Source organism: Musca domestica, unplaced genomic scaffold (assembly GCF_030504385.1).
Source record: "Musca domestica strain aabys unplaced genomic scaffold, Musca_domestica.polishedcontigs.V.1.1 48, whole genome shotgun sequence".
NCBI lineage: Eukaryota > Metazoa > Arthropoda > Insecta > Diptera > Muscidae > Musca > Musca domestica.
In genome coordinates this window covers 158,594-390,357 of record NW_026712340.1, presented here as the reverse complement: position 1 = coordinate 390,357, position 231,764 = coordinate 158,594, and the positions used below count along the sequence as shown (strand labels likewise).

General features: G+C 36.2%; 5 protein-coding genes across 11 annotated transcripts; 2 read left to right on the top strand and 3 right to left on the bottom strand.

Moving 5' to 3' along the window:
* Positions 1-35,701: 35,701 nt before the first annotated feature.
* On the top strand, positions 35,702-46,719 carry LOC101892270 (pituitary homeobox 3). Its single transcript, XM_005181757.4, has 3 exons — positions 35,702-36,128; positions 45,161-45,309; positions 45,868-46,719. The coding sequence occupies exons 1-3, from the start codon at positions 35,852-35,854 to the stop codon at positions 46,624-46,626; spliced, it is 1,185 nt and encodes a 394-aa protein (XP_005181814.1). The 5' UTR covers positions 35,702-35,851; the 3' UTR covers positions 46,627-46,719.
* Positions 46,720-47,837: 1,118 nt separating this feature from the next.
* LOC131804727 (uncharacterized) lies at positions 47,838-48,549 on the top strand. The gene has a single exon (XM_059127845.1). The coding sequence runs from the start codon at positions 47,994-47,996 to the stop codon at positions 48,369-48,371; it is 378 nt and encodes a 125-aa protein (XP_058983828.1). The 5' UTR covers positions 47,838-47,993; the 3' UTR covers positions 48,372-48,549.
* Positions 48,550-56,130: 7,581 nt separating this feature from the next.
* Positions 56,131-62,749, bottom strand: LOC101890826 (alpha-1,3-mannosyl-glycoprotein 2-beta-N-acetylglucosaminyltransferase). The gene is made up of 7 exons (XM_005181748.4): positions 61,011-62,749; positions 60,721-60,950; positions 60,269-60,418; positions 60,098-60,202; positions 59,106-59,196; positions 58,872-59,042; positions 56,131-56,905 (listed from the first exon to the last, which is right to left on the bottom strand). Exons 1-7 carry the CDS (start codon positions 61,656-61,658, stop codon positions 56,792-56,794), a joined length of 1,509 nt encoding a protein of 502 aa, XP_005181805.1. The 5' UTR covers positions 61,659-62,749; the 3' UTR covers positions 56,131-56,791.
* Positions 62,750-67,964: 5,215 nt separating this feature from the next.
* Positions 67,965-194,064, bottom strand: LOC101892098 (uncharacterized). 7 transcript variants are annotated; one of them, XM_059127832.1, is made up of 7 exons: positions 193,811-194,064; positions 193,303-193,394; positions 76,016-76,293; positions 75,678-75,883; positions 70,963-71,193; positions 68,783-69,081; positions 67,965-68,708 (listed from the first exon to the last, which is right to left on the bottom strand). In XM_059127832.1, exons 1-7 carry the CDS (start codon positions 193,831-193,833, stop codon positions 68,455-68,457), a joined length of 1,383 nt encoding a protein of 460 aa, XP_058983815.1. In that variant the 5' UTR covers positions 193,834-194,064; the 3' UTR covers positions 67,965-68,454. The 7 variants fall into 7 exon arrangements, with proteins under 7 accessions (XP_058983815.1, XP_058983817.1, XP_058983819.1 ...); XM_059127834.1 differs by having other exon boundaries at positions 193,832-194,064; XM_059127836.1 differs by having other exon boundaries at positions 193,847-194,064.
* A 17,331-nt stretch (positions 194,065-211,395) lies between these two features.
* Positions 211,396-211,809, bottom strand: LOC101895632 (uncharacterized). The gene is made up of 2 exons (XM_005191563.4): positions 211,546-211,809; positions 211,396-211,477 (listed from the first exon to the last, which is right to left on the bottom strand). Exons 1-2 carry the CDS (start codon positions 211,775-211,777, stop codon positions 211,407-211,409), a joined length of 303 nt encoding a protein of 100 aa, XP_005191620.2. The 5' UTR covers positions 211,778-211,809; the 3' UTR covers positions 211,396-211,406.
* Positions 211,810-231,764: the final 19,955 nt, after the last annotated feature.

The window sequence follows — 231,764 nt, the reverse complement described above, 5'->3', positions numbered from 1 at the left end:
TCTTAATTTTTAATAATGGAAATGTTTTCTTTAAATAATTTTAATTAATAAATTACAAAAAATAAATAAAAACACTGTCAAAGGTAAAAATTAGGTGTTCCCCATTGTGATTGCCCAAACACTATACTTCCACATTTCATCACACTCCGAAAGAACACCCTATTCATAGTACATATTCATCCAAAAAAGACACAAATCACACCCCTTACAATAGCACACTTTTAATAGTCATCGTTTTATGTTTTTTTTTTTCTATTCCTTCTATGTTTTTTTTATGGTTCCGTCTGTCTACAAAATCTCGAACCGGTGCATTGTCACAGAATACTCGTATTCTTATATATGTAAATCGTTCCCGATGTTGACATTAATCATAATTCTGTTACATCTAATTTATTACACATTTGAGATGATTGTGTTATGAGTTTTGTTTGGCATTAGATTCACATATTTAAATCCACAAATAAAAAAAGTGTAATTAAATATGAAACAGATGTCGGCGTAGACATTTAACACCTTAAAGGGGGATTGGAAGAGGTTGTAAAGCATTTTTTATTTAAAAATTGTTTTTTCAATAAAATTTATTATTATTTGCCCATGGTTATAATTATGTATCAGGAGGAGAAAATCTATCCAAAATTACTTAAATTTAAAAATTCAGTATCTTCACATCCTTTCGAAATTAGAATAGAACCACATGGACCACATCACTCCTACGTTTTACACTATGTTGGCCCATATATATCATTTGATACAGCCAAAACGTGCTCATCAAAATAACGGTTTAAGACCGTAGGTCACAGTAGACCAAATCCGTTTCAGCACATTTGGAGTCGATCTAGCGTTTTCCGTCCGTCTGTCTGTATACTGGCTGGTGCGCACGATAACACTCGAAGAGAGTATCCGATTTGGTTCAAACTTGGTACATCGTAATGTTATTATCAAACTTAGATTGCGTTCGGAGAAGGGCAATATACCCCCCCCCCTTTAACGACTAAATGCCAACATTTTCAAAAAAAAAAAAAAAAAACAGAGAAGAAAGTCCTAGAGTCGGGCGGGTCCGACTTTATGATACCCTGCACCACTTTGCTAATTTAGTAGAGCACCACATAACAATTAAAAGTTTTTATGGGAGAATTCAATCATACACGCTATGAATATAAATATAATTTAAAGTTCAAAGGACTAAATATGCCGAAGCATTTGTATCTTTTAAATTCGGACTTGTATTACCCATATGGTGCAAAATTAATTTAAAATCGGATAAAGATATATGTGGGAGCTATATCCAAATCTGAACCGATCTCGATAAAACTTGGCAAGTATATTTTTGAACTGTATTTGATATATTTCCGAAATATTGTTGTTACGGAGTGCATATTACGGCTGTGGAGGGCAAAAATAACAAATCGGATGAAACAATATATATGGTGAGCTATAGCTATATCTGAACCGATCTTCACCAAATTTGACATACTAGCTTCTACATTCAATTCGGTTGTAAGTGCCAAATTTCATCCCATTTGGGCAAATATTAGACGTTTGGTGCACAATAAAAGGTAAATCGGACGAAGTTATATATGGGAGCTATATCCAAATCTGAACCGATCACGATAAAATTTAGCAAAGGTATTTCTGAGCTGTATTTGATATATTTCCCCGAATATTTTTGTTACAGTGTGCATATTACGGGCTGCGGAGGACAAAATAACAAATCGGATGACAAATATGTATGGGAGCTATAGCTATATCTGAACCAATTTCGATCAAATTTGGCATATTTATTTTCAGGCCTAATTTGGTAGTATGTGAAAAATTTCATTCTATTCGGGCAGATATTACACGTTTGGTGCACAATAAAAGGCAAATCGGACGAAGATATATGTGGGAGCTATATCTAAATTTTGACCGATTATCTCCAATTTCAATAGGGTTCGTCCTTGGGCCAAACAAATGATTTGTGCAAAATTTCATCCAGATCGGGCAATAAATGGGAACTGTACTTTGTTTACAAAAATACATGGGCAGACGGACCACATGACCACCTTGTGGCGTAGGGTATAATTTTTTTTCTGCACAGAAACAGAAAGAATAATTCGATTTTGCTCCAACTTTGCAAATCCGAACATTTGCATCAGGGCTAAATCTGGTGAGAAAATGGACAATACCGGTCCACTCCACAGTACCTCACCCACAAAGAGTCAACATTTTGAATAATTATAACTCCTATAAAATATGATATAAGAGTCCGATTGTCTTCAAATTACACACATAACAATGTTTTTGTTAACCCACGGCCTGGTGTGAAGCTGGAATATATATTCCCTATGAACCCTATTCAAGATTTTTAAAACAAAACGCTTAAATAAAACATAATAAGCATCAAACTATTTTCAAAATTTCACACATACAAACATTTTTACTAACACCAGATCTGCTGTGAAAATTATATGCCCCTTCTGGTACCTCACCCACAAAGGGTCAAATTTTCAATACTCGTATTAAGTGAAGGAAGTAACCAATATAGTCCGAACATAATACAACACAAAATTTATATCATATTTATTTAATTCCGATACGAAATGGGCCATTTTGGTCCATTCCTTCAGAACCTACTCCATTGAGGGTCAACAATTTGAATAATCTTAACAGAAGTCAAAATATATTTAAATAATCGTACATTCGTTGAGGGTATACATCTGTCGGCAAAACCGACTGATATTTTTTGATTCCTTATCTTTAATATGTTTATTATGTAATTTCAGATAGAAATATTGTCGACCACACAAATTTGGGAACACGGACAGAAAATTGAATTATAAACTATCATACGGAGACTAAACCGGAACGAAGACTTAAATTTCCCATTTTCTATGCGATATATCCTAGTAGTACTCTTAAGCCCTTTTTCATGTTTTTGGACTGATACTCATTTAAGGGTTTGCTCTATTGTCCGTCCAAGTTCGTATTTTCTCCCACAGATTCTTCTCTTTCTATACCAAGAACCGGTGATGTTTAGGAGTTATGTTCGCAATAGTTGTATTATACAAAGTATGTGTCTTCCGATCATGCCGATCATGTTATTTCAACAATTATATATTACTATTTTCATTAACATCTAAATTTTCATTTAAAACGTTCTAATCATTTGATATCAACAATTGAAATTTTATTCAAATCAACATTCAAATAATTTATATACTCCGAATCAACACATGTTCCCTTACCACCATTACAAGTGCTCAAACATCTGTAGTGTTACTGTGTGAATGTGTGTGTTTGCATGAAGTACAACAAGTACTGCGCGTCGTCAGCCATTCTTGGAAATTAATTAAAACATATGCTCATCACTTTTGGCCATAAATCTGCCAACACCAATTATCACTTGTAATCTGTCCGTAAAAGTGTTTGATTTCAAATTGCCAATGGCAAAACGAAGAAGAGCGGTAGGCAATTGCGGATAAATGTCACAAAACAAAATCAGAAAAGGGCTGATGGTTCTGTTGACGTCGTTGTCGAATTCATGCACCAATGCCATGAAGTTAATGAAGGGCGAAGTTTTCGCCTCAGACATTTAGAGAATTTCTGTGGTCTCGCAATGTTTTTGTAATATCTTTGTTTTGTAAGGTATTTGATATCTGTTGTGTGAGCTACAGCGGTGAGGGTATGTGCGGTTTTCATAGCAGTTGGTTATTTGGGTAAAAATGAATTAATGTTTCCTCAAAATAACTATTTCAGGCCTTCAATCGAATTTGCTGTCAATTGGCAAAACTGTCCATATAGGTCCAAGTTAAAAATATCGGTCGGTTTTGCTGACAGATGTATACCCTCGGTCAATATTCGATTATTTAAATGTAGTTAGACATCTGTTATGATTATTCAAATTGTTGACTCTCTATGGAGTATGTTCCGAAACATTGGGACGTGCCAGGTTTAGACTATATTGGTTACTTCCTTCACTTTATTCACTTTCCTGGGGGAGGTACCAGAAGAGTCCGATCTCTACCATATTTATAACAGATTTGGTGTAGATGGAAATATTCAAACATCGAATGTTAATTTCGCGTTTTATAAGCTTCGTGGATATTCAAAATGTTGACTCTTCGTGGGGGAGGCAACAGAAGGAGTGGACCGATATATTCAGACCTTGGGTAATAAAAATATTGAGATGTGTATAATTTGAAGACAATCCGACCAATTTGAAGACAATCACATTTTATAAGCGATATAATTATTCAAAAGTGGAGTGGACCGATATTATACATTTTTGCACCTGACCAATCACCAATATAAATAGTAGGATTTGAAAAGTTGGAGAAAAGTCGGATTATTCTTTCTTTCTCTGTGCAGTAAAATATTTTCTTTGAAAATTTTGACATTTTGTGATAATAATTATAATTTAAAGTTCAAAGGACTAAATATGCCGAAGCATTTGTATCTTTTAAATTCGGACTTGTATGGGTCATTTGATGCAAAATTAATTTGAAATCAGATAAAGATATATAAGGGAGCTATATCCAAATCTGAACCGATCTCGATAAAATTTGGCAAAGATATTTCTGAGCTGTATTTGATATATTTCCCTGAATATCGTTGTTACGGAGTGCATATTACGGCTGTGGGTAACAAATACAACAAATCGGATGAACAGTATATATGGGAGCTATAGCTATATCTGAACCGATCTTCACCAAATTTGACATACTAGCTTCTAGACTCAATTCGGTCGTATGCGCCAAATTCCATCCCATTTGGGCAAATAGTAGACGTTCGGCGCACGATAAAAGTTAATCGGACGAAGATATATATGGGAGATATATCCAAATCCGAACCGATCTCTATAAAATTTGGCAAAAATATTTCTGAGCTGTATTTGATATATTTCTCCAAATATTGTTGTTACAGAGTGCATATTACGGATCCGGAGCACAAAAATAACAAATCGGATGAACAATATATATGGGAGATATAGCTATATCTGAACCGATTTCAATCAAATTTGGCATATTTATTTTCAGGCCTAATTTGGTTGTATGTGGAAAATTCCATACTATTCGGGCTGATATCACACGTTTGGTGCACAATTAAAGGCAAATCGGACGAAGATATATATGGGAGCTATATCTAAATTTTTACCGATTATCTCTTATTTCAATAGGATTCGTCCTTGGGCCAAACAAATGATTTGTGCAAAATTTCATCTCAATCGGATAATGAATGCGACCTGCATTTTTGTTCACATGAGCAGACGGACGGACTGACATGCATAAATCAACTCAGAAAGTGATTCTAGGGAGATCCTCAAAAGTAACAATGGGTCTATCTCGCTTCCTTCTCCATGTTACAAAGAAATGCACAAAGACATAATACCCTTATCACTATGTGGTGTAGGGTATAAAAACAAATCTAAACGGCTTAAACAGGAGTGGACTATTCTATTAACTATTAATGTGGACTATTCTCTAACGAAGTACCATATAACAATACATATATAGGGTGAGATGAAAAAACTGCAACCAACTTCAGTCTGCTGTCATTTCTAAGCCACTCGTCCGACAGCTGTTAAAATTATTCCAGTGACAGCTCATTATATTGTTTAAAAGCACACCAAAACATTTTGGTGAGAATTTTCCACAAAAACAGTTATTCGTGATGGAATTCAAGCGTGATAGTGTGGTTTCTTTGTTAGAGCACTCCAGCACTTAAATGTGAAAGTCTCGTACCATCGCTGGTAGCGTGGCCCCACGTCAATGATGTGGACGGAAGAAAACAGCAACATCAGCAGAAACGGTTCAAAAAGTAAAGGAGCGACTTGATCGAAACCCGCGTCGCAGTGGCAGAAAAATGGCTCGTGAGCTGAATATATCGCAATATTCCATTCGGGAAATATTGAAAAATGAGCTGGGGGTAAAGCCATTGAAATTCCAAAAAGTGCAAGAACTTACACCGCAACAGAAAGAAAATAGACTCAAAAGAGCTGAAGAGTTGCTTCGCTTGGCCGAAATTGGTGAACTGCCGAATTTGGTTTTCTTCGATGAGAAAACATTCGTTGTCCTCCAGTTTGTAAAAAAAATGATTGTGTTTACTTACCAAAGAGGTCAGCTGAAAATGTGCACCTCGGTTGGACACCAGAACTCAAGCGCCGGACATGGTGCTGGTGTGGGCCGCTATAACAACCGATGGTAGCTCTCCGCTCGTATTAATTGACCTTGACATCAGAATAAATGCCGAATATCATCGTGAAATTATTCTGGGGGTGTATTATAGCGCTGGGCACGCAAACATTTCGGCCGCAGACCTTGGACACTCCAACAGGACTCAGCACCATCGCACTCAGCACGCGCCACCCAAGAAAGGTTACAAAATTAGGTTTCTCGCTTCAATTCCAGCGCACAATTGCCACCAAAATCTCCGGATACCAATCCGTTGGACTATTGTGTCTGGAATATTTTGGAAAACAAGGTTGGCACTCAAAAATACCAAAGAGTCGATCACCTCAAGCAAGCGCTTCGCCGGGAATGGTCCAAAATACTGCAGAGCAACTTTCGGGCAGCATGTGACGGTTTCATTGACCATTTGAAGGCCATAATTCGTGCCAAAGGTGACCAATTCGAACAAATTTAAACTTATCCCAAAATTTGAAGCTATTTCCGACATTTTTTGCTTTAAAAAAAAATTATGGCGTTTGACTTTGTTGCAGTTTTTTTATCTCACCCTTTATTTACAATTCCTTTGTTCTGGGCATTATTTTTCCTCCATCTTGAAATCTACACTTGTGAGGCATTTCATGTCCTGTAGCATACCCAAAATTCTTCTATGCCACATGGAATTCTATGACGTCCCTCGAAAACTTTTGTAATTGTTTTGGGGTGTTAAAGCTACACCAATTAGCGCACCCAAAAACTATTTAGCAGCGAGAAAAAATGACAACGCCACATACTTGATGTATTCCGCCGCTAAATAGATGTTGGGGCTGGGCTGTATGCCATCCGATGCAGGGTGTGCATGTGTCTGTGTTCTATGGCTGACTGGCTGGATGCATGGATGGGATGATAAACGATTGTCTCCCCTAGTAATTTACCGCTATTTACAAGATTTCACATTCGTGTGGAGATTGGGAATTGTCGTACATCTACTTCCCGGCTGCCTTTCTTGCCAACGCAACGTCATTACGGAAGAGGGAGTGGCGTAAAAAGATCAGACATAAATCTGTGTCTGCAGTGATTCGAAATGTTGGTCTAAATGTCTTGCATCCATCCGTTCGCACTGCATGGCAAGTGTGAATGATGTCTGGGAAGCTTCTCTCTTTTTGCGCTCCTTCTTCCCCCCCTCAATGCCGATCATTGCGCGCTAATGTGGTGTTGAGATGTCACAAAGCAAAGCGCAACAAAAGAACAATTTGAATAATTGTTCGGGAATTAATTACCAAATAGGTCAGAGTTGACATTATTTGCTAATTTTGGATTTAATGATGGTATTTGTTCAATTAAGCGAACACTAATTGCATTGAAATTGAGTTCTTTTGTCTCCGATCGGCAGTGTTTAACGGCGTGTAGGAAATGTGGCGTCAGTGGGGAAATAGTTGGGATATTCAAAACGATCAAATATAGATGGGTCTTCAATAAAATTGGCAAAAATGTCATCAGACCAGAGTTTTATAAATAAAGAGAAAAGTCTTGTGTTAGCAAGGGCGCGGGCGTGAAGAAGACAAGAGATAGGTATCAAAAATAGGGAACATTTTCCCCGGAAATTTTATAGAAATAAGGCATTATGTAGATAGCGTACATTTTACAGATCGAACCCTCCAATGATTTTTTTACAGAAATAAGACTATCGAAATTGCTTCCATAAATACAAGATATTTTCAAAACTCTTACGAATACAGGGAGATAAAAACAAGTAAAAAAACATTAAGTTCGGCCGGGCCAAACTTTTAATACCCTCCACCTTAGGGTAAAAGAAACATTAGAAGAAATGTGGCAAAAACCATTAAAATGCCGAATATCGGGAGATACCGTTATAGGGGGGCTACACCAAAACGTGGACCTATAATTACAATGTTTCGCCACACGAACTAGGACCCATTATGACCCACAAATACCAATTTTTAGACAAATCAGAGAAAAAATGTGGCAAAAACCATGAAAATACCGAATATCGGGAGGTACTGTTATATGGAGGCTATACCAAATCGTGGACCCATACATGCAATGTTTTGCCACCGGAGCTGGAACCCATTATGACCAACAAATACCAATTTTCAGACAAATCCGTTGAAAAAGGTTGCAAAAATCATCAAATTACCGAATATCGGGAGGTACCGTACCGTCATGCACCCATACATGCAATGTTTCGCCACCGGAGCTGGATACCATTATGACCCACAAATACCAATTTTTAGACAAATCCGTGAAAAAATGTGGCAAAAAAAACTAAAATACCGAATATCGGGAGGTACCTTTATATGGGGGCTATATCAGAACGTGGACCTATACATGCAATGTTTTGCCACACGCTCAGGGACCCGTTATGACCTACAAATACCAACTTCCAGACAAATCCGTAAAAAAATTTGGCATAAATCATCAAAATACCGAATATCGGGAGGTACCGTTATATGGGGACTATACCAGAACGTGGACCGATATATCTCATTTTCAATACCAACCATCCTAGGCACAATGCAAATAGGTCTGCTAAATTTTGGCGCTCTACGTCAAATAATGTTTCAACAGACAGACGGACAGACAGACGGACATCGTTATATCGACTTCGAATTTTATGCTGGTTATGAATATATATACTTTATGGGGTCTAAGACGAATATTTAAGGATGTTACAAACGGAATGACAAAGTTAATATACCCTCCTTTCCAAGGTGGAGGGTATAAAAACTGCAAAAAAGTTGCTTGAGGTGATCGACCCTTTGGTATTTTTTAGTGTCAACCTTGCTTTCCAAAATACTCCAGACACAATAGTCCAACGGATTGATATCCGGAGATTTTGGTGGCCATTGTGCGCTGGAAATGAAGCGAAGAACCTCATTTTGTAACCATTCTTGGGTGGCGCGTGCTGAGTGCGATGGTGCTGAGTCCTGTTGGAATGTCCAAGGTCTCGAGAATATTTTCGCAATAATATTCGGCATTTATTGTAATGCCACGGTCGATTAATAAGAGTGGAGAGCGACCACCGGCTGTTACGGTGGCCCACACCATTACCATAGCCAGCGCTTGTGTTCTGGTGGCCAACCGAAGGTGCACATTTTCAGCTGACCTCTTTGGCAAGTAAACACGATCATTTTGATTGTTTACAAACTTCTGGACCACGAATGTTTTCTCATCGGAGAAAACCAAATTCGGCAGTTCACCACTTTCGGCCAAGCGCAGGAACTCTTTAGCTCTTTTGAATCTATTTTCTTTCTGTTGGGGTGTAAGTTCTTGCACTTTTTGGAATTTCAATGAATTAACCCCGAGCTCATTTTTCAATATTTGCCGAATGGAATATTGTGATATGTTCAGCTCACGAGCCATTTTTCGGCCACTGCGACGAAGTTTTCGATCAAGTCGCTTCTTTACTTTTCGAACCAATTCTGCTGGTGTAGCTGTTTTCTTCCGTTCACTTCCTTGACGTCGGGCAACGCTATCAGTATCACGTTAACGAGCTATGGTACGAGACACAAAAGATTTATTCACATATAAATGCTGGAGTACTCTAACGATAGCCATTTGTGGTTTTCCAGTCAAATAAAAAGAAATCACACTATCACGCTTGAATTCCATCGCGAATAACTTTTTTTCTGGAAAATTCTCACTAAAATGCTTTGGTACGCTTGTAATCAATATAATGAGCTGTCACTGGAATAATTTTAACAGCTGTCGGACGACTGGCTTAGAAATGACAGCAGTCTGAAGTTGGTTGCAGTTTTTTCATCTCACTCTGTATTTACTTATGACCCAGGAATTTCTTATTAATTTCAACAAAATGCACTATTTTTTATACGTTTTATTTTTTGGCTGATATACCTAAAAAATATCCCCTTCAGAACTTCATATAAAAACATTATCCTTATTTCGTATTCCTGGAATCAATTTTCACTCAATCACATCCCCCTTTCACATCACCTCCATTCCACACCACAAAAACTTCCGGAACTCAATGATGTACTTCCCGCGAATAAAATATGTAACTGCATACAAAATATGTTCTGTAAAATTCAAAAGAAATCCCTACAGCCTTCCCCTGACCTCCTCGCTCTGCATTGCCATATAAAACGAGCACAGCAAATAAAACGTTTATAAAACACAAATGCCATAATTAAAACTGTATGTTTTTGTTAATATCTAATTTGATAATTGGTTGTAATTTATGGCCTTGTTGCAACAACGTCATTATTCATGCGGCAGCCACAGCCGCAGCCCCATCATGCCTGCTGCAACCACAAATAATTTTTTTTTTTGAGTCCATGCAATGGTGGAGAATCGTTTTTCATAGGCCTCGGATCTGCGGAGGGGGGTGATCTGTCTGCCTCTTTTATTTCTGAGAAATTAAGACATATGAAAAACATGAATGAATGACAATGATCAGAGGCCGGGTAAGGGAGACTGTCTTTCGTTTGGAAAGTGTCATTTTTTTCCATCGCATTGTCGTGAGAGGAAGGTGGTGGCTGGAAATAAAAAATAAAATTATGATTTTCTGTTGAGAAATTATGTTGACGTGTGCGTAACATGACTTGCCTTCTTCGTGTTCTTGTTGTTGTACTTGGTGTCGCGCATGAATTTATGATTTAAGTGTCATATTAAGATTCTTTTAAGAATTACAAAGAGCTAATATAATTAGCATTTTTCTGAAGGAAAATCACAAACGTTCTGGGTAGGAGGGGTGAATCGCCACGTTAAGGAGGTATTGAGAAATAATGAGATAATTTACAATTTTTGATGTAGAGAGTCTAAGTAAATCTACCAACAATGCAGCTATTCAAAAAGAAACCAATTCAACATAGATATGATTTCCAAAATTCTTTGTAGGATAGGTGATCTTAAAAGATGATCTCTGATAAGGTATAAATAAATTTGAGAAAGTAGTCGCAAAGCTCAATTCGGTACAAGATTCGATTTTCCTGGGCAAAACTTAAACTATTAACACCTTTTAAGCCCCACCCCATGTCTGTCCGTCTGTCCATGTATTCTTGTGAACAAAATCCAGATCGCATTTATACTCCGATTGACATACTATTTTCCATAAATCCTTTGTTTGACCCAAAGACAAATCCTATTGATAATCGGATCAGATTTGGACATAGCTCCCATATATAGTGCCATCCTATTTCACAAGTATTGTTAATGAAATTCGTCATATCAGTCCGAATCAAATGAATTTTACCACACACGCCAGTGCAGAACTTTGTCTGCAAATTTTGATAAATATCGGTTCAGATTTAGATACAGCTCCCACATATATTTTCGTCCGATTTCAATTTAACAGTGCGCCAACTGCGTAATATTCCTCGAAATGAGATGGATTTCGGCATATCCAATCGAATTCGGCCCAGAAGCATGATCTTCAAAATCTGTTTTGATATAGCTATAGCTCCTATATGTATTTTTCATTCGATGTGGTTTTTAAGTCCCTCAAATTTGAAATATGGACAACAATGATATTTACTACCAGTTATCAGACACACCCCAGAAATACCTCTGCCAAATTTCATAAAAATCGATTGAGATGTGGATATAGCTTCCATAGATATCTTCATCCGATTTTCACAATTGAATTGGAAATAATTTCCTTATTTTAATCAAAACCAAATAGAACAAGAAAAATACGCAACCGGATTCATTCGGGTCGAACTTTTTATATCCTCAGCCATATGGCTAGTTATACCCTCAGTCAGGGTATACATCATTTGATACGACCAAAAGTGCCTCAACCAAATTATGGTTTTCGACCCAAGGTCTCTTTGGACCAAATCCGTTGCAGGACATTTGGAGTCGATCTAGCGACGTATGTCCATTCGTCTGTCTGTCTAGCTGCTGCGCACGATAACTCTCGAAGGAAGTATCCGATTTGCTCCAATTTTGGTACATCGTAATAATTATTGTCATATTATTAATATAATTGTCAAACTTAGATCTAGTGCGGTACCTTCTGGTACCTATACCACAAAAAGTCGACATTTTCAAAAAAAAAAAACAATTTTCAAAAGAAAAAGGATAATCCAATTTTGCTCCAACTATTCAAATTATAATATTTGCATCAGGTCTAGGTCAAGCAAGTCTCAAGATGAAACAATCCGATTGTCTTCAAAGTACATACATCACAATATTTTTATGAACCCAAGGTCTGGAGTAAATATGTCGGTCCATTCCTTCTAATACCTCCCCACAAAGGGTCAACATTTTTAATAACAAAACCATTATTTCTACAAACACAATATCTGCTGTGAAGATAGGATGTATCGGTCCTTTCCTTCTGGTACCTCCCCCATAAAAAAGTAAAAATTTTGAATAATTATGAAGCCCATAAAACACGAATTTAACATCCGATTCTATTCAGACTTGGTACATCTAAATATTTTAATCAACACAAAATGTGTTAAAAAGATTGTAGTGATCAGACCATTTCTTCTGGTACCTCGCCCACAAAGGGTTCAAGATTTTGAAAAACAAAACGCTCAAAGAAAGCGGAATAAGCATTCAACTCTTTTCAAATTTCTCAGACACAAAAATTTTTGCTAACACAAGATCTGTTATGAAGATAAAATATATCTGCGAACTCTTTCTGGTACCTCTCCCACAATCTTCAATATTTTTTTTATCTGTCATAACTTGTGAAAAAAATTAGCGATTCCTTACAACTTGCTATATTCAAATATTTCTCTCCATCATAAACCTAGGATTAATATGGAAATTATCATTCAACATAAAATTGGATATAAATGTTCGATTTTCTTGTAATTTTTCCATTACCCAAATTTTTATCTGTATTAGATGAAGGTTGAAAATGGAATTCTTCGGTCGATTATATGTACCAGATACCACGCATATTTTAACATTTTCTAAAAATTAGCTCATATCTCATAAAAGTGAAGGAAGCAGTCGATATAGGCCAAACCTGGCACGTCGCAATATTTATATCCTATTTATTTAGGTCCGATTTGAAATGGACAATATTGGCCCATTCCGGTGAAACCTACTCCAAGAATTTGAATAATCATAACAGAAGTCAAAAAATATGTAAATCATCGAACATTGGCTGAGGGTATACATCTGTCGGCAAAACCGACTGATATTTTTATACCCTACACCACAATGTGGTCAGGGTATATATTGAGCGTCTTTGTGCATTTGTTTGTAACAGGCAAAAGGAAACGAGATAGACCCATAGTTCCTTTTGATGATCTGCATAGAATCACATTCTGAGTCGATTTATGCATGTCCGTCCGTCCGTCTGTCCATGTATTCTTGTGAACAAAATGCAGGTCGCATTTATTATCCGATTGAGATGAAATTTTGCAAACAACATTTGTTTGTCCCAAGGACGAACCCTATTGAATTTGGAGATAATCGGACAAAATTTAGATATAGCTTCCACATATATCTTCGTCCGATTTGCCTTTTATTGTGCACTAAACGTGTAATATCAGCCCGAATAGTATGGAATTTTGCACATACAACCAAATTTAGCCTGAAAATAAGTATGCCAAATTTGATCGAAGTCGGTTTAGATATAGCTATAGCTCCCATATATATTGTTCATCCGATTTGTTATTTTTGTCCTCCGCAGCCGTAATATGCACTCTGTAACAACAATATTTGGGGAAATTTATCAAATACAGCTCAGAAATACCTTTGCTAAGTTTTATCGAGATCGGTTCGAATTTGAATATATCTCCCTTCGTACGATTAACCTTTTATTGTGCACCAAACGTCTTATATTTGGGATGAAATTCGTAACTTACGACCGAATTGAGTCTAGAAGCTAGTATGTTAAATTTGGTAAAGATCGGTTCAGATATAGCTATAGCTCCCATATATATTGTTCATCCGATTTGTTACCCACAGCCGTAATATGCACTCCGTAACAACGATATTCAGGGAAATATATCAAATACAGCTCAGAAATATCTTTGCCAAATTTTATCGAGATCGGTTCAGATTTAGATATAGCTCTCATATATATCTATCCAATTTCAAGTTAATTGTACACCAAATCGATAATACAAGCCTAAATTGAAAAAGCACAAATGCCTCGACAAATTTAGTAGAAATCGATGGAGGAGGATATTCCTCCCATATATTAGTTCCTTTGGACTTTTAATTACTAATCATATTTGGTAAGATTTAATTCTCACGAATTCCCTATTAAAACTTTTATTTGTTATATGAAGCTCTACTAAATATGCAAAGTGGTGTAGTGTATCATAGAGTCGGCCCCGCCCGACTTTAAGACTTTCTTTACTGGTTTAACTTGTTTTTTTTTTTAATCAAAAGACGGACGATCGGACATGTAATCTTAGAATTTTACGCTGATCAAGGAAATATATAATTAATACTATATATGATGGAGAATATAAAAATACATTACACACATGCATTTTAAATTCATGAAATTAGTTGTATAGTGATGATATTATCTTTCTCCCCACTACAGGTTGGTCAAGGACTCGTTGGCTTGCAGTGATGCGAAATTTCATGTGTATGTGTGTATTTGAGTTTCAGATATGCACTTAATAATCAAATTCTGTATGTAATATGTTTATAATTCTTTATTCAGCAACAGGAGAAACAATCGGTAAGAGATATATGTTCAATCTCTCTCAATGTGAAACTAAACAAGCCGATTTATCCCAGAATGTATCATGTATCAATTTCCATTTTTTCCTATAAAAAATTCACTTTCATAACCCCCTCTCGGAAAATTCCCCATAACCACAGCAATTTGTCCAAGTCTCGGGAATATTATTAAGAAATCAAGCAATTTTTCAAAAAACCAATTTCACCCCCACACAATTCCTACAAATTGTAATGAAAACAATTTGCATCTCCAATTACACCCTTTAACGCCAACCAGGCAATTAGTCAACGTTTGAAATGCAAATCCCAAATTTATCATTCGACCAAAGAGAAATAAACCAAAATAAATACAAGGATTAAGAGTTCAATGGACAACACTGAAAGTGGATGCAACCACAACACCATACATGCAGTTAGCAACAACAACAACCACAATACTTAAGTGTTGCTTAAATTACCTAATTATGGTTTCACATCTTGGTGCATGGTGTGTTGTTGTTGTTGACATCTGGGATACGAACATCTGAAGTGTTTTTTTTTTTTTTTTTTTTTTTTTTTTTGAAATGGGCGATTCGTTATTGCGTTTGGAGGCGTTACCTTTTAGAAAACAATATTTTAGAGGACATTTCTTTACGTTTAATATTCTTACCTTATTATGAAATTAACCAAATACAGATGTTTGGATATTTGACAAAAAAAGAAACAACATTTAATGTTCATCTTTGTTTTGAATTTGATTTTTTTGTTTTGAGGGGGATTCCAATATTTGGCCTGAAATGTGTTGTATTGAATGTGCACTAAAAAATAATTAATTACTATGACTGCATCTTGTTTCCCAGCACATAAAAACATTTGAATGAATACACAAAGTGTTGCCAGATGGGGGGAAAGGAAATGTGTTGAATATTAACTATAGAGATTCATGGAGAATAGGTATTATGTGGTGTCCGTTTGAATTGCAATTTTCGAAAAAAGTTGTGCTGAATTGTGCTAGGTTTGTGCTCAATTGTGCCGAAATATTTTTTTCGAAATTCGAAAAAATTTCTAAGATATTCAAAAAAAATTTTTTTCTAAAAAATCTGAGAGAATTGCAATTTTTGAATTTCTGAGTCGTACTCGGTTTGTGCCTATTTGTGCCGTTAAAATTTTTTCGATATCTCTTACCAATTTCGAAAAAACGACAATTTCGAAAGTATGCTAGAATTGCAATTTTTGAATTTCGAAAAAATAAGAGTTGTGCTGGGTTGTGTTTGATTTGTGCTAACTTGTACCGTTTATTTTTCCTCAATATATTTTACCGTTTTCAAGATATGGCAATTTCGAAAAAACCAGTAATTTTTGTAAAAATTCAAATATAGAGATGCGGTAAATTGTGCTGAGTTGTGCTCACTTAGCGCAATTTTTCGTCCATGCATAACGAATTTTCATCTTTACTCGTTAATCGCTGAAAATTAAAAAATGTATAACTTTTGTAATATGTGGAATTTTTGAAATCTTTGAAAGTTGTGCTGAATTGTGCTCACCTAGCAAAACTTTTTGTTCATACATTGGAAAATTGTATCTCTACTCGTTAAAATAGTAAAAATCAAAATCGCATATTTAGAAACAAGATATCGAAAAACTAGAAGTTGTACTGATTTGTGCTAACCCAACACATACATTGAAAATTTGTATTTCCACTCGTTACTAGTGCAAATTGGAAAAAATACATATATAACGAACAATTGCTGTAATTTTTGTAAAAATTCAAATATCGAGATAAAAAAAATTGTGCTGAGTTGTGCTCACTTAAAACAAAAAAAGCATATCATATTGAACTTGAAAAACTTGCAGATTTCAAAAATTGCACATATTACAAAAGTTATAATTTTTTAAATTTTTAGCGAGTAACGAGTAAATGTGGAAATTCGTTATGTATGGACGAAAAAATGTGCTAAGTGAGCACAACTCAGAACAATTTACCTCATCTCGATATTTGAATTTTTACAAAAATTACAGCAATTTTTCTGAAAAATACTGTTTTTTCCGAAATTGCCATATCTTGAAAACGGTAAAAGATATTGACAAAAAATAAACGGCACAAGTTAGCACAAATCAAGCACAACCCAGCACAACTCTTATTTTTTCGAAATTCTAAAATTGCAATTCCAACGGACACCACATATAGGTATTCTGTTTATAGATAATCTACGCTTGGGAGATCATTGATAAGTCAACATTTTATAAATGTTTCTTCAAAAATAAGTAGATTTGTATATGCTCGCCTATACGACACCAATCGGAGGTTGTAATGATATGCATTTTTTTAACAATTTTTACAAATTTGTATAAATTTTCATTCAAAATTTTTATACCCTACACCACATAGTGGTAAGGGTATTATGTCTTTGTGCATTTGTTTGTAACATGGAGAAGGAAACGAGATAGACCCATAGTTACTTTTGAGAACCTTCATAGAATCACTTTCTGAGTCGATTTATGCATGTCCGTCCGTCTGTCCGTCCGTCCGTCCGTCCGTCCGTCCGTCCGTCTGTCCATGTATTCTTGTGAACAAAATGCAGGTCGCATTTATTATCCGATTGAGATGAAATTTTCCAAACAATATTTTTTTGGCCCAAGGACGAACCCTATTGAAATTGGTGAGAATCGGATCAAATTTAGATATAGCTCCCATATATATCTTCATCCGATTTCGGGTTAAATGAGCACCAAATGTCCACTATCAGTCCAAATTACCTGAATTTTGGCACACCCAACCGAGTTCGGCCTAGAAGCAAGTATATCAAATTTTGAGAAAATCGGTTCAGATATAGCTATAGCTCCCATATATATCTTTCATCCGATTTGATCTTTAAGTCCCTCACATTCCTACTATGCACTCCACAACCGTGATATTTGGTACCAGGTATTAGATGGAGCACAGAAATAGCTGTTTTAAATTTTATCGAAATCGGTTCAGATTTGGATATAGCTCCCATATATATCTTCATCCGATTTCGGGTTAATTGTGCTCCAAATAGCCGATATAAGCCCAAATGCACTGAATTTTAGTACATCGGACCAAATTCAGCCTAGAAGCAAGTATATCAAATTTAGTGAAAATCGGTTCAGATATAGATATAGCAAGCTTATATATGTTTCATCCGATTTAGTGTTTTAGTCCCTTACATTCGTAATGTTCACTCCACAACCGTGATATTTGGTACCAGATATAAGGTACAGCCCAGAAATAGCTGTTTGTAATTTTATCGAAATCGGTTCAAATTTGGATATAGCTCCCATATAGATCTTCATCCGATTTCGGGTTAATTGTGCACCAAATGGCCGATATAAGTCCAAATGGACTGAATTTTAGTACATCGGACCAAATTCAGCCTAGAAGCAAGTATATCAAATTTAGTGAAAATCGGTTCAGATATAGATATAGCAACCATAAATATATTTCATCCGATTTAGTGTTTTAGTCCCTTACATTCGTAATGTTCACTCCACAACCGTGATATTTGGTACCAGGTATTAGATGGAGCACAGGAATAGCTGTTTTAAATTTTATCGAAATCGGTTCAGATTTGGATATAGCTCCCATATATATCTTCATCCGATTTCGGGTTATTGACCACCAAATGCCCGTAATAGCATCAATTTTGGCAAATCCGACCGAAACCAGCTTAGAAGCAAGTACACCAATTTTAGTAAAAATCGATTCAGATATAGCTATAGCTCCCATATATATGTTTCATCCGATTTGCTCTTTAAGTCCCTTACATTCGTAATATACTCTTCACAGGAATGATATTTGGTACCAGATATCAGATAAAGCCCAAAAATAGTCGATTTTGATTTTATAAAAATCTGTTCAGATTTGGATATAGCACCCATATGTATCTTCATTCGATTTCGAGTTAATTGTGCAACAAATGGCCAATATCAACCGAAATGGCATGAATTTTGGCATATCTGGCCAAATTCAGCCTAGAAGCAAGGACACCAATTTTAGTAAAAGTCGTTTCAGATATAGCTATAGCTCCCAAATATATCTTCATCCGATTTCGGATTAAATGTGCAGCAAATGGCTAATATTGGTACATCAAATTTAGTGAAAATCGGTCGGATACAGCTATAGCTCCTATATATACCTTTCATCCGATTTGTACTTTAAGTCCCTCAAATTCGAAAAATGTACGATACAAGAATAATATTTGGTATCAGATGCAGCCAAGAAATATCTTCTTTTTCAGTTTTACAAATATCGGTTCAGATTTGGATATACCTCCTATATATATCTTCAACCAATTTCGTGTTGATTGCGCACCAAATGTCCAATATCAGCCCAAATGTCCTGGGTTTTGGCAAATCTGACCGAATTCAGCCTAGAATCAAATACATCAAACTTGGTAAAAATCGGTTCAGATATAGCTATAGTTCGTAAAATGCGCGATAGAATTAGATAGATTTTGATTTTGTACCAAATATCTCATAGAGCTCTGAAATGCTCTGTATAAACCTTTTTACGAGAGCTCTACTAAATATGCATAGTGGTGTAGGGTATCATATAGTCGGCCCCGCCCGACTTTTGAGCTTTCCTTACTGGTTAATTTTAAAATTGGTTTGACAGTTCATCGTGCCAGCAGCTATGTCGATGAGACTACCTGCATTCTTGTACCATGGATAACCTTCACAAAACCTGAGAAGGTTCTTTGGTTTATTCGGTATTTGTTAGATTATAACCACCTTTTCTCTTGAGTTTGATAAAAATTTGATATTGATACGGTTACTCCCGATATTTGGTATTTTGATTTTTTTTTGGTTTGTTTTTTTTTTTTTTTTTTTGGATGTGTTTGTTTTATTTTTGTGTCTTGTGTTAAGATAAAGTGGAACTAAATATTCCTAGTATTGCCATTATGTAAATTTTCATACTTTGAATTCTCAAATCTATTATTCCGGAAATTATGCCCTCAAGGTGTGAAACAAGTCACTGCTTAAAATTTTCGACATATTTCCATATTTTGATATGAGTAGATTAGAAAATCCAAAAGAAAAATTCGAGTATTCGATTTAGAAGCCTCTCCTGCATTACAATTTTTTGAACAATCTCGTTATTTTGATATAAAGTCTATACTCCCACAGTGACCTATACCAAAATTCAGAATTTGAGTCCAGTCCAATTAGTATCATTACCCATTAGTACCATTTAGTAACATGAAGAACGCATTTTTAAAAACATATCATTGTCTAAACCCATCACAATCTTAATGGACCATTATACCAAAATTCATAATTCCGTCTCTATTCCTATACCTATCGTACACTAAAGGGTACGAATATCCAAAAACACTACATTATCTGCATCCTTTACACCTACAGTGACCGGTATACAATATACATGATTCCAACTCTATTCCTACTTTCTATTCCAAATTCATATCCTTAACAGTTATCTCATATATTCTGAATCCCAGTTCTATACCTATAACCTAAAGCAAATTTAGTACCATTTAGTGCTTTTCGTATATCATGAAGAACGCATATTTAAAAGCATCCTATTGTCTAGATCCGTCACAATCCGAGTGGACCCTTGTACCAAAATTCATAGTGGCAGCTCTATTCCTACACTGTTTTTGCTAGGTTTGTGCTCAATTGTGCTGAATTTTTTTTTCGAAATTCGAAATTTTTGAAGTATTCGAATTATGCAAATTTGTGACCCTTGTACCAAAATTCATAGTGGCAGCTCTATTCCTACACTCTTTTTCAAATTTAGTACCATTTAGTACTTTTTGAACACGCAATAGTACGCATTTCCAAATAGATCTAATGTACAACTCTAGCTTAATTTCTACAGTATATGCCAAACTTAGTACTATTTAGTACTTTTCGTACACTATTTAAACGAAAATCCAGCTCTTTACCGAAACGCCTCGCACTTACTGTGATCTCTTCAATATTATTTACATTTCTAGCTCCTTTCCTACGGTATATACCAAATTTAGTACTATTTAGTATTTTAAGTACATCATATACTACGCATTTCCAAATCCATCTGCTTATCTAAACGCTTCGTACTTATTGTTATTTTAATAGCAAAAAAATTTAAAATTCTTAATCCCAGATCTATTCGTGAACTTTATGGCAAATGTAGTACCATTAAGTACTTTTCGTATACTTGCAGTAGTCACATCCAAAACCACCTCTTTATTTTAACCTTACCCGCCAGCAGTGACCCCAATACCAACAATTCAAATTTCTAGCTTCATCCATTCACCAAAATCCTTATGCTAAGCTTACATTTTCAAATCCATCACCTTATATCAACTCCTATCCCCAAATTATACTAAAAGTAAAGATAAAGATCTATCCGTTCGCTTAATACCAAATGGTATCAAAAGTTGTTTTATTACTATTTTTTCAGCCTGGAAGAACGGGCTTCAAGTTTGGAGAAAATCGGTTCAGATATAGCTATGGCTCACACATATATATTTTCCATCCGATTTGCTTTTTTTGACCTCGACAGTCGTAATATCCACAACAACGATATTTGCTGAAAGATATAAGATACAGTATATAAATATCTGTATATATAGAAATCGGTTCAGATTTTGATGTAGCTCCCATATATTTTGATCTTGTTTCACGTGTATTGTGTACCAAAAGTGTAATATCAGCTCAAATGGGATAGATTTTGTAAAAATCGGTTCATATATACCTATAGCTCCGATGTATATGTTTCAAATTAAGGGTATTTAAAGTCGAGAGACACAAATGCCTCCGTTAAATTTTCTTCTGGTTCCAAATTATCTTAATGTATGATCTACTTTACAATCTATAACAGACTTTGGTACATCTATCCTCCACCACAAATTTCAGAATTCTCTCTCTATTCTTTTGGCCTGTATTCAATCAATTTTTAGTACCTTTTAGTACTTTTAAGTACACTTAAAGTTCGAATTTAAAAAAACGCAGCTTTTTCTTACCCCTAGACACCCACTTGAAAATTTTTAAGATTATGACCAAAATTTTCAGTTTGCCCGTCAATAAAAAGCTTCTTGAAGCTATACCGCTCATACAAGACCTATGGAGGCTCTTCTGCCTACATAAGACTTGTGGACAATCTTCTGACCATAAAATACCTGTCGAAGTTCTTCTGTCGATAAGGGGCCTGCGAACGTTATTCTGTCCACAGAAGTTATGTGAAATGTGTTCTCTTTTTATACCCTCAGCCATATGGCTACAGAGGGTATATATCATTTGATACGGCCAAAACGTGCCTAGTCGAAATAACGGTTTTAGACCCTAGGACTCTTTGGACCAAATCCGTTTCAGAACATTTGATCTAGCGATGTCCGTCCGTCCGTCTGTCTGTCTGGCTGGTGCGCACGATAACTCTCGAAGGGAGTATCCGATTTGGTCCAAATTGGCTACATCGTAATATTTTTGTCAAACTTAGATCGAGTTCGGAGATGGGCAATATCGGTCCACTCCTTCTGGTACCTCCCCCACAAAAGGTCGAAATTTTCAAAAAATATATTTTTTGCACAGAATGAGAAAGGATAATCTGATTCTGCTCCAACTTTGCATATCCTAAAACTTGCAGTACTAGGTCAGGTGTGGAAATGGACCTCTCCCACAAATGGTCCAAATTTTGAATAATTACAACTCTCATAAAATGTGATGTAAGAGTCCGATTGTCTTCAAATTTCACACATCCTAATATTTGTATTAACCTATGGTCTGGTGTGAAGGGGGAATACATCGGTCCACTCTTTCTGGTACCTCCCCCACAAAAAATTGAAATTTTGAATATGCATGAAGCTCATAAAACGCCAAATTAACATCCGATTCCATTTAGACTTGGCACATCTGTCGAAATATTTATATCATATTTTTGGGTCCGATAGGAAATGGGCAATATTGGCCCATTCCTTCGGGACCTGCTCCATAGAGGGACAAACGTTTGAATAATCTTAACACTAGTCAAAATATATTTAAATAATCGAACATAGGCTGAGGGTATATATCTGGCGGCAATACCGACTGATACTTTTTAACTTGTAAGAAAAGCTTTGGGGGTTTTCTGTTTATAGAGTGCCTGTGGAAGTTATGCTATCCATAGAATACCTCGGGAAGTTATTATGTCCATAGAAAAAATTTCGAAGTTCTTCTGTCCATTGAAATAAGGGCGCTGATGTATGGAAAACTTGTTTAAGGCTTTATATTAAAAAAAAAAGATCTTGATCAGTTGAAATGAAGAAGTTAGGAGTATATTTCGTTAATGGAAGACAGGGTTTCTGCTAATAAACGCAGTGTGTATTGAAGATCTTTCAAACGGTTTTTTGTCTGTAGATAATTGTAGATATGGTCAAATGTCCAGATTTCTTATTTGAAGTTCGTTAGGGATACTTCAACCTATGACCGAAAAATCTATATACAGGACAATGTCTTTGTATACCCCACATATAACGGTACCCCATTTTTTCGGTATTTTGATGATATTAGTTACATTATTGAACGGAATGGCTTAAAATTTCGTATGCAGATCCTCGTCTTCTTATAATCCCCACACAACAAATTTCGTATAAACGGTATTATTAAACTAATTTTTCTTAACATTTTGCAAGTTCCTTCCAAATATTGGAGTGTTTTAAAAGATCGGCCCGGCCGATCTGAAACCATTTTTCTTCCAGCTCTAAAAATATCTTGTGTCAAAATATTCATATTCCATGCAATCTGGCATCCTTGTCTTCCCATGAATCAAACCTAAACAGAAGATCATTAACTCAATAACAAACACCATCTGAAACTGAGAAGAAGAAGAGAGAAAAAAAAAAAAACAACACAAAGACAACAACTAAAAAAGGGACGAACTTCGTGGACATACACACGAGTCACGTGATTTATACGATTCTGGTGACAAACACTTGAAATGGTGATGATTTATAATGAAGATGCATGCACCAGTATTAATTATGCCATATTCAAATGATGTGAGGCAGGCGGGATACCCTTAACGAAACACTCAACCACCACTTCACTCCTTAGCTGGGATGTCTGTCTGTCCATCCGTTCGCTCTCTCATCGATCTGCCTTGGGTTGAGTTTATGACACGGTTTCGCATCATTTCATCTACCCGAAACTCGAGTGGGATGATGATGAAGTGTTTGTTTTTTTTTCTGTTGAGGATATTATTACTTTTTTATGGGAAATTATTGGGCTTATGTTTGGCAGATTATTTCCCTGAAATCTGATTTGGATATTTGTATAAGTCCGACATTTTCAAAAGAGAAGAAGAATCGGAAGGTGGCATTGCAAATTTTTGGTTTGTTACCAAACTGCAAGAATGTGGTTCGGTTCGATTCTCCCTTTATGCAAAAATAGTAGATTCTTACAGGTGCATACCAAAAAAATATATGATCTCCTCCAGAACCTACAAGAATTTAAGAATATTACAATTGTTTTCTTTATGATATCACCAAAAAAGTGCAAAACTAGTAGATAGGTACCTCCTTTTCTAGAACAGAGCATTAGTCCACATCCTAACTGCGGTTATACAGTACATAGGATCACATATTAAAATGATGTATTTTAGAAGCCGCGATAATAAACTTACGCTGCCGATCATACATATTTAAGTCGTCTCGAACATGAATATCTCCTTGACATCAAATAAATATTTTCTTCCAAGAATTACCTCCATTGCATAGCCATCACCTAACATTATCCCCCATTCCTTGCTGCAGTGAAATCACTTACCGAAAACCGCACGGAATGTTTATACTATCCGTTTAATTGGCAATTAGAAAAATTAAGTTGTCATTTTTTTGATTTGTGGAAAACACTGAACTGGGCAAATTTGATCATTAAATTAAACCATTTTGACACGACAGTCAGCATCCAGGAGCTGCCAGACGACAAGTGTCTCGAGAAAATATGACAGCGCCAACGATGTGATTAAAAACCATTTCGCATGAAATGTGAATAAGAATTTGCAGACATTTTTGTATCGACTTTTTGTTGTTGTTTTTGTTGTAATATAATTACGATGCTGTAAAAAAGTACCTCCTACTTTTGCGAATGCTGTCCAATGAAATCATAGGAGGATTTGTGGAATTACCAGCAAACCAGTCAGCACGTAGAGCATTGAGTTCGGTCGTGCTGACCTAATCTGTTTGCCTCAAAATGCCTTAAATTTGAAAATGGTGATTCTACCAGATATCTCAATATCAAATTTGAGAATTCCAGTCCTACCCCTTTACCCAATACCAGATTTAGTAGTTTTTCGTACAAATATGGGACGCATTTTCAAAGCATCACCAAATCTCGTATACGGATAACATGAATAATCTTAGCAACAAATTTCCGAATTTTATCCCTTCCCTATTATCCCTTCGCAATATACTAAATATAGTACCATCCAGTTCATTTTTCACAATTACAGAACTAAAATAAATAAATTATACCAAATATAGTACCATTTAGTAATTTTCGAACAAATACCGTACACAACCACCTCCAACTCTAAACTCAAGATACCGAAAGAGTCGTCAATATTAAATTTGAGTATTCCATCACCCAACATCAAATTTAGTACCATTTAGTACTTTTCGTACGTATATACGACACATTTCCAAATCACCGCCAAATCTCAAATACAGATACCATCAGTAATCTTTATATCAAATATCAGAATTTTATCTCAATCTCTTAAAATTAAAATACACGATTCCACTGCCTTATTTCCAAGATACACATGTACAGCGACCGTACTGTAAAATTTCAGATTTCAAGCACTATCTGTTCACCCAATACCGAATTGTGCCATATATAGTACTTTTAAGTACTTTTCGAACAAATACAATACAAATTAAGTACCAAATCACCACAAAATCGCAAACACAGATACCATCTGTAATATATATATCAAATTTTAGGATTTTATCTCTATCACTTCACCCAATACTGAATATAGTTCTTTTCGTGCAATAATAATACACAATTCCAAAAGCACTGCCATATATCTAGGCTATACATGAACAACGAACCTAATACGAAACTTCAGATATAATGCACTATCTGCTCACCCAATACCAAATTGTACCAAATATAGTACTCGAGATACTAACAGAGGCTTCAATATCAAATTTGAGGATTATAACCATATCCTTTCACCCAATACCAAATTTAGTACTTTTCGTGTGTATATAGGACGTATTTCTAAATCACCGACAAATTTCAATCTATCATCCAACACCAAATTGTAGCAAATATAGTACTATTTAGTATTTTTCATACACTTGTAGTACACTTTTCCAAAATCACCTCTACATCACAAACAGACACCCCTATTAAAAATTTCAAAATTCCAGCTTTATCCGTTAAACCTAAACCAAACTGTTCTAAATTTAGTACATTTTTGCACACTTAGTATATATTTCAAAACCACCTCCGTATATTAAACTTACTTTTCAACCTTGACTCTCATACCAAATTTCACGTTTTTAGCTTTATCCGCTCACATAATACCAAATGGTACCATTTTAGAAGTTTCGTACCATTTTAGAACTTTTCGAAACCTTATAGTTCGAATTCCCAAAACTCTTTGGAACATCTATCCTGCAATTCATAAGTGATTCTTAGTGATCCAAATGGTACCATTTTAGAAGTTTCGTACCATTTTAGAACTTTTCGAAACCTTATAGTTCGAATTTCCAAAAACTCTTTGGAACATCTATCTTGCACTCCATAAGTGACTTTAATTCAAAATTGCAGAATTCTAGTGCATTCCGTTTGTCCAATACAAAGTACTAATTATGCCCTATACCACAAGGTGGTCAGGGTATTATGTCTTTGTGCATTTGTTTGTAACAGGCAAAAGGAAACGAGATAGACCCATAGTTCCTTTTGATGGTCTGCACAGAATCACATTCTGAGTCAATTTATGAATGTCCGTCCGTCCGTCTGTCCATGTATTTTTGTGGACAAAGTACAGTTCGTATTTATTCCCGATCCAGAAGAAATTTTGCACAAATGATTTGTTTGGCCCAAGGACGAACCCTATTGAAATTGGAGACAATCGGTAAAAATTTAGATATAGATCCCATATATATCTTCGTCCGAATTGCCTTTTATTGTGCACCAAACGTGTAATATCAATCCGAATAGTATGGAATTTTGCACATACAACCTGAAAATAACTATGCCAAATTTGATCGAAATCGGTTCAGATATAGCTATAGCTCCCATATATACTGTTCATCTGATTTGTTATATTTGTTACCCACAGCCGTAATATACACTCTGGAACAACAATATTTGGGGAAATGTATCAAATACAGCTCAGAAACATCTTTGCTAAATTTTATCGAGATCGGCTCGGTTCAGATATAGCTATATCTCCCATATATATTGTTCATCCGATTTGTTATATTTGTTACCCACAGCCGTAATATGCACTCCGTAAAAACGATATTCAGGGAAATATATCAAATACAGCTCAGAAATATCTTTGCCAAATTTTATCAAGATCGGTTCAGATTTGGGTATAGCTCCCATATATATATCAAATGGGCAATACAAGTCCGAATTTAAAACATACAAACGCTTCGGCATATTTAGTCTTTTGAACTTTAAATTATAATTATAATCATAGCGTGTATGATTGAATTTTCCCATAAAAACTTTTAATTGTTATGTGGAGCTCTACTAAATTAGTAACTATCATAAAGTCGGCCCCGCCCGACTTTAAGACTTTCTTTACTGGTTTTTAGTATATTTTAGAAATTTTCGTATACTCTTAGTACGAAATTCCGAAAATCCAGTCTAAGATCTTCTTCAAAATAGATTATATGCTATAATGCATTAAAAAGGTATTCCATTGCCAGAAGATCTATAAAATGAATTCTTCTCAACGAGCTTTCTATAGGAAGAGCTTTTCTATAAGGTCTGAAAATAAAAGGGCCTCCTATAAATAAAAGTTTTTCAAAAGGGTCTACTATAGTTAGGAAAGCTTTAAAGGGTCTTCTCAAAGCGTATTTATTCACTAAACAGAAAATGTACGTAGATCTTCTATAAATAGAGCGCCTTTAAAGGGACATTTGTAAAGAGGCTTCTATAAAAAGAATATAGTTCAAAGGTTATTTTATAAAAAGATAACCTTAGAAGGGTCGTGAATAGACATTATATATTCAAAGGGACTTTTATAGAGAGAACCCCTTAGAAAATTCTTCTATCAAAATAAGTCTGAAACGGGCTTCGATGTATAAAAGACCTGCAAAATTATTTGTATAGAAAGAAAGGCGAAAACAAAAATTCTTCTATAGAAATAATAGCTTAAAGGGTCTAAAAAAGTCTATCAAAAAATATTCTATTAAAAGAAGAACTTAATATGGCATGTAAAAAAGTCATCCAAAAGGTATTCGGAGGAAATCGAACCCTTAAAAAATCTTCTACGGAAAAAAAGGTCCTGAAACTACTTTCTATTAACAGAAGTCCTTTAAAAGGTATTTTGTGGAAAGGTGGTTGAATTGCCTATTTTCGAAAGAAGTCCGTTACAAAATCTTTAATATAAAAAGAATTCCTTCTAGAGGTATTTTGACGAAAGAAAGCATTCAAAAGATCTTCAATATAAACCAGTAAGGAAGTCTTAAAGTCGGGCGGGGCCGACCACTTTGCTAATTTAGTAGAGCTTCGCATAACAATTAAAAGTTTTATTGGAGAATTCAATCATACACACTATGAATGTAAATATGATTTAAAGTTCAAAGGACTAAATATGCCGAAGCATTTGTATATTTTAAATTCGGACTTGTATTTCCCATTTGGTGCACAATTAATTTGAAATCGGATAAAGATATATATCGGAACCAATTTCAATAAAATTTGGCAAAGGTATTTCTGAGCTGTATTTGATATATTTCCCTGAATATCGTTGTTACTGAGTACATATTACGGCTGTAGGTAAATGTGGCTGTGGCAAATATACAATATATATGGGAGCTATGGCTATATCTGAACTGATCTTTACCAAATTTGACATACTAGCTTCTAGATTCAATTCGGTCGTAAGTTCCAAATTCCATCCCATTTGGACAAATATTAAACGTTTGGTGCACAATAAAAGGTAAATCGGACGAAGTTATATATGGGAGCTATATCCAAATCCGAACCGATCTCGATAAAATTTAGCATATGTATTTCTGAGCTGTATTTGATATATTTCCCCAAATATTGTCGTTACAGAGCGCATATTACAGCTGCGGAGGATAAAAATAACAAATCGGATGAACAATATATATGGGAGCTATAGCTATTTCTGAACCGATTTCGATCAAATTTGGCATACTTATTTTCAGGCCTAATTTGGTTGTATGTGCAAAATTCTATACTATTCGGACTGATATTACACGTTTGGTGCACAATAAAAGCAAATCGGACGAAGATATATATATGGGAGTTATATCTAAATTTTTACCGATTATCTCCAATTTCAATAGGGTTCGTCCTTGGGCCAAAGAAATGATTTGTGCCAAATTTCATCTGGATCGGGTAATAAATGCGGACTGTACTTTGTTTACAAAAATACATGGACAGACGGACTGACGGACGGACATGCATAAATCGACTCAGAATGTAATTCTATGCAGATCATCAAAAGGAACTATGGGTCTATCTCGTTTCCTTTTGCCTGTTACAAACAAATGCACAAAGATATAATACCCTGACCACCTTGTGGTGTAGGGTATAAAAACAAGGAGTTATCGTTATATGGGTGCTATACCCCATTTCCAATACCAAACATTGTTGGCCAATTTTTTTTTTTTGCCAAATTTTATTCATTTTCATTTTATCCATCTTGTGATGGATTAAGATAGACCCTCAATAGTTCTTCTATTGAAAAAAGAAAGAAAGTAGTATTCTTCAGAAAAAAGCCTTCATTGGTGTATTTTCTCCAGAGAATGTCTCTTGAATGCCTTTGGTTGTAAAACGCCTTTAAAGACCGTTTCAAAGCGTTTTACACATGTTACAGCATTTGAATGTAAGTCTGTACAAATAGCTTCACTGGGTTGACACCGCGACACATTTAGTGTTAATTAGTATCAGTTAATTATTTCCATGCAAAAGTGGCGAATCACTCGTTATTTTTTCTGAGTTTTATTTTTATGAGAATTCATAAATAATTAAGACATCATCTTTTCATATCAAACACCCAGCGAAAGCAACCACAAAAAGTCATAGAAAAATATTTAACAAGCCACGACGAACTCTTGGCAGCGAATCAAAGCATTTGCCATTCATTCGTTTCGTTGGACATTTTTTTCGGCCGTAGGACGGACAGACAAACAGACACATTGCAAATAATTCAATTTCACAAATGAAACCATTTTTATTTCACATTTTCTTCATTTTGGCATTTCACTTCGTTCCGATGAGGTGGCACATCGCAGAGGAGTCGTCATTCGGAAATTATCTTAAATTATGTGTTAATAATTTCACATCCAAATGATGTGGTTTGCTAGGTTATGGCCTGCTTAAATGTTCATTAGTCGAAAAATGCAGGACGACAATTCAGGGAGGAGGCAGAGCGACCATCGGTGACTGGCAGGCACAATGAAGTACTTTTCTGAGAGACTGATGTTATTGGCTGGCTTTTGCGAAGAAACATGGCTAATTAGTCATTTTGCTATAGCTACACATTGCCAATAAACTCAATATTAATTTTTGAAATTTAATTTAAAAGAACCGAAATAGTTTGAGGATATAAGAAAAATATCAGTTGTTAAAGATTTGAACATTTTGGCGTAGCGGTATTATGTCTTTAATATTTTAATGCTAGTTTTTGCTGAAAAGATTTATGATTAGCAGCAATCTAACCATTGTAGCAAAAACCTAAAATATTAAAACATCGCGAGACACGTATATTGACCTTATTGAGAACTTCTTGTGGCACAATCAGGAACCCAGATTGACAAAATATAACGAATTCGGTCGTTAAATGTAGAGACTTAAGCAATACTCAGAATCAGGGGTACCATTTCTTATCCCAAATTAATTTAAAAATATCAGTCGGTTTTGCCGACAGATATTCGATTATTTAAATATATTTTGACTTCTGTTATGGTTTTTCAAATAGTTGAACCTCTATGGAGAATGTTTGGACTGTATTGGTTACTTCCTTCACTTTATATGAGATATGTGATATTTTTTATAAAATATTATAATATACCAGATATAGTCGACCGAAGCATTCCGTTTTCATACTTCATCTAATACAGATAAAACCAGTAAAGAAAATCTTAAAGTCGGGCGAGGCCGACTTTATGATACCCTACACCACTTTGCTAATTTAATAGAGCTCCACATAACAATTAAAAGTTTTTATGGGAGAATTCAATCATACAAGTTATGATTATAATTTAAAGTTCAAAAGACTAAATATGCCGAAGCATTTGTATCTTTATACCCTACAACACTATGTGTTGGGGGTATTATAAGTTTGATTGGGCCAGAATTTACGTAACACCTTGAAATATTGGTTTCCCATATAGGAAAGTATATATGGATCTTCCTAGCTCGCCGAGCTGAGTCGATCTAGCTATGTATGTCCGTCCGTTCGTCTGTCCACGTTCATTTGTAATCACGCTACAGGTCGCAATTATGGCCCGATCCTTACGAAATTTTGCACGAAGTGGGGTTAGGGTCTGAATAGAAGCCTATTTCTTTTGGAGATGATCGCCAAATGTTTAGTGGTTGAAATGGACCAAATACTGAAAAAATGTCGAATTTTGCAGTAGCTATACAGGTCGCAATTATAGACCAATCGACGCGGAATTTCGCACGTAGCTAGAGTTTAGGGCGGGAAAGAAGCCTACTAATTTGGGTGGTCATCGGATAATATTTAGCGGGTAAAATAGACCATATATTTTGTGTTGAAAAAATTCAAAATTTTTCATTAAACCGCGAATATTTTAAATCCCGGCGAAATCACAAAGCCATGACAAGGTTACTTCTGACCTTTACATTGATGTTAACATCTAACAAATATCAAAGAAGATATGCTTGAAAGATCTCTTATATGTCGAGAACGGCTGAACTGATTTCGACAGTTCTCATTAATTCAGAATGGTGTCTTGGCAGGAAAGAAAAAACGTCTAAAAATCGCATAAAAATATCTCTCTAAAGCTGAAAATATTGATTTTGTAACATTTTCTCATATTTTTTTAAATTTTGTCATATTTTTGGCATATTTTCATTTTGAATTAAACATTTGGTAATATTTCTACAGCTAACAAAACTAAGTAGTTGAGATAACAGGATATCATATACAGATCGCATTTATGGCCCGATCCTTACGAAATTTTGCATGGGGATAAGATGAGGGTCAGAATAGAAGCCAACTCTTTTTGGAGATGATCGCCATATATTTAGGACCAAAATACTGCAAAATTGTCAGCAGGTCGTAATTATCGCCCGATCCTTACGCACATTTGAATGGAGGTTACCGGACATTGCAAAAGCCAAGCAGTTTTGGATGGCCATCCAAAAATATTCAATGTGTGAATAGCTTGCCAACTTTTGTAGACTAAATACGAAAATGTCCATTTCAGTGACTTTTTTGAGAATTCACAAATACACTACAATAGTGTTGTAGGGTATTCAACGGTCGGCCCCGCTCGACTGTAGCCTTTGCTTACTTGTTTAAATTTGGACTTGTATTGCCCATTTGGTATATATGGGAGCTATATGCAAATCGGAACCGATCTCCATAAAATTTTGCAAAGATATTTCTGAGCTGTATTTCATATATTTCCCTGAATATCAATGTTACGGAGTGCATATTACGGCTGTGGGTAACAAAAATATAACAAATCGGATGAACAATATATATGGGAGCTATAGCTATATCTGAACCGATCTTTACCAAATTTAGCATATTATCTTCTAGACTCAATTCGGTCGTAAGTGCCGAATTCCATCCCATTTGGGCAAATATTAGACGTTTGGTGCACAATAAAAGGTAAATCGGGCGAAGTTATATATGGGAGATATATCCAAATCCGAACCGATCTCGATAAAATTTAGCAAATGTATTTCTGAGCTGTATTTGATATATTTCCCCAAATATTGTTGTTACAGAGTGCATATTACGGGCTGCGGAGGAAAAAAATAACAAATCGGATGAAAAATATATGTGAGAGCTGTAGCTATATCTGAACCGATTTCGATAAAATTTGGCATACTTATTTTCAGGCCTAATTTGGTTGTATGTGCAAAATTCCATACTATTCGGGCTGATATTACACGTTTGGTGCACAATAAAAGGCAAATCGGACGATGATATATATGGGAGTTATATCTAAATTTTTACCGATTATCTCCAATTTCAATAGGGTTCGTTCTTGGGCCAAACAAATGATTTGTGCAAAACTTCATCTGGATAGGGCAATAAATGCGAACTGTACTTTGTACATGGACAGACGGACGGTCGTGCATAAATCGATTCAGAATGTGATTCTATGCAGATCATCAAAAGGAACTATGGGTCTATCTCATTTCCTTTTTCCTGTTACAAACAAATGCACAAAGACATAATACCCTGACCACCTTGTGGTGTAGGGTATAAAAATTGTCGAACTGATCCAATTGTGCATTTTTATACCCTACACCATAAATAGAATGGAGGGTATGTTAAGTTTATCATACCGTTTGTAACACCTCGAAATATACATTTTAGATACTACAATGTATATATATTCTTCATCACCATAAAATTCTATGTCGATTTAACGATGTCCGTCCGTCTTTGGAAATCACTCTAGCCTCCGAACGAACTGAAGGAAGTTGTCAAAATTTTACTCAAATGTGTGTTTTGTCTGCAGGACTTTTAGTATTGAAAATGAGGTATATAGGTTGACGTTTAGGTATAGCTTCCATATAACTGTACCTCGCTATATTCGGAATTATGATGATTTGAGCAACATTCTTCGCCAAATTTGTTAAAATTTTGTATTTGAAGTTCGTAAAGTATACTACAGTCTATGACAGAAAATTGACAATGCAGGTCCAGGTATTCGTATAGCCTCCATATACGGGTACCTCCCTATATTCGGTATTTTAATAATTTTAACGAAATAATTCACCGAAATTGTTTTAAATTTCGTATTTGAAGTTCCAAATGTATACTACAGCCTGTGTATACTACAGACCTGTCTATGCATAATTCACCGGAATTGTTTTAAATTTCGTATTTGAAGTTCCTAATGGGTACTACAGCCTGTGACCGAAGATTGTCTGTACAGATCCAGGTCTTCGTATAGCCCCCATATAACTGTACCTCCCTATATTCGGTATTTTGATGATTTTTGCCACATTTTTTCAACGATTTGTCTGAAAATTGGTATTTGTTGGTCATAATGGGTTGTAGTTCCGGTGGCGAAACATTGCATGTATAGGTCCACGATTTGGTATAGCCCCCATATTCGATATTCGGCATTTTAATGGTTTTTGCCACATTTCTTTTGGCGAAACACTGTATGTATAGGCCCACGTTTTTGTATAGCCCCATATAGCCGCATTTCCCGATATTCAGTATTTTGATGATTTTTGGCACATTTTCCCATTACTATATCTAAAAATTGGTATATGTGGCTTATAATGGGCTCTAATGTTTCCGTTACCCTAAGATGGAGGGTATTAAAAGTTTGGCCCGACCGAACTTAATGTTTTTTTACTTGTATTTTTTTTTTTTTTTTTTTAATTTCCAAATTCGTTAAAATGGCAGAGGGTATTCAAAGTTCGACTCGGCCGAACTTACTGCTAATTTACTGGTTAGTACTAAAAAAGTCCTAACACGAACTGTTGGAACGAAAAAAAATTTTAAGGTAAACTTTTCGCTGATGAAGTAGTAGGCTCTTTCTAGTGTAGTTCTAAGTTTGACTCCCTCCTAATTTCGTTTATATTAAAACCCTTTTATTCGTGAATACCGAATATTTACAGCAATTCATTAGATTCTATCGTCACACCTTACCCATCACCATTAAATGAAAAATTATGAAAAATCCCATTTTAATCCAAATAATTTCGAAGTCATTATTTAATTGCAGTGCAAAATTCGCAATGAGAAAAAATGCTAATTAATTGTGACAAATTTAAGCGAAATGTGAACAATTAATTTCAAACAATTGTTTACAATCAAAATTTCATGTTAATTTATTTTCCGAGGTAAACCACTCAAAACCTCACACAAGATTTCTACTTCTGCACAGGGGAAGAGAAGGCCTGGGGGGCTGTCCAACACGAAATTTTGCAATTGACAAATCGCTATGAGTAGAAGTGCTAAATTAAGCATTTACCCAAAATTTTGAAGAAAAAACATCTAAAATTTGTGAAAATATTTAGCAAAGCAATAATTTTTATGAAAACAAGGGATCCATTATTTTTCTTTGTTTTTGTGGTTGTTGTTCCTTTCCTTTTGATTGCCCAATTGTTTTTGATCTTTTAAAATGCGGCTCATTAGACGAAAAATGATGTTGTTCATTTGCCTTTAAATGATTCTTAATAGAGGCATCAACTTCCAATTAAAAAAAAAACGGAAAGAACTGAGAGGGGATTTTCAAAATAAAAAAATAAATAAATAAAAAACGAGAGAAGACTGAGCAAAGGCAACGCCTCCTCTTTAAGGCAAACTCAAGTGGTTGTTCAGATGGAGGAGGACTAATGGGTGTTGCCGCATTCACACATGTTTCACAAAACAACATAAAAACATTTCAATAGAGAACGTATTGAACAGAGAAAATATCTCTTTTTTCTCTCTCCCTCTCTCTTTCATTTAGTTATAGAATCTAAATATAAATCTCAATATTATTGGTTTAAAAATTCTTAATTTGTTGGCTGGGCGAAAAACAAATTGAGGATCAAATCCATATGGCGGACGTGGTGTGGCTCTGTGCACAGCATCTTCTTGGCATCGGCCACGGATCATCCACATTCAGTTTGACAACAATTTCGAAAGTGTAAACACACAAATAACGGGATATTCCATCGGAAAAAAACATTTTTGGTATACGAAGTAGAAAATGGAAACTCCCGCCGCCGCCGTTCAAAGATATCGCAATAGTTTTTCGATTGAAAATATTCTCTCAAAACCAGTGACAAATTCAAATCTTCTTGTCGAAGATGTAAAATTGAAATATAATTTAAGTGAAAGAGTTCCCCATGCAAATGGTGATAAAATTCATAATCCTTTAAGTGATAGTCCAAATAGTGAAGTGAGATCTTCTAGTCCTGAATCCAGTTTCAATGAGGATACTTTGGATGATGCCAAGAGTGACATAACATCAGAGGATGATCATGGTGAGTTTGAGATATTGTCTCGCATCAGGTTTTATACTTTCTTTAAACAGCAGGTATTCAGTCTGCTGGCCCGTATTTGTAAGGAATTTAAAGGATGATAAGGAAACATCCATGGGCTTTCAAATCAGTGTTCACTTTTCCACTTTTCGAAAAATTTGTTCAAATACCCCAAACAATAACAACGGTTTCTACTATTTTATAGAACACCGTCAACTTCAAATATATAAAAGCAACTAGCTGGCCCGGTCCGCGTTGCCGGTCCGTACTTTTAGTCTTTAAAGCATAATAAATCACATATCTGACTTATGTAGGCGGTACAATTTTGATTATAAGTAATGACTCCATGACTAAATATAAATTAATATTCATGGGAAAAAATATAATTACCGTCGGTTTTAGATATTTTGAATAGCCTGATCTTACTTTTCAGCTACAGGGCTTTAATTTGAGTGTTAAATACCTATATGATAAAGAACATCTATAATAGCCCCATGTGAAAATTCAGCTCAATTTTTGATATTGTAAAAAGCATTCAAATGAGTCATAATTTGAAATTTGTATTTCCAACATTTAAAATCCCGTACTGCGTGGTATTCAGTTTTGTCCACCTCATACTTGAAGGCATAATGTTGTCAGAATAGCCAAAAAAAATTACTCTTTTGCTCCGATTACCGTAAAATGGGCATTAATTGTTTGTCATTTAAATTGTGCGGTGGTGATCCAATAAAGTTACTTGATAATTTCGTATTTTTTTTCATGTTTCTGCCACAATTTCCGACTGAATGAGTCCCAGATTGACATTTCGAATTTTTTTTCATATAGACGTACATCCCAAATCTACGTTCCCAACCAATATTCTCTTGGGAGTTACAAATTCAATAGAATACCAAATTTTCTTTTCTGGCCACACATTGGTTGGAAAAGTGGACTTGGGGGTATACTAATGTGGGGACTATACTTAAATAAATTCCTATGAGGATAATTATCTGTAAGATGATTTTCTACCCCAGGGTTTTTTACCCCAGGTAGCCTCAAGACTAAGATGAGCACTTTTCAGAAAAATAAAAATTTAAAAGAAGAGGTTTTCTTCCCCCTTAGAAACAAAGAAGTCAAATAAGGGCCAAAAAATAAAAAAAGTGGCCAAGACCCCGAAAATACCTTAAATCATATGATGGTGATACCAAAACGTGATAATTTTTTGCAAAGATGGTTTCTTCTTAAATTATCAACATAAGCTAAAATTAGTACCAAAAATATGGTTAAAATGTAGAATCATCATTTCAATCATTTTATTTTTAATATTATTCATTCAGAATTCAAACCAATAAAATAATGTACACTTCAATATAGAAAAAAAAAGAATCTTCAACTGGTTCACTGATTTTTTTTTGCTGCAAATTTTTAAAGTTCCTTACGAAGTTTGTCGGTAGAATGTACTATTATTTTGAAATTCTATTCCATTGAAAAATTGTCGATTTTTCCCGATTTTAGAATTTTCATATAAATCGACAACGGATAAAATTGTTATTTATAGATTTTATGTATTTATTGGGTATTACGAATAAATACATAAAATATATAAATAACAGTTTTATTCGTTGTGGCTTTATACTACCCAAAAAAACCTACACATCGTATTAGAATTCAAAAAAAAAAAAAAAAAAACACTACAAATGTGCATTCCAAAATAGTAAGTCAAAATGGAAAAAAATATGCAATATAAAACATTACTTTTGTACATTTTAAAAGTCAAAATGAAAATGTTCACATTTCACATTTTTACGCGATTTTTTGGATTTTATTTTTTTCTGCCAAGAGGCAATTCCGAATTTGTCTAAATCGTTAAAATCAGACCGGCGGTCTTTATGTTATAAGAGTAGTAACTAACACAACTTTCTTTTACATATAGAGAGATAGATTTGGATGGAAAGCCAACAGCATCTCGTGTAATAATTCTCAAACCGATATCTTCACTATTTTGGCAAATATAAAGATTTTAGATACCAACAAACAATAATTGATTTTTTTTATATATATAGATTGTATTTTACTTATCGACTGATAACCAACTTTAGAGCCAAAATGACTGATGATACGGTTCGGATTTTTTTCCAGAGGATCAATGTTGATGAGAAAAGTAAGATAGAAACACTTTGTTTTGTACGTAGAAGAAGTGGAAGGTTCAGAAAATGTACTACATGATATAATGAATGCCATCTTTATATTAATGTAGTTCATAACGGTTATTTAATGACAAATATATACTAGGGGCATACTTTTAGGCGAATAATACAAAATATTTTATTAAAGTACTAATATTGATATTAGCAGCTAAAGTTGATACCAAGTTTAATACAAACAAGTAAAAAAGCTGTAAGTTCAGCCGGGCCGAACTTTGAATACCCTCCACCATTTGGTACAAATTTGGCAATTTTCAAAAAAAAAGGGCGGGGCCCTACACCGCTTAGCTTATTTAGTAGAGCTCCACATAACAATTAAAAGTTTTTATGGAAGAATGTAATCATACACGCTATGATTATAATTATAATTTAAAGTTCAAAAGACTAAATATGCCGAAGCATTTGTATCTTTTAAATTCGGACTTGTATTGCCCATTTGGTGCAAAATTAATTTGAAATCAGTTAAAGATATATATGGGAGCTATATCCATATCTGAACAAATCTCGATAAAATTTGAGAAAGATATTGCTGAGCTGTATTTGATATATTTCCCTGAATATCGTTGTTACGGATTGCATATTACGGCTGTGGGTAACAAATGCAACAAATCGGATGAACAATATATATGGGAGCCATAGCTATATCTGAACCGATCTTCACCAAATTTGGCATAATACCTTCTAGACTCAATTAGGTGGTATGTACCGAATTCCATCCAATTTGGGCAAATATTATACGTTTTGGCGCACAGTAAAAGGTAAATCGGACGATGTTATATATGGGAGCTATATCCAAATCTGATCCGATATCGATAAAATTTAGCAAAGGTATTTCTGAGCTGCATTTGATATATTTCCCCAAATATTGTTGTTACAGAGTACATATTACGGCTGCGGAGGACAAAAATAACAAATCGGATGAACAATATATATGGGAGCTATAGCTATATCTGAACCGATTTCGATCAAATTTGGCACACTTATTTCTAGGTCTAATTTGGTTGTATGTGCAAAAATACTATTCAGGCTGATATTACACGTTTGGTGCACAATAAAAGGCAAATCGGACGAAGATATATATGGGAGCTATATCTAAATTTTTACCGATTATCCCCAATTTCAATAGGGTTCGTCGTTTGGCCAAACAAAAGTTGTTTAGAAAATTTCATCTCAATCGGATAATAAATAAATATTATTGTTGTGGAGTGCATTTTATGCATGTGAGCGACTTAAAACTCTAAATCGAATAAAACATATATATGGCAGCTATAGCTATATCTGAAGCGATTTTCACCAAATTTGAAATACTTGCTCCTAGGATAAATTTAGTTGAGATTGCCAAAATTCAGTCAATTTGGGCTAATATTAGCCATTTGGTGCAAAATAAACCAGTTATCTGATAAAGATATATATGGGAGTGTTATCAAATATCATTGTTGTGGAGTGCACATTACGCATGTGAGGAACTTTAACAGCAAATCGGATGAAACATATATAGGAGCTATAGCTGTTTCTGAACCGATTTCCACCAAAATTTGAAGCACTTGCTTTTAGGCTGAATTCCGTCGGAAGTGCCAACATTGAGTCCTTTTAGACTAATATTAGCCATTCGGTGCACAAAATACCTGAAATCGGTTAAAGAATATATGGGAGCTATATCCAAATCTGAACCGATTTTGACAAAATTTTAAACCCTTATTTCTGAGCTGTATCTGATATCAGGTACCAAATATTATTTTTGTGGAGTGCATATTACGCATGTGAGGGACTGAACGCCAAATCGGACAAAACATATATATAAGAGCTATATCTGAACCGATTTTCAATAAATTTGGTGTACTTGCTTCTAGACAAAATTAGGTCGGATGTGACAAAATTTAGGTATTTGAACTGATATTGGCCATTTGCTGCACAATTAACCCGAAATCGGTTAATGATATATGGAGCTATATCCAAATTTGAACCGATTTCAATAGGGTTCGCCCTAGGGTCAAGCAATTATTGCTTGGAAATTTTTTTTTGTCCACAAAAATACGTGGACAGACGGACGGACTGATATGCATAAATCAACTCAGAAAGTGATTCTATGAAGATCCTCAATAGTTACTATGGGTCTATCTCACTTCCTTCGCTATGTTACCAACAAATGTTCAAAGACATAATAACCTTACCACTATGTGTTGTAGAGTATAAAATGTCGATTATCGTAGTAAAAAATTTTACATTTTAACAGTTCATAAGGTAGAAAATTTAAATTATTTCAAATTCAGTTTTAACTAATAATCATATGTGGATATTAATAAAGAAAAAAATATATCTTTTCTGACCAAAATAAACATGTACAAGATTGAAATGTAAAATTTGAGAAGTATGTTTTTTTGTATTTCCTTCCTTTTTAATGGGTTCCACGCAGAAAAATATTTGGCAGCAAAAATATTTGAATTCGCCTCCTGTGTGACCTTATTAAAAGCCTTGTTCACCATGATGTTGACAATATTTGCATTAACTCTTAATGGCAGATTTTCAATGAGACTTACAAGACCCGTTTAATGACATTGGTATAAGTTTAGGCAATTTTAAGACGTTTTTGCTTGAGTGGTACCGAACGTTCCCAATTGACTTTGATCATTCTTTTAAAAAAATGTCCCTGCGAAAGCCAGCAAATCACATTTCAACACAAAATCAATTTAAATTGAAATTAACCACAAAAATGTGTTAAATTAATTTAAAAATAGTTTGTCTCATTAGGCGATAATTAATCACGACTAATTACAGCAATTACCAAATGACCAATGACACGAGTAAACAAATCTCAGCCAAGAATGTCGACAAAAACACGAAAAAGAAGAACAACAATACAACAATTAAATGACAAAACAAATAGAAAATAAGACGAAGCTACCTTAAATCAAATTAATTTAAATCAGATTATTTAAATTTTTGTGCTAAAACAAAAGAGTCACGAAAAGAAGAGGGTTGACTAAAAACATGATTACAAAATTCGTAGCATCAACAATGCAAATGGTCGCCATTTCGTTGTTGAAAAAAACACACACTGAAGTCAAACAATCATTAAAACAGACCCCATTATCACCTTCGTTCGTCACTCACTCACTCGCTCGCTAGCTCGCTCACTGAAGACACAAAAAGAGTAGATCATTCGCATCTTGGCTGTCATTCATTGGCTGTGTTGTCTGATGGCGCAAATTTGTATAATTAACAAAAGCCAATTGGCCATTTAGTAATAAATACACAAACACATACACATACACACACTCAATGACAGCAGCATTCAAACAATGAAATGAGTATGCCAAGATGGTTCGGTATTCGTTGATATGGGTCACTACAGTACAAAAAGACATTAATTTATAAAAATTAAATTTAAAATATATGCCTACACAAAATGTAAGGTAAAAATTATGCTATTTTTAGATTTTGACTATCTATCAAATTTGTAATGGGAAAAATCTGATGAATAATTTGCATATATTCGGAAAAGATTTTTTTTAAAGTGGCACATCGTTTTTTTTTTTTTTTTTTTTTTTTTTTTTTTTTGTAAAAGAACAAAGGCTTTTAAGTTGACTTAGTGCAATTTCATACCAAAGTTTGAACTCGAGCACCCTAATGTCCTTTGTCCTTTTACGAAAAAGCCACCCGATAACTAATGCCGGTTATGTATTTTCACCTCAGTGTTATATCAACTCACCTTGAAAAAAACTGGAACCAACTTCAGACTTCTGTCATTTCCAAGCCACTCGTCCGACAGCTGTTAAAATTATGCCAGTTATATTGTTTACAAGCGTACAAAAGCATTTTGGTGAGAATTTTCCAGAAAAAAAGTTATTCATGATAGAATTCAAGCGTGATAGTGTGATTTCTTTATATTTGGCTGGCATTTAAATGTGAATAAATCTTTTGTGTCTCGTTCCATCACTCGTTACCGTGATGCTGGCAGCGAAGCCCGACGTCAAGGAAGTGGACGGAAAAAACAGCACCATCAGCAGAAATGGTTCGAGAAGTAGAGAAGCGATTTGATCGAAATCCGCGTCGCAGTGGCCGAAAAATGGCTCGTGAGCTGAACATATCGCAATATTTCATTCGGCAAATATTGAAAAATGAGCTCGAAGTAAAGCCATTGAAATTCCAAAAAGTGCAAGAACTTACACCGCAACAGAAAGAAAATAGACTCAAAAGAGCTAAAGAGTTCCTTCGTTTGGCCGAAAGTAGTGAACTGCCGAATTTGGTTTTCTCCGATTAGGAAACATTCGTTATCCAGTTGTTTGTAAACAAGCAAAATGGTCATGTTTACTTGCACAAGAGGTCAGCTGAAAATGTGCACCTTCGGTTGGCCACCAGAACTCAAGCGCCGGCCATGGGCCGCAGACCTTGGGCATTCCAACAGGACTCAGCACCATCGCACTCAGCACGCGCCACCCAAGAATGGTTAAAAAAGGAGGTTCCTCCTAAAATCTTCAGATACCAATCCGTTGGACTATTGTGTCTGGAGTATTTTGGAAGCAAGGTTGGCACTACAAAATACCAAAGTGTCGATCACCTCAAGCAAGCGCATCGCCGGGAACGGGCCAAAATACCGCAGAGCAACATTCGGGCAGCGTGTGACGGTTTCATTGGCCGTTTGAAGGTCATAATTCGTGCCAAAGATGACCATTTCGAACAAATCTAAACTTATTCTAAAATTTGATGCTGTTTCCGACATTTTTTGCCTTCATTCAATAAAATTTAAAAAAAATGTAAACGTTCGAAAGAAAAATGACTTAAATATCGAATGTCGGATAAAAAATTGATAAATGAGGATAAAGTATAAAATATACAAACAGAAAATTTTAAGTTTTAAACAACATTACAAATTTTAAATATTGGAAATATGGAAGTAGATAACTGGAATGTCGCCTACTTAAAAGTGATTTCACTGAAAACCCAAAAAATCTGATTTGGAGAAAGTCGAGTTTATAAATTTAAATTTAAATCAAAACTTCTTCGGTTGGGAAATTTGGCTTAGGCGAAATTCCGCTTGGTCCGTTCATACCTTTTTTGAAATGTAAAAAAATATTGAAAGTTTTTCGAAATTCCTACTTTTAGTCCACGGAAGCTCGAAATGTTTCTGGAACCTCCAAAATACCGGAATCTAACTGTGGGCATATATTATAAATATTACATCCCGAATACATCCCTTTATTTATTAAATATCTACTTTATAAATTCTCGAACCTATGTATCAAAGAGAATAATTTAAATAATTTTCTCTTTAGTTAAATTTAAAAATATATTTAATATGTCAACATTTTCAGAGAAAATGTAGAAAACATAAATAAAAGTGTAGAATAAATATCACAAATATGAAAAAAATAGAGGAATTTTAGGTTGACTTAATTTGATTTTGGTCTTACGTTCCTTTGTACTTTTCCGATGAAGTCACCTTTTACTTCAATTACAAATCGTGTCTTCTGGATATTTTTTTTGCGATCTACCCGGTACCATTTTTTTTTTTCTCAAACTCCAATGACGACCGGTTTGGTTGTCGTAAACCATTAAACTTCTACAAACTGTCATTGAACCCTCAGAATGCTGCGCTTTTGGTCTATCGTCTGGCGAGTTCAATTCCGAGTTGTTTTTAGAGATAATATTATCCAAAGGTAATATTATTCATGACACAACCAGAAAGGTAATAGGAAAAATGCAACTCTGTGGTAGTGTCTAATTGCGTAAAATATGCTTCTACATTATTAAGCCATTCGTTTTAAATATTTTCTTTACAAATTAAATTGGGAAAAACTAAGTACGAATGAAATACTGGAATATTTCCAAAAGAATTAATTCAAGATAGGTGGAAAATATTGTTTTATATCGCTATTAGACACAAAATTGTATACGGACTAACCTACATTATTAGTATATATAACTTAAACCGGATTTATTCAACAAGAGTTGCCATACAAAAAATGGTTGAATCTACATACTAACTGAAAGCATCGCTGGGTATACTCCAAAGTCGCATCGTAAAAGTGCGTATAGATTTATCTATGGTAGAAGAATACAGGTAGTCAACGCAGCTGCTGGGACAATGAACTGTCAAACCAATTTTAAAATTAAAAATTTTGAAAAAATGTTTCATATTTTTGAAATTGTAAAAAGTTTTGAAAAAAATGCATAGTTGGTAAGTCCAATTGGTGTATAAGAAAACTTATAAAATTCTTCTAATTTTTGATAAAACATTTTAAAATTTGTGACATATCAATGTTCCCAAGCGTTGATGCATCTACCTGTATTCTTCTACCATGCGATCTCAAATATTAATTCCATAACGTATCGTCAAAAAATATATTTGGATTTAAATTGTCATATCCATTACTTTTACTTCAAATAAATCCTCTCAAAGAAGGTTAACCCTACAAAAAGTTCTAACGTAAACATGGCATAAGAGTTATATGCATATACAAGGTTAACTCACATTTTAAAAATATTAGCTTTATAACTAATTGTTTATCTGCACATTCAGAAAACGGTACTCATATTTCGTCCAAAATAGAAGAATATAATTTTTTCGTCGGAAATCGAGAGGTATTGTTAGCATTTTCCATATTTTTTAATTTTAGTATCCCATATGTATTGCGTTTTCCGTGTTACCCAATCATCATCACTTTCTTGGCATTTTTCATGACAACGACAATCGATCATTAACATTTTTCTATTCAAAATTAGAATCGCAGCAAGTTCTTCGCTCGCATTTACAAATTGTCAATCTGTTGACAGATGCAATCTTTCAAGTATAGACAGCAAATTGATGAATTCAATGATTTTCACTTTTTTATTCCCTTTTTTTTTTTGAAGGTTCAAATGATGATCGTAAGAAACGGCCACGTACAGCATTTTCGGCATCACAAATCAAGGCATTGGAAACCGAATTCGAGAGGGGAAAATATTTGTCAGTTGCCAAGAGGACGGCCTTGGCAAAGCAGTTGCATTTGACTGAGACACAGGTAATTATGGATTTGACATTGATTTAGTTTTGAAACGAAGAATGTTTGCGGGAGAGTATTGCCCCACAAAATTCACTTTTTTCGGTGCGTTGGGACTAACCATCAGAATACACAAAACGCTTTAGGTGGGAATACATAAAGCGCTTATTTGACTGACTTAAGTCATCGGCTGGCATCTTCATAAAAGAACAACGGAGTGTAGGGTTAACAAATATAAACAATGGGCCGAAATTGAACTAAGCCAACCTAAAGCTCCTTTGTTATTTACGAAGAATCCAGCCGATTAATTAAGGTGCAAGTACATAAAAGCTTGAAGTCATGACTAGGCATATTAACGTCAAATTATAATGGAAAACGACGGCATGATTTTAGTGCGGCTCTGTAATTCCTTTATGAAATGTCACAAAATATGTCTATCCATGACTTCAAGTTTATTATGTACTTACACCTTTAAGTCAGCCAAACAAGCGATTTATGTACTCTCACCTTTAAGAAGATTTAATTATGTATAACCATTCAAATTAACATAATATTTTTCTTTTATTTCCCCATTTCTAGATCAAAATTTGGTTTCAAAATCGCCGTACCAAATGGAAGCGCAAATACACTGCAGATGTTGAGACCTTGGCCTCCCATTATTATGCCCAATTGGGTATTGGCGGTTTGGCTCGACCAATGGTGGTGGGGGATCGTCTTTGGCTTTTTAGTCAAACACCGGCTGGTCCGGCACCACTACAATCGATAATGTTAAATGGAGGACCTGCAGCCAATGTTGCACCGCCCTTGGCAGCAGGGCAACTTCGTGCCTATCCCACCTCAAATCTCATACCACCCGTACCCACACCTAATGTCATTGAAAGTGCCCGCAATGCAATATTGGCCAGGGGGCAACCCTTAAATTATACTCTTAACCCCTATCTGGCACAGCGGTCAGCAAATTCCAATTCACTGAGTCCCACATCACGTTACTTAGATTATACTGCGGCAACTAGTTCGGGTCTTTATCAGAGTTCACCTACCTCCAATGAAGCATACCTGCAAATGAAATATAATGTTTTGAATACGATCAATGAACCAGAGGCAGAGACGTCGACTCCAACCTCCAATGGTTTGGCCGAATTGGAACGGGTATTCAGGGATACCAATGCAAATTTCTTGGAGCACAAAGTGAGTGGTGATAAAAATGGAAAACCTTCATCAGATTTTGGTTACAACGGGCTGGCCCTGACACAACGTGCCAACGGAAAATCTGCATCGGGCAATGACAGCGACTCGGAATGCAGTGAAATTGATTGTGAGCAAATCGATGATGAGTGAGGAAAGTGGGGGATTTTGTTAATCAACTTTTATTTTTAATTAACTTAATTAAATAAGGAAAATAAATTTAAGAAAGTGTAGATTTTGTAAATGAAATTATCAACTTTGTGTTATGTGTTTTATAAGAAAATAAAAAAAACAAATTTTTGATCCATTTGTTCAGTTAATATTTAGAAAAATCAAAACAAAATTCCATTTTGTTCCAACCATTCTTCTAATTAATATACAAATCTGTTGTTCATTACCTCTTTGGAGGTGCGTGAAATAAGCTGCAAATGAACACTACACTAACAACCATGGTAGAAGAATACAGGTGATGCATCAACGCTTAGATTTTCTTATACGACATCCACCGAAGGTTGTTATGATATCCATTTTTCAACAATTTTACAAATTTTAACAATTTTTCATTTAAAATTTCCATTTTCAAAATTGGTTTGACAGTTCATTGTCCCAGCAGCTGTGTCCATTTGACTACCTGCATTCTTCTACCATGCTAACGTCTTATGCTAGGAACACAATTGGAGCGAACGACGAATTTCGCCCTACGCGGCGACAAAATGAGCCGCGAAAATTCGTCGTATGGAACACAATACCGACGAAATTATAAAACAGCTGATGAAGTTGTTTACTTTTTGCTCATTTGTTGACTACAATGAATTATACAAGAACACATAATTCTTTACGTTCTCTATTATAATTTCACTTATGTCCATCTTCTCTATTATATTCACTGATATCCATCTTCACTCAGGCGCAAGTACACAAATAAATAAACAAATTAATTATGTTTTTTTTTATACGAGTAACAGATAGTAGAGTGACCATAACAAATTTTAAAGTAAAAAGTAACTTTATTTACTAAAACACATAAAATTCGTACAAGTATGGCCACCTTGTACTGATTTGTTCGCCGGTCGCCGGCGTATGAAATAGAAATAAAGCTAATTGAGTTCGCGGCGACCGACGAAATTTTCGCCGGTGCCGTGATTGTGTGCACTTCCATATACACATATGTGTTTTATTTTTGACGACGAAGATACGCCGCGAAAAAATTCGTCGTTCGCTCCAATTGTGTTCCTAGCATTAAACTTTTAAATTCACTATTCACAACAATGAGCTTTTGTATATGTCAACTTAACGGATATTTCAAACATTAGCTCACAGCTTCAAAGTCTCTAGCTTTTGAGTGCATTCTATGACTGACATTTCCTTATCAGCTGATCTATTAATATTTGCAAGAAGGACGAATAAACAAATAATATCTATGTCTCAATCTCTGGATTATACAAAGAAATAATATAAATAAGATTTCAATTGTTTCATATTTAATTGGAGTATCCCCACATATTATCTTTTGATACAAAATGGTGCGTAAGCGCAGTAATTTGGGTCGTAAATCACGTAATGCTAGAAATGCTGCAGCCCATAGAGCCGCTCAAAGCGACGAACAGCGCGCAAAGAAAACTTTGGCTGTTCGAAATGCCATGGCACGTCTTAGGGCTCTGCGAAATGCCACTCCACGTCCGTATGTGCGACGTACGTTGGATGTGAACTTTGATTACATTTCCCATGGCAAGGTTTCAAATGAATCAACGACTACTGGTTGCCCTCATTGCAAGGCGTTGAAGTTGGAGGATGGAGTATGTGAATTGTGTTGTTCAAGCTCACAAATTAAATTACCAGAATTGAATCTACCACCAGAGCCCTTGCCGGAAATGATAAAAACTGAAAAAATCGCATAAAGATATGCGAATAAAAATATTTTTCTGATAGATATTTTTTGGTTATTGCTGTTCATTTTGTAATATAAAACCCAAGGGAGCCAATAACCGTTACAGTATTCAACGTTTACAAAATTTTCAATTTTATATGTTACAACATTATATATTAAATAAATAAATTATAACTGTGTATGAAAAATTTTGAATTCAGTGGATTTTTTGTGAACGAAATAAAGAATAATTTTTCACTATATACAATTTTTCACCAAAAAATGAAATAAGTGCGAAATACGATTGTAACTAACATCTACCTTTCAACTCCAGGGGCTACATCGTGCTTCAGCTGGAAGATGCGCAGACATTTAAACAAACAAAAATGACCGAAAAAGACTAATGGGTCTCATTTCAAAGCGTGGACCTACTTCTTTCATGTGACAATAATCCGTCCAATGAGAGCTCAAAATGCAAAAATTTTTGGGACTACAATCAGTAAAGTACCAAATATAAAGGGTGCAAAATAGTAGAGCGAATGGGACTTTTAGTAAGAAAAGGATTTCTATCCTTCCAAAAATTCTTCCCGAACATTTACGATATGATATCGATCATAAATAACCATTGAATGATTTAAGCTATTTTTGGAGTCTTCGTCATTTTCTTCTATTTTTGGCCCTTATTTGGCATCTTTGTTTCTAAGGGAGTAGAAAATTCTCGGAGTAGGGCCCATATTGGTCTTGACCACTAAAAAATTGTATTTATGCTACCCTGGCGTAAGGAACCATCGTACAGATAATTGCCACATAGAAATTTATTCATGTAAAGTCCCCACATTGGAGTAACCCAAGTCCACTTTCACATCTAATGTGTGGTCAGAAAAGAAAATTTTGTATTCTATTGAATTTGTAACCCCCAAGAGAATATTGGTTGGGAACGTAGATATAGATGTAGATCCCAAATCAAATAAATTGTGAAAAACAAGAACAAATTATAAATATAAGAAAGTAGCACGGGACCGAATATTTGTTGAATCGTCATTGAATTATACTATGATGAAAAATATGGACTTTATGGCGTCTCCAATTTACAATTTAAATGACAAATAAAATTAGTTCCCATCTTACGGTAATTGGAGTAAAATAGTAATTATATTTGATTATCCTGAAATCAGTCTGCCCTCAATTATGAGATGGATAAAATTATTTTTACTTATTTAAATCACGTGAATTTTTTTCAGTTTGACATGCTATGTTGTTCTGCTATATTTTCGATTTGGCCTCTATTTGTCATCTTGGATTATAAGGGGTGAAGAAAGTTTTCAATGTAGGTCGATGTTTCGCAGTAGTGCCCATATGAAGGTACTTCCTGATTTTACCTTATTTCAAAGGATTTGGCTAAAAAATTTCAACATATCTACAAATTTTAGAATTTTCTCCATGTAATAGTACCCCCACAAGTCCACCTTTTGGCGGACTTATGAGAACTCTAATGCACAATCTGAGGTGTTAATGGGTTTAAAAAAGTAATTAACTTTGGCTATTCTTAAATCATTCAGCCCTCAATTATTATTCCAAATTACTGCTCATTTGACTAAAAACTAAAAATTAATCGACCAGTACATAAACACTTATAACAGTCATATCTTTGAATAATTATGCTTTGACAAATATGCATAATACACTAAAACTACTGGCCGGCAACGCGGACAGGGTCAGCTAGTATAGAATACTTGGCAGTTGTAGGACTACTCCTAATAAAAACGAATGATTCTAACAGAGGTGGACAGCAACTCTTACAAACTTTCTTGAAATATAACAAGAAGCTTATTTGGAAAAGATGAGTGGTTGCATCAAATGTTTTTAAATTATTTAGTAATGAGTTAAATTGGCGATTTATTTTTCATCTCATTTTTTGTTAAGGGTTAATAAACTGCAGCAAGTGTGGGTTAGAAACTAAACATTAGGTACTCTTGGTGCAAAACATGAGATTAGGTGGTTTTTTTCTCAACAATTCTTTGAAAGCAACAATTTTTTGAAATAGAATATTATATGGCTGATTTAAATAGGCGCTCATCAGTTAAGGTTAATATACACATAACATTACAATCCTATGTAAAGCTATTTTACTGCATTTCTGTCAACCATTTGTATAACATACTTTAAGGCGCTTAAAATAACTTAAATCTCTCTATAGTGTAGTAAACATTAATATATTCATTGTATATGTGCAATATAAATACAGGGTGAGATAAAAAAATGCGACAAAGTCAAAAGCAATAATTTTTACATTTTTTTAAATTTTATTGAATAAAAGCTGCCTGAATGTTGCTCCGCGGTATTTTGGCCCATTCCCGGATTGTTTTCCGGAGATTTTGCGCGTGCTGAGTGCGATTGTGCTGAGTCCTGATGGAATGTGCATGGTCTACGACCAAAATGTTTGCGTGTCCAAGGCTTTAATACATCCTCCAGAATATTTTCGCGATAATATTCGGCAGTTATTCTGATGCCACGGTCGATAAATACGAGCGGAGAGCGACCATCGGCTTTTATGGCGGCCCACACCATCATGGTGTGGCCGGCGCTTGAGTTCTGGTGTCCAACCGAAGGTGCACATTTTCAGCTGACCCCTTTGGCAAAGAAAACAATATCATTTTGCTTGTTTACCAACTGCTGGACAACGAATGTTTTCTCATCGGAGACCACCAAATTCGGCAGTTCACCATTTTCGGCCAAGCGAAGCAACTCTTTAGCTCTTTTGAGTCTATTTTCTTTCGGTTGCGTTGTAAGTTCTTGCATTATTTGGAATTTCAATGGCTTTACCCCGACCTCATTTTTCAATATTTTGTTAGTTTTCTCTACATCTTCGAACAGTTTGGCGTGGTTAACTGTATCAAATGCCTTTGATAGGTCAAGGGCTACGAACACAACTCTATGACAAGGCTTGTTCTGGTTTAATCCTCGACTGATATATGTGGATATGGCGTGCATTTGTAGACGGCATGCGTGTTGATGGTTAGAAACTGGATAGCTTCCTCTGATATTGGGGAGGTGCGGGACCACTCGGCCCATTTTCGTCCTCGGTTTGCTCTACAAATTGTCGGTTGATTGGATGTAACAAATGTCATTAATTCTGTTGTTAACTGGTCTAAAAATTGCAGGTTCTGGAACACAACTATTAATACGTCACAACAAAGCATTTCTTTTTTAAATAGTGTGAGCGCCTAAAAGTATGCTCTAAAAGGGTAAGTATGCTACGGTGTCTAAACGCTCTGAGAAATTAACCGTTACATCTTTGGGACAAAATTCTGTTGCTTTTAGGGAAATGAATCAAATTATTATTCGCCAATTTAATTTGGTAATTTTCTTTTGAGACGATCGGTAATGATCTGTAATTTTTAATGAAAAAGAATAGGTTTGGTTCACAGATACTCAATTACGCTCGAAACGTGGTTGGTAAATCAAATTGCAATCGGAAGCGTTTTGTCAGGCAACCTTGAACCCCTTATGCGATATTCAAAGAAATCCCACGTTTTACTAGGCCTTTAACATAATTCCCGACACTTGATGGAATTTGACCAAAAACACAGATGACTCCTATTAGGGAATGCCTAATGGAGAATGGGCATTTGCAACCTTCTTTGTTAGTACAATTTTCCATAAATACACGAAATTATTCACCTTCAAAATCGGTTGTATATGGAAGACCGAACTAGATGTTTTATAATGCTTCTTTAGAAACACCATAGAACACCTTTTCAATGTTGTTCTGTGTACAGATATTCCTTGGAATATGTATTTGTCAAGGTTTATCAATCCATAGAAGGCCTTTAAAATAAAACAGATCTTCAGAAGATGAAATAAGTACGGGATATTAAAGATCTTGAAGGTTTATTAATAGCAGAAGTCTTTTTAATAGCAAGAGAGCTTCCATGGACTAAAGAAATTATGTAGGACATGCAGGAGAGAAATGCTCATCACACAAATCTACTACTATTTTCACACCTATCCCACGGCGGCCGGTTCTATGTACCGGATTGACTCGGAGGCACATTTCTCCGACCAGGGGCCGCCAACCCAGCAAATACATGTTCGTGTTCGTCCATTTTTCTGATGTGGGAGCAACATTACCCGGAATGTTTGCTCCGTATTCTCTTGGTCCGAGCCGGGATCGAGACCAACCCCGGACCATGGTTCTGCTCCGTTTGTCGTAATCGCATCCACCACAGATCGGTTTCGGTGAGATGCAACGGATGCATGGAGTGGGTGCATTTCCGGAATTGTTCCGGCCTAAACCGGATACAGGAGTATAGCGATAGGGACTACATTGCTTCCTGCTGCATCAATGTAGACCCCAGTGAGTCTTCATCTTCGGCGTCCTCATCGTCGTCGCAATATGAGACTCCCCCGCAATCTCCTCAACAGCAATCTACGCAGCAGCTGACGCCACACATTGCTGTTCAAGTTCCGGACAATGCATCATTTCTCCAATTTAATTGTGATGGTCTCAGAGGTAAGATCAATGAAATTGTAAGCTTTATGAGTCGGAAGAACATCAAGGTCGCAGCGATCCAGGAGACGAAGCTGAGTACCACCTGCAGGCTTCAAAGTTGTGATGGATACAACGTACTAAGGAAGGATCGCTCCAGAGGTGGAGGTGGAGGATTAGCGTTCCTATTGCACCACTCTGTCCAGTACAGACCTATCTCGCCTGAGCTTGACTCTAGTGACCCGTACATGGAATGTATGGGGGTAGCGGTCAAGTGTGGAACCGCCGAGGTAGAGGTGCTCAACGTGTACATTCCGCCGTTAAATAGCTGTGCCCCACGTTATATGCCTAATATCAGTTCACTACTGGTAGGCAATAACCGTCTGGTGCTAGGGGATTTCAATGCCCATCATGAATTATGGCATTCCGTCCTAGGTAATGACCAGAGAGGCATGGCGCTGGCTGAGCAAATCGATAGCTCCACGTTTTGCACAGTGAATGAGGACGCGCCCACTAGAATAAGGGGAGACTGCCACAGTTCTCCGGACATATCCATCGTGTCCCCAGGTCTGACGAATGACGTAACTTGGCAATCAGTCATTTCTCTAGGCTCAGACCACCTCCCCATTATTATCGCCATTAATAGACCACCCGACTTCATCGACTCTGAACGCCGCACTTTCCTTAACCACGGGAAAGCTAATTGGCAAGAATTCAGAGAGTATACCAATCGCCGCTTCAGAGAACTGCCCAACCCATCTGATGTTCAGGTAGCAGATAGGTGTTTCCGGGACATCATCAAAGCTGCAGCCGCTCGCTATATACCTGCTGGTCGAATACCTGAAATAAGACCAAACTTCCCAGCAGAGGCAGCGGGATTAGCAAACGAGCGAGATGAGCTTCGCCGTACTAACCCTAATAACCCCAGAGTCAGGGAACTTACTCTGGAGGTAAACAGGTTAGTAGGTGAGCATAAGCGGAAAAAGTGGCTAGAACATCTGAAGCATTGCAACATCGGTACCGGAACGAGTAAATTGTGGGCAACGGTTAAGTCGCTTTCGAACCCTGGAAAAAAGGACGATCGGACATCTGTCTCATTTAACGGCGCAGAAGTGACAGATCCGAAGAGGTGCGCGTGTTATTTTAACCGGCAATTTGTAGAGCACCCCGAGAGTGACAGGGCGAAGAGAAGGATACTACGCCGTGTACGATCCCTTCCAGCCGAGGAGGTACCACCACAATTTACGTTGGCAGATGTTGCACAGGTCATCAGAAGCGCAAAGTCATCCAAAGCGCTTGGTCCTGACGGAATCTCAATGGTGATGTTGAAGCAACTGGATGAACCAGGAGTTGAGTATCTGACAAAGCTTCTCAATCTGTCGTTAGCCACCCTAGTAGTTCCCGATGCCTGGAAAATGGGCAGGGTGGTCCCGCTACTGAAGCCAGGCAAGGATGCCAGCAAAAGTGATTCATACAGGCCGATATCACTTTTGTCACCAGTAGCAAAGACGCTTGAGGCTTTACTCCTCCCCAGCATAAGAGAGTGTTTCCCAGTAGCCGATCATCAACACGGATTCCGAAAATTGCATAGCACAACAACAGCTTTACACGCCATTTCCACACATGTCAGTAGAGGTCTCAACCAGAACAGGCCGTGCGATAGAACAGTTATGGTGGCACTTGATTTATCAAAAGCCTTTGATACAGTCAATCATGCCACACTGTTCGAGGACATTGAACGCACCACCCTCCGGCCAAGTTTGAAACGTTGGATAGTAAACTACATGTGTGGACGCCAGTCGTACGTGGAATTCAGAAACAAGAAGTCGAGCATCCGTAGAGTTAAACAGGGAGTTCCCCAAGGTGGGGTGATATCTCCGGAACTGTTTAACCTCTACCTTTCTGAAATTCCACGCCCTCCAGACGGCATAGAGATTATTACGTACGCAGATGATTGTACGCTCGTGGCGTCCGGACCCATTATTGATGACATTTGCGATCGGTTGAACGCTTACCTTGTTGATCTTACCGCCTTTTTCACTGCGAGGAATATGAAGATATCCGCCACTAAGTCGACGGCCACACTTTTCACCACATGGACTGCGGAGATGGGGCTATCCTTGAATGTGCAGGTCGATGGTGCTCTTATTCCGACCACCAACTACCCCAAGGTATTAGGGGTCACATTCGATAGCCTCTTTAAGTCGTCCGCGCATACCACAGCTATCTGCGACAAGATTAGAAGTAGGAACAAGGTCCTCAAGTCTCTGGCCGGCAGTACTTGGGGAGCTGATAAGGAGACCTTGTTGACCTCTTACAACGCGATAGGCCGGTCTGTGGTAAACTATGCGGCTCCAGTGTGGTCCGCTAACGTCAGTGCTACGCAGTGGAAAAATGTTCAGTCCTGCCAGAATGCCGCCCTTAGAACCGCAACAGGGTGCCTTCTCATGACACCCGTCGATCACCTACATGAGGAGGCGAAGGTCTTACCGGTGCGACAGCATAACAAAATGCTGTCAATGCAATACCTGCTTGGGTGTTATAGACAAAGCCATCCAAATCACCATCTTGTGGATAGGCAACCTCCGCCCAGGCACGTTAGGAAAGACCTTCATGATCTAGAGAGAGAGGTACAGAGGTATAAGAGAGAGCCTCTAGATCAACAGGCCTATCAAGCGGGACTGAATAGTATTCACTCTAATGCGGTCTCAGAAGCCATTGAAGGATATAGAGTGAATACTGTGCTAGGAGACCATCCCCCTCCCGTCGCAGCTGAAGAACGAGAGCTGCCCCGACAAACCCGAGTAGTCTTGGCTCAATTACGATCCGGATGGTGCAGCCGCCTAAATTCCTACTGGGCCCGGATCAACGGCGAAGTGCAGAACATCTGCCCAGCATGTGGCACAGGCCCACATGACACGCTGCATTTATTTCGCTGCCCAGCCAAGCCTACTCACCTAACTCCAGTCTCGTTATGGACTCAACCCATACAGGTTGCATCCTTTTTGAGACTGGACTTAGAGGCAGAACCGGATTGAATTGAGTTAGAAAATGGAAACCAAACGAACACATATGTATGAGCTGCTACAACAACAACAACTATTTTCACACCATGGGTCAAGTAGAATTCTAAATAAAAATTTGGTTACACCAAAATTCCCACTGAACACAATCGTTAAAATCTAAAAATCCATTGGGCTTGAGGGTCGTTCTACAAGCAACATTATAATCTTTCGACCATTGAGTCCCTACTTTCCTACTTTACCGATTTCATTGTATTTTTTAAGAAATTGCATCTCCATTTTCTTGTTTTTCATTAGAAGTACAATTTTGTTTTATTCTCTTTTTTATTTAGTTTTCTCTCTATATATATATATTTATTCTTTATATTTATATAATTTCTTAACAGTTTTACAGCTACAACATTGAGATTCTTTAATTAAATATTAATATTTTTTATAAACTGTATAAAGTAGTAGTCAGAGGAGTTTACACTTTTTTTTGACAAGAGGTGGTGGTCGGTTATCTTGATATATTATAAATGTTATAATAACAAATGAAAAATTGAGAAAAAATAATAAAAAAAATATTGGAGAAAAGAAGAAAAAAAACTTAAGATTCATAAAAACAATAACTATAAACAATAAAAAATACATAATAAATACATTTTTAAAACTATAATGTGGAAATTTTACAGTGTCGCTATTTTTAAAATATAAACAATAAAACAAATGCCTTAAGTAGGTATATTTGGTTGATTGGTTGTTTTAATATTATTGTTGATTGATTAATTATTTTTTTTTATTTTTAATTGGTGTTATTTTCATATAGATTTATCAGTTGCTGTTGTTGGTTGGTTTTTATTTTTCTCTTTACATTAAACCTAAAAAAGGAATCATCATTGTTTCATTTATTTTTCTTAAGGACTAAGACTATGATAAACTTAAAATAATAAAATTCTGTTAGCTCCAGGATAAATCGTATCCCTTCCAATTGACATTCGGTGCCAGGTAGACACGCCGTTTATTGTGTACAAATGAAACAATACCATGATAGGCCGTTCGTGGTACTCCACTCTGGAAAGAAAAAAAAAAAACATGTAAATTTAATACGAAATGTACATAATCAGCGTCTTCTCTAGACAGAGTGCATGCCGGATACTGAAAATCTTTAAAAAAAAAATATTCTTAAAACTGATACCTTTAAAACGCTTTTCAATTGGAGACACTACATCGTCTAACGGAAAAATATCGTTCAAAAGGTTTGTCCTATAAACACAGAAGGCGCGGAAAAAGCTATTCTAAAAACATTACTTCGCAGAAGGCCTTTGAAGGACAGAAAATAGCTATTGAAACAAAAAATAATGTAAAGCGAGAAGACCTTTCCGCAGTTCTTCTAAAGTAGTAAAAGATTTTCTAAAGACAATATTCCTTGTTACAGGATACGCTAAACGACATTATAAGGCCAGAAAACTGCACCAAACTTCAGACTGCTGTCATTTCTAAGCCACTTGTCCTACAGCTGTTAAAATTATTCCAGTGTAAGCTCATTATATTGTTTACAGGCGTACAAAAGCATTTTGGTGAGAATTTTCCAGAAAAAAAGTTATTCGTGATGGAATTCAAGTGTCATAGTGTGATTTCTTTACATTTGGCTGGAAAACCACAAGTGGCTATCGTTAGAGCGTTGAATAAATCTTTTGTGTCTCGTACCATCGCTCGTTACCGTGATACTGGTAGCGTAGCCCGACGCAGAAGTGGTTCGAAAAGTAAAGAAACGACTTGATCGAAACCCGCGTCGCAGTGGCCGAAAAATGGCTCGTCAGCTGAACATATAGCCATATTCCATTCGGCAAACATTGAAAAGTGAGCTCGAGGTAAAGCCATTAAAATTCCAAAAAGTGCAAAAACTTACACCGCAACTGAAAGAAAATAGACTCAAAAGAGCTAAAGAGTAGCTTCGCTTAGCCGAAAGTGGTGAACTGCCGAATTTGGTTTTCTCCGATGAGAAAACATTCATTGTCTAGCTGTTTGTAAACAAACAAAATGATTGTGATCTTGCCAAAGAGTTCAGCTGAAAATGTGCACTTTAGGTTGGACCCCAGAACTCAAGCGCCGGCCATAACAGCCGATGGTCGCTCTCCGCTCGTATTAATCGACCGTGGCATCAGAATAAATGACGAATATTATCGCGAAAATTATTAATTATTATTATATATTATCGCGGATACCAATCCGTTGGACTATTGTGTTTGGAGTGTTTTGAGAAGCAAGGTTGGTAAAGTGTCGATCACCTCAAGCAAGTACTTCGCCGGGAATGGGCCAAAATACCGCAGAGCAACATTCGGGCAGCGTGTGACGGTTTCATTTGCCATTTGAAGCCCATAATTCGTGCAAAAGGTGACCAATTCGAACAAATCTAAACTTATTCTAAAATTTGATGCTATTTCCGACATTTTTTGCTTTCATTCAATAAAATTTAAAAAGATTGTAAAAATTATGGCATTGGACTTTGTTGCAGTGTTTTCATCTCACCCTGTAGACGATCTTCTGTAGACATACATTTTAAGCTCTTGTTTACATCAAATACGTTTACAAACAAGAGCTTGAAATATATTCTATTATTAATAGAAATTTAATTGGTCTTCTACAAGAGGAGATTAAAAATTAAACTTTTAAAAATCAGAAAATTAAAAGACCTTTAAAGGGTCTTCCATCTAATTGATTCATATATAAAGATCTTTTGAAACAGATGCTATCTAAATTGTCTCCTATTAACAAAAGTCATCCTGAAAGGGCTTCCATGAACAAAAAAAAAAAACTGCCAGAAGGGTTTCTTAAAACAGAAGGTCCTGAAAAGGTCATCTATAAACAGGTCTTAAAGAAGTCTACTGCAAACAAAAGACTTCTAAAAGGTATCGCAGAAATAGAAGACATTTAATGGTTTTTCTACAGACAAAAATATGCAGAAACACTTTCAGCAGACATTTCACAAGATCTTCTATGGATAAAAGACCATTTGGCATTTTTAAAACATACTCACCTTAAAATCATCCATTAAACCTAACATTTTTGTTGTTCGCTTGTATACATCTCTGGAATTATATTGTATACGTACTGGTCCATCTCGGGTTATGAGATTTCGTCTCAATTCATCATAGGTAACTACAGGATACGTGTAGACTTCTTTTAAAAATGTTCTATCATAATTATCCTGTAAAAAATCGCATAATTATTTAAGTTTTAATATCTATTAATTGATGTTACGAGGACTCACCTTTAAGAGATAACTCAAATTCATTTTGGTAAATGGTACAAATTCCTCACTTAATTTGATATAACGTAGATATTTATCAAAGAACAAGCCGCTAAAATGTAATTGATAAAAAAAAACAAAACATATCGAACAATGAGCATCATGTTCTACACATAGATAAAATATATTGTTGAAAGTTGGTTTGGAAACGCATGTAAACGAAATGTTTTTAAATGGTGCGAGATAAGGGCCAATACCTTTAACCATTAACTAAAAATAGAAACCAAAAATGTGATGCGGTGTAAAAAAATTGTAGCAATTTCAAACAAGCTTTAAACTAAATAGCGTTGAGATCGATACGTATAATCTTACCAAAAAGTATATGCAAATAGTCGGAAAGCTGTATCTATATATGAGCTGAATTAAATCAAAACTGATGTCAGGAAATCATTGTTAAATTGTACATCTGAATTGTTTTTCATCAATTTCAATACGTTATTAAGATGCAGATAAATTGAAGGATTTTTTACTGGCTTAAGAAAATGACAGCCGATGACTTACATCGTCTGAACCTTTAGGTCTGAAAACATAGTTTGATGAAAGGAACATCCTCATAAAGGTTATTATATTTCGTCGAGGTAGCTGGCATGATATGGAACTTGGAAACTGGGTGATAGCAGAATAACCTATTTATTTTCCTTACTTATTGAATTAGATATAAGTATCAGATCTCTTTGTCTTCTAAATGGCGACAGAGTAGGAAATTCTTTTCGAAAATACCTCATCTAAAAATTTTCTACTTTCTGTTTTCTATTTCTACTCGCATTATGGATGAACTGTATAAAATAGCTGTCGTTTCTGAGTAGCTAAGCTTCGTTAAGATACATCATACAATTTTGATGTAAAGGTTTCATTGACACAATTTTCGTGGAAAAAATAATTTCTAAAAAGTTTTTGGGACACGCGTTAAATACGTTTCCGAATTCAATAATTGTGTCATGTCCCAAACTTACTTGGATACACCAACTTTGCCAAATGTCTGTGTCCTAGAAATTTCCGGTCGTATGCAAACCCGATTCTTCCGTTGCTCCGGATGTCTTATCCAATCGTCCCAGAAGCTGTTAGCAAAACGAGAATTACTTCAATAAAATTTATTGATTCAATAAAAATAGTGACAAACTTACGATTTAGGCCACTTCACAGACAATTCCTGCCACAGTTCTCTTGTCAACATCCAGCCCAGGCCGGGGAAGAAATCTGTACGATATAACAATTCCGGATGCGAGGTATCAATTAAGTTCGCTTTTCCATTGTCATTCCATGCGGAAACGCACCTAAAATAAAACAATTATTACATTATTAAGTTATTTATAAAATAAAGTCAAACAGTCTTAGAAAGTTAAAGAACAATTATTTTAAATATTTTTCATAGTTTAATATGTTTGTGGTAATTACAGAAATTTAGTTGGAGATGAACACCTATGTTTATTAAGGAGGTGGATATGTTTATTGGATCTACAAAACACATTAGAGTAATTGGGAGTGTGGTCATGGGATGCCTCGGTCATCTTCCAAGAAAAAGTACATTCCCGGAAGAAGAAATTGTTGTAAAATTGTAAACTTTTTTCAAACTCACCACAATGAACTATCCTGCTTCAGCAGCTGATGTGTGCCCAAAAAGTATTCATAGAAATCTGGGGCAACATTCAAATCATCTTCTACAATTATTACAAATTCATAGCCCTTGCTGAAGGTGTGATTCAGAGCCCAGCCATAATGGCGAGCAATTTTGTAATAACCCTTGAATTTCTTTTCTTTGGGTGGTACAAAGATATCCGATTGGTCGGGTTGTTCAATGAGTTTCACCTAAAATAAAAGAAAATTTGTGAATTTAAATTCAAAAAATACATATCTTGCTAGACTCACCTCCTTGTCATAGGACAAAATGACATTTCGCGTTGCTTCATCCCCACAGTCCTGTGAAACGATTATGGGAAACTGTTCCGCACTGGGGCGATATTTTATGAGATTATCCAAACATTTGGAAATGGAAACACGGTTACAGGCAAACACCAAGACCGGTATAACAGGTTGATTGTTGCCCAGACGTGTTATCACAGTTGTAGCTGCCTCTGTCATCCGTTGTTGGGTTGCCTCCGTTTCATTTGGTGTTTCTAAAACTTCCTGTTGCAGCTGCTGCAAATCCTCCTGCTGACGTTGTTCGTCCGGCAACAACTTATCATTTGCTGGTGGCTCTTGTAAACTTAAAATAGTTTGTTGCTGATTATTATTATTATTACTATTACTAGCTATGTGAGATTCTTTTGCTTCTTGTTCTTCTGCTTCTGGAGGTTCATTTAAATATTTCGATTGTAAGATACCCAAGAGATTAATCATTAACTTGTCAGTCTTGTGATATTCTTCACGGGCATTTTGTTCCAATTTCTCAACGGTGTGTTGTCGACGATTCTTGAGCAATGGAAATTCACCATTTGTTTTGGGCATAAAATAGAATATGACAAATGTCCAGGTGACCAGAAATCCAGCAATCATTAAAATCTTACGGGAACGCATTTTGTCCGCTTGTTGTATTTTCTTTTGGCAAGTTGTATACTTTGTTTTGTCGGCAGGGATGGGGGTGTAAAACTATTAATCTATATTCGAGTTTCTATTTCGAGAATTTCAGCATCGCTATAATTATTGTTTTTTGTGTTGGAATTAGTTGTGGCTGTCGTTATTGTGTTTGCGTGTGCCCTTAACCATTAGCCAGCCAACACACACTTCCAAATGGCACATATCACTCCGCCGTTCAACAACTGTTGTCTGTTGTTTTATTACTGATTTGTATTGCTGATACCAGTGACGACGACTATGTACTAATTTACGTTGCTATTGTTGTTGTTTTCTAGTATTAAACTTTTATTTTACCACTTTTGTTATTGGTCGCTTCACTGCTGTTGTTTTTGTTGCTGTTCTGCAATCATTATTTGCTGTTCCGGTTCTGCCGCTTTGACTGTTGTGGCGATGATGATGATGTTCTTTCTGTTCTGGAACAATGTGACCTATTGACGCTGGCAGAGCTTTTAAATAAATTAAAACTCAATCTACATAGGTCGTCACCAAAGGGGTTTCCAATAACCTTCACATTTTTTCAGTTTTTTTTTTGGAAAGAAAATAATTTTAATAATTAACAGCACCAAGATCTCCCCAGAGATTTAGTTGAACAACAACGTACTAAACGACCACCTCCACTACTGGCACACAACACAACTTCTTGGGGGGACAAACCTCTGTGTTGGCCGTTTAAATTATAGTTTGTCGCATCCAGCAACGTTGCTGCTCTCCGCCCCTAATATCGTCGTTCGTTTTGTGTTAATTAGTGAAACTTTTTCATTTCTTTTGTCTTTTTCAAAGCCCCGCCGCTGTTCAGTAACAACGTCAATGGTCCACGTTTGTTTTGTTGATTTCTCTGCTCTCTTGAATCAATTCTCTGCAGTTAATCCCTTTAAAGTATTCTGCGTGCCATCTGTTTTAATTAATTGAATTTATCTTTTCTGTTTGTTTTGGCTTTCATGGTAAAATTAGTAAAAATATTTGCCAAAATTCTAATCTAATGTCTATTTCACACAAATTCACTGAATTGTTGTTTTTGTTTTTATGTCAGTTGTTGTCAACCAGCTGTTAGTGTGGACAATGTCATGAGTACCGAGTACTCAGTGCTGTTAATAGTCTGTTTGCCAAGTATATGACAGTTGCCTTGTATTCGTGTGAGTGTAAACTCTGTATTTACGGGAAGGCATGAGTCTGTCCATGGTAGAAGAATATAGGTAGACGCATCGACTCAGCTGCTGGGACAATGAACTGTCAAACTAATTTTGGAATTGAAAATGTTGAATGAAAAATTGTTTAAACTTGTAAAAATTGTTGAAAAATGCATATCATTACAACCCACGATTTGTGTCATATAAGAAAACATATAAAAATCTACTAATATTTAAAAAGAAATTTAAAAATTTTTGACATATCAATGCTCCCAAGCGTTGATGCATCTACCTGTATTTTTGTACCATGAGTCTGTCACTTGACGTTTTCAATGATTTTAGAACGTTTAAAAAAATAGATGAAAAGATAAAAATTAAAAACAAACAAATTTGCTGCAAGACAGTCTTATTTGACAAATGGTAAAATTATTAGAAGGCAACTGGTAGTATTCATGGTACAATAAAAAGGTTCTAAATGTGCACGACTTCTGCCAATTTGTGTATGTATTTATTGCTTTGAAAAATAAAAGAATATTTTCAAAATCAATTATTGGAAGACGCGTAAATTGCGTGATACATATTAAAGCTATTCACCAGTTTTGCCATGGAACTGTTTAACTGATTTTAAAAATGAGGGAAAATATCGAATAAATGAAAACAACTTGTTACATGCAAATTTGACAGGAAGCGGGCATAGCCTCAGGGCTGTATTTCTGTAGTTCTATGAAGCTGTTCTACCTCTTTATTGTACCATGGTAGTATTTATGTTTTGTTGAAAGCATGCTAGAATTAAAAAGTTAAAGTCATGCAATCATATGTTTACCATTTTTTAATAAAGTAATTTCTGTAATTTACTTTGCCAAATTTCACTCAAAATAAATAATATTAATTGATAAGTTAAAAATATCTGGTGGAAGTACTCCTCTCGCATTTGGTTCTGCTAAAATAAAAATTCTATAAGGAGAAAGTTTCGAGAGAGAAATTTTGAGTTATTTTACTAAAAGGTGAGGGTACATAAGCTGCTTGGCATTATGGCTAGGCATATTATACTTCAATGTTCTTTCAAATATAAGTCGATTTTTATACGTTTTCCTATATGACGTCATTCGGAGATTATTATAATACACATTTAAATAATTTTTCATTCAACATTTTCAATTTCAAAATTGGTTTAACAGTTCATTGTACCAGCAGCTGTGTCGATAGGTAATTTTGGAAATGCGCACTACAAGTGCACTAAAAATTACTAAATAGTACCATATTTGGTACAATTTGGTTTTGAGTGAACAGATTGTGCTTGAAATCTGAAATTTGTTGTTAGGGTCGCTGTTCATGTGTAGCCTGGATTAAATTGTACGAAAATAACTAAATGATACTATATTTGATATTGGGTGAAGGGATGGAAATAAAATTCTGAAATTTGATATTTAGTTTACTTATACTATCTGGGGTTGAGATCTGGTGGTGGTTTTGCAAGTGCATTTTTTTTGTACGAAATGTACTAAATGGCACTAAATTTGGTGTTGGGTAAAGGGATAGGGCTGGAATCTACAAATTTGATATTGAAGTATCTGCAGATAAGATATGAAGGCAGTTTTGGAAATGTGTACTAAAATTGTACTAAATGGTACTAAAATTGGTTAAAGGTGAAATTAAAGAGCTGAAATCCTGAAATTTGATATTGAGGTATCTGTTGGTATTTGAAATTGACAAATGAAGGTGGTTTTCAAAATGCGTACCATATTTGTACGAAAAGTACTAAATGGTAATATATAGTTGATATTGGGTGCAGAAATATAACGAAAATCCTGAAAATTGATATAGATGGGATGGTGGTAAAGATATGGAGGTGGTTTTGAAAATGTGCACTATAATTGTACTAAATGGTACTATATTTGGTAAAGGATGGAAATTTTAGAGTTGAAATCCTGAAATTTTATATTGAGGTCCCTGTTAGTAATTGGAACTGCGATATGTAGATGGTTTTGGAAAAGTATACTAAAATCATACGAAAAGTACTAAATGTTACTAAATTTGGTATTGGATGAAGGCAATGAACTTAAATCCCGAAATTTGATATGGATCTCATTGTTAGTGTCTGTGGTTAAGATATAGAGATGGGTTTGGAAATGCGTACTCTTATTGTACTAAATGGTACCAAAATTTGGTCAAGGGTGAAAATTACAGAGCTGAAATACTGAAATTTAATAAGGAGGTCTCTGTTAGTGTCTGTTCATAAGATATGAAGGTGGTTTTGGTCATGTGTACTATAATTGTTCGAAAAGTACTAAGTGTACTAAATTGGGTATTGGGTGTTGGAATAGAACTAAAATCCTGAAATTTGATATGAATCTCATTGTTGGTGTCTGTGATTAAAATATAGAGATATGTTTGGAAATGCGTACTCTAATTGTACTAAATGATACTAAATTTATTAACGGGGGGAAATTAAAGAGTTGAAATTTGATGTTGTCTCTGTTGGTTTCTGAAATTAAAATAGGAAGGTGGTTGCGTGTGTGTACTAAAACTACACGAACAGTACTAATAAATACTAAAATAGTACCGAAATAGTACTGTTATATTGGGGTCGACGTGGACTTACATAGGCATTGTTTGTCACAAGCCATTATTCAAATTCGAAACTTGAAATAAACGTTGAATAATGTAGCTAAAATCATCAAAATGTCGTATATAGGGAGGTACCGTTATATCGGAGCTGTACGAAAACCTGGACTTGCATAGACAATTTTCTGTCTTAGGATGTAGTATCCATTACGAACTTCAAATACGACATCTCAAACAATATCGATGGGTATTGTACCTAAAATTGTCAAAATACCGAATATAGAGAGGTACTGATATATGGGGCTTATACGAAGACGTGGACCTGCACAGACAATTTTCTGTCTCAGGCTGTAGTATCCATTTCGATCTTCAAATACCAAATTTTAAACAATTCCGGTGAATAATGTCGCTAAAATCATAAAAATACCGAATATCGGGAGGTACCGATATATGGGGCCTATACGAAGACGTGAACCTACATTGCCCATTTTCTGTTTTATGCTGTAGTATCTATTAAGAACTTCAAATACCAAATTTGAAACAATTCAGGTAAACAATGTCGCTAAAATCATTAAAATACCGAATACCCGGAGGTACCGTTATATGGGGGCTACACGAAGACGTGGACCTACATGGCCCATTTTCTGTCTTAAGTCGTAGTATTTATTACAAACTTTAAGTATCAATTTTGAAAAAATTCCGGTAAATAATGTCGCTAAAATCATCAAAATACCGCATATCGGGAGGTACCGTTATAAGGGAGCTATACGAAGACATGGACCTATATGGCTCATTTCCAGTCTTAGGATGTAGTATTTATTGCGAACTTTAAGTATTAATTTTGAAATAATTCCGGTAAAAAATGTCGCTAAAATAATGAAAATACCGAATACCGGGAGGTACCGTTATATGGGGGCTATACGAAGACGTGGACCTACGTGGCCCATTTTCTGTCTTAAGCCGTAGTATTTATTACGAACTTCAAATACTAAATTTGAAATAGTTCTGGTGAATAGTGTCGCTAAAATCGTCAAAATACCGAATACCGGTAGGTTCCGTTATATGGGGGCTATACGAAGACGTGGACCTACATAGCCCATTTTCTGTCTTAAGCCGTAGTATTTATTACGAACTTTAAGTACCAATTTTGAAACAATTCCGGTAAATAATGTATCTACAATCATCAAAATACACAATATTGGGAGGTATCGTTATATGGGGGCTATACGAAGACGTGGACCTACATGGCCCATTTTCTGTCTTAAGCCGTAGTATTTATTACGAACTTTAAGTACCAATTTTGAAACAATTCCGGTAAATAATGTATCTAAAATCATCAAAATACCTAATATCGGGAGGTACCGTTATATGGGGGCTATACGAAGACGTGGACCTACATGGCCTATTTTCTGTCTCAGGTTGTAGTATCCATTACGAACTTCAAATGCGAAATTTGAAACAATTCCGGTTAATAATGTCGCTGATATCATCCAAATACCGAATACCGGGTGGTACTGCTATATGGGGGCTATACGAAGACGTGGACCTACATGGCCCAGTTTCTGTCTTAAGCCGTAGTATTTATTGCGAACTTTAAGTATCAATTTTGAAACAATTCCGGTAAAAAATGTCGCTAAAATCATCAAAATACTACATATTGGGAGGTACCGTTATATGGAGGCTATACGAAGACGTGGACCGACATGGTCCATTTTCAATACCAAAAATCCTGCAGACATAATACATATTTGAGTAAAATTTTATCAACCTACTTCATATCGTTCGGAAGCTAGAGGGATTTCCAGAGACGTACATACGGATAGACGGACAGACGGACAGAGGGACAGACGGACGGCCATTGCTAAGTCGACATAGAATTTTATGCTGATCAAGAATATATATATATATATATATATATATATATATATATATATATATATATATATATATATATATATATATATATATATATATATATATATATATTTTGGTTGAGGGTATAAAAAGACCTAACACGAGCTGTTGGAACGAAGCTAAATTTCCGCTGACGAAGTAGCGGGCCTTTGCTAGTAATTAATATAAAATCATGATAGTTTTTGTAGTTAGTTTTTATTATTTTTATTAATTAAAAATTTTTCAATGCTTTACAATTAATTAATATAATTTTGTTTTGATATTATTATTTATTATTAATATTATTTTTTTTTTTTTGATTATTAATACGACTTACTTAAACTTTAAACTTAGTAGACTAGTAATGCTTAATTGTAAGAGAAGGCAAAAATAGTATGAGGTCTGTTAAGAAAATCGATATAATTTTTTTTTAAATTTTACAAATCAAGAAGTTTTGATTTTCGAAAATCTGCTTATTGTAAAAGGTGTTTTTTTTTTAAATTAGATTTAGGGTGGAGGCATAGGGGGCCGAGATAATGAAGACTTCGTGTATCACATCGCACATGATCATTACAATTATAGAGCTTTGTGGTTTGCTGGGGCATAAATTATACCCCTCGATGATCTGAAGGACTTCATTAGTATTCCTATAACCAAAAGTGATTTTTCCTTTTATTTATAGCAAATAGTATTTAAAAAAATGGCAGTTACATTTTAAGCAGTTATAATTTTCAAAAATGATTAGAGATTCAAATTTAGTTTTTTCTTTCTTTCTCGGGTTTAAAGCAAATGTTTTTAAAAAAAAGTTAATATTATTTTATTTATATATAGTTAAAAAAATATGTGTTTTTTTCGATACTCTATTATAAAAGATTTACAGTATTTATTATTTTTATTTTTATGTGTTTCGTAAATATGTTTGTGTCAATTTAACAAAAATATTAAGTTTTTCTGTGGCTACTCTTTAATAATTTTGTTAAATTAAGACCTTGGGAGTGTTTCGTTTTCTGGGGAGGGGGGAGAATAACTTTACAAAAAGAAATCGGGGAGGGTTTCTTTTGTTTTCACAATCCCATATTGCCTGTTGTTGTTGTTGTTGGTGTTGTCCATGTTTAATATTTGAGGTTCTGTTTCTTCTTCTTTTTAATTATTTACAAAAATTTACACAGCATTGCTACCAATGTGGCGATAAATATCTCACTTGATACTGCTGGGGCAGCGGTTTGACCAGCATTCCGTGCCTCTTCCAGTTCCTTTTCATCGACCACAAAGGCAGGCACCGACAACGGCAGTTGTTCGTAAGTTTTCACCAAGGGCTCGTTGAAATGGCCACGACTGTTGCGAGCCAAACGTTGATTGGCCAATTTTAATTCGCGAAGCTTTTCCTCCAGGCGCAAGACTTCATCTGGAAATGAAAAATGCAAATTTGGAAAAGTTCAATGAATATTCCAAATAATTCTGGAATAGTTGCCTACTCACTTCGATTAACTCCCTCAATATCGTTGATTTTAATGAACATGGCCAAGGAGATTTCATAGACTTTATTGGTATCCTGGAAGGGTGACATCATGGCCTCTGAGGTATCACGTCTTCTGCGGCCATAGCCGATTTGGCCATTCGAACATTGGGTACCCAAACATTTGTCCAGACACACATTGACTGTGGCACGGAACTGCACGTACGAGGAGTCGGGGAATTTGAAAGCCTTAAACTTAGCACTCAAGGTATCACCGTCGATGGTGTTGAAATTTTCAAAAAGATAGGGGTCCACAGTGCAGCTACAAAAAAAAAAAAAAAAAATAATAATAAATAAATAAAAAAATAAAATAAATTGAATATAAACAAGTAAAGAAGCGTCTAAGTTCGGTCGGGCCGATCTGTTTATATCCTCCACAATTCGGAAAGAAGTTGAAATTTTCAAGCAAAAAAAAAAAAATAAAAAATAAATAAATTCCTCGAAAAATGAAAACCTTCAAATGGGGGCTATACGAAGACGTGGTGCTGGATAAGTAATTTTTTTTGTCATAGATTGCAGTAACGATTCCGAACAACAAATACGAAATTTTACGCAATTTCGGTGAATAATGTACCTAAAATCATCAAAATACGCGATATAGAGAGGTACCATTATATGGGGGCCATATCAAAACGTGGACCTGAACAGACCTGTCATAGGCTGTAGTATCCATGACGAACTTCATATACCAAATTTGGAACAATTCCGGTGAATCGTGTCGCTAAAATCATCAAAATACCGAATATCGGGAGTTACCGTTATATGGGGGCTATACGAAGACGTGGACCTGCACAGACAATTTTCTGTCTTAGGATGAAGTACCCATTAGGATCCTCCAGTACGAAATTTGAAACTATTTCGGTGAATAATGTTGCTGAAATCGTCAAAATACCGAATATCGGGAGGTACGGTTATATGGGAGCTATACGAAGACATGGACCTCCACTGACAATTTTCTGTCTTAGGTTGTATTATCTGTTACGAACTTCAGATACCAAATTTGAAACAATTCCGTTGAATAATGTCGCTTAAATCGTCAAAATATCGAATATCGGGAGGTACCGTTATACGGAGGCTATACAGATATGTAGACCTGCACAGACAATTTTTTGTCACAGGCTGTAGTATCCATTACGAACTTCAAATACGAAATTTGACGCAATTCCGGTGAATAATGTAGCGAAAATTCTGGAAATACCGAATATCTCGGGGTAGCGTTATATGGGTGCTATACGAAAACGTGGACCTATATAGACAATTCTCTTCCAGGGGCTAAAGTACTCAAAGGGAACTCCTTCTGTGGATTTTCAGACTAATCCATTGAGAAATGTGGCCAAAGTCATCAAAATGCCGAATATCGGGTGCCACCATTGTATGGGGGCTATACGATATCGTGGACCTATAAAGAAAATTTTCTTCCAGGGTCTAAAGTACTCAGAAGAACTCCGTGTGCGAATTTTCAGACTATTCCATTAAGAAATGTGACTAAAATAATCAAAATACCGAATATCGGGAGGTACAGTTATATGGGGTATATACGATATCGCGGACCTATATGGACGATTCTTTTTTCAGGGGGTAAAATAGTTACGAGGTACTCCTTCTGTAGAATTTCAGACAATTCCATTAAAAATTGTGCCTAAAATCATCAAACTGCCGAATATCGGGAGGTATAGTTATAGGGGGGATATAGGATATCGTGGACCTATATGGACAATTCTTTTTCAGGGGGTAAAATAGTTACGAGGAACTCCTTGTGTAGAATTTCAGACAATTCCATTAAAAAATGTGGTTAAAATCGTCAAAATACCGAACATCGGGGGTACCGTTATATGGCGGCTGTACGATATCGTTGACCGATACAGCCCATCTTCGAACTTGACCTGCCTGCAGACAAAAGACAGATTGGTACAAAATTGTAGCTTCCCATTTTTATTCGTTTTGACTCTAGCGTGATTACAACAGACGGAAGGACGGACGGATAAACGGACAGATTTTACGCTGATCAAGAGTATTTATACTTTTTTGGGTCTAAAATTATTATTTTGATGAGTTACAAATGGAATTACGAACTTAATATACCCTCCACACTATGTATGGTGGAAGGTATAAATACTTATATCTCAATCTCTCCTCAACTTACCCCTTGAAAATAATGGTCTCCGACAGCAGGCGGGTATCGGTTACTTCCAAATAATTGACACCCAAACCATATACGGGTGCCGATTCACGATCCAAACTGATTTCCATGGTTAGCGGGGTACCAGGTGTTACGGTCAAATCACCCGTTACTCTTTTGCCATTCTGGCTGACACCAATGGCCAAACGGGGTTCGGGTGCCCTCTCCGTTAGGGATGTGGTGATTTCCAAGTCTCTAAAAAATCGCAAAAAAAAAATGTTAATATTTAATTACCCACTTGCAGTTGGGTGGGTTTAAAAAAAACAAGCAAATACCCTCAAGTCCTCAGACATTAAGTGGCCCTATGCAAGCCCACAAAAAAAACAACAACGAAATCAATTCCATTCCATCATTGTGGCCCACCATAATTATCATATACCTTATGATGAGGCCAAATAATAGGCGTCGCCTGCTTGTCGTTTTAGATGACTGCGTAAATTATAGCAACCTGTTGACAATAATTATGCATTGCCCGGCAATGCATGGCCTGTCCTCTATTATTATCGCTTCTACTGTTTACTGGGCCATAAAAATGTATGCTGGTGGTGGCCACCGTAATGATGGTCATAAAATTTAATCATACTGCAACACATGCCGGATTGGAAGCCCTTTAAAACTCATAAAGTTGTTTTTCATAATGACTTTAGGTTTTTAGATTGATAATTTTGCGTATGGTTATTTTCATTACTTCCCTTCGTGGAAGGCAGGATATTAAATGTGCAATGAGGAGCGGATATTGGGCTTTTATTGGTTGAGAAATATTTTTCATAATTATTTAAACAAGTTAAAGAGTATCATTCGGTTTAGCCGACAGAGGTATACCCTCAGCCAAAATTCGATTATTTGAATATATTTTGACTTCTGTTATGATTATTCAAATTATTGATCCTCTATGGAGTAGGTTCCGAAGGAATGCGCCAATATTGTCCATTTCAGCCCTAAATGAATATGTTATAAATATTGCGACGTGCCACCTATGAGCTGTATTGGTTACTTCTTTCACTTTATATGAGATATGTGATAATGTTTGGAAAATGTGAAATGTTCTACTCCATCAAATACAGATACAAATATTGGTATGGACAAATTTACAAAAAAAAAAAAGAAAAAAAATCGAACATTTATATCCAATTTTATGCGGAATCATAAATTCGATATTAATCTCATGGTTCTGGTTGAGAGAAATATTTAAATATAGCAAGTTGTAAAGAATCGCTGTCTTGTTTCGAAAGTTATGACAGATAAAAATATTGAACATTGTGACCCTTTGTGGGTGAGGTACCAGTAGGTGTTGGCAGATATATATCATCTTCACAACAGATCTTGTGTTAGGAAAAATGTTTGTATGTGTGAAATTTGAAGAGAGTTGGATGCTTATTTCGCTTTCTTTAAGCGTTTTGTTTTTTCTTCTATTTGGGAGAGGTACCAGAAGAAATGGTTTGATCTTTTCTATCTTTATAACAGATTTTATGTTGATGGAAATATTACTAAGTCTGAATGGAATCGGATGTTCATTTCGCGATTTATTAGCTTTAAGGATATTCACAATTTTGACCCTTTGTGCGGAGGTAACAGAAGGTGTGGATCAATATATTCCATCTTTAGAGCGTATCTTGTGTTAGTAGAAATAATGGGATGTGTGAAAAATGAAGAGAACCGGATGCTTATTTTGGATTTTATGATCGTTTTGGTAATTTAAAATTTTGACCCTTTGTGAGGGGTACCAGAAGGGACGGTCCGAACTCGTATTTATAGTAAATCTTGTGGTGATAGAAATATTAAGATGTTTTAAGTGTGGATGGAAGCGGATTTCACGTTATATAAGTTTCGTGGATGTTGAAAATGTTGACCCTTTGTGGGATAGGTAGCAGAAGGTATGGACCGATCTCTGCCATCTTTATAAAAGATCTTGTACTAATAGAAATATGAAGATGTGCCAAATTTGAATGGAATCGGATGTTAATTTCGCGTTTCATGAATATTCAAAAAGTTAACCCTTTTTTGACGTGGGGGTTGGGGTGGGGGTTTGTTACCACACCTTGGGGTAATAAAAATATTGTGATGTGAGTAATTTGAAGACAGTCGGACTCTTATATCACATTTTATAACAGTTATATTTATTAAAAATGTTGACCCTTTGTGGGGGAGGTACTTGATGGGGTAGATTGATATTGCCCATTTTCACACTTGATCTAGCACTGTTGCAAACATTAGGCCTTGCAAAGTTGGAGCGAAATTGGATTATCTTTTCTTTTTCTGTGCAGTAAATTATTTTTTTTATATTGAGGGGGGGGGGGGGGGGGGGGTGTGTAGTTTGCCCATTTCCGAACTCAATCTTAGTTTGACATTGATATTACGATGCACCAACTTTGGATCAAATCGGATATTCCCTTTGAGAGTTATCGTGTGCACCAGCCAGCCAGACAGACAGACGGACGGTCGGACATTCCTAGATCTACTCCAAATGTCCTGAAACGGATTTGGTCCAAACAGACATGGGTTTCAAACCGTTATTCGACTAAGCACGTTTTGGCAGTATCAAATGATATAGTCATATGGCTGAGGGTATAATAATTTACCCAATAGAACAAAAAAGCATTATCCAATTTTGTTCAAACTTTGCAGAACCCAATACTAGTATCAGTTCTAGGTCGGGTGCGAAAATGTACAATATCGGCCTCCCCACAAAGGTCAAAAAATTGTTTTTTATGAAATGTATAATAAGAGCCCGATTGTCTTCAAGTTACCAACATCCCAATATTTTTACCATCACAAGATCTGACGGGAAGATGAAATATACAGGGTTGCCCATATTCGACGGACCTTTGGGCCCTTTGGACCCATTCCAATCGACGAGGCTTGTCCGCAGGTAACATTCTTTGCGTGAATTGAATTTTGTACGGGAACAAATGCAAATCAATGCGAATAATCCGTTGTAAAGTGGACCGAGCCATGCCCAACTGCGGAGAACGGCGTTTTTGGCATGTTCTTGGGGACCTATCAACACTGGCTCGTACGGCAGCGATATTTTCGGCCGATCGCCTTGGTCGACTTTTATATGGTCTCTTCGGATTAGAAAGAGCCTTACCAGTCGAAAATTTTTCGTATAAACGCTTAATGGTGTTCTTAGAAGGCGCACTTCTCACATTTTTTAATGTTCTAAAAGCACGTTGAGTTTTCACAATTGACTTCTTCTGTTGAATGTAAATTTCAACTATTTCAGAGCGCTCGCGTGGCGTGTATTGGTCCATGGTAAAAATCTGCTTGGACTGGCGCTTCGATATGACATCTCTGTCAAAAGTTTTGAAATAACTCCTTCTGGTACCTCCCTCACCAAAGTTGAATATTTTCCATCCAGAATGTTTTCGCGATAATATTCGGCATTTATTCTGAAGAGTGGCCATCGGCTGTTATGGCGGCCCACACCATCACCATGGCCGGCGCTTGAGTTCTGGTGGCCAACCGAAGGTGTACATTTTCAACCTTTCTTTAGCAACGAATGTTTTCTCTTCGGAGAAAACCAAATTCCGCAGTTCATCACTTTTGGCCAGGCGAAGCAACTCTTTAGCTCTTTTGAGTGTATTTTCTTTCTGTTGCGGCGTAAGTTCTTGCACTTTTTGGAGTTTCAATGACTTTACCCCGAGCTCATTTTTTCAATATTTACCGAATGGTCTATTCCGATCTATTCAACTCACTAGTCATACTTAAGCCACTGCGGCGCGGGTTTCGACCAAGTCGCTTCTTTATTTTTCGAACAATTTCTGCTGATGTTATTGTTTTCTTCCGTCCACTTCCTCGACGAAGATTTATTCACATTTAAATGCTGGAGTGCTCCAAGGATAGCCACTTGTGGTTTTCCAACCAAATATAAAGAAATCATACTATCACGCTTGAATTCCATCACGAATAACTTTTTTTCTGGAAAATTCTCACCAAAATGCCTTTGTACGGTTGTAAGCTATGACTGGAATAATTTTAACAGCTGTCGGACGAGTGGCTTTGAAATGACAGCAGTCTGAAGTTGGTTGCAGTTTTTTCATCTCACGCTGTATATGGTACCTCGCTCATATTTTAACATTTTACAAAAATTATCAAAAATCTCATAAAATGTGAAGGAAGTAGTGGATCTGGCTCGTTGTAAAGGTCAGATACGAAATGGCGGAGCACTCCTCCGGAACCTTCCTCTCAAGGAGTCAACAGTTTGACCAATCACAACGCAAGCCTTTGGGGTATACATCTATGGTCAAAACCGAATGATACTTTTTAACACGTTTTTAACGATTCTTTGACCAGAGATAGTCCATCTTAAAGTTTTGATGTGATACCTTAAAATATTTCCCCCCTTCGCCCTCTTTCTGGCCCATTGCGATTTTAAGCCATATTTCCCGCCAATAAATAAAATTAATTTTAAATTACAATTGATTCACCACACATGGAAATTTTTAACAAAAATAGTGATTTCTTTTGCGTGGCATTCATTGAACTGCCCATCCATACCCCCAACTTCTAACAAAGGAAAAATAAGTCGTGACGTCATTTTCCATTAATGTTAGCTTTTAAAGCAACGAAAAAAATGACCACCATAACAAAATTGAACAACAATAATAACAACAGATAGAAATCTAAAATCTTCAATATCCTGGGGATTTAAAGCAACAACAACAAGAATAACAACTTACTCTGGTTCTTGAAATCCAGCTGGCAGAACGTCACGTCTCACAATGCCATGATGCTGCTGCTCTTGTAAAACAAAACGTGGTTGCTCTTGGGCAGTTTCATTCATCATCAAATTGAAAACCGGACCACTGGTGATGCATTTAACACTGACGATTTCTTTGCCATTCGACGATTGAATTATGATTTTGTGATAATAGACTTTTTTGCCCTGCAAGAACAAAAATAAAAAAAAAATGTATGAAATGATAAAATATGAAAACCAAAACACAAGATTAAAATCATTGGGAGAGGAACCATGTCTTATTATCGTATAAACAACTGGTGGGGGGGTTCTACATACCGTTAATTGATTCACCATACGCGTAACACCACACTCATAGAAATCAGTCAGCGATAAACGGAAGATGGCCAGCGAACCGTTAATTTCGGGATGACAGCGCTCATCCGGATAGCCCTTGAGGCCTTCCAAATAGATTTGGGGGCTTTCATTGTTCAGCGACGACGAGGAGGTGGAGGAGGAGGAGCTGTCTGAACTGCTGCTACTGCTTGCCGCTATGGGTTCTGGTAGGCCAATTTCAACGCGCATTAAATCTTCGCTGCAATGAACTTTGTGTGTGCCTGGAATAAGTAATTAAGGAGAAAGAGGGAGAGAGAGAGAGAGACAAAAGAGAGATAATAAATACATTTGTAGTTCTTGTTTTTTGTTGTTTTCCTGAAACTTTAAAATTCATATTTAATAATAAGCTTATTATGTATGGAAAAGCTATTCGTCATCAAGAAATTTGTCATATGATACGGGCGAGGGAAGAACAAAACAAAAGACTTAGGCAACAAACTTGAAATCAAGAAACAGACACTCACACAACCCTCACTTGCAACCATTCATGGGCAATGACGGCTGGCTGGTTATTCAATGTGTGGGCGCCTTTGAGTGAGTGAAGCCATGCTGTTGTTGTTTTCTCTTGCCCAACAAAAGACTTAGGCAACAAACATGAACTTCAATTCTCCATAGCTGTCTCTAAAATAATGCAAGTCAATGTAATGCCTTTGCTGGTAGTCAGATGATACCAGAACCTCTGTGGGAAGTTGCAACCATAGCGGTTACTGTCACCGTTGGCATGATTAACGCATTGAAAATGAAATTCACGGAAATATAAACGTTGATGTAATCCATTTAAATTAAAATTTCTCAGTTAATTGTGTGAAAAGCAAAAAAAACAGAGACTTGGCAAAAGTTTTGTAATTAAACGTAGAAATATTTATGTATTTCATAAATTATTTTCCAAATGCCAGAGTAATTGGTGTGAAGAGAACAAATATGTGCATGCGGAGGTAGATTTTTGTAATGAGTCCATAAACTGAAAACATACTGCTTTTCCTTGGACTTGTTTCAGTTAATTCACATATTGCTTCTATGAAGGAGGTTTGAGAAGGTTATTTAAAAATTCCCTATTGGAACTTAGAGGAAAGTATCAAAAATCGTAAGAAGAACATCGATTAAAGACATTCTTAATAAAATTCAGGAATTGGTACCTAGCGACGTTGGAAATTTTTATAGAAATACCTCGAATTGGGGTCAATAAATAATAATTGAAAACAATAATTGAATTGGGGTCAATAAATAATAGTTACGAGAGAGAGAGAGAGAGAGAGAAAAAGAAAAGAGAAGCTACATTTTTTTTTGAAAAATCCGTGGATCGTAACAGCAATTCTCTGAGAAGATCTAGAATTTCATATAAATCTCAAAACTAGGGTCATAACAGAAGCTTTAAAATATAGAGTAATGGTTAAATAACTCGATAATACTCTCAGAAAATTAAAAAAAATAATTTAGAAAATTCTGGAAGAGACGAAACAATTCTTTAAAAAATCCACGAATACACACATGAAGGGAAGTTAGAAAAATTCGTTAGAAAACCAAAATATGTTAGGAAAATATTATATAAAAAATCCGCAATTTGGAACATTTAGGAGAACTTAAAAATTTCATAGTATCTCCTAATTGGAATAGTAAGGGAAGTCTAAAAATCCCGAGTTGGGGCTAATAAGTCAGGTAATCTCATAAAAATATTAAAAAAAATATATGGAAAATCAAAATTCTATAGAAAACCAAAGTCGGATAGGAAACCAAAGACACAACATGAAGTTGGAAAACTTCTGTAGGAATTTCACAAACTGGGATGGAAAGGTAAGTTAAATGATTGGGTTTTGGGACATTTGAATCGAAAATCTCCTTTTCCAAATAAAATACACCGAAAATTGCACACAAGTAGTTAATTCGTGGATTTTCAAAAGCCTCAGGGAAGTGCGCTGGGTCTGTGATGGCGTACGTTCCTGTTTGGGATATTAAAGGGAAGTTTAAACAAGTTAAAAAGTAAAGGCAATGTTCGATTGTTTAAATATCTTTTGACTTCTGTTATGACTATTCAAATTGTTGACCCTCTATGGAGTCGATTCAAAATCTTAAACCCGTTTCAGGACATTTGAACAGGACATAAAACGCGAAAATAACATTTGATTCCATTCAGACCTGGCACATCTCAATATTTCTATCAAATCTATGAGATGAAAAAACTGCAACCAAATACAGACTGCTGTCATTCTTAAGCAACCGTGTTGTTTATTATATTCGAAATATTTTCTAAGTCAGCAGTCCATTATTTAACAGAATTTATATTGAAGACAAAAACAAGAAAGACGTAAAACAATGACAACATCAGCCAACACATTTGACAATTACATATGTATTTTGAAAATATATTCTTTAAAAAATCCACGTTTATTGGTCTGTTGGTCCTTGAAAAAATAATCTTTAAAAAATCCACGTTTATTGGTCTGTTGGTCCTTGAAAAAATAACCTTAAAAAATCCACGTTTATTGGTCTGTTGGTCCTTGAAAACATATTCTTTAAAAAATCCACGTTTATTGGTCTGTTGGTCCTTGAAAAAATAATCTTTAAAAAATCCACGTTTATTGGTCTGTTGGTCCTTGAAAAAATAACCTTAAAAAATCCACGTTTATTGGTCTGTTGGTCCTTGAAAACATATTCTTTAAAAAATCCACGTTTATTGGTCTGTTGGTCCTTGAAAAAATATTCTTTAAAAAAATCCACGTTTATTGGTCTGTTGGTCCTTGAAAAAATATTCTTTAAAAATCCACGTTTATTGGTCTGTTGGTCCTTGAAAAAATATTCTTTAAAAAATCCACGTTTATTGGTCTGTTGGTCCTTGAAAAAATATTCTTTAAAAAAATCCACGTTTATTGGTCTGTTGGTCCTTGAAAAAATATTCTTTAAAAAATCCACGTTTATTGGTCTGTTGGTCCTTGAAAAAATATTCTTTAAAAAATCCACGTTTATTGGTCTGTTGGTCCTTGAAAAAATATTCTTTAAAAAAATCCACGTTTATTGGTCTGTTGGTCCTTGAAAACATATTCTTTAAAAAATCCACGTTTATTGGTCTGTTGGTCCTTGAAAAAATATTCTTTAAAAAAATCCACGTTTATTGGTCTGTTGGTCCTTGAAAAAATATTCTTTAAAAAATCCACGTTTATTGGTCTGTTGGTCCTTGAAAAAATATTCTTTAAAAAAATCCACGTTTATTGGTCTGTTGGTCCTTGAAAACATATTCTTTAAAAAATCCACGTTTATTGGTCTGTTGGTCCTTGAAAAAATATTCTTTAAAAAAATCAACGTTTATTGGTCTGTTGGTCCTTGAAAAAATATTCTTTAAAAAAATCCACGTTTATTGGTCTGTTGGTCCTTGAAAAAATATTCTTTAAAAAAATCCACGTTTATTGGTCTGTTGGTCCTTGAAAAAATATTCTTTAAAAAAATCCACGTTTATTGGTCTGTTGGTCCTTGAAAAAATATTCTTTAAAAAATCCACGTTTATTGGTCTGTTGGTCCTTGAAAAAATATTCTTTAAAAAAATCCACGTTTATTGGTCTGTTGGTCCTTGAAAAAATATTCTTTAAAAAATCCACGTTTATTGGTCTGTTGGTCCTTGAAAAAATATTCTTTAAAAAAATCCACGTTTATTGGTCTGTTGGTCCTTGAAAACATATTCTTTAAAAAATCCACGTTTATTGGTCTGTTGGTCCTTGAAAAAATATTCTTTAAAAAAATCCACGTTTATTGGTCTGTTGGTCCTTGAAAAAATATTCTTTAAAAAAATCCACGTTTATTGGTCTGTTGGTCCTTGAAAAAATATTCTTTAAAAAATCCACGTTTATTGGTCTGTTGGTCCTTGAAAAAATATTCTTTAAAAAAATCCACGTATATTGGTCTGTTGGTCCTTGAAAAAATATTCTTTAAAAAAATCCACGTTTATTGGTCTGTTGGTCCTTGAAAAAATATTCTTTAAAAAATCCACGTTTATTGGTCTGTTGGTCCTAGAAAAAATATTCTTTAAAAAATCCACGTTTATTGGTCTGTTGGTCCTTGAAAAAATAACCTTAAAAAATCCACGTTTATTGGTCTGTTGGTCCTTGAAAAAATAATCTTTAAAAAATCCACGTTTATTGGTCTGTTGGTCCTTGAAAAAATAATCTTTAAAAAATCCACGTTTATTGGTCTGTTGGTCCTTGAAAAAATAACCTTAAAAAATCCACGTTTATTGGTCTGTTGGTCCTTGAAAAAATAATCTTTAAAAAATCCACGTTTATTGGTCTGTTGGTCCTTGAAAAAATAACCTTAAAAAATCCACGTTTATTGGTCTGTTGGTCCTTGAAAACATATTCTTTAAAAAATCCACGTTTATTGGTCTGTTGGTCCTTGAAAAAATAATCTTTAAAAAATCCACGTTTATTGGTCTGTTGGTCCTTGAAAAAATAATCTTTAAAAAATCCACGTTTATTGGTCTGTTGGTCCTTGAAAAAATAACCTTAAAAAATCCACGTTTATTGGTCTGTTGGTCCTTGAAAAAATAATCTTTAAAAAATCCACGTTTATTGGTCTGTTGGTCCTTGAAAAAATAACCTTAAAAAATCCACGTTTATTGGTCTGTTGGTCATTGAAAACATATTCTTTAAAAAATCCACGTTTATTGGTCTGTTGGTCCTTGAAAAAATAACCTTAAAAAATCCACGTTTATTGGTCTGTTGGTCCTTGAAAACATATTCTTTAAAAAAATTCACGTTTATTGGTCTGTTGGTCCTTGAAAAAATAATCTTTAAAAAATCCACGTTTATTGGTCTGTTGGTCCTTGAAAAAAATAACCTTAAAAAATCCACGTTTATTGGTCTGTTGGTCCTTGAAAACATATTCTTTAAAAAATCCACGTTTATTGGTCTGTTGGTCCTTGAAAAAATATTCTTTAAAAAAATCCACGTTTATTGGTCTGTTGGTCCTTGAAAAAATATTCTTTAAAAAAATCCACGTTTATTGGTCTGTTGGTCCTTGAAAAAATATTCTTTAAAAAATCCACGTTTATTGGTCTGTTGGTCCTTGAAAAAATATTCTTTAAAAAAATCCACGTTTATTGGTCTGTTGGTCCTTGAAAAAATATTCTTTTAAAATCCACGTTTATTGGTCTGTTGGTCCTTGAAAAAATATTCTTTTAAAATCCACGTTTATTGGCCTGTTGGTCCTTGAAAAAATATTCTTTAAAAAATCCACGTTTATTGGTCTGTTGGTCCTTGAAAAAATATTCTTTAAAAAATCCACGTTTATTGGTCTGTTGGTCCTTGAAAAAAATATTCTTCAAAAAATCCACGTTTATTGGTCTGTTGGTCCTTGAAAAAATATTCTTTAAAAAATCCACGTTTATTGGTCTGTTGGTCCTTGAAAAAATATTCTTTAAAAAATCCACGTTTATTGGTCTGTTGGTCCTCGAAAAAAATATTCTTCAAAAAATCCACGTTTATTGGTCTGTTGGTCCTTGAAAAAATATTCTTTAAAAAATCCACGTTTATTGGTCTGTTGGTCCTTGAAAAAATATTTTTGAACAGAAGCAGAGAGACAGCAAGGACCAAGATCGAAACATGACAGAATGAGCCCCATATCACGCATTACATTAATTGAGGTGGGAACCAAAAAGGAAACAAAAACACAGATATTAGGAAGCGAGGCGTGGGAATTTTCCTTCATTATTGACCAGATTTCGCATAATTGGGACTTTAAATTATGGAAAATAAAATGAGGAATATATGTCTTGAAGATTTTGTTAACATCTACTAGTTGACGACTAGTATCAACGCAAGTCTTCTGAGAGCCTTAAAAGATCCATGTGCAACTTGGATATGTAGCTACCACTTGACACAATTTTCAAACCAAGTTTTTTCAAAGTTTCTCTCTTTTTTACAAGAAAAAAAAAGGAAGCTATTCTATTGCAAAATATTTCCAGTGAGTCTTATGTTTGCTGACCAAAAATCTTTAGCTCTTGCCTTCCTGTCATTGAAATGAATTTTTTTTCAATTACACAAAATAATTTCTTCCTGTTGAACTGCTTAGCATTTTCCGCATTTCAAAAAAGGAAACTTATAATAAATTGTTCTTAATTACCCCCATGTCTCTGTGTGAGATAATTTGTGCATACACACACACACATACATTTCGAACATGATGAGGATTCTTCAAAGCCATTTGCCAGTCAGCCAACCAACATAGCCTCGGGGCCAATAGCTCTTCTTTCATTGGACTCTTCCCATCTCATGGTGCATTCCTTTGGCCATCATCGCCACAGACATATTCAAAGCACATACAGACACACACGCATAACAATTTATTAGAAAATTTTATCAAATCCTTTTAATCTTGTAACGCAACCTCATAAATTTTGGTTTGTTTTTTGTTTTTGTTTTTGTCGTCGTCGTTGTTGTTGTTTCTATTTTTTTCTTTTCCGCTTAAAGTCAAATAATGTGCCTGCTGTGTTATGGAGATGACAAAAACGAAGTTAAGCAAAAGACGCATAAGTTTACCCAGGTGACTGAAAAAAAAACAATAACAACAACAACAAATGCAAATTGTAAAATACCAGAATACATGCGATACGCACTTGCCGCCGTTGTCGTCTTCGTCGCGGTCTTTTATTCGCCTGAAGAGTGTCGCTGTTTCGATTCGTTTTATGGATGTTTGGTTTTTTGGTTCTCAACTCAATTTATGTAGTGCCCAAGATGAGTTTCATCCTGTCATGTTTCGATCTTGGTCTTTACTGTCTCACAGATTTTGTTAAAACATTTACATATGCCATTCGCATATGTGTTGGTAGATGCTGTCATTGTTTTATGTTTTTTTTTTTTAAATTTTTGTCTTCAATATAAAATCTGTGAAATAATGGTTTGGTGAGTTGGAAAATATTCAGAACATTCAATAAATAACTGTGTGGTCTCGGAGAACTGGATTCATTGATGTCATCAGAAAGTGCGTTCTTCGATCGAGAGAGGGAGAAAGACAAAGAGATGTCAAATGTATTTAATTTCAGACAGTTTCAAAATTTATTATGCTGAACGAGGGCATGAGATAGGAAGTTGTGAAATTTATGCAGATTTTCTTTAACAAGAGCGACAATTTTTTATTGATATTTAAAAAGAGTTATACCCTACAACACCATGTGGTGGGGGCATATAAATTTGATTAGGATAAAAAGTTTGCTAACACCATGAAATATTGGTCCCAGATCCACGATGTTATCATCTAGGCGCTAATGTTTACAACTATAGATCAATCGATACGGAATTTCGCATGGGATTAAAGTTTACGTCGGGGCAGAAGCCTAGCATTTTAGAAGGTCATCAAAAAATAATTAGCGGATAAAATAAAGCACAACTTTTTGTGAAATTATCAGCGCAACAGAGAGCGTAAATATAGGGCAAATTTCGGTCAAAAACTTTGATTTCCGTAACAATTTTCAATAAGAATTAATAGTTTTTTTTTTATAATATTCAATTTCCTAATTAAGTTTCCAAAACTCCTAAAGAATTTTGAAAGCCTCCTTAATCGGCATCTATGGTGGGTTTTCTAAATGGGATTTTTATTATCTTTCATAGGCCCTGATCTGTTATTTTCTAAGAACATTCGACGTAACTTTCAGCAAACTAAATCGTAGATATTCTACATAATTTGTGGAGCCTTAAAAGCCTACATTTTCTAAAGAAATGTTCAAACTTAAATTCAATAGACCAAATCTTAGATTTTTGAAAGAAATCAGGATCGTTTATCAAAAGCTCCATTAGGTTTACAATTCGCAGATGGACGGGTGGAATTCAAAAACGAGGAATTTATAAACATATTTTTTGAATTGTGGATTTTTTTGAGAGAATTTCATAATGAATTTTTGAAATTGTGGAATTCCTGAAACATTCTAGATCGAAGATTTTTTTTAACATTTTTAAAATTCTGGATTTTATAGGGAAGAATTTTATGGAAAATATTCCAAATAGATAAATTTTCGAAGATTTTTCAAGCCGTGGACTTTTCGCAAATCAAGGATTTAATACATTTTTTTAAACCAAAATTAGAAAATCCAAATTATTGTTGTTTTTATAAAAACAACGTTTGTTTATTAGTGGAGAAGGATGGTAATGTTTACTAGGGGGTAAGGCAGGGAATACCTAGGTTTCGGAAAGAGCCACCAATCCTCATCAGTTCCCTTGTTTCTTGTCTGGGATATTCTCCCCAGAAGTTATTTTAAAAAATAACTTCTATGACAAAAAACATTTTTTACCCAAGTGACGAGATCGTAAGCTCAATAGAAGAGGAACCAAAGAATTAAATAAAACTAAAATTCTTTTGGAAAGTCTTCTAAATCTTACAACCGCACTTATAAACATTTTCATCTTTCTCCACTTGTTATGCTTTCGTTCAGCCTGAACAACAATAAAGGGATGAAGCCTGACCATTTTGCAATAACAATATATTATATTTATTTAGGTCCAATACGAAATGGACAATATTGGCCCATTCCTTCGGAACCTACTCCATAGTGGGTTAACCATTTGAATAATCATAATAGAAAATATATTTAAACAATCAAACATTGGCTGAGGGTATATATCTGTTGGCAATACCGACTGATACTTTTTAACTTGTTTTTTTTTGTAATATTTCGATAGGCTACGATGCAGTTTGAAGGGAGTTTTAAGCCTTATTTTCAAAAAAATAATCAAAAAGACCCATAAGGTGACTCGCTTGAGGGATAAAATTTTTGACCCTTATAATGCTCATATTGTTATTCGTAATTTTTCTAAAGATTTTACATACCGAATATCAGCGGATCTTAAAAGTCTTGATCCCAAAATTTCAAAAAAACGTGAAAGAGGGGGAACCGATGGCCTCTCTATTTACTTTACTTACCGATGTAAGCTTCCTAAACGGACACGTATCTTTCTTTTTAGCTCAGCTTTCATAATCTGATGGATTTTTCCTGTAATTATTTTTATGTTGCACAGTGTAATCATTGATTTTGTAATGATTGTGTAATTTTTTGAATGTTTATTGGTTCGAATCATTAGTAATGAGGGGAATTTTTTTTATTGATCCAAATCATAGATTTTCTGATATATTTTTTAAGCCCCCCTTAAACCTCAATTATTGAACGGAATATTTGATTTTCTGATGATTTTTTAAGTCCGAATCGTGGATTTTAAAACATTTTCATGCCTTCCTTTTTGATCCGAAATATATAGCATTCTATAGATTTTCTGTTAATTTTGTTAAGCCTTTTTAAAGCCTCCATTATTGGTCCGAATCATAGATTTTCTGAAGGTTGGCGAATCTTTGTAATATATTTTTAAGCCTACATTATTCTGAAACATTTTTAACCCGCCATTCTCGATTCAAAACATTATTTTGTAAACAAATTTTAAGACTTACTTAAGCCTTCATTATATTCATATTTCTCGCAAATTTATTGACTTTACTTCAGGCATTCATTTTTTGTCGGATTCATTGATTTTTTTGATAAATTTTATAAGACGCCTTCAAGCTTCCTTTTTTAGTCGTTTTTGAGCATCAATTATTGGCCAGAATCATCGATTTTCTTAAGAGTTCTAAGCCTACTTCACACCTCTATTATTCGTCCGAGTTGAGGATTTTTGTAGTATATTTTTAAGCCTAAATTATTCTGAAACATTTTTAACCCTCCGTTTTTGATGGGAAGCATTTATTATTGGTCTGAATCGTTGATTTTCTGGCACATTTTCTAAGTTTACTACAAACGTCCATTATTTGTCGAAATCATTGATTTTTTTTTTAATAAATTTTATAATCTGCCTTAAAGCCTTCTCTATTGGTCAGTTTTTATTTATTTATTTATTTTTTTTTTTTTTTTGATAAAATTTTTAAGACTTTTTTAAGACTCAATTATTGGTCCGAAATATAGCTTTTCCGATAATTTTTAAAGACTCAGTCATTAGCTCGAATCATTGATTTTTAAATACATATTTTAAGTCGCGATTCCATTATTGGTTTGAATAATCGATTTCGTAATGAATTTTTTTGGTCCGAATTTCAGATTTTTCGATAAATAAATGAGCCTCTTTAAAGCCTCCATTACACGCCGAATAATAGATTTTTTGATAAAATTGTAAAACTTCAATTATTGATCCGAATCAATGATTTTGTAAAAAAAATCAAGTCACCCAATGCTGGACTTTTTAAGTACCTATCCTAGATTGAAGAATTGTTTAAGTCTTCCTTAAACCATAATTATTTTTCCGAATCGTGGATTTACTGAAGGAATGTGTTAGCCTTCTTCAGGCCTCCATTATTGGTCACAATAGAGGACTTTATATAGAACTTTCCAAAGCTCTTTCAAATTCTACTATTGGTCGGAATCATATTCATGTAAAAAAAGCTTAAGGTCTTCTTCAAAATTTCGATTTTTTTAAAGAAGTTTTCAAGCGATATCAAGCCTCCTTAATTGCTCAGAACACGTAAAAAAGCTTAAAGTCTTCTTCAAAATTTCGATTTTTTTAAAGAAGTTTTCAAGGGATATCAAGCCTCCTTTATTGCACAGATCATGTAATGTTAAATGTAATTAAGCATTTTTTATTGGGGCCAAATTTGTAATTTTTCGTAAAAAATAAAATCCCATATTTTCCTCAATCAGGAATATTCTAAAGAATGCTACAAGCATTGGTTGGCCTCAGTCCTGTACCTGCAAATGTTTTAAGACTTCTGTACTTTCATCTATCTACGTATTTTACATTTCCTTGACTTTGAATCCCATAAATCTCTGATAATTGCAAATTACCCTGTCCTGGAAATGTCCACCTTCATTAAATGGTTTATGTAATTAACTAAATTAGACAAACTTTAAACCACGAAATGGTATTACGTAGAGCAACCTGAGCCAACAATTGTCTGATTTTGAGATGCACGCATGCGGATAAGGGTTAAGTCGAAAATCCGAGGAGCAGAAGACAAACCATAGAGAGAACAGGTAGTAAAACAGTCTAAACTTCCGTTTTAATTCGGGCAAAACATAGACAAATACAATTCTACAATTAATGACCAGACAATGAAAAGTGATTATTCCACCTGTGGCACCATGAAAGTCGATTCTCAGGCAAAGTAATGTCGCATTGTTTTCTTTTGCCATGGCAGCAGCAGTTCATTTGCAAATGACATCATGAGGGTAAAGTAACAGCCCGGTAGATATATGGAGAAGAAGTTGAGGAGTAGAAAACAAAAACCAAAGAAACAGAGTTGATAATTACACCCAGACACGATAATTTGCCTTGAGAAAAATAAGTTGGCATAACAAAAAGAAAACCGAATATCAACAGCAAGACACCACAATTACAAAAGGCACTTATCCCAAGCAATGTTTTTTTTCTTTTTCTCCAACAAACCGAAACAAAGTTCACTTAAAGAGTTCGGTTTTTATTTCTTCTTGTTGGCAATTTTGCATTGAAACTGAAATTTATTCAATTTTCTAAATATTGCAAGTTCTAAATTACCATGTTAATTGTCTGGCGGGGGGAGTTGACCGGGCGGTGTTCTAATGTATTCACTTTCTAAGGGTAGGGCTGCTGCCGCCATTGGACAAGTGTATCAGCTAATGGCATTTAAAAGCATTTTGAAATTGTGATAAGTTGTTAAATATTGTGGAGAAGTACGGTCATTAGCAGCTGTAGGAGGAATGTTGTTGGGCCAGCTCAGAGGAAATGAGGTTTTAATTGAAATAATAAATTGTAATGGAAGGTTTTGTTCAGCAGGGAGAATAGAGATTTCTACTCAAAAAAAAATTGTTGCTTCGGTTCAATTTATGTACATATCCTTATATATCCTGTAAAAGATTTTCTACCCATGGAAAATCTATAAAATGTCTTATAAGTTTTGAAGACTTATAAACATGTTTTCTGCTAACTAAGACCTGAAATAGGTTTCTGGAAAAGGTCTTCCTGCCATAGAAAAACTATACTCCGTTTTCTAGTATTGAGAAACTTGCAAATGGGTTTCCAATCCATTAGAATCCAGTGTGTCTGAAAATTATACAAGACCTGCTACAGGTCTTCAAGATATAGAAGGCTTTTAAGAGATCTTGTAGTTATAGGAAATCTGGAAAAGGTCTTATTGCTATGAAATATACACGGTGAGATAAAAAACTGCAACAAAGTCAAACTCGACAATTTTTACATTTTTCTTAAATTTTATTGAATGAAAGCAAAAACTGTTGGAAATAACGTCAAATTTTAGAAAAGTTTAGATTTGTTCGGGACCAATAAATTGGCACGAATTATGGGCTTCAAACGTCCAATGAAACCGTCACACGCTGCCCGAATGTTGCTCTGCGTTATTTTGTTCCATTCCCGGCGAAGCGTTTGCCAACCTTGTCTTTCAAAATACTCCAGACACATGTCCGAAGATTTTAGTGGCCATTGTGCGCTGGAAATGAGGCGAGGAGCCTCATTTTGTAACCATTCTGGGGTGGCGCGTGCTGAAGCCTGTTGGAATGTTCATGGTCTGCGGCCAAAATGTTTGCGTGCCCAAGGCTTTAATACAGAATATTTTGGCGATAATATTCGGCATTTATTCTGACGCCACGGTCGATTAATACGAGCGGAGAGCGACCATCGGCCCACACCACCACCATAGCCGTCGCTTGAGTTCTGGTGGCCAACTGAAAGTGCACATTTTCAGGTGACCTCTTTGGCAAGTAAATACGAATATGCCGAATGGAATATTGAGATATGTTCAGCTCACGAGCGATTTTTATAAATGACTTATAAATGATAGCAGTCTAAATTTGGTTGCAGTTCTTTCATTTCACCCTGTACATAAAAGGTCTTAAAGCTACAGAAGTCTTGAAAAAAGTCTTCCAGCTGCTGAAGAACTGTGAGTGGTCTTCTAAAAATAGACGGCCTATGTCACTATTTTATCTATGGAATAGCAGTACTCTACCATTTACTTATGAACTATATATACTATGGTCAGAAGAGCTGGAACAAGTCTTCTGACCATAGATGACATGTAAGGAGTCTTTCGTCCGAAGATGAAGTTCTCAGGGTCTTCCGCCCGTAGTAGACATCTACAAGGTTTACTATCTATAAAGATCGTATGTTTGCAGTGGACCTTTACTAGACCCTTTTTCTTCAGAATTCTCCCAAAGATTTCATAAAAGAAGAAGACCTCCAAGAGACTTCTGTGGGAAAGAACGTCCAAAGATCTGCTGTAAACAGAGGAATTTTCAAAGGTGCTCTACAGGCAGACAACTTCCTGCAGAAGTCTTTGGCAGGTCCTCTTTATTAAAAAAAAAATTTTAAAGGTCATTTGTTGACAATAACTTCCTCCAAAGATATTTCAAAGGCTAAAGATCTTTCAGAGAGAGAGAGAAGGAGAATACTTTTCAAATGTCTTCAAAATATCTCTTAAAAGTCTTCCACAGAAGGACGACTATCTAAGGTCTTCTAATGACAAAAGACCGTCCAAAAGTCTACCAAGGATAAAAAATAGAAAAAAGCCCTCTCAAAGCTCTTTTTAAAACAGAAGTCCTTCTAAAGGTCCTTAGAAGACAGATAATTTTCTCAAGGACTTCTGTAGGCAGAAGAACCTCATCTGAACACAGGAGACAACCCAGGTCGTCTGCGTGCAAAACCCCTACCTAAAGTCTTTAAAATAAGGAATAACTTCCAAAGACAGGAGACCCATCTAGGACATCAAAAGACAGAAGATTTTTCCAGATCTTCCATGGATAGAAGACTCTTCCAGATTTTCATTATACAGAAAACCTTTTCAGGTTTTCCAAAAAAGAAATTCCTTCCGAGTCTTCCATACATAAAGGACCCCTCCCTAACTTCTATATGTATAGAAGAATCCTCAAGTCTTCTATACCTAGATGATCATTCCAGGTCTTCTATATGTAGACAGAAGACTCCCTTTAGACAGAAGACCCTATCAGTCCATACCAGGTATTTCATAAAAGGTTTTCTGTGGATAAAAGGGCCTACCAGGTCTTCTATTGGTAGAAGTTACTACAAGGTCTTCTATGGATAGACGACCCTACTAGGAGTCTTTGCCAGATTTTCTATGGATAGAAGGCCCTACCAGGTCTTCTATGGATAGACAACCCTACCAGGAGTCTTTGCCAGATTTTCTATGGACAGAAGGCCCTACCAGGTCTTCCATGGATAGACGACCCTACCAAGTCTTCTGTGGATAGAAGACCCTACAAAGTCTTCTATAGATAGAAGACCCTACCAGGTCTTCTAAAGACAGAAGACACTTCTAAGTCTTCTATAAATGGAGGACTAACAAGTCGCCCATAGATAGAAGAACCTACCAGGTGTTCTATATTTTAGAAACCCGACCAGGTCTTTTATAAATAGAAGACTCTAGCAGGCCTTCTAGAGAAAACTACCAAGTCGTCCACATATAAAAGATCCTTAAAAGTCGTCCACAGATAGAAGGCCCTTCCAAGCCGTCCATAGATAGAAGAACCTATTAGGTCTTCTATAGATTAAATACCCTATCAGATATTTCATAGATAGAAACCCTACCAGGTATTCCATATATACTATACCAGGTCTTCTATATACAGATAACCCTGCTAGGAATTCTAGAGACCGAGAACCCTGCCAGATCTTCTACAGACAGAAAACTCTCCCAGATCTCCTATAGATAGAAGACCTCTTGAGGTCTTCTCTATATAAAAGACCCTTTCAGGTTTTCTACATATAGTAGAGTACATCCTTTATATAGAGTACATCCTTTCAGATCTTTTATACAAGATTTTTCCAGACTTTCTTAAGACAGAAGACCTGTCCAAGTGATATATGGATAGAATATCCCTTAAGATTTTTTATAAACTGAAGAGACTTCCACCGTTCTGTAGACAAAAGGCAATTCCAGATCTTTCATTAAAGATTCTCCCATTTCTGTTGGAAACAACACACCTTTGAGATCTTGAGATAGGCATAATGGTTAAAATCTCTATCGAAGAGCCTTACAAAGGAGTTCCAAAGAAGTTAAAAAAGACCTCCGTGAGTCATTTTTAGACATCTTTCTTTTGACAGAAGTTCTTTGAAATTTTCTTTTCTCTCCTCCAAGACTAAGGACTTTTCCAAGGGTTTCTATAATCCAAATCTCTCAATGGACTTCTACTATTCGACAATCTTCTTCAAAAGGAAAACCTTTAAAAAAATTGGTGGGCGATTTTCTGAATTTCTCCTATCTTGGAAAAAACATTGAATTTGGATTCTCTCTAATAAAACCCTTTCAACGCATTCAGCCTTCAAATTCTTTTATAGATCTTCTCCTCAGAAGACCTTTCACAGTTCTTCTGTCCAAAGTCCTTCTTTCTAACGAATAAGTACCAGGTGTCTCCTGTGGGTGGTCCACCATTAAAAGTTTCATTAAATTACAACACAATTTTCCCTCCTCCTCCCCCCCTTGATTACAACATACCAACCAAAACATGACAGACACCACACCCTAGGTTCTTTGGCTGGCATAACATAATTCTATGGCCCCAGGGTATTTCCCTACGATCATCTTCAAAGCATTATTTTTTCTCTCTCCCATATTTATTTAACTATAATATTCAAGTAACTCCCTTAAGTAACGCCTATTGCAAAAATCAGCCACGTCAAATATATTCATTCGCGTTAAGAGCCATTGGGACGGACGGACGGACGGACGGACGGACGAACGTTTGGCGAATCTCTTCAAAACCTTTTAACGTTTTAATTTTTTTTTTTCGCTTCGGTTTTCCTTTCTCGCTATTGCAAATGCACAAAAATTACGAGCTACATACATTTGCACTTAATACAGCGCATTAGTTAGGCTTGAGTGCAGCGCCAGTGGGCGCTTACATTCTCGGCGGTTTATTTTGTGTTTTGCGTTACACAACAGCAAAGCAACAACAAAATGCTAAATATTATAGAAAATCGGTGCAATACAAGACCCACATAAAGTCAATATTCAGCAACAATAGCAACAACAACGTCAACTAAATAAAAGGTCTCCTTGGCCAGGCCATATTTTATAAAGTCATAATATAGTTGCAAACCTAAGACTTTGATTTTGAATGGTGAATGCATGGCATGGATGATTATGGAAAAATACGCAGTCTAGCTGGTCGGCTGTCTGCCGGTCTGACTGACCGACCGCCGACAACAAGAGTATTATTATTGTTATTGTCCAATATATTCGATTTTCTTTGGCGTAGGCATAACTTTGTCTATTTAAAGAAGCTGAAATTGTTATGGCAGCCGTGGTTTTCCCTTTCCATTGGTAGGCAGAAACACACACAGACATATGGATAAAACGATTTAGATGTGTCTGAAAGACAAAGAGATTTTTGCAAATCAATGTACAGTGTGACCAAAAAGGGGAATGAGAGCTAGATTTTGTGGTTGAATATGAAATAGTTTGGGAGAGAAATTATCGAATGACGAGTAATGGAGCGATTGGGCGCCATTACACCTTTTTCAGTTGCAAATCAAAAATTCCAATTGTAATTTGAGTTATTTCAGTTGAAATTCGAGATATTCAATTTTAATTCGAATTATGATTTTTGTAATTTGAATTTTTCCAATTGTATTCGAGTTATTTTCGTTGAAATTCGATTATTATAATTGTAATTCGAAATTTTCATTGCATTTCGAATTATTCCATTTGTAAATCGAATTAATCCATTTGTAATTTAAATTATTCCAATTGTAAAGTGAATTATTCCAATTGTAATTCGAATGATTCCTTTTGTAATTCGATTTATTCCATTTGAAATTACAAATTTTATCCTTCGAATTACAATTAGACGAATTCGAATTTTAAATGGGATAATTCGAATAAGATATGTAATCATTCAAATTGCAAATAAAATAATTCGAATTACAATTGTAGTTTTCGAATTATAACCGAAATAATTCGAATTACAAATGAAATTCTGGGAATTATTCGAATTAAGACTGAAAAAGGTGTAGTGGCGCCCAATCGCTTGAACCCCTTATCGTTCTATAGTTTCTTTCTTACACTTTTTTACAACTGGAATTATTCAAGTTTCAAATAAAATAATTCGACTTAAAATTGAACTTCTCGAGTTTCGACTGAAATAATTCGAATTGGAATTTTCGCTATTTCACTATTTCATCTATGGAAGAATTGTGAGAGCTCCTCTGACAATAGAATACATGTAAGAGGTCTTTCGTCCGAAGATGAACTTCGCAGGGGTTTCCGCCCGTAAAAGACATTTACAAAGTCGTCTATCTGTAAAAGTCCTTTGGAAGGTCGTCTGTTTGCAGTAGACCTTTACTAGACCCTTTGTCTGCAGAATAATCCTAAAGATTTAATATAGAGAGAAGACCCCCAAGGGACTTCTGTAGGTAAAAGCGTTCAAAGATCTGCTGTAAACAGAGGAATTTTCGAAGGTACTATGCAGGCAGACAACTTTTTGAAGAAGTCTTTGACAGGACCTCTTTATTAAAAAAAACTTTCTAAAGGTCATTTGTTGACAAAAATTCCTGCCAAAGATATTTGAAAGACAAAAGACCTTTCAGAGAGAGAGAGAGAGAGAGAGAGAGAGAGAGAGAGAAAGAGAGAAAGAGAGAGAATACTTGTCAAATATCTTCAAAATATCTTTTAAAAGTCTTCCATAGAAGGACGACTATCTAAGGTCTTCTAAAGACAAAAGGCCGTCCAAAAGTCTACCAAGAATAGAAACATAGAAAAAAAGTTCTCCCAAAGCTCTTTTTAAAGCAGAAGTCCTTCTAAAGCTCCTTAGAAGACAGATAATTTTCTCAAGGACTTCTGTAGGCAGAAGAACCTCGCAAGCATTACAATACGAATGATTCGAATTACAAATAGAACTCTTAAATTACAATTTAAATGTTTCGAATTAAATCTGAAAAAGTTGCAGAGGTTCTATTAAAGCCTCAAACTCAAAGAGGCTTAATATGAAACTTAAGACTTTAGCGGATAATTCAAATATGTACCAGTCTGTCTCACAGTTTGTTGCATTGCCAGGCATTCACTCCGACCGCACGACCAAGGGATGAAGGTAGTGGACAGAGTTATAATGCAAGAATGTGAATGTAATGAGAATAGCAATTATTGATATGGTTGATCCTGAAAGGAAAATGTAACACCGTCTGCTGATTGAGTATAAGTTAGAGAGAGTGAGAGAGAGCAGCGAACTCCTAGACACGTCAGCTTTATACAAGATGGTTAAGGTTAACTAGGGGCAAAAGGTCCCAGGTCTTGTCTAGGAAGGTCTCCTACAGACAGAAGACCCTTCTAGGCCTTCCATAAATAGAAGACCTTTTCAGGACCCCTATTAATCAGGTCTTCTATTGACCCTTTCAGGTCTTCTATAGTAGGCGCTTCAAGTTATTTTTTTTTATAGGTCTTCTATAGAAAAGAGACTCTTCAAGGTCTTCTATTGAATGAAGACCCTTCCAGGTCTCCATAGACAGAAACCAAAAACCAAAAAATCCTCCGAGGTCTTCTCTAGGCAGAAGACGCTTCCAGGTCTTCTATTGATTGAAGCCTTGTAAGTAGTAGACCCTTAAGTTCTTCAATAGATAGAAGACGCTTCCAAGTCTTCATTCAGGTCTACTACAGGGTGATATGAACAAACTGTAACCAATTTTAGACTGCTGTCATTTCTAAGCCACTCGTGCTTCGGTTGGCCACCAGAACTCAAGCGATGGCCATGGTGATGGTGTGGGCCGCCATAACAGCTGATGGTTGCTCTCCGCTCGTATTAATCGACCGTGGCATCAGAATAAATGCCGCATATTATCGCGAACATATTCCGGAGGGTGTATGAAAGCCTTGGGCACGCAAACATTTTGGTCACAGACCTTGGACATTCCAACAGCACTCAGCACGCGTCACTTAAGAATGGTTACAAAATGAGGTTCCTCGCTTCATTTCCAGCGCACAATGGCCACCAAAATCTCCGGATACCAATCCGTTGGACTATTGTGTCTGGAGTATTTTGGAAAAGCAAGGTTGGCACTAAAAAATACCAAAGTGTCGATCACCTCAAGCAAGCGCTTCACCGGGAATGGGCCCAAATACCGCTGAGCAATTTTTGGGCAGCGTGTGACAGTTTCATTGGCCGTTTGAAGGTCATAATTCGTGTCAAAGGTGACCAATTCGAAAAATCTAAACTTATTCTAAAATTTGATGCTATTTCCGACATTTTTGCTTTCATTCAATTAAATTAAAAAAAAAAATGTAAAAATTATAGCGTTTGACTTTGTTGCAGTTTTCCCTTCTAGGCATTCTATAGACAGAAGATCCTTCCAGTTCTTTTATGGAAGACCCTTCTATTTCTGATATAAACAAAACACCATTCAAGATCTTCCCTACACAGCAGGTTTATACATTTTTCTTTTGTAGACATAAGACCTTTCAAAGGCCTCCTATAAAAGGTCTCCCAAAGGACAGTTAAAAGCGAATCCCAAAAGTTTTTCTTTAGAAAAAAGACCTTTTGACTAAAGTTCTTTTAAAATCTGGAATCTGCTCGAGTTCAAGCGAATTTTACTCCCGCTTAAAAATGACCAAAGCATACTCGCTCATATTCGAGTTATATAGAAGAATAGAGTATTCTCGATTTGTTTTCTACTTGCAGAAGTGCTCGAGTTCGAAAGATTTTCTGTCTCTCAACTCGAATTTGAGTGAATGTTTCTACATTTAGAGTTCCTTCTATATAAAAAAAAACACCCACCATGGGTCGTCTAAAGAGCATCAAAAGGTCATTTTGAGAACATGTAAGACCTCGGATACTTTTCTTTTTCAATAAATTAATAAAACCCCCATGGAGGAGTTATTATTATTCTCCTTTTCCCACTGTTGTCTCAGTAGTGCACATTGAGGTATGGTCAGATATTCTAAACGATTTATTTTCCTTTTCTTTTTCTTCTCTTATCGATTCGTATGAAAATAACAATAATTGAATTTTAAACATTGTGGACCATTTAAGGTAATCGCACGCATACACACACACACACACACACACACACGGAGATACTCACACTCTCTGTTATTCACACACATGTATACTCATTTGACATATGGTTTAGACGTCAAGAATATTTGCAAAAAGCCAATAAAACAGAGAATATAGCCAACCACTCAGTATTGTTCTTGTTGTTGTTGTTGGCTGCTTTTGTTGTATATTTTGGTCGATGATATGCAACAGGTTTGTCGCTTAAGTCTTTTGTTTAACAAACTAAACGACGTTTTATAGATATAGCTTCTTCTTCTTCATCTTCATCGACGTCGTCTTCTAGTTTAGCTATTCTTCTTCACCTCTTTCAATGATTGCAGATCTCTTGCCAGGCCATCTTGGGCAAACTAAAAATAACAGCAACAACAACAGCAACAACCATTATTTTGCCGGACAATTGAATTAAGTGTTTATTTTTAAATATAGACTTTGTCGTCTTCAGACCAAACGAACGAACGAACAAAGCAAAACAAAGGTCTTTTGGGACCTTCCAATGACCATATATTCCAAGTACGCCCAATGATGGTCGTCCTCTTCTTGATTATTTGCCATAATATTGCCTCCATATATATAAATATATATTTTATTTTTTTTTTTTGTTTTTCATATAAATAATAATCTTTTCCATTTCATTGTTTTATTATAGGTTGGCTAGCTGCTGCTGCTGCGGTATGCAGCTAGTATTGCAATTTCTGCAAGTCTTGTCGAACAATAAAGTGCTTTTATGTTCTTCGGAATTGGGGGTTGTACCCAGCTATAGCCTCACTTAAGTTAAACATTTCAATTAGTGTCATTATAATGGATGAATCTGCTGGACGGATGGATGAATGGAGATATTTGCGTTGGATAATATTAATTAAGTGCAATATTGTGATTACTTAATTGGTTTTATGGTAGTTGGGGAATTTTAATATATAAAAATATATATGTGATATATACCCATATAAAAATAAAAGAGTTGTGAAATAACTGACTGACATGGAACAAAGGCCAGAAGAAATGGCTGAAGCTAGAATCTTAAAATTTTGAACGAGGCCAGTCTTGGTGAGTGGATATAAGGCTGTTTTTTGGAAATTCATACTAAAAGTGTACTAAAATGTAGCAAGTAAAAAAGCTGTAAGTTCGGCTGGGCCGATCTTTGAATACCCTCACCATTTGGTACAAATTTGGCAAATTTCTAAAAAAAAAAACAAGTTAAAAAGTATCAGTCGGTATTGCCACCAGCCTAGGTTCGATTATTTAAATATATTTTGACTAGTGTTAAGATTATTCAAACGTTTGACCCTCTATGGAGCAGGTCCCGCAGTAATGGGCCAAAATTGCCCATTTCCTATCGGACCCAAAAATATGATATAAATATTGCGACAGATGTGCCAAGTCTAAATGGAACGGATGTTAATTTGACGTTTTATGAGCTTCATGGGTACTCAAAATTTCAATATTTTGCGGGGGAGGTACCAGAAGGAGTGGACCGATGTATTTCCCCTTTACACCACAACATGGGTTAATACAAATATTAGTATGTGTGGAATTTAAAGACAATTTTCACACCTGACCTAGCACTGACGCAAAAATTAGGATTTGCAAAGTTGGAGCAAATTCGGATTATCCTTTCTCTTTCTGTTCAAAAAATATATTTTTTGAAAATTTCGACCTTTTGGGGGGGATGTACCAGAAGGAGTGGACCGATATTGCCCATCTCCGAACTCGATCTAAATTTGACAAAAATATTATGATGTACCCAATTTGGACCAAATCGGATACTCCCTTTGAGAGATATCGTGCGCACCAGCCAGCCAGACAGACGGACGGACGGACATCGCTAGATCGACTCCAAATGTTCTGAAACGGATTTGGTCCAAAGAGACCTAGAGTCTAAAACCGTTATTTCGATGAGGAACGTTTTGGCCGTATCAAATGATATATACCCTGTGTAGCCATATGGCTGAGGGTATAAAAAAACCGTTAAAAATGCTGTTATTTTAGGGTCTATACGACGACATGGACCTGCATAGGTAAATTTTATCATAAGCCATCATAATATCCGAATGGGAAACTCAAAAAAAAAAAAATCGGTGAATAATGTAGCTAAAATCATCAAAATACCGTATGTCGAGAGGTACCGTTATATGGGGGCTATACGAAGACGTGGACCTGCAAAGATAATCTCCTGTCATAGGCTGTAGCATACATATCGAACATCAAATACCAACTTTGAAAGAATTCCGGTGAATAGTATGGCTAAAATCAACATTATCGCTAAAAACAAACAACGAGATGAACCGTCTTAGGTTGTAGTATCCGTTACGAACTTCAAATACCAAATTTGAAACAATTCCGGCGAATAATGTCGCTAACATCATCAAAATACCGAATATCGGGAGGTACCGTTATATGGGGGCTTTACGAAAACGTGAATCTGTACAGACAATCTTCTGTCTTGTAGTATCCATTTCGAACTTCAAATATCAAATTTTAAACAGTTCCGATATTCATCGGATCGGTCGCTCAAATCGTCTAAATGCCGAATGTCGGGAGGTACCGTTATATGGGGCTATACCAAAATGTGGACCTACATGACCCATTTTCAATACCAAAAGTCCTGCAGACATAATATACATTTGAGTAAAATTTTATGGGGTCCCTTGTAATGTCGTCTTTTCAAACCCACAAAAAAAAAATAGCATCCAGGTTTAAATTATATTTGTCAAGGTGGTAACTGATGCTGACTTTTACACTTCACTGTAGGTGTGGGGGACAAATTTACTGGCACAGAATGAGAAGACCGAAAACAAGCGTTACAAGGTATTCATGAAAACAATAGTTCAGCGACAAACCTACATTCCATTCATTGTTGTTTTCTTTTTTTTTCTCTCTAGTTTATTAATTTGTGTTACATATCTTGTTTTTGACTTGAATTTCGACTCCCTTCCTTCCTGACCGTAACTCATGGTTAGCAGATCAGTTTGTTCAATAAAGTCATGATGCACGTAATTAAACAACGACTTCCATAAAACTCGCGTTTCGGTCAAAAATATCAAAATATATTAACAGATGAATTATCAACTTTCGGCAAAGACAAAACATTCGAAAATTAATTGAAGTACAAAAAATAAGTGAAGCCCCAAAAGTGTTATTGAAATGAAACAACACCTAATTATTATAATGTTTTCGAAGTGTATAAATCTTGAAAAGTTTGAAAACCACTGGAAATTTTTTCTTTCATCAGAATTTCGTTGAACGTACCGAGATCATCACTGTCGATATTACTAAACTTGGTTTCTTGTGGAGAATTTATCGAAGGTCAAAAAGTACAGTGTCATTGGTCTTCTTGTTAAAATTCAGGTAAACCAACTTCCTTCTTTCTTGGACCTTGAAGTCGAACACATCAGTTTTGGTAACTTGCACCCATAAAATAGAAAGTTAAAGTGAAAATTAACATTAGTTACTTAAACCAAAAAACACCTCCGTTTATTATTGTGATCCTAAAGGAAATTCCTAACCTTAAAGTCAATTAAGGGATAAAAATAGCCTTACTAATCAAAACGAGCAATATTTCTTTTGAAAGACACCTCCCACACATAGATCCTATCTTCCTTAGTCACGTGGAAGTGGCGTTGGATCTATTAAGCCCAGGTCGTGACTACCCACAGGGCAGTGGCGGCTTGGGAGGAATATCTTTCTATACCACCTTCAAACTCGGCATTTACTACATAATAGAGATAACAGCAAAAAAAAAAAAAAAAAAGACTTGCTTCGATTTCATAACGCATCAGCATGAACAGTAATGATGCCTAAAAACTACCATACACCAGGCTATTTCCGTATGATATTGCCATAACTTCCAGACCAATCGATATTTGGATGCGTCTAAATAGCTGTCCCATGATGATAGGCACAATGCACTGAAATAAGCATTCGGTCTTCGAAAAATCTGCCATCAGTCAATACCTAAAAATCCATTATTTTGCGGAAATCGTTCTGAATTCGGCTGGTTAACTAAATTTTACTAGCTTTAAACCCGTAACTTTCCTACAAGGATGATGAAGTAAAAACTAAGGGATTAAGCATCTAAAAAGAACACACACTTCGTAAGCCGCCACCATTTTGTTAAAAGACCGCACCGAAATTTAACTATGTCACATTTGGCGGCAATAATTTATTGAAAGTCAACAATTTTATTTCCTTAATCTTCCGTTATATAACTACAAAACATGATATTTATTTTTTTTCATCAAGTGTTATTTCCAACTAAATTTTTGTATTTTTTCGATGTTTAAAATTCAAAGTTGATCAATGCAAAAAGGGACAACAAATAATCGTCACATCAATTATAACCCCCTATACAGCAAAACGACAGCAGCAACAACATTACACAACGTGGAGGCCTTCATATTGTTCGTGATATTTGTTGGTGAGTCTGAATAAAAGACAAATTAAATAAGTATGTAAGTAAACCAAAAAAAAAAACTGTTTTTTGTCCAATCATTTGCATTGATAGGCTTTTACATAGATTGTAAGTTTGTTTGTAGTGAGCGAAAAAGAGCAACGAGATGATCATCATTTACAGAGTAAAGAGAAGTATAATTACAAACAATATGATGATGATGATTTTCCCCTTGTTCTTTTTGTCTAGTTAATCTCTTTCATTACCTATGGGTTAAGCAGAGACAAAGAATTTGAATAGACATTGAATTTTTTGTGTTCTTTGTTTTGCTAAAGCAACTCACCATTTCTTTCCTTATTTACTCAGAGTTCATCGAACTCTTCTTTCTCCAAATTGGATTTGTTGGTACAGTACCATCTTTATGTAATTTAAAATTAACTTCTGATAACCCCTTGGATTAAATTAATAATTAAAGAAACAATAGGTATAAGAAGGCTAAAACTTAATATTATTATTTTTTATAAATAAGTTAAATTTGTTTTTAAAGTCAAAAATGAATTTCCCCTCTGTCTACAATAAATTTGTTATATAATCTATAATGCATTGTTAAATTCCTGGCGATGTTTTCATTTAAAGAGATGAGATATTAAAATGGGAGGAGTTTAATTTATTTTGGGGTTCTCCTAAATATATAGTGCTTAAGAGAACATAGGAAGGCGTGGGTTATGAAGCACCTCTCCCAACATCAGCAGGGAGAATTTTATTTAACATATGTAAGAAAATACCTAAATAACTAGCACCTGTTTTCATATATTAATTTTTGTCAATATAAAAAATAGGGAGTCTGCAACAATATTAATTCCAGTAATGTAAAAAAGAGATTTATAGAGGGAAGGACCCGAACTCCCCCACCCGACTAGTGCTAGCGAATGAAGGCTCCCGCAGTCCTAACTCTCGTAAATTTTCTGATGCACTTTTAATGGACATAGCATATCGAAGTAATTCGAGGACATTACAGAATTTGGCGCCCAACGTGGGGCCGATAAGATGACAGTATCTTCATGGCTCTATTTTAAATTTGTTGTACTTATAAAATTCAATTCGAAATAGTTGTTGGAATTATATAAACTGTTGATTTTGTTTCGGTAAATAGTTATTAAAGTTATTCTGGATCTTTGGGAATCTGAAGTGCTCGGATTAGCCAACCGTTTAGTTGAAATAACCCTTTTAACTGTTCCAAACTCAATGGGTAAGATAATTCATCAAGTTGTAGCATTTCTATAGATTTATTTTCTTAACTATAAATAACTGAGGAATCAACATCTGTAGAAAAGACTGGATTCATTGTATTTGCCAGATATAGAGCATTTTTTTTTTGACCGCTTTTCTATGGAGATAGTATTTAAAATGATATTAGTTGGTGTGTTCATTATAGTTAAGATTTTAGATTTACAGCTGCTCAATCAACCAGTATTTTTTATATTTTCTCATATTTTTCTTTAGTATTCATACTCCTACATTATATCTCATCTCTACAATGAAAACATCACATTTATTGATCTGATCTATCTTTACATTGTTTTATCTAAGACATTAGTGTGTCTACAACTTAAACTTTATACTCTGCTTTGGAAATAATCTTCCTAGGTCAATTGAATAGACTTACTGACTATATAACGACTATTAATTATTTAATATGTCTCTGGAACGTACTCCTCCACCATCGATTGCCCCTGTGGCATCTGCACTTTCCGAAGAAGTGGAAAATATTTGTACAATTTGCAGTCTTTTGATGGGTGAAGGACAAGATTGTCTTATTATTAGTGAATGTTCACATAATTTTCACCGATCATGTATCGAAGAGTATTTATCCACAACTTCTAATTGTCCTATTTGTAAGAGACCCTGCCAACTTAGCGAGCTGAGGTCTTCTGATAATTTACAAAGAGTTGTGAATAACGGCAAGCCCGCACCTAGAGGAAAAGGAAGAGGGGCGATGTCTAAACGGTATAACACCCGTCATGCGAATCGTAATTTATTACAGGAGGGCTCATTTAGCCTTAATACTAGCGTTCCAAACCCCGGCACTCCTATTCATAATCCGGATCCTTTACAAACAAATCGTTTGAATTCACCTTTTACATCAACTCAAGAGGTTGCTATTGATTATAATGTGATTAACCGCATGATTGAATTAAATTTGTCTAGACTTCTGCAAAATATTAACTTGATGCCAAATACTGGCAGTACAAACACACTTCAGAATCAATCTCAAAACCCCAATACATTGCCAAACACACACATTGATAATAATGCAAATAGAGAAAATGCTCCTGCAGAAACTACTCAAGGGAATCCTAGATTCAGTCATTTATCGCCTAGCATGGTGAATAATCCCCAAGCAAGCCAAGTTAGTATAGATAAAGCTACCTCTATAATTCAGAGTTGGGGACTACGATTTGATGGGTCGCCTAACGGAATTAATATCGAAGAATTTTTATATCGTATTCGGTCCTTAACTCATGATCATTTTAATGGAGATTTTACCATAATTTTGAGACATTTAAACACATTATTAATTGGAAAAGCGAAAGACTGGTACTGGCGCTACCACAAGCAGACTCCTAGCCTGAATTGGGAAGATTTCTGTCAAGCTATTGGAGCCCAGTACCGCGACTTCAAAACCTCCTATGACATAAGGGAAGAGCTTCGTAATCGCAAGCAACGTACAAATGAATCATTCGATGCATTTTTTGAGGCTGTTTCGGCTATAATGGATAGGTTGCCTAGTCCTATGACTGATAACGAACTAATTGAAATTTTGGCGAGAAACCTTAGACCGGAAGTACGTCAGGACTTACTGTATATTAAAATTAATTCTATTTCTCATTTGCGACAGTTAGTGCAAACAAGAGAGCATTTTCTCAGTGACGAATATGTTAGAAAAACTTACCCTCCCGTGCAATCAACACTAATAACGTTGCAAGGAAATATATTGCCGACATACAGGGCGAGGACGCCAATGAATCCACAGAAGACTTAATGCAGAATGTGGATGCTATTCACAAAACCATGTCTTCTTCGAAATGCTGGAATTGCGACGTAGTTGGCCACCACTGGCAAGATTGCCTACATGACAGATCTATTTTCTGTTATGGTTGTGGGGCCAAAAACGTCTACAAACCGAATTGCATAGAATGTAAAACTAGAAAGTCGAATCATTCAAAAAACCCGAACAAAATGGATCCACAAATGGATTAACCCACAGAGTGGATCCTAATGTTTCGTTACAATCTAATAGTTTAAATACAAATACACCCAAATGTGACGTTCATGTTGTGCCGGATAATATCACAATTTTAAAGAGGCCAACAATCGAAAACCGATATTTTCTTGAGACTGACCACAAAATATTACACCCAATACTTCCATACCACCAACGCTATGCTCAATATATGCAACGACGAAATGAAATTTTTCAATTATCGGACAATAGCCAAACGAAAGTAAAATTACCTAAACGATCGACACTTCGTTTAAAAGAGTTCTATCGGAAGAAAAAACTATGTCAGAAGCTCTTAGTTTCAGCTATTATATCTAACTCCAAGGATATGCGATATTATGCAAAAGTTTCGTTTCTCGGTTTCGACGAGTACGGACTTTTGGATACTGGAGCCAGTATAAGTTGTGTTGGGTCAGACTTAGCAACTTTAGATTTTTCTAAATATTCATCATTTTCTCGCTGTAAGTCGCATATAAAGACAGCAGACGGGAAACTCCAACCGGTATTAGGGTGGATAGATGTGGAAATCGGGTTTAAAACAAAATTTAGTCAAATTAAACTTTTCATTATCCCATCAATCTCACAGAGACTTATTCTCGGAATTGATTTCTGCAAGGCATTTGACTTAATTCCTGATATTGTTGGTTCGGTGGATTTTCTGGCAACCGAGAATATTTCAAAAACCTTGTTAGAACTGAGTTCGTGCCAGGAAAATGACAAATTATCAATCAAAACAGCCACAGAAGACCAGGATATATATCCCTTATCTTCTATGGAAAAGAAACAACTCAACTCAGTCATTGGCTTGTTTCCTAATTTCGAAACCCAGGGTTTAGGTAGAACATCATTAATACGACATACAATAGACGTTGGAGATGCTTCTCCAATTAAACAGAGGTTCTATCCTGTATCCCCTGCGGTCGAAAAATTAATGTTTGGTGAGGTCGATAGGATGCTTAAGCTAGGAGTTATCGAACCTTCCAATTCAGCCTGGAGCTCTCCTATGCGATTGGTCATTAAACCCAATAAGGTCCGGCTCTGCTTGGATGCTAGAAGACTAAACTCGGTTACCAAAAAAGATGCCTATCCCTTACCAAACATTGAAGGAATCTTTGCACGATTGCCGAAAGCGAATCTTATTTCCAAATTAGATTTGAAGGATGCTTTCTGGCAAATCAGTCTAGATGAAAGATCAAAACATCTAACGGCATTTACAGTACCCGGAAGGCCATTATACCAATTTGTGGTTATGCCTTTCGGGCTCTGTAATGCCCCGCAGACGATGTGTAGGCTGATGGACGAGATCATCCCACCAGATTTACGTCACTGCGTTTTTGGTTATTTGGATGATCTCGTCATTGTGTCGGAAGATCTCCCCTCACATTTAGATGTTTTGGTAAGGATAGCTTCTCAGTTCCGAAAAGCTAACCTCACACTTAATGTATCGAAATCCAAGTTTTGTGTAACCAGAGTTAATTATCTGGGTTACGTAATTGGGAATGGTGGTATTGCCACAGATCCGGAAAAAGTCATTGCAATAACCAACTGGCCAGTTCCAAAGAACCTTCGGCAAGTCCGTGGATTCTTAGGAATTACCGGGTGGTACCGTCGATTTGTCAAGGATTTTTCCTCAGAAACGTTTCCAATTACGGAAGTTCTTAAGTGTAAAAAGAAGTTTCAATGGTCTCCGGAAGCCCAGCTTGCCTTCGAAAGACTTAAGAATATTTTGACAACAGCTCCTATACTATCGAACCCGGACTTTACAAAAAAATTCTATCTCCACTGCGACGCAAGCGACTTCGGCATTGGTGCTGTCCTTGTGCAGTTGGACGAAAACGGTCAGGAAAAACCAATAGCCTTCATGAGCAAGAAGCTCACCACAGCCCAGCGTAACTATAGTGTTACTGAACGCGAATGTCTGGCCGCCGTCGAAGCAATTAAGAAGTTCAGATGCTATCTCGAACTCCAAGATTTCGAGGTAGTAACTGATCATTCAAGCCTGCTGTGGCTAATGCGCCAACCTGATCTAAGTGGACGACTGGCTCGCTGGGTTTTCAAGCTCCAGCCCTATCAATTTACTATTAGTCATAGGAAGGGTAAGGATCATGTGGTTCCAGATGCTCTGTCCAGGATTCCTTGCGATGAAGTTTCAAGCCTTGATATGATACTTCCTGAAATCGATTTGAAATCTCCTTATTTCAAAGATCCCGAATATCTAGAATTACAAGAAAGGGTTAAGCAAAATTCATCGCAATTTCCAGATGTAAAAGTTGTCGACAATTACGTGTACTATAGATCGGAGCACTACTCTGGTCTCGAAAAACAAGAGCAGCTGGCGTGGAAACTTTGGATTCCAATCCGGTTAAGAAAGGACGTTATATCTAGAGCTCACGATTCTGCTATCACGGCACATGGTGGAATGGCCAAAACTCTTGACTTAGTCAAAAGGAATTTTTATTGGCCTGGAATGGTTCGGGACATAAGAGAATATGTGAAGAATTGTGAGGTTTGTAAAACCACAAAACCGCCAAATATGATCATGAAACCGCCTATGGTTAATCAAATAGTTTCAGTTCGTCCATTCCAGCGCCTCTATATAGATCTTTTAGGCCCTTATCCAAGGAGTAAGTCGGGTTATATAGGAATACTAATCGTACTCGACCACCTTAGTAAATTTCAGTGGCTTTGTCCCCTGCGAAAGTTTACATCATCCGTTATAAAGGAATTTTTGTTGACCAATATCTTTCATATATTCGGCGTCCCAGAGACCATAGTGTCTGACAATGGTAGCCAGTTTAAGGCAAATGATCTCAATGCGTTTTTTACGAGCTACGGCATTAATCATATATATACTGCACTCTATTCTCCGCAGGCAAACGCCTCGGAGAGAGTGAACAGGTCGATAATCGCTGGAATTCGAACCTTTCTTAAAAATGACCATAAGGAATGGGATCAACACCTAAGTTATATTAGCTGTGCTTTACGCAATTCTATACACCAGTCCATAAAGTGTACACCATACCATGCAATTTTTGGTTTCGATATGGTTACTCACGGTTCGACATATGATTTACTTAGAAAACTGAATTTGCTCAATGAACCTACCACATCCCTATGTCGAGACGACCAATTACAACATATTCGAAATAGTCTGCAAGAGAGAATAAAAGAGGCCTTTAAAATCAATCAACAACAATATAATTTACGAACTCGGCAACAGACATACAATATAGGACAAGAGGTGTACAGGAGGAATTTCTCCCAAAGTAATTTCGAAAAAAATTACAATGCTAAACTTGCACCTCTTTTTGTTAAGGCCAGAATACACGAAAAACTTGGCAGTCACTATTACCTACTAGAAGACGTTGATGGCAAAGTGATTGGCACATTCCATGCCAAAGACCTCAAGCAGTAGTAGACGCCTTTCTCCTGGTTATTTCTTCGGAAACCTTGAAAATAACCTGGTTTTGTAATGTCGTCTTTTCAAACCCACAAAAAAAAATAGCATCCAGGTTTAAATTATATTTGTCAAGGTGGTAACTGATGCTGACTTTTACACTTCACTGTAGGTGTGGGGGACAAATTTACTGGCACAGAATGAGAAGACCGAAAACAAGCGTTACAAGGTATTCATGAAAACAATAGTTCAGCGACAAACCTACATTCCATTCATTGTTGTTTTCTTTTTTTTTCTCTCTAGTTTATTAATTTGTGTTACATATCTTGTTTTTGACTTGAATTTCGACTCCCTTCCTTCCTGACCGTAACTCATGGTTAGCAGATCAGTTTGTTCAATAAAGTCATGATGCACGTAATTAAACAACGACTTCCATAAAACTCGCGTTTCGGTCAAAAATATCAAAATATATTAACAGATGAATTATCAACTTTCGGCAAAGACAAAACATTCGAAAATTAATTGAAGTACAAAAAAATAAGTGAAGCCCCAAAAGTGTTATTGAAATGAAACAACACCTAATTATTATAATGTTTTCGAAGTGTATAAATCTTGAAAAGTTTGAAAACCACTGGAAATTTTTTCTTTCATCAGAATTTCGTTGAACGTACCGAGATCATCACTGTCGATATTACTAAACTTGGTTTCTTGTGGAGAATTTATCGAAGGTCAAAAAGTACAGTGTCATTGGTCTTCTTGTTAAAATTCAGGTAAACCAACTTCCTTCTTTCTTGGACCTTGAAGTCGAACACATCAGTTTTGGTAACTTGCACCCATAAAATAGAAAGTTAAAGTGAAAATTAACATTAGTTACTTAAACCAAAAAAACACCTCCGTTTATTATTGTGATCCTAAAGGAAATTCCTAACCTTAAAGTCAATTAAGGGATAAAAATAGCCTTACTAATCAAAACGAGCAATATTTCTTTTGAAAGACACCTCCCACACATAGATCCTATCTTCCTTAGTCACGTGGAAGTGGCGTTGGATCTATTAAGCCCAGGTCGTGACTACCCACAGGGCAGTGGCGGCTTGGGAGGAATATCTTTCTATACCACCTTCAAACTCGGCATTTACTACATAATAGAGATAACAGCAAAAAAAAAAAAAAAAAAGACTTGCTTCGATTTCATAACGCATCAGCATGAACAGTAATGATGCCTAAAAACTACCATACACCAGGCTATTTCCGTATGATATTGCCATAACTTCCAGACCAATCGATATTTGGATGCGTCTAAATAGCTGTCCCATGATGATAGGCACAATGCACTGAAATAAGCATTCGGTCTTCGAAAAATCTGCCATCAGTCAATACCTAAAAATCCATTATTTTGCGGAAATCGTTCTGAATTCGGCTGGTTAACTAAATTTTACTAGCTTTAAACCCGTAACTTTCCTACAAGGATGATGAAGTAAAAACTAAGGGATTAAGCATCTAAAAAGAACACACACTTCGTAAGCCGCCACCATTTTGTTAAAAGACCGCACCGAAATTTAACTATGTCACATTTGGCGGCAATAATTTATTGAAAGTCAACAATTTTATTTCCTTAATCTTCCGTTATATAACTACAAAACATGATATTTATTTTTTTTCATCAAGTGTTATTTCCAACTAAATTTTTGTATTTTTTCGATGTTTAAAATTCAAAGTTGATCAATGCAAAAAGGGACAACAAATAATCGTCACATCAATTATAACCCCCTATACAGCAAAACGACAGCAGCAACAACATTACACAACGTGGAGGCCTTCATATTGTTCGTGATATTTGTTGGTGAGTCTGAATAAAAGACAAATTAAATAAGTATGTAAGTAAACCAAAAAAAAAAACTGTTTTTTGTCCAATCATTTGCATTGATAGGCTTTTACATAGATTGTAAGTTTGTTTGTAGTGAGCGAAAAAGAGCAACGAGATGATCATCATTTACAGAGTAAAGAGAAGTATAATTACAAACAATATGATGATGATGATTTTCCCCTTGTTCTTTTTGTCTAGTTAATCTCTTTCATTACCTATGGGTTAAGCAGAGACAAAGAATTTGAATAGACATTGAATTTTTTGTGTTCTTTGTTTTGCTAAAGCAACTCACCATTTCTTTCCTTATTTACTCAGAGTTCATCGAACTCTTCTTTCTCCAAATTGGATTTGTTGGTACAGTACCATCTTTATGTAATTTAAAATTAACTTCTGATAACCCCTTGGATTAAATTAATAATTAAAGAAACAATAGGTATAAGAAGGCTAAAACTTAATATTATTATTTTTTATAAATAAGTTAAATTTGTTTTTAAAGTCAAAAATGAATTTCCCCTCTGTCTACAATAAATTTGTTATATAATCTATAATGCATTGTTAAATTCCTGGCGATGTTTTCATTTAAAGAGATGAGATATTAAAATGGGAGGAGTTTAATTTATTTTGGGGTTCTCCTAAATATATAGTGCTTAAGAGAACATGGGAAGGCGTGGGTTATGAAGCACCTCTCCCAACATCAGCAGGGAGAATTTTATTTAACATATGTAAGAAAATACCTAAATAACTAGCACCTGTTTTCATATATTAATTTTTGTCAATATAAAAAATAGGGAGTCTGCAACAATATTAATTCCAGTAATGTAAAAAAGAGATTTATAGAGGGAAGGACCCGAACTCCCCCACCCGACTAGTGCTAGCGAATGAAGGCTCCCGCAGTCCTAACTCTCGTAAATTTTCTGATGCACTTTTAATGGACATAGCATATCGAAGTAATTCGAGGACATTACACCCTGTTAGTTCAGCTGGAATTCTGCAATTTTGTATTGGGGTACCTGTTGGTGTTAGGTTTGTGATAAAGAGTTGGTTTCTGGAAATTTGTACTAAAAGTGCATGGAAGGTACTATATAATACAATATTTGATACAATTTTTTATTGGGTGAATAGATAGGGCTTGAAATCTAAAATTTGGCATTAGGTCTGCTGTGTAGCCTGGCCATATGGAGGTGGTTTCGGGAAATGTGTACTATAATTGTACGAAAAGTACTCAATGGTACTATATTTGTAATTGGGTGAAAGGTCAGAGATAAAATTTTGAAATTTGATATATAGATTACTAACGGTATATGTGTATAAGATTTGACAGTGGTTTGGAAATGCATCCGATATTTGTACGAAAAGTACTAAATTGTACTAAATTTGGTAAATTTATTAAATAGGACCTGATTTCTCAAATTTGATATTGAGGTTTCTTTTGGTATCTGGAATAGAGGTTTTGGAAATGTGTACTATAATTGTACGAAAAGTACTAAATAGTACTAAATTTGGTATTGGATGAACAAATAGAGCTTAAATCCGGAAATTTTATATAGATGTCAGTATTGGTGTCTGTGGTTAAGATATGAAGGTGGTTTCGGAAATGTGTGCTGTAATTGTTCGAAAAGTACTAAGTGGTACCGAATTCGGTATGAGCAAAGGGTTAGAACTGAGACCTGGAAAATTTATATTGCGAAAAATGTTGGATTGAGATATGGAGTAACTGTTGGATTGAGATATTGAACGGTTTTGCGAATGAGTACAAAAATTAAACAAAAAAATAACTAAATGCTACTAATTTGGTAAAGGGGGAAGAGATAGAGAAAAAAATTCTGAAATTTAATATTTAATTTATTGAGAGTATCTTTGATTGAAATTTGACGGTGGTTTGAAAATGTGTAAATATTTTTTTACGAAAAGTACTGAATGGTACTAAATTTGGTATTGGGTGAAGGAAGAGGGTTAGAATCCGTAAAATTGATATTATGGTCTCTGTTGGTATCTGGAATTAAGATTTGGTGGTGGTAGAGAAATTTATGGCCCGAAAGTACTATATGTTACTAAATTTGGTATTGATTGAGGCTGAAATTGCCAAATTTGATATTGAAGTCTTTGTTGGTATTTGGTGGTGGTTTGGCAAATGCGTTCTATAATTGTTCGAAAAGTACTAAATGGTACTAATTTTGGATCAATGTTGGTGTCTGGGATTGCAGATTGATTTGCATATGCGTACTAAATGCTTTATAATTGGGTATTGGGTGAAGGAATATGTGTGAAATCTACAATTTGATATTAGGTTCGCTGTTCATGTGCAGCCTGGACATATGGAGGGGGTTTTGCAAATGTGTATTACCAATGTACGAAAAGTACTAAATTTGGTATTAGTTTAAGAAATAGAGAAAAAATCAGAAATTTGGTATTTAGATTCCTGAAGGTATCTGTGTTTGAGATTTGGCGGTGGTTTGGAAAAGTTTGGAACTACAGGGTGAGACAAAAAAAACTGAAACCAAATTCAGACTGCTGTCATTTCTAAGCCATTCGTACGACAGCTCTTAAAAGTATTCCAGTGACAGCTCATTATGTTGTTTACAAGCGTACAAAAGCATTTTGGTTAGAATTTTCCAGAACAAAAGTTATTCGTGATGGAATTCAAGCGTGATAGTGTGATTTCTTTATATTTGGCTGGAAAACCACAAGTGGCTATCGTTAGAGCACTCCAGCATTTAAACGTGAATAAATCTTTTGTGTCTCGTGCAATCGCTCGTTACCGTGATACTGGTAGCGTAGCCCGATGTCAAGGAAGTGGAAGGAAGAAAACAGCAACATCAGCAGAAATGGTTCGAAATGTAAAGAAGCGAATTGATCGAAATCCGCGACGCAGTGGCCGAAAAATAGCTCGTAAGCTGAACATATCGCAATATTCCATTCGGCAATTATTGAAAAATGAGCTCGTTCGAAAGCCATTGAAATTCCAAAAAGAGCAAGAACTTACACCGCAACAGATAGAGTCAAAAGAGCTTGGACATTCCAACAGGACTGAGCACCATTGCACTCAGTACCCGTCACCCAAGAATGGTTACAAAATGAGGTCGTCGCTCCATTTCCAGCACACAATTGCCATCAAAATCTCTGGATACCAATCCGTTGGACTATTGTGTCTGGAGTATTTTGGAAAGCTAGGTTGGCACTAACAAATACCAAAGTGTCGATTACCTCAAGCAAGCGCTTCGCAGGGAATAGGCCAAATACCGCAGAGCAACTTTCAGGCAGCGTGTGAAGGTTTCATTGGCCATTAGAAGGTCATAAATCGTGCCAAAGGTGACCAATTCGAACAAATCTAAACTTATTCTAAAGTCTGATGCTATTTCCTACATTTTTTGCTTTTATTCAATAAAATTACCAAAAGGAAAAATTTGGCGTTTGACTTTGTGACAGTTTTTTTTTTTATCTCAGCCTGTATATTAGTACGAAAAGTACTAAATGTATTTTCCTAAAAATACTGAAATCGTCAAATTTTAGATTGACGTCTCTGATGGTGTCTAGAATTGAGATATGAAGGTGGTGTTAAAAATGTATCGTATATTTGTACGAATAGTACTACTAATAGTAATAAATAGTACTAAATTTGGTATTGGATTAACGAATAGTGCTAAAATTCTTAAATTTTATATTTGGGTCTCTTTTGGTATCTGGAATTGAGATGCGGAGGAAAAGCACGAAATAGTACTAAATATTGAGGTCACTGTTGGTTTCTAGGGTTTATATATGGAGACGTTGAGATATTTTTGGACAGAGAATTTGAATAAAGGGATATTGTGCAATGTTTTTACTAATATCCTCCTCGGTAAACTTTAAAATTAAATTTTTTGAGGACTTTTTGGTGTAAAGGGTAAATATTTTCCTAAAATACTTTCCAACCTTGAAAGTCTGAAAATTTAGTACAATATATGAAGTTTTTATTGAAAAATGTGGCCAAACTGAAAAAAATTGTTAATTTTGAGAACTAACAAGTAAAAAAGTATCAGTCGGCTTTGCCAACAGATGTATACCCTCAGCCAATGTTCGATTATTTAAAAATATTTTGACTTCTGTTATGATTATTCAAATATTTAACCCCTTATGTAGAGGGTTCCGAAGGAAAGGGTCAATATTGGTCATTTCGTATCCTACTTAAATAAATATGATATAAATATTGCAACGTGCTAGGTTTGGACTGTGTTATGTTAATGGAAATTTTGGGATGAAAAATTTGGGATTAATGGAAATTTTGGGATGTCTTGAATAGAATCGGATGTCACTTTCGGTTCTTATGAGCTTCAAAATTGTGAGCTTTTGTAGGGAAGATACCAGATGGAGTGGACCGATATATCCCACCTTCACAACGGATCCTTTGTTAGTGGAAATAATGGAATGTGTTATATATAAAGATAACCTGACGCTTATTTCAGATTTAATAAACGTTTTGGTTATTCAAATCTTTGACCTTTTGTTTGTTTTTACAGATCCTTTGTTGAAAGAAATATTCAGATGTGTCAAGTCTAAACAGGATTCGATATTAATTTCGCGTTTTATGAGCTTAATGGATATTCAAAATTTCGACCTTTTGTGGGGGAGGTACTTGATGGAGTGGACCGATATTGTCCATTTTCACACCTGACCTAGCACTGACGCAAATATTAGGATTTGCAAAGTTGGAGCAAAATCGGATTATCCTTTCTCTTTCGGTGCAAAAAATATATTTTTTGAAAATTTCGACCTTTTGTGGGGGAGGTACCAGAAGGAGTGGGCCGATATTGTCCATCTCCGAACTCGATCTAAGTTTGACAAAAATATTACGATGTACCAAGTTTGGATCAAATCGGATACTCCCTTCGAGAGTTATCGTGCGCACCAGCCAGCCAGAGAGACAGACAGACGGACGGACGGACGGATGGACGGACGGACATCGCTAGATCGACTCCAAATGTTCTGAAACGGATTTGGTCCAAAGAGACCTAGGGTCTAAAACCGTTATTTCGACTAGGCACGTTTTGACCGTATCAAATGATATATACCCTCTGTAGCCATATGGCTGAGGGTATAAAAAGGCCTAACACGAACTGTTGGAATCAATCTGAAATTTTAAGGTAGACTTTTCACTGAATAAGTAGCGGGTACCTGGGTATTTTATTTGATAAGTATTTACTTTTTTGATCTATGGCTGGTCTTTGTTGGTGTTTTTATTATACCCTACACCACAAGGTGATCAGGGTATTATGTCTTTGTGCATTTGTTTGTAACAGGCAAAAGGAAACGAGATAGACCCATAGTTCCTTTTGACGATATGCAAAGAATCACTTTCTGAGTTGATTTATGCATGTCAGTCCGTCTGTCCATGTATTCTTGTGAACAAAATGCAGGTCGCATTTATTATCCGATTGAGATGAAACTTTGCAAACAACATTTGTTTGGCCCAAGGACGAACCCTATTGAAATTGGAGATAATCGGTAAAAATTTAGATATAGCTCCCATATATATCTTCGTCCGATTTGCCTTTTATTGTGCACCAAACGTGTAATATCAGTCCGAATAGTATGAAATTTTGCACATACAACCAAATTAGGCCTGAAAATAAGTATGCCAAATTTGATCGAAATCGGTTCAGATATAGCTATAGCTCCCATATATATTGTTCATCCGATTTGTTATTTTTGTCCTCCGCAGCCGTAATATGCACTCTGTAACAACAATATTTGGGGATATATATCAAATGCAGCTCAGAAATACCTTTGCTAAATTTTATCGAGATCGGTTCAGATTTGGATATTGCTCCCATATATAACTTCGTCCGATTTACCTTTTATTGTGCACCAAACGTCTAATATTTGCCCAAATGGGATGGAGTTTGGCACATACGACCGAATTTAGTCTAGAAGGTAGTATGCTAAATTTGGTGAAGATCGGTTCAGATATAGCTATAGCTCCCATATATATTGTTCATCCGATTTGTTGTATTTATTACCTACAGCCGTAATATGCACTCCGTAACAACGATATTCAGGGAAATATATCAAATACAGCTCAAAAATATCTTTGCCAAATTTTATCGAGATCGATTCAGATTTGGATATAGTTCGCATATATATCTTTATCTGATTTCAAATTAATTTTGCACCAAATGGGCAATACAAGTCCGAATTTAAAAGATACAAATGCTTTGGCATATTTAGTCCTTTGAATTTTAAATTATAATTATAATCATAGCGTGTATGATTGAATTCTCCCATAAAAACTTTTAATTATTAAGTGGAGCTCAACTAAATTAGCAAAGTGGTGTAGGGTATCATAAAATCGGCCCCGCCCGACTTTAGGACTTTCTTTACTGGTTTTATTTTCAATTCATTTCTACTTTTTTTTAACAATAAAATTGTGTTTAAATTCACAAATGTAATCAAATCATCAACCCATTTCAGTGATCTCAATAAAGAAATCGATTACGAATTCCGGACACATTGATAGCATAAATTCTGGATCTGGTCGAATCATCAAAAACAGTTACAATGGCAATTGTTGGCAATCACACAAACCTCAATCAGTCAGACAAATAGTTTAACAATTTTGCTAAATATGTTTGGAATTTTAAACAACAATGGCCATTTCAGCGATCTCATCAACCATACAAATATTTTCACACAGAATTAACAAAAAAATCCGAAATTAACAACTTCATTCGCGAATAAATTAAACGCAATGGAATTGAGTTGTTAGAACTTGGCTAATCTAACATGGCCAAAACAAACATACTACAAATACACACATATATGTGATTACGCACATCCATTAATATATGTAAATTCATGCGTTCGAACGCTATGCCAAAACGCCAACTGCTTTTGCCATTCCAACGAATTGTAACGCTCAAGTGAAGATGTTATGTTTTTATCATTTGCTATTTTTTTCTTTGTTGGCAAAAAAATAAAGAGATATGGGGCTAATGTGTAGCCCGTTTACAGTGTCAGAATTTCAAATCTATTCATTTGTGTGAAATTTTATTCTATTTTTTGATAAAAATTCTAACGAAGTGTTTGAAATTCCGCGTATTTGTTACGCTTTTTGTTTTGAGCGATAATATTTTTCTGAATGAATAATTAATGAGTTCTTGATCAATGTTGGGGGCAAAGAACAAAAACAAAAGATTTAAGACACAAACGTGATATGTTGTAGAGGTAGGTGGTGGTGGTAATTAAAACGTTTACGGTGGCAGTGGCGGGCTATTAATTATGGCAATCTTCGAGGGTTCAATGGAATTTTTATTGTTTGAAAAGAAATGGAGTTTAAATGCAAAAAAAAAAAGCGGACTAATGTGCACATAACACTTTCCTAATACATTATGTACATGCACCGCACTCTCCAAAGGAAATATATAGATATTGTACGGCCCAATAACATTGTGCGACGAAATGCAATTTCTCAACTATTACAGGGAAAATCCAGCAGATTATGAAAGTAAAGCTAAAAATATCGCCGTTTGAAAAATAATCTTAATAGAAGGGGCTCGTTTCTCCCTCTTCCAGTCGAACAGGCTATTATACAGTGGACATTTTATTTATAAGGAAATTGGCAGTGAATTGGGAAAAAGTACTACTTAATATATAATTAAATAATTTTAGTACACATTTCCAAAACTACCTTCATATCTCAATGTCAGATACCAACAGAGCCCCCAATATTAAATATCAGGTATTTAGCAATTTTTAGTTCAATTTAGTATTTTTAGAACAACTACAGGGTGAGATGAAAAAAACTGCAACCAAATTCAGATTGCTGTCATTTCTAAGCCACTAGTCCGACAGCTGTTAAAATTATTCCAGTGACAGCCCATTATATTGTTTACAAGTGTACAAAAGCATTTTGTTGAGAATTTTCCTGAAAAAAAGATATTCGTGATGTAATTCAAGCGTGATGGTGTGATTTCTTTATGTTTGGCTGGAAGACCACAAGTGGCTATCGTTAGAGCAGTCCAGCATTTATATGTGAATAAATCTTTTGTGTCTCGTACCTTCGCTCGTTATCGTGCTACTGATAGCGTAACCCGACGTCAAGGAAGTGGACGGAATAAAACATCAACATCAGCAGAAATGGTTCGAAAAGTAAAGAGGCGACTTGATCGAAACCCGCGTTGCACTGGCCGAAAAATGGCTCGTGAGCTGAATATATTGCAATATTCCATTCGGCAAATATTGAAAAATAAGCTCGGGGTAAAGCCATTGAAATTCCAAAATGTGCAACAGAAAGAAAATAGACTCAAAATAGCTAAAGAGTGGCTTCGCTTGGCCGAAAGTGTCGAACTGGTTTTCTCCGATGAGAAAACATTCGTTATCTAGCAGTTGGCAAACAAACAAAATGATCGTGTTTACTTACCAAAGAGGTCAGCTGAAAATGTGCACCTTCGGTTGGCCACCAGAACTCAAGCGTCGGCCATGGTGATTGTGTGGGTCTCCATAACAGCCGCTCGTATTAATCCACCGTGGCATCAAAATAAATGCCGAATGTTATCGCGAAAATATTCTGGAGGATCTATTAAAGACTTGACATTTTTGCCGCAGACCTTTGACATTCCTCCAGGACTCAGCACGCACCACCCAAGAATGGTTACAAAATGAGGTTCCTCGTTTCATTTTCAGCGCACAATGGACACCAAAATCATCCGTTGGATTATTGTGTCTGGGGTATTTTGGAAAGCAAGGTTGGCATTAAAGTGTCGATTACCTCAAGCTAGGCCTTCGGCGGGAATGGGCCAAAATACCGCAGAGCAATATTCGGGCAGCGTGTGAAGATTTCATTCGCCCTTTGAAGGTCATAATTCGTGTCAAAGGTGACCAATTCGAACAAATCTAAACTTATTCTAAAATTTGATGCCATTTCCGACATTTTTTGCTTTCATCCAATAAAATTAAAAAAAAAAACATGTAAAAATTATGGGGTTTGACTTTGTTGCAGTTTTTTCTATCTCACACATTTCCAAAAACCTGGATATATGTATTCAGGCTACACATGAACCCTAGCAACCCTGCTACCAAATTTCCGCTTTGAAGCACTATATTTTCACCCAATACTAAATTGTACCAAATATAGTACTATTTATTACTTTTCGTACAATTATAGTACACATCTGCCAAATCACCTCCATATTCTAACCACAGACAACAAGAGAGACCTCAATATCAAATTTAAGGATTCCAGCCCTATTCCTTCATCCCATGCCAAATTTAGTACCATTTAGTACTTTTCATACAAATAAAGGACGCATTTCCAAACTACCTCCATATTCCAAACACAGATACCATCAGTAATCTAATTATCAAATTTCTTAATTTTATCTCTATCCCTTCGAACAAGTCCAAATTTTGTGTCATTTAGTACTTTTAGTGCAATTTCAGTACACATTTCCAGAAGCATCTTCATATATCAAACTTACTTTCCGATCTTGATTTCCATATCAAATTTCAAGGTTTTAGCTCTATACGTCCACAAAATACCAAATGGAACCATTTTAGAATTTTTCAAATCTATCCGAATCAGAAAATGCCAAATGGAACCATTTTAGAATTTTTCGAATATAGAACTTAGAACTTTGCGTAGTCTTAGAGTTCGAATTTTCAAAAACCCTTTGGTACTTCTACCCTGCACTCCATTAGTGAATTTTAATGCAGATTTCAGAATTCTATTTGTCCAATACAAAGTATGAATTTTTTACTACGTTTTAGTACTTTTCGTATCGTTTAGTTCGAATTTCCCAAAATCAGGTATTTTAGTTTTAATACCATTAAGTACTTTCCGTACTCTTTTAGTACGGATTTTCAAAAATACAGCCTTTTCACATTCCTACGCACCAAGATTCGTGCCAAATTTCAAGATTTTAGAATTTCAAGATTCTCGGTCAGTCAGTCACTTAGTTATTTTACTACTCTATAGAAGATTTAGACTATTCCCTAGAATCCTCCTTAATTAATACAATAGTTTGTTTTGAACATTTTATTTTCTTGGATATCTGCAAGAGTTATACCTTTGGAATATAACCCTTTTAAATTACCTATCTTTAGTACCATTTACACAAATTACAAGAATATTATCTTGTTCAAGGTTTTCAAATTATCCTCTTTGCACTTAAAGTACTGATAAGGAATTATTTTTTAGAAGTTGATATAAATTCTTGTAATTCCACCTTCAGCTGCCAATAATCCAATGTGCCTTCAAATGTAAGTGTATGTGTGATCGTTCTTATTCCAAGAAATACAATAAATTAAATATGCCAACAATTGTGTCTCGAATGCAGAGAAGAATAGCAAATGGCAAAAGCGATGGCAACAGCCACATTCAACATTGCAACGGGCACTTGTGGCAATCCGACAAGGTGTCGAACTGGTCACTTCAGACCAATCGACCATATTTAAACGTAATTATGGATTAAAATTCATTGCATATTCAGTCGGACAAATGGCTAAAAGCCCAAGACAACAAAGTCTGCATACATTAGGCGCTCTTTTATGGGCAAAATTGTTGCAATCGAATCGATTTGATTTTATTGTATTTAAAAGAATTTCAGAGAGAAGGAGAGGGAGAGTGAGGTAGAGAGATAAATGAAGAATTTAATGTCCATAAAGTGTATAGTCATATAGTTCCTGGGGATTAGGTAAAGCCGAGGGAAAGGGAACTGAGAACACTCTCAGATTCTCAGTTCCCCCTTCCCACAACTTTACTCAACCATCCAGATAATGTCATATAACATAGTGATTCAATACTCAAGCTCTCCAACTTAACTGCCACTCTCTCATCTATTACCATTCTCACGTGTAGAAAAAAGAGCCATGAAGTTCTTTGCTTAAGTCTTTTGTTTTTCTAAATGAATATCTCCCAAAACCAATCTCATTGCTTGTCACAGCACATGTAATGCTTTTGAAAAACACAACAAATTCCCATAAAAATTGTCCAAAACTATATGCGATATAATTGTGATGTTATCACAAATCCTCTTTCTGGATAATGTGCCAGCGTTTAGTTGCCAGGTTTGCCTTAGTAGCAATGCCATCCATCCCACAAATACTCATGCATGAATTACAGTAATGTTCAGCTTTAATGGTTTCACTTAGCTGTGAGCATTTCACACATTCATTGTGAACAGATTCTGGAAAAACATGTTCGTAATTATATAGGTGTGCAATCTAGTTGGCTTTGTTTGAAAACACTACCCTCCACCTCCCCTATGCGAGGCTATGAGAGTGTGTTTGGGTGCGTCTAAATTCTATGGTTGTGTGTTCGTGCGTGTGGCTAAGTATTGTTGATTTATTTTAACTGTAATAGTCATTTGAAATCTAATGGTTTCAACTATCCCCAGTTCGATATACAAACATATGTACATTTGTATGTACGTTGGTATATATGTATGTGACAAATAACGAGGTTTATATCTGATGATGGTCAAACGTTTCGCATGGGTAATAACATTATGCGTATAGAATTAACAATCGCCAAGAGTTGGTCGAATTGATAAAACAAGTGATGATATCTCGAAACAGAAAACCGTTTTGGAAACAAACGGTACGGTGAGGAAACTTTTTACTACAAAAGATTAATTATTTACCACTGAAAAAAAAAATATATAAACCAATTTAATCAACTATCTCAAAAATGCATCCAGCAAAATGGAAAATTTTTCCACCTATCCTCGGGTATAATTTATTCACCAATGTGGATAAATTATTCACCAATAAGGATAATTTATCCACCACCGTGGATAATTTATTCACCAACGTGGATAACTTCTCAACCACCGTGGGTTATTTTTTCACGACCGTGCATAATTTATTCACTAACGTGGATAATTTATCTACCACCGTGGATAACTTATTAACCAACCTCGATAATTTATCCATCACCGTGGATAATTTATTCACAACCGTGGATAATTTTTCCAACAACGTGGATAATTTTTCCAACAATGTAGATCATTTTTTCACCAACGTTGATATTTATTCACCATCGAGGATAATTTATTCACCAACGTGGATAATTTATCCACCATCGTGGATAATTTATTCACCAACGTGGATAATTTATTCACCATCGTGGATAATTTATTCACCATCGAGGATAATTTATCCACCATCGTGGATAATTTATTTACCACCATGGATAATTTATTCACCAACGAGTATAATTTTTCCAAACACGGGGATAATTTAACCAACGTGTATAATTTATTCACCAACGTGGATAATTTATCCAACAACCTGGATAATATATTCACCAACGTGGATAATTTATTCACCAACGTGGATAATTTATCCACCATCGTGGATAATTTATTTATCACCATGGATAATTTATTAACCAACGAGGATAATTTATTCACCAACGTGGAAAATTTTTTCACCATCGTGGATAATTTATTCACCACCGTGGATAATTTTTCCAACAATGTGGATAATTTATTCACCAACGTGGATAATTTTTCCACCATCGTGGATAATTTATTCAACAACGTGGATAATTAATCCACCATTGTGGATAATTTATTCACCAACGAGGATAATTTATCCACCATCGCGGATAATTTATTCACCAACGTGGATAATTTATCCACCATCGCGGATAATTTATTCACAAACGTGGATAATTTATTCACCATCGCGGATAATTTATTCACCAACGTGGATAATTTATCCACTATCGCGGATAATTTATTCACCAACGTGGATAATTTATTTACCAACATGGATAATTTATTCACCAACGTGGATAATTTATTCACCACCGTGGATAATTTATCCACCATCGTGGATAATTTATTCACCAACGTGGATAATTTATCCACCATCGCAGATAATTTATTCACCAACGTGGATAATTTATTTACTACCATGGATAATTTATTCACCAACGAGGATAATTTATTCACCATCGTGGATAATTTATTCACCAACGTGGATAATTTATCCACCATCGTGGATAATTTATTCATCAACGTGGATAATTTATCCACCATCGCGGATAATTTATTCACCAACGTGGATAATTTATCCAACAACGTGGATACTATATTCACCAACGTGGATAATTTATTCAACAACGTGGATAATTTATTCACCAACGTGGATAATTTATCCACCATCGAGGATAATTTATTCACCAACGTGGATAATTTATCCACCATCGCAGATAATTTATTCACCATCGTGGATAATTTATTCACCAACGTGGATAATTTATCCACCATCGTGGATAATTTATTCACCAACGTGGATAATTTATCCACCATCGCGGATAATTTATTCACCAACGTGGATAATTTATTTACCAACATGGATAATTTATTCACCAACGTGGATAATTTATCCAACAACGTGGATACTATATTCACCAACGTAGATAATTTATTCACCACCGTGGATAATTTATTCACCAACGTGGATAATTTATCCACCATCGTGGATAATTTATTCACCAACGTGGATAATTTATCCACCATCGCAGATAATTTATTCACCAACGTGGATAATTTATCCACTATCGCGGATAATTTATTCACCAACGTGGATAATTTATCCACCATCGCGGATAATTTATTCACCAACGTGGATAATTTATCCACCATCGCGGATAATTTATTCACCAACGTGGATAATTTATTTACTACCATGGATAATTTATTCACCAACGAGGATAATTTATTCACCATAGTGGATAATTTATTCACCAACGTGGATAATTTATCCACCATCGTGGATAATTTATTCATCAACGTGGATAATTTATCCACCATCGTGGATAATTTATTCATCAACGTGGATAATTTATTCACCAACGTGGATAATTTATTTACCAACATGGATAATTTATTCACCAACGTGGATAATTTATTCACCACCGTGGATAATTTATCCACCATCGTGGATAATTTATTCACCAACGTGGATAATTTATTTACCAACATGGATAATTTATTCACCAACGTGGATAATTTATTCACCACCGTGGATAATTTATCCACCATCGTGGATAATTTATTCACCAACGTGGATAATTTATCCACCATCGCAGATAATTTATTCACCAACGTGGATAATTTATTTACTACCATGGATAATTTATTCTCCAACGAGGATAATTTATTCACCATCGTGGATAATTTATTCACCAACGTGGATAATTTATCCACCATCGTGGATAATTTATTCATCAACGTGGATAATTTATCCACCATCGCGGATAATTTATTCACCAACGTGGATAATTTATCCAGCAACGTGGATACTATATTCACCAACGTGGATAATTTATTCAACAACGTGGATAATTTATTCACCAACGTGGATAATTTATCCACCATCGTGGATAATTTATTCACCAACGTGGATAATTTATCCACCATCGCAGATAATTTATTCACCATCGTGGATAATTTATTCACCAACGTGGATAATTTATCCACCATCGTGGATAATTTATTCACCAACGTGGATAATTTATCCACCATCGCGGATAATTTATTCACCAACGTGGATAATTTATTTACCAACATGGATAATTTATTCACCAACGTGGATAATTTATCCAACAACGTGGATACTATATTCACCAACGTAGATAATTTATTCACCACCGTGGATAATTTATTCACCAACGTGGATAATTTATCCACCATCGTGGATAATTTATTCACCAACGTGGATAATTTATCCACCATCGCAGATAATTTATTCACCAACGTGGATAATTTATTCACCATAGTGGATAATTTATCCACCATCGCAGATAATTTATTCACCAACGTGGATAATTTATTTACTACCATGGATAATTTATTCTCCAACGAGGATAATTTATTCACCATCGTGGATAATTTATTCACCAACGTGGATAATTTATCCACCATCGTGGATAATTTATTCATCAACGTGGATAATTTATCCACCATCGCGGATAATTTATTCACCAACGTGGATAATTTATCCAGCAACGTGGATACTATATTCACCAACGTGGATAATTTATTCAACAACGTGGATAATTTATTCACCAACGTGGATAATTTATCCACCATCGTGGATAATTTATCCACCATCGTGGATAATTTATTCACCAACGTGGATAATTTATCCACCATCGCAGATAATTTATTCACCATCGTGGATAATTTATTCACCAACGTGGATAATTTATCCACCATCGTGGATAATTTATTCACCAACGTGGATAATTTATCCACCATCGCGGATAATTTATTCACCAACGTGGATAATTTATTTACCAACATGGATAATTTATTCACCAACGTGGATAATTTATCCAACAACGTGGATACTATATTCACCAACGTAGATAATTTATTCACCACCGTGGATAATTTATTCACCAACGTGGATAATTTATCCACCATCGTGGATAATTTATTCACCAACGTGGATAATTTATCCACCATCGCAGATAATTTATTCACCAACGTGGATAATTTATTCACCATAGTGGATAATTTATCCAACAACGTGGAGAATTTATTCACCATCGTGGATAATTTATCTACCACCGTGGATAATTTATTCACCAACGTGGATAATTTATCCAACAACGTGAATACTATATTCACCAACGTGGATAATTTATTCACCACCATGGATAATTTATTCACCAACGAGGATAATTTATTCACCATAGTGGAGAATTTATTCACCATCGTGGATAATTTTTCCAACAATGTGGATAATTTATTTATCACCATGGATAATTTATCCATCAACTGGATAATATATCTAACGCAGGGATAATTTAACCTCCACGTGGATAATTTATCCACCTCATGTACAATTTATCCATCACGTGTACAATTTATCCACCACATGGATTAGTTATCCGCCACGCGGATAATTTATCCACCAACTTGGTTTATTTAAATTAATCCACATTTTTAGATAACCTATCCATTTTAGTGGATAAATTAACCACGTTTTGCCTCTCAACATTTTTTAATATTCTTATCTTTGCTACTGTCTCTTCACTCTCCAACCATCTCTTCTTTCATTCTTTTTGTTTTTTTTTGCTTTCCATCTATCTGTTGTTCTGTCTGCCGTGTTATCACATGTCTACCAACTTCAACTGTCATTTACGTCTCGGCGAGTGTTCGAGTTAAAACTTTTAATTGCGTTTTTAAAGCCAATTAAAGAAGTCATTAGCCGGGACATTGGCTTGCCTTTGAAATTGAAGTGGTGGCTGGCCAGCCAAGAGGAGCAGCGAAAAAAAAAGACCCACACGCACAGGCCATTCCAGGCGAACGCCTAACTTGTTTTTCAGCGCATTCCAAGAAAATTGTTTTCTTTGATTTCCAAAGTGAGCTCTCACAGCTCATCATACCTTTAACACTCCCCCATTTTCTAGGAATTCCAGTGGTGGCGGAATTCGTTCTCAAATTGATGTTCTCGAGGTAAATGGCCAACACTTTTTTTTGCACCACACTGAAATCATCTTTAATGTAATTGTGTTGTTGTTGTTTTTTATATCACGGATGTTGTTGCTGTTTTTTTGTGGCAATGGTAATTTAGGTTTTCCTTGGTACTTTTATTCCCCCCCCCCATTGTTCTTGACGATTACGATTTGTTATGCAATATAGCGTAATTTTCAAACTAAATAAGAGCAATTTTCTCTCCAAATTGGATTCCGTTTTTCTGGCCAATTGCAGATTTTCTCTTTTTTTCGTTTTCTTGGATTTGTTTCTAGGAACCTATTGCAGCTGAATGAATGGATGTTCCAATCGCGTTGTGGGCACTTCCACTTCGTGCAGCTAAAAAGTGAAATTACTTGGAAGCCTGTTGCCCATCATGTAATCTCACTTGGGTGTTATTTGGTAATTGCGGTATGATGATTTCTGCTCCTAATCTGGTTTTAAGTGGCCACAATGGAAGTCATTTGCTGGTCTCATTATCTGGATTTGTTGGTGTGGTAAAGTGGAAATAAATGGAGGGAGGGGAATGGAGGAGAAGATCGAGGGAAGAAGACCTGCTAAAGGCATTCGTGAAATGGAAGACTTCAAAATAGGTGGCCTTGAAATGGTGTTTTATGAAAATGAGACCTTCAGAGGATTTCTGTACTGAGAACAAGGGAGAAGGTCCTCAAAAGAATTTCAAAAGGACTTCTTTAGAGCGAAGACCTTTAAAAGGTGTTCTTTGGAAGGAAGATCTTCAAAAAGGTCTTTTATAAAAAGATGATCTTCAACTAGCCTTCCAAAGGAATAAGAACTTCTGCCATAGGAAGGAGACCTTTAAAAGGAAATCTCCAAAAGGAGACCTCCAAAGGAAGAAAGAAAAATCTTCTATAGGAGAAAGGCCTTCTCCTCTACGCAAAGTTTTTCAAAAGGTCTTCTAAAGAAAAAAAAAAAAACTTCACAAAGACTTCTATTGAAAAAAGACCTCCAAAAGGAATAGATGGAAAGAAGACCTTTAAAGGGTCTTCTGTGGTCCTTCGAACGCTTTTCTATGAAAAGAAGAGTTTGGAAGGTCTTCTAAATGAAAAAGACCTTCAAAAGGCCAAGAAGACCTTTAAGAGATTTTCTGTAGAAAGAAAGCCTTAATTAGGTCTAGAAAGAATACCTTTAAAAGGTTTTTTTTTTTTGTGAAAAAGACCTTAGAAAAATATTCTATGGAGAAAAATTCTTCTATGGAAAGAAGAGCTTCAAAAGGGCTTCTGTGGAAAGAAGGCCTTCAAAGGGTCTTATATACAAAGAAGATCTTCGAAATGATTTCTATGGAAAGAAAAGGGAGGAGGGTCTCATGGAAAGAAGACCTTGAAAGGTCTTCTATAAAAACCTTGAGTAGACCTTGAAAAGGTCCTCTATAGGAAGAGGACTTCAAAAGGTTTTCTATGAAAGAAGAATACCTTCAAAACGTCTTCTGTGAATGATGAAGACCTTCAAGATTTTGAGGCTGAAGAAGAAGACCTTGAAAAAGTTCTTCTATAGAAAAGAGAGCCTCGAAAAGCTTTCTATGGAATAAAGACCTTCAAAAGGTCCTCTATAGAAAGAAGACCTTCGAAAGGTCTTCTATAAAAAGAAGACCTTCAAAAGATATTCTAAAAAAAAAAATGACCTTCAAAAGGTATTCCATAGAAAGAAGACATTCAAAAGGTCTTCTATAGAAAGAAGACCTTCGAAAGGTCTTCTATAGGAAGAAAGCCTTAGAAAGGTCTTCTATAGAAAGAAGACCTTCGAAAGGTCTTCTATAAAAAGAAGACCTTCGAAAGGTTTTCTATAGAAAGAAGACCTTCAAAAGGTATTCTATAAAAAGATGACCTTCAAAAGGCATTCCATAGAAAGAAGACATTCAAAAGGTCTTCTATAGAAAGAAGACCTTCGAAAAGTCTTCTATTAAAAGAAGACCTTCAAAAGGGCTTCTATGGAGAGAAGATCTAAAAGGAAAGAAGTCCTTCGAAATGACTTCTATGGAAAGAAGATCTACAGATGTCTTCAGGAAAGAAGTTGTTCAAAAGACCTTCTATGGTATGAAGTCTTTCAAAAAAAGACCTTCGGAAGGTCTTTAGGAAAAAAGAAACGGTAAATGGCCTTTCATAGGAAGAAGACCTTATTCTATAGAAAGGAGAACCCAAAAGGTGTGCTATAAGAGGAAGGTGTTCTCTTCTATGAAAAGAAGTCTTTAAAATGCCATCTGCAGAGAGAAGACCCTTCTATGAAAAGAAGTCTTTACAAAAGTCGTCTATGGAAAACAGATCTTCTCAAGGTCTTCTATGGAAGAAGACCTTCAAATGGCCTTCTTTAGAGAGAAGTCTCTAAAAAGGTTTTAATTGGAAAGAAGACGTTTAAAATGTGTCTGGCGAAATAAGACTTCCAAAAGATATTTTATGGGAAGAAGTTAGGGGAGACTTTCAAAAACTCTTCTTTAGAAAGAAGACCTTCTGTGGATAGAAGTCCTTCAAGAGGCTCTTGAAAAGTTCCTCTATTACAAGAGGAAATCCAAAGTCTTCTGAAGGTCTTCTATAGAAAGAAGAACTTCAAAGGGTTTCCTATGGTAAGAAGTCCTTCCTCAAAGGTTAACACAATAACATGGCATATTAAAATATTCCTGCCAAATCAAAGCCCGGACATATTCCGCACATTCATCACTAAATTGGTTACATAACCAGATACTTAAAAAGTATCTGAGGGAGAAGAGAAGACGATGATGGCGAGAATTTAAATTACATCAGCGAAGTGGATATCTATAACTGACCGACAAAGTGCACTTAAGGCTGTGGTGAAGTACATCAGCCTCAACCTCAAGATAGCCGTCCGATTTAAGGCTTCCGATCTTTGTCATTGGCATCATCATCATCATCGGCAGCAGCAGTTTTGCCAGCCAATAGATGTTGTGGTGGCTGCCATCATCCCATGGAATGCAAAAAGCTATCTGGACCTTTAAAAACTTATCTATCTACTCATGTGTCTGTTGAGAGTGTGTGCCACAACCACAGTGCGCGCATATGTGTGTGCGTTTGCTGGTATCTGGCAATTTCCTATAAATCTCAAGTATTTGTTTAGTCCCTCCGTGCGAGCGTTCACTTGGGCTCTGCTCTCAAAGCCAAAAGGTTTTGTTATAAATCATGCAATACCTAAAATTTTTCATTCTTTGCCCCGAAGAGACAATTTGGTTTGCCTTGCCGGCGAGAACCATGAAAATCATCCGCAAAGGATGAATGTTGTATTCGTATGGCCGCTGCTGCCGTACATAATTTTCAAATCTGACAACATTGTATTTAAGGCGTACATTTTTTCTATTTCTCTCTAAATATCTTGGAAGCGACTACAGACAGATCTCCAGATCATCATTCACATCAAGAGGCTCGGAGGGCCAATGGAAATCACCACAGATCAAAAGAGTTATGAAAAATACCAGGCAACATATCATCATCATCAACAGCAGCAGAAGCCGCAGCATCGCCATTTGAAAGGGAAACTGGTTTCGCAAATCTGCACAAATTGTTTTCTAACTTCCGTTTTGGCTTATTTCTCCCATTCCAAAGTTGAGTTGAATGCCTTAGACAAATGTTGGGAACGGCGAAAGGAAATTTTCAGAAATTGGAAATCGTGAGTGAAATGAAATTTAAATAATCGCATTATAATTTTGTTGTGCAGAATTAAGTTTTGCGATAATTATAATACGTTTTTAATTGGCAATGAGCTTGTGGAAGGGTGGTCCAGGTATCTGCTAATCCATTTATAAGAATAAACTGATAATTAATACTTACATTTCAAATTGGTTTTTAATTAAAGGTTTAGAGAGTTTGGGTTCATGGTCGCATTTACATACCTGGAAATAAAAGAAGAAAATAATATTTTTTAATATTATGAAATACATATATAAAAATGATTTTTTAATATTACAGAAAATGTTTGGTTATTCACAATTTAGACCCTTTGTAGGGAGGTACCAGAGAGAGTGGGCCAATATAACCCATCTTCACACCAGATCTTGTGTTGATAGAAGTATTGAGATATTTGAAATTTTAAGACAACCCCACTCTTATTTCACATTTTATAAGAAAAACCAGTAAAGAGAGTCTTAAAGTCGGGCGGGGTCGACTTTATGATAACCTACACCACTTTGCTAATGTAGTAGAGCTCCGCATAACAATTAAAAGTTTTTATGGGAGAATTCAATCATACAAGTTATGATTATAATTATAATTTAAAGTTCAAAGGACTAAATATGCCGAAGCATGCGTATCTTTTAAATTCGGATTTGTATTGGCCATTTGATGTATATGGGAGCTATATCCAAATCGGAACCGATCTCGATAAAATTTGGCAAAAATATTTCTGAACTGTATTTCATATATTTCCCTGAATATCGTTGTTACGGAGTGCATATTATGGCTGTGGGTAACAAATACAACAAATCGGATGAACAGTATATATGGGAGCTATAGCTATATCTGAACCGATCTTCACCAAATTTAACATACTAGCTTCTAGACTCAATTCGGTCGTAAGTGACAAATTTCATCCCATTTGGGCAAATACTAGACGTTTGGTGTACGATAAAAGGTAAATCGGACGACGTAATATACGGCAGCTATATTCTAATCTGAACCGATCTCGATAAAATTTAGCAAATGTATTTCTGAGCTGTATTTGCTATATTTCCCCAAATATTGTTGTTACAGAGTGCATATTACGGCTGCGGAGGACAAAAATAACAAATCGGATGAACAATATATATGGGAGCTATAGCAATATCTGAACCGATTTCGATCAAATTTGGCATACTTATTTTCAGGTCCAATTTGGTTGTATGTGCAAAATTCCATACTATTCGGGCGGATATTACACGTTTGGTGCACAATAAAAGGCAAATCGGACAAAGATATGTATGGGAGCTATATCTAAATTTTGGCCGATTATCTCTAATTTCAATAGGGTCCGTCCTTGGGCCAAACAAATGTAGTTTGGAAATTTTCATCTCAATCGGATAATAAATGCGACCTACATTTTTTCACAAGAATACATGGACAGACGGACTGACATGCATAAATCAACTCAGAAAGTGATTCTATGGAGATCCTCAAAAGTAACTATGGGTCTATCTCGATTCCTTCTTCATGTTACAAACAAATGCACAAAGACATAATACCCTTACCACTATGTGGTATAGGGTATAAAAACAGAGATACCAGAAAGAGTGGGCCAGTATAACCCATCTTCACAACAGATCTTGTGTGGATAGAAGTATTGAAATGTTTGAAATTTTAAGATAACCGTACTCCTATTTCATATTTTATAAGAATAAAAATCAATAAATTTTTGACCCTTTGTATGGATTTATGGATGGATTGGGCCGATATTGCCTACTTTCGCACCAGACCCTAGCATTATTGGAATTTTCTAAGTTTTCAGGAAATCGGTTTCTATGAGGTAAATTATTTTCGTTAAAAATGTTGACCTTTTGTGTGGATGCACCAGGAGGGGTGGACCCACACTGTACATCTGTATCATAACAAGTTTGACCAGCCAGCCAGAAAGACAAACGACTCCAAATGTCCTGAAACGAATTTGACACAAAGAGACCTAGGGTCTAAACCCTTTATTTTGATGAGACACGTTTTGACACTACAAGACACTGACTTAGATGTGAAAGTGGCTTAGAAATCTTCAGACTGCTGTCATATCTAAGCCACTAGTCCGACAGCTGTTAAAATTATTCCAGTGACAGCTCATTATATTGTTTACAAGCGTACAAAAGCATTTTGGTGAGAATTTTTCAGAAAAAAAGTTATTCGTGATGGAATTCAAGCGTGATAGTGTGATTTCTTTTTATTTGGCTGGAAAACCACAAGTGGCTATCATTAGGGCACTCCAGCATTTAAGTGGAAATAAATCGTTCATTACTGTGATACTGGTAGCGTAGCCCGACGTCAAGAAAGAAGACGGAAGAAAACAGCAACATTAGCTGAAATGGTTCAAAAAGTAAAGAAGCGCTTTGATCGAAACTCGTGTCGCAGTTGCCGAAAATGGCACGTGAGAAGCTTGGAATTCCGATTTTTTTTGATATTAATGTCTCTTTTGCTGTCTTTGGTTAAGATATGGAGGTGATTTCGGAAATGAGTCCTATATTTGTACGAAACCTAATAAATTATACTAAGTTTGGTATTGGGTGAAAAAAATAAGGATAGAGTACTGAAATTGTTTATGTAGGTCTCTGTTGATGTCTGTCATGCCATTCGGAAAATATTGAAAAATGAGCTCGGGGTAAAGCCATTTGAATTCCAAAAAGTGCAAGAACTTACACCGCATCGGAAAGAAAATAGACCGAAAAGAGCTAAAGAGTTTCTTCGCTTGGCCGAAAGTGATGAACTGCCGAATTTGGTTTTTTTCTGATTAGAAAACATTCGTTGTCCAACAGTTTGTAAACAAACAAAATGATTGTGTTTACTTCCCAAAGAGGTCAGCTGAAAATGTGCACCTTCGGTTGGGCCACCAGAGCTCAAGCGCCGGCCTTGGTGATGGTGTGGGCTGCCATAACAGCCCATGGTCGCTCTTAGCTCGTATTAATCGACCGTGGCATCAGAATAAATACCGACGAATATTATCGCGAAACTATTCTGGAGGGTGTGTTAAAGCTTTGGCTAAAGCATTTTGGCCGCAGACCTTGGACATTCCAACAGGACTCAGCACGCGCCATCCAAGAATAGTTACAAAATAAGGTACCTCGCTTCATTTTCAGGGCAAAATGACCACCAAAATCTCCAGATACCAATCCGTTGGACTATTGTGTCTGGAGTATTTTGGAAAGCAAGGTTGGCACTAAAATCTACAAAAGTGTTGATCACCTCAAGCAAGCGCTTCGCCGGAAATGGACCAAAATACTGGAGAGCAACATTCGACCAGCGTGTGACGGTTTTATTGGCCGTTTGAAGGCCATAATTTGTGCCAAAGGTGACAAATTCGAACAAATCTAAACTTATTCTAAAATTTAATGCTATTTTCGACATTTTTTGCTTTCATTAAAAAAAAAAAAAAATTAAAAAAAATGTAAAAATTATAGCATTTGACTTTGTTGTATTTTTTGTATCTCACCCTGTATATAGATTTGGAAATCTAAAATTAGGGTCACTTTTGGTGCGTGACGAAATTGTATTAAATTTGGTATTTGTGGAAGATATAGAGCTAGAATTGTTAAATTTGGAGTGAGGGTTGCTGATGGGGTGTAGGATAGGTGTACTGAAGGAAATTCCAATAATAAGTGTACAGGGTTGCCCATATTCGACAGACCCATCTGGCAACGCCATAACTTTTGACAGAGATGTCACATCGCTTAATGAAATACCGCGTTTGAAGCGTCAGTCCAAGTAGATTTTTACCATGGACCAATGCACGCCACGCGAGCGCTCTGAAATAGTTGAAATTTACATTCAACAGAAGAAGTCAATTGTGAAAACTCAACGTGCTTTTAAAACATTAAAAATGTGAGAAGTGCGCCTTCTAAGAACACCATTAAGCGTTTATACGAACAATATTCGACTGGTAAGGCTCTTTCTAATCCGAAGAGGCCATATAAAAGTCGACCAAGGCGATTGGCCGAGAATATCGCTGCCGTACGAGCCAGTGTTAAGAGGTCCCCAAAAACGTCGTTCTCAGCAGTTGGGCATGGCTCGGTCCACTTTACAACGGATTATTCGCATTGATTTGCATTTGTTCCCGTACAAAATTCAATTGACGTAAAGAATGTTGCCTGCGGACAAGCTTCGTCGATTGGAATGGGTCTAAAGGGCCCAAAGGTCCGTCGAATATGGGCAACCCTGTACTAAAAGTACTAACAATATCTAAATAAATATTGTGTTAAGAATTATGAAAAAATCTGAAATCTGGTATTAGGGTTGCTGTTTATGTGTAGCCTGAATATATGGAGGTGGTTGCAGAAATGTGTACAGTAATTGTACGAAAAGAACTAATTGGTACTCTATTTGGTATTGGATGAAGGGATTTTTTTCGAAAATGCGTCCTATATTGTACGAAAAGTACTAAATGGTAATAAATTTGGTATTAGGTAAAGGAATAAGGTTGAAATCGGATATAGATGTCACTCTTGGTTTTTATGGTTAAGATATGAAGGTGGTTTAGGGAATGTGTATTAAATGTGTGATCTGTACTAATTGGTACTAAATTTGGAACAGTTTGGTTTATGGTAAACGTAAGAGGCTGGAGTTTGAAATTTTGTATTGAGATTTCTGATGGTGGTATAGATTTGTGATAGAGAGGTTGTTTCGGAAATGTGTACTTCAAGTGCACAAAAAGTACAATATTAGTACAATATTTTGTACCATTTGTTAAAGGGTGAACATATGGTGGAATTTGGTGTTAGGGTTGCTGTTAATGTCCGTGGTTGGATATGCGTACTATAATTGTTCGAAAAGTACTGAATGGTATTATATTTGTATTGGATAAAGCGAAAATTCTGACATTTGACATTGAGGTCTCTGTTGGAATCGGGGATTGAGATATGGAGGTGATTTTGGAAATGCGTAATGGTACTAAAAAATTAGTACTAAAAAGTACTAAATTGTACTTAAATTTTGTATTGAAGGGATAAAGCTAAAATTTTCAAATTGAAATTTGATATTTAGATTTCATGATGGTATCTGTGTTTGAGATTTGGCCGTGGTTAGGAAATGTGTCGTATATTTGATTGGGCTGAAATCCTCAAATTTGATATTGAGGTCTCTGATGGTACCTGGGACTAACATATGGAGATTGTATTATAAATATGTATTATAATTGTACGAAAAGTACTAAATAGTACTAAATTTTGTATTGAAATTATGGATTCCACTGTTGGTGTCTGTGATTGAGAGAAGTAGCTGGTTTTGTATATGGCTACTATAACTGTACTAAATGGTACTAAACTTGGTAATGCGGGAATTAAAAACTCTTGGAATGAATGTAAAATTTTAAGGCGGACTTTTCGTTGACGAAGTAGCAGGCACTTTCTAGTACAGAATATTCGTTTTCCTACACCAAGGCTTTTTATACCCTACACCACAAGGTGGTCAGGGTATTATGTCTTTGTGCATTTGTTTGTAACAGGCAAAAGGAAACGAGATAGACCCATAGTTCCTTTTGATGATCTGCATAGAATCACTTTCTGAGTTGATTTATGCATGTCAGTCCGTCTGTCCGTCCGTCCGTCCGTCTGTCCATGTATTCTTGTGAACAAAATGCAGGTCGCATTTCTTATCCGATTGAGATGAAATTTTGCAAACAACATTTGTTTGGCCCAAGGACGAACCCTATTGAAATTGGAGATAATCGGTAAAAATTTAGATATAGCTCCCATATATATCTTCGTCCGATTTGCCTTTTATTGTGCACCAAACGTGTAATATCAGTCCGAATAGTATGGAATTTTGCACATACAACCAAATTAGGCCTGAAAATAAGTATGCCAAATTTTATCGAAATCGGTTCAGATATAGCTATAGCTCCCATGTATATTTTTCATCCTATTTGTTATTTTTGTCCTCCGCAGCTGTAATATGCCCTCTGTAACAACAATATTTGGGGAAATATATCAAATGCAGCTCAGAAATACCTTTGCCAAATTTTATCGAGATCGGTTCAGATTTGGATATAGCTCCCATATATAACTTCGTCCGATTTACCATTTATTGTGCACCAAACGTCTAATATTTGTTCAAATGGGATGGAATGTGGCACAAACGACCGAATTGAGTCTAGAAGGTAGTATGCCAAATTTGGTGAAGATCGGTTCAGATATAGTTATAGCTCCCATATATATTGTTCATCCGATTTATTGTATTTGTTAACCACAGCCGTAATATGCACTCCGTAACAACGATGTTCAGGGAAATATATCAAATACAGCTCAGAAATATCTTTGCCAAATTTTATCGAGATCTGTTCAGATTTGGACATAGTTCCCATATATATTTTTATCCGATTTCAAATTAATTTCGCACCAAGTCCGAATTTAAAAGATACAAATGCTTCGGCATATTTAGTCCTGTGAATTTTAAATTATAATTATAATCATAGCCTGTATGATTGAATTCTCCCACAAAAACTTTTAATTATTAAGTGGAGCTCAACTAAATTAGCAAAGTGGTGTAGGGTATCATAAAATCGGCCCCGCCCGACTTTAGGACTTTCTTTACTGGTTTTACAAAGAAAAGATATGGCTCTCCAAATAATATAGCAAAAAAAAAATAGTCATATATCCGTCAAAAATCGTTCGATTCCACGTCTCTGATAAACCATTGAAATTACTTTTCTATTTGTTTTCTTTATAAACAGTTTTCAAAACAACCTTCTTTGAACAATGAGAATCCCAAAGTCAAAACCAACCAAAAATAAACCACCAACATTATTATTATTCTGCAACAACAATGAAAATGGTGAAAAGAAGGCTTCGACAAGAGGGAAACAAGACCACAACAAGCCGGTTAAAATCATTGAGAAAACAACATCATTTATCAGCATTCTGCCATAATTCCGCACAATAACGACTACAACGGCCACGGGGGAATTGTATGGCTGTGGTGATACAGAGTGTCTCTGTATGCGTGTGTCGGCAATATGAAATACTCGGCAATGGAAAAGTCATTGCGTTAATTAGATTTAACGCCTTTCGGTTGCTCTTTTCTTCTTTATCTGATGGTGGTGGCTGTTTGCTGATTGTAATTCCAACGACGACGACGACAAAAATAACAACATTCTTACAGGTTTGTGTTTTTTTTGTGATTTTTTTCAACTCATTGCATCTTTAAATGTTACCGTTCTGATTTTTATTCTTTCCACAAAAAACGGGTGTTTTTTTTTCGTTTAGAACAAGATTTTGATTAATGACATCGGGAGGCTGGACTGTTTTCTTCTTCTTTTGGGTTTTGTTTATATTTGGAGCAATTGAATTTGTTAACGCCCCGCGTTTATATCTTGAAAAGTCAGAGAGCTTGTTAGGCGATAACCAGAAAGAAAATTATCAATAAGTTGTTGTTATGTCGGGGTTGTTAATCGAAAAATTGATCTGCGATCAGTCAAGTTGGGCGAGTGATTAATTATGACTTGTTTTTTTGGAAAAAGGAGGCAAGGGTAGGAGCTGTGATTAATGATTAATGATGAGTAAATGTATTGGAGATAAATCCAGTAAAGAAAGTCCTAAAGTCGGGCGGGGCCGACTTTATGATACCCTACGCCACTTTGCTTATTTAGTAGAGCTCCGCATAACAATTAAAAATTTTTATGGGAGAATTCAATCATACACGCTATGACTATAATTATAATTTAAAATTCAAAGGACTAAATATGCCGAAGCATTTGTATCTTTTAAATTCGGACTTGTATTGCCCAATTGGTGCAAAATTAATTTGAAATCAGATAAAGATATATATGGGAGCTATATCCAAATCGGAACCGATCTCGATAAAATTTGGCAAAGATATTTCTGAGCTGTATTTGATATATTTCCCTGAATATCGTTGTTACGGAGTGCATATTACGGCTGTGGGTAACAAATATAACAAATCGGATGAACAATATATATGGAAGCTATAGCTATATCTGAACCGATCTTCACCAAATTTGACATACAAGCTCAATTTGGTCGTAAGTGCCAAATTCCATCCAATTTGGACAAATATTAGACGTTTGGTGCACAATAAAAGATAAATCGGACGAAGTTATATATGGGAGCTATATCCAAATCTGAACCGATCTCGATAAAATTTACCAAATGTATTTCTGAGCTGTATTTGCTATATTTCCCCAAATATTGTTGTTACAGAGTGCATATTACGGCGGCGGTGGACAAAAATAACAAATCGGATGAACAATATATATGGGAGCTATAGCTATATCTGAACCGATTTCGAACAAATTTGGCATACTTATTTTCAGGCCTAATTTGGGTGTATATGCAAAATTCCATACAATTCGGGCTGATATTACACGTTTGGTGCACAATAAAAGGCAAATCGGACGAAGATTTATATGGGAGCTATATCTAAATTTTTACAGATTATCTCCAATTTCAATAGGGTTCGTCCTTGGACCAAACAAATGTTGTTTGGAAAATTTCATCTCAATCGGATAATAAATGCGACCTGCATTTTGTTCATAAGAATACATGGACAGACGGACTGGCATGCATAAATCAACTCAGAATGTGAATCTATGCAGTTCATCAAAATATTGCCCATTTCCTATCGGACCCAAAAATATGATATAAATATTTCGACAAATGTGCCAAGTCTAAATGGAATCGGATGTTTTATGAGTTTCATGGGTACTCAAAATTTGAATATTTTGTGGGGGAGGTACCAGAAGGAGTGGACCGATGTATTCCCCCTTCACACCAGACCATGGATTAATACAAATATTAGGATATGTGAAATTTGAAGATAATCGGACTTTTACATCACATTTAATGAGATTGTAATTATTCGAAATTTTGACCATTTGTGTGGGAGGTACTTGATGGAGTGGACCGATATTGTCCATTTTCACACCTGACATAGCACTGACGCAAATATTACGATTTGCAAAGTTGGAGCATCCTTTCGGATTATCGGATTTAGTCGGATTATCCTTTCTCTTTCTGTGCAAAAAATATATTTTTTGAAATTTTCGATCTTTTGTAGCCATATGGCTGAGGGTATAAAAATAGACTATTTGTGCTCCCCTTTTTCGTGTTTTTGTTCATGCCACTCTCCAGGAGTAATAAAAAACAAACCTCAATGACAAAAAACCCAAAAATCTAAAAAAAAGTGCCGCAATTGTCTATCAGCAGCAAGACTATTAGTAGACAATGTGTGTCACACATGACCAGGGTATAAATTCAACGCTTGCACGGCTAATAAACATTAAAACGATTTTAAGCGTGAAGAATGAAAAATGAAAAAACAAATCATTTAAATGAAAATAAAAGACTGAAGCAACAAACGCGCACACAACATTCTATTGCCTCAAAGAAAAACGCAAAACAAAAGACTTAAGCAACAAACTTTCTCTACATTACCTCCTCGGTGACAACAACTAAACATTAACGATTTTTTTTTATTATTTTTGTTGTTTTCATGTTTTGACACAAAATCTATTTTCTTAAAAAGCGCGAAATTGCAATTTGTTAAATGCCACAAAACAGAGTTGTGTGTCAGTGTGTGTCTCAAATAATCCGTAAACCTTGTTTTGAGCACACAGTACTATTTAGTTACGTTTAAATGTTGCTGTTGATTGCACTGGGTGTTAAATATCCATGAAATTTCACAAATGAAATGAAATGAAAAATGTTTTTGGTAAAGGGAAATCATATGTGAGTCAACTGAAAATGAAACTGAGGATAGGGGGCAAATGGATTTTATCATAAAACAAGTTAAAAAGCAGGTAGCTCGGCCGGGCCGAACTTTGAATACCCTCCACCATTTGGAAAAATTTTTAAAATTTTCAAAACAAAAAAAAAAAACAAGTAAGCAAAGGCTACAGTCGAGCGGGGCCGACCGTTGAATACCCTACAACACAATAATAAACGATACAGTTTATATAGGCGAGATACTCGAAAGAATTCCACAAGATATTGTGAGAAATAATAAAAGAAAACCATCAGGTTTCGTTCTCTAATTTTCGAATAATAGCAACTTAAACTAATTTGCTTATTTCCAATTTATTGATAGATATTGCACGTAAACGGTATTCCTAGATCTGGAACCAATATATATTATAGTGCGTCTTTCCTGTATTTGTGAATTCTCCAAAAAGTCACTGGAATGGATATTTTCGTATTTTGTCTACAAAAGTAAACTATTTCACACATTGAATATTTTTGGATCGTCATCCAAAAAACAACTTGGCTTTTGCAATGTCCGGTAGCTCCCATTCAAATGTGCATGAGGATCGGGCAATAATTACGACATGCTGGTAATTTTGCAGTTTTTTGGCTTCTATTCTGACCCTCATCTTATCTTCTATTCTCACCCTCATCTTATCTCCATGCAAAATTTCGTTAGGATCGGGCCATAAATGCGATCTGTATATGATATCCTGATATCCTAACTACTTAGTTTTGTTAGCTGTAGAAATATTACCAAAAGTTTAATTCAAAATGAAAATATGCCAAAAATATGACAAAATTGAAAAAAATATGAGAAAATGTTACAAAATCAATATTTTCATCTTTAGAGAGATATTTTTATGCGATTTTTTTAGACGTTTTTTCTTTCCTGCCAAGAGGCCATTCTGAATTAATGAGAACTGTTGAAATCAGTTCAGCCGTTTTCGACATATAAGAGATCTTTCAAGCATATCTTCTTTGATAAACATATATATCGCACATATTTTGCTATATATCCGTTTTGTTGGATGTTAACATCAATGTAAAGATCAGAAGTAACCTTGTCATGGCTTTGTGATTTCGCCGGGATTTAAAATATTCGCGGTTTAATGAAAAATTTTGAATTTTTTCAACACAAAAGATATGGTCTATTTTACCCGCTAAATATTATCCGATGACCACCCAAATTAGTAGGCTTCTTCCCCGCCCTAAACTCTAGCTACATGCGAAATTCCGCGTCGATTGGTCTATAATTGCGTCCTGTATAGCTACTGCAAAATCCGACATTTTTTCAGTATTTGGTCGATTTCAACCCCTAAACATTTGGCGATCATCTTCAAAAGAAATAGGGTTCTATTCTGACCCAATCCCCACCTCCATTCTAAATTGCGTGAAGATTGGGCCGTATTTGCGACCTGTAGAGTGATTACAAATTAACATGGACAGACGGACGGACGGACATACATAGCTAGATCGACTCAGCTCGGCGAACTAGGAAGATCCATATATACTTTCCTATATGGGAAACCAATATTTCGAGGTGTTACATAAATTCTGGCCCAATCAAACTTACAATACCCCCAATACATAGTGTTGTAGGGTATAAAAATCGTTAAAAATGTTGTTAAAATCTTAAAAATACCAAATATAGCCGTTATATTGGCGACGTGGACCTAAATAGGCATTGTTTGTTATAAGCCATTACCATATTATAAATGGTGAATAATGTAGCATCGCCAAAATACCCTATATAGGGAGGTACCATTATATCGTAGCTATACGAAGACCTAGACCTAGATAATTTTCTGTCACAGGCTGCAGCATCCATTACGAACGTCAAATACGACATCTCAAACAATTTCGGTGAGAATTGTACCTAAAATCGTCAAAATACCGAATATAGGGAGGTATTGATATATGGGGCCTACACAAAGACCTGGACCTGCTTAAGCAATTTTCTATCACAGACTGTAGTTCCCATTACGAACTCTAAATATGTAATTTGAAACTACTCCGGTGAATAATGACACTAAAATCATCAAAAACCCGAATATTGGGAGGTACCGTTATATGGGGGCTATACGAAGACGTGGACCTGCATAGACAATTTTCTGCCTTAGGCTGTAGTATCCATTTCAAACTTCAAATGCCAAATTTGAAACAATTCCGGTTAATAATATCGCTAAAATCATCAAAATACCGAATATAGGGAGGTACCGTTTTATGGGGGCAATACGAAGACGTGGACCTGCATAGACAATTTTCTGCCTTATGCTGTAGTATCTGTTTAAGTTAGAATTGCAAATTGCCAAACGATCCAGAGAGCCTACGTTCGCTTAGTACGGACCGTAGAGAGATGCATTCTTGGGCTAAAAGGTTGCCTGCTACTTCCCCTTGGAGCCTACGTTCGCTTGGCTCGGACCGTAGGGAGAAAGCCTTCCTAGTCTGAAGATTTTCCCTACAACTCTCCTTGGGGCCTACGTTCGCACAGCTCGGACCGTAGGCAGCTTTTCCAAGTCATTTCTCTACAACTCTCTCTGGGTACTCTCTCAGCCCGTGTTGCTGTTAGAGATTTCCTGGAAGCATCGGTGCTTCCAGCCACCTCGATGCATTGCGACTTGGCATTCATAGTAACTCTCTTGCTAGCTACGGAGCTAACCGCATAAAAAAGGTAATCTGTCAACTCGGGTTGACAAACTCTCACAACAATAAACGGTCATTTATATTATATTAATACTAATCCCCCTTGGTTTTATTTATCTTTTTATTTCTATACGGTCACGATTTGTATGCCTGAGAGAACATCAACGTCTCATACGGAGAGAAACATTTGATCCAATCGAGCCGGATCTCTTACCAGTCCTTTTCCCTTTTTCTCTGGCATAAAGCACGGAAAATCATCCCCCCGCATCCACATACAGTCCACATCACGTCATACACACCATAAACAACAACATCATCTTCATCGATCATCACATAAACAAACAGGTACGTGAAATCATTTTCTTAAAGTGAGCGAAAAAAAAAAAAAAAAATATTAATATTAAAAAACGAAAACCAAAAGTCGCGAGTGCCTTTTCGGAAATTGTTGCAATAAATATTTATTTGCTGGCCGTCCGTCCGTCACCCTACTCTCCGCAACATCTATTACTTTTTTTTATTTTTTCATACATGCATTGGCTGATTAACTAGTGTTATTACATAGTGGTGTTCTACTTCGTTTCGATCAGTCGCTAACCAACCTATTCCTATTTTTTATTGTTAGACTCTCATTGCAAGGCACTCATTGTTTCACTGCATATCTGCATTAACAAAAACAATACTTCTTCTTTTGGCATCGGTAACCCAAGAACCAAACGAAAAGAAAAAAAAAATCGATTTGGTAGTCCGTTCCGTTGTTGTGAGAGCTTGCATTTACTTCTTTATTTTTTTCTAACAACAACACAGTCAGTTGTTGCTGCTCTGCCGCTTGACCGCTTGCTTATGCACCACCACAGGCACGTTGACTACGCTGTCGACGTCGCTTGTGTTTTATTTCGTTTTGTCTGCTTTCGTTATTTCGCTGCACAGTGGGTCGCAGGTGAAAAAATTCGTAATTTATTTTTAAATAAATTTATGAAAATAGACATTTGGTGTTTTTTCTAAATTTTATTACTTTTTTGCTACCAACGAGATTTTTTGGACATTTGCACCCTACAGCCAGCCACATATGTCAAATTGTGATATTTTTGTAGGAAGTAAATACAGTTAATTTCTATATATTTATACAAAAAATTTGCTTGGCTAGGTTGTTATTACTATATTATATTATTTTGTATTTTTTATTAAACTTGAGTTGATTGCCCTGCATACCCTACATTCGGTCATATTGGTATTTAAAAATAAAATTTATTTTTCTTGGAAAATTTATTGGAATTTTTATGTCGCTTTAGAATATTAAAGGTTTGATATTTCTTCGAGTTTGTTTTTTCTTCTCGCTGCGAACGGTCTTATTGAAACGTAGAAAATATAATTAGTGGGATTATTTTTCGAAAACTTATATCCTAGTTGCATACCAAATATTTATTTTTGGATACTAGTCCATTATCAATTGCTCTTTTCTTGCATTTTGGAGAAAGATTTAATCTTCAGTGATTTAATTCTTTTTTTTCTGGGTTGCAATACTTATTCACCATGCCATTCACACCTATGGACATGTTTATTAGAGCTTCGGATGCTCTCATTAAATTTGATGCACATTTCAATTTGGTGCGCGATGAGGATATAGATGAGTTTGAACTAGAGGTTCGCTGCGCTGAAATCGAGAAATTGTGGGCTAAAGTTCAGGAAATGTTTGATAAATGCCTGGACTATTTGATGTCATCGGTAGATTCACAAAAAGAGGATATCGATTCAGTAGACAGTAAATATGAGGTTTCGCATCAGACATATATTAAATGTCTTTCGGCCATTAAGCGGAGACTTACCAAATATCGGAAACTCCCATCGTCACCTTCTAATTCTATCTTAAATGGTTCTATTGTGTCATTAGTTGAAACTTCGGAAAACGCAGTTCCCAATTTAAGTTCGTTGTCCCGAACATCTAAGGATATGGGAACGCAGGTCGATACAATTGCTTCTGAAGTTGATTCAATGAAAAGTGCTAGAAACAACGTCTCGGGTTGGTTTCCTTCGGATAATGTTCACTCTCTTACCCTTCCTCCGTGCGATATTGAGGTTTTCAAAGGAGATTTTCTTTCATGGCCGACTTTCCGGGATTTGTTTACTACGGTTTTCATAAACAATGCCCGCTTAAGTGATATAGAGAAACTTTGCCATTTGGTGCAAAAAACATCCGGGGAAGCTAGGGAAATCGTAAACAAATTTCCTCTTACTCACCGAAGTTTCACTTTAGCTTGGACCGCTTTAAAAAACACATATGACAATAAACGAGTCATTGTAAATAGTCATCTGAAGATTTTATTTGACCTTCCCGCTGTAGATCGAGAATCTAGTTCCAATTTAAAAATAATTCAACGGGGCATAAACACTTGTTTGTCGGCTATGGCTGTTTACGATATTCCAACGGATCAATGGGATCCTATTTTAGTCTTTTTGTGCATTCAACGTTTGCCTAGGTTAACGGTCACCTTGTGGGAGCAAAGTATACGGGATAAATCAGCATTATCTTTGTGGTCAGATTTAGATGCATTTTTGACAGAGAGAATTCAGACTCTTGATTGTTTACGGGACATTAAGGGACCTGATTCACATTCCAGATCTAATCAGGCCAGGGTTCAGCCTCACTTCACTAGCGCTTCGGTGGATATTCACGCCAAAACCACTTCGGAATTCTTTTGTTCCCTCTGCCCTAGACAAAACCATTCTCTTCGGTCATGTCCAAAATTCCGAACATTGTCGATAGGTAAGAAATTGTCTGTTGTCCAAACACAGGGATGTTGTTGGAACTGTCTGTCTCGGGGTCATTCAGTTAAAGAATGCAGAAGTTCTAATCGGTGTAGTATATGCAAAGGCACTCATCATTCTTTAATTCATCGTCCAAGCAGTAATACTCGGGTATCAAATAGCTCATCCTCTTCATCCCCGCACTCGGTTGCACTGTCAGGTTCTAACGTCGCCTCCACTTCTACTGGTTCTAATCCCACTATCACCAATACGCAAGTTTTTCACACTTCGCAGAGTAGAAATGTCTTACTGGGTACAGCTATGGTAAATATCATTCATCAGGGTGCCTCTTATCCAGTACGGGCTCTAATTGATCCTGGATCTGAGGCGTCCTTCATTACTGATCGCATTCAAAAGCAACTAAACCTACCAGTACGTTCGGTAGTTGCTACGGTTTCTGGTGTCAACGGTTCCGTCTCTGCCACATCTAGGAAAAGTTGTTCACTTTGTCTTGGATCTCGGCACCATTCTTCGGTTCAAATTGAAACGGTTGCTTTCGTTCTACCTCAGATTTCGGAAAACTTGCCTTCATTTGCGGTTCGGTCTAATCTTTTTGATCAATTGCCCAATCTACCATTAGCTGATCCTCACCTCTTTGACAGTCGTCCGGTAGATTTGTTGATAGGTGCTGATTTGTATCCCCAGATAGTGTTAGAGGGAGCTCATCAAAAGGTTCTAGGGTCACTTATACCTCAAAATACGGTATTCGGTTGGATCTTAACGGGCCCATTGTTAACAAAACATATGCAAGTTTTTAGTTCTAGGCTGCATTTCGAAAAAAAGGAAAATCTTTTAGGCGATTCAATATTGTCTCCTCCGATTAAAAGATTTCGCAGAGGTTCAGCTGTACCTCAATCGTTTTGTAATAGAAAACGGGAAGAAAACTCACAAAATTTGGCTTGGAGGCTAGATCGAGTTGTTAAGGTTCACCCCGGCGGTAATGGAATGGTTCGGCTAATTAACGTAAAGACATCACAAGGGCCAATAACAAAGCGCGTCGTTCTCGCCAATTAAATTATGCTACTTTCTCTTGGGTTTCTTATTTATGTCACAATATACGGTTCGGATGGATTATTTTAAACTCATGCACTCGTTATCAATTTACAAATGAATTAATAAACAAAATATGAAATACGCTCACTAGAAACTGATCTCACGTCTTCTTACTATTAAGTTACTTTGATTAAGTTCATAACTTGTTGATTCCATTTAATTTATGGTCAAAGGGATCTCGGGATCCGTCGAATTACATTGCTTGCTACCATAAATTAAATGGCCAATACGAATTATATTGATTCCACGCAATTTGGTACAAACGATAATAATTAATATAGCAAACTAATTTATATTTATAATTATTGTAACATTGTCCAATGTTTCAAGGTGGGCGGCAATGTTTAAGTTAGAATTGCAAATTGCCAAACGATCCAGAGAGCCTACGTTCGCTTAGTACGGACCGTAGAGAGATGCATTCTTGGGCTAAAAGGTTGCCTGCTACTTCCCCTTGGAGCCTACGTTCGCTTGGCTCGGACCGTAGGGAGAAAGCCTTCCTAGTCTGAAGATTTTCCCTACAACTCTCCTTGGGGCCTACGTTCGCACAGCTCGGACCGTAGGCAGCTTTTCCAAGTCATTTCTCTACAACTCTCTCTGGGTACTCTCTCAGCCCGTGTTGCTGTTAGAGATTTCCTGGAAGCATCGGTGCTTCCAGCCACCTCGATGCATTGCGACTTGGCATTCATAGTAACTCTCTTGCTAGCTACGGAGCTAACCGCATAAAAAAGGTAATCTGTCAACTCGGGTTGACAAACTCTCACAACAATAAACGGTCATTTATATTATATTAATACTAATCCCCCTTGGTTTTATTTATCTTTTTATTTCTATACGGTCACGATTTGTATGCCTGAGAGAACATCAACGTCTCATACGGAGAGAAACAGTATCCATTACGAACTTCAAATGCCAAATTTGAAATAATTCCGGTGAATAATGTCGCTAAAATCATCAAAATACCGAATATAGGGAGGTACCATTATATGTGGGCTATACGAAGACGTGGGCCTGCATAGACAATTTTCTGCCTTAGACTGTAGTATCCATTACGAACTTCAAACAACAAATTTGAAAGAATTCCGGTGAATAATGTTGCTAAAATCATCAAAAAACCGAATATAGGGAGGTACCGTTATATGGGGGCTATATGAAAACGTGGATCTAGATGGCCCATTTACGAACTTAGCCTGCCTACTTTAGAAATAAACATGTGTGCAAAATTTTAGACTTCTATTTCAATTCGTTCGAAAGATAGAGTGATTACAACAGACAGACGGACAGACAGACAGAAATACAGACAGACAGACGGACATGGCTAAATCGTCTTAGAATTTTACGCTAATCATGAATATATATACTTTGTTGGGTATGACATGAGTATTTCGAGGAATTACAAACGAAATGACTAAACTAATATACCCTCCATAGTATGGTGGAGGGTATAAAAATTAACTAAGGTAACTTAGACGAAATCATATACAAGTTTCATAGGTATGGGGTAAGGACCACTTTGCAATATAGTGATATATTTAAGCTGCAGAATATTTATCCCTTAATTACAACGATGTCCGAACAGCGTCGGTTTTGCCGGCTGATCTATACCCTCAGCCAATGTTAAGTTATCTAAATATATTTTGACTTCGGGAATGATTATTCAAATGTTTGACCCTCTATGGAGTAGGTTCCGAGAGAGTGGACCAATATTGTCCATCTGACCTAAACCAGATATAAATATTGCCACCTGCCACATTTGGACTACAGGGTTGCCCATATTCGACGGATCCATGACTCTTTGGGCCCATTCCAATCGACGAGGCTTGTCCGCAGGCAACATTCTTTGCGTCAATTGAATTTTGTACGGGAACAAATGCAAATCAATGCGAATAATCCGTTGTAAAGTGTACCGAGCCATGCCCAACGGCTGAGAACGGCGTTTTTGGGATGTTCTTGGGGACCTCTCAACACTGGGTCGTACGGCAGCGATATTCTCGGCTGATCGCCTTGGCCGACTTTTATATGGCCTCTTCGGATTAGAAAGAGCCTTAACAGTCGAAAATTTTTCGTATAAACGCTTAAAGGTGTTGTTAGAAGGCGCACTTCTCACATTTTTTAATGTTTTAAAAGCACGTTGAGTTTTCACAATTGACTTCTTCTGTTGAATGTAAATTTCAGAGCGCTCGCGTGGCGTGTATTGGTTCGTGGTAAAAATCTGCTTGGACTGACGCTTCCAACGCGGTATGTCATTAAGCGATATGACATCTCTGTCAAAAGTTATGGCGTTGCCAGATGGATCCATCGGATATGGAGAACCCTGTATATCGACTACTTCCTACACTTCACATGATTTATGCAATAATGTTTAGAAAATATTAAAATGTGCGTAAGGTACCGCATATAGTCAACCGAAGAATCTTCATCTTCATACTTCATCCAATACAGATAAAAATATTGGTACCTTGTGTTGATGGAAATATTGAGATGTGCCAAGTCAGAATGGAATCGGATGTTAATTTCGCGTTTTATGAGTTTCGCGGATATTCAAAAATTTGACCCTTTGTGGGGGGGGGGGGGGGGGGGGGGGGTACTGAAGGAGTTGACCGATATATTCTATCTTCTCACCAGACCTTTGGTTACAAAAAAATATTCTGATGTGATATGATGTGATTATTTCGGATTTTATGATCGTTTTGGTTATTCAAAACTTTGACCCTTTGTGGGGTAGGTACCAGAAGGAATGGTCCAATCTCTACCATCTTTATAACAGATCTTGTGTTGATGGAAATATTGAGATGTGCCAAGTCAGAATGGATTCGAATGTTAATTATGTGTTTTATGAGCTTCATGAATATTCAAAATTTGACCCTTTGTGGGGGAGATACCAGAAAGTGTAGACCGATATATTCCATTTCCACACCAGACCTTGGGTTAATAAAAACATTGTGATGTGTGTAATTTGAAGATAATCGAACTATTATTTTACATTTTATAACAGTTATAAATATTCTAAATTTTGACCCTTTGTGGGGGAGGTACAGGATGGAGATAGACGGACGGACGGACATCCCTAGATCGACTCCATATGTCCCGGAATAGATTTGGTCCAAAGAGACATAGGGTCTAATACCATTATTTCACCGAGGCACGTTTTGGCCTCGGAGTAGGGTCGATGTAAGGAGGTAGTTTTGGAAGAGTCTACTCAGGTCTACGAAAAGTACTAAATTATTCTAAATGTGGTTTAATTTCGATTTTAGTGAACCGATAGAGGTGAAATGCTGAAATTTGGAAATAAGATGGCCTAGAAATGGCCAATGAAACCATCACACGCTGCCCAAATGTTGCTCTGCGGTATTTTCGTCCATTTCCGGCGAAGCGCTTACTTGAGGTGACGGACACTTTGGTATTTTTTAGTGCCAACTTTGTTTTCCAAAATACTCCAGTCACAATAGTCCAACGGATTGGTATCCGGAGATTTTGGTGGCCATTGTGTGCTCGAAATGAAGCGAGAAACCTCATTTTTTAACCATTCTTGGGTGGCGCGTGCTGAGTGCAATGGTGCTGAGTCCTGTTGGAATGTTCAAGGTCTGCGGCCAAAATGTTTGCGTGGCATGGCCAAGGCTTTAATAAACCGTCCAGAATATTTTAACTATAATATTCGGTATTTATTTTGATGCCACGGACGATTAATTCGAGCGCGAGAGCGACCATCGACTGTTATGGCGGCCCACACCATCACCATGGCCTGCGCATGAGTTCTGGTGACCAACCGAAGGGGCCACCAGCTGACTGACCTCTTTGGCTAGTAAATGTTTTCTCATCGGAAAGACCAAATTCGGCAGTTCACCACTTTCGGCCAAGCGAAGCAACTCTTTAGCTCTATTGAGTCTATTTTCCTTCCGTTGCGGTGTAAGTTCTTGCACTTTTTGGAATATCAATGTCTTTACCCCGAACTCGTTTTTCAATATTTGCCGAATGGAATATTGCGATATGTTCTGCCACGAGCAATTTTTCGGCCACTGTGACGGGAGGTTTGATCAATTTACTTTTCGAACCATTTTTGCTGATGTCGCTGTTTTCTTCCGCCCACTTCCTTGACGTCGGGCTACGCTACCAGTAACACGGTAACGAGCGATGGTACGAGACACAAAAGATTTATTCACATTTAAATGCTGGAGTGCTCTAACGATAGCCACTTGTGGTTTTCCGTCTGTCAGTCTGTCTGTTGTAATTACGCTATCTTTCGAACGAATTGAGATAGAAGGCCACAATTTTGCACACATGTTTATTTCGCCAGTATGCAGGTTAGGTTCGTAAATTGGCCATTTAGGTTCACGTTTTCATATAGCCCCTCCGGACCTCCCGATATTCGGTATTTTACTGATTGTAGCGACATTATTCACCGGAATTGCTTCAAATTTGGTATTTGAAGTTCCAAATGGATACTACAGCCTATGACAGAAAATTGTCTGTGCAGGTCCACGTCTTCGTATAGCCCCCATATAAAATTATCTCCTAATATTCGGTATTTTGATGATTTTTGCGGCATTATTCACCGGAATTGTTTCAAATTACGTATTTAGAGTTCGTAATGGGAACTACAGCCTATGACAGAAAAATGTCTATGCAGGTCCAGGTCTTCGTATAGGCCCCATATATCAGTACCTCCCTATATTCGGTATTTTGACGAGTTTAGGTACAATACCCACCGAAATTGTTTGCGATGTCGTATTTCAAGTTTGTAATGGATGCTACAGCCTGAAACAGAAAATTGTCTATGCTGGTCCAGGTTTTCGCACAGCTCCGATATAATGGTACCTCCATATATACGATATTGTGCTGATTTTACCTACATTATTCACCGTTCATTTCAAGTTTCGAATTTGAATATGGTAATGGCTTATGACAAACAATGCTTATGTAGGTCCATGTCGTATAGATCCCAATATAACGGCAATATTTGGTATTTTTAAAATTTAACAGAATTTTTTAAGGATTTTATTTTTTTTTTTAAATTTCCAAATTCGTTCCAAATGGTGAAGGGTATTCAAAGTTCGGCCCGACCGAACTTACTGCGTTTTAACTTGTTTTTTCTCGAGAATTCTCACCAAAATGCCTTTGTACGCTTGTAAACAATATAATGAGCTGTCACTGGAATAATTTTCACAGCTATAGGACGAGTGGCTTAGAAATGACAGCAGTCTGAAGTTGGTTGGTTTGGTTGGTTGGTTTTTTCATCTTACCCTGTATAGTGGTGTAGGGCATAACGCTCAGTTATTTTCTTACAGATTTCCAGTTCTTTCAGTGGCATTTGCGACGACCGGTATTAGTTCGTTGTTACTCTTCATTTTTCGATCGATTTGTGACACTGTTTATGATTGCCTTGGTATGGAATGTACCCAAATGTTATGTTAGATGTTAACTTCCTACTCGATTTCAAATTGATCTGCTCGCTACGCAAGCAATCACCATTGCAAGACATGAGCACAAGTAAAATCTCTAATTTATTGCTCTCAGATTGATTTTAAAGATAACTCGATATCTGATTGCAAAGATCACGTAACGATAAAATATGTAGTCGACCATTTCCACTCATTATAAATCATATCCTTTAGATCAAAAAAAAAAATGTTTAGATTAAAATGATTGGGTCTTGGTTCTTTTATTTGGCATGCCGGCCAACATAGTTGCCGATGCTAAAACCAGAAAGAAATGACTCATGGTGTATTATGCCGTAAATTATGGTTATATGATTTTGTATTCTTTGTTTTTCCAAGTACATATTCATATTCTTACTAAGACTATCATTATTTTTGTCAACCTGTTTGCATCTCCCGGAAAATATTCACTTGAAAAAGCCCATAAAGTTTATGTTAAGTCTGCCATATGTGGCAGTCTAATTTTAGTTTGTTTCGTGGCTGGGAATATTTTTTCAGATTTGGTTCAGTTTTATTTTAGCCTTTTTCTATTCTCTTTTTGCCAGACTGGTGGACCGGGTGAATAGTGGGGGGGTCTGTTTTTAAACCACTGCCTTTATTGTTATTCCACTTCATTATCATGTGAAGCGAACTCTGTGCGTCTTTGCATTTTCTGATACAGCTATTGTTTATTTTCTTTTGCTCATTTTAATATCATCTGTTTTTGTTACGGTTGGTGGTATTTTATTGTTACGTCACGCCGTTGGAGGAAAAAGAAAAACAACAAGGAAATGACAACAGACAGGGTGGGGACAAGAATAAAATAAATCAATGTCTGTCAGTTTGGCTGGTTGGTGCGCACGATAACTCTTAAAGGGAGTATCCGATTTTATCCAAACTTGGTACATCGTAATCTTATTATCAAACTTAGATCGAGTTCGGAGATGGGCAATATCGGTTCAGGTGCCTTATCGAAATAACGGTTTTAGACCCTAGGTTTCTTTAGACCAAATCCGTTTCAAGACATGTGGAGTCGATCTAGCGATATCCGTCAGTCAATTTGTCTAGCTGTCTAGTGTGCGCTCTATAACTTGCGAAGAGAGTATCCGATTTGGTCCGAATTTGGTACATTGCAATGTTATTATCAAACTTAGGTCGAGTTCGGAGATGGGAAATATTGGCTCAATACTTCTGGTTGTAATTTGCAAAAAAAAAAAAAATCTCTACAGTTACAGCACGGATAATCCGATTTTGTTTCAACTTTGGTGCGAAAATTATAATCTTATAAAATATGATGTAGGGGTCTGATTGTCTTAAAATTACACACATCACCATATTTATACCCTCAGTCATATGGCTACAGAGGGTATATATCATTTGATACGATACAAATAATTTGGAGTCGATCCAGCGATGGTCGTCCGTCCGTCCATCAATGTGTCTGGCTGGCTGGTGCGCACGATAACTCTCGAAGGGAGTATCCGATTTGGTTCAAATTTGGTATATTGTAATATTATTATCAAAATTAGATCAAATCCGGAGATGAAAATATCGGCTCACTCCTTCTGGTACTTACTCCACAAAAGGTCTCCATTTTCAAAAAAAAAAAAAAAAAAAAAAAAAAATATTTTACTGCACAGAAAGAGAAAGGACAATGAGATTTTGTACCAACTTTGCAAATCCTAATATTTGCGTCAGTTCTAGTTTAGGGGCAAAAATTTATAATATCGGTCCACTCCATCAATTGCCTCTCCCACAAAGGGTAAAAATTTGGAATAATTATCACTCTTATAAAATTTGATGTAAGAGTTCGATTGTCTCCAAATTTCACACATCCCTATACTTTTATTAACCCACGGTCTGGTATTAAGATGGAATATATCGGTCCACTCCTTCTGGTACCTCCCCCACAAAAGGTCGAAATTTTGAATATCCATGAAGCTCATAAAACACAAAATTAATATTCGATTCCATTTAGACTTGACACATCCTAATATTTCTATCAACACAAGATCTGTTATAGAAACGGTAGAAGTCGGACCATTCCTTCTGGTACCTCCCCCGCAAAGGGTCAAAGTTTTGTATAACCAAAACGTTTATTAAATCCATAATAAGCATCAGGTTCTCTTTATATCACACAACCCATTATTTCTACTAACAAAAGATCTGCTGTGAAGATGGGATATATCGGTCTACTTCTTCTGGTACCTCCCCCACAAAGGGTCAACGTTTTGAATATCCATGAAGCTCATAAAACGCGAAATAAGCTTCAGATTTCATTCTGACTTGGTGCATTTCAATATTACCATCCAGACAAGATCTGTTACAAATATGGTAGAGATCGTACCCTTTCTTCTGGAACCTTCTTCACAAAGGGTTCAAGATTTTGAAAACAAAAACGATCCAAATAAGCGAAGTAAGCATCCAACTTTCTTCAGATTTCACACATACAAACATTTATGCTAACACAAGATCTTTTGTGAAGATGATATATAACTGCCAACCCCTTCTGGTACCTCACCCACAAAGGGTCGCAATTTTCAATACTTTTATCTGTCATAATTTGTGAAACAGTTCAGCGGTTCCTTACAAGTTGCTATATCCAAATATTTCTCTCAACCAGAAACCTGAGATGAATATGGAATTTGTGACTTCGCATAAACTTGTATATAAAGGTTCGATTTTCCTGTAATTTTGCCCATATCAATATTTTTATCTGTCGCCTATATCTGGTATCTCACGCACATTTTAATATTTTCTAAAAATTATCTCATATCTCGATATAGTCCAAACCTGGTACATCGTAATATTTATATAATATTTATTTAAGTCCGATACGAAATGGACAATATTGGCCCAATCCTGAGGAACCTACTCCATAGAGGGTCAACAATTTGAATAATCATAACATTTAAATAATCGAACATAGGCTGAGGATATGAATCTGTCGGAAAAAATCGACTGTTACATTTAAACTTATTTTTATACAATTTTGGGTTAAAACTTTTCATGTTAGTAATAAGCCGTATTAAAGGTCCATGGTAAATATAAATTAAATGGCTACAATTGCTTCTTATGGTAGCCTAATAATGCCATACACAGATTTTGTATGCGCATGCGTTGCTTAGAATAATATTCAAAATAATTTTGAAAAAATTCAAATTCTCTAAAAATTAGATTTAGTATTAAAATTCGTTGTGGTTATTAAGGAGAGCACTTATTTGCTTTTTGAGGCGAAAATAAAACTTAGTCACATTGCGATCTTGATTTTGTGAAAAATTCGTGAATTTTCGTTAATTTTTTCGATTTTTTCTTTGTGAACGGCTGCACAACATACGCCACATTTTTTTCCAGATATATGGACCTCCAGAAATCCAAGAGATTTCTCTCTATTAAAAATTCTGATAACATATACTTCTCAACATCTTATCTACTCAAAACCCAAATGTAGCCGGTTCAATTTGTTTCACCCTATATTTTACCAGTTCCTCATTATCCAGCAGTATATGTTAATAGATCATTGTGGTTTTGCCCAACATGAATGTCTGGCTGGCTTGTTGGTGGGTTAGACACACATATATATATTTTTCTATTTTTGCAGATGATATGCATTTGATAATAATAATGTAGGTAAAATATTGCGGTTTCTCATTGTCTCGCTTCTCCATTTCCATTTCTGTTTAAATTCCGCTTTGAAAAAGACTTCATTTGCAGCAAAAAGTACGAACTAAATTAGATGTAATGTTATGTCCATGTTAATTTGTAATCACTCTACAGGTCGCAATTATGGCCCGATCTTCACGAAATTTAGAATGGAGGTGGGGTTAAGGTTTCTTTTGGAGATGATCGCATAATATTTAGGGGTCGAAATGGACCAAGAACTGAAATATTTCTTGATTTTGCAGTTGCTCTACAGGTCGCAATTATGGACCAATCGACGCGGAAATTAGCATTGGGCTAGAGCTTCGGGCTGGACAGAAGCCTTCCAATTTTGATGGTCATCGGGTAATATTTAGTGGGTGAAAAAGACTATACATTTGTGTTAAATAAAAGTCAAATTTCCATTAAACCGCGAATATTTTTAGTGCCGGCGAAATCACAAATAGGCGAACAGGTCAATTCTGACCGTTACGTAGATACCGATAGTAAATATATCGGATATATATAGCGAAATATATACAATGTGTATATACAAGGGAAAGGAATGTTAGATGGAATGCTTATATCTCAAGAATGGCTGGACCGATTTTGACAAATTTTGCCAATTCAGAACGCGCTCTTAACATAAAAGTAAAAAATCTAAAAAAAATCGCATAAAAATAAGTGAAAAATGATGTTAATATAGATTTTGTAGTATTTTGTGACATTTTTTAATTTTTTCATATTTTTTATCGCATGCGATTTTTTTAATTTGACTTATAATATTAAGGTATACATTTTGTAATATTTTTCCACATTACAACACAGGTTTGGGATATTATATACAGATTGCAATTAGCGTCCGATCCTCACAAAAAGGGTAGGGTTAGGCTCAGAAGGGCTAGGCCTATTGTTTTCAAATATGTCCGCAATATATTTAGGGGTTAAAATGGACCAACAACGAAAATGTTCCCGATTTTGCAGCCGTTATAAAGGTCACAAATAGAAACTAATGAACACGAAATCTCGCATGAAGTTAGAGTTTAGGACAGCAGGTAGAAGGAACCACTACTTTTGTCTGAAAAATACCAACATTACTTACAGGCGATAGCCGAAATACACAAAATGCGAACTACTGCCTTTTTTTGCTGATTTCGTTGACGAAAATAGCCAAATATCCTAGACAAGCAAATCATATAGATGAGTCTAAATTTGGAGATACAGAGGTGCCTCTTGCTTTTGGAGATGATCGCACAATATTCAAAAACAGGGAAAATTTCCTGATCACTCAATTGAAGCCAATCGACACGCCTGAGAAGAAAGTTAGGGACAGGGAAGAAGTCTAGCATTATGTATGGCCATTGGATTATAGTTAAGCTGTAAAATGGACCACTACAACTAACAGCACGACCAAATTCGTAAATATTGGTTAAATGTCCCTGGTAAATTTATGAGAGTTATAATTATTCGAAATTTTGATCATTTGTGGGTGAGGTACTTTGTAGAGTTGTTTCTTACTGGCACCCGGCCTAGCACTGTTAAAAATATTAGGATTTCCAAAAGTTTACATCAAGTTCGGTGATCACTCATTTTTCAAGAAATAAATTATTTTATGTGAAAATGTTGACGTATTGTGGGAGGAGTACCAGAAAGTGAGGACCAATAAATCCCATATTCATATTAGATCTTATTTTGGTAGGAATATTGGAATGTGTGAAATTTGAAGATATTGGGATTATTCTTTCGCATTTTATAAGATTTAAGATTATTAAAAATGTTGAGCCATTTTTTTTTTGGGGGAGGGGGGGGGGGGGGGGGGTGTTGTTAGTTGTTACCAAAAAGGGAGATCCGATCTATTCCATCTTTCCACCAAATTTTGCGATGATACAAATATTGGGATGTGCCATGGCTGAAAATAATCCGATGTTCGATTTGGAATTTGTGAGTGTTGTGGGTATTCAAAATGTTTGTTGGGGAGGTACCAGAAGTAGTGGTCTGATCAATTCCATTTTCATATTAGACCTAGGGATGTTAGAAATATTAGGATATGCAAAATGTTGAAGACAATGCGACTCTTCTTTCACATTTTATAAGCATTTTGATTAATCAACATTTGTGGGGAAGGTACCAGAAGGAATGGCCCGCTATTTTCAACCTAAACTAGCTTTCGTACAAATATTAGGATTTGTATGAGCTTGAGCATAATTGGATGATCCTTGCTTGTTACATGGGAAATTTTGGCCTACTGTCCGTCTCCGAACTCGATCTAATTTTGACAAAACTATTACGATGTACCAAGTTCGGATCAAATCGGATATCCCTTCGACAAATATCGTGCTCGCCAGCCAGATAGGAGGACGGACGTCCATCCCAAGATCGGCTCCAAATGTCCTGAAACGAATTTGGTTCAATAGATACAAAACCATTATTTCGATGAGGTACGTTTTTCAAAAGGTATATATTTCACAGCCACAACGCTTGTATAACCAAGTCAAGTTGTTAATATTATGGCTGTAAAACCTGGATTCGGATTCTCAGTTCAAGATGTTTTATTATTGTTACATAAGGTTGCCATCGAACTATATATACAATTATAAGAACTTTACCGAAATAAAAACTTGTAGACCTAAAACGACCCATTTTTTAACTCCATCATTTTTTTTTCGGTTATATTAGGTTTTCATGGTTAAAGACAAAAATTTATTAAATTTGGCTGATTTCTTGCATTTTAAGCCCACAAAAGGTAGAACCACTTTTTATACCCTACACCACAAGGTGGCCAGGGTATTATGTCTTTGTGCATTTGTTTGTAACAGGCAAAAGGAAACGAGATAGACCCATAGTTCCTTTTGATGATCTGCATAGAATCACATTCTGAGTCGATTTATGCATGTCCGTCCGTCCGTCTGTCCATGTATTTTTGTAAACAAAGTACAGGTCGCATTTATTGCCCTATCCAGATGAAATTTTGCACAAATCATTTGTTTGGCCCAAGGACGAACCCTATTGGAGATAATCGGTAAAAATTTAGATATAGCTCCCATATATATCTTCGTCAGATTTACTTTTTATTGTGCACCAAACGTGTAATATCAGTCCGAATAGTATGAAATTTTGCACGTACGATCAGATTAGACCTCAAAATAAGTATGCCAAATTTGATCGAAATCGGTTCAGATATAGCTATAGCTCCTATATATATGGTTCATCCGATTTGTTATTGTTGTCCTCCGCAGTCATAATATGCACTCCGTAACAACAATATTTGGGGAAATATATCAAATTCAGCTCAGAAAAACCTTTGCTAAATTTTATCGAGATCGGTTCAGATTTGGATATAACTCCCATAGATAACTTCGTCCGATTTACCTTGGATTGTGCACCAAATGTCTAATATTTGCCCAAATGGGATGGAATTTGGCACATACGACCGAATTGAGTCTAGTAGGTAGTATGCCAGATTTGGTGAAAATCGGTTCAGATATAGTTATAGCTCCCATATAAATTGTTCATCCGATTTGTTGTATTTGTTACCCACAGCCGTAATATGCACTCCGTAACAACGATATTCAGGGAAATATATGAAATACAGTTCAGAAATATCTTTGCCAAATTTTATCGAGATCGGTTCCGATTTGGATATAGCTCCCATATATATCTTTATCCGATTTCAGATTAATTGTGCACCAAATGGGCAATACAAGTCCGAATTTAAAAGATACAAATGCTTCGGCATATTTAGTCTTTAGAGCTTTAAATTATAATTATAATCATAGCGTGTATGATTGAATTCTCCCATAAAAACTTTTAATTATTATGCGCAGCTCTACTAAATTAGCAAAATGGTGTAGGTTATCATAAAGTCGGCCCCGCCCAACTTTAAGACTTTCTTTACTGTTTTTTTTTTTTTTTGGTTTGGGGCCCTAGAGCAAATCTAAAGTCTTCCAATTACAAAGTTCCTAACTCGTGGGAGGGCTTGTAGGTTATCCCAAAAACCCCTACTTTCCTTACTTGCCCCTCAAATGCCGCACACATTGCTAACAACTAAATTTTGTGTTGTCTTTTGTTTTATTGTCATTCTCTTTCGTTTTATGTTATGCCTTTTTGTTGCATCTTTATTGCCATGTTTATTGTTATTTTCCCCTATTCCAAGGTGTTGGTCTTCTTCAAACATACAGAACACAATTGCTATGGCAACAACACAAGTGCAATTGAATACTAAAGTTGCCGGTAATGTTGCATAGTTGTTGTTGTCGTCGTTCTTGATATTTTATACCTAGCACCTCCAATGCCATTTATTGCGGATGCATTTTTTTGTTTGTAATTCAAACGAATTATCAAAGAGACATCATGGTGCATCGTCGTCGTAGTCGTCATCGTTAGAACATTGAGAAATGGTGCTCTCTGGAAAAGTTTCATTGCATTAAATGAAGAAGGGGTAGGGGGTGGGGGGCAAATAGGAAATAAAAGAGGAAGGTAAGACATGTTACCACATAATTATGGCATTGTAATTAACGCCTTGCTGCATATTTGTCGTTTATGAGTTGTGGAATGGAAAATGTGGAAAAGTAAAATAAAACAGCTATTATCGTAGGTGATGAAATCAAACGGCCTGTGGGGGGAATTAACCAAGAGGGGAATTCTAAAATATGCATATACACATATTAATGACCTGTTTTGGAATAGTGATTCGAACGAAAATCACCTATTTCTTATATGTTTTTCAAAGTTTTGATTTTCATTTAATTTGAAAAATACTCTGGAATATGTGTTTTTCATCCGAGTTCACTTTCGAATTGTCCTACAGAAACAGGACCTTACGGGCGGGTGCTTTTTATACCCTACACCAAATAGTGGTAAGGATATTACGTCTTTGTGCATTTGTTTGTAACGTGGAGAAGAAAGCGAGATAGACCCATAGTTACTTTTGAGGATCTTCATAAAATGTCCGTCCATGTAAGTTTGTAAAGAAGATGCCGGTTGCATTTATTATCCGATAGAAATGAAATTTTCCAAGCAATATTTTTTTTGGGCTGAGGACAAACCCTATTGAAATTGGTGAGAATCGGTTCAAATTTAGACAGAGCTCCCATATATATCTACCACCGATTTCGGGTTAATTGTGCACAAAATGGCCAATATCATCCCAAATTACCTGAATTTTGGCACATCCAACCGAATTCGGCATAGAAGCAGGTTTGATGTACATGCATCTATGCCGAATTCGTTTTGAAGAAAATCGTTTCAGATATAGCTGCAGCTCCCATATATATGTTTCATCCGATTTGGGGTTTTGAAGTCCCTCACATGCGTAATGTGCACTCCGCAACAATAATCTTTGGTACCAGAAATCAGATACAGCCCAGAAATACGTCAGCCAATTTTTATCAACATCGGTTCAGATTTGGATATAGCTTTCATATATATCGTCAACCAATTTCGGATTTATTGTGCACCAAATAGCTAATATCGTCCAAATAGAGTGAATTATGGCACATCCGACCGAATTCAGTCTAGAACCAATTACATCAAATTTTCAGAAAATCGGTTCAGATGTAGATTTAGCTCCCATATATACGTTTCATCAGGCGCGGAATATGCACCCCACAACAATCATTTTGTACCACATATCAGATACAGCTCAGAAATAGGAGTTAAAAATGTGATCAAGACCGGTTCAGATTTGGATATAACTCCCATATAGGGTGAGATGAAAAACTGTTACCAACTTCAAACTACTGCCATTTCTAAGCCACTCATTCGACAGCTGTTAAAATTATTCCAGTGACAACTCATTATATTGTTTACAAGCCTAAAAAAGCATTTTGGTGAGAATTTTCCAGAAAAAAAGTTATGCGTGATGTAATTCAAGCGTGATAGTGTGATTTCGTTACTACAAGTAGCTATCGTTAGAGCACTTCAGCATTTCAATGTGAATAAATCTCTTGTGTCTCGTACCATCGCTCTTTACCGTGATAATGGTAGCGTAGCCCGACGTCAAGGAAGCGGACAGAAGAAAACAGCAACATCAGCAGAAATTGTTCGAAAAGTAAAGAAGCGACTTGATCGAAAACCGCGTCGCAGTGGCCGAAAAATGGCTCATGAGCTGAACATATCGCAATATTCAATTCGGAAAATATTGAAAAATGAGCTTACCCCGAGCTCATTGATATTCCAAAAAGTGCAAGAACTTATACCGCAAAATAGACTCAAAAGAGCTAGAGTTGCTTCGCTTGGCCGAAAATGGTGAACTGCCGAATTTGGATTTCTCCGATGAGAGAGCATTCGTTGTCCTGCAGTTTGTAAACAAACGAAATAATCGTGTTTACCTGTCGAAGAGGTCAGCTGAAAATGTGTAGCCTCGATTGGCCACCAGAACTCAAGCACCGGCCATGGTGAAGGTGTGGGCCGCCAAAACAGCCGATGGTCGCTCTCCGCTCATATTAATCGACCGTGGCAAACAATTTTGGAGGGTGTATTAAAGCATTAGACACGTAAACATTTTGGCCGCAGGCCTTGGACATTCCAACAGGACTCAGCACCATCGCACTCAGCACGCGTCATCCAAGAATGGTTACAAAATGAGGTTCCTCGCTTCATTTCAAGCGCACAATGACCACCAAAATCTGCGGATACCAATCTGTTGGACTATTGTGTCTGGAGTATTTTGGAAAGCAAGGTTGACACTAAAAAATACGGTCACCTCAAGCAAGCGCTTCGCCGGGAATGGACCAAAATACCGCAGAGCAGCATTTGGGCAGCGTGTGACGCCGTTTGAAGGCCATAATTCGTGTCAAAGGTGACCAATTCGAACAAATCTAAACTTATTCTAAAATTTGATGCTATTTCCGATTTTTTTTTTGTTTTCATTCAATAAAATTTAAGAAAATGTAAAAATTATGGCGTTTGACTTTGTTGCAGTTTTTTTAACTCATCCGATTACCCACATGGGTAATATGCATCCCACCGGAATGATATATTGATATAGCTCCCATATATCTTCAACCGATATCTGGTTAATTGTGCACCGAATGGCCAATATCGGTCCAAATGTCCAGAATTCTGGCACATCCGACCGAAATCAGTCTAGAAGCAAGTACATCAAATTTGTTGAAAATCGGTTCAGTTATAACTACAGCTCCCGTATATATATTTCATGGCGTTTGGCGTTTTTAGTTCCTCACATGCGTAATGTAAACTTCACAACAATGATATTTGATACAGGGCAGCAGATATTGCTTGAAAATTCCTCTGCCAAATTTTATCAAGATCGGTTTCATATACCTTTGATATACATCTTCATATCCATTTGGTGAAACTCGGTCCGGAATATCCATTGTTCCAATATTTTTATTCCCTCAGCCATATGGCTACAGAGGGTATATATCATTTGATACGGTCAAAACGTGCCTAGTCGAAATAACGGTTTTAGACCCTAGGTCTCTTTGGACCAAATCCGTTTCAGGACATTTGGAGTCGATCTAGCGATGTCCGTCCGTCTGTCTGTCTGTCTGGCTGGCTGGTGCGCACGATAACTCTCGAAGGAAGTACCCGATTTGGTCCAAACTTTGTACATCGTAATATTTTTTGGTCAAACTTAGATCGAGTTCGGAGATGGGCAATATTGGTCCACTCCTTCTGGTACCTCCCCCACAAAAGGTCGAAATTTTCCAAAAATATATTTTCTGCACAGAAAGAGAAATGATGATCCAATTTTGCTCCAACTTTGCGAATCCTAATATTTTTCTCAGTGCTAGGTCAAGTGCGAAAATGGACAATACCGGTCCACTCTATCAAGTACCTCCCCCACAAAGGGTCAAAATTGTGAATAATAACAACTCTTATAAAATATGAAGTAAGAGTCCGATGGTCTTCAAATTTCACACATCCCAATATTTTTATTAACCAAAGGTCTGGTGTGAAGGTGGAATACATTGGTCCACTCCTTCTGGTACCTCCCCCACAAAAGGTCGAAATTTGCAAAAAATATATTTTCTGCACAGAAAGAGAAAGGATGATCCGATTTTGCTCGAACTCTTCGAATAGTAGTATTTGCTTAAGTGCTAGGTCAGGTGCGAAAATGGACAATATCGGTCCACTCCATCAAGTACCTCCACCACAAAGGGTCAAAATTTTGAATAATTATAACTCTTATAAAATGTGATGTAAGGATCCAAACTTCTTAGAATTTCACACATCCCAATATTTCTATAAACCCAAGATCTGGTGTAAGGATGGAATATATAGGTCCACTACTTCTGGTACCTCCCCCAAAAAATGTCGAAATTTTGAATGCCCATGTGGCTCATAAAAATTAACATCCGATTCCATTTAGACTTAGCACAACTGAATATTTCTATCAACACAAGATCTGCTTTAAAGATGGTATAGATCGAACCATTTCTTCTGGTACCTCCCCCATACATAGGGTTCAAGATTTTGAAAAACAAAACGCTTTGAAAGATTTTGAAAAAAAGCGAAATAAGCATCCAACTCTCTGCAAATTTCAAACATACAAAAATGTTTGTTAACACAAGATTTGTCGTGAAGTTTATATATATCTTCGAACACCTTCAGGCACTTCACCCACATAGTGTCACAATTTTCAATAATTTTATCTGTCATAACTTTCGAAACAATTTAGCAATTCTTTACTAATTGCTATGCCCAAATATTTCTCTCAATAAGAAGCCTGACATGAATATGAAATTTATCGGAATTTATGATTTCGCATAAAATTGGATATAAATATCCTTTCTTGTATTATTGCCCAATATAAAAATGGAATATTTCGGTAGACTATATCTGGTACATCGCGCACATTTTAACAATTTCTACAATCATTACATTTTTTATATAAGGTGTAAGTCGATATAATCCATACCAGGAACGTATATAATATTTTTGGGTCCGATACGAAATGGACAATATTGACCCATTCATTCGGAATCTGCTGCATAGATGGTCAAACCTTTGAATAATCGTAAAACTAGCCAAAATATATTTAAATAATCTAACGTAGGCTGAGGGTATATATCTGTCGGCAATACCGACTGATACTTTTTAACTTGTTTAATATAATTCTTATCGAGGTAATAACATGCACTATACTGCAATGTTATTTGATACTAGAGGTACAAAAGCGTCCGTCAAATTTGTTGAAAATCGATTCAGAGTTGGATTTTGTACCCAAGTTGTCACTACTCTAAGGCCATGATAAGCATTCAAATAAGGTTCATAGTTGTTATGATCTACTTCACATAAATTCCCAATATAATCTTTTTTGTTACGGCAGCTCTACTAAATAGAAATAGTGGTGTAGGGTATCATATAGTCGGCCCTGCCTGACTTTTGAACTTTCCTTATTGGTTTTTTGTAAATTTGGTATTGAGATTGAAGGAGTTTATTTTTGAACGAGCCAAGCTTCAACCTTTTATATATTCCTACGACATCCTTCTCGCCATGGAAGTTGAAATAAACGGGGTCATTAAATTCTGAACTACCGCATGGCACATAAAATAAATATTCGGAAAAATATTCGCCCCAAAAAATATGACTTACAGTCTTTCGCAAATCAATTTTCATTTTCTTGTTGTTTGCCATTAAAAGAAATATTGGAAAACTAAAACTCAGCTTCAGGTTATCGGCTGTATTAAACAAAAGACTTAAGACACAAACACACTTCTGTTCTAATGCAAAACCCCAAACATCTGTTGGCCATTTATTTGCGTCTGTCTGTCTGTCTGTCTGTCTGTCTCTCAGTCTAATCTGCAGACGGCAGCCGTAAAAGAAAAATAAACTGAATACCACAATAATTCAGTTATGTCTTGGAGACCGGTTCCCACTTTTCGTTCTAATACATCTTTCAATTTGGAGAAAGAAAAAAAAAAAAAGAAGAAGAACGCTTGGAGCATAAGCTTTAACTTTACGTTTTTACAACTTCTGGTAGGCATTCTCTGTGTGTGTGTAAAAGAATATTGTGTGGGATTTTTTTCATTTGTTTTTTCTTCTGTTCTGATGATATAACAATTATAATTACCTGCTAACGGAAAAATGTAATTTGCCATGGCATGGAGAGCATTAACTCTGACTTACCTGTAAGGAAAGGAAGAGGAATAATTGAAATTAGAAACAGAAGTTTTATTTGGAAAGAATTAAGAATGTAGATAATACACAAAATCTAATTTGAGAAAAATATTTCAAGAAAAGATGAATATTCTCTTGGTTTTGGCAAGCCTGCCATTTTTAGCATTGTACGGGGTGAGTTACAAAAAAAAAAAAAACTGCAACAAAGTCAAATTCCATAATTTTTATACCCTCCACCATACTATGGAGAATATATTAACTTTGTCAATCCGTTTGTAACTCCACGAAATACTCATATCAGACCCAACAAAGTATATATATTTTTGATCAGCGTAAAATTCGTAGTCGATTTAGCGATGTCCGTCTGTCTGACTGCCTTTCCGTCTGTCTGTTGTAATCACGCTATCTTACGAACGCTGTCTTCCCAATATTCGGTATTTTGATAATTTTAGCGGCATTATTCACCGGAATTGTTTCAAATTACGTATTTAGCTTTTCGTTATGGGAACTACAGTCTGTGACAGAAAATTATCTATGCAGATCCAGGGCCTCAATTCTTGTTCTGTGAAAATTGGAAATGAAAACTTTTATAAAGGAAAGAAATTTCAAATGCAAAATTTTATAAAGGAAATAGTTTCATTTCATATTTTCATAGAACAAGAATCCAGTCCCAGGACTTCGTATTTGCCCCATATATCAGTACCTCCCTATTATTCCGATTTTGACGATTTTAGGTACAATTGTCTATGCAGGTCCACGTCTTCGTATATCCCCCATATAACGGTATCTCCCGATATTCGGTATTTTGATGATTTTAGCGACATTATTGACCGGAATTGTTTCAAATTTGGTATTTGAAGTTCGTAATGGGAACTACAGGCTGTGACAAAAAATTGTCTATGCACGTCCAGATCTTCGTATAGGCCCCATATATCAGTACCTCCCTATATTCGGTATTTGGACGAGTTTAGGTACAAAACCCAACGAAATTGTTTGAGATGTCGTATTTGAAGCTCATAATGGATGCTACAGCCTGTGACAGAAAATTGTCTATGCTGGTCTAGGTCTTCGAACAGCTCCGATATAAAGGTATCTCCCTATATACGATATTTTGATGATTTTAGCTACATTATTCACCGTTTATTTGAAGTTTCGAATTTGAATATGGTAATGGCTTATGACAGACAATACCTATGTAGTTCCACGTCGTATAGACCCCATTATAACGGCTATATTCGGTATTTTTAAAATTTTAACAGAATTTTTTAAGGATTTTATTTTTTGAAAAAGTCCAAATTCGTTCCAAATGGTAGATGGAATTCAAAGTTCGGCCGAACTTACTTCTTTTTAACTTGTTACATTTTTTTTTTAAATTTTATTGCTGAGTGTGATCGTGCTAAGTCCTGTTGGAATATGCAAGGTCTGCGGCCAAAAAGGTTTACGTGCTCTAATACACCCTCCAGAAGATATTCGCGATAATGTTCCGCATTTATTCTGATGCCACGGTCGATTAATACTAGCAGAGAGTGACCATTGGCTGTTACGGCCGGCGCTTGAGTTCTGGTGGCCAACCGAAGGTTCACATTTTCAGCTGACCTCTTTGGCAACTAAACTCCGATAAACGAACGAAACTGCTGAACAACGAATGTTTTCTCATCGGAAAAAATCAAATTCGGCAGTTCACCACTTTCGGCCAAGCGAAGCAACTCTTCAGCTCTTTTAAGTCTATTTTCATTCTGTTGCGGTGTAAGTTCTTGCACTTTTTGGAATTTCAATGGCCTTAGCCCGAACTCATTTTTCAATATTTGCGGAATGGGATATTGCGATATGTTCAGCTCACGAGTTATTTTTCGGCCACTGCGACGCAGGTTTCGATGAAGTCTCTTCTTTACTTTTCGAACCATTTCTGCTGATGTTGCTGTTTGTTTCCTTTCACTTCCTTGACGTCGGGCTACGCTACCAGTATCACGGTAACGAGCGATGATACGAGACACAACTGATATATTCATATTTAAATTCTGGAGTGCTTTAACGATAGCCACTTGTGGTTTTCCATCCAAACATAAAGAAATCACACTATCACGCTTGAATTCCATCACGAATAACTTTTTATCTGGAATATTCTCAACAAAATGCTGTTGTACGCTTGTAAACAATATAAAGAGCTGTCACTGGAATAATTTTAACAGCTGTCCGACGAGTGGCTTTGAAATGACAGCAGTCTGAAGTTGTTTGCAATTTTTTTTATCTCACCCTGTATATGAATGCTGGACATAACTTTTTTTGTTTAAATTAAAAATATTTTTTTAACAAAGCTCTAGGTTTGAATAATTACAATATGAGCTTTCAAGTACTTGGCCACTTTTTTTTTGAAAATTGCAGTCATGTGTAGATTTTCCTAAAAGCCGTATCTAATGTTTGGTCACAGCAATTACTGATGTTTATTGAATAAACATTGCTGTTGTTTTTTTCTCCAACTTGCATTTAATTATCCCATAATCAGTGTTAATGATATGTTGTCAAACATTGAAAAAAAAACTTCAACTTTTATAGCTTGTCCACATGTGATCGGACATTGTTGTGTGTTACAAGGTCAAATACATACATGTGCAGATGTGTGTTGGAAAAAATTCTTATTGAACATTGGCTAATGAATATTCAAGTAAGTATTTTTGTCGATGTGCATTTAAATATTTGCTAACTAATTATCATAATTCACTGAAGTCTGGCCTCATCAGCTGCTGCTGTACGATGTGAGTATGGAATTGGGGACTGGAGATCGACTCTAAGCAAAATATGATTTTTGGAGCTTCATTGTGAAAATGCTAAAATAATATCCATCAACTAAGGAGAATATAAATTTATAAACGCTCTAATATTCATTTTCTCCACAAAGTTAGAAAGGAATTTGCCCAATATCGATCTCAACAGAGGAACCCTTAGTCGTTCTCCACATATCCTTCGAAAATCTTTTGGTTACTATGGCTTATAGGCAGATATTTTTTATTAGTCCCATTATTTCTTTTAAAGAATATTTGTTAAAAAACCAGCAAGGAAAAGTCAAAAGTCGGTTACAAAATGAGGTTCCTCGCTTCATTTCTAGCGCACAATGACCACCAAAATCTCCGGATACCAATCCGTTGGACTATTGTGTCTGGAAAGCAATTTTGGCACTTAAAAATACCAAAGTGTCGTTCACTTCAAGTAAGCGTTTCGCCGGGAATGGACCAAAATACCACTGAGCAAAATTCGGGCAGGGTTGTTTGGCCCAAGGTCGAACCCTATTGAAATTGGAGATAATCGGTAAAAATTTAGATATAGCTCCCATATATATCTTCGTCCGATTTGCTTTTTATTGTGCTCCAAACGTCTAATATCAGTCCGAATAGTATAGAATTTTGCACATACAACCAAATTAGGCCTGAAAATAAGTATGCCAAATTTGATCGAAATCGGTTCAGATATAGATGTAGCTCCAATATATATCGTTCATCCGATTTGTTATTTTAGTCCTCCGCAGCCGTAATATGCACTCTGTAACAACAATATTCAGGGAAATATATCAAATACAGCTCAGAAATACATTTGCTAAATTTTATCGAGATCGGTTCAGATTTGGATATAGCTCCCATATATAACTTCGTCCGATTTACCTTTGATTGTGCACCAAACGTCTAATATTTGCCCAAATGGGATGAAATTTGACACTTACGACCGAATTGAGTCTAGAAGCTAGTATGTCAAATTTGGTGAAGATCGGTTAAGATATAGCTATAGCTTCTATATATATTGTTCATCCGATTTCTACTATGTGTTACCCACAGCCGTAATATGCACTCCGTAACAACGATATTTCAGGAAATATATCATATACACCTCAGAAATATATTTGCAAAATTTTTTCGAGATCGCTTCAGATTTTGATATAGCTCCTAAATATGTCTTTGGTCCTTTGAACTTTAAATTATAATTATAATCATAGCGTGTATGATTGAATTCTCCCATAAAAACTATTAATTGTTACGTGGAGCTCTACTAAATTAGCAAAGTGGTGTAGGGTATCATAAAGTCGGCCCCGTCCGACTTTAGGACTTTCTTTACTGGTTTTTTTATCTCAGCCTGTATTTGAAGTAGATCATACCACATATCAAATGTTTGGCTAGATATCAGCTATAATTTGGTTTCAGAGGGAGCTAATATAAGGGAGGCATATCCAATTCTGAATATATTTTCACCAAATTCGACGGAGAAATTTTTATCTTATATACAAAATAACATTGATAGAGAGTGCATGATATCACTTCGAGAAGGATTATATTAAAATAAGTTAAAAAAAAAAACAGTAAGATCGGCCAAGTCTAACTTTGAATACCCTTCAGCATTTGGAACGAATTTGGAAATTTTCAAAAAATAACATCCGCTAAAAATTCTGTTAAAATCTTAAAAATACCGAATATAGCCGATATATTGGGGTCTAAACGAAGACGTGGACCTGCATAGGCAACTTTTGTCATAAGCTAATAAAATATTCAAATACGAAACTTGAAAAAAAATCGCTGAACAATTTCGCATAAATCATGAAAATACTAAATATAGGGTACTGATATGTGGGGCCTTAACGAAGACCTGGAGCTTTTTTTCCATTTCGAAATCTAATTACGAAATTTGAAACTACTGCGGTGAATAATGTCGCCACAATCCTCAAAATGCCAAATATTGGCATTGTATGTGGGCTATACGACATCGTGGACCTACATAGAGGATGGAAGATATATGTTGTATGGAGGATATATGCTATTGCAAACCCATATAGACATTCTCTTTCAGTTGGTAAAGTAGTCCCGAAGAACTTCTTGTGTGGATTTTCAGACCATGCCATTGAAAAATGTGGCTAAATCATCAAAATTCTGAATATAGAGGGGTATCGTTGTATGGGGGGTATACGATATGGTGGACCGATATAGCCCATCTTCGAAATTGTCCTGGCTACAGTCAAAAGACAGATTTGTGCAAAATTATACCTACCTTTATTTATTCGTTTTGACTCTAGCGTGAATTCAATAGATGGACAGACGGATTGTCTGTTCTGATCGCTGATCTAGATTAATATACCCTCCATACTATGTATGGTGGAGGGTATAGAAAATATATATCGGGGATGAGTTCCACTAAATGGAAACGCACGCCCTGAAATCATTTGGGCTGATATTAGACATTATTTGCACAATAAACCTGAAATCGAATTAAGGATGTTTATAGAGGCTAAATCCAAATCTGAGCCGATCTCGATAAAATTAAGCAAAGGTATTTTCGAGCTCTATAAGTTATCTGGTACCAAATATCACTGTTGTGTAGTGTATTACAGACGAAATCGGGTGAAACATATATATGGGAGCTATAGCTATATCTGAACTGATTTTCGCCAAATATATATATATATATATATATATATATATATATATATATATATATATATATATATATATATATATATATATATATATATATATATATATATATGTAATAAACTTACCTCTAGACTGAATTCGGTCGGATGTGCCAAAACTAAGGTCATTTGGACTCGGTGCACAATTAACCCAAAATCGGTTGAAGATATATATGGGAGCTATATCTAAATTTGAACCGATTCTCACTAAATGTCAATAGGGTTCGTCCGATCAAATATTTTTTGGAAAAGTTCATCTTAATTGGATAATAAATGCGACCTACATTTAATTAAAAAAAATACATGGACGGGCAGACGTACTGATATTTGCGTAAATCGGCTGAAAAAGTGATTCTATGATGATCTTCAAAAATAACTATGGGTCTATCGCTCTTTCTTTTCTAGGTTACAAACAAATTCATAAAGAAATAATACCGTTATAAATAAATAACAAGTTAAAAAGCTGTAAGTTCGGCCATGCCGAACCTTGAATAGCCTCCACCATCTGCAACGAATTTGGACATTTTCAAAAAATAAAATCCTTAAAAATTTCTGTTAAAATTTTAAAAATACCTAATATAGCCGTTATATTGGGGTCTATACGACGTGGGCCTTCAAATTCGAAACTTGAAATAAACGGTGAATAATGTAGCTAAAATCATCAAAATATCGTATATAGGGAGGTACCGTTATATCGGAGCTGTGCGAAGACCTGGATCTGCATAGACAATTTGCTGTCACAGGCTGTAGCATCCATTACGAACTTCAAATACCACATCTCAAACAATTTCGGTGGGTATTGTACCTAAAATCGTTAAAATAGCGAATAAAGGGAGGTACTGATATATGGGGCCTACACGGAGACCTGGACCAGCATAGACAATTTTTTGTCACAGACTGTAGTTCCCATAATGAACTCTAAATACATAATTTGAAACAATTCTGGTGAATAATGACGCTAATCATCAAAATACCGTATATTGGCAGGTACCGTTATATGGGGGGCTATATGAAGATGTGGCCCATGCATAGACAATTTTCTGTCACAGGCTGTAGTATCCATTACGAACTTCAAACACCAAATTTGAAACTACTTCGGTGAGTAATGTCGCTAAAATCATTAAAATACCGAATACCGGGAGGTACCGTTATATGGGGGCTATACGAAGACGTGGACCAGCACAGACAATTTTCTGTCGTAGGCTGTAGTATCTATTACGAACTTCAAATACAAAATTTGAAACAATTCCGGTGAATAATGTCGCTAAAATCATCATAATATCGAATATAGTTAGGTGCCGCTATATGGGGGCTATACGAAGACCTGGACCTGTATAGACAATTTTCTGTCACAAGCTGTAGTATCCATTACGCACTTTAAATACCAAATTTGAAACACTTCCGGTGAATAATGTCGCCAAAATCATCAAAATACCGAATATCCGGAGGTACCGTTATATGAGGGCTTTACCAAAACGGCCCATTTTTAATACCAAAAGTCCTGCAGACATAACATACATTTGAATAAATTTTTATCAATCTACTTCAATTCGTTCGGAAGCTAGAGTGATTTCCACAGATTGATAGACGGACGGAATTTTATGCTGATGAAGAATATATATACTTTGTGGGGTCTAAAATGTGTATTTCGAGGTGTCGCAAACAGAATGACAAACTTAATATACCCTCCATACTATGGTGGAGGGTATAACAATGATTGACCCTTACGACATTTCTTTATTATTAAATATCCCATCCTTGAATGGGAATGGTGTAGTACCTAATGGAAGATCCAAAACTGTCCAACATGTCTCCCATTTCGGCCATATAAAATCCTGAACATTTCTTTTCTAAGTGGAAAATTTAGACTCATAATTTGTTTTGCATAGAACTCCTTGTAGAGGTCAAGGTATCGAGTCAAACTAATACAAATCCCAACACCAGTTACACACATGTGTCGGAAAAATTAAAAAAAATCTAACCCTAAAAAACTAAATGCTCCTGATCAACCATAGCAAAATGTCTTCCATTTCCTCTTTCATTCTCCTCCCAGAAACCCCCCAAAACAAACGTCTCAGCTAATGGAAACTCAGAATCCAACTGCCAAAATCTCAAATAGTTGCAACAACAGACAGCCAAAACGGCCAGAGCAGACATTGTCTGGCGGCAATTCTAAGCAATTTTTCTACGTCTTCAAATTCTGACATTTCGGTGCAGCCCAAACAAACGGGGAAGGAGTATCAAGACAAAAAAAAAGGAAAACGAAAAGCAAAAAAAAAAAAAAGAGACTCTCAAATGGTTTTCAAAACTTGGGCCTGTAGTTTGCCTCCTTTTATTTATTGGTTTACTTTACTTACGTTCGTACGTACATATGTGTGTAGGAAAAGGAAACAGCCCAGCTCCAGTTGCAGTTCGCATGGCAAGATACGAGAAAACAAACAATTGTTATTGTTGTTATTGTTTTTTATTGGTATGTCTGCCTGTGCCAAGTCCGTCCGTCTGTCCATCCTTCCATCCATATACCAGTCAGTCGGAATTGTCTGTGCGCCTTTTCTTAGTCATATCGTTGTTGTTAGGGGTTTTTGTCTGATTGCTGTCGCTGTTGCACTCTTTGTTCCTTCCATTCTTATCTGTTTTGGGCCAGTTGATGTTTATTTGACTTTTGTCTGTCACAAATGTAAATTTCATGCCGAAAAGCGATTTAGACAGATCAGTGAAATGTCATGACATTGTCTGATGGTTATTTTTTAGGATTTTCTGTTGTTGGCTTCATGAAATGGACATTGCTGTGAAAAGGGTAAGTGAATGATGTTTGAATGCATTGTTGTTGTTGGAAAGGATCAAATGGACGTTGTTTATCATAAAACGAAATCGATCTTCTTTACGATGGTTATCTGTTGCTGTCAGGGTCAAAATGAGGAATATAAATTTTAGATATTTTGAATGGAAATAATAAAGTATTTTTATACCCTCCACCATACTATGAAGGGTATATTAACTTTGTTATTCCGTTTATAACTCCTCGAAATACTCATGTCAGACCTATCAAAGTATAAATATTCTTGATCAGCGTAAAATTCTAAGTCGATTTAGCGTTGTCCGTCTGTCTGTCGGTCCGTCTGTCTGTTGTAATCACGTAGTCTTTCGAACGAATTGAGATAGAAGGCTACAATTTTGCACACATATTTCATATCATGTAGGTCCACGTTTTCATATAGCCCCCATACCTCCCGATATTCGGTATTTTGATGATTTCAGCGGCATTATTCAACGCAATTGTTTCAAATTTGGTATTTGAAGTTTCAAATGGATGCTACAGCCTAAGACTGAAAATTGTCTGTGCAGGTCTACGTCTTCGTATTGCCCCTATATAACGGTACCTCACGATATGTGGTATTTTAATGCTTTTAGCGAGATTATTCACCGGAATTGTTTCAAATTTGGTATTTGAAGTTCGTAATGGATACTACAGTCTATGACAGAAAATTGTATGTGTAGGTCCACGTCTTCGTATAAGCCCCATATAATGGTACCTCCCTATATTCGGTATTTTGGTGATTTCAGCATTATTATTCACCGGATTTTTTTTAAAATTACGCATTTAGGGTTCGTAATGGAAACTACAGTCTGTGACAGAAAATTGTCTATGCAGGTCCAGGTCTTCGTATAGGCTCCATATACAAGTACCTCCCTATATTCCGTATTTTTAAGAGTTTAGGTACAATACTCACCGAAATTGTTTGAAATGTCGTATTTGAAGTTCGTAATGGATGCTACAGCCTGTGACAGAAAATTATCTATGCTGGTCCAGATCTTCGTATAGCTCCGATATAACGGTACCTCCCTATATACGGCATATAGATGATTTTAGCAAAATTATTCACCGTTTATTTCAATTTTTCGAATTTGAATATGATAATGGCTTATAACAAACAATGCCTATGTAGGCCCACGTCGAATAGACCCCAATATAACGGCTATATTCGGTATTTTTAAAATTTAAACAGAACTTTTAATGGATTTTATTTTTTGAAAATTTCCAAATTCGTTCCATATGGTGGAGGGTATTTAAAGTTCGACTCGGCCGAACTTACTGCTTTTTAACTTGTTAAGTTTTTCTTTTTGAGAAGAAATTTTGAATGTCCTGGTATTCGTTGGCAACTATTTTGAAGAGGTTTTCGGCATAATAACAAGACAAAATATTACTACCAATTGACTGATCTAGAATCAACGTCCAGACGAAACGGCTGAAGCTAGAAACTTGAAGTTTTGCACGATGGCTAGTTTTGGTGCGAAGGAGTTGAAAAGGCTGGCTTTTTCGAAATTCGTACTAAAAGGGTGCGATACGTAAATGTAAAAGAAAAGTACTAAAATGTACAAAAAAAAAATCTTATAGTAGGTCATACGGAATGAGCTAGAATTCTGAAATAAAAGTCACTGATGTACTGAACGACACAGGATAAATGAAACAAAGGGTTTTTGGAAGTAAGTTCGATATATGAAGTTGATTTTGGAAATATGTACTAAGTACTAAATTGGGAATTTAGGGCTAAGGGATGATTCTGGAATTTCGAATTTTGTTTTGGGGTCTGTTGGTGGTTGGTTTCTGATAAAGAGGTGGTTTTGGAAATGTATACTATAAGAACACGAAAAGTACTAAATAGTACTTTATTAGGTACAATTTGGTGTTGGGTGAACATATAGCGCTTGAAATCTGAAATTTGGCATTAGTTTCTGAGTTCATGTGTAGCCTGGACATAGGAATGTGGTTTCGGAAATGTTTACTATAATTGTACGAAAAGTACTGAATAGTACTTTATTTAGTACATTTCAGTAATGGTGAGGGAATAGAGATAATAATTTGAAATTTGGTATTTAGATTATGATATGAAACTGGTATTGGAAATATTGTACGAAAAGCACTAAATGGTACTAAATTGAGTATTGTGTGAAGGAAAAGAGCTAAAATCCTAGAAATTAATATTGAGGTCTCTGTTGGTGTCTGCAATTGAGGTTTGGAGGAGGTTTTGGAAGTGCGTACAACAGTTATCCGAAAAGTACCAAATGCTACTAAATCTGGCATTGGGTCAAGGAAAAGAGCTAAAATCCTAGAAATTGATATTGAGGATACAAAGACCTAAAATGTCTTCTATGTCTTTGGAGGATATCACTGTTGGTGTCTGTAGTTGAGAGAAGAAGGCTATTATGGAAATTTAATCAAGAACGTACGAAATGAGCAAAATGCCACAAAATTTGCCGTGGATGTATTTGGTATTGGGTCACTGGATTTGGATATGGGTATAATTAATATGCTCTTCGATAAACTTCAAAATGAAAGACTTTTGGACACTTTTTGGTGCAAATGGTAATAATTTTTCGATTATCGTTTTAGGAAGAACTTGAATATTAACTCTTGCAGCTGAAACGTTTGCAATTGTTTTCCAAAAAAAGAATGAACAAATTGTGCACCTTAAGTACTTAAATTAAAGTTGACGAAGTAGCGAGCACTTGCTAGTTATTTTATGTAGAGCTTAAATCAAACCAAAATCAGTAAAGAAAGGTAAAAAATCGAGCGGGGCTGACTATGAGCTATCCCTAACAAATAAACGTTTCTATTGGGAATTTGTGTAGATGTAGATCATACCAACTACGAATATTTTTTTTGAATATGTATCTTGGTTTTAGAGAAGAACGAACTAAATTCGGTCGGATGTGCCAAAATTCACGTCATTTGGACTGATATTGGCCATTTGGTGCACAATTAACCCAAAATCGGTTGAATATATACAGGGTGAGATGAAAAACTGCAACGAACTTCAGACTGCTGTCATTTCTAAGCCACTCGTCCGTCAGATGTAAAAAATTATTCCAGTGAGAGCTCATTATATTGTTTACAACCGTACAAAAGCATTTTGGTGAGAATTTTCCAGAAAAGAAGTTATTCGTGATAGAATTCAAGCGTGATAGTGTGATTTCTTTATAGTTGGCAGGAAAACCACAAGTGGCTATCGTTAGAGCACTCCAGCATTTAAATGTGAATAAATCGTTTGTGTTGCGTACCATCATCGCTCGTTACCATGATACTGGTAGCGTAGCCCGACGGAAGAAAACCGCAACATCAGCAGAAATGGTTCGAAAAGTAAAAACGCGACTTGATCGAAACTCGCGTCGCAGTGGCCGAAAAATGACTCGTGAGCTGAACATATCGCAATATCCCATTCAGCAAACATTGAAAAATGACCTCGGGTTAAAGACATTGAAATTCCGAAAAGTGCAAGAACTTACACCGCAACAGAAAGAAAATATACTCAAAATAGCTAAAAAGATGCTTCGCTTGGACGAAAGTGGTGTATCGCCGAATTTGGTTTTCTCCGATCCGAAAACATTCGTTGTCCAGCAGTTTGTAAACAAACAAAATAAACGTGTTTACTTGCCAAAGAGGTCAGCTGAAAATGTGCACCTTCGGTTGGTCACCAGAACTCAAGCGCCGGCCATGGTGATGGTGTGGGCCGGCATAACAGCCGATGGTCGCTCTCATAAAAATATTCTTGAGGGTGTATTAAAGCCTTGGGCTCGCAAACATTTTTGGCCGCAGACCTTGGACATTTCAACAGGACTCAGCACCATCGCACTCAGCACGCGCCACCCAAGAATAGTTAAAAAATGAGGTTCCTCGCTTCATTTCCAGCGCACAATGACCACAAAAATCTCCGGATACCAATCCGTTGGACTATTGTGTGTGGAGCATTTGGGAAAGCAAGGTTGGCACTAAAAAATACTCAAGTGTCGATTACCTCAAGCAAGCGCTTCGCCGGGAATAGGTCAAAATACCGCAGAGCAAAATTCGGGTAGCGTGTGCTGGTTTCATTGGCCGTTTGAAGACTATAGTTCGTGCCAAATGTGACCAATTCGAACAAATCTAAAATTTGATGCCATTTCCGACATTTTTTTGTTTCATTCAATAAAATCAAAAAAAAAAAAAAAAAAAAAAAATGGCGTTTGACTTTGTTACAGTTTTTTTTTATCTCACCCTGCATGGGGGCTGTACGATATGGTGGGCCGAACTTGAACTTCTTCGAACTTGACCTGCCTGCAGAGAAAAGACTGATCTATGCAAAATTTTAGCCTCCTATCTTGATTCATGTTTACTCCAGTGTGATTATAACAGAAGGATAGTCGGACAGACGGAAAGGGCTAGATCGTCTAAGAATTTTCACGATGATCACGAATGTATACACTTTGTTTCGTCTAAAATTATTATTTCGATGAGTTACAAATGTAATCACGAACTTAATATACCCTCCATACTATGTATGGTTGTAAGAATATATCTGGAAGCAAAAGTTAGATAGGAACCGAGTTTCACCAAATGGAAAAATTTGGGTTAATGTGTAAAAAGTGGGCTGATATATTATATTTGATGCACAATAACCCTGGTCCGAACTCCTTTCCCAAATCCTATCTTGGCCAGAATGCTAAAACTGTTTCATGTAGGGTGTAGGGTGGATCTTAAAAAATGTAAAAGTTATGACGTTTGACTTTGTTGCAGTTTTTTTTTATCTCTCCCTGTATGAGGGCTATACGATATCGTGGTCTGAACTTGAACTTCTTGGAATTTGACCTGCCTGCAGAGAAAAGGCTGAGCTATGCAACATTTTAGCTTCCTATCTTAATTCGTTTTTTAAGATCTTGATTTTTTAAGATCCAAAATTTCGACGTCGATTTGTTAACTCTAAAGTGGACCAAAATTCCCATGGGGAGGCGAAAAATTCTGCTAAGTTTTTGATATTTTTGGGAGTAAATCCAAGAGCATATAACCAGCTTAAGAAGGGATTAATATGCCCATGTAAGTATAAATTTACACTAATTACCTTTCAATTTGCTAATTTTGCAATTGCTTTCAACTGAGGGCATCCTTCAAACCATACTTGCATGTAGGGCAATTCATTCTCTGTGTCCAATTGGATTTACTGCATCACGCTTAGAATATATGTTTTCCGAATTTTGGTGCTTAAGTTCTCCCTTCTATATCTGTACATTGATCCCAATCAGCTGACTCGGTCCCCAGCATTTATTTCAATTGCTTATTCAAATATTATATAATTTCCAATACTTATCGAAGTTTTTTTAATTTATTTAATATTCATTTATTTGAGTTTAGAAAAAAAAATTATCTTTGACATTTATTTCAATGGGCATAAAATCCTGATATTTTTTTTGTTATAAATTATTCATAGTCACATTGATGACCATTAAATTTATTCATATTTCTATTGTTTTCATAAAAATTATCTGTTTGCAAGACCCTGACGTAAGCCCAGCATCTTTGAAATACCAAGAAGACTCATTGGCATTTCATTTTGTTGTTGTTGTTGTGTAAATTTGATTGATGGAGAATAGTTAATGATCAGCAGAAAAGAAAAAAAAATTACAGACACTGAGGGATAGGAAGCCACTTACGGATCTTCGCTGGAAATGAAAACTTTTGTTTTCATTCGCCATGCCTTTAGATTCTGAGGTAAAATCCAAGGAAAAGCGCTTGTGTCTTAAGTCTTTCGTTTTGCTTTCTTCATTTTCATTCAACGGGAAAGTAAAAAATTTCACCATCTCGCATTTTTGCGGAATTCGTGATATTGAATTTCAAATTATGGGAAAATTTACTCCCAAAAAACACACACACACACAAAAGAAAATTTTTTGATGAAAACTAAGAAAAAAAAATCGTAGAAAAATCTTTCTTGTGCCCCAAAAAGAAAAAAACCTGCCAAAAAAGTTATGGCAAACTTAACCTTTGTAAACCCTGTTAATTAGAAGACATTAAACAGCAACAAAACAAAAAGTGTTAAAACAACATTTAAGAAACTTTTACACACACTGACACACACACTTACACATATAGCCACACTATGACACTCAAATAAAACTCCCCGTCAGGTGGCAATAACAAGCCATGACTCTTAACCGGCTAAGATGCTTAACATTCAGATGCTCCAGTCATCGTTTTGTTGCCTTAGTTTTTTTTTGTGTTGCTTTTGAGCCTGGTCTTATTTATTTGCTGACCGAACATCATTAACGTTGTCATTGTCATTTATTGACCGCAAATGTCGTTGTATGAGTTCATTCTTTTGCCAAGACGTTATCATCTATTTTTTCGTTGTTACTCTTTTCAATTCTGCAACCATTTTAAGCTTATTTTTTCGTATTATGGGGTGTGTAGCATTTATTGGCTGTTCGATATGTGTGTGTACATTTGAGTATTTTTGGACTTGTTTTGTGGTAAGTCTGGTTAAACGACAACATAAATAGCGTTCACTTAAGTTATTCGGGTCTTATATTTTTTTGCGCTGGCTTTGCCTCGCCTGCCTGTCATCTTCCTTGACTTGGCCGAAAGCTGGGTTTATAGGGGTGAGAGTGTGCGAGCCAGTGTGGTGCTGAATGTAGTACGGTTAATACCGATTTTGTCCATGATCCGTCAGTCATTCAATGATTTACCATAAGTATGGCCTGTTCATGATCTCATGTAGCTGAAAAGTTCATGTTGGCGTTGGACAGTGGTTTGGCGAAGGGGAAAAGAGAAGAAAAATTACACTTCTCATGGAAGAACAATTGGTTTTCTCGGAGAAAAACAATTGATCTTTTCGGAGAAGAGAAATTGGTCTGCTTGGAAAGAGCAGCTGATTTTCTCGCAAAAGAGGAGTTGGCCTTCTCGGAAAAAAAAACAATTGGTCCTCTCTCATAGAAGAGCCATTGGGTATTTTCATAGAAGAGCAATTGACCTTCTCATAGAAGAGGCATGGGGTCTTCTCATAGAAGAGCAATTGGTCTTCCCTCATAGAAGAGAAATTGGTCTTCTCCCATAGAAGAGCAATTGGTCTTTTCCCATAGAAGAGCAATAGGTCTTCTCCCATAGAAGAGCTATTGGTCTTCTCCCATAGAAGAGCAATTGGTCTTCTCCCATAGAAGAGCAATTGGTCTTCTCCCATAGAAGAGCAATTGGTCTTCTCTCAGAGAAGAGCAATTTGTCTTCTCTCAGAGAAGAGCAATTGGTCTTCTCTCAGAGAAGAGCAATTGGTCCTCTTTCATAGAAGAGCGATTGGTCCTCTTTCATAGAAGAGCGATTGGTCTTCTCTCATAGAAGAGCAATTGGCCTTCTCTCATAGAAGAGCAATTGGGGTTCTCATAGACGAGCTATTGCTCCTCTCATAGACGAGCTATTGCTCCTCTCATAGACGAGCTATTGCTCCTCTCATAGACGAGCTATTGCTCCTCTCATAGACGAGCTATTGCTCCTCTCATAGACGAGCTATTGCTCCTCTCATAGACGAGTTATTGCTCCTCTCATAGACGAGTTATTGCTGCTCTCATAGACGAGCTATTGCTCCTCTCATAGACGAGCTATTGCTCCTCTCATAGACAAGCTGTTGCTCCTTTCATAGACGAGCTATTGCTCTTCTCATAGACGAGCTGTTGCTCTTCTCATAGACGAGCTATTGCTCTTCTCATAGACGAGCTATCGCTCTTCTCATAGACGAGCTATTGCTCTTCTCATAGACGAGCTATCGCTCTTCTCATAGACGAGCTATCGCTCTTCTCATAGACGAGCTATCGTTCTTCTCATAGACGAGCTATCGCTCTTCTCATAGACGAGCTATCGCTCTTCTCATAGACGAGCTATCGCTCTTCTCATAGACGAGCTATCGCTCTTCTCATAGACGAGCTATCGCTCTTCTCATAGACGAGCTATCGCTCTTTTCATAGACGAGCTATCGCTCTTTTCATAGACGAGCTATCGCTCTTTTCATAGACGAGCTATCGCTCTTCTCATAGACGAGCTATTGCTCCTCTCATTCGCGAGCTATTGCTCCTCTCATAGACGAGCTATTGCTCCTCTCATAGACGAGCTATTGCTCCTCTCATAGACGAGCTATTGCTTCTCTCATAGACGAGCTATTGCTTCTCTCATAGACGAGCTATTGCTCCTCTCATAGACTAGCTACTACTCTTCTCATATACGAGCTTTGATGGGAGAAGAGCAGATGTTCTCCCTCTTCTTGGTCTTCTTGGCAAAGAAAACAAATGTTCTCTTCTCACAGAAGAGCAATTGATCTTCTCAGCGAAAATCAGTTTGTCTTCTCAGAGAAGAGCAATTGGTCTCTTCGTAGAAGAGAAATTGTTATTTTCGTAGCAGATATGAGAATCTTCTTCTCATAGTATCCTCCTTGAACCTCTACTTTTGCTCTACGGTACCTTATTAACTCTGGTTCTACTTCTTATGTTTCTCCATTTCATTGTTGATTTTTTTAAACCTACAAAATGTTGTTGTATTTATTTATTTAGTTTTTTTTTCTGGTCGCTCTGACTCAGAACGATGATTGCTGTTGCCTAATAAGTTTAGATGACTTTGGGTTTGTACGATTTGTCTCTCGGCCTAAACTAAAGTCTAGTTTTTTTTTTTGTCCAATTGTCAGCTAGTTACTTCTCCAGCTGCTGCTGCTGTAACAGCTTTTGATTAAAGCCTGTTTGTGAAAAAGCAAAGCAAATATTTATAATAAGCTGTCCGATGGTGTTATGAAACAAAGAACTGACGTGTCTGACACAACCAACAGTGAGGAGGTGGTGGTAGCAATGAAATGTGACAAAATTGATGTGGGTTGTTACAAAGTTTGTTTTTGTTGCCCTGGTTGTTGCTGTTGCTGTTGTTTGTGGTCTTGGTCTTCGCTCTGTTGATTTGTTGCATGAGCCTTTATTTGCTTTGTTAAAGAGGTATGCATTGCTGTTGTTGTTGTTGGTGGTGTTTTTTTGTTGTCATAATGTCTAAAAAAGGCATGGAACGAACAGGTCTAGTTTTGAAAATTAACTTAAATGAATCATAAGTTGGATATTAAGGAAGGTATAGAGTTGTTCGAGGAAAAATGTACATTGCCAGAGATGAGATGAGAGTGTGGGTGTAACATGTTGATTGTAGCACAGTGGGATCGTCATGGATTTTGAGTCGATTAATTAAAACGAAGTGTAAAAATATTTTTGAGGAACAAGAACGATCACCACAAAATTTAATTGAAAAACGTTTTAAAAACAATAAAATTCTGGATTTTTAAAGGAAATTTTAAATGTTTATAAAGGAATATTTGTTCACTTTCAAAAGGCTCTTAAAGCATTAAAATCGAATATCGTCACATCAAGGATTGTTAAAAAATGTATCGAATATCAGGGTAATCCATACATGTTTAAAATGCATGTGACAGAACCTGATTACACTTATCTCGCTACTAGTTGATCACTTCACTAAAATGGAGTTAAGAATGCCCTTAACACTCATATAATGGCCACTGCTGCTGTTGGGAAAACGAATAGAGGAAAGGGCATTTTTGGGGGTTTCCCGCATGGGTTTAAACACAACATATGGATTTTCAAACAAGTTTGTTTTACACAGACACTTTTTTAAACAATATTTATTTTAAGGAGTTTTAAAGAGTACTTTTGTCTCTCTCAAGGATCATCAGAACATGTTTTTTCTAAACAGTATTTTTTCAGAGATCAGCACAAAAACAAATGTGGATTTTACAACAATCTTTTGAAGAATCTAAAGACAAAAAAACTTGGATTTTTAAAAAATAATTTTATGCCCTCAGCCCTATTTAAATAGCAATTTTAGACCCTAGGTCTTTTTGTACCAAATCCATTTCAGGACATTTAAAGTCAATCTAGCGATGTCCGTTCGCCGCCAATCTGTCTGACTGGCTGGTGCACACGATAACTCTCGAAGGGAGTATCCGATTTGATCCAAACTCGGTACATCGTGTTATTATTGTCAAACTTATATCGAGTTCAAAGATGGGCAAAATCGACCCCCCCCAAAAAAAAAAAAAAAAAAAATAATAATAATAATTTTCTGCAATTTTGCAAATACAAATATTTGCATCAGTGTTAGATCAGGTCCGAAAATGGATAATAAAAGTCCACTCCATCAAGTAGCTCCCCCACAAAGGGTTAAAATTTTGAATAACTATTACTCTTACAAAATATGATGTAAGTTTCCGATTGTTTTCAAATTACAAAAACATCACAATTTTTTTATCAGTCCAAAGGTCGGTCTGAAGATGGAATATATCGGCCCACTCCTTCTGGGACTTCCCCCACAAAGGTTCAAAATTTGTTAATATTCATAAAGCTCATAAAACGCAAAAATAACATCCGATGCCATTCAGATTTTGCACCTCTCAATATTTATATTTATAAAATTTCCATATACACAAAATCTGTTCTAAAGATGGTAGAAATTGGACCATTTCTTCTGGTACTTGCGCCACAAAGGTACAAAGATTTGAATAACCGAAACAATTATAAAATCCTAAATAACACAAGATCTGCTGTGAAGATGGGATATATCGGTCCACTCCTTTAGAAACCTCCCCCACAATGGGTCAACACTTTGAATATCCACGAAGCTTACATTAACATCCACACTTGGTACAACTCAATATTTCCATCAACACCATATCTGTTATAAAGATGGTAGAGATCGGATAATTTCTCCTGGTACCTCCCCCACATAGGGTTCAAGAAAAACTAAACTCTCAAAGAAGGCGAAATAAGCAGCCAACTCTCTTCGATTTCACACACACGGATATTTTTGCTAACACAAGATTTGTTGTGAAGATGATATATATCTGCGAACCCCTTCTGGTACCTCGCCCACAAAGGTTCAAAACTGTTATCTGTCATAACTTGCGAAACGAGTCAGCGATTCTTTACAACTCTAAATATTTCTGTAAACCAGAAACCTGAGATGAATATGGAATAATTGATGTAGCATAAAACTGGATATAAATGTTCGTTTTTTTTTTTCTAATTTTACTATACCAGTATTTTTATCTGTATTAGATGAGGTATGAAAATGGAATACTTCCGTCGACCATATCTGACACCTCTTGCACATTTTAATGTTTTCTAAAAATTATCACGTCTGTCTTGTCTTCTGGGGAAATCACTCTAGCCTCCGAACGAATTAGAGTAGTCTGCAGGACTTTTGGTATTGATATGTTATAGAGGTGCCCAAAATCGTATAACACCGATATGACTGAACCTGCCCATATTCGGTATTTTGATCATTTTAGCGACATTATCCACCGGAATTGTTTCAAATTTCGTATTTGAATATTGTAATGGCCTATGACAAAAATTTGCTTGTGCAAATCCACTTTTTCGTATAGACCCCAATACAACGACATTCTTATGATTTTAACAGAATTTTCAAATTCGTTTTTTAATGATGGAGGGCCTTCAAAGTTCGCCCAGGCCGAGCTTACCTCCACCTTGGAAAGGAGGGTATATTAACTTTGTCATTTCGTTTGTAACATCCTTAAATATTCGTCGTAGACCCCATAAAGTATATATATTCATAATCAGCATTAAATTCTAAATCGATTTAACGATGTCCGTCTGTCTGTCTGTCCCTCTGTTAAAATCACGATACAGCCCACATTATTTGACGTAGTGCGCCAAGCCTTAGCAGAGGAATTTGTATTGTGTCTAGGATGGTTGATATTGAATGTGAGATATATCAGTTCACGTTTTGGTATAGTCCCCTTATAACGGTACATCCCGATATTCGGTATTTTGATGGTTTTGGCTACATTTTTTCACTGATTTGTCTGAAAATTGGTATTTGTATAGGTCCACGCTTTGGTATAGCCCCCATATAAAGGTACCTCCAGATATTCGGTATTTTGATTGTTTTTTCACTGATTTGTCTAAAAATTGGTATTTGTAGGTCATAATATGTCCTAGTTCGTGTGGCGAAACATTGTATGTATAGGCCCACGTTTTGGTATAGTCCCCATGTAACGGTACCTCCCGATATTCGGTATTTTGATGATTTTTGACACATTTTTTCACGAATTTCTCTGAAAATTGCTAGTTGTAGGTCATCATGGGTCCCAGTTCGTGTGGCGAAATATTGTATGTATGGGTCCACGCTTTGGTATAGCCCCCATATAACAGTACTCCCGAGATTCGGTTTTGTCTGAAAATTGGCATTTGTAGGTCATAATGGGTACTAGCTCCTTTGGCGAAACATTGCATGTATAGGTCCACAATTTGCTATAGCCCCCATATAACGGTACCTCCCGATATTCGGCATTTTAATGGTTTTTGCCACATTTCTTCGCGGATTTGTCTAGAAATTTGTTGGTCTTAATGGGTTCTAGCACTTTTGGCGAAACACTGTATGTATAGGTCCACGTTTGTGTATAGCCTCATATAGCCGTATTTCCCGATATTCGAAATTTTGATGACTTTTGGCACATTTTCCCATCATAATGAGCTCTAATGTTTCCTTTACCCTAAGGTGGAGGGTATTAAAAGTTTGGCTCGGCCGAACTTAATGTTTTTTTAATTGTTTTTTTTTTACTTATATTTTACTTTGGGTTATCAAATTTCATAAAATTGGCATTCCAATAAATTAACCTTGGATATTTCCTATCCTCTCATTTTTTTCACGGAATCCTTAACCAATTCGCATTATGACCGCAAACATTCCAATTAAAAACCAAACATCCTCTCAACATGTCCAGTTTTCATTGTCAAATGATTGAGTCATAATTATTTTCGGAAACCGATTTGTTTTCGGTGAGAACAAATTGAAAAACTAACACATGCAACCATTTGGTCGAATGGAGATAGCCAGAACTGAATCAACCACAACAACACATCTTCAGTGTTGGACAACACAACGGCAAATTCGTATAAAATACCAAATTAATGATAAAACTGGTAAAAAAGCTGTATGTTCGGTCGGGCCGAACTTTGAATACCCTCCACCATTTGGTACAAATTTGTCAATTTTCAAGAAATTAAAAATTCTGTTAAAATCTTTAAAATACCGAATGTAGACGTATATTAGGGTCTATACGACGACGTGGACCTTCATACGCAACTTTTGTCATAAGCCTGCACAGACAATTTTCTGGTATAGGCTGTAGTATCCATTACGAATTTTAAATACAAAATTTTAAATGATTCCTGTAAATAATGTCGCTAAAATCATCAAAATACCGAATATCAGGGGGAAACCGTTATATGGGGGCTATACGAAGACGTGGACCTACATGGTCCATTTTCTGTCTTATGCCGAAGTATCCATTACGAGCTTCGAGTACCAAATTTGAAACAATTCCGGTAAAAAATGTAGCTAAAATTATCAAAACGTTATATGGGGCTATACGAAGATGTGGACCTACATGGCCCATTTTCAATACCAAAAGTCCTGCAGACATAATACACATTTCAGTACATTTTTATCAACTTACTTCATTTCGTTCGGAAGCTAGAGTAATTTCCACAGATGGCAGACGGACAGACAGACGGACATCGCTAAATCGACTTAGAATTTTACGCTGATCAAGAATATATATACTTTGTTGGGTCTGACATGAGTATCTCGAGGAGTTACATGGAGGGTATAAAAAAACAAACAAAAACAACAACAACAAAAAAAATTTAACAAATTTTGTAGAAAAAAATAAAAAAACATTGTTTAACTAATTATAATGCATCACACCAAACATGTTTAAAGAATCAGACGGAGAAGAAGAAGCAGATTCTCTGAAGAGAGTTGCAAACGGTTAAAAATACAAAATAACAACGGCAAAAGTAACAAGAACAATAACAAAAAACACAAAAGCAAAATAAATACTTATAAGACAACAGTACATTATTATGTTGTAGTTATAAAACGGCAACAACAACATGCAGTTGAAGAGCTAGTAACAACAACGCAAACAACAATAACATGGCTAAAACAGCATTGAACATTTGCATAATACTTTATAAACAGTTAAATGCTCTTCATGCATGTCTGACGATCATAGCAGCCTCGTCGCACAATCAAGCATTTCGTGTATTACCTCCCCTCCGCCCTCTCGTCATTCTCGTTCTCTCTCTCTCTTCTATGCTACCTTGCCAGTCCAAATGTAATTGAAATGGTTGTCTGTCTAAATAAGTGACGGAACATCGCAGTCCCAGACTGATGATCCATACTTATGTGTGTGTGTGAGAATGTTTGCAGTTTTATCATATGGAGTATTTTAACAAATTTAAAATTAGCAGTCGGTAGGATACCTTAGGAGAGATGAAATTAACCACAGCGTTAATAAGAAAATTACAGAGAACTTCTTGCCGACCAATTAATGCCAATAACTTTCATTTTATTTTTGTTCGCAAAATTAGCTAAAAATGTTAATAATTAAAAATTTTGAAGAGATTTTTTCAATGAAAGATAAGTAATGATTAGGGGCGGTATACAGAATACAGAGAGGAGGTACTTTAGAAATTTGGGCATAAAAACAGACATTAATCATTTAAAATTTATTAAAGACAAGTGAAAACAGCAAAACAAATTTAAAACTTGTGGCGAAGAAAAAAAACGAGCTAAGTCCGGCCAGGCCGAACTTTTAATACCCACCATCATTTGGAAGGAACTTGAAAAATTGGAAAAAAAATGCCGAAAACTACCACTTAAATGCAAACCGTCATATGGGGGCTATAGGAAGACGTGGACATGAATATGAAATTTTTATACCCTCCACCATAGTATGGAGGGTATATTAAGTTTGTCATTCCGTTTGTGACACCTCGAAATATAGTTTTTAGACCCCACATAGTATATATATTCTTATTCAGCATAAAATTCTAATTCTGTATGTCGATTTAAGAACGTCTATGCGTCTGTCCGTCTGTGGAAATCACTCTAGCTTCCGAACGAAATGAAGTAAGTTGATAAAAAATTTATTCAAATGTGTATTATGTCTGCAGGACTTTTGGTATTGAAAATGGGCCATGTAGGTCCACATCTTCGTATAGCCCCCATATAACGGTACCTCCCGATATGCGGTATTTTGATGATTTCAGCAACATTATTTACCGGAATTGTTTCAAAATTGGTATTTGAAGTTTGTAATGGATACGAAAGCCTAAAACAGAAAATGGGCCATGTAGGTCCACGTCTTCGTATAGCCCACATATAACGGTACCCCCGATTTTCGGTATTTTTATGATATAAGCGACATTATTTACCGGAACTATTTTAAATTTAGTATTTGAAGTTCGTAATGCATACTACAGCCTATGACTGAAAATTGTCTGTGCAGGTCCACGTCTTCGTATAGCCCCCATATAACGGTACCTCCCGATATTCGGTATTTTGATGGTTTTAGAGACTATATTTATCGCAATTATTTCAAATTTAATAATTGAAGTTCGTAATAAATACTACAGCTTTTGCCTGAAAATTGTCTGTGCAGGCTTATGACAAAAGTTGCGTATGCAGGTCCACGTCGTGGTATAGACCCTAAAATGAGGCTACAGTTGGTATTTTTAAGATTTTAACAGAATTTTTAATGGATTTCAATTTTTTTTGAAAAATGCCAAATTTGTACCAAATGATGGAGGGTATTCAAAGTTCGGCCCGGTCGAACTTATAGCTTTTTTACCTGTTTGTCGTAGTTTGCAGTACCTTCTAAGATCATTCAATAAGAAACGATTCCGTTGAATAACGTTGCTGAAATCATCAAAATACTAAGTATCGGGAGATACCATTACATGAGGGCTATACGAAGGCGTGGACCTGCATACAGACTGTAGTATCCATTACGAACTTTAAATATGAAATTTGAAACGATTCCGGTGAATAATGTTGCTGAAATCATAAAAATATTGAATATCGGGAGGTACCGTTATACGGGTGCTATACGAAAAGGTGGACCGACATGGACCATTTTTCGAACTTAACCTGCCTACGAGTAAACTATGCATGCATTTTAGCCTTCTATCTCAATTCGTTCGAAGGATAGCGTGATTACAACAGACAGGCGAACAGATAGACAGACGGACATCGCTATATCGTCTTAGAATTTTACGCTGATCCAGAATATATATACTTTGTAGGGTCTATTATTACTATTTTGGGGAGTTACAAACGGAATGAAAAAGCTAATATACCCTTCATAGAATGGTGGAATGGTGGTGGTGGATTGTTATAACCTCCTCCATAGAAAAGAGAATATATAAAGTATATATATTCGTAATCAGCATTCTTAGTCAATGTTGGGGTTTTGAAATGAAAATGCAGCTTGTATTACCAGACGTAGGCATGGGAAAATTGGCATAATAGCATTAAAATAGACTTGTGTCCAGGATAATTGGTTTTGAAATGATGTACGAACATAATTGTCGGTATGGTCGAGGTATGTATATCCTCAACCTATATTCCATAACCGGAAGGAATTGTCCGATCTCCACCATCTTTACAAATTATGCCAATGAAATGCCAAGTTTAGATGGAATCGGATATTAATTTTGCGTTTTACGAGCTTTATGAAAATTCAAAAAGTTGACCCTTTGTGTAGGTGGTACCAAAAGAATTGGACCAATATAGCCCCTCTTCACAGTATTTCTTGTGTTAGTAGAAATAATGGGATGTGTGAAATATGAAGAGAACCGGATACTTATTTCGCTTTCTTTGAGTGTTTTGTTTTTTCAAAATCGTTGAAACCTTATTGGGGGAGGTACTAGAAGAAATGTTCCGTTCTCTACCATCTTTACAAGTGATCTTGTGTTAATGGTAATATTGAGATTTCCCAAGTCTGAATGAAATCGGATGTTAATTTTGCATTTTATGAGCTTCATGGATATTTAGCATTTTGACCATTTGTGAGGAAAGTACCAAAAGGATCTGATAAAAAAAGGACTGATAAATTTCATCTTCACACCAGACCTTGGGTTAATAAACATATTGTGATTGTTCAATTTGAAGACAATCGGACTCTTATATCAAATTTTATAAGCGTCATAATTATTCAAAATTTTGACCCATTGAATAATTAATGGAGTGGACTGATATTTTTCATTTTCCCACCTGACCTAGCACTGATGAATATTGGTATTTGCAATTTGGAACAATGTCGGATAATCCATTCTCTTTATGCGCAATAAAATATTTTCTTTAAGGAGTGGACCGATATTGCCCATCTCCGAACTCGATCTAAGTTTGATAATAATATTACGATGTACCAAATGTGGACCACTCAGAAGCCAGACAGGCAGACGGACATACAGACCGACGGACGGACGGCCATCGCTACATCGACTCCAAATGTCCTGAAATTGATTTTGTCTAAAGAGACCTAGGGTCTAAAACCGTTATTTTGACGAGGCACGTTTTGACAGTGACCGATTCTACTCCAAATCTTAATATTTGCGTCAGTTCTAGGTCAGATGCAAAAATGGAATATATCGGTCGACTCCTTCTGGTACCAGGCAACCTCCCCCCAAAAAAGCAAAATTAACATCCGATTCCATTTAGACTTGGTAGCCTTGAATGATAGAAATATCAACACAGGTTCTGATTTAAAGACGGTAGAAAACAGACCATTCCTTCTGGTACCTCCCCAAAGGGTCAAAGTTTTGAATAACCAAAAAGTTTATAAAATCCAAAATAAGCATTAGGTTCTCTTTATATTTCACACATCCCATTATTTCTACTAATACAAGATCAGTTTGATGATGGGATATATCGGTCCACTCCTTCTGGTCTCCACCACAAAGGCTCACAATTTTGAATATCCATGAAGCTCTTAAAATGCGAAACTAACATCTGATTTCATTCAGACTTAGTATATCTCAAAAGATTGTATAGTTCGTACCATATCTTCTGGTACCGCACACACAAAGGGTCACATTTTTCAATACTTTTGTCTGTCATAACTTGCTATGCTTAAATATTTCTCTCAACCAGAAACCTAATATGAATGTGAAATTTATCGGAATTTATGATTTCGCCCAAAATTAGATATAAACGTTTGATTTTCTTGTAATTTTACTTATACCAATATTTTTTTCTATATAAGTTGAAGTGTGAAAATTGAAAACTTCAGTCAACTATATCTGGTACTTCACGCACATTTTAATGTTCTTAAAATTTTCACATATGTCATGTGAGGGAAGAAGTCGATATAGCCCATAGCTGGTACGTCGCAATATTTATATCATATTAATTCATTTGAAACCTACTCCATAGGGTCAACTATTTGAATAATCATATCGCAAGACAAAATATATTGAAATAATCGAACATAGGCTATAACTTTGATTTGGCCAACAATTATGTAACACCTCGAAATAATAGTTTCTCACGTAGGAAAGTATATATGGAGCTTTCTATCTTGCCGAGGTGAGTCGTATGCCAGTCCGTTCGTCTGTCTATGTTAATTTGTAATCACTCTACAGGTCGCAATTATGGCCAGATCTTCACGAAATTTAAAATGGAGGCGGGGCTAGGGCCTTCTTTTGGAGATGATCGCATAATATTTAGGGGTTGTAATGAACCAAAAACTGAAAAAGGACACGAAATCTCGTATGAAGTTAGAGTTTAGGACAGCGGGTGTGCAAAATATCGTAGATGAGTCTAAATTTTGAGACACAGAGGGACCTCTTGCTTTTGGAGATGATCGCAACATTTTTAGGGGTTCAGATGGACCAAAAACAGAAAAAATTTCCTGATCACATAATTGAAGCCAATCGACACGCCCGAGAAGAAAGTTTAGGACAGGGAAGTATTCTAGCATTTTGTCCCTGGTCAAAATGCTAAGGGTAATATCTGGGCATTGCTCCGTGACATAATTTCAAAAGCGAAATCTTCCAAAATGGACAATTTGGACATGAGGGGCTTCTAACATATTGTAGTGTTGTAGGGTATCACATGGTCGGCCCGCACCTCTATAGCCTTTGCTTACTTGTTTTAATATAAAATGCAGGTCGCATTTAGTATTCGATTCAGATGAAATTTTCTAAATAACATTTGTTTGGCTCAAGGACGAACCCTACTGAAATTGGTGAAAATCGGTCAAAATTTAGATATAGCTCCCATATATATCTTCATCCGGTTTTAGGTTTTTTCCGCACCAAAAGGTTAATATCAGTCCAAATGGTGTGAATTTTGCTACATCTGACCGAATTCAGCCTATAAGCATATGCTTCAAATTTGGTGAAAATCGGTTCAGATATAGCTATAGCTCCCATATGTTCCATCCGATTTGGTGTTTAAGTCCCTCACATTCGTAATATGCCCTCCACGATACTGATATTTAGCACCAGATAACAGATACAGCCTAGCAATTCATGATTCAAATTTTATTAAGATCGGTTCCGATTTGGATATAGCTCCCATATATATCTTTATCCAATTTTATGTTTCTTGTGCACCAAATGGCTGATTTCAGTCCAAATGTTGTGAATTTTGGCACTTCAGACCGAATTAAGTATAGAAATAAGTACTTCAAATTTGGTGCACGATACAAGAAAAATATTTGGTACCAGATATCAGATGCAGCCAAGAAATAGCTGTTTTCAATTTTATGAAGATCGGCTCAGATTTGGATATAGCCTCCATATTTATCATTATTCGATTTCTTGTTTATTGTGCACCAAATAGCTAATATTAGCCCAAATGGAGTGAATTTTCGAAATGCAACCATTTATATGTTTCATACGATTTGTGTTTTAAATCTCCAACTTTCGGAATATGCACTCTACAATAATGATATTTTGTACCAGATATGTCATAGAGCTCAGAAATTGCAATATAAACCTTTCTTTTACGAGAGTTCTACTAAATATGCATAGTGGTGCAGGATATCATATAGGCGGCCCCGCCCGACTTTTGAGCTTTCCTTACTGGTTATTATTATATGAAAACTTTGTTAATTATATTGAATTCTGGTTGTAGTCTCATTTGGAGAACATAAATAAATACTCATAAATGATTTTCATGCTTTTGTGATTATTTGCAATTTTTCTCAAGATAAATTGAAAAAACAAAGCCAGTTTAATTATTATAATTATTTTTTCTAATCAACAACACAGTCATTATCAGCAATTTCAATAAATCGCTGATCATCTGTAGAGTACTCCATTCAATGAGCGACGTACCAAACAACTTCAACATTTGTTGTTGTTGTTTTTTATTTTTTCCAACATCGGAGTAATACAAAGCTTTAAAACAAGGTTGCGTTACGTTGCTTGGCGAATGACATCATAATTCATTGAATCGGGCACATCGAACAGCAGCTCAGCGCAGCTCAAAGCAAAGATCGGCAATCGGAAACACCACGACAACCAGAAATACAACAACAAAAATTGGAAAAAAAAAACAGACAGCTTGCACAAAAAATGAGAGCAAAACTTGTCAGCAAAGCGCTAAATGGTGATAAATTATTTAGATGCTGTGCAAAACAAGATTGACATAGATTTCATCGAAGATATCCAAACACAAATAGAAATTACAAAAAAAATAAAATGGGAATAAATATTTACCTTTTGCTTCGGATAATCCATGGAGGAGGCTTAATCCAATTATGGAAAGGTGTAAGAGAAATTTCCCAAAATTTTTATTACTCATATTTGAACTAGATTTCGGAAAAAGAAAGAAAGAAAGAAACAAAAACACAATTTTTAAGCACCAAATAAAAAAAACACACTCAGCGAGGCACACAAAAAATAATTAACACAAAAATCTTTGAATTTTTTCCACTCTTTTTTTTTTTGTTGGAGGGGTTTAAATTTGGCCACAGAAACTCATAAAGCTTTTTTGTGAAGTTGATTTTTTCTTCTCCCGAGGCTGGGTTTTAATTTGTCACGGCCGGCCACTCTTGGTGGGAAACAAAAGACACAATGAACACAATTTTTTTGTTACTTCCTATATAATTTCCTTTTTGTTGTTATTGATTTTTTAATTATTATTTTATTTTTTTAGAAAAAAAAAACAAATATCTTATTCTTCACTTTACAAAAATTGGTATTTCGTTTCTCTGTATTGCCTCACCCCTCTTCTCTTTTGACGTACATTTATTTATTTACTTTTTTTACGTTTTTGTATATTTTTTGTTTTCTTATTACTTGTTGTTGTTGTTGCTACCCGTTTATTTTCCGTTGATATGTTACGTCTACCGTTTGTATTTGTTTGTATATTTGTTGTTGCTAGTTTTGTTTTTTTTCTGTGTTCTCTTTCGATCGAACCTCCCTAAACAGAAGAACACAAGAACACGTCTTTATCCTAAAGCAGTTACACGCCAACTGAATTTTAAAATTGGCCAGCAAATGTGGCAACAGTTTGATGGATTTGTTGATCGTCGTCGTCGTCGTCGCAGTGGTGACTATCTTGGCTCTTTTGGTAAATTAGCCGGTTTGAGTGAGAGCGAGAGAGTCTCTGATTTTCTCATTGAAAACTTGTTTTAATTGCACAGCTAATGTTGCTGTTTTAGTTTAGAGTGCGTTGCTATTATGAGCACCTTTATTTTTTCAGGTGTGGTGAGTTTTTATGGCTGACTTGGCCTAAATGGCCAAGAGAGTTGGAGAATTTGTACGATTTTGCAATATTTCATTCCCCAGAGAGAGAGAGAGAGAGAGAGAGAAAGAGTAATGTAAATAAAGTGTTGCTAATGTTGAGGGTTTTTATAAAAAAAAAACTTAAAAATGATTGGTTTTGTGTGCTTGTGTCTTAAGTCTTTTGTTTCCACTAAAGGAGTTACAATCAAACACTTTAAATAAAAATTTGAATAAACATTTTTAATGGTTTGTCTTGAGTTTTTATTATTTCTATTATTTCTATAATTATTTCTATTATTTCTATAATTTTAATGGTTTTTATACCCTACCACGAAATTATGGTACAATACCATGGGTAAGCAGAGAAATTCAATTTTTTTTTGTGATTGTACGTATTTGAAATAAAAACAAGTAAGCAAATGCTACAGTCGAGCGGGGCCGACCGTTGAATACCCTACAACACTATAATAAACGATACAGTTAATGTAGGCGAGATACTCGAAAGAATTCCACAAGATATTGTGACAAATAATAAAAGAAAACCATCAGGTTCCGTTCTCTAATTTTCCAATAATAGCAACTTAAACTAATTTGCTCATTTCCAATTTATTGGTATATATCCCAAAGACCTATAATATATTTCCCAAAGATCTATAATCTCTCAAAAGTGGCAGGAGATTAACATTTATTAATGGTTTTTGACTGAAATACATCTATATGAGATACAGACATTTGACTATATTCTTCAATGAAGTCAGCGTTACCAAAATAGTCAGAAGTGCGTCTTTTCTGTATTTGTGAATTCTCCAAAAAGTCACTGGAATGGACATTTTCTTATTGTGTCTACAAAAGTTGGCAAACTATTTCACACTTTGAATATTTTTGGATGGCCATCCAAAACTGCTTGGCTTTTGCAATGTCCGGTAACCCCCATTCAAATGTGCGTGAGGATCGGGCGATAATTACGACCAGCTGACAATTTTGCAGTCTAAATATATGGCGATCATCTCAAAAAGAGTAGGCTTCTATTCTGACCCTCATCTTATCCCCAAAAATTAGTAAGGATCGGGTCATAAATGCGATCTCTATATGTGATATCCTGCTATCCTAACTACTTAGTTTTGTTAGCTGTAGAAATATTACCAAATGTTTAATTCAAAATGAAAATATGCCAAAAATATGACAAAATTGAAAAAATAGAGATATTTGTTATGCGATTTTTTTAGACGTTTTTTCTTTCCTGCCAAGAGGCCATTCTGAATTAATGAAAACTGTCGAAATCAGTTCAGCCGTTCTCGACATATAAGAGATCTTTCAAGCATATATTCTTTGATAGACATATATATCGCACATATTTTGATATGTATCAGATTTGTTGGATGTTAACATCAATGTGAAGGTCAGAAGTAACCTTGTGATGGCTTTGTGATTTCGCCGGGATTAAAAATATTCGCGGTTTAATGAAAAATTTTGAATTTTTTCAACACAAAAGATATGGCCTATTACCCGCTAAATATTATCCGATGACCACCCAAATTGGTAGGCTTCTTTCCCGCCCTAAACTCTAGCTACATGCTAATTTCCGTCGATTGGTCTATAATTGTATAGCTACTGCAAAATCCGACATTTCTTCAGTATTTGGTCCATTTCAACCCCTAAAAATTTGGCGATCATCTCCAAATGAAATAGTCTTCTATTCTGACCCTAACTCCACCTTAGTGCCAAATTTCGTTATGATCGGGCCATAATTGTGACCTGTAGCGTGATTACAAATTAACATTGACAGACGGACAGACGGACGGACGGACATATATAGCTAGATCGACTCGGCTCGGCGAGCTAGGAAGATCCATATATATTTTCCTATGTGGGAAACCAATATTTCGAGGTGTTACATAAATTCTGGCCCAATCAAACTTATAATACCCCCAACATATAGTGTTGTAGGGTATAAAAATTGCATGCGATAGAAAATATGAAAAAATAAAAAAATGTCACAAAATACTACAAAATCTATATGAACATCAATATTGGCGTCTTTTTATGAGATTTTTTTAGATTTTATACTTTTATGCCAAAAGGGCATTCTAAATTGACAAAATTGGTAAAAATCGCTCCAGTCATTCTGGAGATATAAGCATTCTATCGAACATCTCCTTCTTTTGTATATGTACATTGTACATATTTCGCTATATATATCCGATATTTTTACTATCGGCATCTAGGTAACTGTCAGAATTGACCTCTTTATCTTTTTGTGATTTCGCCGACTTTAAAAATATTCGCTGTTTAATGGAATATTTGACTTTTATTTATCACAAATGTTATGGTCTATTTCAACCACTAAATATTACCCGATGACCATCAAAATTGGAGGGCTTCTGCCCTGCCCAAAGCTCTAGCCTCATGCTAACTTTCGCTTCGATTAGTCTATAATTGCGATTGGTCTATAATTGTAAAGCAATTGAAAAGTCAGGAATTTTTTCAGTTTTTGGTCCATTTCAATCCCTAAATATTATGCGATCATCTCCAAAAGCAATAGGGTTCTATTCTGGTTCTAGCCCCATCTCCATTCTAAAATTCGTGCAGATCGGGCCATAATTGCGACCTGTAGAGTGATTACAAATTAGCATGGTCAGACGGACGGACAGCTAGATCGACTCAACTCGGCGAGACAGGAAGATCCATATATACTCTCCTATATGGGAAACCAATATTTCGAGGTTTTACATAATTTTTGGCCCAATCAAACTTATAATACCCCCAACACATAGTGTTGCAGGGTATAAAAATAATAAAATTTAAAATAAAATCCATTAAAAATTCTGTTAAGATCTTAAAAATATCGAATATTTGGGTCTATACGAAGACGTGGACCTGCATAACCATTTTTGTCATGGGACACTACAATATTCAAATACGAAATTTGAAACAATTCGATAAAATCATACGATAAAATCTATACGAAGACCAGAACCTGCATGGATAATTTATTGTTATTGTAGTGCCTATAAGGAACTTCAACCGTTATATGGGGAGATAAAGTTTAGTACCCATTAGGGACATCAAATACTAAATATGAAACAATTCCCGTAAACTATGTTTTGAGATATTACAAACGGAATGACTTAATGTACCCTCCATTCTATGGTGGAGGGTATAAAAACATGTTTTAATCAGAACTTAATGTCAAATACTCCCTTGATAAATTAGTGACACAGTACGACGTAAGAACTTTAAATCTTGCACTACCCTTGCATGAAGCTAAAATATTGGAGGACGTCATCACTTAACTTGAATCACCCAAAAAAGAAAAAAATTGTATATTAAAATAAAATGTTACATTCCAAAGATTTATTACACGATCTTCCTGGTGCTGATTTCCTGGTGCATTCGCAAGACTCTTTCATTGTAATTGTTTATTAATATCTCGATAACAATAATTATTTCACAATAATCTAATATAGATGTTATTAATAAAACAATGGTGTGGTTCTTTTGAAATATACTCATTAGCCATACACGCAGCCACCAACTGGACACTGCGACGGCTACCGTTCGCTTCTTCTTCTTCTTCTCCTTCTACAATTTCCGTCATTCGTCGTCGACATTCTAACGGCAAATCACGTGCCAAACACTTTAAAGTGCTACCTCTGCCATAATTGCGACGTTATCAAATTGCGAAGAGAATGAAATCGTTACACTTAGTATTAAATCACCATAAAATTATGGATCTGCAACTTGGAATGGTGTAATAAATAAATTCTATCTTCATCTAAACTAATGGATTCCGGGATTGGTCAAAGCATTGCCAGCGAGAGTGGCCACCATCTTGCACCGGAGTCATTAGTGGTAAAGATTTAGATTTTCAACTGACCATAAACGGATTATGGTTGCATTTTCTCAAAAAAAAAAAAAAAAAAAAAAAAAAAACAAAACAAAAAAAGCAGAAGAGATTACTAATTACAATTTTATGGTTATTCGCAGTGAATCCAAAACAAAGAGAAAAAAATACGAAAAATAAAAAAAAATGAAAAAACAAAACAAAATTGCATGTTTGAAATTCTTTTAGCCACTTTAATTAAATCTAATGCACTTTAATAACTATTCTTAACGGAATGTATTGCAATTTGGCTATGGGGTAATTAATTTAGATGCATTGTATTGCAGCATTGCCCTGGTGGTAATTCAGTTGTTTGTGGGGGGCCAAGAGTGGCCAATGAAACGCTGCTTTAAATTTTTTTAATATGATCCTAATCATCGAAAATAGTATTCTTGTGGCAGATAACTGAGTCCTATCTGTCAAAAGAATAGGAAATATAATAGGTCGTATTGTACTAATGGAAATTGGAAACTTCCTTCACTTTATATGAGATATGTGATAATTTTTAGGAAATGTTAAAATGTCCCATTTCCAAGCTCCATATAATACTGATAAATATATCGGAGTGAAAACAAGTTAACCAGTAAAGAAAGTCCTAAAGTCGAGCGGGGACGATCTTATGATACTCTACACCAGTTTGCTAATTTAATTGAGCTCCACATAACAATTAAAAGTTTTTATGGGAGAATTCAATCATACACGCCATGATTATAATTATAATTTAAAGTTCAAAGGACTAAATATGCCGAAGCATTTGTATCTTTTAAATTCGGACTTGTGTTGCCCATTTGGTGCACAATTAATTTGAAATCGGATAAAGATATATATGGGAGCTATATCCAAATCTGAACCGATCTCGATAAAATTTAGCAAAGGTATTTCTGAGCTGTATTTGATATATTTCACTGAATATCGTTTTTACGGAGTGCATATTACGGCTGTGGGTAACAAATACAACAAATCGGATGAACAATATATATGAGAGCTATAGCTATATCTGAACCGATCTTCACCAAATTTGGCATACTACCTTCTAGACTCAATTCGGTCGTATGTGCCAAATCCCATCATCCCATTAGGGCAAATATTAGACGTTTGGTGCACAATAAAAGGTAAATCGGACGAAGTTATATATGGGAGCTATATCCAAATCTGAACCGATTTTGATAAAATTTAGCAAAGATATTTCTGAGCTGCATTTGATATATTTCCCCAAATATTGTTGTTACAGAGTGCATATTACGGCTGCGGAGGGCAAAAATAACAAATCGGATGAACAATATATATGGGAGTTATAGCTATATCTGAACCGATTTCGATCAAATTTGACATACTTATTTTCAGGCCTAATTTGTTGTATGTGCAAAATTCCATACTATTCGGGCTGATATCACACGTTTGGTGCACAATAAAAGGCAAAACGGACGAAGATATATATGGGAGCTGTATCTAAATTTTTACCGATTATCTCCAATTTCAATAGGGTTCGTCCTTGGGCCAAACAAATGTTGTTTGGAAAATTTCAACTCAATCGGATAATAAATGCGATCTGCATTTTGTTCAGAAGAATACATGAACAGACAGACGGACGGATAGACGGACTGACATGCATAAATCAACTCAGAAAGTGATTCTATGCAGATCAACAAAAGGAACTATGGGTCTATCTCTTTTCCTTTTGCCTGTTACAAACAAATGCATAAATACATAATACCATGACCACCTTGTGGTGTAGGGTATAAAAACCAGTAAGTTCGGCCGGGCCGAACTTTGAATACCCTCCACCATTTGGAACGAAGTTGGAAATTTTCAATTTTCTATACGACGTGGACCTACATAGGAATTGTTTGTCATAAGCCATTACCATATTCAAATTCGAAACTTGAAATAAACGGTGAATAATGTAGCTAAAATCATTAAAATATCGTATATAGGAAGGTACCATTATATCGGAGCTATGCGAAGACCTGGACCTGCATAGACAATCTTCTGTCATAGGCTGTAGCATCAATTACGAACTTCAAATACAAAATCTCAAACAATTTCGGTGTGTATTTTACCTAAACTCAAAAAATACCGAATATAGGGAGGTACTGATATATGTGGGACCTATACGAAGACCTGGACCTCCATAGACAATTTTCTGACACAGACTGTAGTTCCTATCACGAACTCTAAATACGTAATTTGAAACAATTCCGGTAAATAATGTCGTTAAAATCATCAAAATTCCGAATATCGGGAGGTACCATTATATGGGGGCTATACGAAGACGTGGACCTACACAGAAAGTTTTCTGTCATAGGCTGTAGTATCCATTTTGAACTTCAAATACCAAATTTTAAACAATTCCGGTGAATAATGCCGCTAAAATCATCAAAATACCGATTATAGGGAGGCACCGTTATATGGGGGCTATACGAAGACGTGGACCTGCACAGACAATTTTCTGACACAGACTGTAGTTCCTATCACGAACTCTAAATATGTAATTTGAAACAATTCCGGTAAATAATGTCGCTTAAATCACCAAAATACCTACTATAGGGAGGTACCGTTATACGGGGGCTATACGAAGACGTGGACCTGCACAGACAATTTTCTGTCATAGGCTGTGGTATCCATTACGAACTTCAAATACTAAATTTAAAATAGTTCCGGTAAATAATGTCGCTAAAATCATCAAAATACCGAATATCGGGAGGTCCCGTTATATGGGGGCTATACGAAGATGTGGACCTACATGGTCCATTTTCAATACCAAAAGTCCTGCAGACATAATACATATTTGAGTAAATGTTTATCAACTTACTTCATTTCGTTCGGAAGCTAGAGTGATTTCCACAGACGGACAGACGGACGGACATTGTTAAATCGACATAGAATTTTATGCTGATTAAGAATATATATACTTTGTGGGGTCTAAAATGTATATTTCGAGGTGTTACAAACGGAATGACAAACATAATATACCCTCCATACTATGGTTGAGGGTGTAAAGAAACAGGTTACAAATTTCAGTCGGTGTTGCCGACAGTTGAATACGCTCAGCCAGTGTTTATTTATTAAAATATATTTTGACTTGCGTTATAAATATTCAGACTATTGACCCTTCAAGGGAGAGGTTTCGAAGGACTGAACCAATATTGTCCATTCGTATCAGACCTAAGTTTTATATAAATATTACTATTTCGACTGCTCTATTCGCTTTATGTAAGAAATGTAATAATTTTTGGAAAAAGTATTGAAATGTGTGTTAGGTACCAGATATTGAGCACCCAAGTATTCCACTTCATCTAATGCTAATTGAAATATTAAGATGTGCAAAATAGAATATTTAAAATTTATTTTCAATTTTATGACAGTAATTGGTAATCAAATTTTCCACTTTTTGTGAGGGAGGTACCGGAAGGACTTAGCCAAAAAATTCCATATTCACATCAGACCTCTGGTTTGGGGTGAACTAAACCTAGTTAGAAGAGATTCTTTAAATATTGAAGATTGTCTTCCCTACCATCCTCACAAATGAATATTGGGATGTGTGAAGTTTGAAGAGAGTCTGATGTTTATTTAACATTTTATGATAGTTTTAGGTTATTTAAAATGTTGACCCTTTGTGGGGCGGAACACAAGGAGTGGACCGATATATTTAATCTTCACACCAGATCTTGTGTTGGTAAGAATATTGAGATGTACGCAATTTGATGAGAATCGGATGCTTATATCGGATTTTATGAGAGACAGAATTATTGAAAATTTCGGACCGTTGTTGGGAAGGTACCAGAAAGAATAAGCCAAAATCTACCATCTTTACAACAGATCTTGTGTTGATAGAAATATTGAAATGAGCCGAGTTTAAAATGAATGATCATTTCGCTTTTTACAAGCTTCGTGGCTATTCAAAATTTTGACCCGTTGTGGGGGAGGTGCCCGAAAAATTGGGCCAATATATCCAATTTTCACACCAAATCATATATTGAATAAAATTAGGTTGTGTGAAATTTGAAGACAATCAGACTCTTATTTCCCAAATTATGAGAGTTGTAATTATTTCAATATTTAACCTTTTTTTGGGTGGGAGAGCGACTTGATTGAGTGGACATAAAATCCCGATTAAAAAATATTGTACAAAAAATTAACTATGAATCTCAGAATTAATCATATGCCTAGGATACATACTATTTAAGAAAATTTGAGGTAATGTTACCAATTTGACGAACAATATACTTGAAATCGAACTAAGATATATGTGGAAGCTATATCCGAATCTGAACCGATCTCGATAAAATTTGGCAGAAATATTTCTGAACTGTATCTGATATCTGGGACCAAACATAACTGTTGCGAAGTGCATATTACTACGAAAATATATGTGGGAGCTATATCTAAATCTTAGTCGATATTCAGAACTGAACCGGGCCGTGTATGCTAAAATTCATTTGATTCGGAGTTATATTATTGATTTGGTTTATATAAAATTATTATTATATAATAATAAATATAAAATATAATAATAATAATATAAAATCGAACGCACTATGTATGGGAGCTGATCCCATTATTACCAATTTCAATAGTGTTCGTCATTGGGCCTAACAAATGATTTGTGGAAAATTTCATGTTAATTAGGCAATAAACACGACCTGTACTGTACGGATGGACAAGTATAAATGTGATTCTATGAAGATCATCAAAAGCATAGAAGTTTCCTGCTGCAAGTTACAAAAACACGTTATCTTGTTTAATACTTAAAACATATGCTAATATTTATAGCAGAATATCAGTGTGCCCCTGAAGATAATTTTTTATACCCTCCACCATAGTATGGAGGGTATATTCAGTTTGTCATTCCGTTTGGAACACCTCGAAATATACATTCTAGACCCCACAAAGTGTATATATTCTTTATCAGCATAAAATTCTATGTCGATTTAACAATGTCCGTCCGTCTATCCGTCTGTCCGAAATCACTCTAGCTTACGAACGAAATGAAGTAGGTTTATAACATTTTACACAAATGTATTATTCCTGCAGGATTTTTGGTATTGAAAATGGGCCAAACGGTACCCCCAATATTCAGTATTTTGATGATTTTAGAAGTTGAAGTTCGTAATGGATACTACATTCTAAGACAGAAAATGAGCCATGTCTACGTCTTCGTATAGCCCCCATATAACGGCACCCCCCGATATTGGATATTTTGATGATTTTAGAGACATTATTTACCGGAATTGTTTCAAATTTCACATTTTAAGTTCGTAATGGATACTACAGCCTAAGACAGAAAATTGTCTGTGCAGGTCCACGTCTTCGTATAGCCCCCATATAACGGCACCCCCGATATTGGATATTTTGATGATTTTAGAGACATTATTTACCGGAATTGTTTCAAATTTCGCATTTGAAGTTCGTAATGGGTACTACAGTCTGTAACAGAAAATTGTATGCACAGGTCCACGTTTTATAACCCCCATAGTACCTCGCTATATTCGGTATTTTTATGATTTTAGCTACATTATAAACTGATTTTTTTCTCAAGTTTCGCATTTGAATATTGTAATAGCTTGTGACAAAACTCGGCTATGCAGGTCCACGTCGTCGTATAGACCTTAACAGAATTTTTAACGTAGTTTTTTTTTTTTTTTTTTGAAATTGCCAAATTTGTACCAAATGGTGTAGGGTATTTAAAGTTCGGCCCGGCCGAACTTACTGCTTTTTTACTTGCTTTTATTTAGTCTACTCATTAGCAAATAACTATTTTTCTAGATTGAATCAAAAAAGTCAAAATTGCAATAGATTTTATTGCTTTCAAATGAGAAACCCAATTAGTGATCTCTAAACTAAGTATATCGATACTAATGCTCCATTACAAAAACTCCACGATATGTGGTACATGTGTATATGTTTCACCTGGTTGCTAAGATATTTTCATCCAGTCAAAGATATCTCTGACTTTTCTCTACAACAAAAGCTGTTAAAGAAAAACTCGTATTCTATAAAACAAACAACGGTTTATGATAAAGAATGTAATAGGAAACAGAAAATCTCCACAAATCTCACTGAGATATCTAATGAATGAAAAAATCTCTTAAATGATAATTGCATAACATATCTGGAAAATCAAAAGAAAACGATCTTGAAATGTGAAATGTGTACGAAGATAAAACAAATAAAAGAAGTACAACTTGCTCTGTAACCAAATCCAAGGCAACTTAGAAAGACTCGAGAAGAAATTATGTGAAGACACGTCCACACATCTCACAACGTCACTTCGGAGACATCGTACGAATGCGAATAACAATGTCAAGCAACAGCGCGCATATTTAAATGGATATATGATTTTTTTTATATTTTTTTAAGTATAATTAGAAGTTTCTCAAATTGTGTAGAAATGCCAGGGATGTACAATTCTAAGTACTAAGTATTTTATAGAACACCTAATTATAGTCCTTTAGGATGTGTATTTAAAGCCTTTATAGGCCGTCTGAAGACACGCTTTATAACCGAGCTCTCAATGTCGTCATTATAGACCAGCTGAAGGTCGTCTTTATAGACTAGCCGTATAACATGGTTTTCTCGTCGGCTGAGGTAAGCTCATCTGTACCAGGGGTCTCCATAAGGACCCACTAAACCTTATAGAATAATAAGACTAGTTTTCTCCCTTTTCTGGGGGGAAAAACCGTTGTTTTATTCATCTTTAATGCTAAATTACAATATACTCGTGTTGAAATAAGATAAGATAAATATCGAATGTAGGATGGCAAAAGGACTTCGAAGGTATTCGTAAATTCAAAGTAATGATGTTTAGTTGATGATTCGGAATTCGATGTTTACTCGCCAGAGGGTGTAAGACTCGAGTACTCGGGTGGTCGATGTGAAGGGTGATTAGTCAACGATTTGGAGGCGATCGGATACTCGGGGATGGCCGTCGGAAGCTAACTGGTGAGAAAGATCGGGAATTACCATGTTGCATTCAGGTGACGCTTGCGTTGAAAATTTGAAGGTGTTAGGGAACTTGTGGTCGTCGGTTGTGGAAGGTTTGGCTGTTTTCAGGAATTACGATGTTGGTGCTCGGGTGCCGCGGGATGTTGACGATTGAAAGGTAATTGGCTGTGGTCGTTTGGGATGTTGTTGATGTAGAGTTATTCGGAAACTCCATCGAGTTGTGAACAATCGAGATTTGCTAAGTAGATGGTTGCGATGTGGACGTACAGGGCTTCGGAGGCAGATTGGCGATCTATGGTATAGAAGCTAGAAATTCACAGGGGAGATCCTCGGGAACATATCCCCAGATCTTGGTAGGTGGAGTAAGATTCGTTCGGTATCTTGTTGGGGCTGGATTCGGCAACCGATCGTCTTCGTAGATTTGTCGGGACTTGTTGGGTTCGGTAGCACGGGTTTTGTAATTCGGTCGTCTACAGGGGCGAGGTAACTAGTCTAGCTACGTTTTATAACTACGTCTACTCCACTACCAATGTTTGACTATAGTACGGAAACAAGAGCCGAAACTTCTGAGGAACATCGAGCCGAAACTAATGTGGAACAGCGAGCCGAAGCTCCTGCGGAACAGCCAGCCGAAGCTCCTGCGGAACAGCCAGCCGAAATTCCTGCGGAACAACGAGCCAAAGCTCCTTCGGAAAAGCGAGCCGAATCTCCTGCGAAACAGCAAGTCGAAGCTCCTGCGGAACAGCGAGTCGAAGTTCCTGTTTAACAGCGACCCGAAGCTTCTTTGTTGTTCAGTGTGCAATAGGTGCGGTTGTTTGTGCGTACTAATGTACGTGATAAAATCATCTCGTTACCCGATCGTCTTTATAGACAAGCCGAAGGTAGTCTCTCAAGGTTGTCTTCATAGACGATCTCTCAAGGTAGTCTTCATAGACGAGCTTTCAGGGTCGTCTTTATAGACGAGCTCTCAAGGTTGTCTTCATAGACGATCTCTCAAGGTCCTCTTCATGGACGAGCTCTCAAGGTCGTCTTCATAGAAGACCTCTCAATGTCGTCTTTATAGAAGAGCCCTCAATGTCGTCTTCATAGAAGAGCCCTCAATGTCGTCTTCATAGAACAGCTTTCAAGGTCATCTTTATAGCCCTCAAGGTCTTTAAAGACGAGGTCTCAAGGTCGTCTCCATAGACGAGATCTCAAGGTCTTTTTTATAGCCCTCAAGGTCTTTAAAGACGAGCCGAAGGTCGTCTCCATAGACGAACTCTCTAGGTCATCTTTATAGCCCTCAAGGTCGTCTTTAAAGATGACCCCTCAAAGTCTTCTTCATAGGTGAGCTCCTAAAGTCTCTCCAAACGAACTTAAGGTCGTCTGCCTCTCCAGACGAATTGAAGGCTGTTTGCCTCTCCAGACAAACTGAAGGCTTCCGCCCCTCTTTTTTAACTCAACCTAATTAGGAGAGAACAATACCATTACTTATGCACCTTTAACTTCTCAGCCTGTACTCATACCCATCCCTGTGCGGCTGAGAAAATCCATTAAATCTAAATGAAATGACATTTACTTTGTGGTCATTAGAAGCCACCGCGTAACGATAACCAAGAGACAATTATAAAATTATAATTGACACGCTAGACTTACGCTGAGACGTTGCCTGGTAGCTAGACACATTTTAACGCCAAAAGAATAACTAATCCAAGAAATTGTGGAGGAGTGGGAAATGTGTTCTTCTATTTTTTTAGGTAAAGAAAAACACCATTTAAAACAAGAACATTAGGTTTTATTAGATTTACGTATGTACGGTTGTGTTTTGTTTTATGACTTCTAACTAAATTATAGACCGAACTAAACAAACTGTGAAGACGTTGAAAATGTTGATGATCTGGGCAATGTTTGTTGTTCATCATCATGACGATGATGGATGATGATGTTGAGGGGTATGGCAAAGAAGGCTGACTACCTTATCTTGTGGTGGCTATCTACGGAGTCATTGTTTTGTGACTTCATGGAGTTGTTGAACCCATTTTTTGGGCGGTAAGTTGAATTACATTTTTTGGAAAAAAAAGTAACAGCGAAGTTAGTTGGCCATAGAAAATAGAATTATTAATTATATTACATGGTTTATGAGTATGGGGTCTCTTTTAGTTATTTTCATATTTAATAGAGCTGAGAAAATCATAAAATTATTTAATCTAAATTTTAATGTAAAACGGCTGTGAAATGGCCAAATGAGGTTTTAAATAGAAGCTTAACAAATATTTTTACATCGGTAATAAAAATAATAAGGTAAAAAAAATTAAAAAAAAAAACTAGTAAAAAAGAAGCTAAGTTCGGCCAGGCCAAACTTTTAATACCTTCCACCTTTTGAAAGGAACTTAAAAATTAAAAAAAAAACTTCGAAAACTACTACTTACATGAAAACCGTTATATGGGGACTATACGAAGACGTAGACTTGCTTACGAAATGTTCGTAAAATCATAAATATGTCGACTATCGGGACCGTTATATGAGGGCTATACGGAAACGTAGACCTGCATACAAGCATATTTGTCATAGGCTGTAGTACCCATTACTAACTTCAAATTCGAAATTTTAAATAATTCCGGTAAATAATACCGAATATCGGGAGCTACCGTCATATGGGGGCTATACGAAAACGTGGACCGACATGGCCATTTACGAACCTAATCTGCCTGCTGATAAACTATGCATGTATGCCAAATTTTAGCCTTCTATTTCAATTTGTTCGAAAGATAGCGTGATTACAACAAGAATACATACTTTGTAGGGTCTATTATAAACGTTTAGAGGCGTCCACGTTCTAATATATAACGGTACCTCCCAATGTTCGGTATTTTGATGATTTTCGCTACATTTTTCCATGGATTTGTCTAAATATACAAAATTTCTCGATTTCAGGTCTATCCTTTCATCCAATACTGAATATAGTCCAATTTAGTAGCTCTCGAACAAATATAGGATGCATATCCAAACTTACCTTCATATTTTAATCCCAGATACCAACAAAGGCTTCCATATCATTGTTCGGGATTCCAGCTCTATCCCTTCACCCAATACCCAATTTAGTACCACTTGATACTTTTCGAACAAAAATCGAACGCACTTCCAAACCCTCCTCCAAACCCCAAACACATACACCATTAGTAGCTTAAATATCTTATTTCAGAATGCTATCTCTATCCCTTCTCCCCATTCCAAATAAAGTACCATTCAGTATTTTTCGTACAATTATAGTACATATTTCCGAAACCACCTCCATGTGTTCCGGCAACACGTGAACAGCGACCCTTTTACCGAAATTTCAAGTTTCAAACACTATCTGTTCAATCAATACCAAATTGTACCAATTACAGGGTGAGATGAAAGAACTGCAACCAACTTCAGACTGCTGTCATTTCTAAGCCACTCGTCCGACAGCTCTTAAAATTATTCCAGTGACAGCTCATTATATTGTTTACAAGCGTACAAAAGCATTTTGGAGAGAATTCTCGAGAAAAAAGTTATTCGTGATGGAATTCAAGCGTGATTTCTTTGCATTTGGCTGGAAAACCACAAGTAGGTATCGTTAAAGCACTCCAGCATTTAAATGTGAATAAATCTTCTGTGTCTCGTACCATCGCTAGTTACTGTGATACTGGTAGCGCAGCCCGACGTCAAAGAAGTGGACGGAAGAAAATAGCAAAATCAGCAGAAATGGTTCGAAAAGTAAAGAAGCGACTTGATCGAAATCCGCGTCGCAGTGTCCGAAAAATGGCTCGTGAGCTGAACATATCGCAATATTCCATTCGGCAAATATTAAAAAATGATTTGAAATTCCAAAAAAAGGGGCAAGAACTTACACCGCAACTGAAAGAAAATAGTCTCAAAAGAGCTTCGCTTGGCCGAAAGTGGTGAACTTCCGAATTTGGTTTTTTCCGATAAAACATTCGTTGACCAGCAGTTTGTAAATAACCAAAATGGTCGTGTTTACTTGCCAAAGAGCTCAGCTGGAAATGTGCACTTTCGTTGGCCAACCGAACTCAAGCGCCGGGCATGGTGATTGTGTGGGCCGTCATAACAGCCGATGGACGCTCCCCGCTCGTATTAATCATCATCAGAATAAATGCCGAATATTATCTGGACGGTGTATTAAAGCCTTGGGCACGCAAACATTTTTGCCGCAGACCTTGGACATTCCAACAGGACTCAGCACCATCGCACTTAACACGCGCCAACCAAGAATATTTACAAAATAAGGTTCCTCGATTCATTTCCAGTGCACAATGTCCACCAAAATTTCCAGATACAAATACGTTGGACTATTGGGTCTTCAGTATTTTCGAAAGCAATGTTGGCACTAAAAAATACCAAAGTATCGATCATCTCAAGCAAGCGCTTTGCCGGGAATGGGGAAAAAAACCGCAGAAAAACATTCGGGCAGAGTGTGACGGTTTCGTTAACCATTTTAAGGCCATAGTTCGCGTCAAAGGTGAACAATTCGAACAAATCTAAACGTATTCTAAAAATTTGATGATATTTCCAACAAAATTTAAAATAAAATTTAAAAAAATGTAAAAATTATAGCGTTTGCCTTTGTTGCAGTTATTTTTATCTCACCCTGCATAGTTATATATAGTACTTTTCGTGTATTTCTTGTACTTTTTTCTTAAAATATTTTTCGCAGGTCAACCACCAGCTGGGACCCCAATACAAAATTTTTGCATCTCCGGCTTCATTCGTCCACCCTAAAGCAAACTTTTTCCAATTTAGTACCGTTTAGTACAGTTCTCACATTTAGTATTTAGTACACATTTCCAAAACTACCTTCACATATCAAACTTAGTTTCTAACCTTGATTCTCATACCAAATTTTTAGCTTTATCCATTCACATAATACCAAATGGTACCTTTTTAGAATTTTAGTACCATTTTAAGACTTTTCGTAACCAAAAATCCTTTGGTACATCTATCCTGCACTCCATCAGTGACTCTCATTCCAAATGTCATTCTAGCTCATTCTCTTTGTCCTATACAAAGTATTAAATTTTTAGTACATTTTTTATACCCTCCACCATTCTATGGAGGGTATATTAACTTTGTCATTCCATTTGTAACTCCTCGAAATATTCATAATAGACCCTACAAAGTATATATATTCGGGATCAGCGTAAAATTCTAAGAATATCTAGCGATCTCCGCCTGTCTGTCCGTCTGTCTATCTGTCTGTCCGTCTATCTGTCTGTCCGTCTGTCTATCTGTCTGTCCGTCTGTCTATCTGTCTGTCCGTCTGTCTATCTGTCTGTCCGTCTGTTGTAATCACGCTATCTTTCGAACGAATTGAGATAGAAGGCTAAAATTTTGCATGCATGGATAGTTTACAGTAACCAGATTAAGTTCGTAAATGGGCCATGTCGGTCCACGTTTTCGTATAGCTCCCATATAAGGGTACCACCCGATATTCCGTTATTTCATGATTTTAGCGACATTATTTACCGGAATTATTTAAAACTTCGTATTTGAAGTTCTATGACAAACATTTCTGTATGCAGGTCCAAGTTCTCGCATAGCTCCCATATACCTCCCGATATTCGGTATTTTGTTGATTTTAGCGACATTATTTACCGGAATCGTCTGAAATTTCGTACTGGAGGATGCTAATGAGTACTACAGCCTATGCCAAAAAAATTTGTATACAAGCTTCGAAAAGCCCCCATATAACGACACCTCCCCATATTCGGTAATGATTTCAGCAACATTATTCACCGGAATTGTTTAAAATTTTCTATTGGAAGATCCTAATGGGTACTACAACCTAAGACAGAAAATTGTCTGTGCAGGTTCACGTCTTCGGTACCTCCCTATACTCCGTATTTTTATGATTTTTGCGAGAACAAATTTCGTATTTGAAGTTCGTAATGGGCACTACAGCCTATGACAAAAAATTTCGTAAACATGCCCACGTCTTCGTATAGTCCCCATAAAACGGTTTTCAATTAAGTGTTACTTTTCGGAATTTTTTTTTGAAATTTTTGTCGACATGGTGGAGGGTATTAAAAGTTCGGGCCGGCCGAACTTACCTTCTTTTTTACTTATTACTTTTCGTATTCTTTTCATACGAATTTCCAAGAACCTTTCCAGACTGACCCTCGTGCAAAATTACAAGATTCTAGCTTTAGCCGTTTTTATGGGTATTGATTCTCGGTCAGTTTGTCAGTTATTTTACTACTCTTTTAAAAATTAAAACAAATCATTTTGCTCTGTTTTCATGGTTTATTTGTCTCTTAAAATTCGATTTTTATTTTTCAATTCTTTGACATGACTCTCAAGTTTTCGCAACTCATCTGAAAGTAGATGCAAAGAATATAAAGTGACCAATTGTGTAAAAATATAACATTTCGTTTCGTGTTACCATTATTTCCCGTAAATTTGTCATCAATTTTCATTATTACACCCAGTGATATTTCATAGAGATGCTCATCCTCCCCATTCAATTCTCTGCGGGAGCGACCTTGTCCATTGAGGCAATGGGGTATTAGACATTTCCTCAAACATATCCGAACATTGGCACGAAATTGTACATATGGTGTGTTGGGAAATTTAAAGGCACGAAATTTGGCTTGCAGGGTATTTGCGGGGGTCATTAGGAAGTTATCAAACAAATATGGATCTACTGTGCAGCTGAAAATAAGAATTGAATCTATATATATAAAAGAAAGTTGTGTTAGTTACTACGCTTATAACTTAAGAACCGCTGGACTGATTTTAACGATTCATACAAATTTGGAATTGTCTCCTGTCCGAAAGGGATAATATCCAAAAAAATCGCGTAAAAATGTGATTTATTAACATTTTCATTTTGACTTTTGAAATGTACAATAGTAATGTTTTATTTTGCATGATTTTTTTCCATTTTGACTTACTTTTTTCTAATGTACATGTGTGGTGTTTTTTATATTTTATTTTTGAATTTGAATATTAATACCAATTTATTTAATTGACTTGATTTCTTGAGAAATGAAATTGATGGCGGGTTACATGGAAGTGTAGTACTGAATTATGTGATGGCGAAACGGAATAGATGATATCGGAATAATTTAACGCGGTCACACCAAAGTTAAAAGATTATTACTTTTTCAAAATCGCTAAAAAATCACGAAAAAGAGATCTCATTGCAAAAATTCTCAAATCGGGAAAAAAATCGAAAAAAAATTTCAATGGAATCGAATTTTAAAATAATAGTACATTTTACTGACAAACTTTGTAAGGATCTTTAAACATTTGCTGTAAAAAATCAGCAAACAAGTGGAAGATTTTTTCAATTTGTTATTCTTCTTTTGTCAATTTTTTTTCAATTTGTATTATCATATTGAATTCAGTGAATTTTTTGTGAACAAAATAAAGAATAATTTTTCAATATATACAATTTTTCACAAAAAAAAAAAGTGCGAAATAGGATGTTAACTGACATCTTCCTTCATCGTGGTTCAGCTGGAAGATGCGAACACATTTAAACAAACAAAAATGACCGAAAAAGCCTAATGAGGCTCATTTAAAAGCGTGGACCTACTTCTTTTATGTGACAATAATCCGTCCAATGAGAGCTCAAAATGCAAAATTCTTTTGTAGAGGGTGTAAAGGGTGCAAAATATTAGAGCGAATGGTTAAAAGTCCCATTCGCTCTAATATTTTGCACCCTTTAAATTTGAAAGAAATTTGAAAGAAAAGGATTTCTATCCTTCCAGAAATTCTTTGCAAACATTCAAGATACCTTAAATCGCTTTTGCAGGACATGATATCGATTATAACTCACGGATAAGGGTACAACCCGATTTCATATTTATATAACCATCGTATGATTTAAGCTATTTTTGGGGTCTTGGCCACTTTTTTTTTTCATATTTTGGCCCTTATTTGGCATCTTTGTTTCTAAGGGGGTAGAGAACCTCTTCGCATAATGTTTTTAATTTTCAGAGTAGGGCCCATTTTGGTCTTGACCACATTCATCAATTGATTTGGCTAAAAATTGTATTTATGTTAACCTGGGGTAGGGAACCATCATACAGATATTTGCCACCTCGGAATTTATGTAAGTAAAGTCCGCACATTGGAGTATCCCCAAGTCCACTTTCACATCTAATGTGTGGTCAGAAAAGAAAATTTTGTATTCTATTGAATTTGTAACCCCCATGAGAATATTGGTTGGGCTACGTTTTGGTGTAACCCTTATATGTGTATGTATAATGTATCCCTTATTTCAGCTATGACCGTGGTCTTGGCCACGTTTTTCAACTAATTTGGCCTTTATTTGGCATCTTGGCTTTTCTTTTTCGAGAGTCTTGACCACATTTTCCAATCGATTTTGCTGTATTTAGGCTACTTTATGAGTAGAGAACCATCTTACAGAAAAATGCCAACATAAGTTAAGTACTTTGGTAAAGTCCCCATATAGTCCCCAGGGCCCCGATCTATATTGATTTTTACCTATTGGCGGACAACAACACAGACATTGTTGATTCGTCATTGAATTTTACTATGAACAAGAACATAGACTTCTTGGGGACTCTAAAGCGCAATCTGAGGTGCTATGGTAACGGGTGTAAAAGCGTAATTAACTTTGACTATTCAGAAATTATTTTGCCCTCCTTCCATAGGTATATATTTCTATTTAGTCCGATCAATATTTATGTTAAAATTTGTTCGCCTTTATGAGCCAGATTTGTGAAATATTACGCTATACAAAATTTGCATTAAAGACTAAAACTACGGGCCGGCAACGCGGACCGGGCCAGCTAGTATTTTTATAAATTTAATAAAATATTGTTAAAATTGTTGATAAATATTTTTTTTTTTTTTATTTTAATAAAAGTACATTTTCAATTACCCCCTAAATAAAATGGTCTCCGATGTTGAATTCCCATCGGATACCTCCAAATATTGAACATGTATGCCGTATACTTGTGAGGATTCGTTGTTCAATTTGATTTCCATAATCAGTGGGGTTCCGGGTATAACATTAACCATGCGATCAATTAATTGACCATTTTGCCGTACCTCCATGGAGAGTTGAGGTACTGGGGCCGTTTGCTCTAAGGTATCTATAATTTCAAGATCTCTGAAAATGTTCCATTGTGAAGTATTTCAAGCTGAGATTTTGGAATAATATTTGTTTTGGTATTTCAATACTCACTCATCCTCTTTAAAATCTTGTGGTAGAGTGTCTCTCTTTATAATGTTATGAGTTTTCTGAGGAGCAGGATTTCGATATAAGCATTTAATGGGGAATCTTCGTATTTTGTTGTTGTTTTCGTAGATTAAATCTTGAATGTCGCCCTTGAAAGTAAAGAAAGGTAAATAGAAATATAAATACAGGGTGAGATGAAAAACAGCAACCAACTTCAAACTGCTGTCATATCTAAGCCACTCGTCCGACAGCTGTTAAAATTATTCCGGTAACAGCTCATTATATTGTTTATAAGCGTACAAAAGCATTTTGGTGAGAATTTTCGAGAAAAAAAGTTATTCGTGATGGAATTTAAGCGCGATAGTGTGATTTCTTTATATGTGGCTGGAAAACTACAAGGGGCTATCGTTAGAGCACTCCAGCATTTGAATGTGAATAAATCTTCTGTGTCTCGTACCATCGCTCGTTACCGTGATACTGGTAGCGCAGCCCGACGTCAAGGAAGTGGACGGAAGAAAACAGCAACATCTGCAGAAATGGTTCGAAAAGTAAAGAAGCGACTTGAACGAAACCCGCGTCCCAGTGGCCGAAAAATGGCTCGTGAGCTGAACATATCGCAATATTCCATTCGGCAAATATTGAAAAATGAGCTCGGAGTAAAGCCATTGAAATTCCAAAAAGTGCAAGAACTTACCCCGCAACAGCAACAGAAAGAAAATAGACTCAAAAGAGCTAAAGAGTTGCCTCGCTTGGCCGAAAGTGGTGAACTGCCGAATTTGGTTCTCTCCGATGAGAAAACATTCGTAAACAGACCAAATGATCATGTTTACTTGCCAAAGAGGTCAGCTGAAAATGTGAGCCTTCGGTTGGCAACAATAACTCAGGCGCCGGTCATGATAATGGTGTGGGCCGCTCGTAATTATCGACCTTTGCATCAGAATAAATGCCGAATATTATCGTGAAAATATTCTGAAGGGTGTATTTAAGCTTTGGGCACGCAAAAAATTTAAGCCGCAGACCTTGGACATTCGAAGAGGACTCAGCACAATCGCACTCAGCTCGCGCCACCCTAGAATGGTTAAAAAATGAAGTTCCTCGCTTCATTTCCAGCGCACAATGGCACACAAACATTGTAGCCGCAGACCTTGGACATTCTGGCAGGGCTCAGCACTATCGCACTCAGCACGCGCCACCCAAGAATGGTTAAAAAATGAGGTTCATCGTTTCATTTTCAGCGGACAATGGCCATCAAAATATCCGGATACCAATCCTTTGAACTATTGCGTGTGGAATATTTTGGTAAGCAAAGTTGGCACCAAAAAATGACATTGAGCAAGCGCTTCGCCGGGAATGGGTGGATGCTTATTTCTTTTCTTTGAGCGTTTTGGTTTTCAAAACCTTGAACCTTATGTAGGGGAGGTACCAGAAGAAATAGACAGACCCTGCCATCTTGTTTGATTAAAATATTGGGATGTACCAAGTCTGAATGGAAACAGATGTTAATTTAGGGTTTTATGAGCTTCATGGATTTTAAAAAATTTTGCCCATTGTGGGGGAGATACAAGAAGTAGGGTACCAATATATCCCATCTTCACAACAGATCTTCTGTTAGTAGAAATAATGGGATGTGTGAAATATGTAGAGAATCGAATGGTTATTTCGGATTTTATAATCATTTTGTTTATTCAAAACTTTGACCCTTTGTGGTGGAGGTACCAGAAGGATTGGTCCGATATCCACCATCTTTATAACAGATCTTGTGTTGATGGAAATATTGATATGTACATAGTCTGAATGGAATCGCTTCTTATTTTCGCGTTTTCATTTGACCCTTTATGTGGGAGGTACCAGAAGAAGTGGACCGATATATCTCATTCTTCATAGCAGATCTTGTGTTAGAAGAAATAATGGGATGTGTGAAATATGAAGTAACCCGGATACTTATTTCGGATTTTATAATTTTTGTTCGTTGACCCTTTGTGAAGGTACAAGAAGGAATGGTCCGATCTCTACCATCTTTACAACAGATTTTGTGTTGATAGAAAGATGTGCTAAGTCTAAATGGAATCGGTCGGAAGTAAAAGTAGCAGTAAGTTCGGCCGGGACGAACTTGAAATACCCTCCACCATTTGGAACAAATTAGAAATTTTTCAAAGAAAAATCCATTATTTTTTTTTTAAATCTTTACAATATTTAATATAGGAAGTTGCCGATATATGGGGGTATATATGATATTGTGGACCCATTAAGACAAATCTATGTCTGGGTGTAAAGTACTCACAAGGAACTCCTTGTGTGGATTTTCAGACAATACGATTTGAAAATGTGGCTAAAATCATCAAAATACCGAATATCGAGGGTACCGTTATATGGGGGCTATACGATATCGTGGACCTATATAGATAATTCTCTGCCGAGGTATAAATTACCCATAAGGAACTCCTTGTATGGATTTTCAGACAATTCCGTTCAAAAATGTGGTTAAAATCATAAAACACCGAATATCGGGGGGTACAGTTATATGGGGGATTTACAATATCGTGGACCTATATAGACAATTCGTTTTCAGGGGGTAGAATACTCACAGGGGACCTTGTGTGGATTTTCAGACAATTCCGTTGAAAAATGTGGCTAACATCATAAAATACCGAATATCGGGGGGTACAGTTATATGGGGGATATACGATATCGTGGACCTATATAGACAATTCTCCATTGAAAAATGTGGCTAACATCGTCAAAATACCGAATATCGGAGGGTACCGTTATATGGTGGCTATACGATATCGCGGACCGATATAGCTCATCTTCAAATTTGACCTGCCTGCAGACAAAAGAGAGATATGTGCAAAATTTTAACTTGCTATCTTAATTCGTTTAGACTGTAGCGTGATTACAACAGACGGACAGACGGACGGGCGGACGGACAGGGCTAAATCGTCTTAGATTTTTACGCTGATCAAGAATATATATACTTTGTTGGGTCTAAAATGATTATTTCGATGAGTTACAAACGGAATGACGAACTTAATATACCCTCCGTACTATGTATGGTGGATGGTATAAAAATATTGCGACCTGTATAATTTGAAGACAATCGGACATTTACATAACATTCTGTAAGAGTTATAATTATTCAAAATGTTGCCCTTTTAGGGGGAGATATTTGATGGGTTGGACAGATATTGTCCATATTCGCACATGACCTACCACTGATGCAAATGTTAGGATTCGCAAAGTTCGGATTATACTTTCTCTTTCTGTACATTAAAAAAATGGAAAATTTTGTGGGGGAGATATCTGAAGGAGTGGAACAATATTGCCGGTCTCCGAACTTGATCTAAATTTGATAATACAATGTACCAAGTTTGGATCAAATCGCCAGCCAGCCAGACAGACGGATGAACATCGCTAGATCGACTCACAATGTCCTAAAACGAATTTTTTCCAAAGAGACCTAGGGTCTAAAACCGTTATTTTGATGAGCCACGTTTAGGCCAAATCAAATCAAATGATATATATCCTCCCTAGCCATATAGCTGAGGTTATAAAACTGGCATTCATTTTTGATATTAAACAAGTAAGCAAAGGTTATAGTCGTGCGGGCCGACCATGTGATACCCTACAACACTAAAATATGTTAGAAGCCCTTTTATGTCCAAATCCATTTTGGAAGATTTCGCTTTTGAAATTACGTCACGGAACACTGCCCAGATATTACAGAACTTTGAACAGGGACATTTGCCCAATATTTGAACACTCCGTCGTGCTGTTAGTTGTTGTGGTCCATTTTACAGCTAAATATAATCTAATGGTCATCCAAAATTCTGGAATTCTTCCCTGTCCTTAACACTCTTCTCAGGCGTGTCGATTGGATTCAATTTTGTGATCTGGATTTTTCTTTTCTGTTCTTGGTACATTTCAACCCCTAAATATATTGCGGACATCTTTGAAAACAATAGGCCTTCTGCCCTTCTGAGCCCAACCTTATCTTTGTGAAAATTTTCGTGAGGATCGGACGATAATTGCAGACTGTTTATAATAACCTCAACCTGTGTTGTAAGGTGAAAAAATATTACAAAATGTACACTTCAATATTATAAGTCAAATTAAATATTACCCAATGACAATCAAAATGTAAAAACTTCTGCCTAGCCCTAAGCTCTTGTCCCGTGCTAACTTCCGCTTGGATTGGTCCATAATTGCGACCTGTAGTGCAACTGCAAAATTAGGAAATTTTTCAGTTTTTGGTCCATTTCAACCCCTAAATATTATTCGATCATCTCCAAAAGCAATAGGATTCTATTCTGGCCCTAGCCCCACCTACAATCCATATTTCGTGAAGATCGGGCCATAATAGCGACCTGTAGAGTGATTACAAATTAACATGGACTGACGGACGGACGGACATACATAGCTAGATCGACTCAGCTCGGCGAGATAGGAAGATCCATTTATACTTTCCTATGTGGGAAATCAGTATTTCGAGGTGTTACATAATTTATGGCCCAATCAAACTCATAATACCACCCAACACATAGTGTTGTAGGGTATAAAAAACTTGTTTATTTCTAAAAAATTCTGCACTTTTTCCCAATTCCCGTCCAATTTTCTTATAATTTCAATGTACAATAAGGAGAATGCCAAGTCGACTAGATAATACTCGCTTATAACTCAAAACCCCAAAGTAGTACTGGTTTCTTCAGCCAAATGTTATTAGGCCCTTTAAGACATATTTCTCAATGTTTAGGATAAAGTTTCGAAATTGGGAGGAGATCTTTAAATTATATCCAAAATCATTGGAACAGAAAATGGGTCATATTGGTCTACCCGTTGGAATAGTCTCCTTGTAAGGATAACTGTGAATTTGTCCATCTATTTTGATTGTTCATTGACGTAAACTTTCAAAACGATACGATGCGCGTGTCTTCTTTTTATACCCTCCACCATACTATGGAGGGTATATCAACTTTGTCATTCCGTTTGTAACTCCTCCAAATACTCATGTCAGACCCAACAAAGAATATATATTCTTGATCTTGATATATATATATATTCTTAATTTAGCGATGTCCGTCTGTCTGTCTGTCCGTCTGTATTAATTACGCTATCTTTCGAACGAATTGAGATGGAAGGCTAAAATTTTGCACATATGCTTATTTTTCCAGTAGGCAGGTTAAGTTCGTAAATAGGCCATGTAGGTCCAAGTTTTCATATAGCCCCATATAACGGTACCTCCCGATTTTCGGTATTTTGATGATTTTAGCGACATTATTCACCGGAATTTTTTTCAAATTTGGTATTTGAAGTTCGTAATTGATACTACAGCCTAAGACAGAAAATTGTCTGTGCAGGTCCACGTCTTCGTATAGGCCCCATATAACTACACCTCCCTATATTCGCTATTTTGATGATTTTAGCGACATTATTCACCGGAATTGTTTCAAATTTGATATTTAAAGTTCCAAAGGGATAATACAGCCTAAGACAGAAAAATTGTCTGTGCAGGTCCACGTCTTCGTATAGCCCCCATATATCAGTAACTCCCTATATTCGGTATTTTTATGGGTTTGGCGACATAATTCACCGGAATTGTTTCAAATTTGGTATTTGAAGTTCGTAATTGATACTACAGCCTATGACAGAAAATTGTCTGTGCAGGTCCACGTCTTCGTATAGGCTCCATATATCAGTACCTCCCTATATTCGGTATTTTTATGGTTTTGGCGACATTATTCACCGGAATTCTTTCAAATTTGATATTTGAAGTTCCAAAGGGATAGTACAGCCTAAGACAAAAAAATTACTGTGCAAGTCCAAGTCTTCTTATAGGCTCCATATATTAGTACTTTCCTATATTCGGTATTTTTATGGTTTTGGCGACATTATTCAGCGGAATTGTTTAAAATTTGATATTTGAAGTTTGTAATGGGAACTACATTCTGTGACAGAAAATTGTCTGTGCAGGTCCACGTCTTCGTATAGGCCCCATATATTAGTACCTCCCTATATTCGGTATTTTGACGAGTTTAGGTACAATACCCACCGATATTGTTTGAAATGGCGTATTTAAACTTCGTAATGGATGCTACAGGCTCTGACAGAAAATTGTATGGCTGGTCTTCACACAGCTCCGATATAACGGTACCTCCCTATAAACGATATTTTGATGATTTAAGCTACATTATTCACCGTATACTTCAAGTTATCGAATTTGAATATGGTAATGGCTCATGACAAACAATGCCTTTGTAGGTCCACGTCGTATAGACCCCAATATAACGGCAATATTCGGTATTTATAAAATTTAAACAGAATTTTTTAAGGATTTTATTTTTTTGAAAATTTCCAAATTCATTCCAAATGGTGGAGGGTATTCAAAGTTCGGCCCGGTCGAACTTACTGTTTTTTAACTTGTTTTAACTCTACTTTCATAATCTTCTGCATTTTTCCCGTAATTATTTTTGTGTCGCACAGTGTAATTATTGCAATTATAAAACTTTTCTTAAAAATGCAAATTATCTGAGCACATTACAATACAATAACCCGATTTCACTCCAAAGCAAATTTCCCAAGTTGGAAAAAAATACATTACCTTAAAACAGTTGTCACCGATAAATGTTTGGCGCTCCGACTCTCTCTGTCTGTCTATCACCTGACACACTTACCGACAATTTGTTTACAACTCGTGTAAATCCACATTTGTACAAATCGCTGAACGGAATCTTAAACGCGAATCCTTTCGAATGTAACAATGGCTGGCACCACGTTAATGGGTCATCAGCATCATCCGCAGCATCGTCGTTGGCCTCATCACTGTGCCGTCTCCGAATGGCTATGGGAATGCGCATGTTTTGCCAATAAACTTTGGCCACTTCCAAGTGATGAGGTGGCAGTCCCCGTCCATGTTGGTCTGGCGTTGTCAATAACAGCTCAACATGAATGAATTCCTTTAAACAGCGAATGGTGGAATTGCTGGCTATGCGTTTTGTATTTGAAAGTAGACAAAAAAAAAAAAAAAAAACAGACCATACAATGGAACTATTAAAAATTGTAGAAAATTTGAAAATAATAAAAAGCCTATTAACTTAGCATATGCGGAGAAGTGTGTGAAATTTTTTATTCGTCCCCCACCTTTCTATTTAAATGGATAACGAATGAATGTAAAATTTAACCGCCATGTCAAAAGAGACAAATTGAAATTTGTTTGGGGACTTACTAGAAAGATTCGATTACATACTCTACATCAAGTAGATATAATCACCGATGATTTTTAATGGGTCTTCTGGCTTATCTTTTGTAAATTTAAGTCAAATTTAGACTTTACACTTCAGACAATTAACAAAAACTTTGGAGCTATATGAGCCGAATAAACCATGAAATAAGAGTTTGATTGTTTTCAAATTTCCCACATTCAAATATTTATTTTAGCACAAGAATTGGTGTAAATGTTGGATACATCCGTTCAGTCCTTTTTGTTCCACCCCCACAACGGGTCAAAATTTTGAATAGCAATGCTGCTCATAAAACGCGATATGAGCATACGATTCCTTTCAAACTCGACACACCCTAATATTTCTGTCAACACAGCACTTGTTGTGAAAATGATAGAAATCGACCACTCTTTCACGACCCTCTCCCACAAACGGTCAAAGTTTTGAATATCCAAGATTGTAAAAAATTAACGAAGCATCCAATTCTCTTAAAATTTCGCACATCCTAATTTTTTTAGCAAAACAAGATCTGATGCGAAAATGGGCTATATAGGACCACTTATTTTGGCACCTCACCCACAACGGGTCAAAATTTTGAATAATTATATCTCTCATAACATGCGACAACAATAAATAATTCTTTTTATACCCTCCACCTTGGATAGGAGCTTATATTAACTTTGTCATTCCGTTTGTAACATCCCTAAATATTCGTTGTAGACCCCATAAATATTTATAAGCAGCATAAAATTCTAATTCGATTTAACGATGTCCGTCTGTCTTTCTGTCTGTCTGTTGAAATTACGATGCAGCCCACATTATTTGACGTAGAGTTTCACAATTTAGCAGAACAATTTGTATTGTGTTTAGGTTGGTTTGTATTGAAAATGATATATGTCGGTCCACGTTTTGGTATAGTCCCCATATAACGGTACCTCTCTATATTCGGTATTTTGATGATTTTTGCCAAATTTTTTTACAAATTTGTTAAAAAAAAAAAAAATGTATTTGTGGGTCAAAATGGATCCCAGTTCGTTTGGCAAAACATTGTATGTATAGGTTCACGCTTTGGTATAGCCCCCCTATAATGGTACTTCCCGATATGCGGTATTTTGATGGTTTCTGCCACATTTGTTCACGGATTTGTCTGAAAATTGGTATTTGTGGGTCAAAATGGGTCCTAGTCTGGTATTGCCCCCATATAACGGTACCTCCCGATATTCGGAATTTTGATTGATTTTTGCCACACTTTTTTACGGATTTGTCTAAAAATTGGTATATGTAGTTCGTAATGGGTTCTAGCTCCGGTGGCGAAACATTGCATGTATAGGTCCACGATTTGGTACAGTCCCGATATAACGGTACCTCCCGATATGTGGTATTTTGATGGTTTTTGCCACATTTGTTCACAGATTTGTCGGAAAATAAGTATTTGTAGGTCATAATGGGTCCTAGTTCGTCTGTCGAAACATTGCATGTATAGGTCCAGGCTAGTTCGTCTGTCGAAACATTGCATGTATAGGTCCAGGCTTTGGTATAGCACCATTTTGAGAATTTTCAGTGAATCACTTTCTGAGTCGATTTTAGCATGGCAGTTCGTCTGTCCGTCCGGATATGTAAAAAGGTAGGTCGCATTTATTATCCGATTGAGATGAAATTTTCCAATAAATACTTGTTTGGCGAAAGGACGATAGATATTGCTACCCTATATCTTCAACCGATTTCGGGCTAATTATGCACCAAATGACCAATATTTGTCCAAAAGTCCTGAATTTTAGCACATCCGACCAAATTCAGTCTAGAAGCGAGTACTTCAAATTTGGTGAAAATCGGCTCAGATATAGCTATAGCTCCCATATATATATACATATGTTTCATTCGATTTGGTGTTTAGGTCCCTCACATTCGTAATATACATTCGACAACAATTATATTTGGTACCAGATATCAGATGCAGCCCAGAAATACCTCTGCCATATTGTATCACAATCGGTTCAGATTTGGATATATATCCCATATATATAGTCAGCCGATTTCACCAAATGACCAATATCAGTCCAAATGACCTGAATTTTGGCACATCCGACCGAATGCAGTCTGGAAACAAGTACATTAAATTTGGTGAAAATATGTTCAGATACAGCTATAGTTCTCATTGTGCGCTGGAAATAAAGCGAAGAACCTAATTTTGTAACCATACTTGGGTGGCGTGTGCAAAGTGCTATTGTGCAGAGTCCTGTTGGAATGTTCAAGATCTGCAGCCAAAATGCACATTCCAGAATATGTTCGTGGTAATATTCGGCATTTATTCTGATGCAACGGTCGATTTATACGAGTGGAGAGCGACCATCGGCTGTTGTGGCGGCCCACACCATCACCATTGCCGGCGCTTGAGTTCTGGTGGCCAACCGAAGGTGCACATTTTCAGCTGACCTCTTTGGCAAGTAAATACGATCATTTTGTTTGTTTATCAACTGCTGGACAACGAATGCTTTCTCATCGGAGAAAATCAAATTTGGCAGTCCACCACTTTCGGCCAAGTGAATCAACTCTTTAGCTCTTTTGAGTCTATTTTTTTCTTTCTGTTGCGGTGTAAGTTCTTGCACTTTTTGGAATTTCAATGGCTTCCCCTCGAGCTCATTTTACAATATTTGCCGAATGGAATATTGCGATATGTTCAGTTCACGAGCCATTGCGACGCGGGTTTCGATCAAGTCGCTTTATTACTTTTCGAACCATTTCTGCAGATGTTGCTGTTTTCTTCCGTTCACTTCCTTGACATCAGGCTACGCTACCAGTATCGCGGTAACGAACGATGGTACGAGACACCAAAGATTTATTCACATTTAAATGCTGGAGTGCTCTAACGATAGCCACTTATGGTTTTCCAGCCAAATATAAAGAAGTCACACCATCACGCTTGAACTCCATTACGAATAACTTTTTTTCTGCAAAATTCTCACCGAAATGCTTTTGTACCCTTATAAACAATATAATGAGCTGCCACTGGAATAATTTTAACAGCTGTCGGACGAGTGGCTTAGAAATGACAGCAGTCTGAAGTTGTTTGCAGTTTTTTTTATCTCACATGTGTTTCATCCGATTTCCGACAGCAATGACATTTGGTACACGATATCTTATAGAGCTCGAAAATACCTCTGCCAAATTTTATCAAATTTGCTATAATTTGGATATTGCTCCCATGTATATCCTTCGTCCGATTTCAGGTTTATTGTGCAAATAATGACTGATATCAGAGCAAATGTAGTGAATTTCAGGACGTACCTTTCCATTATGCGAAACTCGGCTACGATGTATATTTTCTTCATATAAGCCTTCTCGAAGTGATAAAATTGGTATAAAAGATTATATCTTCGTCAAATTAAGTGAAAATCGATCCAGAATTGGATATGTCTTCCATATATTAGCTCCCTCTGCAACCAAACTATATATGCTCTAATGCCAAATGTTGTATGATCTACTTCAAATAAATTCGTACGGAGCTCTACGAAATATGCATAGTTGTGTAGAGTATCACATAGTAGGCCCCGCCGACTTTTGATTTTTCATTACTGCTTTTTTTTTTTTTTGAAAATGTTGACATTTTGTGGGGGAGCGTACCAGAAGGCGTAGACCGATGTTGCCCATCTCCGAACCCGATCTAAGTTTGATAGTAATATTACGATGTACCACGTTTCGATCGAGTTATCGTGTTCACCAATCAGACAGACGGACAGATACCGATAGATCGACTCCAAATATCCTTAAGCGGATTTAGTCTAAACCCTTATTGCGACGAGACACGTTTTGGTCTATCAAATGATATATAGCCTCTCTCGCCATATGTCTGAGGGTGTAAAATGGTATCTTCTTTTAATAGGAAACCAATTGGAGGTTTTTTATTTGTAGAAAATCTCTCACAGGTATTTCATCTATGGAAGACCTTCCTGAGGTTTTTTTTATCGATACGAAGTTTATCAGAAGTTTTCTATGTGGAAAACACTTTTCAGAGATCTTATAGATCCGTTTTTGCATAGAAGAAGTTTTGACGACCTCTATCAAAAGAAAGAGTATTTCTATCAAATGAAAGATCTGCTACCTGATGTTGTCTTCGTCATACAGCGTAGTTTTTATATGTCTTTTCGTAAAATAATACCCTTTGGCAGACCTTTCGTAGTTAAAAGATCCCTAGATGATTGGCCACAGATTCAACTTCCCTTCACGCTTTTATTTAACTGGGTTTATTGCAAAGTTCTTCCAGAAATCTTTCCTTCCCACCCTTGGTGTAGCCTATAACAATGTCATTCCTTTCCAATGCAACTCCTTGTTTTCGCCTCCTTGTTCAATTATTATGTAAATTATATTCCAAACTAGAAAGCCTGCCAAACTACGCAGGTAGTCATGATGGGAGGAAATCATGGAAACTCCTCCACAATGGTCGCAGCAACCTCATCATTGTCTAACACAACATTTTGGCCAACACCACAAAATCAGAAAGAACGCCATGGAAAAAGTGTTCTCCTCCGTTTGGTTTTATTCCCCCAACACTTTATGCGAACATTTCTTTGGAACTCCACAGGTCATTTCTTTGGGATTTAAGTATTTTCTTCAACGTTCGTTCTTTCGGGCGTGCAAATGTAATGATTTGTTTATCATTTGTTAAGCGGCGGCCACAGCAGTTTGCCATTTCGCCAAACAAATCCCAATCCCCCCAAATCTGATGCAAAACCGTTTTCAGGAAAGAAATCCGCAATTGCCCATGGCTGTGGAACATGTGAAAATTTGTTTGGATTATACAATATTTTCACAATTTATGCAATGACGGACTGACTAGCTGTCTGTCGGTCTGAGTGACTGGTTGTTCAGTTAGTTAGCTATCTGGATGGCAATGGCCGCTGGTGGTGGTGCTGGCAGTGGTGACGGCTGTGTTCCGTTTCTTCTTGCAAAACATGAGTCACGTTTACATTTCTATCTTTAAATAGAAACAATAAAATAAATTGTATTATTAACTAAAGGTTATTTGCGAGCGGGAATGACTTCTGCTGGCAGAGGCACCAAGGGAGTTGGAGAATCGCAGAATGCATGGCAGAAGTGTGTCCACACGACAGAACATGTATGAGTTATGTGGAAATTATCCGACATTGTTGCAAAGAGTGTGTCTTCAGGAAATCGACATTTAGATATAAAAACAATAAACAAAAGATTTAGGAAATTGTGTTTTCTTTCGCTCACACATTTCAATGGAAAGCGGACTTGGCCAGTACAAAAACAAAAGACTTAGGCCACAAACGTGCCGTTAGATGAACAAGCTGTGCACAAAAATGAAAATCAATTGTTGAAATAATTCACAGTTATTTAGTGAAGAACTTCATATAAATTGAATTCTCTTTGAGATGGGGAAAGGAAAAAGAGTGAAAAAAACAGCAGAATTGAGATTTGTTTCATGGAAAAAATATTTGCTTAGGTAATGAAATTTGAATATGTTTTTATGGGATCTGAAGAAAATATATTCAAAAAAAAAGCTGAATAAATAATGCCAAGTTCTTAAAAAATTCAATCAAATCAATATGGAGCACAAGAGAACACTTTTGGGTTTCATAGCAAGTGAAGACATCTTGTTTCTGACTCAAATCAAATTTTTATAGAATTTTGTAATGCAGTCATCTGACACTTTTTCGCTATGTCATTGGAAGATTTCATTTGCCTTTTTCTTTTTTGGACCAAACTTGTTAAGTCGCACTATTTTTAGCAGACTTAGATCAAGTTCGAATGTGGTGTCATTCCACCTCTTTGTAAACTCCCAACAAAAGTTAAAATATCTTCAAGAGAGCCTGATATACAGGGTGAGATAAAAACAAGTAAAAATGCTGAATACCCTTCACCATTTGGAACGAATTTGTATGTTAAAATCTTAAAAATACCGAATGTAGCAATTATATTAGGGTCTATACGACGACATGAACCTAGGTAACATCATAAGCCATTACAATATTCAAATGCGATAATTAAAAAAAGTTGGTTATAATGTCGATAAAATCAAAATTCCGAATATCGGGAGGTACCGTTATGTGGGGGCTATATGAAGACCTTGACCTGCACAGACAATTTTCTGTCGTAGGCTGAAGTATCTATTACGAACTTCAAATATCAAATTTGAAACAATTCTGGTGAAAAATGTTCATAAAATCATTAAAATACAGGAGTGGACGTGGACCTGCACACACAATTTTCTGTCTTAGGTTGTAGTATCCATCATGAACTTCAAATACAAAATTTGAAACAATTCCGGTGAATAATGTCGCTAAAATCATCAAAATACCGAATATAGGAAGGAACCGTTATATGGGGGCTATACCAAAACGTGGACCTACATTTTCAATACCAAAAGTACTGCAGACATAACATAATTTTGAGCAAAATTTAAATAATATTATAATTTTTATTGGGCCAAAAATTATGTAACACCTCGAAATATTGGTTTCGAAAAAGAAAGTACATATTTTTCTTTTTACATCTCGCCGAGCTGAGACGGTCTAGCTATGTATGTCCGTCCGTCCGTCTGTACGTCTGTTCATGTTAATTTGTAATCACTCTACAGGGCCAGAATAGAAGGCTATTGCTTTTGGATGATCCCATAATATTTAGGTGTTGAAATGGACCAAAAACTGAAAAAAATTCCTGATTTTGCAGTTGCTCTACAGGTCGGAATAATAGACCAATCGACCCGGAAGTTAGCATGGGGCTAGAGCTTAGGGCTGGTAGAAGCCTTCCAATTTTGATGGTCATCGGGTGAAGTGGGTGAATCATAACATTTGTGTTAAAGTCAAATTTTCCATTAAACCGCGAATATTTTTAATAGCAGCGAAATCTCTTATAGACGAAAAGGTCAATTCTGACCGTTACGTAGTTGCCGATACTAAAAATATATCGGATATATAAAGCAAAATATATACAATGTGTATGTACAAAGGAAAGGGATGTTAGATAGAATGATTATATCTCAAGAATTGTTGGACCAATTTGACTTAAAATATTAAAGTGTACACTTTCACCTTACAACACAGGTTGGGGTTATTATAGGCAGATTGCATTATAGTCCGAAATTTTTTAAGGGTAGGGTTAGATGGGCTAGGCCTATTGTTTTTAAAGATGTCCGCAATATATTTAGGCGTCGAAATGAACCAACCGGTTCTTCCTCAATGTCCATGTTTAGGAATTCTGCTACCTTTATGGGCTGTAGCCATAGATCCTCTGGACGGAGTTGGGTAGGCTTGGCAGGACAATTAAACAAATGCAGCGTGTTGTGCGGGCCTGTATCGCACGCTGGGCAGGCGTTCCGCACATCCTCATCAATTCGTGCCCAATACGAATTGAGACGGCTGCACCATCCTGAACGTAGTTGGGCCAAAACTACCCTGGTTTGCCTAGGCAGCCGACGTTCTTCAGCTGCAATGGATGGAGGGTGGACTCCGAGTATGGCATTCATACTGTAATTATTGACTACCTCTGCGACTGCATCAGTATGAATGCTATTCAGACCTGCTTGATAGGCTTCATGATCTAGAGGCTCTCTCTTATATCGCTGGACCTCTCTCTCTAAATCGTGCAGGTCCTTCCTGACACGCCTGGGTGGGGGAGTTCTATCCACCATATGGTGGTTAGGGTAATTCCGCGATAACACCCAAGCAGGTACTGCAACGAAAGCATATGATTATGCTGACGTAAGGGAAGAACCTTCGTCTCCTCATGTAAGTGGTCCACAGGCGTCATGAGGAGGCACCCTGTTGCAGTTCTCAGGTCGGCATTCTGGCAGGTCTGAATGCATTTCCACTGCGTTGCACTTGTATTCGCCGACCACACTGGAGCCGCATAGCTAACCACAGATCGACCTATCGCTTTATAAGAGGTCAACAAGGTTTCCTTATCCGCACCCCAAGTGCTGCCGGCTAGCGCCTTGAGGACCTTGTTCCTACTTTTCATTTTATCGCAAATAGCTGTGGCTTGCGCGGAAGACTTGAACATGCTATCGAATGTGACCCCAAGAATTTTGGGGTAGTTGGTGGTCGGAATTATATGCCCCTCGACCTGCACATTCAGCTGTGTTCTCATCTCCGCAGTCCATGTGGTAAATAGTGTGGCCGTAGATTTAGTGGCGGATATTTTCATATTCCTCGCGTGGAAGAAGGCGGCAAGCTCCGCGAGATAATTATTCACCCTGACACATATGTCATCAACTACAGGACCCGACGCCATGATCGTACAATCATCCGCATAAGTTACGATCTCGATGCCGTCTGGAGGGCGCGGAATTCCGGAAAGGTAGAGGTTAAACAGTTCCGGAGATATCACCCCACCTTGGGGAACTCCCTGTTTCACTCTACGAGGCTTGGACTTCTTATTCCGGAATTCCACGTACGACTGGCGTCCACACATATAGTTGACTATCCAACGTTTCAAACTTGGCCGGAGGGTAGTGTTCTCAACGTCCTCGAACAGCGTGGCATGGTTGACCGTATCAAAGGCCTTTGATAGGTCGAGAGCCACCACTACTGTTCTGTGGCACGGCCTGTTCTGGTTGAGTCCTCGACTGATATGTGTGGATATGGCGTGCAATGCTGTTGTAGTGCTATGTAGTGGACGGAAACCGTGTTGATGGTTAGCAACTGAATAGCTTCCTCGGATACTGGGGAGGAGTAAGGCCTCGAGAGTCTTTGCTACTGGCGACAAAAGCGAAATTGGCCTGTATGATTCGCCTTTGCTGGCATCCTTGCCAGGCTTCAGTAGCGGGACCACCCTGCCCATTTTCCAGGCTTCGGGAACTATGTGGGTGGCTAACGACAAGTTAAGGACTTTGGTTAAATACTCAACTCCCGGCGTATCCAGTTGCTTCAACATTACCATTGATATTCCGTCCGGGCCCAACGCTTTAGATGACTTAGCGTTTCGGATGACATTCGCAACATCACCCATCGTAAACTGTGGAGGTACATCCTCGGCGGGAAGAGCTCTTATACGACGTAGTACTCTTCGCCTCGCCCTATCACTCTCGGGGTGCTCGACAAATTGGCGGTTAAAACAGCCAGCGCACCTCTTCGGATCAGTCACAGTTATGTCGTTAAATGTGACTGCTGTCCTATCATCCTTTTTCCCAGGGTTCGAGAGTGACTTTACCGTTACCCACAGTTTACTCAAATCGGTTCCCATGTTGCAACACTTCAGATGGTCTAGCCACTTTTTCCGCTTATGCTCCTGTACCAACCGGTTGACTTCCACTGTCAGTTCACTGACTCTGGGATCAGTAGGGTTGGTACGTCGGAGCTCATTCGCTAATCCCGCTGCCTCTGCTGGGAAATTTGGTCTTACTTCGGGTATTCGACCAGCAGGTATATAGCGAGCGGCTGCAGCTTTGATGATGTCCCGGAAAATCCTTTCAGCTACCCGAACATCAGAAGGATTGGGCAGTTCTCTGAAGCGAAGGTTGGTGAACTCGGGCCAGTGGGCTTTCCCATGGTTAAGGAAAGTGCGGCGTTCAGAGGTTATGAAATCGGGCGATCTGCTGATGGAGACGATTATCAGGAGATGGTCTGAGCCAAGAGAAATGACGGGTTGCCAAGTCACGTCATTTATCAGACCGGGTGACACGATGGTTAAGTTTGGCGAACTGTGACACTCTCCTCTTATTCGGGTGGGGGCATCCTCGTTTACCGTGCAAAATGTGGAGCAGTCAATCTGCTCTGCCAACGCTGATCCCCTCTGGTCATTACCTAGGACGGAATGCCACAACTCATGGTGGGCATTGAAGTCCCCTAGTACCAGGCGGTTATTGCCTTCCAAAAGTGGGCTAATATTAGGCAAGTAACGCGGTTCACAGCTATTAACCGGCGGGATATACACATTAAGCACCTCTACCTCGGCAGTATCACACTTGACTGCTACCCCCATACACTCCATGTACGGGTCACTAGAGACTAGCTCAAGCGAGATAGGTCTGTATTGAACAGAATGAATTGAGAACAGAATGAATTGAACAGAATGAGAATTGAACAGATAGACCCATAGTTCTTTTTGATGATCTGCATAGAATCACATTCTGAGTCGATTTATGCATGTCCGTCCGTCCGCCTGTCCATGTATTTTTGCAAACAAAGTACAGTTCGCATTTATTGTCGTATCCAGATGAAATTTTGCACAAATCATTTGTTTGGCCCAAGGACGAACCCTATTGACATTGGA

Coding starts and splice junctions, on each gene's coding strand:
- LOC101892270 (XM_005181757.4), top strand. CDS start 35,852: ATGGAAACTCCCGCCGCCGCCGTTCAAAGATATCGCAATAGTTTTTCG. Junction 36,129..45,160: donor AACATCAGAGGATGATCATG/GTGAGTTTGAGA, acceptor TTTTTTTTGAAG/GTTCAAATGATGATCGTAAG. Junction 45,310..45,867: donor TGCATTTGACTGAGACACAG/GTAATTATGGAT, acceptor CCCCATTTCTAG/ATCAAAATTTGGTTTCAAAA.
- LOC131804727 (XM_059127845.1), top strand. CDS start 47,994: ATGGTGCGTAAGCGCAGTAATTTGGGTCGTAAATCACGTAATGCTAGA.
- LOC101890826 (XM_005181748.4), bottom strand. CDS start 61,658: ATGCGTTCCCGTAAGATTTTAATGATTGCTGGATTTCTGGTCACCTGG. Junction 59,043..59,105: donor ATTTGAGTTATCTCTTAAAG/GTGAGTCCTCGT, acceptor GATTTTTTACAG/GATAATTATGATAGAACATT. Junction 56,906..58,871: donor GTTTAATGGATGATTTTAAG/GTGAGTATGTTT, acceptor TTTTCTTTCCAG/AGTGGAGTACCACGAACGGC.
- LOC101892098 (XM_059127832.1), bottom strand. CDS start 193,833: ATGTACGTCAAAAGAGAAGAGGG. Junction 193,395..193,810: donor TACGTCAAAAGAGAAGAGGG/GTGAGGCAATAC, acceptor TCCGAAATCTAG/TTCAAATATGAGTAATAAAA. Junction 71,194..75,677: donor GCTGGATTTCAAGAACCAGA/GTAAGTTGTTAT, acceptor GCGATTTTTTAG/AGACTTGGAAATCACCACAT.
- LOC101895632 (XM_005191563.4), bottom strand. CDS start 211,777: ATGACCCCCGCAAATACCCTGCAAGCCAAATTTCGTGCCTTTAAATTT. Junction 211,478..211,545: donor CAAATTTACGGGAAATAATG/GTAACACGAAAC, acceptor ATCTACTTTCAG/ATGAGTTGCGAAAACTTGAG.